At 43.8% G+C, this 288,358-nt stretch overlaps 1 protein-coding gene across 4 annotated transcripts; it reads left to right on the top strand.

The window, feature by feature from the left end:
* The first annotated feature begins 39,870 nt into the window (after nucleotides 1–39,870).
* On the top strand, nucleotides 39,871–45,901 carry LOC142659448 (thymosin beta-15A-like). 4 transcript variants are annotated; one of them, XM_075835593.1, is made up of 3 exons: nucleotides 39,871–39,932; nucleotides 43,552–43,656; nucleotides 45,703–45,901. In XM_075835593.1, the coding sequence occupies exons 1-3, from the start codon at nucleotides 39,893–39,895 to the stop codon at nucleotides 45,738–45,740; spliced, it is 183 nt and encodes a 60-aa protein (XP_075691708.1). In that variant the 5' UTR covers nucleotides 39,871–39,892; the 3' UTR covers nucleotides 45,741–45,901. The 4 variants fall into 4 exon arrangements, with proteins under 4 accessions (XP_075691708.1, XP_075691709.1, XP_075691711.1 ...); XM_075835594.1 differs by having other exon boundaries at nucleotides 39,927–40,014; XM_075835596.1 differs by lacking the exon at nucleotides 39,871–39,932 and adding an exon at nucleotides 39,943–40,024.
* Nucleotides 45,902–288,358: the final 242,457 nt, after the last annotated feature.

The following is a 288,358-nucleotide window of genomic DNA, read 5'->3' as shown; positions in this document are numbered from 1 at the left end:
GCCTGCCCTGGAGACGGATGCCCTTGGGGACGCTGAATTGGATGAGGAGGTCAGGAGGATCCAGAGGGAGCAAACGGCTGAAGACTCTCAATCCTCCCAATATGAAAGTGTTGGTGAGGAAGAGAGGGTACAGCCTAAAAAAACACCTGGGACACAGGGCAAGATCTTGAGCGGGCCAAAGTCATCTGGCCATGCCCCAGCCACGGAAGGCAATATCTGCACCCCTCTGGTGCTCTCCCCCAACCGCTACCAAGCCGTCATGGATTTTCCAGCTCTTCAGCAAAGTGAAGAGGAGGGTGAGGTAGGGGTCTCAGAGGGCGCTGGACCCCCTCCCCCGAGAGGTACAAAGGCCTCTGGGGCAGGGGTCAACCTGGGGCAGGGGGACGAGGATGGGAGTGTGAGTGAGGGGGGGGAGGTCCGCCAGGAGGGAATGGACTCCACCACCTCCAAAAAGCGTGCAAAAAAAGGAAGAGAGTCTGGGGGGTCCTCCTCAGACCATGACAGGGGTGGGAAGAAGAAAGCCATCTAATTTTATCATCCAGGATGGCGGTACCCACACCGTTGACGCTGGCTTCCATTAATGTCGCCAGCATTAAGTCAGATATGGCTAAATTTATGGCCTTTGATTTTCTCAGCCGAGTTGAAGCTGACATTTTGTTTTTGCAAGAGACCAGGCTGTCACTTTTGGCAGACGTCGTAAAAGCCAGGAGGGATTGGCGACGCGGGCCCTCCTACTGGTCTCTTGCGGCCGAGCCATATAGCGGTGTGGCGGTTCTTTTTACCACACCGGTAAAATGCCGACGGATGATAGAATTAGAAATGGGGAGGTGCCTGATTTTAGATGTTCTCATAAAGGGACAAGAATTGCGATTAATCAACATTTATGGTCCCCAAACTAAGTGGGACCGGAAAAGTCTCTTTATGAGGATTAAGCCTTTCCTTTTTTCTAGGCGACAGGTCATCTTTGGAGGGGATTTTAACACTGTCGTTAGACCCCGCGATAGAGGCGGTTCCATAGAAAGACTGGCCTACGATAGTATAGCCTTAAATAGCATAGCTAGCGAGGCTCGCCTGGTGGATATCCACATCAGGCATACCCCAGGTCACCCCGTGTTCACCTATCAAAGAGGAAGCTGTAGGTCTAGGATAGATAGGTTTTTTTTGAAGGAGGAAGCCATCTCTTCACCAGTGTCCGTTGTTGAGGTGGAATTCTCCGACCACTGTATGATTTTGTTTTCTCTGAACATTGCAGAATCCCTTCGAATGGGTCGAGGTATATGGAGGCTGAATTCTACTCTCCTGGAAGAAGCGGAAATAAGACAGGCCTTTGAAGATTTTCTCCAGGACCAGGTACCTTTGTTGGATCTAGGTGGCACTAAGTCTGAGTGGTGGGAGTTGTTTAAATATCGGGTGGCAGGATTTTTCCGCCGGCTTTCAGGCCTCAGGTCCATGAGCAGGTACCGCCTGTATCAGGAGCTGAGGAGGAAACTCGAACGTCTGGTCTCAGACGGAGGTAGCCAGGAGGAGATCTCCGGGGTCCAAGCGTTGCTCAGGAGGTGTCAGTATGATAGGCACGCATCTTTGGTTCTTGAGAGGGATTTCGGGAGGTACCGCTCGCCCGACCCCTACAGGAACTGTAAGATGTCAGTGAGTCGTAAAATAGTGACAGGACTAATAGACAGTACAGGGTCCCTGAGGAGATCCAAGTCAGGGATTCTGGAGGTCGTTAGATCCTTCTACTCTCACCTTTTGGGTAGGCAGGATCCAGACCGGGAGGAGATGTCGGCTTTCCTGGCTGAAACTATCCCTGAGCCGGGAGAGGACTCCTCCCTTAATGTTTTGATGGATCCAATCAAAGAAGAGTAAGTAATGCTGGCGATTGACGGACTAGGTCTGAAAAAATCGCCAGGGCCGGATGGCTTAACATCCGAGTTCTATAAGACCTTTTAAAGGAACCCTAGTTCCTCTCTTGACAGCGGTATTTAATGAGTGTCTATCCTCGGGCACTCTGCCAAAGTCAATGAGGAGGTCAGCTTTGATTGTTCTATCAAGGGGTAAGGATTCGACCCGTATTGAGAATTGGCGTCCCATAGCGCTCCTCAATACGGACAGAAAGGTTCTCGCAAAGGTGCTGTTTAATCGGTTGGTGAAATTTGCACCCCGGCTTCTTTCGCCGGTCCAGCATTGTTCCGTTCCAGGCCGCAGCACTTTTAGTGCTGTCCTCAGTGTCAGAGAGGCAGTGGAGCGGGGAAATTCTGGCCAGTGGAAGGGGTACGTCCTGTCCTTGGACCAGGCCAAAGCGTTTGACCGAGTGAATCATGAGTATCTATGGTCGGTCCTTCTGAGGTATGGTCTGCCGGGAGGGTTTGTCAATTGGCTCCAGACCTTATACGCTGGGGCAGAGACTTTCGCGCTGGTTAACGGTTGGGTTGGAACCCCCTTTGAGGTTGGGTCTGGTGTCCGCCAGGGCTGTCCTCTGAGTCCCCTGCTATATGTGTTTGCGATTGACCCTTTTTTAAGAAGGGTTGACCATGGACCATTGGCGGGGATCGGGGTTGGCTTGGAAGGGCCGGAAGCCACTCAGAGGGTGGTTGCATACGCGGATGACGTCTCCATTTTCATCTCCTCCCAAGGGGAGGCGGAGTGGGTGATGTCAGAAGTGGAATGTTACTCACGGGCATCTGGGTCCAAGGTTAACCGTGACAAGTGCGTGAGTCTCTGGCTGGGAGGAGGAGATCCTAGTTTTGGTCTCCTGGACACCCTTCCAGAGCCTCAGGGGTCTGCAAAGATCTTAGGAGTGGAATTTGGCCCGGGTGATTATCCCAAGAAAAACTGGGATGACAGGCTAAAGTTAGTTGCCCAGAAGGTCGGCCAATGGAAGGGTTGGTCCTTAACCCTTAGAGAAAGGGTTCACTTGGCCAAAGCTTACCTGGTGCCCATGTTGCTCTACCTCGGCAGTGTGTGCATCTTGCCAGAACCTTTCTGGGCTCGGGTCTATAGCCTGTTCTTCCAACTGTTATGGGGGAACAGGCTCAACCTAATTAAGAGAGAAGTTACGTATCTACCAAGGAAACTAGGAGGGTTAGGTATGGTTAACCCAGTGGTGTTCCTAGTGAACACCTTTGTTAAGATCAATATGGCAAACCTCTGGCAAGAGAGGGCTCCTTGGTGGATTCTCTCCTACAGGGAGTGGTTTCAGCCCTTCTTCCAGGAATGGGAGAGAGGAGGCCAAGTGAAAGACCTGCGTACACCCCATGGACATCTCCCAGCTTATGCCGCCCTGGTCTTGAAGATGGTACGCCGATGGGGTCTGGAGGTGTGGGAGATCAGGATCATGCCGAGGAAATTCCTCGACAGAAGGGTTCTGATGACCCACTTCCAGAAGCCCCTGGCTCTCAAAGACTGCCCAAGTAGTGACCTCAGGGAGGGATTAAAACTTTTAAATTCAGTGAGGATTCCCCAGAAGTTTTGGGATCTGGCTTGGCGCTGCTTCCACGGGAGACTGTACGTAAGGGGCAATTTGAAGTACAGAAACACTGATGACAGAGGTTGTCCTCGGGAGGAGTGTAGCGATACACTAGAGAGTATGGAGCATTTCCTGCTTCATTGCTCCTTTAATGCAGAGGTGTACAAAAGGGTGGGTGCCTCCATCGGCTGGCTTGGCTTAGCCAACCTCTCCTACGCCGGGTGGGCTTATGGGATGTTCGGAGACCTAGGTGGTAGGGACCGTAACACTTCTTTTTTAGTTAGCATAGTGGTTAGGCACTTTACCTGGAACGCACGGTGTTTAGTATCTACGCAGAGCAAAATCCTTCTGGTGGAAGAAGTTGTAGGGAACATCATCGGTGGCCTGGTGAAGGTACGTTCTTTGGAGGTTGATAGACTGGGAGCATCCAAAGCCTCTCGCCTATGGAGGGGCTTTTCTTTTGGGGTGCCTTAGGGTATTGACCTTCAGGGGGAGGGGGGGCTCATCTGGCTCGTCTGGGGGGGGGTCCGCCCTCGCTTAGGCACTAAAAAATTAAGCGATAGGGAAAACAATAGGGAAAGGAGGGCGAGTTTAGGGCTAGATCAAACAAAGGGTAAGAGAAGGGACAGCTTTAGGGGAAAGCGGTAGGGGAAGCGATAGGGAGGTGTCGGCGTGGGTGGATCCTATCCCCGAGGGGGTCGGGTGGGTCTCTTTCTCCTCTTTCTGGTGGTAGGCTGGGATTGTGCACGGCAGAGTTTTTTGTTTTCTGTACATAAAGGCAGTATAAAAGCTTACATGAACCGAACTTGGTGCTTTCGGGTTGTGTTTTTGTTGTTATGTATATGCGAGGGAGAGTGACGGGTTTAGATAGGTTGGGTGGGGGAATGGGGGGGTGTGGGGAGGATTATATTGTTTTCTTTTTTTCTCCCGCTCGGGCCCGGACTATGCAGAACATGAGAGGACATGGGGCGAGGGTCTGAGTGGGAGGTCTACGGTGTGGTGGCGGAGGCCAGCATCAGGACTAAGCGGACATGAGGGGACATGAGGCGGGGTGTTGGCCTGGTGTGGTGAAGGGTTAGGTTAGTTAGAGTTAGGGTTAGTGTATATATATTGAGGAAAAAAAATAAAATAAAATAATTTAAAAAAAAAATTAAAAAAAAATAATACAAAAAAATTTTTTGTTAAAAAAAATTAAAAAATATATATATATAGGTATATAGGTGGAGGTGTAAAAAAAGTATAGGTGTATATATATATTCTTATGTATATGTGGGTGTAAAGATTAAAGTATGTTGTATATAAATATGGGTATGAACGTTGGGGGGTTTGACACATTCCGGCTGATTGTTTCAAAAGAGTACGGAAGGGAGTGAGTGGGGGCAAATGGATACTGAGAGGTGGCGGGGGATACGATAAAAGTTGAATGTGGATGAGTGTAGCTGGTTGAGGAATTGGCCAAGTCCGGGAACATGGAGGAATACAGTGATGTATTTAAAAATATGTATATAATGTCTTATGTTTATGTTTGTATATGTTGTATTTTGGTTATGGTTTACATCGGCTGATGTTGTTGTTATGTTTTTTACTTTTATAATAAAAGAGTTCCATACATGGATGTAAAAGCAACAAGCAATGGCTTTTCACAAGCCCTCCAAAAATTGACCCTTTTTTTTGGCAGATGCCTGCCGGGGTTCTTCCATACATGGATGTAAAAGCAACAAGCAATGGCTTTTGACAAGCCCTCCAAAAATTGACCCTTTTTATTGGCAGATGCCTGCCGGGGTTCTTCCATACATGGATGTAAAAGCAACAAGCAATGGCTTTTCACAAGCCCTCCAAAAATTGACCCTTTTTATTGACAAGGGTGAGTAGTAGCAGCACATTAAAAGACACTGGATGACAGTCACAGGACAAAGCCCTGTGGTGGGGCAGGCCTGCTTGTAGCAGACGGGCGGCAGTGGAGGTGTATTGGTGGTAGTAGAGGTAGCCAACACAGACAGCAAGGGTGGTAGACTGGTAGTAGCAGCAGAACATTAAAAAAAGAGACTGGACGACAGTCACAGGACAAAGCCCTGTGGTGGGGCAGGCCTGCTTGTAGCAGACGGGTGACAGTGGAGGTGTATTGGTGGTAGTAGAGGTAGACTAGCCAACACAGACAGCAAGGGTGGTAGACTGGTAGTAGTAGTAGCAGCAGAACATTAAAAAAAGAGACTGGACGACAGTCACAGGACAAAGCCCTGTGGTGGGGCAGGCCTCAGGCCTGCTTGTAGCAGACGGGTGGCAGTGGAGGTGTATTGGTGGTAGTAGAGGTAGCCAACACAGACAGCAAGGGTGGTAGTAGTAGTAGCAGCACATTAAAAAAAGAGACTGGACAGTCACAGGACAAAGCCCTGTGGTGGGGCAGGCCTCAGGCCTGCTTGTAGCAGACGGCAGTGGAGGTGTATTGGTGGTAGTAGAGGTAGCCAACGGACAGCAAGGGTGGTAGTAGTAGTAGCAGTAGCAGCACATTAAAAAAAGAGACTGGACAGTCACAGGACAAAGCCCTGTGGTGGGGCAGGCCTGCTTGTAGCAGACGGGTGGCAGTGGAGGTGTATTGGTGGTAGTAGAGGTTGCCAACGGACAGCAAGGGTGGTAGTAGTAGTAGCAGCACATTAAAAAAAGAGCTTGGACAATCACAGGACAAAGCCCTGTGGTGGGGCAGGCCTGCTTGTAGCAGACGGCACTGGGGTGGATTGGTGGTAGAAGTAGTAGCAGCACCAACAGCGGCACATTAAAAAAAGAGTGGACAGGACAGAATCCCGCAGTAGCAGGCGGCAGTAGCAGGCGGTAGCGGCAGCAGCAGCAGCAGCAATGTCAGATCTAATCAGTGGCATCAGGCACAGGGGTGTTAAAATCCTCACCGATCCACGCTTGATTCATTTTCAGAAACGTGAGATTTTCCAAGCTGTTGGCGGACAATCTTGTTAGCTTAGGGGTGACGAAGCCCCCTGCCGCGCTGAATACCCTCTCTGACGCTACACTGGAAAGGGCACAGTCCAGGTACGAGTGAACCTGGTTGTTTAGGTGCTGCACCTGGTGATGGTGAACATCCCTTTGGTGACTACAATGTGTGTCAGGTCGGGGTATTGGATGTAAAAATGTCATCATATTTTCCAAACTGAATTGGCTGCTGCTGCTGCTGCCGCTGCTGCCGCCTATTGCAGAGGTAGCTCTGCCAGAGGCGGTGGAACGATGAGACAGTGGGGAGCGGAGAGTGGCCCCCCGATCAGACATGCTTGCAGCAGGTGTTTGCCGTTTGAAAGCCGTGACAAGCTGGCTGCATAGCTTCTCTTGATAATAAGCCAATTTTGCCTCCCTCTCGGAAGGCGCAAAAAACTCCCCCATTCTGGCTTTATACCGAGGGTCTAAAAGTGTGGCTATCCAGTACTCATCTCTTTGCTTCATGCTAACAATACGACAGTCAGCGCGCAAGTAATGAAGCATTCAGCTCGCCAGCGTTTCAGAGGGCCCGGTTGGTTCCATCTCCGCCCCATGCTGCCATGGTTGTCCATCATCAAGGTCGTCGTCAGACTCGTCATCACCATCACCATCACTGTCATGTTGTGCGGCTGCCTCGTCCCTTATCCCTTCCTGTGATTCCATCTCCAAATCCAGCTCCTCTTCAGGTCCTGTTTCCTCATCCTCCTCCTCCTCCTCCTCCTCCTCCTCCTCAATATCCATAGCCAGATGTGATCCTTCCTCCATCCTTTGCTGAATCATCGCTGTGAACGTTTGCTCCATAATGAATATCAGCGGCATAACATCGTTCATTCCGCTAGCGTCACGGCTCACAAATCGTGTGGCCTCTTCAAAGGGCCTCAAAATGCGACCAGCTGCCAGTGCCTGAGCTCGAAATTACACTGGCTCCAAACGCTGCCCGTCTGCTGCATCAGGAAATCATTCACGGCTTTCCGCTGTTCGTACAGACGGTCCAACATGTGCAGGGTGGAATTCCAGCGTGTTGGAACGACGCAAATCAGGCTGTGTTCTGGGAGATTGTTTTGACGCTGCAAGTCCAGGAGGGCGTGCTTAAATGAATACGAACGTCGGAAGCTAACGCAAACCCTCCTGGACATGGCCAGCACACCCTTCAAACCAACATATGACTTTAAGAAGCGTGTTATGACCAGGTTGATCACATGTGCCATGCAAGGAGCGTGTCAGGTGACCTAGACGCAGTGCAGCCACAACGTTCTTCCCGTTATCAGAGAAAACATTGCCCAGTGTGAGTTTCAGAGGAGACAGCCAGCGTGCGATTTCCTCCTTGATGCACAGCAGCAGCTCCTGCCCTGTGTGGCTTTTCTCGCCCAGCCTCAGCAGGTGTAAGACAGCGTTGTTGCGCTTCACCTTGCACCTATGAAAAGAGGAGGGAGGAGGAGTGGAAGATACGCTGTGTCCTGTCGGGGACGGGAAGACCTCCATTGAGGAGGAGTAGGAGGAGGAGGATAGTAGGCGCCTGGTGTCCGGAGTTGAACCAGAAAGATACAAGCGTGGAGGTGGTAATGCCTGGCATTGCTGCGGTGGTGCATCGGACTGCAAAATATTGACCCAGTGGGCCGTGAAAGACATGTACTGTCCCTGCCCATAGTTTCTGCTCCACGTGTCGACGGTGGCATGTACCCTGCTGCACACGGATAATTGCAAGGACTGGCACACCTTTTCCTCTACGTGCTTGTGCAAGGCAGGGACATCTGTTTTGGAGAAGTAATGTCGGCTAGGTATTCGCCACCTAGGCTGAGCGCACGCCATCAATTGCTTGAAGCCGGCGGAGTCGACCAGGTGGTACGGCAGCGACTGCACCACCAACAACTTAGCCAGGTGTGAATTAAGCCGCACGACAAGTGGATGACTGGGTTTATATTGTTGCTTATTGGACATCGATTCCGTAATGGATAACTGACGGGACGTAGGAGGAGCAATAGATGACAGTGATGATGATAACGAGATGGTGGATAAGGCCTGGCTACTACTTAGATGACAGGGACTCGGAGCAGCAGCAGCGGCAGAGGGGTCTTCATTAGATGTACATGATGGTGGGGCATGTCGATTGTCCCACATGGCCTTGTGATGCCGCTCCATGTGTTTACGTAGGGCGGTAGTTCCTACATTGCTGCCCTGCCCACGCCTTACTTTCTGCTTGCAGATACGGCACTGTGCCATGTTTTCGTCCTCTGGGAAGGTACAGAAAAATTGCCACACGGCAGAGTACTGTAAAGAGGTAGTACAACGTCCACCACCACCACCCGAGCTTGCCCCTTGTCTGGCAGGCTTTTTTCGGGAGCCTACACCAGCATCAGTGTCGCCGTCACCGGCTCCTGAGCTGACCCTACCGCTGCAACGTTTTGCAGATTGACTTCTGCCCCTACCTCGGCTTGGCTGTTTATCACTGCCAGTGCCGGCACTACTACCCTCCTCCTCTGACGCCGTCATCACCTCGTCACCTGGTTCCCACGTCCTGTCTAAAACAACATCATCATCATAGCCCTCCTCATCATCCCCGCCACTTCTGTCACTGTGTTGTGAATGTGATGTGACATCATGGCGGGCTCCATGCCCCCCCTCATTACTGCGTCTGCCACCACGGCTACCACCACCAACACCCCCACTACCACAGCTATGCGTCTCGGACACCGCTTCCACCTCCACCACCGCCGCAACACACTCCGTTGGCTGACTCGCGGAAAACAAATCATCATCACTATGTTGTTCAGTATCTTCCTTCGCACCCGAGGAGATGTCTCTTAGGACTCTCAGGAAAGATGGCTTCCCGCTAGGAAGGGGGAGTGAAGACATAGATGATGGAATGGAAACGCTAGAAATACCCATATTACTACTGTCACTGTGCCAAGGAAGTGTAGAGGATCTGGAATCCAACGAAACCTGTCTTGAAGCCAGATCGTCAGAGTCTTCCTGCTGAGATGACCACGAGCCAGCCAACCAGTCCACAATGGCCGTATTGTCTAAAGTAACCCGCCCACCGGAGGAGATGGACAAGTCTGGCTTGCTGATACTGCTACTACTACTACCAGCAGGCACATGGCTGCTGCTACTAGTGGAACTGGGCACATGATCCAACATTTGGACTGGAAGAGGAGACGGCATGGGTGTTTTTTCCTCTACCCCATTCTTTCACAACCTTTTTTTTACCAGACATTTCACTGCTGGAGTGCAGCAAGTTGAATCAAAACCCGGGGGATGAGCCCCTTCTAAAAGCGTATTCACACACTGGCTTGGGAAATGGCAATGAATGAGAATTTCTATCAGCCACGCCGCGGTGCACTCAGGGAATGCTGTGCGTTGTAGTACTACGTCTACTACAAAGGCTGCCTGTTTTGCAAGTTGGATTGCTATTTGTTTGTTATGTTAACGGCCGGGGATGAGCCCCTTCTAAAAGCGTATTCACACACTGGCTTGGCATATGGCAATGAATGAGAATTTCTATCAGCCACTGTGCACTGACTCAGGGAATGCTGGGCGTTGTAGTACTACAAAGCCTGCCTGTATTGCAAGTTGGATGCAACGGGGATGAGCCCCTTATAAAAGCGTATTCACACACTGGCTGAGTAGTGAGTAGTGGATGAGCCCCTTCGATTGCTGGATTCCTGCCTTTTAGATTCCTAAAGTTTTCCCTTACTGCACAGAGATGCTATCCCTACAGCTCCTGTCTCTAAAATGGCCGCTGAGCTCCGTGCATAGACTTTTATTGCAGTCTTGAGCCCGCCCCTATGCTGCCTCCCGATTGGCTGCGAGAGCCGTTTGCAAGGCATTATGGGGTAGCCTGATGTCAGGTGATATTGTGAAAACCTCCATTTTACTTCTAACATGTGGCAGGCGCCAAAATGTAGACGGGTTCGGTCAAAACGGGTTCGGACGAATCCGGTGAAGTTCAGATTCGCGGCGAACCGAGCTTTTCCCGAAGTTCAGACCGAAACCGGGTTCGGTTGTCCCGGTTCGCTCATCTCTATTGATGATGTACCACGCCATAGTCATGGAGGTGACAATCTCAAAATTAAAACGTATGGACTTGGAATGGTTTTCACGTTAGATACTCACTATCTAAAATGTGGATTTTAAAATCTACCCTAATTTCTCAAGATGAGTCACACCGTTACTCTGATGTGACCACTTCCCCTTCTCCCTGCTGGGTCCTGCTTATATGATCTCTTCTGTGTTTGAAAATGGTAACCGTGTAAAGTTTAATGTACAGCTAATTTTAGTAGTATTCCTAAAAAAAAATTAATTATTTTCTCTTCAGAGAATTAGGTCTTCAAGTTATCGATATTTAATCAACTTTGACATTAAACTGGCCTGGAGGTCAAGTATATAATTATAATAATCATGTATGAGCATTTTTCATGTGATATATATTCCCCTATATGCAGGGCAGGCTCCAGGTTTATGTGGGCCCTTGGGCGGCACAAACTTAGCGGGCGCCTTTGCGGGGAAACTCACGGCGGCAGTAAAATGCCAAAACTTTGTCACTTTGTGCCCCCATATAGATGTTAGGCCCTGTTTATGCCCCCATATAAAAGTTAGGGCCCCAGTTTGTACCCCAATAAATTTAGTACCCTCTGTAGATAGTGCCACACAGCCCCCCCTCCCAGGTAGTGCCACACAGCCCCTGACGTCACTGTCTTTATGTGGCAGACAAAAAAATGGCGACCGCACACTGCGAACACTAATGTAACCTAAACCGCTAAATATAAATAAATATGCATTACATGCGAAATCTACTTACAAAAGGGAGGTTCTTAGTGCACATTTTGATCAAAAAGTGTTTGCCCACCTGCCACGACAAGGCGACCTCTGTAAGGTGGGGACCTACTCTAAGCCTACATATATACCTGGGGATGGTAGGATCCAGCATTGAACTAATTAAAATCACCCAGGGCAGAATGGGAGGAGTGCAAGAACAAAAATGGAGGCAGTCACTAACCCCACATATATGGATCACCTAAACACAAAAGTTTGAACAGCACATTCCAACAAAATGATACAAAACGTGTATGCAGGTGTCTATATATGGACAGTATTGTCAGGGGCAACCCCAGATCCATAGTCCCGGGCAGAGAACTACTAGCACTCTGCCTGGGAGTGGTGTAGCTAAAGGCTCATTGGCCCTGGTGCAAGAATTCGGCTTAGGCCCCCCTACCCAACACCACCAGATCACTGCGCATGCCTATGCCCACCTGCCTTGCCCGACAGACCCCATGAATGCCCCCACAGTATAATGACCCCCCATAGCTGACCCCCACACAGTATAGTGCCTCCTATAGCTGACCACCACAGTATAATGCTTCCCATAGCTGCCCCCCACAAAGTATAATGCTCCCCATAGCTGCCCCCACACAGTATAATGCCCCAGTAGCTGACCACCACAGTATAATGCCCACCATAGCTGCACTATAAAGTATAATGCCCCCCATAGCTGCCCCATACCGTATAATGCCCCCCATAGCTGCCTCATACTGTATAATCCTGCCCATAGCTGCAACATACAGCATAATGCCCCCATAGCTGCACCATACAGTATAATGCCCCCCATAGCTGCCCCATACAGTATAATGCCCCCCATAGCTGCACCATACAGTATAATGCCCCATAGCAGACGACCACAGTATAATGCTCCCCGTAGCTGCTCCACACAGTATAATGCTCGCCATAGCTGCACCATAAAGTATAATGCCGCACCATACAGTATAATGCCTCCCATAGCTGCCTCATACTGTATAATGCTGCCCATAGCTGCACCATACCGCATAATGCCCCCATAGCTGCACCATACAGTATAATGCCCCCATAGCTGCACCATACAGTATAATGCCCCCATAGCTGATGACCACACAGTATAATGCTCGCCATAGCTGCACCATACAGTATAATGCCCCCCATAGTTGCACCATACAGTATAATGCCCCCATAGTTGCACCATACAGTATAATGCCCCCATAGCTGCACCATACAGTATAATGTTCCCCCATAGCTGCCCCATACCGTATAATGCCCCCCATAGCTGTACCATACAGTATAATGCCCCATACAGTATAATGCTCCCCATAGCTGCACCATACAGTATAATGCTCCCCATAGCTGCCCCATACTGTATAATGACCCCCATAGCTGCACCATACGGTATAATGCCCCCATACAGTATAATGCCCCCCATAGCTGCACCATACAGTATAATGCCCCCCATAGTTGCACCATACAGTATAATGCCCCCATAGTTGCACCATACAGTATAATGCCCCCATAGCTGCACCATACAGTATAATGTTCCCCCATAGCTGCCCCATACCGTATAATGCCCCCCATAGCTGTACCATACAGTATAATGCCCCATACAGTATAATGCTCCCCATAGCTGCACCATACAGTATAATGCTCCCCATAGCTGCCCCATACTGTATAATGACCCCCATAGCTGCACCATACGGTATAATGCCCCCATACAGTATAATGCCCCCCATAGCTGCACCATACAGTATAATGCCCCCCATAGCTGCACCATACAGTATAATGCCCCCCCAAAGCTGCACCATACAGTATAATGCTCCCCATAGCTGCCCCATACGTATAATGCCCCCTATAGCTGCAACATACGGTAGAATGCCCCCATGCAGTATAATGCCCCCCATAGCTGCACCATACAGTATATAAGGCCCCCCATAGCTGCCTCATACCGTATGCTGCCCATAGCTGCATCATACAGTATAATGTCCCCCATAGCTGCACCATACAGTATAATGCCCCCCTCTATAGCTGTCACAGTATAATGCCCCCTCAGCAGCTACAATAGGACCCCCCTCCCATACATAGTCTAATACCCCCATATGTACCTAATAGAAAAATAACCACTTAATTATTTCTCTACCGATGTGTGGAGGATCCTTCTCCTCCTCTGCACTTTCCTGTGAGTGACTCGTCGCAGACAGGCGCGATGTAGTGACGTCACTACATTGGGCCTGCCTCTGCCGAGCTGCTCAAGGCACAGTAAATGCTGGAGCGAGGCTCGGACACTGCTCTGGTCCTGGCATCACTGTCCATATTCACTGTCCATATATGGACAGCGATGTCAGGGGCTTTCCCAGAGACGAAGTCCCGGAGCAGAGCTGCTAGCGCTCTGCTCCGGGACTCCTCTCCTTCTTACATCACTGTCCATATATGGACAGTGATGCCTTAACGACGGCAGCGTCCGCACCCGGCGGCTGAGTGGGCCCCCCAAGAGGAGTGGGCCCCAGCACTTGCCCAGCACTTGCTGACGCCGGCCCTGCCTATATGTATGTCTAAATTTCATTCCTTTGATAGTACCTGATTGGATTGGGACTTCTCTTTGTAATGTACTGCGCATCCCATCTTAATACTATATTTCATGGTATGCCATGGTGATTGGCTTTGTAGAATATTGAGAACCTCGAGGGATGTTTGTTATATTTCATAGATTTGTGTTGTGGGTCTTCTAACAAGACCACATCATATGCCCTTCAGATGTATTATATATGAATCAGCTATTCTAATTTATACTGGGATATATTGCTTGAATATCTCCAGATGGTCTTAATACTTTAAATACTATTTACTAGAAGAATATATGCATCCCATCCTGGTATATGTCCCCACTATAATCTGGGGTGTACCAAGATGGAATATTTTATTAATTTAATTTTGGAGGTGTCCCAATATGGCTGTTGATGTCTTTGGGATTCTTTCCATTGGTCGGGACATGTCCATTTCTGATAGGTTGGTATATCCTATCCGAGATGGGGCAGAGATTGTGCTCTTCTTTAAAATGGTGCCTGATGTATTTAGTGGCACCATCGCGCATGATGTCATGACGCATACAGGCGCTAGACTCCGCGTATTATGATCAGTGGACAAGTGCAATAGGTAGTATGGGACGCTGACAGCCTTCCCAGTGATGGTGAAGTAAATAGTTTTTAGTCTGTGTATATTTTGCACACCTGGTGTTACAGTATTCACATTTGTCTATTTGTATGTCACCAATTCCATCGTTTGGCATTATTTAAACGATATGACTGACACTTTATGAATATTTCACTTTGTTAATATACTTCCAAGTATGTTTGAATATTTCAATATGATCCCAGTGATGTTGGTTTTATGAGATTTTGTATCTTTTTCCACTATTTTTATATGAAATTCTCTTAACGAGATTTGTAATTGTTGAGCTTATACTGTATATGTTTGATAATTTTGCTGCACGGTTATGCATGAGAAAGGCTCACACTGAGCGGAAACGTTTTTTTGTCCAATTTGAAGTGCAATATGTCACATATGCAGGGCCGATTCTAGCTTTTCTGCTGCTTGGGGCGAAAATTGAAATGGCGCCCCCCCAGATCTTGATTGAAATCCCCCTGGCTGTTCTTCATCGCTACCAGCCTCCTAAGTTGCCTTGTACTCCCCTGGCATGTACTGTTCAGCATTAAAGCCGGGCAGAGTACACCTCGCTGCACGGTGCGTGCCCATGGAGTACTAGGCAGTGGCGCATCCAAGAAAGTTAGAGGAGACTGGTAGTGATGTATAACAGCCAAGGGGATGTCAACCAAGCATGGAAAGTTGGGTTTGGAGTCAGGACTGTGAGAGACTCTTCAGGATAGCGGCACCACCCATGACCATTTAATGAGTAATTAGCAATATAGCTTGCGCCGTTTTAAAAGTTGATTTAGCTGCATCTGACAAAACATACAGGGGAATGTTTGGAAATATTGTCAGGTCATGTATTACCGCATGGTGGCGGTTCATCGGGTTAAAACTGCCTGACCGGTTCCCATTAATTTCTTGCGGCGGAAAATCTCTGATTACACTGCAAAAATCGCCAATCAAAAAAAAACCTTTTTGGGTTGAAATATAACAAAAAGGTTCATACTTGCCCCCGGCCGTTGTCATAGCGACGCAATCCTCTGCTCTGAGTGCAAAACCAAAAACAAATGGGTATGTAAAAGGTAAAGAAACTATGAAGTCATAATATATAACACAAAAAGTTTATTCCAATGAATACACCACATGTACAGATTTAAAATCAATTAAAATAGCATTCACATACCTTCCATTCTGGGTCACTGGAGTCCAACACATATTCTCTGGAGTAAACTGCAGAAAATAACAATTACTGAGGCCTATAGGCACGGAGTCACTCCCGTACTCGGCTCTTTGCTCCCAGATATGCCCAGCAACGCTACAAACTTTTTGCAAAAACTGCATTTTGATGACCTAGTGAAGGAATTCTTACATAGATTTCTGAGGTTGCCAGAACCAACTTGGATAGAGACCTTTTTATTGCTACCTTCTTTACCTAGACGCCTGCTTTCCTAAATTTACCCAGTATTTCTACATGACACAACTCCGATAACACCCAGCTATCTTTTTGTATAGGAAACAGAACTTCACACCACGTTTACTAAAGAACAGACTACTAGGATATTAAAACACTCCCACAGCTTTTCTAGGTGCATTAAAATCCAATAAAATTCGTTCAAGACTTTTACTAGGTGGTATAGAACCCCCGTTTTTCTACATAGAATTAATCTCATTGGGTCGGATAAATGCTGCCGTTGTGTCATGGTCCCCCTTTGGTTATGACCTTTATGGTGGGATTGCTCTCGTATTCAGCCATTCTGGCAGGAAGTAGCTCAAACTATACATACAGTCTCTGGATTTAGTTTATCTTTAAATGCCTTTCTGGTACTTCTTTGGGAAACTTCTGGAGACTTCACCCCCAAAAAACATGACCTTACCACTCACATGCTGACTGCAGCAAAACTGATTATACCTCTTCACTGGAGACCTACAAACACACCCAATATACAGGAATGGTTTGGAAAATTGGACTCCATTTGTAGAATGGAAGAGTTACTTGGGTGGGAACTTAGACGTCATGATAGATATCTGAAGACCTGGCAACCATGGTTAGATTTTAGAAAGACCCATTGAGCATATGTATTCGCTAAAAGACAGAAGATATTTGGTTTAACTTCTTTTCATATTTTCTGACTAGTGTGGAATTCATTGTTTGTATATAGTTCATTCATGTAATTCTTATTACATTTCAATATGTAAGTCTGTTATATGCTTGTTTCAGATGTGGTCTGCGCGCCAAACTAGTTATTCTTTGCCACATGTAAGAGTCACATGTGAATGTTATGCCTTTCCTTGAGTTTTTGAAAACATAATAAAAAGGATTTTCCAAAAAATAGCATTCACATGCTAAATAAGAAGTCATTGGGGGTTGCCACCCTGATAAGTGGCCAAATGATAACCCCACAAACCACCAATACCCTTCAACATGCGTAGCTAGTGATGACCATAAATGAAACCAGACAATAGAGATGCATGAAGCACAGTATAAAAGAGGGGAAAGGGGACTAAAAGCCCCACGCGTATCACCACTGTGGGTCTTCCTCAGGGGTAATTTTAACATGGGGTAAATTCCAGTTTTTGATACCCTGGTACACATTTTTAGAAATCAGCTGTGTGTATGATTGTGCACACTTACATGCTCCCCCTCTCTCCCAGGTGAATGCCATGCTGCGGCGCCGGTCAGCGTCCGCCCATACGCAGTGCGCCTGCACTGAGCCCGCCGCTAGTAAAAATTATAATGGCCCCCGCGCATGCACAGAGCAACAGGCAGATGCTCAGAATGGCACCTACCCTTTCGCTGTGCACACGCACCCCAGACTATAAAATGGACTCTGCCCTCTTCCTCCTTGCTTGGGTGTTGTTGTGTCAACCCATGTTTGTTTGCAAATGGTTCCTTAGTCATATCCTTAGTTCCCATATCCTGTATCCAGTAATTGTTTGTTTCAGTGCAAAGTCTAGTGTCGGAGTCGTGTTCACCATCTGTGCCAAGTGTCTGCCACCCCAAGTGCCTGCCAAATGTTCTATCTGTCCTAAAGACTATCATTGACTTGTTTGGCCAGCTTATACTACGCTACGGCGGAGCGGCCTAGTGGGTCCACATACCCATGACAGTACTCAGGCCATGGATCCCACTGGTCAATCCAAAACCGCGATCCAGATGATGCAGACATGCATGATCTCCGGGCACGCCAGGATCAGCTCCTACTGGTTGTAAACTCCATTACCAGTTTGGATTTTCCTTCTGAACCTCCTCTGGCTGCTTCCGCTGTTCCACCACTTTTATTCCTCCTGCATGTCCTAGGTCTGCAATTTTGTTGCCTCTACTTCCTCACTACGACAAGGATCCTAAGACCTGTAGAGGTTTCATCAACCATGTACGATATACTTCAAGTTACATGCTCATCTCTTCCCCTCTGACGAGGCCAACGTCTCTTTTATTATTCCTCTCCTCTCTGGCAAAGCCCTGGCATTGGCGAACCCTATCTTGGAACGAGAGGGCCCAGAATTATCGGATTTGCCACTGTTTCTAGAGACATTCCGTACAGTGTTCAAGGCACTGGGCTGAACAACCTCTGCAGCTGCCTCACTGCTGACCCTCAATCAAGGGGAATCAACTGTAGAGGAGTACGCCATCTCTTTCTGTACGCTGGAAGCAGGGCTGGCTAGGAATAACGAGGCTTTAGTGGCAACTTTCTGGCAGGGTCTTGCCTCTCATATATGGGATAAACTGGCAGCTCGAGAGCTTCCTTCTACCTTGGATGCCTTAATACTTCTGGCAATCTGGATCGATATGAGGATCCAAGAGCGCACTCTGGAAGTTCGCCAGAAGAAGAGGTCTTGTCAACTGGCATTGAAATTTCAAAGGTCTCTACTGCCCTATCCTTCTGCACTTCCGGTGGAGCCTATGCAGGTAGACAGACTCAGACTGTCCGACCAGGAACGCATTGCAGACATTCGACTAGGTTGTGTCTGTACTGCGGCCACAAGGGACATTTCGTGCGCCAATGCCTACAAAAGCCGGGAAACCCCAGCACCTAGGATTGATTGGAGAGACAAACCTAGGTGAATCTTCCGACTACTAAATTTTCTCCCAGACTTACTACTCCTGTGTCTATTGTCAACGGTTAAGGATCGCACTCTGTACATGCTTACTTTGTTTCTGGAGCAACTCTAAACTTCATCCAGCAAGACTTAGTAGACCGTCTTCACTTCGTTACGGTTCCTTTAGAAAAACCTCTGGCGGTCGCTTATGTTAATGGGCAACCTCTGCCGGACCCTATCCTGTCCATCACCAAACCTCTGGGACTACAGATTCTGGAGAGGTCCTCCAATGGGGACCCCAACGTCTGCACCGCTGCCTGCCTCAGGTTCGTCCTGTCTTTTCTCCACTACCTCTATCTCTCACTGGACTACCTCCACAATATACTAATTACACTGATTTCTTTAGCAAGAAGGAGGCAGAGGCCCTTCCTCCCCATTGTCCCTACGACTTTCCTATTGAGTTGCTCCTTGAATCTCACCTCCTCGTGGACGGATTTATCCTCTCTTCTTGCCTGAAACCCAGGCCATGTCTGTATGTCCAGGAGAATCTGGAGAGAGGTTCATCAGTCTTCATGGGGGTACGGCCTAACGTAGAGCTGGACGGATGTACTTTTATTGAGCGCCGGCTTTGGTACACTTAAACCTAGGGAACCCTGCTTCCTAATCGCCCCTAAGTGATTTTATGGAATCCATACAGTGACAGCTGTAAAAAGGGGGTCACATTGATAGCCTTATTTTGACCATCCGAGCAAAATAGAGTTCACTGCCTGGTGCTGTGGGTGAAGCCGGGGCCTCGCTTTTGAGCCATCCAGCCGCGATCTAGGAAGAGACCTCATACTATGTCAAAAACAGCACCGGAGCCCTCACAGAGGAGAACCCTTACCCTACCAATACTTCTACTCCGGATCTGTAGACGGGAGCAACAACACTATTGTGGCCTAGACTGCGAAGGGACCTCGTGCTGCAGCTGGCATGAGCTACCACTGACTGGACCTCCTGTTGGCAGTTAGAGCTCTGCTGGGGACTTCTGACCGCTGGACTAGTAAGTCGCAAACCCTCCCCCCCCCCTTGAGCTCACCACCCGCCCTAACATACCGCCGCGAGTTGCGGCCTATTCCGGTACCAGACGCCGGGTCCTAAATTTAATGATGGCGGGCTGCCCTCTTTTGAGCCGACAGGAGAGGCCTGAACTCCCATATCTGCCCTCAGACAACTCCTCCACAAAGAGGTGGACTTCATTAACCAAAGGGGTGAGCTGCATTTTACCTTAACATCCCTGTCTTGATTGCATCGCTGCTGCATATTGTGAAGGGGAATGACCAGATAACCTGCTCCTACCTACCCTCCACCACTGCAGAGGCCACAACCTGCAGACTCAGGTCCTTGATCTCCATCTTGGATTGGGACTAGTAAAAGGCACAGACTACATTTTTTCTGGAATGTACTGTTGTACAGTCCACCTTCCTTTATTTTCTACACGTTGCAGGGATTTGCTCTAATATTTTCGAGGACCACAACTTGCCTCAACATTGCACCCAAATGGGACAGCTGCACTCTGCTGTTTTAACATGACTGCTGTTTAATTTCTTTGAATGTACTGGGACATCTAACCTCTGACTGAGTCTCCGAAGTCGTATCTGAGACATCACTTTAAAAGTTCTTCATCTCTGAACAAAATATATTTCTATTGGAGCCTACAGTGGAAATGTTAAAAAATAGGCTCGCATAAATTGAGCGCTACCAGCCTTGATAACTTTTTCAAATAACCATCATCAGACTCTTCCAAAGATCCCTTAGATTGTTCGCAGGGCAACAAGATGTGTTCACCTAAATATCTAAACCCACTACTGCAGATGAAGATAGCGACATGGAAGACTGTCCGCTTAATACAATCTCTCGTTCCTTCATACATAGAACCCTAGCCATAGCCTTGGACCCAATGGTGAGAGAACTGCATGACCTTAAACAACATGTCCGCCGAATTGGACAAAGGGTCGAGCAACTAGAGCCCACTCAACCTCAACTTGTGGTGTTTACTGAAGCTTCTTCCTCCTGTCTCCTCACCTGCTAAAACCATTTCAACAAAATGATCGATTGGTTGGAGGATCAGGACAAATCGAGGGAGACACAACAACCTTCGGTTGAGAGGGGTCCCTGAGTTGATTCCCTCAGAAGCCTTCTCCACTTCCAGCAAACAAATGTTCATTAAAATTCTAGGTGACTCCTACGATCATGAGATCTCCATTAAACTAATCCACAGAGCTTTGAAAGCCAAACCCAAACCTGCAGATCCACCTTATATGCCGTCTTTTCAGCTCCCAAACCAGAGATGACATCCTGAGGAAGTCGCACGACTCTCAACCTATCATATGGGAGAGCTCTAGGATCTCTCTCTTCCAAGACATCGCGCACATCACTCTCTCCAACAGGCGAATACTCAAACCCCTCACGAATCTGCTTAGGAACAAGAACATTCTCTATAGATGGCTGTTTACCTTTGGAATTTCCTTTGCAGTGGAGGGAAAGCGACTGAAGATCCGTTAATATGGGGACTTATCTGAGGCTCTACAGGCTCTTGGGACAACTGACCTCCAGATCTCTGATTGGTCAGCCATTTTGGATGTTGCTTCCCTTCCGACCATTACTCCTCCCACTCCATGGGAAACAATTAGTTCTGGAAAAGGCAACAAATCCCACAAACGTGCGGGAAAGCTCACACCTACGAGAATTCTTATGGACTCCATCTGAATCCTCCGTTTGGTTTGGTTATTGCTGATCACTTTGAAGGCGACTCTGCTGATCGATGAGCCTGTTCAGTTCGTACCTACTGTACTAACTGCTATGTTTCTTTCATATAAATATTGTTTGCCTAGTTAGGACATGTTTATACACTGCTCTTAACTTTTGCCTTCACGTTTTGTTTTTAGGTGCCTGTGAGTAGTTGTTCTTCTTCCTCTACCTCTGACCGGATAGGAGGTTTTTTTCTGTCATTTACTACTACCACTACTACTACTACTACTACTACTACTACTACTACAATGATGTATTGCTTTTTCATTTGATGTCCCAGATTGCATCTAATATTTGGTATATATGATACCATTATCTCCATTTCAATTGTTTAGTTAAATAGTTTTCCATTTCTTTCTCCACTCCCAGGAGAGGAGTTCTTCCCACAAATCTTTTAACCACTACATTATCTATTCTACATACCTTGAGATGTCCTATACCCCGGGGATGGTCTCCAGATTTGTTAGGTTTCTACTACCATAGTTAATATCTTTCTCTCTATATAAATGCTGAGTTTAACTGTATTATGCCATGGTGTTGAAATGTGGTGATATCCGTATTTCCTCCTATAACGTGAAAGGTCTTAACTACACGAGAAAAAGGAGCCAGATCCTGGCTTTACTAAAAAAACACAACTCTAATATTCCCTTGCTCCAAGAAACACACTTCAGGGCTCATCGCATACCCATGCTTTCTCGCCAGTATTACTCTTCTTGGTATCCTAGTGCACACCCCTCTTCTTCATCAAAAGGGAGTCGGTATTGCATTACACAAAAATGTTCCCTACACACATACCTTAACCTATCCTGACCCTGAGGGCAGTTTTCTTTTTATCAAAGGTACGATAGCAGGCAACCCAATAACCATCGCTAACATTTATGCCCCTAACAAAATCGAGTGCAATGGCTTATTGGTACTCTGGAAAAATTTAGAGATTTTGCAGAAGGTATGGTAATTATTAGGAGGGGATTTCAACCTGGATTTTAACCCACCTCTAGACACTTCCAGCAGTACTTCTTACGTGTCCTTTGGTAGGCTGAGGAGGCTTAAGACGTGTCTTAGACCACTTGATTTGATTGATGCTTGAAAACTTCATCATCCTGTGGAGAAGGATTTTACCTTCTCCCGTATCCATAATTCTCACCACAGGCTGGATTATTTGATCCTTTCTGGCAGATCTTTACCCGCAACACTTTCATCACATATCGGCCTTATCACTTTGTCTGATAACGCCGCACTATCGATACACAACTCTATTGCCAAGGTCCCTAACTGAAACACTTCTAGTTAATCCGAAACATCTTGACTAACTACTCTATCCCTAATGGTAAGAGCCCAGGGCCAGATGGCTTTCCAATCACATATTATAAGACGTTTCATCAGCTCCTTATACCAAAATTTCTAATGCTGTATGCAATGAACTCCTCAAGGGCATCCTATTACCTCCTCAGGCTTTAGAGGAACATATCTCTCTGATCCCCATGGAGGTTAAAGACCAGTCACAATGTGGAAGTTATCGTCCCATATATAGACCTTAACTGGTGGGCCAAACTTCTAGCCAATAGACTAAAACCCCTCCTCTCTAAACATATTCTCCTAGAACAGGTTGGGTTTGTCCCCTCTAAAGAGGGTAAACATAATACCAACAGACTCATTAATATCATCTACTACACCACTTAGAAAAAGATCCAGTTAGCTTTACTGACCACAGATGCTGAAAAGGCGTTTGATCGGGTTCGGTGGTCTTATATTCATGCAACTCCATTAAAATTTGGCTCCCCCCCCCCTTTCATCTCCACTATTTTCTCCCTCTACATGGCCCCTAGAGCTAGACTCCGCCTAAATGGTACACTTTCTCCCCTTTTTGACATCCCCAATAGAATAGGACAAGGGTGTCCTCTTTCCCCAACCTTATTCATAATGATTATGGAAACTCTTGGTGATAGTCACTATTTCCCGACAGGCCTTCCCTCACATATTACAAATATTTGAAACTTTTGGATCGGTGTCCAACTTTTTAAAATTAATTAATCTAAATCTGAAGTATTAAGTGCTACACTCAGCAAACGAGAAATTAGTGAGATTAAAACTCTAGCTCTGTTTTGCTGGCCTGATTCCCACATTAAGTACTTGGGGATATATTTGTCCAAAAATACTTCCTTGTTATATGCATTAAACTATGCTCCACTTGCCCACAAATTCCACTTACACTAAGGCTTCCTCAACATTCCATTCCATGGTCGGGTAGGAAAATTTAAAATGATACATTCTCCCTCAAATTTATGTCCTGCAGACCGTACCCATTCGCCTAACTAATTTTTTTTTTTTTAAACTATTAGGAAAATCTCTAAAATATTTGTGGGTTAACAAAAAACCGAGATTATCACATCGACTGCCAATATTGAAACAAGATATGGAGGCCATGGGTCTACCGGACCCACAATTATATTATTAGGCCATCCATCTCTGTAGATGAATCTCTTTGCTTAGACCATGTGAATTCTCCCCCAATTTACTTGGAAATGGCGCTGTTTAACACTGATTTGGCATCTACACTCTGGTGCAGCGCCACCTCTCACAAAACGCATAACACTAGTAGCCCAACTGTTAGGGGCACTATTGAAGTTTTCTGTACTTTCTTACCATCCAAAATTATTTCCCCTCTTTTATGCCCTTCGAGCTAGTACCAAATGTTTTGGATTATCCTAGCCCCATCTATGGTTTATGCAAACAACTAGGGAAAATTACAATTGCTGAAGCCTATATAGATGGGAGACTCCCTGATCTAGATTCTCTGATACTGGATCCATTGGGTGGACCCTTGGAATTCCTACTGACATCCCACTTTACCGACATAGCCAAGCAGTTTTCATTCAAATTCCCCCAGTTTTCTGAACCATCTTGGGTGGAAACCATGTTACTCCTTCCCTCCCTTCCTAGAGGTTTTCTTTCTAGAGTTTATGCGGGACTTCTCCTTGAGAAAGGACCTGGTAAACAGAGCTATTTTTATTATCATGGAAACAGGAGCTGGGAACTACCTTCTCGAGGGAGGGGGCCTTCTGAAACACTCTCATGGCTTCTCCAGGTGCATAAGAGTCCAAGAGAAGTCCTTTAAAACTTTCACCAGATGTACAGGACTCCCAGTTTTTTTTGCACAGAGCTGGTCTTACCCTCTCAGACTTCTGCTGACGTTGAAATGCCCTGAAGGGGACAATGGCTCACATTTGGTGGGAATGTACACACATCCAACCCTTCTGGCAGGAGGTCTCCAATGCTATCACAACAATTACCAAATCAACTATTTCGTTGACTGACCTCTTAATTCTACTATGGACCCCCTCGGGTTCCTTTTGTCCCAGACTACATAATCTTGCCACTCACCTTCTTACTGCAGCAAAACTACTCATTCCTCTACACTGGCGATCCAAGGATCCACCCAACATCAGGGAACTGTTCTCTAGATTAGACTCTATTTGCAGGATCGAGGAACTGTTGAGTTGGGAATTGAGGCAACATGAGCGATTTTTTAAAATATGGGAGCCCTGGCTAACTTTCCGTAGATCTAACTGCGATGCACCTCAGACCCCCCCCCCCCATTGCTAATGTCCCCATTTAGAAACTTAGTCTACATAAATGCTCCTTAACTAATTAGTGCATCCCTAGAGATGAGACGATCACCTCCCTTCCCCTACACCCCCCCCCCCTTCACCTTACTATTCCTCCCTGGGTTTATGACTCTTAAAGGGAATGTGTTGCCAGAAAAACATGTTTTTTGTTTTTTAATTAAACATTTAGTGTGTAGGTGATTAAACATTGTTCAAATTTATTTTTTTCACGAGTCAGGAAATATTATAAATTAATTCTAATTTATAATATTTCCCATTGCTGGTCACTAGATGGAGCTATTCCCAAAATTGCAGCATTGCAAAATTGGGTAAAAAGCCCTCGCTCTACTGAGCTCTCAGCATCCCCCCCCTCCTTTATCCTGGCTAGTGCCGGGATAAACAGGGGTTTGAACGGTCTAACCTCCTACACTGTGTGTCGCAATTTTTTGAGCTAACACACAGTGTAGTAGGTTTACATACAGTAGTAAACGTACACAAACACGAACATACATAGAAATCTCTTACCTGCTCCTGCCGCCGCGGCTCCCTCCTGCCCGTCCGCTCCGTCTGCTGCCGCTGGTCCAAGTGCACAAGTCCGGAAGCCGCGACCGGAATTAGTAATCTTACTGTCCGGCCGCGACTTCCGGTCCACAGGAAAATGGTCGTCTCCTACCTCAGCCAGTTCCTGATATTCCCTGGCAACACATCGCCATGGATTTTATTACTGACCTCCCACCTTCTTCTGGATGTACAACATTCTGAGTTGTGGTGGACCCCTTCTCCAAGATGTCACATTTTGTTCCTTTAACCGGCCTTCCCTCTGCTCCCTGTCAGGCAAGTTTGTTTATCCAGCACATCTTTTATTTGCACAGCCTCCCCCTCCATATTGAGTCAGATCGGGGTGTACAATTCACATCTAAGTTCTAGAGAGCCCTATGTAGACTCTTGGATGTGAAATTGGACTTTTCTTCCTCTTATCGTCCACAGAAATTGTGCTGTGTCAGAGTAGTGTTCACTATCTTTGCCAAGTGCCATCTGTTCTAAGTGTCTGCCACGCCAAGTGTCTGCCAAATCTTCTATTCAGGTACTCTTGTCCTAAAGACTATCATCGACTGTTTGGCCAGCTGCTACTCGGCTACGGTGGAGTGGCCTAGGGGGTCCATATATCCCATAGTCGTGACAAATACAGCACCAGAATCAAGCTCAGTACATATATACAGACCCAGAAGCAAGCTCCGTACATAAATACAGCACCAGAACCAAGCTTCGTACATAAATACAGTAATGGAACCAAGCTTAGTTCATAAATACAGCACCAGAACCAAGCTCTGTATATGAATACAGAACGAGAACAAAGCTTAGTACATAAATACACACTAGTACCAAGCTCATAACATAAATACAGCACCAGAACCAAGCTTATTACATAAATACAGCACCATACATAAATGCAACACCGCACCAGAACAAAGCTCCGTACATAAATATTGCACCAGAATCAATTAAAGCACATATATACAGCACCAAAACAAAGTTTAGTACTTAAATTCAGTACTAGAACCAAGCTCAGTACATAACTTCTTCACCAGTACAAAGCTCCGTACATAAATATTGTACTGCAACCAAGCTCCGTACATGAATACAGCACCAGAACAAAGCTCAGTACATAAATACAGTACAGCACCATAACAAAGCTCAGTATATAAATATGGCACCAGAACCAAACTCCATACATAATTTACGGTATTTTAAAAAAAACAAATCCAGGACACTACAAGCACACTTTGAGGTAGAAAAATACGTTTTTCATTTTAAATATATTAAATATCCCAGTGAATAGAAAAATAGTATATACCCTTTCCCAGGCTATTGCCTTACATAACAATATAGAAAATCTATATTGTGGGTGATTTGAATGTTAATGACTTAAATATATTACATACCTTCACTTTTATAGTGAATCTGCAATGTTTTTTAGACCTTAACATAAATAGGGAAGAAAACAGACTGACTACTACTTTTCGGAAACCAACAGCAGGGAAATGCCCTTTTAGACCGCAAGTATTCATCATCCCCCCCCTCTCAGATAAAAGGGATCCCAATAAGACAATTCCTGCGGATTCGACAAAATTGTTTGAAATTCAATAAATTTAAAGCCGAAGCACAGGAATTGTACACACGTTTTAAAATGAGAGGTTATCCCAAAAGCATGATCAAACAGGGATATAACCGAGCCATGAGATGTAAAAGAAGGGAGGTCCTTGACAGAAGCAAAAAAGTTAAGAGTGACGATAGGGTGCATTTTATTTCTAGATATGGATTTCGCTGGAATATATTATGAAATTTGACCCTTGATAAAAGAATAAGTCGTCTGGTTGGTAAAACTCAGAGTATGGTCCCGAAAAAAATCCCAGACTTTGAAAGATCTCCTGGTGAACTCTGATTAAATAATCAATTGCGGTTAAAAAAAATTGCTCTAAAGGGATGTACAAATGTGGCTCATGTAACTGCTGTAAATACATTCTAAAATCTGATACCACACATAAGAAAGAATATAAAGTGTACACTTTTATTAACCCCTTCCCGCTCCTGAACGTACTATTAGGTCATGGCAGCTGTATCGTTCGCGCTCCATGACCTAATAGTACATCTCGGGAGTAACGGCCGTTTTGGCCGTCCTCCCGACACATACTCGAGCTGTGACAGCTGCTGTCTCGTACAGCAGCTGTCACAGCTCCTACAGCGGGGACCGATCGCTGTGTCCCCGCTGATTAACTCCTTAAAAGCCGCGTTCTATAGAGATCGCGGCTTTTTAGGGGTTAAGCTGCCATCGCCGGCCTGCTACACGATAGCGGCCGGCGATGGTGACTATGGCAACCGGATACCAAACAATGGCGTCCGGCTATGCCATAGACGGAAGCCTAGTGGGTCCTGATAATGTCAGGACCCACTATTCTTGCTGTCAGTGAGTAGCTGACAGTTCTAATACACTGCACTACGCATGTAGTGCAGTGTATTAGAATAGCGATCGGGGCCTCCTGCCCTCAAGTCCCCTAGTGGGACAAAGTAATAAAGTTAAAAAAAAAGTTAAAAAAAGATGTCTAAAAATAAGAAAATAAAAGTTTTAAAAGTAAAAATCCCCCCCTTTTCCCTTATCAGTCCTCTATTATTAATAAAAATATATAAACAAACAAACTATACATAATTGGTATCGCCGCGTCCGTAACGGCCTGAACTACAAAATTATTTCGTTATTTATCCCGCGCGGTGAACGCCATAAAAGAAAATAATAATAAACCGTACCACAATCACAATTGTTTGGTCACTTCATCTCCCAAAAAATGGAATAAAAAGAGATCAAAAAGTCGCATGTACCTAAAAATGGTACTGATCGAAACTACAGTTCGTTACGCAAAAAATAAGTCCTCGCACGGATTTATTGATTGAAAAATAAAAACGTTATGGCTCTTAGAATAAGGTAACACAAAAAGTGAATGATTTTTTACAAAACGTATTTTATTGTGCAAACGCCATAAGACATTAAAAAAACCTATAAACATCTGGTATCGCCGTAATCGTATCGCCCCGCAGAATAACGTGAATATGTCATTTATAGCGCACGGTGCACGCTGTAAAAAAAAATATAATAAAAAAACAATAGTTGAATTGCTGTTTTTTAGTCACCACGCCACCTAAAAATAGAATAAAAACTGATCAAAAAGCCGCATGCAGCCCACGAAAACTACAATGGATTCCTCAAGGGGTCTAGTTTCCAAATTGGGGTCACTTTTGGGGGGTTTCCACTGTTTTGGCACCACAAGACCTCTTCAAACCGGAAATGGTGCCTAATAAAAAGGAGGCCTCAAAATCCACTAGGTGCTCCTTTGCTTCGGAGGCCGGTGCTTCAGTCCATTACCGCACTAGGGCCACATGTGGGATATTTCTCAAAACTGCAGAATCTGGGCAATAAGTAGTGAGTTGCGTTTTTCTGATAAATCCTTTTGTGTTATAAAAAAAATGGTATAAAGATGATTTTCTGACAAAAAAAAAATTGTAAACTTCACCTCTACTTTGCTCTAAATTTCTCTGAAACACCTAAAGGGTTCATAAACTTTCTAAATGCTGTTGTGAATACTTTGAGGGGTCTAGTTTTTAAAATGGGGTGTTTGATAAGGGTTTCTAATATATGGGCCCCTCAAAGCAACTTCAGAACTGAACTGGAACCTAAAAAAATAAATAAATGAAGCAATACTTCGCTTCTTACATTATACTGATAATGAGCCGTGCCCACCCCGAGATGACCCCAGTTTTGACCGTTTGTATAAACGGAGACCCCTATTAGACCGTTTCAGTGCCCAGTTTTCCCAAGCATACACCCCCGAGAAGTGTATTTCTATTGATGAGTCCCTGGTACATTTTAAAGGGAGGGTTAAATTCCGCGAGTACCTGCCGGGTAAGAGGGCAAGGTATGGCGTGAAGATGTATAAGCTGTGCGAGAACGCATCAGGGTATACCTACAGGTTTAGGATATATGAAGGAAAGGCCACCCCCAAACCAGACTGCATCCTGGACTACAATAGGTACATGGGAGGGATGGACTTGTCAGATCAAATCCTGAAGCCCTACAGCGCCATGCGGTGTGGTATGAGAAGCTGGCCGGGCACATCATACAGATGGCTTTGTACAATGCGCACGTGCTACGTCGATGTGCAGGCCAGACGGGAATTTTCCTGGAATTTCAAGAGGTGATTATCAAGAACCTAATCTTTAGGGACCAAGATGGGGGGCACCCAGTACTTCTGGAAGCGAGGCCACACGCATCGTACCAGGGCAACACTTTCCAGGAGTAGTTCCCCAAACTGGCAATAAGGGAAAAAGTCAAAAGAGGTGCAAAGTCTGCTATAAGAGGGCGATAAGGGATGACACAATATATCAATGTGACACGTGTCCCGAATAACCAGAGCTCTGTATGAAAGTGTTTTAAAATTTATCATACATCCCTTGGTTTATAATTTACCCCAATTTTGCTTACCCTGATGCACTCCGCATAGCTTATCCCCCCTCGTCTTTAGCCTCTGAGCCCTGCTGTGTGCCCAGGCAGCTGATAACAGCCACATGTAGGGTATTGCCATACCCGTGAGAACCCACATTACAGTTTATGGGGTGTAGGTCTCCGGTCAAAATGCTCACTACACATCTACATGAATGCCTTAAGGGTGTAGTTTTTAAAACGGCGTCACTTCTTGCGTGTTTCAACTGTACTGGTACCTCAGGGGCTTCTGCATACATGACTTTGCACTAGAAAATCCCCAGTAGGCCAAATGGTGGTCCTTTCCTTCTGAGCCCTCTCATGGGCCCAAATGGCAGTTTATCACCACAAATGGGGTGTTGCAGCACTCAGAACAAATTGCGCAACAGAATGGGGCATTTTGTTTCTTGTGAAAATAATAAATTTTCAGCCAAAACTACATATTATTTGAAAAAAATAATTTTGTTTTCATTCCCAGCCCAATTCAAATAAGTTCTGTGAAAAAACTATGGGGTCAAAATGGTCACAACACCCATAAATGAATTCCTTGAGGGGTGTAGTTTCCAAAACGGGGTCACTTCTGGTGGGTTTCCATTGCTTTGATACCTCTGAGGCTCTGCAAATGCGACATGGCACCCGAAAACCAATCCAGCAAAATCTGGACTCCAACAAACACATAGCGCTCCTTTCCTTCTGAGCCCTCCCATGGGCCCAAACGGCAGTTTATCACCACAAATGGAGTATTGCCACACTAAGGACAAATTGGGCAACAAAATGGGGTATTTTGTTCCCTGTGAAAATAAGAAATTTTGATCACAAATGACATTTTATTGGAAAAAATGACATTTTTTTCATTTCACAGCCCAATTCAAAAACGTGCTGTGAAAAAACTGTGCGGTCAAAATGGTAACAACAACCATAAATGAATTCCTTGAGGGGTGTAGTTTCCAAAATGGGGTCACTTTTGTGGGATTCCTACTGTTTTGGCACCTCAACACCTCTTCAAACCTGGCATGCTGCCTAAAATATATTCTAATAAAAAAAGAGGCCTCAAAATGCACTAGGTCCTTCTTTGCTTCTAGGGCTTGTGTTTTATTCCACGAGTGCACTAAAGCCACATGTGGGACATTTCTAAAAACGGCAGAATCTGGACAATACATATTTAGTAGTGTTTCTCTGGTAAAACCTTCTGTGTTACAGTAAAAAAAATGAATAAAATTGAAATTCAGCAAGAAAAATGAAATTTGCAAATTTCACCTCCATTTTGCTTTAATTCCTGTGAAATGCCTGAAGGGTTAAAAAACTTTCTAAATGCTGTTTTGAATACTTCGAGGGGTCTAGTTTTTAAAATGGGGTGTTTTATCAGGGTTTCTAATACATAGGCCCCTCAAAGCCACTTCAGAACTCAAGAGGTACCTTAAAAAAAAAAGGCTTTTGAAATTTTCTTAAAAATATGAAATTGCTGTTTATGTTCTAAGCCTTGTAACGTCCAAGAAAAATAAAGGAATGTTCAAAAAACGATGCAAATCTAAAGTAGACATATGGGAAATGTGAACTAGTAACTATTTTGGGTGGTATAACCGTCTGTTTTACAAGCAGATGCATTTCAATTCTGAAAAATTCTATTTTTTCAAAATTTTCTCAAAATTTTGCAATTTTTCACCAATAAACACTGAATATATCGACCAAATTTTACCACGAACATGAAGCCCAATGTGTCACGAGAAAACAATCTCAGAATCGCTTGGGTAGGTTTAAGCATTCCGACGTTATTACCACATAAAGTGAAATATGTCAGATTTGAAAAATGGGCTCTGAGCCTTAAGGCCAAAACAAGGCTGCGTCCTTAAGGGGTTAATTGCCGTTCTAGTATGGTAGTATATTCAATTACCTGCCCCTGTGGAAAGTTATATATTGGGAAATCGCGAATTACAAAACACATATAGGTGAACATATCGCAGACATTAAAAAGGGATGAATTTAAAAACCCATTGGCAGCACATTTCAAAACTTACCATCAACAATCACCCACAAGTTTAAAAATGATGGGTATTTACCAACTACCTGAAGACAGAAGAGCCCCAGTTGATCTCCACCCTCCTCTGGCCAACCTTGGCTATCTGCTTTATATGTGTTTTGTGGGGCTGGTCTAGGTTTGGGGGGGGGGGGGGGCGGGGAGTGGTGACTCAGTCCATTGAGTCTTTCCCGGTGCTGGACCTGCTCCCCGCTACCTTAGACTGACTCACCCCACTCTCCTCTCTACACTTGCTAAACTTCCCTGTTTATTTAGAAAGGGATCTAGACGTATTCAGGATTTTCTTGGCTCTGTTTTGGCTGGTGGGGAACCGATCTGTGGGCTTTTTTAAGCTCTGGACCGGCTTTTTTGATGCTATTTGGGTTATTAGATTCAGGTACTGGCTGGTGGGGACCCGGTCTGAGAACCTTCTTAGGCTCCTGACTGACTCCCTGCTACCCAGAGCTGACCAGTTCTGATACTCTTTGTTCCGTCAATTATATACATTAGTCATAGTAGTTCTCTCACCTGTGCTACAGATTCTTTGAGGATGATGATATAACCAAAAATCATCCCCCTATTACATCGGTTTTTTTTCATCCTTGAGGGGTTATCTAATTCCTGGTGTTATTGAAATTTCCTCTGGATCATCTGTAATCATAATAAATTATATGTCTTTGTTTTATTAGGAGGGGCTCTGCCCAGGGAAATGTGGACCTAAAGTCAGGTGGAAATTCTGCCAGACCCTGGTCCGACTACCCTCCTCCACTATTTGTTTTCTTGTTCTCTTTTCTTTGGGGACAGGGACACATCTTGGCCTTAAATTGCTAATTTAAAATTTATTCACTATGTATATATCATTATTATGTATGGTATACTGAACTGAAGACATATACCTATTTATGTTGCTAACTGGGCATGCTCCATTTAAGCATGGCACTATATGATGACCCGCTACAATGGTCTGATTGACGAATACTGTAGACTGATTCGAAGATTCATTTGTATCTATACTATTAATTGGGCATGTTCCCTTTAAGAGTGGCACTATAATTTGCCTTGTTATCTTGGACTGTAAGAATGCCTCTGAGGAAATCCCATTAGGGATTAAACATGTCAGCCGATGCAGCTAACACGTGCATGGCAAGTAGTGACGTCATCACGCCGTGCGCTCTCAGCGTTTTTGAACGCCACATGAGATGCTAGACTACGCTGTTTAAACCCGCCATCCCGGCTGCTAATTGCTGGGACTTGTCCTACCTAAACCGGGACTATGCCATTTTTGTGGCCGCTTTGACCGCCATACTAAGAGAACACTGGCCACTGGGATCTAACTTAACCAAACGGAGATTCCCCACATTTTTGCAGTCGTCATGATAATTACATTTTGTGACTTACATGGGTATACTGGATCTCAGAAAGGATAAGGCTAAGACTGGGCATGATCGGAACGGACACACTTTGGACATTACAATACCAGTGTGTCTATTTCCCAACAATCTAGGAGAGACCTTTACACATACCCCAAAACATATCTGGGATATAGAAAGGAATGATATCGTCTCAGGACAGAGCTATAAAATCATCAAAAAAGAAGACACTTGCAGATGAGTATAAATGGTTACTTATAATATCCTGCTTCAACTATCTGCATTGAGAAACCATCTACAGATGAGTATAGGTGGAACGTTCTACCCAGCCTTACGTTTCCTAATGTTGCTTTCCCTGTAACCTATTAAAGCTACGTTCACATCTTTGCCAGGGCTCCATTCATGGGTTCCGTCATTTTGACTGAATCAGTACTGGAGTAGACTGCGCTATTCATTCCGTCAAAATGACAGAACCCTTGTACAACTCCGACAAACTGAAACCATTAGCACCAGATACGTCACCATTGAAATCAATGGTGATGCAAACGGAAACCTATGGTTTTCGCTTGTTTCAGTCAGGGTCCCGCTCTGACTGGAAGCTCCGACGGAACGGGAAGCTCCGACAGGACAGGACCCTGATGCAGATGTGAACGAAGCCTTAGATCTATAGCTTTTTTTTATTCTACATATATACAGTACCAGAACCAAACTCAGAACATAAATACAGCACCAGAACCAAGCTTAGTACATAAATACAGCACCAGAACAAAGCTCCGTACATAAATACAGTACCACCACCAAGCTCAGTACATAAATACTGCACCGGAACCAAGCTCAGTACATCAATATGGCAGCAGAACAAAGCTCAGCACATAAATATGGCACCAGAACCAAGCTACCGTATTTTTCAGACTATAAGACGCAGTTTTTAGCAACAATAAATTTTGCTAAAAAGTCCCTGCGGCTTATAGTCAGCAGTCAAGGGATCCGGCAGCACCGGGCCCCCTGACCGTTTCTTACTTAACCCCTTCCCGACACATGATGTTTGGATCGGAGCGGGCTCACGCGCTGAGCCCGCTCCATACACTACAGGTTTCAGCTGTGTGTTACAGCTGACACGCTGCCCTAATGGCCAGGAACAGCGATGGCACTGTTCCTGGCCATTTAACTAGTTAAATGCCACGGGAAATAGCGACCATTTATAGCTGTCTTCCCATGAAGGACATTTGACATATCCACAGGATATAATCCAAAAAAAGAAAGTGTTTGAAGCAGCACAAATCCCGATATCGGGAGCGGTGACACGCTGTAAGATCAGACAAACCCAGTCTGACGTAATGTAATCCTCAGAAAAAGCATGGTTGAACAGCAGCACACATCTCCCAAATTTCAATCAATTTGTTCTTTAATTGGTCAAACATCCAGTAAAAAATAACAACGTTTCGACCCGTGACAAGTGGAGGGTCTTTCTCAAGCCTCAGGCATTCTCAGAATGTTGTGAAACCGAACAAATAATTTTTTTTTAACCAATAGTTTTTTCTTTGTAAAAGTAGTAAAATATTAAATGTTTTCCTATTTTCTGTTTTCTAAAACCTGGGTGCGTCTTATAGTCCAAAAAATACAGTAATTACATAAATACAAAACCAAGCTCTGTACATAAGTACATCACAGGAACCAAGCTTATTACATAAATACAGAACCAAGTTCCGTACATAAATAAAGCACCAGAACCAAGCTTCATACATAAATACAACACCAAAACAAAACTCAATACTATACAACATCAGAACCAAGCTCAGTACATAAATACAGTACCGGAACTAAGCTCAGTATATAAGTACAGTACCAAGCTCAGTACATATATACAGCACTAGAATTATATGATTGTATTAATAATGGGGTGTATATTATAGTAGTAATAATAATGGGGTATATAATTATAGTAATAATAATGGTGTAATGTCAGGGTAGGGAGACAAAAAGGTGAGCCCTAATCTACCCGCCACTTATTGGGCGACGGTCCCTACGCTCAATAAGGTAATAAGTCTGCACCTGCTTCTATGTCTGTGAGACTGACTCCATCTTCCACCACTCAGGATGGCAGGCTTAGGAGTGGGAGAGCCTATCACAGCCTGGCCAGACGGAGCTAGCTCCCGCCCTCTGTCTATTTATACCTGTCTTTCCTGTTCCTCCTTGCTTGTGATTCTTCTCTGTTGGTTTCCTGGCCCTGCTGCAGCTTCTTGTACTACTTGTCCCTGCTTCGTATTGACCCTGGCTTACTGACTACTCTTCTGCTCTGCGTTTGGTACCTCGTACACTCCTGGTTTGACTCGGCTTGTTCACTACTCTCCTGCTCTGCGTTTGGCACCTCGTACTCTCCTGGTTTGACTCGGCTCGTTCACTACTCTTGTTGCTCACGGTGTTGCCGTGGGCAACTGCCCCGTTTCCCTTTGTTCTGTGTTTCCTTGTCTGTTGTCTGTCATGCACTTACTGAGCATAGGGACCGTCGCCCAGTTGTACCCCGTCGCCTAGGGCGGGTCGTTGCAAGTAGGCAGGGACTGAGTGGTGGGTAGATTAGGGCTCACTTGTCTGTTTCCCCATCCCTGTCATTACAGTAAGCCTGCTGGTCGGGACCTGGGAGTCTTGGACCTAGCACAAATTTCACAAGCGGCGACGTAGACCTTAACGTCTTTAGGCAACCCAGGCCACCAATAGTTTCTAGCAATGAGGTGCTTGGTACCCAGGATGCCTGGGTGGCCAGATAGTGCAGAGTCATGATTTTCCCTGAGTACCCTTAGCTGGAATTGCAGGGGAACAAACCGCTTATTCTCAGGAAGGTTCCCGGGAGCTGAACCTTAATCAGCCGCAATTTCGGAGACTAAGTCAGAATCAACAGAGGATATGATTAGACCTGGGGCAAAACACAAGCAGGATCTTCCTCCGAAGGAGGGCTGGCCATGAAGCTACGCGACAGAGCATCAGCTTTAATATTTTTAGACCCAGCCCTATAGATGACCACAAAGTTGAATCTTGTAAAAAACAACGCCCATCGACCTTGTCTCGGGTTTAGCCTCCGGGCAGATTCTAGGAAAACCAGATTCTTGTGGTCGGTAAGGACAGTTACCTGGTGCCTAGCCCCCTCCAAGAAGTGGCGCCACTCTTCAAATGCCCATTTAATGGCTAAGAGTTCGCAGTTGCCCACGTCATAGTTACTTTCAGTGGGCGAGAACTTCCTGGAGAAGTAGGCAGAGGGACGGAGATGGGTGAGGGACCTGGTACCCTGGGACAAGACAGCACCTACTCCCACCTCGGAGGCGTCAACCTCCACGATGAATGGCTCCATTTGGTTAAGCTGAATCCGCACTGGGGCAGAGATAAAGCACTTCTCAAGGATCTCAAAAGCCTGGACTGCCTCCGGAGGTCAGTGGAGGAGATCAGCACCTATGCGAGTAAGATCCGTAAGAGGCTTAGCGATGACCGAGAAGTTAGCAATAAATCTCCTGTAAGAATTAGCAAACCCCAGGAAGCACTGTAACGCATTCAGGGAGGCAGGTTGGACCCATTCAGCCACAGCCTGAACCTTGGCAGGGTCCATGCGGAATTCATTAGGAGTGAGGGTTTGACCCAAAAATTGTATCTCCTGCACCCCAAACACAAATTTTTCGGATTTAGCAAAGAGTTTGTTTTCCCGAAGGGCCTGGAGACCTTCCTGACATGCTCAATGTGGGAGGACCAGTCCTTGGAAAACATAAGTATGTCATCAAGGTACACTACAAGAAATACCCCCAGGTAGTCTCTTAAAATCTAATTTATGAAATTCTGGAAGACTGCGGGAGCATTACACAACCCAAAGGGCATGACGAGGTATTCGAAATGACCTTCGGGCGTGTTAAACGCAGTCTTCCACTCATCCCCTTCTCTGATTCGGATAAGGTTATAAGCCCCCCGAAGATCAAACTTAGAGAACCATTGAGCCCCCTGAACCTGATTGAAGAGATCAGGAATCAAAGGAAGGGGATACTGGTTCCTTACAGTGACCTTATTCAAGTTTCGGTAATCGATGCATGGCCTCAGACCACCATCCTTCTTCCCTACGAAGAAGAAGACAGCACCTACCGGAGAAGTAGAGGGGCGAATGTAACCCTTGGCCAGGCATTACTGGATATACTCTCTCATCGCCTCACGTTCGGGACAAGAGAGATTAAAAATCCTACCCTTAGGGAGTTTAGCTCCTGGTACCAAATCGATTGCGCAATCGTATTCTCTATGAGGATGTGACACTTCGGAGGCCTTTTTAGAAAAAACATCAGCGAAGTCCTGAATAAACTCAGGTAGAGTGTTTACCTCCTCAGGGAGAGAAATAAAATTAACAGAAAAACATGACGTCATGCATTCATTACCCCATTTGGTAAGATCCCCAGTATTCCAGTTAAATGTGGAATTATGCATCTGCAATAGGGAAGGCTTAAAACCAAATCGGGCTATAATCCCTGCATCACCAGTACAGAGCACTGCTCCAAATGAATGGAGCCAACAATGAGTTCAAAAACAGGTGTATGCTGCGTAAAATAACCATTAGCAAGTGGAGTGGAGTCGATACCCACTACCGGGACAGGTTTAGGCAAATCAAACAATGGCATAGCTAGAGACATAGCAAATTCCACAGACATAATATTAGCAGAAGACCCTGAATCCACGAAGGCACTGCCGGTAGCAGACCTACCCACAAAAGAGACCTGAAAGGGAATCCAGATCTTATTAGGTTTCATATTTTCCGGGAAATATCTGTGCGCCCAAGCGACCTCCCCGATGGTCATTTAGGCGCGGAAGTTTTCCTGGTGCTTATTCTTACGCCTTGGACAGTTGTTCACTTGATCCTTGTCATCCCCACAGTAGAAGCAGAGATCATTCTTCCTGCAGAGCTCTCTATGTTGTTGGGGAGACACGGAGGCCCCGAGTTGCATTGGTTCATCCGAGATTCCCGTGGAAGAACGAAGCAACGGAACCTCGGGAGCCATCATGGGGGAGCCAGAGGAGAAGTGACTCTCGGCAAAGGCAGTCTTGTCAGTCTCGTCATAGATGAGCCCGAGAGCAGAAAAAAAAGGTCAATAGAGGAAAGTTCAGGGGCGTCAGGAGCCAAGGAGAAGGCCCATTCTTGGGGGCCGTCCTGGAGCCGGGACATAATTATACCCACTCGCTGGTTCTCAGAACCTGAGGAGTGGGGTCTTAATCGGATATAGAGCCTACAACTCTCCCGAAAGGAGAAAGAAAGTCTTCCGGTCCCCTGAGAACCGGTCAGGCAACTTGAGGTGGGGTTCAAGAGGTGAGGTGGAGGGCACTACCTGGTTAACATAACGCTGGTTACACCTCTGAGCCAGGGCTTGGACCCGTAGGGAGAGACCCTGCATTTGCTGAGCCAGGGTCTCAAGGGGGTCCATAGTATTGTAGGAACCAGGGTAGAAAAGGTATATGGGCCTGTGATTATGTAATGTCGGGGTAGAGAGACAGACAGGTGAGCCCTAATCTACCCGCCACTCAGTCCCTGCCTACTTGCACGGCGACGGCGTACAACTGGGCGACGGTCCCTACGCTCAATAAGTGCACGACAGACAAACAGACAAGGGTACACAGAAGCTAAGGGAAATGGGGCAGTTGCCCACGGCAACACAGTGACCAACAAGAGTAGTGAACGAGCCGAGTCCAACTAGGAGTGTACGAGGTACCAAACGCAGAGCAGGAGAGTAGTCCGTAAAGCCAGGGTCAATTTGAAGCAGAGGTCAATAGTACAAGCAGGAACAGCAGAGCCAAGAAACCAGACAGAATCACAGGCAAAGGAAGAGCAGGAAATGAAGGTATAAATAGACCGAGGGCGGGAGCTAGCTCCGTCTGGCCAGGATGTGATAGGTTCTCCCACTCCTCAGCCTCCCAGCCTGATTGGTAGCAGATCGAGTCACTCTAACAGACCTAGGAGCAGATGCAGGCTGATTAACCAGGGGCGTCGACACTCTGGCAGATCCTTTACAAATGGGGTATATAATTATAGTAATAATATTGGGGGTATATCACTGTAGTAATGGGGTTACATAATTATAGTAATAATATTGGGGGTATATAAATGTAGTAATGAGGTTACATAATTATAGTAATAATAATGGGGCATATAATTACTGTAATAATGGGGTAGAGTGTAGTAATAATAAGGTATATAATAATAATGGGGGTATATAACTAAAGTAATAATGGGCTAGATGATTGTAGTTAATAATGGGGGTATATAATAATAATAATAAGGTATATAATTATTGTAACAAAGGGGTATATAATGAAAGTAATAATGGGGTAGATGATTGTAGTTAATAATGGGGGTATATAATAATAATAATAATAATAATAATAAGGTATATAATTATTGTAACAATGGGGTATATAATGAAAGTAATAATGTGGTAGATGATTGTAGTAATAATAATGGGGGTATAATAATAAGGTATAGAATTATAGTAATAATAATGGGGTATAGAATTATAGTAATAATAATGGGGTATAGAATTGTAATAATTATTTCTGCCAGTATTATCTGGATCTCTATATGTGCAGAAAATCCAATGACGTACAGTGTCTGGAGGGGGAATGTGATAAGTTTATTAGGGCGGTCTTTACATGGGTGTGTTGTGTAAACTGGACCCAATGAACAAAGAAGGTGTGTATTAAGCGCTGCATATAAAAATCACGCCCAGAATACGTTGTATATTTTGTGCTGGGCATTGAGAGGGCAGCGCTGGGTAAGTTGTGGTGCGTGTCAGGCTTGTGGAGTCGGGGGACGGTTTTGGCGGGAGCGGTGTGTGTGTTGGATGCGGAGGTTGTATTACCGGCGCCGACTATATATAGAGCTGACCCTATGCGGACAAATCCTCTCAGTATTGAGCAAGTCTGCAGAGAGAAGCGTGACTGCGGCAGGGCGCGGCTGGCACACGCGTGTTCCGATCCGTCGGTGCAGGTGGTTACTTAGGTTTAGGTGTCCTAGTTCTCCTATGTACGATTGGTGTGACGGCTTCTTTTTACTGACCCACATCAACTGCAGTTGTAGTATCAGTACATGCTGAGCGTTGTAGTTAACCGCAGTTGCAGATTTACATGTCCTAGTATGTGATAAGTTAACTATTATTGTGACGAGAACGGTCAGTCACATTTATAAAATCCGACATTTTTCAAGGATAATTTCTGGTGCCCTATAAAGGATATTTTTCTGTCAAGATATGGGGTGTGCGATTCCTGCATGAAGTTTTCCTTTAGTGAACAACATCCAGACCTGGCATTGTGCAGTAGTGTGGGCGCGTATACCAACAGGCATGCGTCATGTTAGTGAATTGCCCCACACATCCTCAGGCTGGCATACCACTTAGTCGGTGCGCTGTGCCCCCAATAACCTATTTAGTACATACGCTCGAATTCTTCTGTCACATTGATCAATGTTAGGCAGTTGCAAATAACAAGCCGCGCCCGAGTAAGCTCCCTTGGAAAGATGAATACATGTCTTCTCATATAATGTATGGTAAATATGGAGTAAATCACTGGCGACCGTTATCAGAATGCTTCTGAACCAGCTTTTCGCATTGATAAGGTATAAGGCTGCCTCAAGGTGGCATAATGCCAGGGGCGTACACACAAATCATAGCCCCCTCTTCCCAGTTTAGAGCTCTAACAAATCTACTTCCTCTTTATTAAGTTAATATTCACCATTTTATATCAGATCTTTATAGGGGGAGCGGTTAATACTTTTGCACCATGCGGGCAGTGTGCCAGGATCTGTCCTGTGCAACGTGTTTTAGATTTATGAACATGGTGCACGCCCTTAGACTACAAACACAAGGTCGGACATTTTCCAACATTTTTGCAAGTAGAAAAGAGGAATTTTTAATAAACCAGTAGAGCTCTTCACGACTCTTAAAGCCTCGCCAATTTTGCCTGACTCGTATGTCAGAAATGGTGGAACGTGGGGTTCATAAATATGGTGCTCAGTCTGAATACCATGGGGAGGTCTTAGAGGCTCTGTCACCATATTATAAGTGGCCTATCTCGTACATGATGTGATCGGCGCTGTAATGTAGATTACAGCAGTGTTTTTTTTATTTAGAAAAACGATCATCTTTGACCTATATTAGCTTTATGCTAATGAGTTTCTCAATGGACAACTGGGTGTGTTTTACTATATGGCCAAGTGGGCGTTGTGGAGAGGAGTGTATGACGCTGACCAATCCGTGACCAATCAGTGTCATACACTGCTCTCCATTTATTTACTCTGCAGATAGCGATATAGCTTTATCGTTATGTGCAGCCTCATACACAAACACTAACATTACTGCAGTGTCCTGACTATGAATATACATTACCTCCAGCCAGGACGTCATGTGTATTCAGAATCCTGACAACTTCTCTGCACTACTCTGTGATTTACAGCATAGCAGGCGTAGTCTCGCGAGATTACGCTGTAAACTGTCATTTACAGCGAGATCTCGCTGTGCTGTGCTGTAAATCACAGAGACGTGCAGAGTAGTGGTGAGGATTCTGAATACACATGACTTCCTGGCTGGAGGTAATGTATATTCATTGTCAGGACACTGCAGTAATGTTTGTGTATGAGGCTGCACTTAGCGATATAGCTATATCGCTATCTGCAGTGTAAATAAATGGAGAGAAGTGTATGACACTGATTGGTCAGCGTCATACACTCCTCTTTACAACGCCCAGTTGGTCATTAAGACACTAATTAGCATAAATCTAAAATTGCTCAAAACTTGCTAAAAAATGATCGTTTTTCAAAATAAAACCCACTGCTGTTCTCTACATTACAGCGCCGATCAGATTACGTAGCAGATAGGGCATTTATAATCTGGTGACAGAGCCTCTTTAAGTGATCTGCACCAGTTTTCTGACGGAAAAAAAAGTTGCACATTTTGGCGCATTTGTGATTCTTAATTTTAAGCCGCTCACGGCACTTTCTGAAAAGTGGGTGGGGCTTAGCAGGAGGGGGCGGTTCCACCTTGGGCTGATGGCTGTCCTATAATTTAAACCTGGCATGTCCGTTTCCGGTGCGCGGACAGCCCAATATGCAACAAATTTATTAATAAATTTAGAGCGTTTTGTTACAGCGGGCTTTTGCTTAAGGCTGGCGTATCAAATGCCAGTTTTAGTAAATCTGGGCTTACATTTTTTACAGCTCTAAGTCCCTTGCTTCCCCTCCACCCAGTACATGATAACATGGTCTGCCTGCAGCCAGGCACCCAAAGAGATCTGTAAAAAGTTCTATGCAGTGAACATCAGCACTGGCCCCTTAGTAGTGGCGTGGTTGGACTCTATTGTGAGTACGCAACTGTATAGTGCAGCTCTGCATCTGCCAAAAACAAGATTGGATCCGGTCAGAAGGAAAGCCTTTCCCTGCTTTGTCCTGGCATGATGCAATCCCATTCTTGGCACTAAATACGTACGGCTCCTGCACCAAGCTGTACGATGGCGTCTAAAAGCAGCCTTTAAGTCTTGCTGCCTTTGACTCTATCTTTTGGGTCGTTTTCAGGATAGTGAAGCAACAGATTGACAAAGGTGGGTCGTCAATGTTCGTGGGAAATCTTATGTATATGGGGGCATTTCGACTGATTTAAACGTGGATTAATAACGTTGGAATGCAACATGTCCATCTTCCTCGCCCCTTTTTGACTAAACAGGCGCACTGGATCAAGCCTAACCTTTACATTTTTGGCAAGATCGGAAGAGACGAACGATCGTCTAATGTATATAATTAGCTCAAGGTGTATGGTTTTCCCTTTTAAACAGATAGGAAAGGGTCTAAGCAGCTACTAAAAAAAATTCTGAGATTTCCTACAATGGAAACAAAAGGAGTAGATTTATTGATGCCCCCCCCCCCCCCAGTCACACAATAATCACCTATCCTGTGGATATTTGACAGTTGTCTTTGGGAATACCCCTTTAACATCCATTCTTCTTTTGACCTTTATGGAAAAAAAAAATACGTTCTTGGGTAGCGGTTTTCTTTTTTTCAGTTTTAATCATCCGCTTTCATTTATTGTGTTGCAAATGTTTCTCTAAAGGGGCAAGTGTGTAAATCTAGCCTAAAGTCCTGCTATGTATGTCTTGGCGTTGACCATAGAAGAAAAAGATCCAGTAGGTACAGTCATTTTCCGTTCTGATGGACAGTAAACACAGTGTCTGTATGATATGTCCTTTTATTGGATTGTACAAAATCTCTGTAGACCGGTCCTAAACTGTGCCATGTGACAAAATTACGTGTTTTTATTTTATTGCAGTCACAATGGCTGATAAACCTGATCTATCGGAGGTGGAGAAATTTGATCATCGGAAACTACGCAAAACTAGTACGGAGGAAAAGAATACACTTCCTTCTAAAGAAAGTGAGTATATCTGTATGTAAACTGTGGGGTTCTCTTCCCCAGAGCTAAAATACAGGTTTATCCATCCTACTGTAGTGACCTACGCAGGCTTCAACACTTTGTTCATATTACTAAAAACAAAATATTGCACAAAGTATCTAAAATGAGTGTTGTAAGCCTAGATCTTGGGGCTACATACCCATCTCTCCAAATCAATCTTGACAACTCCCAAAGTTTAACAGTGTTTAAGGCCATTGAAAAGGATCGGCAGAGGTTTGTTATATTGTAGAGTTCCGTGTATTTTCAGGGCTACCACCAGAAGTCACAATTGAATAGCTAAAAATCTATAGCTTAAAACTGTTCTATAAAAATTGTAACCCTCTGGGATTGTCGCCTACAGATTCCACACCACATAATTTTGGTCACATGCTCTCAGACGTGGCAAGGCTTTAGTTTACCTGGGGGCAAATATTTATTTCACTGCGCTAGCCCTCTATTTATATACCCTGGTCAAAACAGAGTGGATTGTTGGCACTCCCCAACTGGTACCTAGCATCTGTGGCATGTGCCCTTTCATACCCTCCACTCCAGCAAAGCCCCTGTATGCACAAATTTTATATAGGAAAGCTGAAAAAATTACTAGTGGTTTTCCTGGGAAATGTAAAGCAAAAAGGCATCCGTTATATTTGGTTACACAAGTAAAACATTTTTTGTTCAATGAACTATAAGATTGTTCACACAGGAGGGATTGGCTGTGGAGAAATCTGCATCGTAAGTCTGCACCATACTCGTGCGGTTTTTTGACGAATGGATTATTTTTTTTTGGAATACCTAATCACTTGCTGTTTCTGTAATTGCCATAGAAGTGAATGGAGAGTTTCCAGAGGTGGGACCCGCATCTAGCAGACAATTATGCCATATCCATAACTGTCTGATGTAAATGACCCTTTTAGGTAGAAAAGCTGAAATCTTCTTTTTGTTTGTGAACTGCAATGTTTTTACTTTGATAGTCGTGTTAATAAGGGGAATTGCAGCTTCGAAGGGCTGCAGTGCAGAGAACTTTAAGTTCCATGAAATTCACAAAACCTTTAGGGTGTATTCACATGGTGCGGTCTTGCTGCAATTGCAAAAGCGCAGTAAAACGCAAGCATTTTTCTGTGTTTTTTTGCCCCGTGGCAAAATCGCTTTGTGGGAATTCACCTTTTAAGGGGTTTTCCATAAGCAATGTTTATTGGATAGGTGATAAATATCTTATTGGTGCGATTCCGACCGCTGGGACCCCCACTGATCCTAAGAACGGGCTTACCTGGCCGTCCTGTGCGCTCCATATGAACAGAGTGGTACTGCGCATACTCTGCCACCGCTCCATTCACTTCTATGGGGCTGCTGGAGATAGCGCTCAGCAGCCTCTGAATTAATAGGGTGGTGGTCGAGTATGCACTGTACCGCTCCATTTATATTTGGTGGGGGTCCCGACTGTTGAACCACCACAATTAGATATTTTATCATCTATCCACAGGACAAGTAAGAACTATGCGTTATGGGTAAGCCCCTTTAAAAGGAACACTTCTGCCTAGTGCAAGGACTGAGGGGTTGTTTCATAACACGGATTCTGTCTTGGGGTCTGTGAATCCCGGTTATGCACCACCTCTTTAGTCCCTGCTCTGGGTAATGACACAGTGCACCAAATTTGCCTAGAGTGTTTCTTCAATTCATTGTCCAGCAATTGACATGCTATCCTGTGCGATCTGGTGTGCATAGAAAGGTGAGTTTACAGCTTTACTTTTTGTCCTGTTATCCTAAACATGATTGCATCAGGAGATTTTACTGGTGCCAGTTTATAATCCGGTGAATGTTGGTGTTCTATGGAAATGCATTATCTATGATAGTAACGTGTACCAAGCCATCTAATTTGTTTTATTTGGAAACCTTTCACTGAGCATTGTGTTGTGATGCATTTTACTTGCCACCAAATAGTAGAGACATGCATTGTCATATTGATATTTTAGTGAAAACGTTTATTGTTCTTGTACAATCTCATTCTTATATTGTTTCTTATATTTACAGCTATCCAACAGGAAAAAGAGGCATGTAAGAAGAAATAAGATAACTTGTCCCATGACAGCTTATGACTACTTCTCTACTAACCTGGCAGCCTGTAGAAAAAGCTGCGGAGCAACAGGATTTTCTCCTCCTGCCATCTGCCAGGATTGATTACTCTAAAGTTTAAACTCACTCTCTTGTGATTAAAATGTTTTATATCCAACTTTCCTACAATCGTTTTATTATACACTGTAGCTCGCAACTGTAGAACGGTTTCTCAAATTTCACAACTTTCAACACTAGATGTTTTTCTGCAGGAAGTAGACAGTTTGTGGTTTTGAGGGGGAACTAATATTTATCTCTTGCACATTACTACTATAGTTATTTTTATATAATATATTTGAGCAGGACCTCTGGAATTCCTGGTTCCAAGGAGAGTTGCTAAGTTTATATCAACCAAAAATATTAAAGGCGGTTATCTGGGTTTTTAAAATTGATGGCCTATCCTTAGAATAGGGAATCAATATTAGGTAGGTGTGGGTCCGACTCTCGGCACCACGGCCAATCAGCTGTCTGAAAGGGACGTGGCGAATGTAAAAGCGCTGTAGCTGCCTCATTGTTTTCATTTATGCATACATTCATTTTCATTTCCCTGTTACATCCGTAGCAGCTGTGCAAGGTATTGCACTACTGCCCCATTCACTGATATGGCTCTTACCCTAGTGTTAACTGCCAGGGATATGATTTTGTCCTTAGTACCAAGTTCTCATAATTCTGACATTCCTGGTGCCACTAAAAGACAATGTTATTTGTAGCTGCCCACAGCCGCAGAGCCACGTTCTAGGGTTCTCCAACGTCTTGGACCCCTTGAAGTTTTTTAATACAAACTTTATTCACACAGCCACTTTTTCCAGTTTGTTTGTTTTTCTGATCTCTACTGCCAATTTTGGACTAATGTACACAATCATATTGCAGCTCTGTTTTGTAGAGAGCCATGATACAGCTGCCATAGAGGTACCATAAGGCCTTTACTGCACCTCTGTGTGCCCTAGTTTTCATAAGGATGTGTTTTGTCTCTTATTCTGTACGAATCAGAAAGAAGAAAAATTGGGGCATGTTCCAGCGGACTTCGTATGTATGGAGGGATCTCTGTACTGAGGAGCTTTGTAGGCTGCTTACTCTGCTGGGCACATGAGCCCTAGGGTAGTATAGCAGCAGTATAATGGTTTTGTAATTGAACTTACAGTGACAAGTAAATATAGTCAATATTCTTCATATATCCAGTAGCACCATTTAATGGTGTGTGTCCTATAGGCCAAATGGTTTAACCACGCTGGATGAAAACTTCTAAGAAGTCTTGAAATCTTTCTATTTGTTATTATTTCACTTAGCCATTACACGGTATCGGCTACTGAGGGTTCTCAATTTTTATTTCTTCCATCTACTGGCCTACAAAGTACAAATAGACTATATGGACAAAAGTATTGGGACACACCTCTTAATCATTGAATTCAGGTGTTTCGTTCCGCCCCATCACCACAGGTGAATAACATCAGGCACCTAGCCATGCAGTCTGCCTTTACAAAGGTTTGTGAAAGAATAGGTCGTTCTAAAGAGCTCACTGAAATAGAGCGTGACGCTGTAATAAGATACCACCGTTACAACAAGTCAGTTCGTGAAATTTCTCGCCTCCTAGATATTCCACGATCACTTGAGTGGTATTATTGCAAAGTGGAAGAATTTAGGAACCACAGCAACTCAGACACAAAGTGGCAGATCACGTAAAGTTACAGAGCTAAGGCGCATAATGCATAAAAGTCAAGAGTTCTAAACCTCCTTTGGCATTAACTTCAGTACAAAAACTGCGCGCCGGGAGCTTCATGGCACCTGGACGAGCAGCTGCATGCAAGCCTTACATCAGCAAGCACAATGCCAGGCGTCGGATGGAGTGGTGTAAAGCATGCCACCACTAGACTCTGGAGCAGTAGAAACATGTTCTGTAGAGTAATGAACCACACTTCTCTATCTAGCAATTTTATGGACGAGTCTGGGCATAGCGAATGCCAGGAGAACATTGACTACATTGTGCCAACTGTAAAGTTTGGTGGAAGAGAGATAATGCCTCATGCACACGACTGTTGTGCCACTCAGGCCGTTTTTATTTACAGCATCCGAGCGGCACCAGATAGTCTTCACGGACCCATTTACTTTAGCGGGTGAATCAGGTCCATGAAAAATGTTTCAAGTTAAGATAGGACATGTTCTATCTTTCCTCGAATCATTGACTGGACTCGACCGGCGCACACGGTCGTGTGCATGAGGCGTAAGAGTTTGTTTTTCAGGAGTTGTCCTAGGCTCTTTACTTTTAGTGAAGGGGAATCTTGATACTTCAGCATACCAAGACATTTTGGACAACTGTATTCTTCCAACTTTGAGGGAATTTATTGGGGAAGGGCCTTTTCTGTTCCAGCAGGGCTGTTCCCCAGTGCACATAACTGACCCGCATAGAGCCCTGACGTCAACCCCATCGAACACCTTTAGGGTATGTGCACACAATGAGAGGCTTTTACGTCTGAAAAGACAGACTGTTTTCAGGAGAAAACAGCTGCCTCGTTTCACACGTAAATGCTCCTCGCATTTTGCGACGCTTCTCTGACAGCTGTAAATTTTGAGCTGTGCTTCATTGACTTCAATGAAGAACGGCTCAAATTACGTCTGAAAGAAGTGTCCGGCACTTCTTTTGACGAGGCTGTATTTTTACGCGTCGTCGTTTGACAGCTGTCAAACGACGAGGCGTAAATGACAGGTCGTCTCCACAGTACGTCGGCAAACCCATTCAAATGAATGGGCAGATGTTTGCCGACGTATTGTAGCCCTATTTTCAGACGTAAAACGAGGCATAATACGCCTCGTTTACGCCTGAAAATAGGTCGTGTGAACCCAGCCTTAGGATGAAGTAGAACCAAGATTACAAGCCAATCTTTTTTTTTTTTTTTAATAAACACCACCAATATTGGTTAAAGATCATGTCTTTAAATGTTATGTACACCTATTTGAGGGCTTTTTTAAAAACAAAAAAAAAAAAATAGATCAGCATGAAATTAGTGTAATTTCTTAATTAGTTTATATTAAAAATTTGCTTTTGTTTTGGAGATACAGCTGTTCAGTATTCTCTATACAAAACAGCTGTATAGTTCGCTATTGATTGATTGAATGAGTGAGTAAACTATCACATCTAAGTTATGAGAATACAGAACAGCTGTATCTCCAAAGTAAAACTAGTTTTTAATTAAAGACGAATTAAGAAGTTACACTAATCACACTGACTTATTTAAATAAAATAAAAAAAGCCCTCAAAAGGCGTACATAGTCTAACCCCTTCATGACCCAGCCACTTTTGGACCAAATGACACCGCCTCATTTTGTAAATCTGACGTGTGTTACTATATGTGGTAATAACTTGGGAATGCTTTTACCTATCCAAGCGATTCTGAGATTGTTTTCTCGTGACATATTGTACTTTAAGTTAGTGAAAAAATTTGGTCGATATATTCAATATTTTTGTGTGAAAAACACCAAAATTTCGAGACAATTTGCAAAAAATTAGCATTTTCTAAATTCAAATGTATCTGCTTGTAAGGCAGATAGTTATACCACACAAAATAGTTACTAGCTAACATTTCCCATATGTCTACTTTAGATTGGCATAATTTTTTGAACATCCTTTTATTTTTCTAGGACGTTACAAGGCTTATAAGTTTAGCAGCAATTTCTCAAATTTTCAAGAAAATTTCAAAAGCCTATTTTTTTAGGGACCAGTTCAGTTCTGAAGTGGCTTTGATGGCCTTATATATTAGGAACCCACACAAATCACCCCATTTTAAAAACTGCACCCCTTAAAGTATTCAAAACAGCATTTAGAAAGTTTCTTAACCCTTTATGCGTTTCACAGGAATTAAAGCAAAGTGGAAGGGAAATTTGCAAATTTCATTTTTTTTTTGCAGAAATTCCATTTTAATCAATTTTTGCTGTAATACTGAAGGTTTTTACCAGAGAAACACAACTGAATATTTATTGCCCTGATTCTGAAGTTTTTAGAAATCTCCCACATGTGGCCCTAGTGCGCTACTGGACTGAAACAAAAACCCCAGAAGCAAAGGTGCACCTAGAGGATTTTTGGGCCTTCCTTTTCTTAAATTATATTTCAGGCACCATGTCAGGTTAGAAGAGGTCTTGTGGTGCCGAAACAAAGGAAACACCCCAAAAAAAAAACCATTTTGGAAACTACACACCTTGAGGAATTCATCTAGGGGTGTAGTGAGCATTTTGACCCCACAGGTGTCTCATATATTTTATTAGAAATGGGCAGTGAAAATGAAAAATTACATTATTTTCCAATAAGACGCAGCATCAGTTAAAATTTTTTCATTTTCTCAACAAATAAAGGAGAAAAAGCACCGTAACATTTGTAAAGCAGCTTCTTCAGAGCAGGGAAATACCCCTCACGTGGTCATAAACTACTATTTGGACACACAGCAAGGCTCTAAAAGGAAGGAGCGCCATTTAGTATTTGGAGTGGAGATTTTATAAGATTCATTTTTTGACACCATGTTGCATTGAGCTATAGTACCAGTACAGTTGTACCCCCGATAAATTACCCCATTTTGGAAACTAGATCCCTCAAAGAATTTATCTAGGGGTGTAGTGAGCATTTTGGCCGCACAAGTGTTTTGCAAAAATGGGTAAACAATAGATGTTGCAGAATGAAAATAGCTGTTTTCCACAGATATGCCATTTCAGTGCCCAATGTGTTGTGCCCAGCTTGTACCACCGTAGACACACATCCCATAAATTGTTAAGCGGGTTCTCCAGAATACAGTAATACCCCATATGTGGTCATAAATTGCCGTTTCGGCACACTTCCAGGCTCAGTTGGACCACCATTTGGCTTTTGAAGCGCAGATTTTGCTTGGTGTTTTAATGGTATTTTATCTTATAATGTGGGGGCATATGTAAGCTGGGCGGAGTACATCAGGGTATATGTAAGCTGGGCGGAGTACATCAGGGTATATGGAAACTGGGCGGAGTACATCAGGGTATATGTAAGCTGGGCGGAGTACATCAGGGCATATGTAAGCTGGGCGGAGTACATCAGGGTATATGTAAGCTGTGCAGAGTACATCAGGGTATATGTAATATGCGCGGAGTACATCAGGGTATATGTAAACAGGAGTACATCAGGGTATATGTAATATGTGCGGGTACATCAGGCTATATGTAAACTGAGGAGTACATCAGGGTATATGTAAGCTGGGCGGAGTACATCAGTGTATATGTAAGCTGGGCGGAGTACATCAGGGTATATGTAAGCTGGGCGGAGTGCATCAGGGCATAATAGGATGATGTAATAATGGGGAGAATGAATAATCCATGGATTGGTGTGGTACGCTTTGAACCAATCCCTTATACACAGGCCGGGTTTATTGGGTGTTATACAAAATATCTGCGCTCCAGTATTGCCTAATCTTTGACTTCTTCATTAGCCCTATAAAGCCGCACAAGGCCCTAAAGTTTCCTCATCTCCGCTGCATCTACAAGGTCCACCTGTGGGGTCCAGCAAATGATGATGTGGGGTATTTAGTGAAATTCTACTGGACCTAAAAAATTCGTCTGGGCCGTAATTTTGCATCATTGCGTTTTGAGAGTCATAACGTGTTATTTTTCCAGTGACGGAGGTGTCATTTTTATCGGTTCCATTTTGGGGTACATGCGATTTTTTTTTTTTTTTTTTTTTTTTTGTATTACTATTTATTCAATTTTTTGGGAGATCAGGAAACCAAAAAACAGCACTGCTAGTACGTTTTTTTTTTTTGTTTTTTTTACAGTGTTCACCGTGCAGTATAAACATGTTAACATTATTCTGCGGGGCGATACGATTACAGCAACACCAAATTTATATCGTTTTTTTACGTTTCACTACGTTCCCACAATAAAAATACTCTTTTCTAAAAAAATTATGTTTTAGAGTCGCCATTTTCTGACAGCCATAACTTTTTTTATTTTTTAGTTGATATCGCTGCGGGAGGGCTTGTTTTATGCGTGACGAACTGTAGTTTCTATTGGTACCATTTTGCGTTACTTGCAACTTTTTGGTCCCTTTTTATAAAAAAAATTTTGATACAAGATGACCAAAAAATAAAATGCTGTCATTGTTTTTTATAAAAAAATGTTACGGTCTTCACCGTGCGATAAAAATAATGTGACATTTTTATAGATCAGGCCGTTCCGAACGCGGCGATACCTATTATGTATAGTTTTTTTTCATGTTTTCATTTTTTTTCTAATAAAGGAGTTGATCAGGGAAACAGGGCAAGTCTTATTTTTATTATTTATTTATTATTTATTTATTTATTTTTCACATTTTTTTTTTAAATTTTTTACTTTTTCTTTTACGCTGACCTGGGGACATGAAGATCTGATCTTCTGATCCCCGGTACAATACACTGCACTACTTATGTAGTGCACTGTATTGTAACTGTCATTCATCAACTGACAGTTGGCGTATTAGGTCCTGCCTCGGGCAGGACCTAATAGGCTTCCGTACCTGGGCAACCAGGAAGCCTAGCAACGGCTTCCTCGTTGCCATAGCAACCATCGCCACACGCAATCCATCGCGGGGGGGTCCGGGGGGTACAGAGGGAGCTCCCTCCCTCTGTAAACCACTTCAATGCGGCGGACGTCTTTGACAGCTGCATTGAAGGGGTTAAATGGCTGCGATCGGCGGTAACAACCATCGCAGCCATTGCAGCGGCATGTCAGCTGTGTATAACAGCTGACAGCAGCTGAAGATAAAGCGCGCACAGCTCCTGTGCACGCTTTATCTACAGGGCGTGACTACGTCCGTGTGCTGGAACTCACTTGGTTTCTGGACGTACAGTCACGCCCAATCGCGGGAAGGGGTTAAAGGCATCCAAGTTGAGGAGGCACAAATGTTTGGTTCAGGACATGGTGGCCCTGGGCAAAGTTAAAAGTGGGGCCCTAAATGCTGAATTATTGTATCAATAATGCAGTCAATTCAGAAGGCAGTGTGTAGAGAACTGAATCGCTGATTTCAAGCGCATCTAGCAGTGTTGCAAGACCCAAAGCGTATGTCCCCCCTCTCACATAAAAATTATCTATATACACAAATAATAAATCATACCACAATGGTAGATTAAATATTACCTGTATACTCTTATTGAACACAACTCCGTATTATAAGAACCATATTACCAATAATAATATAAGGTCCAAATAATACCGACACATCATAACCACATAGTGACTGAATAATACCACTGTACTGTTACTGAATAAAACCGCCACACCATAACTACATAGTGACTGAATAATACCGCCATACTGGTACTGAATAAAACAGCCACACCATAACCACATAGTGACTGAATAATACTACCATACTGATACTGAATAATACCGCCACACCATAACTACATAGTGACTGAATAATACCGCCATACTGGTACTGAATAAAACCGCCACACCATAACCACATAGTGACTGAATAATGCCTCCATACTGTTACTGAATAATACCGCCACACCATAACCACAGTGACTGAATAATGCCTCCATACTGTTACTGAATAATACCGCCACACCATAACCACATAGTGACTTAATAATGCCCCCATACTGTTACTGAATTATACCGTCACACCATAATCAAATAGTGACTGAATAATTCCCCCATACGGTTACTGAATAAAAACCACTTGTGACTATTTGGGGTAAGTTAACTCACAGAATCGCCATCTACAGGGTCAAGATGTTGGGCACACTTGAAAATTTTCATTCCAAGACGGTGGATTCAGTTTGAAACTGGCCGCAACCAGCTTTAATGTCTTCATACACAAAAAGCAGTTTTACAAAACAGTACAAAATAAACCCTAGGCTGTCCAGCCTCTGACTAAACATATAGCTTTCCTCACTATCTGGGTGAAAGACTTTCTGCCCAGCACTTCACTACAAACGTATTTTCTGTTCTAGAACTGTTGTGGAACAATGAGGCCCTGGTGGCTACATTTTTGCAGGGACTGTCTTTTAAGATTAAGGACGAGCTTGCCGCCCGAGATCTACTGTCTACCCTGGATGACTTCATCCTTCTTGCTGCCCGGATTATTATAAGGATCCGAGAACGGCTCCAAGAAGCTCGTTGGGAGAAAGGATTCCTTAGTCCGGTTCCTACTTTGCAGCAACCCCTGCTGTCCTCAGATGCCGATCCTCCTAAGGAGTCTGTGAGGATGGACCAGTTTAAGATATCTACAAAGGAGAGGCAACGCAGGCGCATCTCGGGACTCGGTCTATATTGCGGCCTCGGAGGCCATCTTGTGCGTCTTTGTCCCCAAAAGCCCCATAGCCTAGGGTTGGTGGGAGAGACAACCTTGTGTAAAGAAGGACTTTTGTCTAAACTGTCCATTCCCGTGACCATAGTGTTCCGGTGAGAACGCATCGGGTCTCTGCGTATCTGGACGCTGGATCCGCTGCTAATTTCATTCGTAGGGACCTGGTGGATCTTCTCCAATCGCCCACTATCCCTCTGGAGAGGCCGTTGATGGTTGCATCTGTAAATGGACTACCTCTGCCAGACCCAATTATAACTGTAACCAAGCCGCTGAGGCTCCAAGTGGGAGCCCTCCACTCTGAGCTCCTGTCATTTTTTGTCCTGCCCAAGGCCGTCAACCCCGTGCTGCTGGGTCTGCCTTGGCTCCGACTACATGCCCCAGTCCTGGACTGGAATTCTGGAGAGGTTCTCCAGTGGGGCCCAGAGTGTCTCAACTGTTGCCTGGTACAGATTCGTTCGGCTCAGCCTCCTCTGCCTTGGTCCTTGGTAGGATTGCCTGGTCATTATTCTGCATTTCCAAACGTCTTCTGCAAGAAAGACGCGGAGAACTTGGAGAGGGGCTTCATGCGGAAGTCTTCCTCCCCGGCAGGAGCCGGGTTCTTCTTCGTCAAGAAAAAGGATGGTTCTCTGCGTCCTTGCATTGACTACCGGGGTCTCAACCAGATCACGGTGAAAAATAGGTAGCCGTTGCCATTGATCTCTGAACTGTTTGATTTTTTTCTAAACTAGACCTGCGTAGGGTTTACAACCTAATCCGGATTCGCTGGAGTGACGAATGGAAAACTGCATTTAACACCTGTGACGGACACTATGAATATCTAGTAATGCCCTTTCGGCCTTCCAGGAGTTAGTTAAGGACATCTTCCGCGACCTCCTCTATGTTTGTGTTGTGGTCTATCTTGATGACATAGATTTTTTTCTCCAGATCCAATGATTCATCGGAAACATGTCCGTCAAGTTTTGCTACGGTTGAGGGAGAATCGCCTGTACGCCAAGTTGGAGAAGTATATGTTTGAGAAAGATGCTCTACCCTTCCTGGACTACATCATCTCGAATCAAGGTCTCAAGATGGATCCTGAAAAGGTAAAGTCTGTCCTGGAATGGCCACGCCCTCAAGGCTTGAGGCCCATACAGAGCTTCCTGGGATTCGCCAATTTCTAGAGACAGTTAATTACAAACTTCTCCTCACTGACATCTCCTATCTCTAACCTCACTAAGAAAGGAATGAACGCCAAGGTGTGGACTCCAGAAGCAGAGTCCGCATTTAATAGCCTTAAGAGTGCCTTCAAGTCAGCCTGTATCCTCCATCATCCAGATATTTCTCGACAGTTCTCGTTGGAGTTGGACGCCTCCTTTGTCGGTGCTGGTGCACTCCTGTTCCAGAGAGGTTCCAAGGGCAAGTCAATGGTATGTAGCTATTACTCTAAGCTCTTCTCTTCCACAGAACGCAACTACTCTAATGGGGATCGGGAGTTATTGGCCATCAAATTGGCTCTGCAGGAGTGGAGACATCTATTAGGGGGCGCAGTTCATCCTATCTTGATATTTACGGACCACAAGAACCTCACTTATCTCCAGACGGCCCAACGACTGATTCCTCGTCAGGCCAGGTGGTCGCTGTTCTTTGCCCGGTTCCAGTTTGAGCTCCACTACCGTCCGGCCGACAAGAATGTGAGGGCCGATGCCTTGTCCAGGTAATTCGAGACAGAGGACACTATGGAGTCTTCACAGAATATCATTGATCCATCCTGCATCATCCCTGTCAACCCTCCGCAAGTTAGAGACAGTCCCCTGGGGTGGACTTTTGTGCTTCTGGTGGACAGAAGAAGACTCCTCCGCTGGGGACACAGTTCCAAATTGGCAGGTCACGCGGGCGCCCGTAATACCCAAGACCTGATTGCTCGTCAGTTCTGGTGGCCCACGCTGCCCAAAGACATAATGGACTTTTTTCCTCCTGTACGGTGTCCACTCCAAATCGGCAGGCCTGCTCCAGCTGCTGCCTGTGCCCGATGCCCCCTGGCAACATATTGCTATGGACTTTGTCACGGACCTGCCTCTCTCTGCTGGTTGCAGTGCGGTCTGGGTGGTGGTGGACCGATTCTCCAAAATGGCTCATTTTGTTCCACTGACAGGCCTACTGTCTGCTTTCCGACTGGCCAATCTCTTCGACCAACACATCTTCCGTCTGCACGGCTTGCCTCTACATATTGTGTTTGATCTGGGAGTTCAGTTCACCTCTAAGTTCTGGAGAGCCCTCTGAGTACTCCTCGGTGTGAAATTGGACATTTCCTCTGCCTACCATCCCCAGTCCAATGGTCAAGTCGAGAGAATAAACCAGATTATGGAGAACTATCTACGACACTTTATCTCCAGGTAGCATGATGACTGGGTGCAGCTGCTTCCTTGGGCTGAGTTCTCCTACAACAACCACACTAGTGAGTCCACTGCTAAGAGTCCATTCTTCATTGTCTATGGCCAACACCCTCATACACCTCTTCCTGTTTCCACTACATCCCAGGTGCATGCAGCTGACTCTGCATTCAGGGACTTTCTACAGATCTGGCAGCAGACTCGATCGTCTATTCTGCTGGTGGTTGACCGCATGAAGAGAAAGGCAGACACAAGAAGACGAGAGCCTCCCCAGTTCCTTCCAGGTACTAAGGTCTGGCTTTCCTCTAGGAATATCCAGGTCAGGGTGCCATCGTATGTACAAGTTTGCTCCCTGGTTCCTTGGACCCTTCAAGATTTTGCAACAAATCAACCGTTTCCTACAAGCTTCGGCTGCCTCCTACCCTCTAGATCCCGAACTCCTTCCATGTCTCCCTGCTGAAGCTGGTGATCTTGAACCGCTACTCCAAGATTTCCACTCCTGCAATGGCTCCCAGAGGTTCATCAGAGACTTTTGAGGTTAAGGAGATCATGGACACTAAAAAAAAGTAAGAGGAACAACCTTTTATTTAGTAGATTGGAAGGGGTTTGGTCCAGAAGAGAATCTCAATGCTCCTACCCTCATTAAGAGGCTTCTCTCTTATTCTGGTCCCAAGAGGAGGGGGCGTAAGAGGGGGGATACTGTATTGTCCGTGGTCGCTGACCACAAACTACTTCCATCCAGTCTTCTCTCCAGAGATGTCTACACATACGGCCGTCCTGTTCCACAGTGACCACCAGCGTGTGCTCGCGAGCTCAGTCCAGACTTAAGGAGCCAAAGAGCACACAGGTGGGAGATTGCGCTGATTGCTCCCAGAGCACCCTGGGCTATAAGAAGGGTTGTGCCGCTCCCTGCAATGCCTGAGCCTTTTTGTCTACCCTAGTCTGTCTAAGCAAATGGTCTCCTAGCGTTTCCCAGTCCCCAGTGTTTCCCGTTCCTGCCACCTGTAACCGGTATCCCGTGCAATCCTGGTCAAGTACCGTGTTGAGCTGAAGTCGTGCTGTGCTGTGTACCATGCCTGTCCTGCTACACCCTGCCTGGAGCCTGCCTGCTGCCTAGTCTCAGCTGAGCCTGTCTTGCTACTGTTTGAGCTACCACAGGTACACTATACGAACTATAGATTGTGACCCGTGTCCTGTTGGCCAGCTGCCATACCGTCAAGGCGGTACGGTCCAGTGGGTCCACGTACCCAATGTGACAGATAGATAGATATGATGGATAGATATGAGAGAGAGAGATAGATAGATAGATAAGACAATTAGAAGATTGATAGATTGATATGAGATAGATAGATAGATAGATAGATAGATAGATAGATAGATAGATAGATAGATAGATATTACATAGATAGATGATAGATAGAAAGATATGAGATAGATATTACATAGATAGATATGACATTAATAGATAGATAGACAGACAGATGATAGATGGATGAGAGAGATATTAGATAGATAGATAGATAGATAGATAGAACGAACATAGATATGACATAGATAGATAGATAGATATGACATAGATTTATTTTTTTGTGTTATACGAATAAAAATTATTATGATTTCTATCTACCTATCTCTTTATCTATATCTTTCATATCATATGTATAGATATACTGTGCAGTCGACTGCGCTATTGATTCCGTTGTAAAAACGGAAACCTGCCGGAATGGTGATGAACGGAAACCATTAGCAATGTTTCCGTCAACATTGATATCAATGGTGACTGAAACGGAAGCTGCGGTTTCAGTTTGACTTTCCGTTGTGGGGTTCACCCGAAGGAAACCTCCGACAGAACCCCGGAACGGAAAGCTAACGCTGATGTGAACAGGCCCTTAGAGGGGTTTTGTCACCCAGCTAATGCTGGGCGGACTTGGTCTTTTATTATAAAAGATGGATTTTTTTATTGGTTTTCATGATTTTAATTTATGGTTATTTATATATTTTAATTATTATTAAATTGATGTTACCCTTAATAAACATTGTGGCCTTTATTATCCAAAATTCAGTGGTCTGTGTTATTTTTTGGTTTATTATTTTTGTGGGGGTCTGTGCTACCATGTGCTTCCCCCATCTCCTTGGAATGAGTGGGCGTTACATCAGTCTCCGTTTCTACAGAATATGAATGACCTGTAGGGGGCAACATTTCTAAAGGTGCTGCAGTCACATCTATTGCAGATTTTCATCACAATCATTATGCATGGCAGGGGCGTACACCATGTTACCATGAACAATCCTAATCTCTAGGGAAATCTCAGATACACCCGGTTTATTACATAATAATAATAATCTTTATTTATATAGCGCCAACATATTATGCAGCACTTTACAATTTAGAGGGAACATGAAACAACAATATCAGACATTACATAGTGACCAAGCTAATTTACAATTCAAACAGAGGAGTGAGGACCCTGCTCGCAAGAGCTTACAATCTATGAGGAAATAAGGGAGACACAAAGTGTAACAGTGTTTGTTCTGTACAATGGTCCAGCCATTTTTTTTATACACATGGGGTGGTAACATAAAGCTGCATGAGCCGATCACCAGCCAGTATCCGTGTATGACGGACATGAAGAGAAGGATTGTGAGGGAAAATTATTCTGATGACTAATCTAAAAGGGGGGCCGTGGGAAGGAGTCAGATTAGGGAATGTTATAGGCCTGTCTAAAAAGATGTGTTTCCAGGGCACGTTTAAAACTGGATATTGGGAATTAATCTGATTGTCCGGGGTAGCACATTCCAGAGGACTGATGCAGCACGAGCAAAATCTTGGAGACGGGAGTGGGAGATTCAGATTATAGAAGGTTTTAATCTAAGGTCGTTGGCAGAATGTAGAGCGCGAGTAGGCTGGTAGACAGATGAGGGAGGAGATGTAAGGAGGTGCAGCACTGTGGAGAGCTTTGTGGGTGAAAGTAATACGTTTGAATTTTATTCTGAAGGATGGGCAACCAGTGCAGTGACTGGCACAGGGTAGAGGCGTTGGTGTAGCGGTTGGTCAGAAAGATGAGCCTGGCTGCTGAATTAAGGATAAATTGGAGAGGGGAAAGTTTAGTGAGAGGAAGACCGACTAATAATGAATTACAGTAGTCAAGATGAGAGTGAATCAGAGCAACAATGAGAGTTTTGGCGGTTTCCTCCGTAAGAAAAAAGCGGATTCTGGAGATGTTTTTGAGGTGAAAATGACAGGAGCGTGAAAGTGATTGTATGTGAGGAGTAAAGGAAAGATCTGAATTAAAAATAACCCAGAGACAGCGGGCGTGCTGCTTAGGGGTTATGATAGTGCCACATACTGAGATGGAGACATCAGGTTTAGGGAGGTTAGTAGATGGTGGGAACACAAGGAACTCAGTTTTAGAAAGATTCTGTTTCAGATAGAGAGGACATGATGTTAGAGACAGCGGACAGACAGTCACTGGTGTTTTGTATTAGAGCAGGGGTGATATTATGGGAAGAGTCGTATAATTGGGTGTCATCAGCATAGAGATGGTACTGGAAGCCAAATCTGCTGATAGTTTGTCCAATAGGGGCTGTGTAGAGAGAAAAAAGGAACGGACCTAGGACTGATCCCTGAGGAACCCCGATAGCAAGGGGAAGAGGAGAAGAAGTGGAAGCAGCAAATGACACACTGAATGAGCGGTCAGAGAGATAGGAGGAAAACCAAGAGAGAGCCGCGTCCTTGAGGCCAATAGAGTGGAGCATGTTAATTAGGAGTTGGTGGTCTACAGTATCAAAGGCTGCAGAGAGATCCAGAAGAATCAGGAGAGAGTATTTACCGTCCGATTTAGCCGCCAAGAGATCAGTTGAGACTTTACTAAGGGCAGTTTCTGTGGAGTGTAGAGTCTGGAAACCAGATTGTAAGGGGTCTAGAATGGAGTTGGCAGAGAGATAGCGGATAAGGCGAGAGTAGACCAAGCATTCCAGGAGTTTGGAGATGAAGGGCAGATTAGAGACTGGTCGGTAGTTAGAAGCTCTGGATGGGTCAAGAGTTGTTTTTTTCAGTAATGGGTTTATAATGGCATGTTTAAAAGAGGAGGGAAAGATGCCAGAGGAAAGAGAGGGGTTAATTATTTTAGTCAGGTGACTAGTGACAGCTGGGGAGAGGGGATGGAGGAGGTGTGAGGGGATAGGATCACTAGAGCAGGTAGTAGGACGAGAAGAAGAGAGGAGCCTGGAGACTTCTTCTTCTGTTATTGAGTCAAATGCTGAACGTGAAGAAGAGGGAGGGCGGAAGGGAAGGGGGTCGATGTTACTAGGGGACTGGGAGATAATATCATGCTGGATGTTGTCAATTTTAACTTTAAAATAAGTGGCCAGGTCTTCAGCTCTGAGATCTGTGATTGGCGTCTGCAATTTAGGGAGGAGTGAAAATTATCAAAGAGGCGTTTTGGATTATTAGATAGTGTGGAGATGAGAGAAGTGAAATAGACTTGTTTGGCGTGGTAAAGGGCAGAGTTGTAAATTTTGAGCATAAATTTGTAATGGAGGAAGTCTGCAGCACAATGTGATTTTCACCACAGTCGTTCGGCACATCTCAAGCACTGGCGAAGAAAGCGGGATTGAGGCGTGGGCCAGGGTTGTCGTCATCTTTGTCGGGCTGGTTCGGAGTGTAGGGGGGGCTGCTTCATCCAATGCATTTTTGAGATTGTTATTGTAAAGTTTGGCAGCCAGATTGGGACAGGAGAGGGAAGAGATAGGGGACAATGAGGACTGTAGACTGTCTATGAGTTGCTGAGTGTTAATGGCATGTAGATTTCTGTATGTCTGACAGGTAGGCATGACCTGAGGAGGCAGAGAATATTTGACAGTAAAGGAGAGAAGGTTGTGGTCAGAGAGCGGGAGAGCAGAGTTAATAAAAAGTCAGAAACTGAGCAGAGACGGAAGAAGAGCAGGTCAAGCGAATGCCCGTCTTCATGTGTAGGAGAGTTAGTAAGTTGTGACAGACCTAGCGAGGAGGTTAAATATAGAAACTGGGAGGCAAATGGGGAGATTGGGTTATCAATGGGGATGTTGAAGTCACCCATGATGAGAGTTGGCGTTTCAGAGGATATAAATTGTGGAAGCCAGGCAGCAAAATGATCCAGGAATTGGCGGGGTGAGCTCGGGGGTCAGTAGACAACTGCCACTCGGAGGGAAAAAGGGTGAAAGAGTCTGAGGGTGTGGACTTCAAAAGAGGGAAATCTGAGCGAGCGGACCGGGGGAATGACCTGGAAAGTGCAGTGTGGGGAAAGAAGTATACCTACTCCCTGCCTGTTCTCAGGTCTGGGGGCATGAGAGAAATGTAGACCACCATAAGATAGAGCAGCAGGGGAAGCAGTGTCAGACAGGTATAGCCATGTATCCAAAATTCCAGCACAGTTAAAAGAGACAGGAAAAGACATACAAGGAATGTTAAGAAGATTTTCAGGGTTTCTATGTGTGGCAGGTAAGTGGTTGAGCTTGGCAGAAGAAAAGGGAAGACCAAGGTTGGGAGAGATGGAGAGAGACAGCAGATGGTTCTGTGATTTATGAGAGTGAATTTTATGTTGAGCAGTGGGATGAGATGGGTTAAGGTGACTGAGGAAAGTGAATACTGCATGGGAGCTGTACATGGGCGAGGTAAGGAGAGAGGGACTGATGTGGACTGATCCCAAGGCCTAAATGAGTGGTAGGATTGTAAACAGTGGCGTAACTACCGCCGTAGCAGCAGTAGCGGCTGCTACGGGGCCCGCGGCATGAGGGGGCCCGTGTCGCCCGCCGGCACCGGCCCCCACCATGGCCGGAGGCTCCGCTAGCAGCCGCTATGGCTGCTACAGCGGGACGCCACTGAACACTACGGCAGAGCAGGGAGGTATCTCCCCGCTCTGCCATTAACTGGTTCCCGACCGCTGGCTGTATTTTTACGGCCAGCGGTCAGGGTCCTTAAAACCTGAGCCATAGACTTTCTACGGCTCGGGTTTGAACTTGCTGCCCGCGCGATCGGGCAGCTGAATGTCGGGTCTCCGGCTGTCAGTGACTGCCGGGGACCCTGAGGAGAGGATAGAAGCAGCTTTCGCTGCTTCTGTCTTCTCTGATCACTTGTATGCGCGCTGTGTACAGGAATAGAGACAGCAGCAGCGTCGCTGTCTCTATTCCTCCCGGTGATCATGTGACTGGTCACATGATCGCCGGGTGCCGTTAGTGGCAGACTGTTGCTGGGTCTTACTAGACCCAGCACAGCCCTATTAGTGACAATCGTCACTATGAGAGGGCTGATTTCCCCTGTAACTGGGGCTGCTGTGCAGCTCCAGTTACAGTGGAAAAACATGGTGTAAAAGAAAGAAAAAAAATATATAAAGTTCCCCAAAGGTCTTCTTTGACCTTTGGGGGACAGACAATAGTAATAAAAAAATAATAAAGTAAAATGCAAAAAAAATGTAAATAATAAATACACATAAAATACCCACCCCAAAAAAAACGTTTCCCCCCGCCAATCATTGTTGTAACGCTAGCGCTGACCCAATTACCCTAATATAGACATGTAATATATAAAAATTTACGGTAGACAATGACGATCACAAATAAAAGGTCTATTTTAGGGTAAAACTATGTTATTACCAAAAAAAAAATAGCTGAAATGTAAAAAAGCTTATTTTTTTACTATTATTTTCAAACTTTATGAATAAAAAGTCTAAAATAGCAAAAAAGGTGTGTATAAAAACGATACAAAATGAAACCTGCATTGTCTAAAATCACGTCGTTAGCCCAACAAATAAAAAAGTTATAGCCATTTAACTAACACGTGCTAAAAATGGCTAAACGGTGTCTGGTCCTGAAGGCGCAAAATAGAGCAAAAGACATGTATCCCCTCTCCACAGGACAGGGGATACATGTGTGATCGCTGGCATTGATAGGGAGAACGGGGGACTGAAAGTCCCCTGAAGTTCTCCATCACAAACCTCGGACTTCCGGGGTCTGTGTCGGCAGCTCCGTAGAAATTAATGGAGCGCCGGTCGTGCTTGTGCGCGTGCGTGACCAGCGCTCCTTTCATTTTTATTGAGCTGCGCAGACGCTGGAAGTCAGAGGTTTGTCATGGAGAAGTTCAGGGGACTTTCAGTCCCCCGTTCTCCCTATCGCTGCCAGCGATCACACATGTATCCCTTATCCTGTGGAGATCCTGTGGAGAGGGGATACATGTATTTTGTAGGACACACTGTAGGTTGCATTTTTTTGGGAGGGGGGACGCTGTATGGCGTTCCCTACAGGGGGGGGGGTGGCTGTATGGTGTTCCCTACAGGGGGGGAGCTGTATGGGGTTCTCTACAGGGGGGGCTGTATGGCGTTCCCTACAGGGGGGGCTGTATGGCGTTCTCTACAGGGGGGGGGCTGTATGGCGTTCTCTGCAGGGGGGCTGTATGGCGTTATCTACAGGGGGGCTGTATGGCGTACTCTACAGGGGGATGTATGGCGCTATCTACAGAGGGGGGGGGCTGTATGGATGGCGTTATCTACAGGGGGGGCTGTAAAAAAAGGCACTATCTACAAGGGGACACCCAGGGGAGGGGGGGCCCCAGTCAAAAGTTTGCTATGGGGCCCAGTCTTTCCTAGTTACGCCCCTGATTGTAAACCAAGAGCAGCTATAATGATGAGTGCGGTAGTGAACATGTTTGTTTGTATTTTGTTTGTAAACAGGTAAAATATTGATTCTAATAATTAGAATGTGTGCTAGTTTGTTTGATTTGGTAATGCAGCTTACCTGTAACTTACCCACACTTTGTCAATATAGGGATTATATATTTCAAAAAATATATATATTTTAAAAACTGGATATTTTTTTGGAAAGCGCTCCTCAATGAGAAGAAAAGGCAGATAAGTGATGGTAAGCTGATTTATTTGAGCAACATATGATGGGCAACGCGTTTCAACGCAGGACATGCGTCTTCGTCAGGCCGAGAAATAGGTATCTATTTCTCGGCCTGACGAAGACGCATGTCCTGCGTTGAAACGCATTGCCCATCCTATGTTGCTCAAATAAATCAGCTTACCATCACTTATCTGCCTTTTCTTCTCATTGAGGAGCGCTTTCCAAAAAAATATCCAGTTTTTAAAATATATATATTTTTTGAAATATATAATCCCTATTTTCCTGCGGCTCAATTCTCTTGATGCCGGTACCTGGATACGGAAAGCTGCAACCTGGTTACAAAAACGGCCTTTTACATTAAGCTGTACCTGCCAGTACTAGCTTTTATGGTTCATCTTGCACCAGTTGGCGCTGTGTATATTTTTCTCGCTTCAGATATCACTTTGTCAATATGACACTTAGCCAGAGATGACTTCTGACGTCGTGCCCCCCTGCACGAGTGCCTTGCCCTTATGCTACATCTAAATTTATAAGGGAGAAAATGCTCAGATCTAGGCCTAATTAGCACGTTCACCTATTAAATCAACTAGACACATGAGGTGAAAAGCTATGCAGAGATAAACAAACAAACTAGCTGGTCTGGATGATCATAAAACTTAACCCCTTAATGACCAGCCTATTTTAGACCTTAATGACCAGGCTATTTTTTACGTTTTTCCATCGTCGCATTCCAAGAGATATAACTCTTTTATTTTTGCGTCGACATAGCTGTATAAGGTCTTGTTTTTTTGCGGGACAAGTTGTATTTTTTAATAGCGCCGTTTTGAGGTACATATTATTTATTGATTAACTTTTATTAACTTTTCTTGGGGGGGGGGGTAGAAAAAAATCTGAAATTTCGCCACTCTTTTTTGCGTCCTAAATCTACGCCGTTTAACGTGTGGTATAAATAACACAATAAGTTTATTCAGCGGGTTGTTATCATTGTAACGATACCAAATTTGTATAGTTTTTGTATGTTTTACTACTTTTACACAGTAAAAACGCTTTTTTTAAAAAATTATTTGTTTTTGTGTCTCCATATTTGAAGAACCGTAACGTTTTTATTTTTTCGCCGATGCAGCTGTATGAGGGCTTTTTTTTTGCGGGAAGACTTGTAGTTTTTATTGGTACCATTTTGGAGTAAATGCGACTTTTTGATCACTTTTTAATCACATTTTTTTAAAGTCAGGATTCACAGAAAACAGCAATTTTTCCGTCGTTTTTTATTACATTTTTTACGGCGTTCACCGTGCGGGCTAAGTAATGTAATAGATTTATAGTCGGGGTCGTTACGGACGCGGCGATACCAAATATGCGTAACTTTTTAACTTTATTTTGTTTTTTTAATAGTAAAGCAGTTTGTAAGGGGAAAAAGTGGGTTTTTCATTTTTTTTTTTCACATTTTTTTTTTATTAACTTTATTCAACTTTGTTTTTACTTTTTTACTAGTCCCACTAGGGGACTTTAATATTCGATTCTCCGATCGCTTTTATAATACACTGCAATACTTTTGTATTGCAGTGTATTATGCCTGTCTGTTTAAAAGGGCGGGTTCACACATGGCGGATTTTCACTTAAATTCCGCTGCGGACACTCCGCAGCGTTAATCCGCAGCGGAGCCGTTTCTCCATTGACTTTCACTTTAATTTCGCAGTGTTCGTTTACACGATGCGTACAATTCCGCTGCGGAGCATAGGCTGCGGAGCGGAATGTGGTGTCCGCAGCATGCTCTGTCTGTTGCGGAGCAGTGGCGGACTGGTTGCGGACTCATGGCGGAATTTCTCCATTGACTTCAATGGAGATTCTAAGTTCCGCAATGAAGTCCGCAGCTGTCATGCACATGTTATGTGTGGTGCGGAGCGTATTGGTTTTTTAACATGACATTTCTTCATTCTGGCTGGACCTATGTATTTCTAGGTCTACAGCCAGACTGAGGAAGTCAATGGGGCTCCCGTAATGACGGGAGCGTTGCTAGGAGACGTCAGTAAATAGTCACTGTCCAGGGTGCTGAAAGAGTTAAGCGATCGGCAGTAACTGTTTCTGCACCCGGGACAGTGACTACCGATCCCAATATACATGTATCTGTAAAAAAACATATAAGTTCATACTTACCGAGAACTCCCTGTTTCTGTCTCCAGTCCGGCCTCCCAGGATGACGTTTCAGTGGAAGTGACGGCTGCAGCCAATCACAGGCCAAGCACAGGCTGCAGCGGTCACATGGACTGGCGCGTCATCCAGGGAGGTCGGGCTGGATGCCGAAGGAGGGACGCGTCATCAAGACAACGGGCGGTAAGTATGAATTTCTTTTACTTTCACTAGGGAAAGTGCTGTCCCTTCTCTCTATCCTGCACTGATAGGGAGAAGGGAAGCACTTTTCCTGCAGTCCGCAGCGGCCAGTCCGCATCAATTTTCTGCACATTTTGTGCAGATCCGCAGCCGTAATCCGCAACCCGGATTAGGTGCGGCATTGATGCGGACAGTTGCGGAGGAATTCCGCCATGTGTGGTCATGCCCAAATGGACAGGCATCTGCTAGTTCATGCCTGCGGCATGATCTAGCAGGCAGTCGCTCCAGGCAGACCTGGGGGCCTTTATTAGGCCCCCGGCTGCCATCGGAGACACAGACACTCGTCGATCGTAACGCCGGGTGTCGGTGGGAGAGAGAGGGAGCTCCCTCCCTCTCTCCAAAACCACTCAGATGCGGTGCTCGCTATTGAGCGCTGCATCTGAGGGGTTAAACGGGTGAGATCGATACTAATATCGATCTCACCCGGCAGAGCAGGGACGCTCCCAGCCGTCATCTGCCTTTGGCAGCTGAGAGCAGGGAGATTTGACAGCTCCCTGCTCTGTTTAATTATTCCGATGCCGCGACGTAAAGAGTCTATGGCATCAGAATAAGGCCCGTTAGTGACCGACGTAAAAAGACTATGGGCCGGTCACTAATGGGTTAACGACGATCAAACACTTTGACAAAAGTTAGAGATAACATTAGACTATATAGGAAGACAGGAAAGCAGAATACCATAAAATAAAAGTTTCACGTCTGTGTCCAAGGACCCATCTACCACTGCAAACACCTCTCTGGCTCTATGTAACGGTTCCCTTTTTGTAGCAAAATGCGGAAATGTTTTCTCAGAATATTCTGTATCTTATATATATTTTCGAAAGTTTGTTTGAAGCCCGACTAATCCCTATCACTGGCCATTTATAATCAAGCACCGCAGTAATACCGCATGCAGATCACACAGCGATGTCAGTGACATCTGTATAACGTGTTGTTATATAAAACACAGCTGCCGCAGAACCTCTTCTTCAGATGTACAAAACTGTAGCTGTCCCATTCATATGTCGCAAAATCGCGGCAAAACGCCACTACTGCTACGTCTGAATAATCCCGTCAGAGATGAGACCCTCATGATTTTTAGATACGAAAATAAAAACCGCATTGAATTTGTACCTGACACCTTTGTACCCAGGCTCTGCCCTCCATCATTGTGTGCAGCCGCCTCAGCTCCGTCCTGCAGCCGTTTCTCGTGCGCGCCAAATGTGTCACGTGACGTCCCCAGTTTCCCACGCTGTCGCGTCCTCACAGGAAGCGGGTAAGTCGGGTGAGCGGCCGCCGCCTCAGTTTTGGGGTCACAGTATGTGTGGAGTTTGAGGTACAACGGGGGCTGGATGGTGAATACCGGAGGAAATGATTACTAGGGGGAGTAGTGGTTACCCCGAGTGCAGTAGTCCTCTATGTATCCTCTCACTGAGGGCGTGCTGAGGGTTGTAGTACCTCCTCAGGTGCAGAGCTGCTCATCTATTAAATAGACACGTCGTCTGTATCGTGTGAAACTACAACTCCCAGCATGTGGCTGCACCACCCTTAGAGACCAGAAATACAGTGACAGGACTGCAAAAACTCATTTTATTAAGAATGAAAAAAATATATATAAGGTGATGACGTATATAACATAAGTGAAATATAGAATAACTGGTATATAATATATACATTAAATACCTGCAACTGGTGTATAACGATACATAACTGGAATATAAAACATATAATATAACGAATATAAAACATATATAATATAACGAATATAAAACACAATATAACTGGAATATAAAACATCTTATATATATTTTCGAAAGTTTGTTTGTTTGAAGCCCGAGTTTTCATTGGTTTAAAATCAGGGAATAGCTATTTTTGATTCCCCAGGTAACGGATTGCACTGACAGGCACCGCCGCCTATTGATGACGTGTCAGCCCATAACTGGCTGCAACGTACATCATTTCTCGCTGAATTATCTAACACAGCAGCACTGCGATGTTGGCCACAATGGGTTTACACAGAGGCAGGACAGTTGTCCTGTCTCGTATAATTGAGGGACTAAAATGCATAGAGAAGCAATGAGCGATGGAGGGACTAATGGCAAAGATGAGGAGCGAGGAAAAATGATGCCAAATGGGCATGAATCAGAAGTCCCCACCCCTCATCCACCACTTCGTAGTTTAGTCTAGGAGCACTGGCTTAGGACTTTTATTTCCTAAAGGGAATATATATTTTTTTGATCATGTGATCATAGTGTTAAACCCTTAAGGACGCAGCCTGTTTTGGCCTTCAGGACACAGACAATTTTTTTCAAATCTGACATGTGTCACTTTATGTGGTAATAACTTCGGAATGCTTTTACCTATCCAAGCGATTCTGAGATTATTTTCTCGTGACACATTGGACTTTATGTTACTGGCAACATTTTCTCGATACATTAAGTATTTAATTGTGAAAAACACCAAAACTTAGCAAAAAATTGCAAAAATTTGCATTTTTCTAAATTTAAATGTATCTGCTTGTAAGACAGGTAGTAATACCACACAAAATTGTTGCTAATTAACATCAGCCATATGTCTACTTTAGATTGGCATTGTTTTTTGAAGATTCTGGCACGACAATGACCCGAAACATACAGCCAAGGCAACAAAGGAGTGGCTCAAAAATAAGCACATTAAGGTCATGGAGTGGCCTAGCCAGTCTCCAGACCTTAATCCCATCGAAAACTTATGGAGGGAGCTGAAGATCCGAGTTGCCAAGCGACAGCCTCGAAATCTTAATGATTTACAGATGATCTGCAAAGAGGAGTGGGCCAAAATTTCATCTAACATGTGTGCAAACCTCATCATCAACTACAAAAAACGTCTGACTACTGTGCTTGCCAACAAGGGTTTTGCCACCAAGTATTAAGTCTTGTTTGCAAAAGGGATCAAATACTTATTTCTCTGTGCACAATGCAAATAAATATATATAATTTTGACAATGTGATTTTCTTTTTTTTTTTTATATAATCTATCTCTCACTGGTAAAATTAACCTAGCCTAAAAATTCTAGACTGTTCATGTCTTTGACAGTGGGCAAACTTACAAAATCAGCAAGGGATCAAATACTTATTTCCTTCACTGTATGTGGAAGTAAACTTCTATTTGGGCACGCTGTAGAGCTCAGAAGGGAGGGAGCACCATTTGGCTTTTGAAGCATAGATTTTGCTTGGTAGTAGTTTTGTTTGAGTATTGCTGGTGTTTCCGTTTATAATGTGGTGGAATATGTAAGCTGTGCGGAGTACATCAGGGGCATAGTCAGGTGGTATAATAATGGGGTAAAAAAAAACAATAAAGTAATCCATAGATGTGTGTTACGCTGTGAAGCAATCCTTTCTGCACAGGCCAGTGTCGCACTCATAAATGTCCTTGCTTATCCGCCTCTTGCTCCACATTCCGCACCTTTGCAGTTTGGGGAATTTTGCTGGGAAGTGTTGTCCTTGTATAATGTGGGCACCCTCGCTTCCATCAGATATGTTTGTGCCCTCCCCTTCCTGGTTCCCTAATTTTAGGGCCTTGATAATTCTCCTCTTGAAACAGAAGAAATGTTCCCCTCGGGCCTGCACAACCGCATATTTTTATTTCCTGACTTATTGTAGCCTTAACTAATTTTATTTTTTCATAGACTTAGTGGTTTGAGGGCCGTTTTTTTTATACAGCGTTCACCATGCGTTATAAATGAAATGTTACCTTTATTCTGCGGGTCAGTACGATTCCGGCGATACCTAATTTATAGCACATTTTTATGTTTTACAACTTTTTGCACAATAAGATTACTTTTGTAAAAAGAATGTATTATTTCTGTCGCCATGTTGTGAGAACCATAACGTTTTATCTTTTTGCCGACGGAGCTGTATGAGGGCTTGTTTTTTGCGAGACGAGCAATAGTTTATATAGGTACCATTTTTGGATACATGTGACTTTTTGATCACATTTTATTCCAATATTTGTAGGGCAAAGTGACCAAAAAACAGAATTTTTTTTATTTTTTTTTACGGTTTTACTTTACGCTGTTCACCGCGTGGAATAGATAACATAATATTTTTATAGCTCAGGCCATTACGGTCGTGTCAAATATGTATGGTTTATTTTTTTTTTCAATAATAAAGGACTTGATAAGGGAAAAGTGCGATTGCGTTTTATTTTATTACATGTTTTAAAACTTTTTGTTTCCACTAGAAGGTCCAACGTTCTGTTTGTTTTTTCTAATACATTGCACTACCAATGTATTAGATCTGTCAGTCATTCACTGAAAGCAAGCCGATTAGACTTCGACTCTCGGCGGGGCCTGATAGCCTTCCGTAATGGCAGAGCAGGAGGCCATTGTTAGGTCTCTTGTTGCCATAGTAGCAGTCCGCAACCCTGATTGCATGGCAGGGCTGCTAGATCTGCTGACAACCACAAAGATGCAGCGATCGCTTTCAATCGTTGCATCTAAGGGGTTAATGGCAGGGATCGGAGCTATCTCTGTTTCCTGCCGTTACAGGTGGATGGGGCTGGATGTTCTCCGTGCTAGGCAGACCTGGAGGCCACAATTAGGCCTTCTGTTGCCATTGCAGCCACCGACACCCCGTTGATTTCATTACTGGGGTGTCGATGAGCTGCAAACACCTTAAATGCAGCAATCGCTTTTGACCGCTGCATTTAAGTGGTTAATAGCGGGGATCGAAGCTAACTTCGGTCCCCGCCATTTCAGTAGGGTGTCAGCTGTAAGATACAGCTGACATCCGGGGATGATGGCACTGACTCAGCTTCTGAGCTGGTGCTATCCATTTGTCGTAAGTATACGACATTTTGCGGGAAGCACTGGCTTTCCATGACGTATACTTACGACAAATATCGGGAAGGGGTTAATGTTACACAGGGTCTCCCCTACAACTTGCATATTATCAAATTCATCCACTGCTACAGTAATACTTATTTGATCATTGTCACCCGCAAATGCAGAAAAAGCTGGTTCCCAGTAGCAAGCACGTTAGTTTCACCCAAAACTGACATGGCAACATTATTTTCTGGGATACCATTAGTAACAGTATACACATCACATGTGACACTCTCGCCATTCTCAACCACGGCTTCAAGGGGCACACTTGAGCTAATCTCTTCTGTCTTGGCTGCTGTTTCTTTACCAGCCAGTTTACAGGATGCATTCAATTACTCAGACTGTGTGACATATTCATGGGTTACCACAAAACAGATTCCACAGCAGTGGACTGCAGCTGAGTGCGTGCCTCAATTGGACCTGGTCCACGGTCCTCAATATCAGGCAGACAAAAAATGGACAGAGGCAGCATTTCCAAAAAGTATCAGCAATTTATTCACCCGTGCGACGTTTTAGTCCAGCAGGACCTTTCTCAAGCATAAAAACACACATCAGGTCATAAGTATATAAAAAAAAAACAATCATGATAAAACAGTGATTAAGACGAAAGAGAGTATAAATCTAACTGCATGTTACAAAAATACAGTATCAAGGTACAGACACTGAAACAAGTGATAATGTAAACATACATAATGGTAGTTAACCCGTTAGTGACCGGCCCATCGTGTTTCTACGTCGGTCACTAACGGGCCTTATTCCGATGCCATAGACTTTTTACGTCGCGGCATCGGAATAAGTTAACAGAGCAGGGAGCTGTCAAATCTCCCTGCTCTCAGCTGCCAGAGGGCTGGGAGCGTCCCTGCTCTGCCGGGTGAGATCGATATTAGTATCGATCTCACCGGTTTAACCCCTCAGAAGCGGTGCTCAATAGCGAGCACCGCATCTGAGTGGTTTTGGAGAGAGGGAGGGAGCTCCCTCTCTCCCCCACCGACACCCGGCGATACGATCGCCGAGTGTCTGTGTCTCCAATGGCAGCCGGGGGTCTAATAAAGGCCCCCTGGTCTGCCTGGAGTGAATGCCTGCTAGATCATGCCGCAGGCATGACCTAGCAGATGTCTGTCCGTGTTAAACGGACAGGCAGTAATACACTGGAATACAAAAGTATTGCAGTGTATTATAAATGGGATCGCAGAATCGCAAATTATAGTCCCCTAGTGGGACTAGTAAAAAAGTGAAAAAAAAGTTTAATAAAGTTAATTAAAAAAAAAATGTGAAAAAAAATGAAAAAACCCAGCTTTTCCCCTTACAAAATGCTTTACTATTAAAAAAACAAAATAAAGTTAAAAAGTTAGACATATTTGGTATCGCCGCGTCCGTAACGACCCCGACTATAAATCTATAACATTATTTAACCCGCATGGTGAACGCCGTAAAAAATGTAATAAAAAACTATGGAAAAATTGCTGTTTTCTGTGAATACTGACTTTAAAAAAATGTGATAAAAAGTGATCAAAAAGTCGCATCTACTCCAAAATGGTACCAATAAAAACTACAAGTCTTCCCGCAAAAAAAAAAGCCCTCACACAACTGCATCGGCGAAAAAATAAAAACGTTACGGCTCTTCAAATATGGAGACACAAAAACAAATCATTTTGAAAAAAAAGCGTTTTTACAGTGTAAAAATAGTAAAACATACAAAAACTATACAAATTTAGTATCGTTGCAATCGTAACAACCCGCTGAATAAAGTTATTGTGTTATTTATATCACACGGTAAACGGCGTCGATTTAAGACGCGAAAAAGAGTGGCGAAATGTCAGGTTTTTTTCTATTTCCCCCCAAATAAAAGTTAATAAAAGTTAATCAATAAATAATATGCCCCCCAAAATGGTGCTTGTCCCGCAAAAAACAAGACCTTATACAGCTATGTCGACGCAAAAATAAAAAGGTTATAGCTCTTGGAATGCGACGATGGAAAAACTTAAAAAATGGCCTGGTCATTAAGGTCTAAAATAGGCTGGTCATTAAGGGGTTAAGGGACTGGTACAGAAATAAGCAGTCCTGATCTCCCAGTTGTGTACAATAAAATAATTGCAAATTATCATTTGCAGAGACCAGATGGACGAATTCCTCATGGATTCCGGCGTCCATGTGTGCATGTTACGCATGTCACAGATGTGTAATAGAACTGCAATCACAACGTGCGATACATCGCAAAATCATGTGAAATCGCAAGCTGTAATTCCCGTGCAGGCGCGCTGAATCGCACACCGCGCGGCGGCCATCTTGGCAATATCCACTAGATTAGTTCCGCGCATGCGCAGTGGGTGATTCACTGTGCGGCGGCCATCTTGGAACCTGGAAAAAGATCGATCTCAGAGGAGAAAGATCGTTAATTGGCTTGAGGGGTAAATAGTCAGCGAAAAGTTATTACCAAGAAGGGAATATCCTAAAGGATTTCAATATTGTAGCAGGGGACTATAAAAATAGGAATCAATGTGTATGTTTGTAGTCATCATCCTGCAATGAGGATGGAAATTATGTACCTACCTTGATGTGTAAACATCCAAGGTAGTGTAACATTAATTGTACACAAAAAATAAACGTAACCTATTTATTGTGGTGTCCCTATTTATTTATAACTGCAAATGATCACCATATAGATAATAATGTCACCCAACCAATATATGAATGCTGACATCTTAATGATATTAACCAATATCTTGAACTGTACTCCCCTTAACCAGAAGTCAAGGTGTCGATACTTAACACAATGTATTTAGTGAAAAATGCCATAAAAATAGACTAATAGAACAGTTATATGATGATTCCGGAAACCAGAGGAAATAGTCCAATCCGCTGAAAGAATCTGCAAATGACAAAAAGAAACAAACAATGTATGAATATATTTAAAAAAAATTATATATTGCAGTAAACATATGGTCGTGTTTAGTGTGTTGCCGATTTATATACAACAGTTGACAATGTTCGAAGACCACACAAGGCACATCAAGGAAACTGAAAATCACAATCCATGTATCCATCAGTTGATAACCGCCCCAACCTTAAAGTCAACGTTAAGCCCTTTTGGATGTAGGGAATCCAACCTATAGATCCACTTAAGTTCCCTACGTTTCAGTCTAGCGACTCTATCTCCACCCCTCCAATGCATGGGCACATGGTCAATGACCCAAAATCTCAGATCACTGACCATATGTCCTGCTGAAACAAAATGTGCTGGAACCGGAAGGTCAAGTTTTTTAGTTCTGATAGTAGATCTGTGTTTATTAATACGTGCACGACATTCCTATGTGGTTTTCCCCCACATATATCAACTTGCAGGGACACTGTAGTACATATATAACAAAAGATGACACACAGGTCAAAAACTGTTTGATATGGAAGATCTTACCATTTATCGGATGTACAAACATATTTCCCTTCACCATGATGTTGCAATTAACGCAATTGAAACATGGAAAACACCCCATTTTTTTGGGAGCCAGGTTTAGCTGGCGGTTTGTTTGTGAGGACCCCACGTCAGCATGTACAAGTTGGTCCCTTAAATTTCTTTGACGCCTGAAGGCCATCATAGGGGGTACCAAATTCAGGAACAGCAGCCGACAAGTTCCTAAGTATGTGCCACTCTTTGCGTATGATATTAGAGATCCTATAGCGGATGTCACAATATGTGGAAACAAACGCTACTCTATTTGGAGATTTTTTTTATTGTGTGATGTCAATAACTGTTCCCTTGCAACAGTTTCAACCCTGTCCATCTGTTTCTGTAGGAGGGTAATGGATATTTACACTGAGCGAATTTATCGCCCATGTCATCTAAACGTAGTAAGAGGTTCTGCCACAATACGTTTAACTCTTAACATTTGGCTAAAAGGTAAAGACTCCACCATCCGACGAGGATGTTGACTATCAAATCGCAACAAACTGTTGCGATCAGTGGTCTTGTGGTATATATCAGTGACCCCCCCCCCTGATGGCCCCCCCCCCGACGGGCCCCCACCCCTAACGGCCCCCACCTGACAGCCCCCCCCGACGGGACCCCCCCTAACGTCCCCCCCGACGGGACCCCCCCTAACGGCTCCCCCTATGAGGGGTAATTTTGGTCACCCAGCTTTCCCAGAAGCAGATATAACCAGGAAAGGGCTGAGGGTGCACAGCGTTTTTGGTGATCCCCCTCTGTCATGTGATTGGACCTAGGTTACCGGTTCATCAGACGGGGTTCATGTGACTGTAAATCTGTCCATAACAAGAGACAGTGCACTCAGGACAAGCCCTGCCCTCATGCCGTAGTTGTGTGGTTCTGTCTGCAGTGATGGCGGTGACATCCCCCTTCCCCGTCGGGTCATCTCAGGACAGAAGGGGTGTCCGGATTGGAGACACAGTGCCGCACCTGTCCTCAGGTTGTGTCTGGTATTGCAGTTCACCTCCATTGAAGTGAATAGGACAGAGCTGTAATACCACACACGACCTGAGGACAGGTGTGGCGCCATGTTTTCCTGGACGACGTGTGTGGCAGAGCGGAGTGTGCACGGGCGCCGCTGATACTTCATAGCCGGTTATCAGCTGTTTTGAAGAATCAGCGGCGAGCACCCCCCCTACACACACACACACAAATCCCCCCAAACACGCAAAATCAAGTGTAATCAAGCTTTTTTTTAATGTGTTTTTGCCGCCATCATTATGACACTCCGTTTGGATGTTTGTAAACAGAAAAGCACGTTGTGCATTTCTGTTTTCATTCATAGTTTCACAGCTGTTGCGCGAATCACGCGCGTCCCATGGAAGTGCTTCCGTGTGACATGCGTGGTTTTCACCCACCCATTGACTTCAATGGGTGTGTGATGCGCGAAAAACGCTCAAAGAACGGACATGTCGTGACTTTTATGCAGCGGACTAACGCTGCGTAAAAATCACGCAACTGTCTGCACAGCCCAATAGACTAATATAGGTCTGTGCAACGCGTGTGAAAATCACGCGCGTTGCACGGACGTATATCCCGTTCGTCTGAATAAGACCTAAGGGTAAGGCCACACACAATGTTTACAGCTGAAAAATCGGAAGCAGAACACCTACAAGCATCTGCCCATTGTTTCAATGGGAAATACGGCGTTCAGTTCCGACAGGGTGTTTTTTACGGGGTCGTTTTCCAAAACCGGCACGTAAAAAGACGCCCACCAAAATGAAGTGCGCATCACTTCTTGGGACGTTTTTGGAGCCGTTTTTCATTGACTTTATAGAAAAACAGCTCCAAAAACGGCCGTTAAAAAACGCGAGTTTGATTAAAAAATGGCTGAAAATCAGGAGCTGTTTTCCCTTTGTTTAGTAAGCGTGTGAACATACCCTTAGCCTTTTGGTGTGTCCTATAACTTCTGCCAGCTGCAGAATCACACCCAAAATGGCTGCCGGACACTGCTTAGCAATTTGAAGACACTTTTTCCTGGCTTGTGGGAGGGGGGGGGGGTGAGATTCCCTCCCACATTTACAGCAGCTGTGAGTCAGGTTGCTTTGCCTTATTCACCTTGCTGTAATTCTGGGAAGTGCTCCCCCTGGTGGCCAACATAGGAAAACATGTCAAATTATTATTTGATTTTTAATACTTTCCACCATATGGAAAAAAGAAAAAAAAATACAGCAAAAAACTTATAAAAATATAATAGAAATAAGTAACGACACTTAAAAAAAAAGGTTTAATTCGCGACACATTCCCTTTAATCTATGTACCTTCTGTTTAACAATACTGACAAAAGCTTCTATGATAGGTTCACAAATATGTGGTTGCCACCCTGATTTTTTAAATAGACCCACTTTGCCTAAAGCAAATTCACAGGATACTATATTCTCCTGAACTACATTGTGACCACAGAAAAACTTTTTCAATTTTATCCTGCGAAAAAAAAGTGGAGGTCTAATTTTTGAAGCTGGAGAGAATGTCAGTCCCTTGTTCAATAATTTCAGTTGAGTGTCGTGCACGTATTAAAAAACACAGATCCACTATCAGAACGAAAAAAACTTGACCTTCCGGTTCCAGCACATTTTGTTTCAGCAGGACATACACTACCATTCAAAAGTTTAGGGTCACTTAGAAATTTCCTTATTTTTAAAAGAAAAGCAAACGAAGATAACATTAAATTAATCAGAAATACACTCTATACATTGTTAATGTGGTAAATGACTATTCTAGCTGCAAACGTCTGATTTTTAATGCAATATCTACATAGGTGTATAGAGGCCCATTTCCAGCAACCATCACTCCAGTGTTCTAATGGTACATTGTGTTTGCTAACTGTGTTAGAAGGCTAATGGATGATTAGAAAACACATGAAAACCCTTGTGGAATTATGTTGGCACCGCTGTAAACAGTTTTGCTGTTTAGAGGAGCTATAAAACTGACCTTCCTTTGAGCTAGTTGAGAATCTGGAGCATTACATTTGTGGGTTCGATTAAACTCTCCAAATGGCTAGAAATGATCGAGTCTATTCTTGTTCTTAGAAATGAAGGCTATTCCATGCGAGAAATTGCCAAGAAACTGAAGATTTCCTACAACGGTATGTACTACTCCCTTCAGAGGACAGCACAAACAGGCTCTAACCAGAGTAGAAAGAGAAGTGGGAGGCCCCTCTGCACAACTGAGCAACAAGACAAGTACATTAGAGTCTCTAGTTTGAGAAATAGACGCCTCACAGGTCCTCAACTGGCAGCTTCATTAAATACTACCCGCAAAACGCCAGTGTCAATGTCTACAGTGAAGAGGCGACTCCGGAATGTTGGCCTTCAGGGCAGAGTGGCAAAGAAAAAGCCATATCTGAGACTGGCTAATAAAAGGAAAAGATTAATATGGGCAAAAGCACACAGACATTGGACAGAGTAAGATTGGAAAAAAGTGTTATGGACAGACGAATCGAAGTTTGAGGAAGAACATTTGTGAGACGCAGAACAACTGAAAAGATGCTGGAAGAGTGCCTGACGCCATCTGTCAAGCATGGTGGAGGTAATGTGATGGTCTGGGGTTGCTTTGGTGCTGGTAAAGTGGGAGATTTGTACAAGGTAAAAGGGATTTTGAATAAGGAAGGCTATCACTCCATTTTGCAACGCCATGCCATACCCTGTGGACAGCGCTTGATTGGAGCCAATTTCATCCTACAACAGGACAATAACCCAAAGCACACCTCCAAATTATGCAAGAACTATTTAGGGAAGAAGCAGGCAACTGGTATTCTATCTGTAATGGAGTGGCCAGCGCAGTCACCAGATCTCAACCCCATAGAGCTGTTGTGGGAGCAGCTTGATCACAGGTTTCTTGCAGGAAGGGCTGTGGGCAGAGCTTCCTCCTCTGCTCCTGTTTACTACGTGTGTGTAAGGAGATGAGGACAGAGCAGAGCCCAGTGGCTCTGGGAGGGTGTAGCGCCATGTGCATTCACACAGATCGCACACCCCTAAGGCCGACCCTGAGATTCACGCCAACCTGCGCGACTTCCAGCGTCTTATAGGCTGCAGGCCTAACGTGTAAAGTTTGAAGGAGAAAATTATTATTTAAAATAAAAATCGTTATTTCTAACCTTGTCAATGTCTTGACTATATTTTCTAGTCATTTTGCAACTCATTTGATAAATATAAGTATGAGTTTTCATGGAAAGCACAAAATTGTCTGGGTGACACCAAACTTTTGAACGGTAGTGTATGGTCAGTGATCTGAGATTTTGGGTCATTGACCACGTGCCCATGCATTGGAGGGGTGGAGATAGAGTCGCTAGACTGAAACGTAGGGACCTTGAGTGGATCTATAGGTTGGATTCCCTACATCCAAAATGGCTTAACGTTGACTTTAAGGTTGGGGCGGTTATCAACTGATGGATACATGGATTGTGATTTTCAGTTTCCTTGATGTGCCTTGTGTGGTCTTCGAACATTGTCAACTGTTGTATATAAATCTGCAACACACCAAACACGACGATATGTTTACTGCAATATATAATTTTTTTTAAATATATTCATAGATTGTTTGTTTCTTTTTGTCATTTGCAGATTCTTTCAGCGGATTGGACTATTTCCTCTGGTTTCCGGAATCATCATATAACTGTTCTATTAGTCTATTTTTATGGCATTTTTCACTAAATACATTGTGTTAAGTATCGACACCTTGACTTCTGGTTAAGGGGGAGTACAGTACGAGATATTGGTTAATATCATTAAGATGTGGGCATTCATATATTGGTTGGGTGACATTATTATCTATATGGTGATCATTTGCAGTTATAAATAAATAGGGACACCACAATAAATAGAAAATAGAGAGGGTTGGGCCCTTGGTAGTTGGCAGGTCTGATATACAAAATTGCAAACAAATGCCAAAGGCAGAGAAAACCCTATTTCCCAACTACCGTTAAATTGGTTAATAATCTTTATTGTGCTATTGCAGCAAACAGACATACAGACAAAAACAACACATAGGGTTAAAATTTTCAATGCATGGATAGGGATAATAGCCGTGCGTGGCTATGCTAATAAGCATGTGTGTCTGCCGTCTGTATCGTCCGTGGTAGCAGTGTACCGTCTGAATAAACAGTAGCTATACCAGTGAACACATATGTCTGTCGTCTGTATTCGCATCCAGACAGGTTCAGCGGTCACTGAGACCAACAACGGATTGCTAGGCAGTTAGATTATTAAATTGTTAGTTAGTATTGCCCTAATTCCAGCATGTGTTAAAATAGAACAGAGAGCCCCCCCGACATGTTTCGCTACAGATGTAGCGTCCTCAGGGGTTCATGGGGCTACTGGCGGCGCGCCGAGAAACTCACAGTGTTATGGGAATCCCCAATGACGTGTTAGGGGGGTGTGTAAGTAGATTGGACCAATGGCAATGAAGATGGGTGGGAACTGTCCGCCCACCACTTGAGTGGCAGCTATAGCTGCAAATGAACAGATCAGTAGTACGAACGTCCAGATAAGAACGCCCACGCATGCGCACTAGGGCTTTAATGACTCTTATATTAATAGACCACCCGTAGGAGTGAAGATGTGTGAGTAGTGGTTTCTGTTCACATCTTATTAAAGATGCGAAGTTGCTTATATTATTGTGCTAGAGACCAATGCATGAATAGAGAGATATGAATAGCTGCCACTCAAGTGGTGGGCGGACAGTTCCCACCCATCTTCATTGCCATTGGTCCAATCTACTTACACACCCCCCTAACACGTCATTGGGGATTCCCATAACACTGTGAGTTTCTCGGCGCGCCGCCAGTAGCCCCATGAACCCCTGAGGACGCTACATCTGTAGCGAAACATGTCGGGGGGGCTCTCTGTTCTATTTTAACACATGCTGGAATTAGGGCAATACTAACTAACAATTTAATAATCTAACTGCCTAGCAATCCGTTGTTGGTCTCAGTGACCGCTGAACCTGTCTGGATGCGAATACAGACGACAGACATATGTGTTCACTGGTATAGCTACTGTTTATTCAGACGGTACACTGCTACCACGGACGATACAGACGGCAGACACACATGCTTATTAGCATAGCCACGCACGGCTATTATCCCTATCCATGCATTGAAAATTTTAACCCTATGTGTTGTTTTTGTCTGTATGTCTGTTTGCTGCAATAGCACAATAAAGATTATTAACCAATTTAACGGTAGTTGGGAAATAGGGTTTTCTCTGCCTTTGGCATTTGTTTGCAACCACAATAAATAGGTTACGTTTATTTTTTGTGTACAATTAATGTTACACTACCTTGGATGTTTACACATCAAGGTAGGTACATAATTTCCATCCTCATTGCAGGATGATGACTACAAACATACACATTGATTCCTATTTTTATAGTCCCCTGCTACAATATTGAAATCCTTTAGGATATTCCCTTCTTGGTAATAACTTTTCACTGACTATTTGCCCCTCAAGCCAATTAACGATCTTTCTCCTCTGAGATCGATCATTTTCCAGGTTCCAAGATGGCCACCGCACAGTGAATCACCCACTGCGCATGCGTGGAACTAATCTAGTGGATTTTGCCAAGATGGCCACCGCGCGGTGTGCGATTCAGTGCGCTTGCACGGGAATTACAGCTTGCGATCTCGCGTGATTTCGCGATGTATCGCACGTTGTGATTGCAGTTCTATTACACATGTGTGACATGCGTAACATGCACACATGGACGCCGGAATCCATGAGGAATTCGTCCATCCGGTCTCTGCACATGTTTTATTGTACACAACTGGGTGAGTCACTATGTTATTAACACTCTTTTGAGATCAGGACTGCTTATTTCTGTACCAGTCCCTTAACTACTATTATGTATGTTTACATTATCACCTTTTTTCAGTGTCTGTAACTTTACATTGTATTTTTGTAATATGCAGTTAGATTTATACTGTCTTTTGTCTTAATCACTGTTTTATCATGATTGGGCTTTGTGAGCCTTTATATACTTATGACTTGATGTGTGTTTTTATGCTTGGGAAAGGTCCTGCTGGACTGAAACGTTGTATGGGTGAATAAATTGCTGATACTTTTTGGAAGTGCTGCCTCTGTCCATATTCATGGGTTAAAGACATGTTAAGCGCAAAACTAGACATTACGTTAGTGTCATCAAATGCCCGTTGCGTGTCACTTTCTGCAGACATTATTAAAGGAAACACATTTGGATTACAAAACATACTAATATAATATTAACTAAACGAAAAAACACTAACAAACTTTAATATATAAATAAATAGATACGACACCGGATGTAACGTCCATGGCCGCGGGCCGTCGGGTTTACTCACCCCCCGACGCCCGCAGCCATGGATCCGTGAGCGCTGGTCCCTGTCTCCTTCTTATGAGACGCCAGCGTTCACTTCTGCTCCGTCCTGCTGTGTCCCGTAGGGTGCGCGCTCTCGCTCGCGCACGGCCTTAAAGGGCCAGCGCGCGCACAAATTATTTGTCATCATCATCAACTGCCCTGACTTCCTGGTCTACAAGAAGGCCCCTGGCCTTCTGATCCTTGCCTGAGCGTTGTTAGTCTATCCCAGTTTGTCTCGCAAATGGTCCCTTAGTGTTTCCCGTTCCAGCTGTTACCCGTGCCCTGTTACCCATTCCTGTATTCCGTATTGTTCTAGTTCCTGTGCCTACCTGTGTTGGAGTAGTGTCTTCTGCCACGTCCAGTGTCGTCTGCCACGTCCAGTGTCGTCTGCCACGTCCAGTGTCGTTTGCTACGTCCAGTGTCTTCTGCCACGTCCAGTGTCTTCTGCCACGTCCAGTGTCTTCTGCCACATCCAGTGTCTTCTGCCACGTCCTGTGTCTTCTGCCACGTCCAGTGTCTTCTGCTTCATCGGATACTGCTTGCCACGTCTGGCGCGACCTGCCGCACCAGCCTCCATCCGTGCTGAAGCCACAGCCACCGTTCAGACTATTTCAGGTACCCAAGCGTTACTGTCTGCCATTGACTTTCGTATAGACTGTGACCTGGTCAGCTGCCTCCCCGCTACGGCGGAGCGGCCTAGTGGGTCCACATACTCTGTGTCCGTGACACCGGAATGGTGGTAAACAATTATTCTGGCCACAGCCTTTTATTGAAGTTACCATAAATTGTAATTGTGTAATAACAAACCATTAAATTTATCAACCTGAATTATTAACCTGGCCTAGCCATAAACTCAAGCCTACCACAAATAATATATATGTCCACTCAATACGCTGATCGACTTACCCCTTTCAACAAAAGGCCGTGATAATAAATACAATACATAATAAATAAAATAGGGAGCTTTCAGGTAGGGGCAGCAAAACACTTCTCCCAGTGATCAGCCAAGACCACTGCATAATCCTGGTTCGTATGTACAATAACTAGTCACCCGACCACATCTCTTTCACAATCCCTGACTGTCGCTAAGGCCCTAAACTGCCCTAACTGTCATATAGACCAAGGCTGTGGCCCAATGCCAGTTATCACCAGGCAGACTAAAGTCTGCCCTAATATCAGCGGGAAAAATACCCGCCAAACATAAATATCTATAAACCAGGGATGTCTGTAATGCCATGTAGAACCCTCCGAAGGGCCCATTCACACGAACATGAATCTCGTACGTGTGCTGTGCATGGAAATCACGCACAGCACACGGACCCATTGATTTCAATGGGGCCGTTCACACATGCAAAAGTTTTCACGCAGTGAGAGTCCGCTGCGTGAAACTCAGAAACTCACTGCATGCCCTATATTGGTGCGTTTTCACGCACCTACGCGCCCATTGAAGTCAATGGGTGTGTGAAAGCACCCCGATGCTCATCAGATCCAATAACGCAATGCACACGGACAAGATTTGCACACTTTATCTACGCACGGAAATATGTCACACTCGTGTGAATGTAGTCTAAGGCTCCAGGTTCTTTCATTCTATCATCAGACACAGCCAATGTATGTCCCCCTTTAAAAATAGTAGTAGCAGGGGGGCGGAGCTTGACCGTGAGCGAGAACGGCAGCGTAGTTCGGAGCACCTCGCACGACCCAACCAAGCCTACCTGAATCAGCAGGACAATTTGCATCACAATGGGGAAAACTACCATTGAGAAGAGCAGGGAACCCTCTGCCACACCAAAAGCGGGGAAAACTCAGGCGGATTTGGATAAATTCCTCCGCAAACGACTGGACAAGCCTCCGGCGGGTGCTTCTAAGATGGCGCCGGATCATGCGGCTGAGGCAGATTCGGATAAGGAGAGCATGGGAGGATGCAGGCGGTGAGTTGGACATTGCCCCTGTTTCCAGGGATTTTATAAGGAGCATTCTGTATAAAGCCCTGAGCCCCATTGCTAAAGAAAGGCTGATTTACGTCATATGGGTGAAAGAGTGGAAATTCTGGAAACTGCACACAATGCTGTGCTTACATTTGGCTCTGCAGTGCATGACTCTCTCCAGTTGCAACAAGACCACATTAATATGGCACTATTGCAAACTGAAGATCAAGAGAAGAGGAGTGGCCGCAAAAATGTTAGATTTCGGGAATTACCCGAAAATATCGCATATGATGCTTAACCTAAAGTGGCCCTTGAGATCTTTGGTTCTCTTTTGGGGACGGAGCACTTATCAAGATTGAACGGATTCACAGGGCCCTGTGTGCAAAACCTCGCTCCAATGATCCCCCTCGGGACGTTATTTGTGGCCTGTTATGCTTTACTGATACCGCGGCAATTTTGAAGGCGGCTAGAGCATCTCCTGATTTTAAATATGAAGGTTCTTCCATTATTTTCTTTCAAGATTTGGTGGCCTCCACTTTGGCTAAACGACGCACCCTAAAGCCTTTGCTGGAGGTACTGAGAGTCAACAACATCCCGTTCCGGTGGTTATTTCCATTTGGCTTGTCTATCGTAAAGAATGAGAAGCATATTGTTATAAGGAGACCGGAGGACTTGGACTCTGCCTGGGATCTGCTGGGTATAAGCCCAATTGCCATTCCCTCATGGCTTCCTTTATCTCAGCTATGTGGGTTTCCTGCTCTACCTGCACCTGAAACGTGGTCGGAGGTTTCCCACTATCGCTCACCAGGCGAGAAACGATCTTCTTACAAGAATCGGGACGCGTTTGCTGTGCGTTGAGGTGCCGCTGCATCTTTACATATAACGGTCTGCCGCATATTGCACATATGATTGTTATATTTGGATCGTAAGGCACTCCTGCTGCCTATTTTCAGATTGTATTTGTTAATTTTTTGGGCTTGGTCTAGGTTGTCACGATGTGGGTCAACCTCCTTTTCTACTACAGATCTCCCCACTTCTTCATATTTTGAAGGAGTTACGTTTCTCTATTATGGGCTTGTTTATGTCATTTTGTGTTGTATCCGTGGTCTCCATGGTTGGGGGACAACGGAAAGTAACACAAAGTTTGATTGGTTCTTTTTTATATCCCTCTGTCTCACTGTCCTACAAAATACCTCTGCTAGTTCTACTGATGGCTGTATTTCTATATATGGAACCTCGTGACGATTTTACACCATGGCTACACTGAAGATAGTTTCACATAATGTGCGGGGTTTTTAATGTGCCTCAGAAGCGTAGTCAAGTGCTTCGTTTGTTAAAGAAGAACGCAGCGAGTATAGCCCTTTTTCATGACACACGTTTTAAACATGATAAAATTCCCTCACTCCCTATAGGTGAATTTGCCTTATGGTTCCACAGCACTTACCATGCAGCAGCTAGAGGGGTGAGCATTGCCTTTAATAAGAGAGTACCTTTTACATTTATGGCAGAAATGAAGGATGATGATGGCAGGTACTTATTTGTGAAGGGGAGAATAGGTGACACTATCTATACTGTAGCCAATTTGTATGCACCTAATGTAAACCAAAGTTCCTGGATAGTCCAGACTTTGCTATTGCTAAGGGATTTTGCTGAAAGGGTTTTAGTGGTGGGTGGAGATTTTAATCTTCCTCTGAACCCTATGCTAGATACAACTGGTTCTCAACACGTGTCTTTTTCGTAAATTATCTAAACTAAATAAGCTCTTGCACTCTTTACATTTGGTGGATATGTGGAGACTATTCCACCCCACGGATAAAGATTATACATATTTTTCTCCCACACATGACACGTACCATAGATTGGATTCTATTTTTCTTTCAAAGAAATGTATTCCTTGGGTGCAAGTTGTGGATATTGGAAATATTGTGCTCTCAGACCATGCCCCAGTTTCTTTAACCCCTTCCCTCTTTAGCCACTTTTGACCTTCCTGACAGAGCCTCATTTTTCAAATCTGACATGTGTCACTTTATGTGGTAATAACTCCGGAATGCTTTCACCTATCCAAGCGATTCTGAGATTGTTTTCTCGTGACACATTGGACTTTATGTTACTGGCAAATTTTGCTCGATATGTTCAGTATTTAATTGTGAAAAACACCAAAAATTAGCGAAAAATTGCAAAAATTAGCATTTTTCTCAATTTAAATGTATCTGCTTGTAAGACAGGCAGTTATACCACACAAAATTGTAGCTAATTAACATCACCCATATGTCTACTTTAGATTGGCATCGTTTTTTGAACATCCTTTTATTTTTCTATGACCTCACAAGGCTTAGAACTTTAGCAGCAATTTCTCACATTTTCAAGAAAATTTCAAAAGGCTATTTTTGCAGGGGCCAGTTCAGTTGTGAAGTGGTTTTGAGGGCCTTATATATTAGAAACCCCCAAAAAGTCACCCCATTTTAAAAACTTCACCCCTCAAAGTATTCAAAACAGCATTTAGAAAATGTCTTAACCCTTTACACATTTCACAGGAATTAAAGCAAAGTAGAGGTGAAATTTACAAATTTCATATTTTTCTGCAGAAATACATTTTTAATACAATTTTTTTTATAACACAGAAGGTTTTACCAGAGAAATGCAACTCAATATTTGTTGCCCAGTTTCTGCAGTTTTAGGAAATATCCCACATGTGGCCGTAGCGTGCTACTGGACTGAAGCACCGGCCTCAGAAGCAAAGGAGCACCTAGTGGATTTTGGGGCCTTATTTTTGTTAGAATATATTTTAGGCACCATGTCAGGTTTGAAGGGCTCTTGCGGTGCCAAAACAGTCAAAATCCCCCAAAAGTGACCCCATCTGGGAAACTAGACACCTCAAGGAAATTATCTAGGGGTGTAGTGAGCATTTTGACCGCACAGGTTTTTTACAGCAATTATTGGACGTAGGCCGTGAAAATTAAAATCAACATTTCTTCAAAGAAAATGTAGGTTTAGCGATTTTTTTTCTCATTTCCACAAGGACTAAAGGAGAAAAAGCACCGCAAAATTTGTAAAGCAATTTCTCCCGAGTAAAACAATACCTCACATGTGGTAATAAACGGTTGTTTGGAGACACGGCGTGGCTGAGAAGGGAAAGAGCACTATTTGGCTTTTGGAGTTCACATTTAGCAGGAATGGTTTGCGGAGGCCATGTCACATTTACAAAGCCCCTGAGGTGACAAAACAGTGGAAACCCCAAACAAGTGACCCCATTTTGGAAACTATACCCCTTGAGGAAATTATCTAGGGGTATAGTGAGCATTTTGACCCCACAGGTTTTTTGCAGAAATTTTTGCAAGTAGGCTGTGAAAATGAAAATCTACATTTTTTCAAATAAAATGTAGGTTTAGCTAATTTTTTTTCATTTCCACAAGGACTAAAGGAGAAAAATCACCATAAAATTTGTAAAGAAATTTCTCCCGAGTAAAACAGTACCCCACATGTGGTAATAAACGGCTGTTTGGACACACGGCGAGGCTGAGAAGGGAAAGAGCGCCATTTGGCTTTTGGAACTCAAATTTAGCAGGAATGGTTTGCGGAGGCCATGTCACATTTACAAAGCCCCTGAGGGGATAAAACAGTGGAAACCCCCCACAAGTGACCCCATTTTGGAAACAACACCCATTGAGGAAATAATCTAGGGGTATAGTGAGCGATTTGACACCACAGTTTTTTTGCAGAAATTATTGGAAGTAGGCCCTGAAAATAATAATCTACATTTTTTCAAAGAAAATGTAGGTTTAGCTAATTTTTTCTCATTTCCAGAAGGACTGAAGGAGAAAAAGCACCACAAAATTTGTAAAGCAATTTCTCCCGAGTAAAACAATACCCCACATGTGGTAATAAACGGCTGTTTGGACACACGGCAAAGCTTAGAAGGGAAAGATAACTATTTGACTTTTTGAGATCACATTTAGCAGGAATGGTTTGCGGAGGCCAGGTCACATTTGCAAAGCCCCTGAGGGGACAAAACAATGAAAACGCCCAAAAAGGGACTCCATTTAGGAAACTACACCTCTTGAGGAATGCATCTAGGGGTGTAGTGAGCATTTTGACCCCACAGATGTTTCATAGAATTTATTAGAATTAGGCAGTGAAAATAAAAACAGTCCTTTTTCTTCAATAAGACGTAGCTTTAGCGCAAATTTTTTCATTTTCTCAACAAATAAAGGAAAAAAAGAACCCAACATTTGTAAAGCTATTTCTCCCGAGTACGGCAATACCCCATATGTGGTCATAAACTGCTGTTTGGGCAAACCGCAGGGCTCAGATGGGAAGGACCGCCATTTGGAGTGCAGATGTTGCTGGATTGGTTTCTGGGCACCTGTGGGCCCAAAACAGTGGAAACCCCCCAGAAGTGACCCCATTTTGGAAACTACACCCCTCAATGCATTTACCAAGGGGTGTAGTAAGCATTTTAACCCTGCAGGTGTTTTGTAGAAATTAGTGTGTGCTCAATGTTGCAGAGTGAAAATGGGATTTTTTTCCATAGATATGCCAATATATGGTGCCCGGCTTGTGCCACCATAACAAGACAGCTCTCTAATTATTATGCGGTGTTTCCCGGTTTTAGAAACACCCTACATGTGGCCCTAATCTTTTGTCTGGACATATGACAGGGCTCAGAAGTGAAGAGTACCATGCGGAGTGGAGGCCTAATTTGGCGATTTACAAAGTATTGGTTCACAACTGCAGAGGCTCAGATGTGAAATAATAAAAAGAAACCCCTGATAAGTGACCCCCACTATGGAACTGCACCCCTCAAGGCATTAATTAAGGGGTGTAGTGAGCATTTTCACCCCACAGGTCTTTTCCATAAATGAATGCGCTGCGGATGGTGCAAATTAAAAATTTATATTTTTCCCTAGATATGCCATTCAGTGGCAAATATGTCATGCCCAGCTTATGACGCTGGAGACACACACCCCAAAAATTGTTAAAAGGGTTCTCCCGGGTATGACGATGCCACATATGTTGAAGGAAACTGCTGTTTGGGGACGCTGTAGGGTTCAGGGCCGAGGGAGCACCATTTGGCTTTTGGAGAGCGGATTTTGCTTGGTACTATATTTGTTTGAGTATTGCTGGTGTTTTATAATGTGGGGGTACATGTAAGCGGGGCGGAGTATATAAGGGGCATAGTCAGGTGGTATAAAAAAATAAAAATAATCCATAGATGTGTGTTACGCTGTGAAGCAATCCTTTCTGCACAGGCCGGTGTCGCACTGATAAATGGTGTCATTTCTTATCCCCCTTTTGGTCCACACTCCGCGCCTTTGTAGTTTGAGGAATTTTGCTGGGAAGTGTTGTCCTGGTATAATACGGGCACCGTCGCTTCCAGCGGATATGTTTGGGCCCTCCCTTTCCTGGTTCCCTAATTTTAGGTCCTTGATAAATCGCCTCTTGAAACAGAAGAAATGTTCCCCTCGGGCACAACTGCATATTTTTTTATTTCCTGACTTATTGGAGCCATAACTAATTTTATTTTTCATAGACGTAGCGGTATGAGGGCTGGTTTGTTGCGGGACGAGCTGTAGTTATTATTGGTACCATTTTGGGGTACATGTGACTTTTTGATCACCTTTTATCCTATTTTTTGGGATGCTAGGTAAACAAAAAAACGCAATTCTGGCACAGCTTTTTTTGTTTTTTTTATACAGCGTTCACCACGCATTATAAACTACATGTTAACTTTATTCTGTGGGTCAGTACGATTCCGGCGATACCTAATTTATAGCACTTTTTTATGTTTTACAACTTTTTGCACAATAAAATTACTTTTTTAAAAAGAATGTATTTTTTCTGTCGCCAAGTTGTGAGAACCATAACTTTTTAATTTTTTTGTCGACGGAGGTGTATGAGGGCTTGTTTTTTGCGGGACGAGCTATAGTTTTTATAGGTACCATTTTTGGATACGTGCGACTTTTTGATCACTTTTTATTGTAATATTTGTAGGGCAAAGTGACCAAAAAACAGAAACTCTGGTAACGTTTTTTACGGGGTTTTTTACGCTGTTCACCGCGTGCAATAAATAATATAATATTTTGATACCTCCGGTCGTTACGGTCGTGGCGATACCAAATACATATGCTTTATTATTATTTTTCAATAATAAAGGACTTGATAAGAGTAAAAGGGGGATTGTGTGTTATTTGATTACTTGAAACTTTTATTGTTTTCAAACTTTTATTTTTTGCACTTTTTTTTACACTTTTTTATACTTTTTTTACACTTTTTCTCAAGTCCCACTAGGGGACTTGAAGGTCCAACGGTCAGATTTTTTTTTTTCTAATACATTGCACTACCTATGTAGTGCAATGTATTAGATCTGTCAGTCATTCACTGACAGCAAGCCGTTTAGGCTTCGCCTCCCGGCGGGGCCTAAATCGGCTTCCGTAATGGCAGAGCAGGAGACCATTGTGTCTCCTGTTGCCATAACAGCAGTCGCCAGTCCCGATTGCCTGTCAGGGCTGGCGATCTGCTTGTAACCGCTACGATGCAGCAATCGCTTTCGATTGCTGCATCGAAGGGGTTAATGGCAGGGATCGGAGCTAGCTCCGGTTCCTGCCGTTACAGGTGGATGTCAGCTGTACAGTACAGCTGACCTCCACCGCTGATGACGCCGGATCAGCTCCTGACCCGGCGCCATCTTGCCGGCAGCTACGGAAGCCGATCAGGCTCCGCCGCCGGGCGGATCTTGACCGGCTTCGGTGCTAGGCAGACCGGGAGGCCAGTATTAGGCCTCCGGTTGCCATTGCAGCCACCGGAACCCCGGCAATTTCATTGCTGGGGCTCCGATGAGCTGCAAACACCTTAAGTGCAGCGATCGCGTTTGAGCGCTGCACTTAAGGGGTTAATGGCGGGGATCGAAGCTAATTTCGGTCCCCGCCGTTACAGTCGGATGTCAGCTGTAAGATACAACTGAGATCCGACGATGATGGCACCGACTCAGCTTCTGAGCCGGTGCCAAACGTTTGACGTACATGTACGGCATTTTGCGGGAAGTCAATGCTTTCCATGACGTACATGTACGTCAAATGTCGGGAAGGGGTTAATTATAAGATTGGTAGATACTCCAAAGGGAGACTGGAGCTGGCGGCTTAACAATACCCTTATTGCTGAGGCTTCTAACGTGCATATTGTTGAGAACCATTTGTCTAAGTATTTCCTTCACAATGCTTCTGACTCTATATCAGCGCCTATTCTGTGGGAGGCACACAAGTCCGTTATTAGGGGTGAATTCATGTCTTTAGGTTCCTATGTGAAAAAACAGAGGACCAAAACTCTTGAGTCTTTGTTTGCTCAGATCTCTTGCTTAGAGGGGACACATAAAAAGACTAAAGCTGTGTTAGGGATCTGCCAGGTACTACGTCTAGGTATACTCCTGGGATTAATCAATCCACACCTGAGGCCAGACCTGTTAGACTGACACCGTCTCCCACCAACCAGGGTGGCAGGCTCAGGAGTGGGAGAGCCTATCGCGGCCTGGTCAGTCGGAGTTAGCTCCGCCCCCTGTCCTTTATTACCTGCCGTGTTCTCTTCCTCAGTGCTTGTAATTCTTCTGGATTCCTGGCCCCACTGCTGCTTGCTCCAGCCTGCTTCTGCCGTGCTTCTGCCTTGCTGCAGTTCCGCTTAACCTGCTTCGCTTTGCCCCTGGCTTGCTTCCTTCTCCATGCTCACGTTGGTATACTCCACTTCATCCTGGTCCTGACTATTCATTCACCGCTCCGTTTCCTCGCGGCGTTCCGTGGGCTACTGCCCATTCCCTTGCGTGTTCCCTGTTTGTTCTCCCGTGCACTTAGACAGCGTAGGGACCGCCGCCCAGTTGTACCCCGTCGCCTAGGGAGGGTCGTTGCAAGTAGGCAGGGACAGGGCGGTGGGTAGATTAGGGCTCACTTTCCCTTCACCTCCTTCCTGCCATTACATAATTACAAGCCCATACCTAGTCTACCATTCTCCTACGCTGACGCTATCATGGACCCCCTTGAGACCCTGACCCAGCAGATGCAGGACCTCTCCCTACAGGTCCAGGCCCTGGCCCAGAGGGTCAACCAGGGTGACGCTGCCTTAGTAGTACCCCTCACCTCACCTCTAGAACCCGACCTCAAGTTACCTGACCGGTTCTCAGGGGACCGTAAGACGTTTCTCTCCTTCCGGGAGAGTTGCAGACTGTATTTCCGCCTAAAACCCCACTCCTCAGGTTCCGAGAACCAGCGGGTGGGTATCATCATATCCCGACTCCAGGAAGGGCCCCAAGAGTGGGCCTTCTCCTTGGCTCCTGACGCCCCTGAACTTTCATCTGTTGATCGTTTTTTCTCTGCCCTCGGACTCATTTACGACGAGACTGACAGGACTGCTTTAGCCGAGAGTCAGCTGGTGACCTTACGTCAGGGTAGGAGACCGGTTGAGGAATACTGTTCTGATTTTAGAAAGTGGTGCGTAGCTTCTCGGTGGAACGATCCGGCCCTAAGGTGCCAGTTTAGGTTAGGATTATCTGACGCCCTGAAGGATCTGCTGGTTAGCTACCCCTCTTCTGACTCCCTTGACCAGGTTATGGCCCTAGCAGTACGACTTGACCGACGTCTCAGGGAACGTCAGCTTGAACGTTTCAATGTGCTCCCCTCTGACTTTTCTGCGATCCCCCCCGAGGTCCCGTCCCCTCGCCCCTCCACGGAGGACTCGGAGGTACCTATGCAACTCGGGGCCTCCATGTCCCCTCGACAACGTAGGGAGTTTCGCAGAATGAATGGTCTCTGCTTCTATTGTGGGGACGACAAGCATCTACTGAACACCTGTCCCAGGCGCAAGAATAAAAAGCCGGAAAACTTCCGCGCCTAAGTGATCATCGGGGAGGTCACTTGGGCGCACAGGTATTTCCCGTTAATGTGAAACGCAATAAAATTTTGCTTCCCTTTCAGGTCTCGTTTGCTGGCCGGTCTGCCACGGGCAGTGCTTTCGTGGATTCTGGCTCATCTGCTAATATCATGTCTGTGGAATTTGCTATGTCTCTAAAGATGCCTTTTATTGATTTACCTTATCCTATCCCTGTAGTAGGTATCGACTCAACCCCCCTTGCTAATGGTTATTTTACTCAGCATACTCCTGTTTTTGAACTCCTGGTTGGCTCCATGCATTTGGAGCAGTGCTCTGTACTGGTGATGCAGGGATTATCATCTGATCTGGTATTAGGTCTTCCCTGGTTGCAGTTGCATAATCCCACGTTTGATTGGAATACTGGGGAGCTTACCAAATGGGGTAATGAATGTCTTATGTCATGTCTTTCTGTTAACTCTATTTCTCCCCGGGAGGAGGTAAACACGCTTCCTGAGTTTGTTCAGGACTTCGCCGATGTGTTTTCTAAGGAGGCCTCCGAGGTGTTGCCCCCCCATAGAGATTACGATTTCGCCATCGATTTGGTGCCTGGTGCCAAGCTTCCTAAGGGTAGGATATTTAATCTTTCATGTCCTGAACGTGAAGCTATGAGGGTGTATATCCAAGAATGCCTGGCCAAGGGTTTCATTCGCCCCTCGACTTCTCCTGTAGGTGCTGGCTTCTTCTTCGTGGGGAAGAAGGATGGTGGTCTTAGGCCGTGCATTGATTATCGTAACCTGAATAAGGTCACCTTAAGGAACCAGTACCCACTTCCTTTGATTCCGGATCTTTTTAATCAGGTTCAGGGAGCCCAATGGTTTTCTAAGTTCGATCTACGGGGGGCATATAACCTTATCTGCATCAAAGAGGGGGATGAGTGGAAAACTGCGTTCAACACACCCGAGGGTCATTTCGAATACCTGGTCATGCCCTTTGGGTTGTGTAATGCCCCTGCTGTCTTCCAGAATTTTATTAATGAAATCCTGAGAGATTACCTGGGTAATTTTCTTGTTGTGTACCTTGATGACATACTGGTGTTTTCCAAGGACTGGTCCTCCCACGTGGAGCATGTCAGGAAGGTGCTCCAGGTCCTTCGGGAGAATAATCTGTTTGCTAAGACTGAAAAATGTGTCTTTGGGGTACAGGAGATACCATTTTTAGGGCAAATCCTCACTCCTCATGAATTCCGCATGGACCCTGCCAAGGTTCAGGCTGTGGCGGAATGGGTCCAACCTGCCTCCCTTAAGGCGTTACAGTGTTTTTTAGGGTTCGCCAACTATTACAGGAGATTTATTGCCAACTTCTCGGTCGTCGCTAAGCCTCTTACGGACCTTACTCGCAAGGGTGCTGATGTCCTCCATTGGCCCCCTGAGGCCGTCCAGGCCTTTGAGACCCTCAAGAAGTGCTTTATCTCGGCCCCCGTGCTGATTCAGCCCAACCAAGAGGAGCCATTTATTGTGGAGGTTGACGCATCCTAGGTGGGAGTGGGGGCCGTCTTGTCCCAGGGTACCAGCTCCCTCACCCATCTCCGCCCCTGTGCTTACTTCTCTAGGAAGTTTTCGCCCACGGAGAGTAACTATGATATTGGCAACCGCAAACTTCTAGCCATTAAATGGGCTTTTGAAGAGTGGCGGCACTTCCTGGAGGGGGCCAGACACCAGGTATCGGTCCTTACGGATCACAAGAATCTGGTTTTCCTAGAATCGGCCCGGAGGCTTAATCCTAGACAAGCTCGGTGGGCACTATTCTTTACCAGATTTAATTTCTTGGTTACCTATAGGGCTGGGTCCAAGAATATTAAGGCTGATGCTCTGTCACGTAGTTTCATGGCCAATCCTCCTTCCGAGAAGGATCCTGCTTGTATTTTACCCCCTGGTATAATCGTTTCTGCCACGGATTCTGATTTAGCTTCTGATATTGCGGCTGATCAGGGTTCAGCTCCCGGGAACGTCCCTGGGGACAAACTGTTTGTTCCCCTGCAATACCGGCTAAGGGTACTCAGGGAAAACCATGACTCCGCTCTATCTGGTCATCCTGGCTTCTTGGGCACCAAACACCTCATTACCAGAAACTATTGGTGGCCTGGGTTGCCTAAAGAAGTTAGGGCTTACGTCGCCGCTTGTGAGGTTTGCGCTAGGTCCAAAACCCCTAGGTCCCGACCTGCGGGCCTACTACGTTCCTTGCCCATTCCCCAGAGACCTTGGACCCATATCTCCATGGATTTTATCACCGATTTGCCCCCATCTCAGGGCAAGTCGGTGGTGTGGGTGGTAGTAGACCGCTTCAGCAAGATGTGCCACTTTGTGCCCCTTAAGAAGCTACCTAACGCCAAGACGTTAGCTTCTTTGTTTGTGAAACACATCCTGCGTCTCCATGGGGCCCCAGTCAATATCGTTTCTGACAGAGGGGTACAATTTGTTTCCTTATTTTGGAGAGCTTTTTGTAAAAAGATGGAGATTGATCTGTCCTTCTCCTCCGCCTTCCATCCCGAAACTAATGGCCAAACGGAAAGGACTAACCAATCCCTGGAACAATATTTAAGGTGTTTCATCTCTGACTGTCAATTCGATTGGGTCTCATTCCTTCCCCTTGCTGAATTTTCCCTGAATAACCGGGTCAGTAACTCGTCAGGGGTCTCCCCGTTTTTCTGTAATTTCGGGTTTAACCCAAGGTTCTCCTCCGTTTCCCCTGGTTGTTCCAATAATCCTGAGGTAGAGGATGTTCATCGGGAACTGTGCACAGTCTGGGCCCAGGTTCAGAAGAACCTAGAGGCGTCCCAGAGCGCACAAAAGATTCAGGCTGATAGTAGACGTTCTGCTTACCCCCGGTTTGTCGTCGGGGATTTGGTCTGGTTGTCGTCCAGGAACTTGCGCCTTAAGGTCCCGTCCAGGAAGTTTGCTCCCCGATTTATTGGACCTTATAAGATCATTGAAGTCCTCAACCCTGTATCCTTCCGTCTGGAGCTGCCCCCATCCTTTCGCATACATGACGTCTTCCATGCCTCCCTCCTCAAACGCTGCTCCCCGTCCTGGTCCCCCTCGAGGAAACCTCCTGTTCCCGTTCTCTCCCCTGAGGGGGTGGAATTCGAGGTGGCCAAGATTATGGACAGTAGGATGGTCCAGGGCTCCCTCCAGTACCTGGTCCATTGGAGAGGATACAGGCCGGAGGAGAGGACTTGGGTACCTGCCCGTGATGTTCACGCTGGGGTATTGATCAGGAGGTTCCACCTTCTCTTCCCTACTAAACCGGGTCCTCTTAGTAAGGGTCCGGTGGCCCCTCATAAAAGGGGGAGTACTGTTAGGGATCTGCCAGGTACTACGTCTAGGTATACTCCTGGGATTAATCAATCCACACCTGAGGCCAGACCTGTTAGACTGACACCGTCTCCCACCAACCAGGGTGGCAGGCTCAGGAGTGGGAGAGCCTATCGCGGCCTGGTCAGTCGGAGTTAGCTCTGCCCCCTGTCCTTTATTACCTGCCGTGTTCTCTTCCTCAGTGCTTGTAATTCTTCTGGATTCCTGGCCCCACTGCTGCTTGCTCCAGCCTGCTTCTGCCGTGCTTCTGCATTGCAGCAGTTCCGCTTAACCTGCTTCGCTTTGCCCCTGGCTTGCTTCCTTCTCCATGCTCACGTTGGTATACTCCACTTCATCCTGGTCCTGACTATTCATTCACCGCTCCGTTTCCTCGCGGCGTTCCGTGGGCTACTGCCCCTTCCCTTGCGTGTTCCCTGTTTGTTCTCCCGTGCACTTAGACAGCGTAGGGACCGCCACCCAGTTGTACCCCGTCGCCTAGGGCGGGTCGTTGCAAGTAGGCAGGGACAGGGCGGTGGGTAGATTAGGGCTCACTTTCCCTTCACCTCCTTCCTGCCATTACAAGCTGCTTCTTATTTGAAGGAACTGTCTGCTCTCCGGGATAGAGTTAAAGATGCTCTAAATGTTCAGTCAGCTAAAAGGCTTCAGATTTTGAAGTTTAAACAATATGCACATCGTGATAGAGGTAATAAGATGATGTCAGCCCTAAAACGTAAACACCAAGGACATACTTTTATCTCGGAGATAAAGACCTCCGGCGGGAACTTGGTTACAGATACTAACCTCATAGCAGAAGCCTTCCAGGCATTTTATCAGGATCTTTATAACATTAAAGACCAAGCCACCACAGGTTTGGGTGATATTCCAGACACAGAGCTTATGACCTCATTTCTAAATTCAATTGATCTACCAACATTAGATGGCGAGGCCATAGAGATGCTGATGCGCCCCTTCTCGGAGGCTGAATTGGAGAAAGTGCTCTCTACTATCCCTTTGGGAAAAAGCCCTGGTCCCGATGGTTTCCCGATTGGATATTATAAATCTTTTAAATCTATACTGCTCCCACACTTCACTGCTATGTGTAACTCCTTATTTAATGACTGCTCACTTCCTAAACAGTCCCTTGAAGCCCATATCACTATTTTACCCAAAGAAGGGAAAGATCCCACTCTATGTGGTAGTTATAGGCCGATATCCCTGCTTAATACTGATATTAGTGGTGGGGCAAGGCATTTGCGTCTTGACTAAGTCATATCCTGCCTGGGTTGATTGGGGGTGACCAAACAGGCTTTGTTAAGAACAGACAGGGTAAAGATAATACATGCCGGGTCATTAGACTAATTGAATTAGCTAAATCTAAGGGTACACTGTTGGTTCTTCTGGGTACAGATGCCGAGAAGGCCTTTGACAGGGTCAGTTGGCCGTTTCTTGAAGCTACATTACGGAAATTTGGGTTTCCTCAATTGTTTATTGGGGCCATTTTTTCTCTCTACAAGTCTCCCAGTGCTAAGATTAGGGTGAATGGAACTCTCTCAAATTCCTTTAATGTATGTAATGGTACAAGGAAGGGCTGTCCCCTTTCCCCTTCTTTATTTGTACTTGTTATGGAGGCTCTTTTACAAAAAATTCGGCAGGATCCCATGATAAAAGGATTGACGGTGGGTCCATATACCCATAAAATAGCTGCATTTGCAGATGATCTTCTGGTCTTAACCACCAATCCAGCTGTTTCAATTCCTTATCTCATACGTTTATTTGTTTATTTGAACTATTTGGCACGGTATCCAATTTTAAGGTTAACTTTGGGAAATTGGAAGCTCTAAATGTGTCTGCACCTGCTGCACTTATAGAACTCATTAAGGTCCGTTCTCCCTTTCAGTGGCCATCTACCTCCATAAAATACTTAGGCATTCACCTTACCAAAGATCCTTCTAAACTATATCAATGCAACTATCTTCCTTTATTAACCACAGTACAAACACTTCTTCAGAGTTTTAAAGTCCCATTTCTTTCCTGGATGGGTCGTAAAAACCTGCTTAAGACTTTTATAGTACCTAAATTTTTGTATCTGCTGCAAACATTGCCCATTTGGTTACCAAGATCCTTCTTTGACAAAACAAGAAAATTATTCTCCAAGTTCCTGTGGAATAACAGTAGACCCAGACTCCAATATAAATATCTTATTCAGAAACCTAAATTGGGGGGGGGGGGGGGGTATAGGGGTTCCGGATGTTCTTACATATTATAAAGCTAACCAATTAAATAGATGGATGGATCTTGTTAATAGCTCTACCCATACTTTATATTCTGAGCTAGAGAAAGAACTTATTCCACTGACAGATAAATTATTTTTATGGAATTTGAGAGATTTTTCACCATTGACGTCTTGTTCCAGTGTATTGTTGAAAGGTATCTTTAGAGTTGGACAGGAGATTCATCATTCTCATCTGCTTCTGTCTAAGAATTATCCATTAATGCCCTTGAGTCTTCTGCCTTATCTGGTTCATCCTATGCGTCCTCCACAATCCAGTTTTTGGGATAGAGTAGGGGAGCTCACTCTCTCTTCCTTTTTTGATACAGATGACCAGGTATCCACGAACCTATTACTTAGAAAGACGGGTCTTCTGCTGAAGGGTTTTCTACACATAAATGAATTTCAGAATGTTTGTACTAAATATGTTGATACTTATACTTCTTTGTATTTTTTCACTCAATTTGAAACTTGCTTGCAGAACTTGGTCCCTCAGAGGAAGGCACTAGCCACTTCATATGAGTTTCTGTTGCAATTAGAGACCGAAGAGCATGTTATAAATATGAAGGAATGGGAGAAGAGTCTGCAGGTTTCCTTTAGTGAAAATGATCTAAAGATCGTGTTGAAGCATTCACATGGGTTCTCCCAATGTATTAAAATTAGAGAGAACTCATATAAACTCTTTTCCCGTTGGTATAGAACCCCTGAATGGCTGCATATGGTCAACCCGGATATCCCTGCAACCTGCTGGAGATGTCAATCGGACACGGGATCTTTACTACATATTTGGTGGGAATGTCCCTTGATCCGCTCATTCTGGGTGGTGGTGATTGACAAGATTAACGCAATTTGTTCCTCTTCTGTTCCAGTTTCGCCTGCTGCGATGCTCTTATGGTTGCCTGCCGACCCTTTTGTACCTACACGTAATGACCTTTTTTGATTGCCGCAGCAAAACTTCTTATCTCACTATCTACACTGGGGACTCTATAGTAGCAGAATCTACAGGGGGCTGTTTGTGGGGCACTATCTACAGGCGTCTGTATGTAGGGCACTATCTACATGGGGTCTCCATGGGAAGCACTATCTACAGGGGGCTGTATGGGGGCTCTATCTACCGGGGGCTCTGTGGGGAGCTGTATCTACAGGAGGCTCTATGGGGGCACTATATACTGGAGTGAAAAGTGAGAAGCTGAAGACATCTGAGCGGCAAACTGCAGAAATCGGTCATGACCGGGAGAAGTCATCATTGAGGGCTGGACAGGATGGAGAAGAAAAGAGAAAAATAACAACTAGAATCTGAGAAGACATCACCTGTGAGTCACTCAATGTAAATGTTTATTCTACCTCTAACTAATCAGTACCATAGTCACTGTATGATCTGCAGTGAGATGATGGGTGGTATGATTTTTTTTATTGTGAAACATCAACTCCCAGCATATCCTTACCATTGCTCAGGCCATGCTGGGAGCTGTAGTTTTATGCCATACAAACCTATAAGGCAAGGATTACACTGAATTTGCATATGATCTCTGTACTGAGCTGTATTTGTGCTGGTACTATATATGTACTGAGCTTCGTTTCTGGTACTGTATATATGTACTGAGCTTGGTTCTGTTGCTGTAGATACGTACTGTGCTTTGTTATGGTGCTGTATTTATGTGCTGAGCTTGATTCTGGTGCTGTATTCATGTACTGAGCTTGGTTCTGGTGTTGTACATATGTACTAACCTTGGTTCTGGTGCTGTATTTATTTACTGATCTTGGTTCTGGTGCTGTATTTAAGTACTGAGCTTTGTTCTGTTGCTGTATTTATGTACTGAGCTTGGTTCTGTTGCTGCATTTATGTACTGAGATTTGTTCTGGTGCTGTATATATGTATTGAGCTTGGTTCTGGGGCCATACATGTCAGAGCTTGATTCTGGAGCTGTAATTATATGGGATATATTTATAATAACAAAATTGCAGGGCAGATGGAATTGTTTTCAATTCATTTTATATTTAATGGGAAGCTGTCCGGTTGTTTTAACCCCTTGAACCGCCACCATGCGGTAATACATGGCCTGACAATATTTACATTCCTTTGTATGTTCTTTTCAGATGCAGCAAAATTTGTAAAATCAACTTTTAAAACGGCGCACACTATATGCTAATTACTCATTAAAGGGTCATGGGGCGGTGCCGCTATCCTGAAGACTCACATACTCCTGCCTCCAAACCCACCTTTCCATGCTTGATTGACATCCCCCTGGCTGTCATACATCACTACCAGTCTCCTCCAACTTTCTCGGATGCGGCATTGCATGGGCACACACCGTGCAGCAATGTGTACTCTGCACGGCTACATCGCTGCACCGCGCATCTACCCAACTGTTATGTATAAGAATGTATTATTAAAGCATAACTCCAAAAAAAACGCACCATGTGAAAACACTCTTAGGGTAAGGCCAAACGGAGCGGTTGTGAAATGGTCAACAACCGCACTGGCACCATGTTCGGTGTGACTGTCAAATAGCCTGATAGTGTCCGCACTAATGCGGGTAAAATATCCCCTTATCTGCAAAACCATGTGGCCATGAATTAGTAAATCCTTTATGGGCGCACGATTTTGCAGGTTACAACAAGTTACCCCCTATCCGTAGGGTAAGGGGTAACTTGCTAAACGGTGGGTGTCCGTCAGCTCGGACCCCTGCCGTTTACGAGAACGGGGAGACCGAAGTTGCCTGAACCCCAAGTTTGAACCGAGCAGCAGGTCGCTCATTCGCACTGCCGCTCCATTCAGTCCCTTTGGCAGCGCCGGAAAAAGCCGAACACTGCACTCGGCTAACTCCGGTGCTCCCATAGAAACCTGGGGTTCGGGCTACCCGTTCTCATAAACGGTGGGGGTCTGAGGTGTCAGACACCTACCGATCAGCAAGTTACCCCTTATTCTACGGATAGAGGGTAACTTGTTGTAACCGGAATACCCCTTAACAATGTATTTGACAGCCGACACTAACATAGTGCCAGCATGGTTGTTTTCTGCATCACGACTGTGTCAAGGACGCACTGTGTGGCCTTTCCCTTAGAGCACAAATTTTTTCATTTTCGGTTAGAAACTTGTAGTTACACACTGAGGTACATTTCCTAAAAGCTGGTTTACACAGGAAGATTTCTTCCCATTATGATTGCCGATAATAACAAGTTGATTGGCGCTTATTTAAAGGCCCTTTACATGGGCCTATGTAAACTGTATGGGGACAAATGATTGTTAATACGATCATTCGTTCCCCATACAGTTTACTGACTTTAAGCACACAAGATTGATATCCGGCTCAACCATGGCCCCACCATTCCCTTTTATATATAAGACTCGACTACCGTTGTGGTGAAAGGCCCTAGCAGCCATATTTATTAAACCAAATTAGTCTCATAAATAACTTTAATAAACAATTTACATAATAATACAATATATAAATATATATATGTATATACACACATATATATATATATATATAAAACATGCATACATATTTGTTATTCAAACCATCATAGAACATTTTTCCCTATAGTATCTCTCACATTTTATGGGGAAAAACGATCCTTAGAGGAAGTCTCTATTTTCACCCCCACTTTCTAAGTGAGGAAAACTCCTTACCCATAGCCATCCAAACCTGGCCCAAGGGCACTTAATACAATTTATTCAACTGCTCATGGGGACTCCTTCCCCTCAGGAACTCCATTTGTTGTATTTCACCACAAAATCAGATGCACGGCCCATTTTCATGCACCTTGCCATAAATTTTCTTCCTCCAAGGACCACTTCTCCCCACCATGGACTAACAACAGTGACCCCTTTCTAGAGTCCATCCCGCCAAACTCGCAATGTTAGTTCCAACCTTTCCTGCAATTCCAGACACCAAATATCGATGCCTACAGCGCTAAGGTGAACCCCATCACTACTGCGAAATTCCAGAGACAGAGTTTCCAGATCCTTGTGTCGAACTGTAAAACCACCATTACGGTGGAAGAAACGTGACACCTTATTAATCTTTGCCCGTGCCCTGTTTAAGCCATCCACACTCCTAGCATGTCGCCAAGCCTGTCTGGCTACAATATCCGGCCATATCACTAGCGGGTTCGGAAAAGCCGTCCAGAGCCGTAAAAAATCCAACTTTATATCCTGGACGATCTCCGTAGAGGGGCGATGTCCCAAATCGTTACCCTCAGCGTGCAATAAAAAAATATCAGGTCACCATCTTAGACCTTCGACTAAAGCAAGACACATGCCCGTCTGCCACCTTCATGTCAGCCAACAACAAACCACCGACCAACAGACCCCTGCGGCACTAAATCTGAAATGCGAAAAGCCCCAAAAGAATGCCAAGGAGAAAGCAGACTGGAAAAAGACACCCTTCGTAAGGTGAGGTACATACATCACTGAGGCATTCGCACAACTTCCCCAATAACTCAAACGAGATGGGCCGCCTAGCATCTCAATGAATACCCTGTCTGCAGTAACCCATCAGAGCCTGCTTTATCAAAAAGGACTTGCACACCCGATGCATCCGTATGCATCTCCAGATCGACACTGGACACAACCGCCTCCATCCACAGAGATCTACCATTGTACTGGCCTAGAAACTCCTGCCACTCCGCTAGATAAGCCTGCACCTCAGCGACAAACAAACAGAATTATGGGGAGCTGCCAGCCCCACCGTAGCTCAGGCCCACCGGCGGCAGAACACCTGCCCCATAGGCAATAGCCTACAAGAAAAGTTCAATTTGCATTACAACGCATGAACCTGCAACTCCCGAAGCTGCACTTTTTGCATCCCACGCACACAGGATTTAGTATCGCGTAGATCAACAACATTGTCAACAGGCAATCTGCACTCCATTCTCACAGTATCTATGACAATACCTAAAAATGTGACCACCGTCGCCGGTCCATCCATTCTATCTGGAGCCAAAGGAACTCCAAACAAACCCGCCACGCGCTCCATCGTACACAAAAAAATAGAGCAGACACGAGATCCGGGAGGGCCAACAAACAGAAAATTATCAAGATAATGCAAAACTGACAACCATCCGGCCTCCTGTTGCACTACCCACTCCAAAAAGGTACTAAACGTCTCAAAATACGGTCACGAGATAAAACAGACCATCGGGAGACAACAATCAATGTAAAAAGCCCCTTGCCAGCAAAAAACTAGCAATGGAAAGCTATCAGGGTGCATTGCCAGTAATCTAAAGGCTGTCTCGATGTCAGTTTTGGCTAACAGGGCCCCCTTGCCGAATTTCCTAACCCAAGAAATGGCGGTATCGAACAAGGTATAAGACATGGAACATAATTCGGGGTCAGTGCCATCATTCACCGACCCACCCATATGGTCTGACAGGTTGTGAATGATGCAAAATTTATTAGGCTTCTTCTTTGGGACCAAGCCCAAAGGAGAAACCCACATGTTAGGCCAAGGTGGATCGCACAAGGGTCCTGCAATCAGCCCTAACTGAATTTCCTATGCGATTTTCTCAGAAACAATCTCAGGTTTAGCAAGAGAAGAGGCCAAATTCTTATAAACAGATCCCACGCCGTCCGATCAATGTTCGAAATACGAAAACCCTCCGAAAAACCGGACTGCAACAGTATATCCTCCGCCCCATCTGGATACCTCTTGAGGAACTGCAGCATCTCTGACACCTTATCCGGGATTGCCCCTCTATTGCTCAGCATCAGCTCCCCTTCCTTTCCCTCTTGAAACACAGCGACAAGCTATGTGCGCTACCGCAACTGGAGCATTCATGTTTGTACCGGCATTCCAACAAAAATTTGCAGTGACCATCGTTGAACTGCCAACAACATCCTTTTCATGTACCAGCCGAGGAGCCCCCGTCCGTTCCAGGAAAGGACTGTCCCCCCCTTTAGGCACCGCCATAAGCCGCATCCACAGACTGATATCCTTATGGTCCCAACGTACACTAGGCCGCACCAACTTCCTCTGTCTGAACTGCTCATTGTACCGCAACCATGCCACGCCGCCGTACACCCGATAAGCCTCACCAATCCCGTCCATATAGCAGAAAAATTCTGAACAATTCTCCGGCGCCTTTTCCCCAACCACACTGGACAGAATCGCAAATGCCTGAAGCCAATTTGAAAAATTATGAGAAATCAAACGGTAACGCCGCTTCTCCTCCTCGTCCTTCTTACTTTCGTCCGGCTTCACCCTATCCAAGTTAAATTTCTGAAGAGGTAGCAACGAGAAGATTTAGACGTTCTCGCACTTCCAAATCTTCTCTTTGACATCCGTCTTCAAATGAGCACCCAAGGGACCCTCAAAACATACGTAAACCTCCCGTTTTTCCGAGTCCGCAAGCTGAACATCCTCCGCCGATTTGGCTTTAGCAACCTCTCCACTATCCCCAAATTGTTTGCTCGTACTAACCATCTCATCCTCCACCACGGGTGCAAAACTAACTGCTGTCGCCGCCCCAGACAAATACAAGAAGGGTTGTGTAGCACCGTGTACAATGGGGGGCTGTGTGGCACGATCTTCAGCTGGGCTGTGTGGCACCATCTACAAGGGGGGGCTGTGTGGCATCATCTGCAAGGGGGGCTGTGTGGCACTAACTACAAGAGGGGGCTGTGTGGTGCTATCTACAAGAGGGGGGCTGTGTGTGGCACTATCTACAAGAGGGGGGCTGTGTGTGGCGCTATCAACAAGAGTGGGGCTGTGTGTAGTGCTATATACAAGGGGGCTGTGTGTGGCTCTATCTACAGGAGGCAAAACGAGGCATTATTACCAGGAGAACCTATCTACACCTCTGTTTAGAGTGTCTGTCTCACATAGTTTTACGTTTTTTTCCATAACCAAACTATATATATATTCTAAACACCAATGTTTTTTTTTCTTTTGTTTTCCGTCTCTTTAGGGTATGTTCACACGGCTTATTTTCGGCCGTTTTTTGGGCAGTAAACGGCCGAAAAACGGCCAAAAAATCGTAAACAGAACGGCTCCAAACATCTGCCCATTGATTTCAATGGGAAAAATGGCGTTCTGTTCCGACGGGCCATTTTTTTACGTGGCCGTTTTGAAAAACGGCTGCGTGAAAAAGCGGCCGCCAAAAGGAAGTGCATGACACTTCTTGAGATGTTTTTGGAGCCGTTTTTCATTGACTCTATAGAAAAACAGCTCCAAGAATGTCCGTAAAAAACGGCGCGAAAAACGCGAGTTTTCTTTAAAAACATCTGAAAATCAGGAGGAAAATCTGTATTTTCAGATTTTTTTTAAATAAGCGTGTGAACATACCCTTAAGATAACATTTTCTTCTTATTTCCAAAGAGAATTAGTGTGGCTGTTTTCTTTCTCATTTGCTATAGGATTGAAGTTGAATGTTGTATACAATATGTACGTGTTAGCACAGGTTTTATTATCAAATCTTCTTGATGCCTAGAAATTGCTAAATAACCAAGTAATAGGGTATAATAAATTAGCCTTTGATACTTTAAGTGAATAGCAACTTGTGGCAGGTTGCCGGCACAGTCATGATCTAAACATCCTATAGTGGAAGATACATTTACAGAAATTAGAATTTCTTACAAATTTTAACTTTGAGGACGTGCCAATCAATATTTGCCAAAGTAAGGGGGGATTCACACGAGCGTGTATTCGGTCCGTGCAGGCCGCGTGGTTTTCACGCGGCACGCATGGACCAATACAAGTCTATGGGGCAGTACAGACAGTCCGTGCTTTTTGCGCAGCGTTTGTCTGCTGCGCAAAAAGCGCGACAGGTTCAATAACTCTGCGTATTTCGCGCATCACGCACCCATTGAAGTCAATGGGTGCGTGAAAATCACGCGCACCACACGGAAGCACTTCCGTGGGACGAGCGTGATTCGCGCAACAGCAGTGAAAAGGATGAATGAAAACAGAAAAGCACCACATGCTTTTCTGTTTCCGAACATCCAAACGGAGTGTCTTTGCGATGAGCGAAGCCGGACAAGCGAACCGAGCTTCACCGGGTTCGGCCAAACTCGTTTTGGCCGAACCCGGCAAAAAAATTATCGGTACGCGACGTCAGGAGATAGTCACTGTCCATGGTGCTGAAAGAGTTAAACTGTTTCAGCACCATGGACCGTGACTTCCGATCCCAATATACATGAACCTATAGAAAAAAAAAATGAAGTTCTGACTTACCGCTAACTCCCGGCTTCTTCCTCCAGTCTGACCTCCCGGGATGACAATTAAGTCCAAGTGACAGCTCCAGCCAATCACAGGCCAAGCACAGGCTGCAGCGGTCACATGGACTGGCGCGTCATCCACCAAGGACGCGTCACCAAGGACGCGTCACCAAGGCAACGGCCGGGAAGTTCTCGGTAAGTACGAACTTTTTCTTTTTTTTCTACAGGTTTTGCGATATTGTGTTCGGCATTCACTGTCGAGGGTGCTGAAAGAGTTAGCTCTTTCAGCACCTTGGACAGTGACGGCCGTCGACTAGCCTCATCTCTATGATGGCGGCTGCGCGAAAATCACGCAGCCGCGCATCAGACACGGATGACACACGCAGCTGTCAAATGGTTTTTGCGCACGCAAAACGCCGCGTTGTTTGCGCGTGCAAAAACGCAACGTTCGTCTGTATCTGCCCTAAGACACACCTGAACTTTCTATGCTTCCATTTATGCACAGTGTTGCAGTAAAACTGCATAAGGCCTCCTTCACACACATAATTTTTCTGGCATTATACACTGCATCAAAAAATGCTTCTAAAAACGCTAGCATTATTAAAACATAACATGCGTTTTTAAAGACGTTTTAGTGGCAGTTTTCTTTTGGTGCCATTTTGTACATGCTTTTTTTCTGGCGTTTTTAAAGTCCTATAAAAAAGCCTATGAGAAAATACGCCTGAAAATACACAATTTTTAGATAAAAATGCCACTGACCACAATATTACCTAAAAAATTACAAAAAAACTTTTTCCCTTCCCTTTTCCCATCCCTTGGTTGAACTTGATGGACTTGTGTCTTCTGTCAACCGTATTAACTATGTAACAGTTGTATGTAGTGCATTTTATATTCCACTACAGACGTTAATGTAACTTCCGGCCTTACTAAAAGACACATTAAAAAAGGCAAAAAATGCCACAAAAAAACGCACAAAAAAAAAAAAAGTGTGTGAATTCAGTCTAAGCAGTGGCATAGCTATAGTTGCGACCGGGACCCACGGGACCCCCCGTTGCCATACTGCATGCTGATTAAATTAATTTTCTGTGATGTGAAGCCGGCACTTCCTGGTTACAGTCACATGGTACACTTAGTGTACCATGTGACCATGACATCACGTGAGGGGCGTTCCAGGCAGCGTGGGAGAGCAGGTGCGAAGGACTCTAGGTGAGCTGCAGAGTCTGTATTGTAATGTCCTGTGTTGTGTTGTATTGTGTTGTCTTGTCATGTTTTGATTTGTATTGTGCTGTCTGTGTTTGCGGTGGAGAGGGTGGGGGGTCCGTTATATTACAGCCTCCCCCTCCTCCCTCTCAAACTGCACAATACAGCACAATACATTACAAACTGTGGGTCGCGGCCTCCTGGGGGGTCTTGTGAAGACCTCCGGGGGGTCGCGAGTCACTCACCGAGGTCCCGGTTTCATTCAATGCTGGAGCAAGGAGCTGACGACTCCTTGCTCCAGCATTCACTGTGCCCTGAACGGCTCGACGCAGGCAGGCGCGATGTAGCGACATCATCACGCCTATCTACGCAGAGTCACTCATAGCACACACCGGAGGAGGCGAAGGTTCCTCCACCCGGCGTCAGAACGGGGATGGGTAAGTAATTATGTTATATGGCAGGGGGTATTATACTGTATGGGGGTGGATATGGCATGGGGCTGATAAGGTTGGGGGGTATTATACTGCATGGGGGGCTGATATGGTGGAATTATACTGTATGGGGGCTGATATGGGGGCATTATACTGTATGGGGAGCTGATATGGGGGGCATTATACAGTATGAAGAGCTGATATGGGGGATTATACTGTATGGGGAGCTGATATTGGGGGCATTATACTGTATGGGGGGCATTATAATGTATGGGAGGCTGATCTCGGGGGCATTATACTGTATGGGGAGCTGATATGGAGGGGCATTATACTATATGGGGAGCTGATATGGAGGGGCATAATACTGTATGGGGGTATTATACTGTATGGGAGGATGATATGGGGGCATTATACTGTGGGGACTGTTGGGCAAGGCGGCTGGGCATAGGCACGCGCAGGGGTCTGGTGATGGTGGTGTTTGGGAGGGGTAGGTTGGCCCAACCTGAATTTATGCACCCGGGCCCATGAGCCTTTAGCTACGCCCCTGAGTCTAAGGCTGGGTTCCCACAGTGCAGATTTGCTGCAGATTTTACCAGCATTTTGTAAGCCAAAACTAGAATTGGATCCAAGAGGGCAGACTTATAAGGCCTTTCTTTATATATTTATCCTGTGTAGGTTCCATTCCTGGATTTGGCTTAAAAAATACATCCAAAATCTGCAGCAAATCTTAACTGTGGGAACCCAGCCTAAGGCCAGGATCACGCACATAGTTTTGATGCAATTTTTGTGGCAGTTTATGGCTGGATTCCCACGGGTCGGATACGCTGTGTAAAAATCACGCAGTGTATCCGAACTGGAAACCGCAGCACCTTCATCCGAAAAATCGCACCACGTTGTGGTGCAGTTTTTTGCATGGTGTTTTCCACTGCTTAAAAAAGCGCTCATACTCCCCCCCCCCGTCCTTTGTCGTCCGCAACGGCCTCATATGATGACATTGCAGGCCATGTCAGGAGGACAGGCTGCAGGAATAAGGCGGGCGTTCTGGGTAAGTATGATTTTTTTTGTTGCAAGGTTGCGATTTTTGCGCCGTAATTGCTGCGATTACACCGCTAAAGTCGCAACACTTGGCTTTCTGTTGCGTGTTTTGCATCCCCATTGAATTCAATGGGGAAAACCCGCAACAGAAAATCAACAAAAATGCAGCATAACTTGACATGTTGCGAAATTATGTTCCGCACTGCAGGTCAATTTATTAGCGTTAATGCTGCATTTTTTTTCCACAGCGTGGGCATGAGATTTTCTAAATCTCATCCACTTTGCTGCTACTGTAAATGCTGCAGAATTTCTGCACACAATTCCGTTGCAGAAATTCTGCAGCGTTTATGCTACGTGGGAACCTGGCAGTGGCGTAACTACCGCTGTAGCAACCATATCGGCAGCTACGGGACCAGCAGCATTCAGCTTGTGCCCGAGCATTCAGCGCCTTACAATGACGGCGATTGGCAGGGCAAAATGACTTGCCCTGCCAATCAGCGCCTTTCAACTACGCTAGCAGCGCGATGACGTCATCGCGCCGTTTCGGTTGTTGATAGGCGCTGACTGACGGGGCAAGTCATTCTGCCCTGCCAATCAGTGCCTTTCGACGACGCTAGCGTCGTTCAACCCCATCAGACCTGCTCAGACCCCACATATAGCCCAACCGGGTAGATAGTGCCCTATAAATAGCTACCCCTAGAGATAGTGCTCCACATATAGCCCACCCCTGTAGATAGTGCCTCACATATAGCGCCCCCTGTATATAGTGTCCCACATATAGCCCACCCCTTTAGACAGTGCCCTACATATAGCTCCCCCTGTAGATAGTACTCCACATCCCCACATATAGACCCTCCTGTAGATAATGGCATTCACAGTTTTATTAGAAAAACATAAAAACTTTACATACTCACATGATCCCGTTCCCGTGCCGTCCAGTGGCAATGCAGACCTTTGTGCATGTTATATAAAATTTGCGAGCGTTTTTCCGGGACATTAAGCCCCCTAGCATTAAAGGTACAGACTTTCAATTGCGCCATCACTACCTCCCACCAGAGGAGCACACAAATAGAATGCGCTAAAGCAGTGGTGAATAGAACAAGACAGACACGGAAGGGAGACACGACAACAAAGACAGACGAACGGGCGAAAAAATCACCCACTCCTTGAGCTACTCAAGGAGAAACAATCTAATAGACACCGGAGTCAACCAGTGAGTCCCTAAGAGGAGAAGTGTCAGGACAAGGACTAGCCAGTGCCCCGCACCCCCAAACCCGGCAAACTACAATAAAGCAAATAACGATATAACATAAAACAAAGGAAAACCAAGGCACTTAGCATAATACCCTATAGTAGTGAGACAAAGGTATGCAGCATTAGTATAGACCTAAAGATACCTCAGTGGAGAACACCCCTGGATACATTCAATGTCATCATAAGTGCACATACAGGTTAGCAATATATGGAATTTATAGAAATATTAAGCATTCACATTTGTAGCGCATTAACAGCAATCAACCTTCACCAATTAGCTATCAGATCTCCAGCAGCAATCACTTATAACGAGAGGCAGACCCAGACAGCAATGGCTATAAGAAACACAGAATGCAATTGCTTCATATGAGGAACACAAGAGACGTTGCATTGAACTCTGACAACAGGCCGCAAGGAGACATAAGAAGGATATCATATCGGCTCAGCGGGGCGACCCTCATGACGCCGCATAGGAGAAGCAGGAGAATGACCTCGCCTGCGCGACCGTGGACGCGGCGGCGGGACGGGAGCATAAGGCCAATCAGGTAGGGAGACTCGAGGCAAACGGAGAGCAGTGCAGAAGTCCGGAACATCCCCTGGGTCCCGAACACTCAGCAATGACCCATCCCTGCGAACCTGCAGCTGGAACTGGTGACCCCAGGAATAAGAGATCTCATGTTCTCTCAACAAATCCAGCAAAGGACGTAGCACTCTGCGCTTATCCATAGTCATCCTTGACAAATCAGATAACAACTGGATCTTGACCCCCTGTAATAAAACCTCGCCTTTATCTCGGGCCTTCCTCATTATCTGCTCCTTGAGAGAAAATAAATGGACACGGCATAGCACATCTCTAGGCCTATCAGGATCCGGGTTCCGAGGGCCCAGAGTCCTGTGGGCTCTATCCAGTTCCAGAGGGTCATCAGCAGGGCGCCCCAGTAAGGTGTTAAATAGAGACTGTAAAGCAGGGATGAGTTGACCCGGAGAGATATCCTCAGGAATGCCCCGAAGCCGAATATTATTGCGGCGATTCCGATTCTCATGATCCTCGGCAAGGTTAAATAATGCATGAATCTGATGAGAGTGTTGATCCAATCGGTCGGCATGAGAAACTTGCTGTTGTGAAATAACGGAAACATTGCTTTCCATACGCTGCACTTGATCGGACAATTGGGATAGATTGTATCTCCGACTTGTACGTCGTCTCAAGACGGTTGACATAACGCTCCATGTCCTGCTTAGTGGGTAATGCTGATAACTGTCGTCTCAGGCCCAGTAAATCATCCCCTAGGACAGTAGGAACTCCCAGTGGAGATGAGGGATGAATAGCCATATCTGTAGGAGAGGTAGAAGGCAGCAATGCAGGCCCCAGCACATGAGGGGGGGAATGATGGAGAGACCCGGCCGCCATGACAGGCACCACGTGGCGAGCAGTCCCGCGCAGGCAGCGCCATCACAGCCCCAGAAGAGCTCGGTGTTACCCCATCCAGCCGAGAGGGAATCTGCCCAGACGAACCGGATAGCGAGGAGAAGGTACTAACGGTACCTGATGCAGCAGCGCCAGCCGCATATGATATCCCCTCTGGAAGCAAAGTCCCGGTGCCATCTCGTCTCTCCTCCATCGGCGCCATCTTAGAAGATGTTCCAGCAGCAACGTTGGTCAGAAATCGCTGGATGGAGCCGGCTGCAGACATCTGCCGAGTGCAATAAGGAGTCCCCGTGGAGGCCTTGGATTTCCTGACCATTAGGCAAGTAAATGGATGCTTTTTAATGAGCTTATCATCGGGTTAGAGGAGTGCAGGAACGGAGCTCTCAAGCAGCACGTCTGGTCAGCGCCATGTCCAAGCCACGCCTCCTTTAATTATTTTTTTTATATATAAATATAAAGATTTCTTTTATATATCTCTTACCTCTTTTCTTTATAATATAATTTTTTTTGAAAGAGGGAGAAAAAGGTTTGAATAAACATACTTTTTTCAAACAATACAGACACAGTCTGCGCTTTTTCTCCTGGTCTGACAATTTGAATCTGTCGATCTGCATGTGCTCTTCACGTGGAACAACTGAAGAAGGCAGTAGGGGGTCTCCAGAATTTGGGAGCCAGTCTACAGGCCCATTTCTCCCAGCGGGCCTCATGTGCACGTTCCTGGATCCTCATGTTGATCTGAGTTGCCAACAGAATAAGGGCATCCAGGGTGGATCGGAGGCCACGAGCCATCAGCTCATCCTTGATTTGGGGTAAAAGTCCTTTCTAAAAAGTAGTTACCAAGGCCTCATTGTTCCAGGCAAGTTCCACCGCCAGGGCACGGAACTGGATAGCATACTCTCCTACCATCAATTCCACTTGACGGAGAGTCAGAAGAGAGGCAGCTGCGGAAGACGTCCGACCAGGTTCCTCAAATACAGTGCGGAAAGTCTCTAAGAACAACCATAAGTTAGAGCATTCTGGACCCTCACGTTCCAAGATGAGTGCCAGAGCTTTGCCAGAAAGTAGAGAGACAATGAAAGCCACCTTAGTAACATCAGAGGGGAAAAGATGTGCGTGCAATTTGAAATTAATCTGGCATTGGTTAATAAAACCTGTACAGGTCTTAGCATCTCAGTCGTAGCGAAGTGGTAGAGGCAGAGAGACTCCGGGCCCAGTACTGACAGGAGGTGCAGTAGGAGGTGGTGTAGAAGAAGCAACCGCAGAAGGAAGATCCAAGCAATTGAGAATGGAATTTACTGCCCAGAGGAGCTGATCCTATTGAGCTCAGAGGTCATGCATTTCTGCTTGCATCAATTGGATAGCTGTCTTGGGTTGACCAGCGGGATACATGGCTTGACGTAATGTCATGGCTGTGGGGTATGTGGATCCACTAGGCCGCTCCACCATAGCGAAGTAGCAGCTTGCCAAATAATAGTCAATGGAGTCTCTAGGTTTAGGCCAGGTTCAGCAGGAACCGCGGCAATAAAAGCAGCAAAAAATGGACGAAATTGCCTCCCATTGATTTCAATGGGACGTGGAGGGAAAAGAAGCAACATATCTTGAGGTGTTTTTTGCCTCAAAAACCCATTGAAATCAATGGGACCCTGGAAAAAACTTTGCTAACGGCCGACCATTACCAGGGTGGCAAGGGATACTGTTTTTGGCCTTTCCCAGCCTAATAATACCAGCCTGCGGCCACCCCAGTGCCCGACCTACACAACAGATGGTCAGATACTGGATCTTACCCGGCACTTCCCGGTACCACTGGTGGCGGTGGGTACAGGGGTAATAATGGGGTTTAGTGTTAACCTAACACTAAGTTTTGCCTTAGTAATGGACGTTATGAATCAGTCAGCGGCCATTACTAAGGCCGTAGTAATAAAGTTAAAAAAATACAAAGAAATAGAAAAAATATTTTATTGAAATAAAAAACCCACACATCCCTCATTAACCATTTTATTGAGAATAAAAAAGCCGTCATCGTAGTACTCGAATCTGACGTAGTCCAACGACCAAACCTGTAAAAAAAAGACAAATACACCAAAATTTTTTGTAACACATACAAAAGCAAAGCAATTCTTATACTTACCTTTCCTGGCTCCAGCGCTGGAGCTGCAATGTCAGCGAGATGGGCCCTATTACTAATCCTATCATGTGTGATACTGTCTGCGGATCCAATGTATCTAGTCCTATCCATAGCCACAGGGTCATAGTGCTATAGATATGCTGTCTCATATATATATATATATATATATATATATATATATATATATGCATTTTTTTGGGGGGGGGGGGGGTGAACATATGTTAGTACAAGGTTACTTACTGCTGGGGCCCCGTGTCTAAGTCTATCATGTGTGATAATATCTGCTGGGGCCAGGTATCTAAGCCTATCATGTATGACACTATGCTGAGAGAAGGTTGGTGTGTGGGACTACCTACAGGGAACTGCATGGCACTGTCTACAAGTGGGATGTATGGCAGGGGGACTTTGTGTGGAACCATACAGGGGGGTTATGACACTATATACAGAGGACATTGTGTGGGGAGCACTCTACAGATGTTTTTGATTAGAGCCCCAAGACATAACTTTGCCCCTGAGGTTTACCAAATTTTCCCCTGAGGTTTAGTACAAGGATACTTACTGCTGGGGCCCTGTATCTAAGGCTACATTCACACGAGCGTGACCGATTTACGTAAGAAACGTGCCTAAATCTGTCTGTATGCGTTGCATTTTTGCATCAGTGTGCATTGCGTGTGGCATGTGTTTTTCAGGCACTTGCAAGCACTTTTTTTCAGTGTCATTGATGCATGAAACACGGACAGCACACGGATGTCGTCCGTGTGCTATTCTGTGGTTTTCACGCACCCATTGATTTCAATGGGCGGCTAGGTGCGTGAAATACACCAATATAGGACATGCAGTGAGTTTCACTCACTGTGTGAAAACTCCTGCATGTGTGAGTAGCCCCATTGAATTCAACGTGTCCGTGTACTGTGCATCGAGAATCACGCTTGTCTTAATGAGCCCTAAGTCTATCATGTGTGATACTGTCTGCTGGGGCCATGTATCTAAGCCTATCCTGTATGATACTGTCTGCTGAGACAATGCATCCAATTCTATCCAGCAGTGTAGCTATAGGAGCCTTAGTCTTATAGATATGCTATCTCCGATATATATGTAAAAATATATATATATATATTTTTTGGAGGGGTAAATATATGTCTCGGGGCTTGTGCCCCTGATCTTTTAAGACCCTAGCAACGCCCCTGGTAGAGGCAACAATACTCAGACGCAGGAAGGAGGTCAGGACAGGTTTAAGTAGGAAAGGGTGCACAGGGATAGGCTAGGGAACATTATATTGGTAGCAGGAGGAGTAGGACGACGATGCGGCACAAAGGTAATTGATGCTGGCAGCTGCTAGGGAAAGCAGGATAGCGGCGAACAGCGGCCGCCAGCATTACAGTTGTCACTGATGACCTGCGTCTTCAGTGATCAATTGCACGGACTTCGTCCTGGCTCAGACGTCTTCCACAGCAGCAAACAAAAGGTATGATCCATTACTTCATGAAGCAATCTTAAGACTTTATTGCAGAAGCATTAAAAATCCACCCACAAAGATAGAGGACAAGTATGCTTACGCATTTCAAACATTAACTGCATTCTTAGTCCTAGCATATTAGCGTTTTTATCATTTATTGCCCCGCTTATTGGTTTATTTAACCACATCGGTTTCATACTGTTTCTAGCTTGCTTATTCCCATAAGTTATACATTTTTCACAGGATCTATTTAAGAGGCTTTTACAAATGTCCCATTTAGTTTGTGTATATTTATTTCTGAGGTCATTGTCCCAGTTTATGCCCTTAAAGGGGTTTTCCAGACACTAAAAATTGATGGCCTATACTCAAGATAGGCCATCAATTGCTGATGGGTGAGGGGCCGACTTTTGGACCCCCACGGATCAGCTGTTTTAAAGGGGCTGCAGCGCTCTTATGAGCGCTCTATCCCCTTCATTTCTTCTTGCTCACTGTGAGTCATCGACACAGATTTAGCGGCGATTCACAGGTATTGCAACCTTTTCTTCCATTGAAGTGAATTGGAGAAAAGGCTGCAATACCTGTGAATCGGCATTAAATCCATTTTACAAGGCATGCTGGTTTGTAGAAGCTGTAGATGGAGGTTTGGCATTCCTCATAGTCTGTGATGACTCCCTGGCAGAAATTCCACACCCTTAATTTATACCTGCTTCTACAAGAGATTGCCTCGGGGATTAAATGTAACCTCATCACTAAGACATGTTCTGTATCTGCTCTGCTTAGGAATGTCATGTGGGCTTGGTTAGAACAAGTTCCAGCATCAGGAAAAAAAATGTTCTCTTGTCCAACACAAACATTAATTTATAACATTAAAATTTGGAGTACCTGATTTCTTACAAATACAATGGACATGCTGCGGATTAAAAAACGCACCGCAGGTCAATTTCTGAGTGGTTTTTCTGCTCATCATTTATGCAGCGTGTAGATGAGATTTGTTCAAATCTCATCCACTTTGCTGCAACCGTATAATGCTGCAAATTTTCCACAACAAAATCCATTGTGGAAAATCCAAGGATTTACGCTACTTGTGAACTTACCCTAAGGCCGCTACCAGACAGCCTTCTTTTGCTGATTGGAGTTTATTGTTCTTTATGGATGTTATTTCTGTCATTAAATAAAGCGTTATATATTGGTTTTCTAAAGGTTGTTACTTTTTGTCAGTTAGCTCATGTTTTAGATGAAGCTGAACCAGTTTTGCAAAACAATTTAGAGGAGAGCCATGTACAGCCCCTTCAGAAACTTTCAGTCTAGCAAAGATTTCTCTCTGAGAAGCCCTTCTTTGCTTAGAATAACGTCTTGATTTACAATTGAATTTCACAAACCAACTTGTTGCAAATGATACATCCTATGACTGTGCCAGTTTTAAACACTATGTAAACCTTTGAATGCTTTTTTTTCATCAATAAAATAATGTATCATTGTTTTAACCCCGAGGAGACACAGACAGTTTTGGCCTTGTGGACACAGCCTTTTTTTTCCAAATCTGACATGTGTCACTTTATGTGGTAATAACTTTAGAATTCTTTTACTTATCCAAGCCATTCTGAGACATTCCTTGTGACATATTGTACTTTATGTTATTGGTAAAATTTGGTCTATACATTTAGCATTTACTTGTGGAAAACACCAAAATTTAGATAAAGTTTGCAAAAATTAGCATTTTTTTAAAAATTTAAATGTATTTGCTGGTTAGGGCTCAATCAGATGAGCGTAATTCTCATCCGTGTGCTGTGCGTTGAAACAACGCACAGCACACGGCCCCATTGATTTCAATGAGTCTATTCACACGTGTGTTTTCCCACAGCGAGTGTCCGTTCTGTGAAACTCACTGCGTGTCATATATTGGTGCATTTTCATGTGCTGTCCGTGTTTCATGCATCAATTACATTGAAAAAAATAAATTAATAAAAAAGAAGTGCTTGCAAGTGCGTGAAAAAACATGCCACACGCAAAGCTCACTGATACGAAACGCAACGCACATAGACAGATTTACGCGTGTTCTCCTTATTTCGGAAATACCCCATATGTGGTCATAAACTGAAGTTTGAACACATGGCAGTCCTCAGAAAGGAAGGAGCGCCATTAGGCTTTTGGAGCTCAAATTTTGCTGGAATGGAATTTCATGTCACATTTGCAAAGCCCCTGAGAGATCAAAACAGTGGAAACACCCCAAAAGTGACCCCAATTAGGAAACTACACCCCTTATGGATTTTTTCTAGGAGTATAGTGAGCATTTTTACTCCACAGGTTTTTTGCAGAATTAATTGGAATTAGGCCGTGAAAATGAAAATCGCATTCCCCCCCCCCCCATAAAATGTAGATTTAGCTTCGATTTTTCCATTTTCACAAGGGCTAAAGGAGAAAAAGCACCCTAACATTTGTTACGCAACTTCTCCTGAGTACAACAATACCCTATATGTGGTCCTAAACTGCTGCACAGTAGGGCTCAGAATGGAAGGAGCGCTACTTGGCATTCAGATTTTGCTGGATTGGTTTTCATGGTCATGTTGCATTGGCAAAGCCCCTTAGGGACCAAAACAGTGGAAATCCCCCCAAAAAGGAAACTACAGCCCTTATGGAATGTATCTAGGGGTATAGTGAGCATTTTATGTGGTCATAAACTGCTGTTTGGGCACACGGCAGGACTAAGACATAAGAGAACACTTTTTGATGTGCAGATTCTGTTGGAATGGTTTTTGGACGCTATGTCGCATTTGCAGAGCCCCTGAGGTACCAATACAGTGAAAACACCCCAAAAGTGACCCAATTTTGGAAACTACACCCTTAGGTCATCTTCAGCTAGAGGTATAAATAAGAAGTAGTATTTTTGTTTGGGTTAGCTGGTTTTTTGGTATGTGCGGGCATATGTAAGCTGTTCGGAGTACATCAGGGTATAATAAGGTGGTATAAAAAAAAACATAAGTACATAAATACATAAATAATAAAATTAATAATCCATAGATATGTGGTACACTTTGAAACAACCCTTTGCACAGACAAGGTTTTTCTTGGCAGGTGTCGCACTTATAAGTGGTTTCCTTGCCTATCCCCCTTTTGGAACACACTCTGCACCTTTTTTGGGACCTTACCTTCTTTGCAGTTTGGGAAACATTGCTGGGAAAGTGCTTCCCTGGTACAATACGGATGCCCTCGCTTCCAGCAGATATGCTTGAGCCCTCCCCTTCCTGGTTTTCAAATAGAACGGCCTTGAAAACCACCTCTTTAAACTGAAGAAATGTCTCTGTCCGTCCTGCACATCGGGATAGCACATAAGCATTATACAATGCCATCTGTACAATGTGCACAGCCACTTTTTTGTACCACACCCTTGTCTTCCACATTGTACTATATGGCTTCACACTTGCTCTGAGAGATCAACCCTTCCCATGTATTTATTATATCCCTGGATGCAATATGGTTTGGGGGTCACTGTACTGGTACCATTTACAAGGAAAAAGGGGTTGCCGTTCCCATGTATTGACAAACTACATGTTCTCACCCCTTCTGAGATTTTCACCAAGCCGTGTTTTAGGGAGGCCTCCCTGGTTTTTGCACATGGTGCCGTATGCTGCGGTACTTCTGGTGAAGAGGCACTTAAATAGTGGGATGCTGGTATAGACGTTATCCACGTAAAGTTGATAAACCTGGTCCAGCAGTGGGTGCATCAAATCCCACGCTATGTTCCCACTAGGATGGGGGCATTCTGGGGGTTCAATCCTAGAGTCCTTCCCTTCATAAACCCGAAACCTGTGGATATACCCTGAGCTACTTTCGCACAGCTTGTACCTTTTTATCCCATACCTTGCCCACTTACCTGGCAGGTTTTGGCAGAATTTTAGCCTCCCTTTAAAATGTACAAGGGATTAATATATTGAAATGTTCTTTTCGGGGGAGTACGCTTTGCAAAATTTGGCGCTAAAATTATCAATAACTGGCCTGATTTAAAATAGGCAGTCATATGTGGGGTCATCATGGGGCTGGCACTATGCATTATAATGCAATAACTTTGAAATTGCTTCAAGGCGAGTCCGTGGAATGGCCATGCGGTAAATTGGGGTGTTGTACAAAATATATATACTTCAGTATTGCCTAATCTTTGGCTTCTTTACTAGCCCCACATTCAGCACAAGGCTCCAAAATGTCATCATCTCCGCTGCATCTACGGGAGTCCACCTGAGGGGTCTAGCACATGATGATGTGGGATTCTGGGAAATAAATTCCTGGGTGTATAAATTGGTCTGGGCCACCATTGTATTCACAAATTCCTCACTGAAAAAAACTTAAATCTATTTCTGTGAGACCTGCAGTCTCAAAATTAATTCCCGAGTTGCCCATGAAATCAGGGATCTGAAGCTCATAATTTTAGGGTGGGTTCACAGGAGCTCACTAATTTGCAGTGGTATCTCATTACTGGAGGAGGATGATGATGATGATGAGCAGGAGGAGGAGGACAATATGTATGGGGCAAATTCCTCTTCCCTCACGCTGGCCAAATCAGTGTCAGAGGCCAGTAGGGCATATGCCTTCTCTGTTGAATAGACCCTTTTGGATGATTGGGACATTATTATTATGGGGTCGTGTAGTGCTTCAACACGTGTAATAGTGAATTAATTTTGTGTGTTGTGCTTTTACACATGTACAAATGTACAAAATAAAAAATATTTGAGAATAAAATGTACTGAACAAGCTTCAGTAAAAAAAAATAATGGCAATATAAAACTGCAAAAAAATATTCTAACTTCTTGACCCTGACACTAACAAATTATCCCTAACACTATCCCTAACTGTAGTATAAAACATATACTACAGTGAATTTAGACTAAAACTATAAAGCTACACTATGTAAGATTTAGTGAACGAACTTCAATAAAAAACAAAACTGACCGCCCATCACTAACTGACGCGAATCCTGTAATGCTATGTATTAGTACTAAAAAACTGTAGTAAAAAAAATTACTACAGTAAATGTAGACTAAAAGTGTAAAGCTACTTTATGTAAAATTTAGTGAACGAACTTCAGTAGAAACCAAACGAAATTTCCATCACTGACGCTAATCCTGTAACGCTATGTATTAGTACTAAAAAAAGTAGTAAAAAAAATTACTATGGTAAATTTAGACTAAAACTATAAAGCTACGCTATGTAAGATTTAGTGAACAAACTTCAGTGAAAACCAAACTGAACGTCCATCACTGACGTTAATCCTGAAACCCTATGTATTAGTACTAAAAAACTGTGGTAAAATAAATTACTACAGTAATTTTACACTAAGGCCCTGTTCAAACTGCAGCAAAAACCGCGGCAAAAAACGTCTGAAATTGCCTCCCATTGATTTCAATGGGGTTTTTGAGGCAGAAAATGGCTCAAGATAGGGCATGTCGCTTCTTTTTCTTACGTGTTTTTTTTTCTGCTCGCGGGAAAAAGAAGCGACATGCCCTATCTCGAGCCATTTTTCACCTCAAAAACCCCATTGAAATCAATGGGAGATCTTTTTTGATGCGTTTTATGGTAAAAACTGCTCGCGGTTTTTTCCTTTGCCTGTTGAAGACAGAAGTAAAAAGAAAACGCATCAAAAAATGCCTGTGGTGCAAAAACCACTTGAAAAAAACTGCTAGTAAAAGACGTAAAAACGCCCCGATGTACACACATAATACACGCCCAGTTGTACTTTTACTGTAAACACGCCCAGTTGTACTTTTGCAAGCCTCATTTGCATAAAAACAAAAATGGTCATAACTTGGCCAAAAATGCTCGTTTTTTAAAAATAAAAACGTTACTGTAATCTACATTGCAGCGCCGATCTGCTGCAATAGCAGATAGGGGTTGCAAAATCTGGTGACAGAGCCTCTTTAAAAAAAAAAAAAAAAACATACAGCTAGGTACAGAATTATTTGGACAGTGACACAATCTTCATGATTTGGGCTCTGCGTGCCACCACATTGGATTTGAAATGAAACAACTGAGATACAATTGAAGTGTAGACTTTCAAGTTTAATTCAAGCGGTTGAACAAAAATATCCTGTGAAACGTTTAGGAATTGCAACCATTTTTCTACACAGCCTCCTCATTTCAGGGGCTCAAAAGTAATTGGACAAATTAACATTACCATAAATAAAATGTTTTTTTGTAAATACTTTGTAGAGTTTCCTTTGCAGGCAATGACTTCCTGAAGTCTGGAACTCATGGACCTCACCAAATGCTGGGTTTCCTCCCTTGTCATGCTTTGCCAGGCCTTTACTGCAGCTGTCTTCAGTTGCTGCTTGTTTCTTGGTCTTTCTCCTTAAGTTTTGTCTTAAGCCAGTGAAATGCATGCTCGATTGGGTTGAGATCTGGTGATTGACTTGGCCATTGCAGAATATTCTTGCCTTTAAAAACTCCTGGGTTGCTTTCACAGTATGTTTTGGGTCATTGTCCATCTGTACTGTGAAGCGACGTCCAATCAACCTTGCTGCATTTGGTTGAATCTGAGCAGAAAGTATATCCCTGAAAACTTCAGAATTCATCCGGTTCCTTCTGTCTTCAGTCACATCATCAACATACACTAGTGACCCAGTGCTTTTGGCAGCCATGCATCCTCATGCCATCACACTGCCTCCACCATGTTTTACAGAGGATGTGGTGTGCTTTGGATCATGAGCCGTTTCACGCCTTCTCCATACTTTCTTCCTCCCATCATTCTGGTACAGGTTGATCTTCGTTTCATCTGTCCAAAGAATTTTGTTCCAGAACTGGGCTAGGTTCTTTATATGTTGTTTGGCAAAGTCTAATCTGGCCTTTCTATTTTTGAGACTGATTAATGGTTTGCACCTTGTGGTGAACCCTCTGTATTTGCTCTCATGAAGTTTTCTCTTTATGGTATACTTAGATACTGATACACCTACTTCCAGGAGAGTGTTCTTCACTTGGGTAGATGTTGTGAAGGTGTTTTTCTTCACCATGGAAAGGATTGTGCGATCATCCACCACTGTTGTCTTCTGTGGACGTCCAGGCCTTTTGGAGTCCACGAGATCACCAGTGCGCTCAGTTTTTTTTCAAGAATGTACCAAACTGTTGATTTGGCAATTACTAACAATTGTGCTATCTCTCTGATGGACTTCTTTACTTTTTTTCAGTCTAACGATGGTCTGTTTCACTTGCATAGAGAGCTCCTTTTACCTCATGTTGTGGGTTCACAGCAACAGTTTCCAAATTCAAATGCCGCACCTGGAATCAACTCCAGACCTTTTACCTGCTTAATTGATGATGGATTAACGAGGGAATATCCCATGCAGCCCATTAAATAGCTTTTAAGGTAAATGTCCAATTACCTTTGGTCCCTTGAAAAAGAGGCAGCTACATATTAAATAACTGTAATTCCTAAACCCTTCCTAATATTAGGATGTTAACCCCTTCCCGACATTTGCCGTACATGTACGTCATGGAAAGTACTGACTTCCCGCATCTTGCCGTACATGTACGCCAAATGTTTGGGACCGGCTCAGAAGCTGAGCCGGTCCCATCATCACCGGATCTCAGCTGTATCTTACAGCTGACATCCGGCTGTAACGGCGGGGACCGAAATTAGCTTCGATCCCCGCCATTAACCCCTTAAGTGCAGCGCTCAAACGCGATCGCTGCACTTAAGGTGTTTGCAGCTCATCGGAACCCCAGTAATGAAATTGCCGGGGTTCCGGTGGCTGCAATGGCAACCGGAGGCCTAATACTGGCCTCCCGGTCTGCCTAGCACCGAAGCCGGTCAAGATCCGCCCGGCGGCGGAGCCTGATCGGCTTCCGTAGCTGTCGGCAAGATGGCGCCGGGTCAGGAGCTGATCCGGCGTCATCAGCGGTGGAAGTCAGCTGTACTGTACAGCTGACATCCACCTGTAACGGCAGGAACCGGAGCTAGCTCCGATCCCTGCCATTAACCCCTTCGATGCAGCAATCGAAAGCGATTGCTGCATCGTAGCGGTTACTAGCAGATCGCCAGCCCTGACAGGCAATCGGGACTGGCGACTGCTGTTATGGCAACAGGAGACACAATGGTCTCCTGCTCTGCCATTACGGAAGCCGATTTAGGCCCCGCCGGGAGGCGAAGCCTAATCGGCTTGCTGTCAGTGAATGACTGACAGATCTAATACATTGCACTACATAGGTAGTGCAATGTATTAGAAAAAAAAAATTCTGACCGTTGGAACTTCAAGTCCCCTAGTGGGACTTGAGAAAAAGTGTAAAAAAAGTATAAAAAAGTGTAAAAAAAAGTGCACAAAATAAAAGTTTGAAAACAGTAAAAGTTTCAAGTAATCAAATAAAACACAATCCCCCTTTTACTCTTATCAAGTCCTTTATTATTGAAAAATAATAATAAACCATATGTATTTGGTATCGCCACGACCGTAACGACCGGAGGTATCAAAATATTATATTATTTATTGCACGCGGTGAACAGCGTAAAAAAAAACGTAAAAAACTTTACCAGAGTTTCTGTTTTTTGGTCACTTTGCCCTACAAATATTAGAATAAAAAGTGATCAAAAAGTCGCACGTATCCAAAAATGGTACCTATAAAAACTATAGCTCGTCCCGCAAAAAACAAGCCCTAGTTTTTTTTTACCCCGTTATTATACCACCTGACTATGCCCCTTATATACTCCGCCCGGCTTACATATGCCCTACATTATAAACGGAAACACCAGTAAGACTCCAAACAAAACTACTACCAAGCAAAATCCACGCTCCAAAAGCCAAATGGCATTTCCTCCCATCTGAACCCTATAGCGTCCCCAAACAGCAGTTTCCTTCCACATATATGGCATCGTCATACCCGGGAGAACCCTTTTAGCAATTTTTGGGGTGTGTGTCTCCAGTGGCATAAGCTGGGCACGACATATTTGCTACTGAATGGCATATCTAAGGAAAAATATAAATTTTTAATTTGCACCATCCACAGCGCATTCATTTATGGAAAAGATCTGTGGGGTGAAAATGCTCACTACACCCCTTAAAAATGCCTTGAGGGGTGCAGTTTCCATAATGGGGTCACTTCCCAGGGGTTTATTTTTATTATTTCACATCTGAGCCTCTGCAGTTGTGAACCAATACTTTGTAAATCGCCAAATTAGGCCTCAATTTTACATGGTACCCCTTCACTCCTGAGCCTGGTTGAATGTCCAGGCAAGAGATTAGGGCCACATGTAGGGTGTTTCTAAAACCAGGAAACCTAGCATAAAAATTAGAGAGCTGTCTTGTTATGGTGGCACAAGCTGGGCACCACATATTGTCCACATATCTGTGGAAAAAATCCAATTTTCACTCTGCAACATCAAGTTCACACTAATTTCTACAAAACACCTGCAGGGTTAACATGCTCACTACACCCGTAGGTAAAAGCATTGAGGGGTGTAGTTTCCAAAATGGGGTCACTTCTGGGGGGTTTCCACTGTTTTGGGCCCACAGGCGCCCAAAAACCAATCCAGCAACATCTGCACTCCAAATGGCGGTCCTTCCCTTCTGAGCCCTGCCGTGTGCCCAAACAGCAGTTTATGACCACATATGGGGTATTGCCGTACTCGGTAGAAATTGCTTTACAAATGTTGGGTTCTTTTTTTCCTTTATTTGTTGCGAAAATGAAAAAATTTGCGCTAAAGCTACGTCTTATTGAAGAAAAAGTATTGTTTTTATTTTCACTGCCCAATTCTAATAAATTCTATGAAACATCTGTGGGGTCAAAATGCTCACTACGCCCCTAGATGAATTCCTCAAGAGGTGTAGTTTCCTAAATGGTGTCACTTTTTGGGCGTTTTCATTGTTTTTTCCCCTCAGGGGCTTTGCAAATGTGACATGGCCGCCGCAAACCATTCCTGTTCAATGTGATCTCCAAAAGCCAAATAGCGCTCTTTCCCTTCTAAGCCAAGCCGTGTCTCCAAACAGCCGTTTATTACCACATGTGGGGTATTGTTTTACTCGGGAAAAATTGCTTTACAAATTTTGTGGTGCTTTTTCTCCTTCAGTCCTTGTGGAAATGAGTAAAAATAAGCTAAACCTACATTTTCTTTGAAAAAATGTTGATTTTTATTTTCAGGGCCTACTTCCAATAATTTCTGCAAAAAACCTGTGGGGTCAAAGAGCTCACTATACCCCTAGATAATTTCCTCAATGGGTGTAGTCTCCAAAATGGGGTCACTTGTGGGGGGTTTCCACTGTTTTGTCTCCTCAGGGACTTCGTAAATGTGACCTGGCCTCCGCAAACCATTCCTGCTAAACTTGAGCTCCAAAAGCCAAATAGCGCTCTTTCCCTTCTCAGCCCTGCCGTGTCTCCAAACAACCGTTTATTACCACATGTGGGGCATTGTTTTACTCGGGAGAGATTGGTTTACAAATTTTACGGTGCTTTTTCTCCTTCAGTCCTTGTGGAAATGAGAAAAAATTAGCTAAACCTACATTTTCTTTGAAAAAATTTAGATTGTCATTTTCAGGGCCTATTTCCAATAATTTATGCAAAAAACCTGTTGGGTCAAAACGCTCACTATACCCCTAGATAATTTCCTCAATGGGCGTAGTTTCCGAAATGGGGTCACTTGTGGGGGGTTTCCACTGTTTTGTCCCCTCAGGGGCTTTGTAAATGTGACATGGCCTCCGCAAACCATTCCTGCTAAATGTGAACTCCAAAAGCCAAATAGCGCTCTTTCCCTTCTCAGCCTCGCCGTGTCTCCAAACAACCGGTTATTACCACATGTGGGGTATTGTTTTACTCGGGAGAAATTGCTTTACAAATTTTACGGTGCTTTTTCTCCTTTTGTCTTTGTGAAAATGAGAAAAAAAATCGCTAAACCTACATTTTCTTTGAAGAAATGTTGATTTTAATTTTCACGGCCTACTTCTAATAATTTCTGTAAAAAAGCTGTGCGGTCAAAATGCTCACTGTACCCCTAGATAATTTCCTTGAGGTGTGTAGTTTCCCAGATGGGGTCACTTTTGGGGGATTTTGACTGTTTTGGCACCGCAAGAGCCCTTCAAACCTGACATGGTGCCTAAAATATATTCTAACAAAAATAAGGCCCCAAAATCCACTAGGTGCTCCTTTGCTTCTGAGGCCGGTGCTTCATTCCATTAGCACGCTACGGCCACATGTGGGATATTTCCTAAAACTGCAGAAACTGGGCAACAAATATTGAGTTGCATTTCTCTGGTAAAACCTTCTGTGTTATAAAAAAAATTGTACTAAAAATTTATTTCTGCAAAAAAATATGAAATTTTTAAAATTCACCTCTACATTGCTTTAATTCCTGTGACATGTGTAAAGGGTTAAGACATTTTCTAAATGCTGTTTTGAATACTTTGAGGGGTGAAGTTTTTAAAATGGGGTGACTTTTTGGGGGTTTCTAATATATAAGGCCCTCAAAGCCACTTCACAACTGAACTGGCCCCTGTAAAAATGGCCTTTTGAAATTTTCTTGAAAATGTGAGAAATTGCTGCTAAAGTTCTAAGCCTTGTGAGGTCATAGAAAAATAAAAGGATGTTCAAAAAACGATGCCAATCTAAAGTAGACATATGGGTGATGTTAATTAGAAACAATTTTGGGTGGTATAACTGCCTGTCTTACAAGCAGATACATTTAAATTGAGAAAAATGCTAATTTTTGCAATTTTTCGCTAAATTTTGGTGTTTTTCACAATTAAATACTGAACATATCGAGCAAATTTTGCCAGTAACATAAAGTCCAATGTGTCACGAGAAAACAATCTCAGAATCGCTTGGATAGGTGAAAGCATTCCGGAGTTATTACCACATAAAGTGACACATGTCAGATTTGAAAAATGAGGCTCGGTCAGGAAGGTCAAAAGTGGCTAAAGAGGGAAGGGGTTAATACCCTCGAATTAAAGCTGAGAGTCTGCACTTTAGGCTCTGTTGGCATAGAGTTTTTTGTCGCGGTTTTTGCTGCGGAAACCGTGGCAAAAAAAAGCCAACATTGACTCCCATTCATTTGAAAGTGTTTTCCGCTTCATATCAATGGGAGAAGGAAATAAACATGTTTTTTTGCCGCATTTTTTTTGCCACGATTTTTGACGCGTTTTTCGGCAAAATACACACATGGAATTTCACTTTACGCCTTAAAATAACGCGGCAAGAAACACATCTAAAATTGCGGCAAAAAAACATGTCAAGAAACGCGTGTGGTGCAAAACCACTTAAAAAAACTGGAGCTGATTTTTCCAGGCAGAATTTTCTGCCTGCAAAAAACTCTGTGTGAACAGGCCCTTAAGTCCATATTGATTATATAACTGTATATTCAATATGTTTTTTTAAACAGCTAAAATGCCAAAACTTGTGTCACTGTCCAAATAATTCTGGACCTAACAAATATTAAAAAGTACTATATGCAGAAAGAATTTAAGCTTGCAATCCAAGTCAAGGGTCCTCATTCTCTTGTGAGTCCCTAACCTAACTATAAACAAAATATAATAAACTGAACTAGACAAAACTGGAAACGCAACATTTCCGAACCAAAATTTCTACCGGATAGCTTCTGTCTTCCATGGTACCGCTCCATCAGGTGACAGAAAATAGTCAGCATAGATTTCCTGGATTGCCAGTCCTGACGCTCCAGGTCTTCCATACTGGTTCTGTTCCAGAGGAATGGTTGATGTAGGCATGTATTAGTGCAGCTGTTAAAGGGGGTGGGGTAATAACGGGATTCACTGGTTAGTGGCACCCACTATTACTACCGCCTTTATAATCAGGGTCACTAGGGTTATGCCTAGTTCCCCTACCTTTTCCTTATACGAACGTCGATCTAATTGCTTTAGCGGCTACTCAAGGGAATAAGACCATATAGTAAATAAAGGTAATATTTATTAACTTACAGTAATCACACTCATATGTATAATACAGTAACTAATCACAGTACAGTATAAACACGGTATCATAATATTATACCGCCACCCACTTACCTAAACATACACAGAATACAGTTACGTTACAACACAATACACATAAGTTACTTGTGATTCTCACACGCTCTCTATCTCTATCCCACTCCCTCCTAATATAACTTTCCCTATACACTAAGGGTTAATACGGGATAAGGAGGAACAAGGGGAATGGGTTACTGTGTAAAACAGACAGCAAGGGTTAACTCAGGGACTCTGGGACAGCAAGGGTTAACTCAGGGACTCTGGGACAGCAAGGGTTAACTCAGGGACTCTGGGACAGCAAGGGTTAACTCAGGGACTCTGGGACAGCAAGGGTTAACTCTGGGACTCTGGGACAGCAAGGGTTAACTCAGGGACAGTAATCAGGGAGATCAAGGGGTTAACTCAGGGAAGCAAGGGTTAACTCTGGGACAGTATGGACTCAGGGAGCGCAAGGGGTTAACTCAGGGACAGTATCAAGGGGTTAACTCAGGGAAGCAAGGGTTAACTCTGGGACAGTAGGGACTCAGGAAGAGCAAGGGGTTAACTCAGGGAAGCAAGGGTTAACTCAGGGACAGTACTCAGGGAGATCAAGGGGTTAACTCAGGGAAGCAAGGGTTACAGCAGGAGGAGACAGGGAGAGACAGGGTTAAGTGTAGCTGCTGCTACACTTGATACTTAGCGTGACTTTGTGGAGCAGCAGAGGCAGCAGCAGGAACCCAGGTCTTTGGAGGAGAGAGAGAGAGAGAGGTGAGCCGTCGGTGGTTTGTGAAGGCAGCTCACAGCTGATCTTCTTCAGCTTCGGCTCCTGAGCTCGGCTCCTGAGCGTACCGATGCAGGGCTATTTAACCCTGTCGGTACGCTCGCAGCGGGGAGTGTGGCGCTTGCCCCAGGCTAGCATGGGTCGGCATGGTGATAATGTATCACCAGCCGACTCATGAGAGCCCGTACGAGACAGTCCGTGCGCGCGGGAGACTTGAAATGGAGACAGGGGATAACTATCCCTTGTCTCCATGGTTTCCTAACAAAGCAGGGACATGCTAATTGTCCTGCTCTGCTTCCAACCGCATTCATGACCAGGGCTGTTGTAGTTACAGCCCTGGCTCATGATACATTATATGTACTATACATACACATATATACACACACACTGTATACATACATACTATATACATATATATATATATACATATATACATATATATATATATATATACATATATATATATACACATATTTGTACACTTCCCTTTACAATCCCCCTGTTGTCGGGGACTCGACAATGCAATTTGGGGTAGTGTTTGTGGGGTTCTATTTACCCCCTCAACCTCCCCGGTTACTGGTAATGGTCTGAGATGGAAGGAAGTATACTATTAGACCTAGATATTCGACATCAGCTATCTCCTCAAGGACACCTTCCCGCCAGTCCTCTGACTCTGGAGTCTAGTGTCCAAAGAAACAAAACCTCAAAGTTCACAGAATGAAGATGAAATTAAATCTCTTAGTCCATAGAACGAAGTTGAGATAAAACTCACAGTCCATAGAACGAAGCCTCGAAGCTCATCAGACGAAGTTGAAATGAAACCTTCATAGTCCATAGAACGAAGCCTCGAAGCTCATCAGACGAACTTGAAATGAAACCTTCATAGTCCATAGAACGAAGAAACCTTCATAGTCCATAGAACGAAGCCTCGAAGCTCATCAGACGAAGTTGAAATGAAACCTTCATAGTCCATAGAACGAAGAAATCTTCATAGTCCATAGAACGGGGTTGAAATAAACTCACAGTCCATAGAACGAAGCCTCAAAGCTCATCAAACGAACAAAGCTCATTTGAAAACCTCAAAGTCCATGAACCGCAGTTTCTTCCTCTTAAGTGGCGTTAGCAGGTCTTTCCAGTGGCCGATCCAATTTTAGCATGCCGACCCGTGTAAGGCTACTTGTGCCCTCATATGGTCAGCCTTGGAATGGCTTAGTCCGCCTTTCAACAACCTTTTGTACGTGATCCATTACTTTTCCAACTTTTCCCAGCATCTTGCTTGAAGACGAAACAATCTTTGTGGGCCGATATCCAGGTCTTCATCATGGCAGGTTATCATCCCCGAGGAGGAGGTGAGGTCTTGGTACCCAGGAATCTACTGTGGGGTGGAGCATCGCCTTCCATTTCCCCTCTGACATTCAATCCATCATCATATTGACCATACCAGTTCTCAGGTTGAGGTGGCAAATACCTACAAGGGTGTGTGAATACCTTACCTGTCCCTAAGGGTACCTACACACTACCCAATCATACAAACAAAGTGAAAAATAACCAAACATACAAAAATATTCCCCCACCAACCATAGGTATATGTACATATAGAGATTCATGCTCAAACAGCATCTCACACTACTCCACCATAAACACGTGCAAGGTACACATGCAAATGGGGTGACTACAGGCTGTAAATATATGCCCGCCTCCATGTACATACTCACTCACTATGGGACGGGCACGTCCTCACTGAGTATGCCTATGTTGCGGACACATATCAACACCTAGAATGTCTATATGTACACCTTGAAAATTTTGTACGACCCATTGATTAAGATTTACACTTTACAAATATATATATACACATACAATAATAAACAATTCTGTGTCGCAGGACTGTATCACTATGTCCTTAGACCCCGTCTACGAATGTATTCGTGGCTTTCTGCTTGACCTCGTTGTATTTGGTCAACCAGTCCTTTCATTCGTCGGTACAGGCAGAACAGTCCAACGTACATAATCGCCACAAGAGTGAGAAGGATTATCACTGGGTGGATGAGCAAGTTGAAGAAGGAAGTGGCCTTGGGACTATATCCGAACAAGCTCTCCCACCAAGACACTTCCGCGTCCGCGTCAAGGTTGTTCACAATTCCTGTGATCTTTTTAGTGTCATGTTCCAACTGAATAGTGGCTTGCTGTTGGGAATCTTTCAGTTTCTCCACGATATCCTCTTCCTCATTGAAGTCTAGCAGGAGATTTCTTAGTTCGATGCCAAACCCAAGAGGAATCGTCTGGAGTCTCACAGGGGTGTCTGGACGGATGTCGAGCCTTTTTTCAGGTGTCACCGGAGTTGTTCCCTTCTGATCTGACACATCAACGCCTAATACGGGATTAAGGGTACAGTATGCTTCTGGGAGGAGTATGCCTCTTTCAGAGCAGTTAGTCGCGTGGCATTCTGCATTAGATACCAGCACCAATATCCTTGACCCATGTCTTGAGGAGGGCATTGGATTAGTCTTCATATCACAGGACCCCTCGGTATCACAACACTGGTGTAGGTCAGGATATCCGAGGGGAGCTGTGGATGAAGCACTGTTTTTGTGGTTCCTCACAATTCTCAGGTTTGTGAAACTATATCCCTGTCTTACCAAACCCATTATCTTAAAATCAAGATATGGGTGTAATGCCAGGGTTACCTCCCCCTGTCCAAAGTTTCCTAACTCCAGTTAAACACAAAAGAATCAGCCATACTGTTATTCGCTGTATTTAATTGCACTCGCATTAGGCCTCAGATGAAGTTGTGTTACCTGTCTGAACCCCCCAGGTCTAGGTGCACAGAATAACATAAAACACTACAACGTGAACTTATGTTACCTGTTCGCACCGCCCAACCTGAGTTCACAGTATAATAACAACTTCAACGTTATCCTAATAGAGAGCAATTAAAACATTGGGCGCAAATACACCACTATCCAATGGTTGATTCTCCAGTTGTTTTCCTGGAGTGGTTTTCTAATTATGCATTATAAATACAGGCAACACCCATATAGTATAAATACATATTACTGATAACCAGGGATATACGACAATAGAATATGTGAAAGAACCACAAAATAAAAACACAAATGAAAACAAACGGACAACTGGGGACAAACACAACAGACCATAAACAATACCATTACAGACGTAACACCAGACTGAACATGCAATTTATGGCCAACTTCCTAAACTCCTCCCTAGTTGTGGTTGGTTATTTAGACCCTTAAAGGCATGGTATTGCCCGAAAAACATGTTTTTTTTTTTTTAATTAAACATTTAGTGTGTGGGTGATTAAACATTGTTCAAATTTTTTTTATTTTTTTCACGAGTCAGGAAATAGTCAGGAAATATTATAAATTAATTCTAATTTATAATACTACCCATTTTTGGTCACTAGATGGAGCTATTTCCCAAAATTGCAGCATTGCAACATTGGGTTAAAAGCTCTCGCTCTAGTGAGCTCTCAGCATCCCCCCCTCCTTTATCCTGGCTAGTGCCGGGATAAACGAGGGGTTTGAACGGTGTAACCTCCTACACTGTGTGTCGCCATTTTTTGAGCTAACACACAGCGTAGTAGGTTTACATACAGTAGTAAACACGAACATACATTGAAATCTCTTACCTGCTCCTGCCGCCGCGGCTCCCTCCGGCCCGTCCGCTCCGTTTGCTGCCGCTGTTCCATGTGCACAAGTCCGGAAGCCGCGACCGGAAGTAGTAATATTACTGTCCGGCCGCGACTTCCGGTCCACAGGAAAATGGCGCCGGACGGCGCCAATTTCGAATAGGACTGTGTGGGAGCGGCGCATGCGCAGTTCCCACACAGACGCCGTACACGGCAGTCAATGGGACGGGAGCCGTTCGCAGTCCCTATGGGACTGTGGCTGCCGTATTCCATGTCTGTGTGTGTCGTTAATCGACACACACAGTAATGGAAACAAAAATGGCAGCCCCCATAGAGAAGTAAATCAATTAAAAACGTAAAAAGTACAACACAGCAACATACATTAATAAAATTTATTGATCTATCACACTAAAACACATAACATATTAAAAAAAAAGTTGGTCGTGACACTCTTCCTTTAAGTACGTGGCGGAGCACATAAGGCTGTAAGGAGACTCTTGTGCAGCCATTTTGTCTAAACCCACGTTTTGTTCTGACGTGGCCATTTTCTATTGCCATTTCACTGGGCTTTCCATGGTTGCTTATGCCGTGGCAGTTCCTTGCAATATGTCCCATCTGACCACATTTAAAGCATTTAACAGGACCACATTTCTTAGTACTCAAAGACTCGCAGTACTTCGCAATGTGGCCTGATCCAGCACATGCAAAACATTTAACAGTACATGCTCTGCTGGACTTAGGGCAGTCAGCAGTGCATGATCTCTTAAAGTTCTGCATGGCTAGGGATGCACTTCTAAATATCGTACGCTTACATCTGCGTAACACTTTCGTAACAATGTTACCTTCAGGTTTCTGGATGGGATCATGATTTGTGACATCTGATCCATCACTCTTACTACTCCCCCCTTTTTGCCCTGTAGAGGGCAAACTTACAGCGGAATCAGGCCTTGAAAAAGACAAGGCCGGTAACATTTTTGAGAAATCTTTTATGATGTTTTGCATACTGGCAACCAATTGTGACCTAGCAGCAAGCTCATCATTCAACTTGGCAATGATCGCATCCGTAGATGCTGCCTTAACCTTAAACGCATTGATCACAGCATAAGACCCAGTCAGCCGTGCATCAATATCATCACCACGATTTCTCAAATCTATCACCTGCGATTCCAGCATGCAAATTTGCTGATCTCTACATTGGGCATTCTCTGCCAGTTGTGTCTGCAAATCACAAACCTGCTTCACATTGTTGACACAACAATGGCAGTGAAGATTTGGGGAATCACTCTTCATTTCTGAGTGATCAGGTTTCCACGTCTCCTCATACACACAGATAAGTTTAGCGAGCATGTGGAGACGTTTGGAGGTTTTGTTAAGAACACTCCTCTTGCTAATACACAACTTATCATGTGTATAAGCCTCGTCCAGCAGAGTGGACCACAGCATTCCTGCTGACTTGTATGTCGTGGGTGTTACTGGATTAAATTTACTGTTTTTGGCGAGGTGTTTAAGTGTGGAGAAGTCCATACTCACTGTTCCAGAAGTCATCTCCATCTGCGTTGCCCTCCTTGTCACCCGCTGTTTTGAAAAAGGTCCTTTTCTTCCGGAACGCCTTTTCCCGATCAGCTGGACTTCACCGGAAGAACACCGACGTTGATACTTCTGCAAACACTTTTGTATAAGTTGCTCGCCCGACGATTCGTCGCCGTAGAGCAGCACGCCGCAAAGCAAAATAAAAGACGTTAATACCTCAGAAAATAAACAAAAAAAACAAGGTTCGCTGATCAATTATATCCTGTATCAAGCCTTAAATAAAATTGTGTTACTCGTCTGAACTTCAAAAAGGTCTAGGCGCACAGCATAACACGACACTACACCGTGTATGTACGTTACCTGTCCACGCCTCGCCGCCTATCTGCAGTTCACGTTTTAACACAATTGTATTGTACAAAAGACAGAAATAAATTGAAAGCAGTTCTGGCTGGCTCGCCAATGTTAAAAGGGGTGGGGTAATAACGGGATTCACTGGTTAGTGGCACCTACTATTACTACCGCCTTTATAATCAGGGTCACTAGGGTTATGCCTAGTTCCCCTACCTTTTCCTTATACGAACGTCGATCTAATTGCTTTAGCGGCTACTCAAGGGAATAAGACCATATAGTAAATAAAGGTAATATTTATTAACTTACAGTAATCACACTCATATGTATAATACAGTAACTAATCACAGTACAGTATAAACACGGTATCATAATATTATACCGCCACCCACTTACCTAAACATACACAGAATACAGTTACGTTACAACACAATACACATAAGTTACTTGTGATTCTCACACGCTCTCTATCTCTATCCCACTCCCTCCTAATATAACTTTCCCTATACACTAAGGGTTAATACGGGATAAGGAGGAACAAGGGGAATGGGTTACTGTGTAAAACAGACAGCAAGGGTTAACTCAGGGACTCTGGGACAGCAAGGGTTAACTCAGGGACTCTGGGACAGCAAGGGTTAACTCAGGGACTCTGGGACAGCAAGGGTTAACTCTGGGACAGCAAGGGTTAACTCAGGGACAGTAATCAGGGAGATCAAGGGGTTAACTCAGGGAAGCAAGGGTTAACTCTGGGACAGTATGGACTCAGGGAGCGCAAGGGGTTAACTCAGGGACAGTATCAAGGGGTTAACTCAGGGAAGCAAGGGTTAACTCTGGGACAGTAGGGACTCAGGAAGAGCAAGGGGTTAACTCAGGGAAGCAAGGGTTAACTCAGGGACAGTACTCAGGGAGATCAAGGGGTTAACTCAGGGAAGCAAGGGTTACAGCAGGAGGAGACAGGGAGAGACAGGGTTAAGTGTAGCTGCTGCTACACTTGATACTTAGCGTGACTTTGTGGAGCAGCAGAGGCAGCAGCAGGAACCCAGGTCTTTGGAGGAGAGAGAGAGAGAGGTGAGCAGGCAGCTCACAGCTGATCTTCTTCAGCTTCGGCTCCTGAGCTCGGCTCCTGAGCGTACCGATGCAGGGCTACTTAACCCTGTCGGTACGCTCGCAGCGGGGAGTGTGGCGCTTGCCCCAGGCTAGCATGGGTCGGCATGGTGATAATGTATCACCAGCCGACTCATGAGAGCCCGTACGAGACAGTCCGTGCGCGCGGGAGACTTGAAATGGAGACAGGGGATAACTATCCCTTGTCTCCATGGTTTCCTAACAAAGCAGGGACATGCTAATTGTCCTGCTCTGCTTCCAACCGCATTCATGACCAGGGCTGTTGTAGTTACAACCCTGGCTCATGATACATTATATGTACTATACATACACATATATACACACACACTGTATACATACATACTATATACATATATATATATATATATATATAAATATATATATATATATATATATATATATACATATATATGTATATATATGTATATATATATATATACATATATATATATACACATATTTGGACACTTCCCTTTACAGCAGCCCTCCGTCAAAAACAGCACTGTGAATGCTGCAGAAGTTGTGGAGGATGACTGTAATGATGGGGGTAGGGAAAGAGACAAGTGAGCCCTAATCTACCCACCACTCAGTCCCTACCTACTTGCAACGACCCGCCCTAGGCGACGGGGTACAACTGGGCGACGGTCCCTGCGCTCAATAAGTGCACAACAGACAAACAGACAAGGGTACACAGAAGCTAAGGGAAATTGGGCAGTTGCCCACGGAAACACCGTGAGCAACAAGAGAGGTGAACGAGCTGAGTCAAACCAGGAGTGTACGAGGTACCAAACGCAAAGCAGGAGAGTAGTGAACAAGCCGAGTCAAACCAGGAGTGTACGAGGTACCCAACGCAGAGCAGGAGAGTAGTCAGTAAGCCAGGGTCAATATGAAGCAGGGTCAAATAGTTCAGAAGCTGCAGCAGGGCCAGGAAACCAAACGAGAAGAATCACAAGCAAGGAGGAACAGGAAAGGCAGGTATAAATAGACAGAGGGCGGGAGCTCGCTCCGTCTGGCCAGGCTGTGATAGGCTCTCCCACTCCTAAGCCTGTCATCCTGAGTGGTGGAAGATGGAGTCAGTCTCACAGACATAGAAGCAGGTGCAGACTGATTACCTATGGGCGTTGACACAGAAGCTGTGCCTGGCAGATCCTTTACAGTACCCCCCCCTTTTATGAGGGGCCACCGGACCCTTTCTAGGTGGACCTGGTTTATTGGGGAAACGAAGGTGGAACCTCCTAACCAATACCCCAGCGTGAACATCCCGGGTGGGTACCCAAGTCCTCTCCTCAGGCCCGTACCCTCTCCAATGGACCAGGTACTGGAGGGAGCCTTGGACCATCTTGCTGTCCACAATATTGGCCACCTCGAATTCTACCCCATCAGGGGTGAGAACGGGGACAGGAGGTTTCCTCGAGGGAGCCAAGGACGGGGAGCAGCGTTTAAAGAGGGAGGCATGAAACACGTCGTGTACTCGAAAAGATGGGGGCAACTCCAGTCGGAAGGAGACAGGATTGAGGACTTCAATGACCTTGTACGGCCCTATAAACCGGGGAGCAAACTTCTTGGACGGGACTTTAAGGCGCAAGTTCTTAGACGATAGCCACACCAGATCCCCGACCATAAACAAGGGGTTAGCAGAACGTCATCTATCTGCCTGAGTTTTTTGTATGCTCTAGGACGCCTCTAGGTTCTTCTGAACCTGGGCCCAAACTGTGCACAGTTCCCGATGAACAACCTCTACCTCGGGATTGTTGGAACTACCAGGTGAAACGGAGGAGAACCGTGGATTAAACCCAAAATTACTGAAAAAGGGGGAGACCCCTGACGAGTTACTGACCCGGTTATTAAGGGAAAATTCGGCGAGGGGAATGAATGAGACCCAATCATATTGACAGTCAGAGATAAAACACCTTAAATATTGTTCTAGAGACTGATTAGTCCTCTCAGTTTGGCCATTAGTTTCAGGATGGAAGGCAGAGGAGAAGGACAGATCAATCTCCAACTTTTTACAGAAGGCTCTCCAAAACAATGAAACAAATTGTACCCCTCTGTCAGAAACAATATTGACAGGGACCCCATGGAGACACAGGATGTGTTTGACAAACAAGGTAGCTAACGTCTTAGCATTGGGTAGTTTCTTGAGGGGCACAAAGTGGCACATCTTACTGAAGCGGTCTACTACAACCCACACCACCGACTTGCCTTGAGATGGAGGCAAATCGGTGATAAAATCCATGGAGATATGGGTCCAAGGTCTCTGGGGAATGGGCAAAGAACGTAGTAAGCCCGCTGGTCGGGACCTGGGAGTCTTGGACCTAGCACAAACCTCACAAGCGGCGACGTAGGCCTTAACGTCTTTAGGCAACCCAGGCCACCAATAGTTTCTGGCAATGAGGTGCTTGGTACCCAGGATGCCTGGATGACCAGATAGTGCGGAGTCATGATTTTCCCTAAGTACCCTTAGCCAGAATTGCAGGGGAACAAATAGCTTGTTCTCAGGAAGGTTCCCGGGGGCTGAACCTTGATCAGCCGCAATTTCGGAGACTAAATCAGAATCAATAGAGGAAATGATTATACCTGGAGGCAAAATACAAGCAGGATCTTCCTCCGAAGGAGGGCTGGCCATGAAGCTACGCGACAGTGCATTAGCCTTAATATTTTTAGACCCAGCCCTATAGGTAACCCAAAAATTTAATCTGGTAAAAAATAACGCCCATCGAGCTTGTCTCGGGTTTAGCCTCTGGGCAGATTCTAGGAAAACCAGATTCTTGTGGTCGGTAAGGACCGTTACCTGGTGCCTAGCCCCCTCCAGGAAGTGGCGCCACTCTTCAAATGCCCATTTAATGGCTAAGAGTTCGCGGTTGCCAATATCATAGTTACTCTCAGTGTGCGAAAACTTCCTGGAGAAGTAGGCACAGGGACGGAGATGGGTGAGGGACCTGGTACCCTGGGACAAGACAGCCCCCACTCCCACCTCGCACGCGTCAACCTCCACGATAAATGGCTCCATTTGGTTGGGCTGAACCAACCCCGGGGCCGAGATAAAGCACTTCTTAAGGATCTCAAAAGCCTGGACAGCCTCAGGAGGCCAGCGGAGGAGATCAGCACCCTTCCGAGTGAGGTCCGTAAGAGGCTTAGCGATGACCGAGAAGTTAGCAATAAATCTCCTGTAATAAATAGCGTACCCCAAGAAGCACTGTAACGCCTTCAGGGAGGCAGGTTGGACCCATTCCGCCACAGCCTGGACCTTGGCGGGGTCCGTTCTGGAATTCATGAGGAGTGAGGATTTGACCCAAAAATGGTATCTCCTGCACCCCAAACACACATTTTTCGGTCTTCGCAAACAGTTTGTTTCCTCGAAGGACCTGGAGCACCTTCCTGACATGCTCAATGTGGGAGGACCAGTCCTTGGAAAACACAAGTATATCATCAAGGTACACTACAAGAAATACCCCCAGGTAATCTCTTAAAATCTCATTTATGAAATTCTGGAAGACCGCGGGAGCATTACACAACCCAAAGGGCATGACAAGGTATTCGAAATGACCTTCGGGCGTGTTAAACGCAGTCTTCCACTCATCCCCCTCTTTGATGCGGATAAGGTTATACGCCCCCCGTAGATCAAACTTAGAGAACCATTGGGCCCCCTGAACCTGATTAAAGAGATCAGGAATCAAAGGAAGGGGATACTGGTTCCTTACAGTGACCTTATTCAAGTTACGGTAGTCAATGCATGGCCTAAGACCACCATCCTTCTTCCCTACGAAGAAGAAGCCAGCACCTACCGGAGAAGTAGAGGGGCGAATGTAACCCTTGGCCAGGCATTCCTGGATATACTCTCTCATGGCTTCACGTTCGGGACAAGATTAAATATCCTACCCTTAGGGAGTTTAGCTCCTGGTACCAAATCGATAGCGCAATCGTATTCTCTATGAGGAGGTAACACATCGGAGGCCTCCTTAGAGAAAACATCAGCGAAGTCCTGAACAAACTCAGGTAGCGTGTTCACTTCCTCAGGGGGAGAAATAGAATTAACAGAAAAACATGACGTCATGCATTCATTACCCCATTTGGTAAGATCCCCAGTATTCCAGTCAAACGTGGGATTATGCAACTGCAACCAGGGAAGGCCTAAAACCAAATCGGACGATAATCCCTGCATCAACAGTACAGAGCACTGCTCCAAATGCATGGAGCCAACAAGGAATTCAAAAACAGGGGTATGCTGTGTAAAATAACCATTAGCAAGAGGAGTGGAGTCGATACCCACTACCGGGACAGGTTTAGGCAAATCAATCAAAGGCATAGCTAGAGACATAGCAAATTCCACAGACATGATATTAGCAGAAGACCCTGAATCCATGAAGGCACTGCCGGTATCAGACCTACCACCAAAAGAGACCTGAAAGGGAAGCAAGATTTTATTACCTTTCATATTTACGAAAAATACATGTGCGCCCAAGTGACCTCCCCGATGATCACTTAGGCGCGGAAGTTTTCCGGCTGCTTATTCTTACGCCTAGGACAGGTGTTCACTTGATGCTTGTCATCCCCACAATAGAAGCAGAGACCATTCTTCCTGCGGAACTCTCTACGTTGTCGGGGGGACACGGAGGCCCCGAGTTGCATAGGTACCTGCAACGGAACCTCGGGAGGCATCATGGGGAGTCAGAGGGGAAAACACAAAAACGTTCAAGTTGTCATTCCCTGAGACGTCGGTCAAGTCGTACCGCTAAAGCCATAACCTGGTCTAGGGAGTCAGAAGAGGGATAGCTAACTAGCAGGTCTTTCAGGGCGTTCGAGAGACCCAACCTAAACTGGCACCTTAAGGCAGGGTCATTCCACCGAGAAGCTACGCACCACTTCCTAAAGTCAGAACAATACTCCTCAACAGGTCTCTTACCCTGACGTATGGTCACCAGCTGACTCTCGGCAAAGGCAGTCTCTAAGAGGACTATTGTCAGTGACTCTTTGAAAACCGAGATCTCCTTGCTTAAGGATAAATTGTTTAATTTCTCAGACCACCCTGATTTCCCAAAAATAGAATCATCCATTAATAATAGGCTCAGTACCTACGAGAAAGATCTGATTCTCCGCAAATCAAACAAATTCAAGAGAGATCGCTGTGAGCATCATCAAATTAATGTTATTGAGGATAATACTGTAGGTTCAGCACTTATGATTGATACTGCTATTGATCGATCCACTACTAACAAAGGTAGAGTTGGAAAAAAGAGTTTTTTTCCCCCAACTGAGGGTAGACCTCGTAGATACCCCCGCAATGATTTTCCAGAGGTTGAATCACGCAGGTTTTCACCTCATAGTAGGACATTCAAAAACAGCCACAGAAATATGAATTCTGTCGAGCTCCATACTAACCCTACCCGCTCTGATAATTCTTCAGTAATGTCCCACACTACTGAATCTGTGTTTCTTCAAGCTAAGGTTAATTCTAAAAGCATTACTACCACCTGCTCCAAAGTTAGTGATTATATGCCTTCCATTAACCATCTTTCGGATATTCCTGTCAATGCGTTTAGATCCTCTGAATTAGAAACGCGGTTATTACAATTTCAATCCACCCTGGAAAACCCTTCCACTCCTATTATTATTTCACCATCCACAAATATCTCCATGGTACTCTCAGAGCATGATATATCCACATCTCTGTTACAATTATCCACCCATGATACCTCCACCAATCATTTGGATAATTTTTTCCCTACGAATATAGAAGGCGCTGGTATAACATCACCCTCCAATGATGCACCCCATGACAATTATGATCCCCCTACCTTAGCTCCTATATCCTTTTTGGATACCACCACGTCTTTTTTAGGACTCCCCTCCCAATTAACCATGCCACCTGTTACACCCACTATCAACAGCGACGACCAACTTGTGACCTACCTTCTAAGCCCAAAAATCCAGACTATCACACATTTTTTCCCACTGGTACAGAAAATATCCATAAAAAGAAAATTAGATACAGAGGAAGAAGAGGAGGTCGCAAACGCAATAAAACTACCCCTCTCGACAACTCTAAAGAAGCATCGGACCAACCACTAAAAATGAAACTTTTCAATCTGTCCTCACACATGTTGAATCCACATGAGATTAGCTTGCTTAATAAAGGCCTTTCATTTTGTCCAGTCGCATCTCCCAATAATTTCGATCTCTTCATGGACCTCAATAGATTCATTCGTAAACTTACTCTTACCAGACACTTTTCGCTTTCCAAAATGGTGCCCTCATCTGTAACATCTGTCCCTACGCCTGAATCCACCACATACGATACTGCTCCGTCAGTTATCACCACTAATCTCAAACCTAAATCCTGTTTTTATCCCCTGCACCATCAGGGCTCCCTTTTAGAAACTTTTTCCACTCTTGTAGGGAATGAGTTCAGAACTCTTGGCAAACCTGCACATAAATCTGATAATCTCACATATCAGGAAAGAAATTCCCTTAAAGCATTGGCAAAAAATGAGGATATCGCGATTCGTTCAGCTGACAAAGGAGGAGGCATTGTAGTTATGAACAGAGACCAATATTTGGGTGAGACCTACAGAATTTTGGGAGATACCAATTTCTATGTTCCATTAACAGCGAACCCCTTACACGACCATTCATTAAAATATGCTAATCTGATCGAAACAGCCTTCCAGGAAGGCATCATTACTAAAAAAGAAAAGGGCTTTCTCCATATGCCATTTCCTAGCCTGCCATTTATGTACCATCTTCCCAAGATACATAAATCCATCACTAATCCCCCTGGGCGCCCGATCATTTCTGGGATAGGGTCCCTGACTAGCAACCTTTCCCATTTCGTTGATCTGCATTTACAACCCTTAGTGGCCGGCCTATCTTCATATCTCAAGGATTCAACGCAAGTTATTAGAGAGCTTCTTGCCATTAATGTAACTAATCTCATGCATCCCATTAATTTTCTGACTGCAGATGTCACTGCTTTATACAGTAATATCCCTCACTCCAAAGGCCTTGAAGTCATTGAATCTGCTCTAAACACCAAAACTAACATGCCCTCGGTTCAGATTGATTTTATTACCAAATGCGTTCATTTTATTCTCCACCATAATTCGTTTAGCTTCGATAAAAAATGTTACAACCAAATAAAGGGGTGTGCTATGGGTTCCAGGTTCGCACCATCCTATGCCAACCTCTATATGGGTAACTTTGAAGATCATTATATACACCAGGATCATCGCTTCAAAAATAATATTTTATGGTATAAACGCTATATTGACGATCTTCTCTTCATTTGGATGGGTAACGAGTCTGAAGCTATATCCTTTATTAAATTCCTTAATCAGAACACATATGGGCTTTCTTTCACACATACTTTTTCAGCCACGTCCATTGATTTTCTTGACTTAAATATTTCTTTTGATATTGCCTCCAATAAATTTAACACGAAAACCCATTTTAAAACGGTAGACGTCAATAGCTACCTCAATTTTAACAGTGCTCATTATCCGCCATGGATCAAGAATGTCCCGTTCGGTCAGTTTAGGAGGATTAGAAAAAATTGTACTACCAACATTGATTTTAATAGGGAATGTAATGTTCTAGAAAAAAGGTTTAAACAGAAGAATTTTCCTACCAACCTCATCAAAGGAGCTAGACGTAAAGCTGCCCTACTAACCCAAGCATCTTGTATTGAGGAAAAAGTTGTCAATAAGACTGCCCAAAATTTTAGTAATAATTTTATCACCACATTTAATAGTGGTAATAAGAAAATTAGGGAAATCCTAGAGAGGCATTGGCACATTTTAACTAGTGATCCCTATCTTAAGAATGAATTGCCCATCAAACCCGTAGTCACGTTCAGACGTTCTAAATCTCTTAAAAATATTTTGGCCCCAAGTAGACTGAGCAATCCACCGACTATTAGCTCCGCTTTGCTCCCTAAATTATTAGGCTCTTTTAAATGTGGCCATCAACGCTGTATGTGCTGTACTGTGATCACTCATAGAGCCACTAAATATACGTCAACAGTGACTGATGAATCTTTTAAAATTAATAATTTCCTTAATTGTGGGAGTTCATATATTGTTTATATGCTTGAATGCCCCTGTCGTTTGCAATATATAGGCCGCACTACTCAGTGCCTGCGAACCAGAATAAATAGTCATAGGTTCAATGTCACCTCTGGTTTTATGAAACATAGTGTTTCACGTCATTTTGCCTCCACTCATAACAATCATTTTAATGAAATAACGGTCACACCCATCGAACTAATCTCATCAAACACTGCAAATAGATTTAATAAACTCAAGCAGCGCGAAAACTATTGGATCTTTAAACTCAGGACTCTACAACCATATGGTCTAAATGATCTAACTGAATCTTCCCTAGATTAATTATCATTTATTAACAGTACATTTTGTCCATCCATTATCATTAATTTCTCTGCCCGTTCGTTTGGGTCCGTTTTTTCCTCACATTTGTGAGTGTTTTGCACTTCCTAGTTTCATGTACTCCTTTAAATTCGTTTGCCTCATAATTTTAGGTCATTTCTATGTAGCGGCATTTTTTCGCAATTAAATAAAGATTATTAGTGTTTTCCCTTCCTGCTCTTCATTTTCGTGATACCCTATTTTTCCAATTACTCCCTCACATTTAGGCTTTATTTTTTCCTTACCCAGCCCCCTGATGATTTATCTATATATTGGTGTTCATGCAACCTGTTCCCTTTTACCCCGTTTTTTTTTTAATGTCTATTATCCGTTGATTTATTTTTGTACTGCATCTACATCATTGGATTCCGTAATTGTACATCATCGTATAATTGTATTTCATAATTGTATAGTATCTCATCATAACATCAGTTTCTAATGGTATCTTATTGTATCGCTATGTATATCATTTGCCCATTACAGTTTTCTATGCCCGTCTTTCTATCGACAAATGCGCTGTCTCTTCTGTTCATTTCACTTCTTTTCCATGGTATTATTTTTTTCTACATATTTCGGTTTACATCATTCTGTCCTTCTTAATTATGTACACTTTCCCAACATCCATTTGTATGTTAGTTATCAAACATCCATTTGGATGTTGTCTATTCCAAGTAATCATATTGCGGCACAGTTATTTATTTACTGTATATTTGGATCTTTTTTCGTTTTTCTTTTATATGTGGCATATATTATTCTTATTTCAACATTATGTGCATTTTATCATTGATTATCCCTTCTGCAATTTCGCATTTTTATACCCTATGTACCATTATTATCCTGTCGGCTATGTGCTTTCCTTTTATACAGTTGCGTATGTTTGACACTACTGCTGTCCATGGTCCTGACTGCTGTTTTACTATCTATTGCCTCGTGTGAACTGTTACATTTCTTTTCATTTGTGACGTCATCTGAGAACTTTGACCCCAGTCACATTGGCGGGTTTTTTAATTGGTCAGTGTGTATTTAAACTGTGCAGATGTTTTATTTCTTTTATGGCCTGATGAAGATGCCGGTGCGGCATTGAAACGCGTAGCCCTGTTTCTAATAAATCACTTTTACTTGACACTTCGCTTGCTTATTGCTTCCCCGTGCAGCAGCGCCTTGGAGACTCAATTTTTTTCTGTATATCAGCATTACTTTTGCGGTCTTCCGTGGATCACCGGCACCGAGTCCTGGCAGCAGCAGCAGCATTTCTCTCCATCGTACGTTGTCCTTTGATTCTAGGTGAGCACCTAATTGGACTTCGGGATTTTGCATCCTCTTACCTTTGGTAATCTACACTATGTGGCGCCGTGTTTTGTGTCTCTTTTCTGCCTAGGTCAGGATGTCACTCTCCCTCCGGATTTGACGTCCTGTTGCAAAGTTTTGCTTCATTGCGATTGTGAGTTCTCTCGTGTGAACCACGCCATAGAAGCTTTTCTTTCTCACTGGCTGCCACTCCACTCTTTTCACTGAAGCAAGTTGATGTGAATTGTCTACCTTCACTCCACTGAGGATCTGTGTTCCAGGAAGGAATTATCCAGGAAGGAATTATTCAGCAATTATGACCGATTTCATCAATGATAGAAGGCACTTTCGTGAACAATGGATCTTGCAATCATTGGGATTGCTTGCAAATACGGATCTAACTGAAATTGTGAGTAACACCTATACTCCCGAACTTACCAAAATAATGACTGACTGTTTTCTAACACTGGAGGATCTTTTGAAAAATGAAGCCAAACAGAACATAGACTGCCTGTTTTTACAAACTTACATCGCCGAAGGCATCACTCCCAGGGGACTGATGATTACGTTATCTAATCCTTATCCCTCCGACATTGAATTCAGCTCGGATTGGCAGGCACTGCTGGACAATTGTCAATCAGGTGCCCTCAAATTGCTCCTCTCTAAGAGGACTATTGTCAGTGACTCTTTGAAAACCGAGATCTCCTTGCTTAAGGATAAATTGTTTAATTTCTCAGACCACCCTGATTTCCCAAAAATAGAATCATCCATTAATAATAGGCTCAGTACCTACGAGAAAGATCTGATTCTCCGCAAATCAAACAAATTCAAGAGAGATCGCTGTGAGCATCATCAAATTAATGTTATTGAGGATAATACTGTAGGTTCAGCACTTATGATTGATACTGCTATTGATCGATCCACTACTAACAAAGGTAGAGTTGGAAAAAAGAGTTTTTTTCCCCCAACTGAGGGTAGACCTCGTAGATACTCCCGCAATGATTTTCCAGAGGTTGAATCACGCAGGTTTTCACCTCATAGTAGGACATTCAAAAACAGCCACAGAAATATGAATTCTGTCGAGCTCCATACTAACCCTACCCGCTCTGATAATTCTTCAGTAATGTCCCACACTACTGAATCTGTGTTTCTTCAAGCTAAGGTTAATTCTAAAAGCATTACTGCCACCTGCTCCAAAGTTAGTGATTATATGCCTTCCATTAACCATCTTTCGGATATTCCTGTCAATGCGTTTAGATCCTCTGAATTAGAAACGCGGTTATTACAATTTCAATCCACCCTGGAAAACCCTTCCACTCCTATTATTATTTCACCATCCACAAATATCTCCATGGTACTCTCAGAGCATGATATATCCACATCTCTGTTACAATTATCCACCCATGATACCTCCACCAATCATTTGGATAATTTTTTCCCTACGTATATAGAAGGCGCTGGTATAACATCACCCTCCAATGATGCACCCCATGACAATTATGATCCCCCTACCTTAGCTCCTATATCCTTTTTGGATACCACCACGTCTTTTTTAGGACTCCCCTCCCAATTAACCATGCCACCTGTTACACCCACTATCAACAGCGACGACCAACTTGTGACCTACCTTCTAAGCCCAAAAATCCAGACTATCACACATTTTTTCCCACTGGTACAGAAAATATCCATAAAAAGAAAATTAGATACAGAGGAAGAAGAGGAGGTCGCAAACGCAATAAAACTACCCCTCTCGACAACTCTAAAGAAGCATCGGACCAACCACTAAAAATGAAACTTTTCAATCTGTCCTCACACATGTTGAATCCACATGAGATTAGCTTGCTTAATAAAGGCCTTTCATTTTGTCCAGTCGCATCTCCCAATAATTTCGATCTCTTCATGGACCTCAATAGATTCATTCGTAAACTTACTCTTACCAGACACTTTTCGCTTTCCAAAATGGTGCCCTCATCTGTAACATCTGTCCCTACGCCTGAATCCACCACATACGATACTGCTCCGTCAGTTATCACCACTAATCTCAAACCTAAATCCTGTTTTTATCCCCTGCACCATCAGGGCTCCCTTTTAGAAACTCTTTCCACTCTTGTAGGGAATGAGTTCAGAACTCTTGGCAAACCTGCACATAAATCTGATAATCTCACATATCAGGAAAGAAATTCCCTTAAAGCATTGGCAAAAAATGAGGATATCGCGATTCGTTCAGCTGACAAAGGAGGAGGCATTGTAGTTATGAACAGAGACCAATATTTGGGTGAGACCTACAGAATTTTGGGAGATACCAATTTCTATGTTCCATTAACAGCGAACCCCTTACACGACCATTCATTAAAATATGCTAATCTGATCGAAACAGCCTTCCAGGAAGGCATCATTACTAAAAAAGAAAAGGGCTTTCTCCATATGCCATTTCCTAGCCTGCCATTTATGTACCATCTTCCCAAGATACATAAATCCATCACTAATCCCCCTGGGCGCCCGATCATTTCTGGGATAGGGTCCCTGACTAGCAACCTTTCCCATTTCGTTGATCTGCATTTACAACCCTTAGTGGCCGGCCTATCTTCATATCTCAAGGATTCAACGCAAGTTATTAGAGAGCTTCTTGCCATTAATGTAACTAATCTCATGCATCCCATTAATTTTCTGACTGCAGATGTCACTGCTTTATACAGTAATATCCCTCACTCCAAAGGCCTTGAAGTCATTGAATCTGCTCTAAACACCAAAACTAACATGCCCTCGGTTCAGATTGATTTTATTACCAAATGCGTTCATTTTATTCTCCACCATAATTCGTTTAGCTTCGATAAAAAATGTTACAACCAAATAAAGGGGTGTGCTATGGGTTCCAGGTTCGCACCATCCTATGCCAACCTCTATATGGGTAACTTTGAAGATCATTATATACACCAGGATCATCGCTTCAAAAATAATATTTTATGGTATAAACGCTATATTGACGATCTTCTCTTCATTTGGATGGGTAACGAGTCTGAAGCTATATCCTTTATTAAATTCCTTAATCAGAACACATATGGGCTTTCTTTCACACATACTTTTTCAGCCACGTCCATTGATTTTCTTGACTTAAATATTTCTTTTGATATTGCCTCCAATAAATTTAACACGAAAACCCATTTTAAAACGGTAGACGTCAATAGCTACCTCAATTTTAACAGTGCTCATTATCCGCCATGGATCAAGAATGTCCCGTTCGGTCAGTTTAGGAGGATTAGAAAAAATTGTACTACCAACATTGATTTTAATAGGGAATGTAATGTTCTAGAAAAAAGGTTTAAACAGAAGAATTTTCCTACCAACCTCATCAAAGGAGCTAGACGTAAAGCTGCCCTACTAACCCAAGCATCTTGTATTGAGGAAAAAGTTGTCAATAAGACTGCCCAAAATTTTAGTAATAATTTTATCACCACATTTAATAGTGGTAATAAGAAAATTAGGGAAATCCTAGAGAGGCATTGGCACATTTTAACTAGTGATCCCTATCTTAAGAATGAATTGCCCATCAAACCCGTAGTCACGTTCAGACGTTCTAAATCTCTTAAAAATATTTTGGCCCCAAGTAGACTGAGCAATCCACCGACTATTAGCTCCGCTTTGCTCCCTAAATTATTAGGCTCTTTTAAATGTGGCCATCAACGCTGTATGTGCTGTACTGTGATCACTCATAGAGCCACTAAATATACGTCAACAGTGACTGATGAATCTTTTAAAATTAATAATTTCCTTAATTGTGGGAGTTCATATATTGTTTATATGCTTGAATGCCCCTGTCGTTTGCAATATATAGGCCGCACTACTCAGTGCCTGCGAACCAGAATAAATAGTCATAGGTTCAATGTCACCTCTGGTTTTATGAAACATAGTGTTTCACGTCATTTTGCCTCCACTCATAACAATCATTTTAATGAAATAACGGTCACACCCATCGAACTAATCTCATCAAACACTGCAAATAGATTTAATAAACTCAAGCAGCGCGAAAACTATTGGATCTTTAAACTCAGGACTCTACAACCATATGGTCTAAATGATCTAACTGAATCTTCCCTAGATTAATTATCATTTATTAACAGTACATTTTGTCCATCCATTATCATTAATTTCTCTGCCCGTTCGTTTGGGTCCGTTTTTTCCTCACATTTGTGAGTGTTTTGCACTTCCTAGTTTCATGTACTCCTTTAAATTCGTTTGCCTCATAATTTTAGGTCATTTCTATGTAGCGGCATTTTTTCGCAATTAAATAAAGATTATTAGTGTTTTCCCTTCCTGCTCTTCATTTTCGTGATACCCTATTTTTCCAATTACTCCCTCACATTTAGGCTTTATTTTTTCCTTACCCAGCCCCCTGATGATTTATCTATATATTGGTGTTCATGCAACCTGTTCCCTTTTACCCCGTTTTTTTTTTAATGTCTATTATCCGTTGATTTATTTTTGTACTGCATCTACATCATTGGATTCCGTAATTGTACATCATCGTATAATTGTATTTCATAATTGTATAGTATCTCATCATAACATCAGTTTCTAATGGTATCTTATTGTATCGCTATGTATATCATTTGCCCATTACAGTTTTCTATGCCCGTCTTTCTATCGACAAATGCGCTGTCTCTTCTGTTCATTTCACTTCTTTTCCATGGTATTATTTTTTTCTACATATTTCGGTTTACATCATTCTGTCCTTCTTAATTATGTACACTTTCCCAACATCCATTTGTATGTTAGTTATCAAACATCCATTTGGATGTTGTCTATTCCAAGTAATCATATTGCGGCACAGTTATTTATTTACTGTATATTTGGATCTTTTTTCGTTTTTCTTTTATATGTGGCATATATTATTCTTATTTCAACATTATGTGCATTTTATCATTGATTATCCCTTCTGCAATTTCGCATTTTTATACCCTATGTACCATTATTATCCTGTCGGCTATGTGCTTTCCTTTTATACAGTTGCGTATGTTTGACACTACTGCTGTCCATGGTCCTGACTGCTGTTTTACTATCTATTGCCTCGTGTGAACTGTTACATTTCTTTTCATTTGTGACGTCATCTGAGAACTTTGACCCCAGTCACATTGGCGGGTTTTTTAATTGGTCAGTGTGTATTTAAACTGTGCAGATGTTTTATTTCTTTTATGGCCTGATGAAGATGCCGGTGCGGCATTGAAACGCGTAGCCCTGTTTCTAATAAATCACTTTTACTTGACACTTCGCTTGCTTATTGCTTCCCCGTGCAGCAGCGCCTTGGAGACTCAATTTTTTTCTGTATATCAGCAAAGGCAGTCTTGTCAGTCTCATCATAAATGAGTCCGAGAGCAGAAAAGAAAAGATCAACGGAGGAAAGTTCAGGGGCGTCAGGAGCCAAGGAGAAGGCCCATTCTTGGGGCCCTTCCTGGAGCCGGGACATAATTATACCTACCCGCTGGCTCTCAGAACCTGAGGAGTGGGGCTTTAAGCGAAAATAGAGCCTACAACTCTCCCGAAAGGAGAGAAAAGTCTTCCGGTCCCCTGAGAACCGGTCAGGCAACTTGAGTTGGGGTTCAAGAGGTGAGGTGAGAGTCACTACCATGGTAGCATCAGGCTGGTTGACCCTCTGAGCCAGGGCCTGGACCTGTAGGGAGAGACCCTGCATTTGCTGAGCCAGGGTCTCAAGGGGGTCCATAGTAGTGTGAGGGACCAGGGTAGACTAGGTATATGGGCTTGTGATTATGTAATGATGGGGGTAGGGAAACAGACAAGTGAGCCCTAATCTACCTGCCACTCAGTCCCTGCCTACTTGCAACGACCCGCCCTAGGCGACGGGGTACAACTGGTCGACGGTCCCTACGCTCAATAAATGTACGACAGACAAACAGACAAGGGTACAGAGAAGCTAAGGGAAATGGGGCAGTTGCCCACGGAAACACCGTGAGCAACAAGAGAGGTGAACGAGCCGAGTCAAACCAGGAGTGTACGAGGTACCAAACGCAGAGCAGGAGAGTAGTGAACAAGCCGAGTCAAACCAGGAGTGTACGAGGTACCAAACGCAGAGCAGGAGAGTAGTCAGTAAGCCAGGGTCAATATGAAGCAGGGTCAAATAGTTCAGAAGCTGCAGCAGGGCCAGGAAACCAAACGAGAAGAATCACAAGCAAGGAGGAACAGGAAAGGCAGGTATAAATAGACAGAGGACGGGAGCTAGCTCCGTCTGGCAAGGCTGAGATAGGCTCTCCCAATCCTAAGCAAGCCATCCTGAGTGGTGGAAGATGGAGTCAGTCTCACAGACATAGAAGCAGGTGCAGACTCATTACCTATGAGCGTTGACACAGAAGCTGTGCCTGGCAGATCCTTTACAATGACACTGGTTTGGATAACCAGTGTCACATGATCAGGACTCCTCTGTATAGAGGACTGCAATACCCGCCACTTGCTGTTCAGAGTTTCAAAGGCGCACTCCACATACCGCCACGCATGGCTAAGGCGGTAGTTCAAAACGCGCATCCGGTCATCCAAGCCACGTCTAGGGAATGGCTGCATCACATGGGGGGATAGTTCAAAACCTTCATCAGCCATGATGACAAGGGGTTATGTAGGTCCAGAAAATCCTGGTAGATTTCTTGGTTCAGGAAGGGTTAGCTGGTTGGACAGAAATCGTTCACCCATTCTGGAAACCCTAAAGATGGCTGCATAAGCAGAGCTCCCATAGGCCCCTATCTCCACAATTATAAACCGGTAGTCACTGTCAGCCAAGGCCAACAGCACCACCAGGAAATACTGCTTATAATTGAAGTATAGGGACCCTGAGTGAGGTGGCTTCTTCACACTAATATGTTTCCTTTCCAGCGTGCCAACACAGTTGGGAAACTGTGCTTGTTGGTAGAAGCCCTCGGCAATCCAAAGTCAGTCTTCTGTCGGGCTGTGACATCACCGCTGCTCTCAGTCTCTGCCAGATAACTTCGCAGGACAGTCGGATGATCCGCAAAATGGTGGAGGAACCCAGCAGAAACTCTAAATGCAGTAATGCAAACGAGTTCCTTGTTGCCAGGAATCTGTGAAAAAGAAACTGAAAGTTAATTATTGAAAGCAGTACCAGGGCAATATGGCAACAATAGGCAAAGTGGACAACAACGCTACTATCTGTTCCAGGGAGACATGGGGAAATAATCAAAGGGGAAATTCTGTGTTCTTACCTGAGAGTGACGAGTTTCCTCTGGAAAGATGCACCGTTACATGGCGGTGTCCTGGAAAGTGAGTGCAAGACGCAGATCCACCAGCAGACGATCAAAGGCAGCGATAGACAGATGACAGTAGCTGTGAAACTTGTCCGGGTGCTGCCGCAGGTCAGAGTACAGGGTGTGGAAATGACCCTTCCTAGTCCGTTGGGAGACTTCATCCACAGGATTGCAGGACAATGGGACTAAAGAAAAGTGTAAAAAAAAATGTAAAAAAAGTAAAAATAAAAGTTGTAAAACATACAATAAAAGTTTCAAGTAATAAAATAAAACACAATCGCCCTTTTTCCCTTATCAAGTCATTTATTATTGAAAAAAATAATCAAACCATACATATTTGGTATCGCTGCGACCGTAACGACCTGAACTATAAAAATATTATGTTATTTATCCGGCGCAGTGAACGCCGTAAAAATAAATCCTCAAAAACACTGCCATAATTACTGTTTTTTTGGTCACTGTCTTCCAAAAATTGAAATAAAAAGTGATCAAAAAGTCGCATGTATCCAAAAATGGTACCTATAAAATCTATACCTCGTCTCGCAAAAAACAAACCCTCATACAGCTCCATAGAGGAAAAAATTTAAGTTATGGCTCTCACAACATGGCGACAGAAAAAATACATTCTCTTTCCAAAAGTAATTTTATTGTGCAAAAAGTTATAAAAAAATTCTATAAATTAGGTATCGCCGGAATCGTACTGACCCGCAGAATAAAGGTAACATGTAGTTTATAACGCGTGGTGAACGCTGTATATTAAAGACTAAAAAACGATGGCAGAATTGCTTTTTTTTGTCACCTTGCCTCCCAAAAAAGGATAACAAGTGATCAAAAAGTTGCATGTACCCCAATATGATACCAATAAAAGCTACAGCTCGTCCCGTAAAAAAAGAGCCCTCATACCACTACGTCTATGAAAAAATAAAAAGGGTTAAGGCTCCAATAAGTCAGGAAAGAAAAATATCCAGTTGTGCCGGCCCGAGGGAACATTTCTTCTGTCTCAAAAGGCGATGTATCAAGGCACTAAAATTAGGGAACCAGGAAGGGGAGGGCCCAAACATATTTGCTGTAAGCGACGGCGCCCGTATTATACCAGGACAACACTTTCCCTGCAAAATTCCCCAAACTGCAAAGGTGCGGAGTGTGGACAGAGGGGGATAAGTAAGGACATTTATCAGTGCGACACCGGCCTGTGCAGAAAGGATCGATCACAGCGTAATACACATCTATGGATTATTTTATTATTTTTTTTACCTTATTATTATACCACCTGACTATGCCCCTGATGTACTCTGCCCAGCTCACATATGCCCCACATTATAAACGGAAACAACAGTGATACTCCAAACAAAACTATTACCAAGCAAATTCCACGCTCCAAAAGCCAAATGGCGCTCCCACCCATCTGAGCCCTACAGCATGCCAAAACAGCTGTTTACGTCCACATATATGGCATCGCCATACCCAGTAGAACCCTTTTAACAATTTTTGAGGTGTGTGTCCCCAGTGGCATAAGCTGGGCACGACATATTTGAGAATGAATTGGCATATCTAGGGAAAAAATTAAATTTGTACCTTTCGCAGCGCAATCATTTATGGAAAAGACACGTGGGGTGAAAATGCTCACTACACCCCTTAATAAATGCCTTGAGGGGTGCAGTTTCCAAAATGGGGTCACTTCTCCCGGTGGTTTCTTTTATTTCACATCAAAGCCTCTGCAATTGTGAACCAATACTTTATATGTCGCCAAATTAGGCCTCAATTTTACATGGTACTCTTTCACTCCTGGGCCCTGTCGAATGTCCAGGCAAAAGACTAGGGCCGCACATAGGGTGTTTCTAAAACCGGGAAACACCGCATAAAAATTGAGAGCTGTCTTGTTATGATGGCACAAGCCGGGCACCACATATTGGCATATCTATGGAAAAAATCCCATTTTCGCTCTCCCACATCGTGTGCACACGAATTTCTGCAAAACACCATGTGGGGTTCACATGCTCACTACACCCCTAGGTGAATATTTTGAGTGTGTTGTTTCCAAAATGGGGTCACTTCTGGGGGGGATCCACTGTTTTGGTCCCACAGGGACTTTGCAAATGCAACATAGCGACCAGAAACCAAATGCAGCAAAATCTGTACACCAAAAGCAAATGGCGCTCCTTCCCTTCTGAGCCCTGCCGTGTGCCCAAACAGCAGTTTATGACCACGTGTGGGGTATTGCCGTACTCCAGAGAAGTTGCTTTACAAATGTTGGGGTTCTTTTTTTCCTTTATTTGTTGAGAAAATTAAAAATTTGGAGCTAAAGCTACGTCTTATTGAAGAAAAAGGATTTTTTTTATTTTCACTGCCCAATTCTAATAAAATCTATGAAACACCTGTGGGGTCAAAATGCTCACTACACCCCTAGATGGATTCCTCAAGGGGTGTAGTTTTCTCAATGGAGTAACTTTTTTGGTGTTTTCACTGTTTTGTCCCCTCAGGGGCTTTGTAAATGTGACATAGCCTCTGCAAACCATACCTGCTCAATTTGAGCTCCAAAAGCCAAATGGCGCTCTTTTCCTTTTAAGCCCAGCCGTGTGTCCAAACAGCCATTTATTACCACATGTGGGGTATTGTTTTACTCGGGAGAAATTGCTTTACAAATGTTGTGGTGCTTTTTCTCCTTTAGTCCTTGTGGAAATTAGAAAAAATTAGCTAAACCTACATTTTCTTTGAAAGAATGTAGATTTTAATTTTCACAGCCTACTTCCAATAATTTCTGCAAAAAACCTGCAGGGTCAAAATGCTCACTATACCACTAGATAATTTCCTCAAGGGGTGTAGTTTCCCAAATGGGGTCACTTTTGGGGGGTTTCCACTGTTTTGGCACCGAAAGTGCCCTGCAAACCTGACATGGAGCCTAAAATATTTTCTAATAAAAAGGAGGCCCAAAATCCACTAGGTGCTCCTTTGCTTCGGAGGCCGGTGCTTCAGTCCATTACCACACTAGAGCCACATGTGGGATATTTCTAAAAACTGCAAAATCTGGGCAATAAATATTGAGTTGCGTTTCTCTGGTAAAAACTTCTGTGTAACAGAAAAAATAGATTAAAAATGAATTTCTGGAAAAAAAAAAATGAAATTTGAACATTTCACCTCTACGTTTATTTAATTCCTGTGAAAAGGTTTAAGAAACTTTCTAAATGCTGTTTTGAATACTTTGAGGGGTGAAGATTTTAAAATGGGGTGACTTTTTGGCGGTTTCTAATATATAAGGCCCTAAAAGCCGCTTTACAACTGAACTGGCACCTGTAAAAATAGCCTTTTGAAATTTTCTTGAAAATGTGAGAACTTGCTGCTAAAGTTCTAAGCCTTGTGACGTCATAGAAAAATAAAAGGATGTTCAAAAAATGATGCCAATCTAAAGTAGACATATGGGGGATGTTAATTAGCAACAATTTTGTGTGATATAACTGCCTGTCTTACAAGCAGATACATTTACATTTAGAAAAATGCTAATTTTTGCAATTTTTCACAAAATTTTGGTGTTTTTCACTGATAAATATTGAATTTATCGACCAAATTTTTCCACTATCATAAAGTCCAATGTCTCACGAGAAAACAATCTCAGAATCGCTTTGATAGGTAAAAGCATTCCGGAGTTATTACCACATAAAGTGAAATATGTCAGATTTGCAAAAATGGGTCTGGTCCTGAAGGCCAAAATGAGCTCGGTCCTGAAAGGGTTAAACAACTTTGTAATTGTTTTTTTTATTAGTTTTATTTACTTTTTTGAGCCATAGCTGCTATGTATCATGAAGACATAGAAGCAGTATCTTGCTCTGAAATCCGTCGGGTCAGAGACATGCAGGATCCAGCTGTTATAGTTTTCATCCAAGTTCAAAACTTAGATGTGATCGATAACAGGTGGATCCTGCGTGTCAAAGACACTTAGGACACACTGTCACCAAAGCCATCAGTCCCGCAGACCTGACGGATTCTGGTTTGAGTGCAAGATGCAGCTTCTATGTATCCAGGATACATACAAACTGTATCTCAAAAAGTTAAGTTGTTTAAAACAATATGATACATTGTTTTATTTATTTTTTAAAACGCGATCAAAGGTTTACATAGCCTTTAACCCCTTAATGATCAGCCTATTTTAAACCTTAATGACCAAGCCATTTTTTACGTTTTTCCATCGTCGCATAACTAGAGCTATAACTTTTTTATTTTTATAAAAATAAATAACTAATAACAATAATAAATAATAACACAATAACTTTATTCAGCGGGTTGTTACGATTGCAACGATACCAAATTTGTATAGTTTTTGTATGTTTTACTACTTTTACACAGTAAAAACGCTTTTTTTTCAAAATTATTTGTTTTTGTGTCTCCATATTTGAAGAGCCATAACTTTTTTATTGTTCCGCCGATGCAGTTATATGAGGGCTTTTTTTTTGCGGGAAGACTTGTAGTTTTTATTGGTACCACTTTGGAGTTGGTGCGACTTTTTGATCACCTTTTATCACATTTTTTTAAAGTCACTATTCACAGAAAACAGCAATTTTTCCATAGCTTTTTATTTAATTTTTTACGGCGTTCACCGTGCGGGTTAAATAATGTAATAGATTTATGGTTGGGGTCGTTACGGACGTGGCGATACCAAATATGCGTAACTTTTTTATTTTATTTTGCTTATTTAATAGTAAAGCATTTTGTAACGGGAAAAAGTGTTTTTTTCATTTTTTTGCACATTTGTTTTTATTAACTTTATTAATTTTTTTAAACTTTTTTACTAGTCCCACTAGGGGACTTTAATATGCGATTCTCTGATCGCTATTATAATACACTGCAATACCTTTGTTTTGCAGTGTATTACTGCCTGTTCGTTTAAAACGGACAGGCATCTGTTAGGTCATGCCTCCGGCATGACCTAGCAGGCATTCACTGCAGGCAGACCTGGGGGCCTTTTATTAGGCCCCCGGCTGCCATTGGAGACATAGACACTCGGCGATCTTATCGCCGGGTGTCGGTGGGAGAGAGAGGGAGCTCCCTCTCTCCAAAACCACTCAGATGCGGTGCACGCATGGGGCGTAACTAGGAAAGACTGGGCCCCATAGCAAACTTTTGACTGGGGCCCCCCCTCCCCTGGGTATCACTCACCCCCCCTTGTAGATAGTGCCTCCCTATAGATTCCGCCACACAGCGCCCCCTATTGATAGCACCATACAGCCCCCTGTAGATAACATCATACAGTCCCCCTGTAGATAACGTCATACGGCCCTCCCCCTGTAGATAATGTCATACAGCCCTCCCCCTGTAGATAACGCTATACAGCCCTCTCCCTGTAGATAACGCTATACAGCCCTCCCCCTGTAGATAACGTCATACAGCCCCCTGTAGATAACGCTATACAGCCCTCCCCTGTAGATAACGCTATACAACCCGCTCCCTGTAGATAACGCTATACAGCCCTCCCCCTGTAGATGACGCCTTACAGCCCTCCCCTGTAGATAACGCCATACAGCCCCCCCTGTAGATAATGCCATACACCCCCCTGTAGATAACGCCAGACAGCCCCCTCTAGATAATGGCATACAGCCCCCTGTAGATAATGCCATACAGCCCTCCCCTGCAGATAATGCCAGACAGCCCCCCCTGTAGATAACGCCATACACCACACTGTAGATAACGCCATACACCCCTTTGTAGATAACGCCATACACCCCCTGTAGATAACGCCATACACCACCCTGTAGATAACGCCAGACAGCCCCCCTGCAGATAACGCCAGACAGCCCCCCTGTAGATAACGCCATACAGCCCTAAACCCCCCTGCAGGTAACGCCATGCAGCCCCCAACAAAAAACGACCTATTGTTTGTCCTACAAAAGACATGCATCCCCTATACAGAGGAAAGGGGAATAGGGTATGCATGTGTGATCGCTGGCAGCGATAAGGAGAACGGGGGAACGAAAGTCCCCCGAAGTTCTCCATGACTAACCTTGGACTTCCGGCGTCTGCGCAGTTCAATAAAAATGAAAGGCGCGCTGGTCACGCATGCGCACAAGCACGATCGGTGCGCAAGTCATTTCTATGGAGCTGCAGACAGATGCAGGAAATCCGAGGTTTGTCATGGAGAAATTCGGAGGACTTTCGGTCCCCCGTTCTCCTTAACGTCAAAAAGAAAACGATAAGAAGAAGAAACACAGCGTGCCACAGAAAGCTGCGGTTGGGTAAATTATATTGTGGCAATGTAGCACGCTGTGTTTCTTCTTCTTATCGTTTCCTTTTTGACTCTTCTCGGCTTCCGTAGCCAGACATGGTTGCCTAGACCACAGAGACGCGTCTCGGCGTCCCTTGTGTAACTTGGCAAACAGCGGCAACTTTGCTTCCGATGCATCCGTTTTAAATTTTCATGTTTCTATCTTTAAAGTAAGTTATTTATTATTATTCCTATTTACTAAACACGTTTTATTTATAAATATCTATATGATGTATGTTTTTATATATTTTTATCGATCTGTCGGCCGGTCATTTCATGAACCATTTATTTTATAAATTAAAATATACTGCTATTGTCAAATTTTACATAATATTTTGTAATGCAGTTTATTACCAACATTTTTACTATCTTTTTAAATGAATTGTCTTGTTTTAAATTTTACCGTAAATACCGTTTGTGATGTCACGGTCGCACTTTGACCTTTTCTTATCTTGGCGGTTTTTCTCCCCCTCTGAATCTAAATACCCTATGATATATAAGGAGCTGCATTGTATGTGATGTATATGGCCTGAGGAAGACGCTGGTACAGCGTTGAAACGCGTAGCCACCATTGTTTGTAATAAATAGATATATTTAAAAATATTTTGCTTGCCATTTCGCCTACTTTCCATCAGCCACGCAGCAGCGTCTTATAAGATCCTTCCTTTTTCCATTTTTTCAATTATCTTGTCAATCCGTGACCTTATGGTTAACCGGTCTGGATATTGGCAGCAGCACCTGTGGATTACCCTTGTGACTACCTTCTCAATATTGTTTCCACACAATTTTTAGGTGAGCATGGTATGTTACTATCCTTAGCTTGCCTAACCTGATTGACCTGCTCCATGTGGCGCCATGCTTTTTGTTCTTATTTCCAAGGAAGGAGTTGGGAATTTTGAGAGTCGGAGGCAGCCATAGTTTATATGTCACAGGATTGATTTGTTTGAGAACTTCAAAAGGACCAAGAAATCTGGGAGCAAATTTGTAAGAGGCGGTTTTAAAACGAATATTCTTCGAGGATAACCAGACTTTGGTACTGGGAAGAAACTGAAAAAGACTTTTTCTTTTTCTATCTGCATTCTTCTTAATGCGGTCTACTGTCTGTAGGATAGAGGACTTGGTCTGCTGCCATATGTGAAGAAGGTTTTTAAATGAAGTGTTAGCTGCAGGTACTTGAGATGTAGCAGGCACAGGAAGAGGAACACGTGGATGTTGGCTGTATACATTGAATAATGGAGAAGAGGCAGTAGATTCACTTGTGTGGTTGTCGTAGGAGAACTTGGCCCAAGGAAGAAGCCGCACCAAGTTGTCTTGTTGAATAAAAATAAAATGACGAAGATAATTCTCTAGTATTTGATTAATCCTTTCAACTTGGCCGTTAGATTGAGGGTGATATATAGAAGAAAAGTCCAATTTCACATCAAGAAATTTACAGAGGGCTCTCCAGAATTTTGAAGTAAATTGTACACCCCGATCAGACACGATATGGAGGAGCAGTCCGTGCAGATGAAAGATATGCTGTATAAATAGGTTTGTTAGATGAGGATATACAACCAATTTGTACACATGAAGCAATAATGGGCTATCTCAATGAACAATAATATAATGTATATGCCAGTAAATAATATGTAATAAACAGAGCTATGTTAAGATTGTATACCATTGAAGATAACCACATATATAAACCAAGTATAACTTGGTGCTTAGACTGAAAACATACACAAGAACCTATAGACAAAAATGGTCAAAAACTAACACAGACGTAATGAGTAATATTAACATACAAATACAAACAAAGTTTAAAACATGAGTTAGACAATGTATAAAAGGCGTCAACCTATGCAGGATATATTTGTAGTACCATCAAGGTATGAACAAGCGTAATGGAGGCATATGAAGTAAAAACATATCAGAAATGTGCTAACTATGCCTAACATGCAATAACTAGACAGTGCGAGAAAAAGTGGTATGTGCAATATAAGGTGCTATTCTATATATAGAACACCATTAAGGTGTGTGCAAATGTAACACACATGCAGGACATCAGCAACAAGTCATCCTGACCTTGCAGCAAAAATTGCAAACAGCCCTAGAAGGATTTAACCAAATGCCTGAATGAATAAAAGTACATACCCAGGTTCATAATCCCGCATGGAGGAGGCGCCAATACCCGACGCGCGTTTCGGCAGATGCCTTGGTCAGTGGGTGGCGTCATCCTGGCTTGGCCCTCCCTTTTGTACTAGGCAAACAAACGTGTAGGCTACAATACGTCGGCAAACATCTGCCCATTCATTTGAATGGGTTTGCCGACGTACTGTGCAGACGACCTGTTATTTACGCGTCGTCGTTTGACAGCTGTCAAACGACGACGCGTAAAAATACAGCCTCGTCAAAAGAAGTGCAGGACACTTCTTTGGACGTTTTTGGAGCTGTTTTCTCATAGACTCCAATGAAAACAGCTCCAAAAACGGACGTAAAAAACACCGCGAAAACGGCGCGAAAAACGCCGCGAAAAATGCGAGTTGGTCAAAAAACGTCTGAAAAGCAGGGTCTGTTTTCCCTTGAAAACAGCTCTGGATTTTCAGACGTTTTTGGTCACTACGTGTGCACATACCCTTATATGGTAATAACTCCGGAACGCTTTTACCTATCCAAGCAATTCTGAGATTGTTTTCTCGTGACATATTGTACTTTATGTTAGTGAAAAAATGTACTTTATGTTAGTGAAAAAATTTGGTCGATAAATTCAATATTTATTTGTGAAAAAATTACAATTTTTCTAAATTTAAATGTGTTAGCTTGTAAAACAAATAGTAATACCACACAAAATAGTTACTAGTTAACATCCCCCATATATCTACTTTATGTTTGCATAATTTTTTTTCACATACTTTTATTTTTCTAGGACGTTGCAAGGCTTAGAACTTTAGCAGCAATTTCTCATATTGTCAAGAAAATTTCAATAGGCCATTTTTTCAGGGACCAGTTCAGTTCTGAAGTGGCTTTGAGGGCCTTCTATATTAGAAAGTCCCCATAAATCACCCCATTTTGAAAACTGCACCCCTCAAGGTATTCAAAACCACATTCAGAAAGTTTTTTAACCCTTTAGGCGTTTCACAGGAATTAATGCAAAGTAGAGGTTAAATTTACAAATTTCATTTTTTTTGCCGAAATTCATTTGTAATAAAAAAAAATCTGTAAAACAGAAGGTTTTACCAGAGAAACGCAACTCAATATTTATTGCCCAGATTCTGCAGATTTTAGAAATATCCAACATGTGGCTCTAGTGTCCTAATGGACTGAAGCACCAGTCTAAGAAGCAAAGGAGCACCCAGTGGATTTTGGGGCCTCCTTTTTTTAGGAATATATTTTAGGCACCATGTCAGGTTTGAGGAGGTCTTGTGGAGCCTAAACAGTCGAAACCCCCCAAAAGTGACCCCATTTTGGAAACTACACCCCTCAAGGCATTTTTCTAGGGGTATAGTTAGCATTTTGACCCCACAGTTTTTTTGCAGAATTTAGTGGAATTAGTCTGTGAAGATGAAAATCACCTATTTTTCTGTGGAAATATAGAATTTTTTAATTTTTACAAGGAATAAAGGAGAAAAAGCACCCCAACATTTGTAAAGCAATTTCTCCCGATTATGGCAATACCCCATATGTGGTCGTAAACTGATGTTTGGACCCACAGCAGGGCTCAGGAGTGAAGGAGCGTCTTTTGGATTTTGGAGCGCAGATTTTCCTGGATTGGTTTTCAGTGCCATGTCGGATTTGCAACGCCCCGGAGGGACCAAAACAGTGGAAACCCCCCAAAAGTGACCGTATTTTGGAAACTACACCCCTCAAGGAATTTTTCTAGGGGTATAGTGAACATTTTGACCCCACATGATCTTTTTTAGAGCTAAGGTGACCAAAAAACAACGATTTTGGCGCTTTAAATTCTTTATTTCTTACAGCGTTCACCGTGCGCAATAAATTACGTTTTACTTTATTTTGCGGGTCGGTACGATTACGCTGATACCATATGTGTATAGTTTTTTTTATGTTTTGCACAATAAAATTAAGTTTCTATAAAATAATTTATTTTCTGAGACACGCTATTCTGAGCCGTAACTTTTTAATTTTTTCGTCAAAAAAGCTGTGGGAGGTCTTGTTTTTTGCGGGACGGGTTGTAGTTTTTATTGGTACTATTTTGGGGTAAATGCGACTTTTTGATCACTTTTTATTCTATGTCTTGGGAGGGGTGGTGACCAAAAAATTGCGATGCTGACATAGTTTTCCGTTTATTTTGTTTGCGGCGTTCACCGTGCGGAAAAATTAACATTATAGTTTCATAGTTTGGGTCGTTAAGAACACGGCGATACCAAATATGTGTACTTTTTTTTAACATTTTCATTTTTTCCCTATAATAAATGAGTTATTATAGGAAAACAAAAACTTATTTTTACACTTTTATAAAACATTTTTATTAACTTTTTTTACTTTTTACACTTTATTTTTTTGTTTATTAACTTTTCTTTTACTTTTTACACTTTATTTTTTTGACCGCTGCTAGAATACATTACACTACCTAGGTAGTGTAACATATTCCAACTGTCAGTGTGACGTCACAGTCACTCTGACAGTTGGTCTACGAGGATCAGCAGAGGCTGATCCTCATAGGCTTCCATACATGGCAGACCCGGAGGCCGTTGCCTGGCCTCCGGATGCCATAACAAGCATCAGCAGCCCCCACAATTTCATGGGGGCTGCTGATGTGCTAAAAACCCCCTACATACGGAGATCGCAATCGAGCCCCGCATGTAACGGGTTAATTGCCGAAATCAGCGGCGATGAGCCGCTGTTCGGCAATACTGGAGTGGCAGCTGTCGGGGACAGCTGATCTCCAAGTTCCCGATGCACACCTTGTCGCCGACAGTGTGCATCGGGAACGACACAGTGCATTCCTGTCACTCTGACAGGAAGCCTATCAGGACCAGCTGAAGGTTCCATGGCAGACATGGAAGCCGTTATTTGGCTTCCGTTTGCCATACTAACTATCGGCAAACCCCGCAATTTGGACCGGGGTCTGCCGATATGTTAGAAACCACCAAAATTTGGCGATGGCAACCGATCGCCGAATTTAAGGGGTTGATTCGCCGAAATCAGCGGCAAAGGACTGCTGGCCGGCAATAGTGGAGTGCAAGCTGTCCGCACTTTGCCGACCTCCCGCGACGACGTGCAGTTACTTCCTCGTGCGTGTAGGGGTTTAATAAAGATAGGGTACCGATGTGTGATGTAAATAAACTAACCAAGGAAAAAAACAAAGAAAAAAAGGGAAGAGAAACAGAGGGGTGAGACGGGAAGGAAACGAAGACGTAGTAGTGAAGTAGTCGTGAAGTGACAGTATATAAGATGAATTCTCTATATTGTACTTATATATTAGGTGCATGCATGTCATAAAAAATGACATGCATGCACAGAAAAAAGGAAGACATAGTGTGCGCATGTGTCAACATACACGCTAAACCAAGTCTGCACTGACACATGAGCACGTAACAACGAGTGAGTTAATTCCCACACGTGACCAGTACAATACAAGAATGTGCTCATGTGTCAGCGCACACACGAAAAACGCATGCACACGGGCACCAGAGCATAGATAGTTAAACCAATAAATATAAGTACAAAAACCACATAAAACATAACATGGTGTTGCAAAAAGCCCAAGCCACACACCAAAATTATGACTCGGGAAGAAAAATATATAAATCCTAGTCCATTCTCTTCACTTCTGTATCTTTCCACATCATTATATAATAATATGATAAAATATGACATTTAATAACATAGACAGAGTCAATGGTTATAGAAACGGAGCGAAATTCAAGGATTCGTTCAAACCAAATTGATTTCTGAATCAGTGCCAGATCCACTTCAGACTACATGCCAGGACCTTCTCTTCTGATGACATCAGGATCGCCTTCATCATCTCTCTCCTTACTGGCAAAGCCCTGGCATGAGATAATCCTCTGTGGGAACATCAGGGTCCAGAGACCTGTGACTTGCAGTGCTGCTTACTGACTTTCCGCTTGATTTTTGAGGAACCTGGGAGAGTTTCTTTGGCTGCTGCATCCCTGCTGACCTTACACCAGGGAGACAACTCTGTGGGCGAGTATGCTATCCAGTTCCGTACCATGGCTGCTGAATTAACTTGGAACAACGAGGCTTTCGTGGCCACATTCTGGCAGGGACTGTCTTCTGGGATTAAAGACGATCTGGCCGCTCGCGATCTGCCATCTACCCTGGACGATCTCATCCTACTTGCCACCTGGATTGACATGAGGATCCGGGAGCGTTCCCAAGAGAGAGAACTTCCTAGGCTGGATTCTACTTTCCAGTACACTTTACTATCCTCCTCAGTCGTCCCACCAGAGGATCCTACGCAGATGAACCGAGTCAAATTGTCTACCCAGGAGAGACAACGCAGACGCACTTCTGGACTTTGTCTGTGGCCTCGGAGGCCATATTGTGCGTTTGTGTCCCCAGAGGCCAGAGAGACCGCAGTGCCTAGGATTGGTTGGAGAGACAACCCTAGGTGGAATGGTACCAAATAAAGCATTTTGTTCCAAGTTGACTATCCCTGTGACCATAGTATCTGGCGAGAGGACACATCGGGTTTCTGCCTATCTAGAACCCGGGTCCGTGGCAAACTTCATCCAAAAGGAGCTAGTGGATTGTCTCCAGTTGCCCACAGTTCCCCTGGAGACACCTTTGGCTGTTGCCTCGGTGAATGGAGCCCTTCATTCTGAACTAATTTCATTTCTTGTTTTGCCCAAGGCCATCAATCCTGTTTTGCTGGGGCCTGCCTTGGCTTCGATTGCATGCCCCAGTCCAGGACTGGAATTCTGGAGAGGTTCTCCAATGGGACTCCAAATGCCTCAGTCGTTGTCTGTTGCAGATCTATCCTGTCCAGCCTTCTCTGCCTCAGTCATTGGCGGGACTGCCCCCCAATTTCGCTCAGTTTGCAGATGTCTTCAGCAAGAGTGAGACTGAGACGCTGCCTCCACATCGGACTTATGACTGCCCCATTGAACTGGTTCCTCATGCCTCTCTCCCCCATGGATGGGTATATCCTCTCTCCTTGCCAGAGTCTCTATCCATGTCGACCTATATCAAGGAGAATTTGGAGAGGGGTTTCATACGAAAGTCTTCCTTCCCGGCCGGGGCTGGGTTCTTCTTCGTTAAAAAGAAAGACGGATCCCTTTGACTCTGCATTGACTACCGTGTTCTCAACCAGATCATGGTCAAGAACACATACCCGTTGCCGCTTATATCTGAACTGTTTGACCGTATACGAGGAGCCAGAATTTTTTCTAAGCTAGACTTGCGTGGGGCTTATAATTTGATCCGAATCTGTCAAGGGGACGAGAGGAAGATGGCGTTCAGCACTCGAGATGGGCACTACGAATACCTCGTGATGCCATTCGGACTGTGTAACGCTCCCGCGGTTTTCCAGGAATTCGTCAATTATATCTTTCGAGATCTCCTCTATGTCTGTGTTGTAGTTACTCTCGATGATATTTTGATTTTCTCTCCAGATCTGATGACTGATCAGCGGCATGTCCGTCAAGTTCTACTGCGATTAAGGGAGAATCATTTATATGCCAAGCTGGAGAAGTGCGTCTTTGAAAATAATTATCTGCCCTTCCTGGGCTATATCATCTCGGATCAAGGTCTCAAATGGATCCTGAGAAAGTAAGAGCTGTCCTGGAATGGCCATGTCCTCAAGGCCTAAGGTCCATACAGGGTTTCCTGGGATTCCCCAATTTCTACCTGCAGTTTATCCCAAACTTCTGATCACTGACAGCTCCCATCTCTACACTTACCAAGAAGAGTGTGAACACCAAGGTGTGGGCTCCAGAGGCAGAAAACGCATTTATTAGCCTCAAGAAAGCCTTCACTTCAGCCTCGATCCTCCATCATCCTGACTTATCTCGTCAGTTTTCATTGGAGGTGGACGCTTCTTCTGTTGGTGCAGGTGCACTTCTGTTCCAGAGGAGCTCCAAAAGAAAGGCAGTTGTATGTGGCTATTACTCGAGATGTTTTTCTTCTGCAGAGCGCAACTACTCTATTGGGGATCGGGAGCTACTGGCCAACAAATTGGCTTTTGAGGAATGGAGACATCTTCTAAAGGGCGCAGCTCACCCCATCCTGATCTACACCGACCACAAGAACGTCACTTATCTTCAGTCCACTCAACGACTAAATCTCCGTCAAGCCAGGTGGTTACTGTTCTTTACCCGTTTCCAATTTGTGCTCCACTACCGTCCCGCTGACAAGAATGTGAGGGCCGATGCCCTGTCCAGGTCATTTGAGATGGATGACACGGTGGAGTCCCTTCAGAGTATCGTAGACCCGTCCTGCATTGTCACTGCAAATACTTTGCAGGTTAGAGTCATCCCTCCGGGGAGGACTTTTGTTCGGTTGGCAGACAGGAGAAGAATTCTCTGCTGGGGACACAGCTCTAAACTGGCTGGGCACGCTGGTGTTCATAAGACCTGAGACCTGATTGCTCATCACTTCTGGTGGCCCACGCTACCCAAAGATGTTGTGGACTTTGTCTCTTCCTGCACGGTGTGTGCTTCTAACAAGGTTACTCACTCCAAGCCTGCCGGCCTGCTTCAACCTCTGCCTGTACCCAATGCCAACCCAAGAAAATATGATCGACTAAAGCACAAATTTAGAGAAAGATACAAAAAATTCTTTATTGAAATAAAAACATGAGACAAATAAAAATGGAAATAGGGGATGAGTCACACAGTAAAAAGGACGTCTGATCAATCAAACAGACCAGGTATGGATATTGTGTCCACATGTAAACAGTGTACATGTATTATGTTATAGCAGCAGAAATAAATGCATGTAATCACATAAGATTACATGCAGACACGGTTTCTTATGTGATTACATGCATTTATTTCTGCTGCTATAACATAATACATGTACACTGTTTACATGTGGACACAATATCCATACCTGGTCTGTTTGATTGATCAGACGTCCTTTTTACTGTGTGACTCATCCCCTATTTCCATTTTTATTTGTCTCATGTTTTTATTTCAATAAATAATTTTTTGTATCTTACTCTAAGTTTGTGCTTTAGTCGATCATATTTTCTTGGGTTGGTTTTCTGTAAATTTTTGATCGATGCACCAAGTACATCTTGGTTACTACGTAGGATCCAATATATAGTGCATCTAATATGGCTAGCAACGTTGCTTTACAGTTTATTTGGTGATACTCCTTAGCACTACTTTCCATTGCATCCTATCTGTTGGTATTTTATCGGTTCTGTACCCAATGCCCCCTGGCAGCACATTGCGATGGACTTTGTCACAGACCTTCCTCCCTCAGCAGGATGTAACGCTGTCTGAGTGGTGGTGGACCGGTTCTCGAAGATGGCACATTTTATCCTGCTGACCCGCCCACCTTCTGCTCCCCGACTGGCGAGTCTCTTCATTCAGCACATCTTCCGCTTGCATGGCTTGCCCCTTCACATTGTGTCCGATTGGGGGGTTCAATTTACCTCAAAATTCTGGAGAGCCCTCTGTAGACTCCTGGATGTGAGATTGGACTTTTCCTCAGCCTATCACCCCCAGTCCAATGGGCAAGTAGAGAGGATCAACCACATCATGGATAATTATCTCCGCCACTTCATCTCCTTGCAGCATGATAACTGGGTAAAGCTTCTTCCATAGGCCGAGTTCTCGTATAACAACCACACAAGTGAGTCCACCACTTCCACACTGTTTTACATTGTGTACAGTCAACATCCTAGAGTCCCTCTTCCTGTCGACTACATCTCAGGTACCCGCTGCTGACTCTGCATTTGGGGACTTTCTGCAAATCTGGCAACAGACCCGGTCCTCTATTTTGCTGGCAGTCGATCGCATGAAGTGAAAAGCGGATACAAAAAGAAGAGAGCCGCCTCAGTATCTCCCAGGTACCAAAGTCTGGCTGTCCTCATGGAACATCCGTGTAAAGGTGCCTTCATACAAGTCTGCTCCCAGGTTCCTCGGTCCTTTTGATACTTTGCAACTGATAAACCCTGTCTCCTATAAGCTGTGGCTGCCTTCTACCCTCAGAATCCCCAACCCCTTTCATGTGTCCCTCCTGAAACCAGTGCTCCTGAACTGCTACAGTAAGACTTCCAGTTCCACATTTGCTCCCAGCAGTTCTTCTGATGTGTTTGAGGTGAGGGAGATCCTGGACTACAAAAGGGTAGGAGGAAGGACTTTCTATTTGGTGGACTGGAGAGGGTTTGGTCCTGAGGAGAGGTCCTGGGAGCCGGAAGGGAACATCAGTGCCCCTGCTTTCATTAAGAAATTCCTCTCTCGCTCTGGCCCCAAGAAGAGGGAGTGTAAAAGGGGGGATACTGTAGCGTCCATGGCCATGAGCCGTCGGGATTACTCACCTCCCGGCCATGGATCAGTGAGCGCTGACTCGAATCTCCTTCCTAGGAGATGCCAGCGCTCACTTCTGCTCTGGTCCGCTGTGTCCGCTGTGTCCACTGTGTCCCGTAGCACAAGTGAATAATCATCATCATCATCATCAACTACACATGATTTCCTGGCCTATAAGGAGGGCCCTGCCCTTCTGATCCTTGCCTGAGCATTGTTAGTGTATCCCAAGTCTGTCTTGCAAATGGTCCCTTAGTGTTTTCCCGTTCCAGTTGTTACCCATGCCCGGTTACCTGTTCCTGTATCCCCTGCTGTGTTCTTGTTCCTGTGCCTAGTATTGGAGTCGTGTCTACTGCACCTGCTGTCGTTTGCCAAATCCTGTGTCAATTGCCACATCCTGTGTCATACAGTGCCATCATACAGTGCCATCCTGTGTCATACAGTGCCACTGCCACATACAGTGCCATCTGCCACGTCCAGTGTGATCCGCCACATCAGGCACAACATGCACCTGCTGTCATCTGCCACATCTGGCGTTACCTGCTGCACCCACCTCCATCCATGCCAAAGCCTTGGCCACTGTCTGGACTATTCAGGTATCCTTGTGCAGGACTTTGTATTGCTGGGGTTCTCTGTGGTTTCGCTAACTGTCTCCCCGCTACAGAGGTGCAGCCTAGTGGGTCCACATACCCACAGACTGCGACACAGAGCCAATCTCATTTCTCTGCATCCTATCAGGGCCAAGGGTGGAGTATTTGAATCTGTTCAATTTGTCTCATTCTTGCTTGTGATTTCTTGTGTATGCATTGTCTGATCAAGCTCCTGGTTACCCCTGTATCACCTTGACTGTTTGGATTCTTGGAACTCGAATTCTGCTTCATCTTTGAATTTACCCTTTGCTCACTGATTTGGACATTCTGCTCTCAGCTGGTTTTGACCTCTGTTACTCTTGGTATTCTTCTGTTTTGCGATTTGGAGTTTTTAATATCTCCTGGTTTTGAACCCACCTTGCTGATTACCACTCTGGCTTGTCTGGTCATCCGTTCTGGTATTGCCTTCAACTCCTGTCCAACACCATATTCTGTAAAAGCAACCTGGGTTACATAGTTACATAGCTAGTACAGTTGAAAAAAGACACACGTCCATCAAGTTCAACCAAGGGATGGGATATAGGAAGGGAAAAATTTCTACACATAGGAGCTAATATTTTTTTGTTCTAGGAAATTATCTAAGCCTTTTTTAAAGCCATCTACTGTAGCTACTGTGACCAGCTCCTGAGGTAGACTATTCCATAGATTCACAGTTCTCACAGTAAAGAAGGCTTGTCGCGTCTGCAGATTGAACCTTTTTTTCTCCAGACTGAGAGAGTGCCCCCTTGTTTTTTGAGGGGCTTGTACATGAAACAGGATTTCACCATATTTTTTATATGTGCCATTAATATTCTTATATAAGTTAATCATGTCCCCCTTAGTCGTCTTTTTTCAAGGCTAAATAGGTTTAATTCTATTAATCTTTCCTTATAACTTAGATTCTCCATGCCCCTTATTAGCTTTGTTGCGCTTCTTTTATTTTTTTCCAACTCCAGGGCATCCTTTCTATGAACTGGAACTCAGAACTGAACTGCATATTCTAGATGAGGCCTCACTAATGCTTTGTAAAGTGGTAATATTACATCCCTGTCCTGCGAGGCCATGCCTCTTTTAATACACAACAATATCTTGCTGGCCTTTGAAGCAGCTGATTGACATTACATGCTGTTATTTATTTTATGATCTACAAGTACACCCAGATTCTTCTCAACAAGTGACTCCCCCAGTATAGCTCCCCCTGGGACATATGATGCATGCAGATTGTTGGTAACCAGATGAACATTTATCTACATTAAACTTAATTTGCCAAGTGGATGCCCAAACACTTAGTGTGTTAAATCAGCTTGCAATTTACGAACATCTTTCATAGACTGAACAATACTACATAGCCTGGTGTCATCTGCAAAAATAGAAATAGTGCTATTAATCCCTTCCTCTATATCATTAATAAATAAGTTGAATAATAGTGGTCACAACACGAAACTCTGGGGTACACCATTTATGTCGGGGACCATACAGAGTAGGAATCATTGACCACAGCTATCTGGATTCGGTCCTTGGGCCAATACTCAATCCAAGTACAAACTATACTTTCTAAACCTAGAGTCCTTAATTTACCTATTAGACGTCTATGAGGGACAGTGTCAAATGCCTTTGCAAACTCCAAAAACACTATATCCCCTCTGTCTAGGCTTCTGCTCACCTCTTCATTAAAACAAATCAGGTTGGTTTGACAACTTCTGTCCTTTGTAAAACCGTGCTGGCTGTAACTTATAATACTATTTTTTGTCACATAATCCTGTATATAGTTCTATAATAGCCCCTCAAATATTTCCCCACGATGGATGTTAAGCTTACTGGTCCATAATTACCCAGTGAAGACGTAGAGCCCTTTTTGTAAGGTTCTATGCAGCCAAATCCAACCTGCCTTGCGGTGGGCTCTATTGAAGACCATAGAGTAGCATTAGACTCCGCTGAGTGGTGACGGACTTGAGGTAGCAGATTTACCTGCACGCCTGATCCACACAGTCTCCAGCCGCCTTTGGGGAATTGCTCGTAATGCAATTCCATAAACTTGCACTCTGGGTAATTGCTCAAGTAGGGATTCCTTTACATAATCACAAGCCTTTCAAAAATTGTCTTTTCCAGCCTGGTGGAGCAGATGCACGGCCTGACTCAGCTGGTACAAGATCTGACCGAAAGGATGCATCACCATGAAACTGCGCAGGTCCAAGCAGTCGTTCCAGCTTTCCAGAGTTGAACCTAACTTCGGTTGAACCTAAAATTAACTTACCTGATCATTTTCCTGGTGATTGTAAGTCTTTCATTAACTTTTGGGAGTTAAATTGTAAATTGTATTTTTGACCAGGGCTTTTATTTTCTGGAAATGAGAAGCAACGAATTGGTCTCATAATTTCTTTATTGCAGGGAGATCCGCAAACATGGGCCTTTTCATTGAGACCTGATGCCCCTGAATCTTTTTCTGTTTTTTGTGGCCCTGGGTTCATTATATGGTGGACCAGATATCACTGCAGTGGCTGAGGAAAATCTATTATCTCTTTAGCAGGGACGGCTCTCCTGTCGAAGATTACTTTTGGGAATTTAGACGATGGTCCGTCTCTTCTCAGTGGAATGATGCAGTGCTCCGTCAATTCCGCCGAGGCCTTTCCGAAACCATAAAAGATCTTCTGCTAACCCTCGACTTTGGAGGATACTATGACCCTCGTTGTGCGTCTTGACCGACGTCTACGAGAGCGCAAGAAAGAAAGTTCAGCAATAGTCTCTCCTCTTCCCTGCGCTGAGATCCCTTCATCTGTCTCACAGTAGCACATGCATTTGGGCTCCACGATGTCTTCTCAAGAACTGAGACTTTTTCGGAAACGCAGAGGGCTTTGTTACTATTGCGGGGATGCTGGTCATATGCTCAAGAACAGTTCCAAAACGTCCAACTCCGGAAATCTTCAGAGCCTAGATGGCCCCCGGGTATGCCATCTGGGCAGTCAGGTTTTTCCCAAATTTTCTCAAAAAATCATTTTGCCTGTTAATATATTGTTTAACAATGTTCGTATTTCTGGTCAGAATTCATAGATTGTGGTAATACGGGTAATTTTTTGATTTTCAGGTTGCTAAAAATGTGGCTATTCCCCTCGTTCAACTGAGGAGAGCTGTCAAGGTGTCTGCTGTAGATAATACCCCTCTCTCCCAGGGGTCGGTCAAGTTCTCCACTCCGTCTGTTACTTTGGAAGTGGGTACCTTGCATACTAAACTACTCTTTTTCTCTATCCTAGAAAGTTTGCCAACTGAGGTAATATTGGTTATTCTATGGTTACAGGCACATAATCCTGTTATTGATTGGGTAAAGGCAGATTTGATTAAGTGGAGTCCTAAACGTCATGAATCTTGCATGTCTCTGTTTACAACTAATGTATCTTGTTATGTAACATCGTTGCCTGAGTGAATTCGAGATTTTGAGGATGTTTTTTCTGAAATCGGTTTTGAATCCTTCCCTCCTCATAGACTGTATGATTGCCCTAATGCTAAGCTTCCTAAGGGGCGGATTTATAATCTTTGTACTCCAGAATGTCAGGCCATAAAAGATTATATTAAAAACAGTCTCCATAAGGGTTATATTCATCCATCTACCTCTCCAGTGGGTGCAGGTTTTTTCTTTGTTGAAAAAAAAGATGGCGGTTTAAGACCCCGTATCGACTACCGTAAATTGAACAAGATTACCGTTAAAAATTAATATGCTCTTCCACTCATCCCAGACCTGTTTAATCAGATCTCAGGGGCCAAATTGTTCTCTAAACTAGATTTACGTGGGGCCGAGAGTTTGTTTCGCATCCGCAAAGGGAATGAGTGGAAGACAGCATTTAATACTCCAGATGGTCATTATGAGTATTTGGTCATGCCTTTTGGTTTAAGTAATGCTGCAGCTGTTTTTTAGAACCTTGTAAATTATATTTTCAATAATTTTATTTGATGCTTTGTTGTTGTGTATCTGGATGATATTCTTGTGTTTTCTTCTGATTGGTCCTCTCATGTTCACCATTTGAGGTCCTTCTTTCAAGTACTAAGTGAAAATTGTCTTTACACAAAATTTGAACATTGTCTTTTGAAGCTCAGGAAGTTAATATCTTGGGGTATGCTCCGTATGCTCATGATTTTCGTATGAACTCTGCTAAGGTTCAGGCGGTTCTTGGATTTTGCTAATTATTACCGAAAATGTATTCAGAATTTTTCCACCATTGCCAAACCTTCGACGGATCTTATGAAAAAAGGATCTGACCTTGTAAATTGGCAAACTGGTGCGGTCTCTGCCTTTGGAACCTTGAAATGTTGTTTTATGAAAGCGCCTGTACTTGTTCAACTTGACCTTACAAGCCCCTTTATTGTTGAGGTTAATGCCTCAAAAGTAGACGTGGTGGGTGGGGGCTGTGTTGTTTCAAGGATCTTCTTTACTGACTAATTTGCGTCCCTGTGCTTTTTTTTCTCGCAAATTTTCTGACACTGAGAAAAATTATGATATAGGTAATCTCGAGCTTCTTGCTATTAAGTGGGCTTTTAAAGAATAGTGGCTCTTTAAAATTACTGTACTTACCGACCATAAAAACCTGACTTTCTTAGAATCCGCTAATAGACTTAATCCCAGACAGTTTAGATAGGCCTTCTTCTTTTCCAGATTTGACTTTATAGTAACCTATGGACTCGGGTCTAAAAATTTCAGGGCTGACTCATTATCTCAAAGTTTCTGCTCCTCACAGGTCGACAACATTCAGCCTGAACATATTTTGTCTAAAGGGATAGTGGCTTCTGCAATATCATCTGATCTTGCAACTGGGATTAAAGAATGTCAGCAGCCCGCTCTGCAAAACATTCCTGCTGGGAACTTGTTTGTACCTCCTCAGTTCAGATTTCATTTGCTTAAAGAGGCTCTGTCACCAGATTTTGCAACCCCTATCTGCTATTGCAGCAGATAGGCGCTGCAATGTAGATTACAGTAACGTTTTTATTTTTTTAAAACGAGCATTTTTGGCCAAGTTATGACCATTTTCGTATTTATGCAAATGAGGCTTGCAAAAGTACAACTGGGCGTGTTGAAAAGTAAAAGTACAACTGGGCGTGTATTATGTGCGTACATCGGGGCGTGTTTACTACTTTTACTAGCTGGGTGTTCTGACGAGAAGTATCATCCACTTCTCTTCACAACGCCCAGCTTCTGGCAGTGCAGATCTGTGACGTCACTCACAGGTCCTGCATCGTGTCGGCACCAGAGGCTACAGTTGATTCTGCAGCAGCATCAGCATTTGCAGGTAAGTAGCTACATCGACTTACCTGCAAACGCCGATGCTGCTGCAGAATCATCTGTAGCCTCTGGTGCCGACACGATGCAGGACCTGTGAGTGACGTCACAGATCTGCACTGCCAGAAGCTGGGCGTTGTGAAGAGAAGTGGATGATACTTCTATACACAACGCCCAGCTAGTAAAAGTAGTAAACACGCCCCGATGTACGCACATAATACACGCCCAGTTGTACTTTTCAACACGCCCAGTTGTACTTTTGCAAGCCTCATTTGCATAAATACGAAAATGGTCATAACTTGGCCAAAAAATGCTCGTTTTTTAAAAATAAAAATGTTACTCTTATCTACATTGCAGCGCCGATCTGCTGCAATAGCAGATAGGGGTTGCAAAATCTGGTGACAGAGCCTCTTTAATGAGTTACATGATTCTGTTTTGTGTGGTCATCCAGGGATAACTGGTACTAAAAACTAATCTCATGTCTCTACTGGTGGCCGTCTGTATCTCGTGATGTTAGTTCCTATGTCTCTGCTTGTGATGTCTTCGCTCGAGCTAAGACTCCTCGAGTTTGCCCTATGGGTGAACTACTTCCATTGTATGTTCCACAGAAACCTTTGTCCCATCTGTCTATGGATTTTATCACCGATTTGCCTCCCTCTGAAGGGAAAACTATCATTTGGGTTGTGGTGGACAGTTTCAGTAAAACGTGTCACTTCATTCCATTTCCTTAAAGAGGCTCTGTCACCAGATTATAAATGCACTATCTCCTACATAATCTGATCGGCACTGTAATGTAGATAACAACAGTGGTTTTAATTTTTAAAAACTATCATTTTTGAGCAAGTTATGAGCAATTTTAGATTTATGCTAATAAGTTTCTTAATGACCAACGTGTTTTTACTTTTTACCAACTGGGCGTTGTACAGAGACCAATCAGTGTCATATACAGTAGACAATTTCGGGTCTCAGGACTGTATCTTTATGTCCTTAATTCCCGTCTTCGAATATATGTTCATGACTTTCTGCCTGACCTCATTCTACAGGGCGAGAGTGTTTGGCGTGCTGCCTAGAAATTTAAAAGATTTTTACTTAGGCCTCATGCACACGACCGTAAAAACTCCCGTTATTACGGGTCGTAATTACGACCCCTAATAACGGGCTCATAGACTTCTATTGGCGACGGGTGCCTTCCCGTTTTCTCACGGGAAGGTGCCCGTGCCGTTGAAAAAGATAGAACATGTCCTATTTCAGGCCGTAATAACGGCACGGACAGTCCATAGAAGTCTATGGAGCTCTCGTAATGACGGGTGGCTACATGTGTGCACCCGTCATTACGGCAGCGTTGCTAAGCGACGTCAGTAAATAGTCACTGTCCAGGGAGCTGAAAGAGTTAACTGATCGGCAGTAACTCTTTCAGCACCCTGGACAGTGACTACCGATCAGTATAAACCTGTAAAAAATAAAAATAAAAGACGTTCATACTTACCGACAACTTCCTGTTTCCTCCAGTCCGGTCTCCTGCCCGTTGCCATGGTGACGCGTCTCTCTCGACATCCGGCCCGACGTCCTGGATGACGTTTCAGGCCATGTGACCGCTGCAGCCAATCACAGGTCAATCACAGGCTGCAGCGGTCACATGGACTGCCGCGTCATCCAGGGATGTCAGGCTGGATGTGAAGAGAGGGACGCGTCACCAAGACAACGGCCGGGTAAGTATGAATTTCTTTAACTTTTATTACAGAAAAGGCTGTCCCTTCTCTCTATCCTGCACTGATAGAGAGAAGGGGCTGCCGATTAGTGCAGTGCTATTTTGCCGCCAAAAACGTGCTCGTAAATACGGGTGGAATACGTGTGACACCGGACCCATATTTACGAGCACGGGTTCGTAAATACTGGTGCAAAACGGGTGGAATACGTGTGACACCGGACCCGTATTTACGCCAGTATTTACGGGTGGGAAAAAATACGGTCGTGTGCATGAGGCCTTACCTTGATGCTTTTATTTCTTGTTACTTCTGTGAGTATGGATTAAACTTGGCGTGGAGCAATCTTTTTTCAGAGGGTGTTGCACTATGTGTCTTCCTTTTTCCATCTATTAGAGACATAAGATCCTTTTCCTACCAGGAGTTCTTTGAATTTGGAGAGAGACGATAAGGAGCTTGGTGGAACTACAAGGATAAGAATTACCATCCACACCCTCATGGGATTGCGGACTGTCCACTGCATTTTTCTGGGAGAGAGTCCATACTGAATGATATTGGACTGTTACCAGTGCCGTCTGAGCGGTAAACTTCACTGTACTTTATACATGGTCAGCCAGTCCTTTCATTCATCTATAAACGAAGAATAGTCCAAAGTACATGATAGCTACTAGAAACAGAAAATCAGAAGGATTGAGCAAGGGTGGATGAGCAAGTTGAAGAAAGATGTGGCCTTAGGGCTATAACAGGCTCTCCCACCAGGACACTTCCAATTCTGTTTCCAGGTCGTTCACAATTACTGTGATCTTTGTAGTTTCTCCATGACATCGTCTTCCTCGCTGAAATCTAGTATGAGCTTTTTCAGTTCGGTGCAAAACCCAAAAGGGATCGTCTGGAGTCCCACAGGGGTATCTGGAAGGATGTTGAACCTCTTTTCAAGGGTAACTGGGGTTCTTCCCTTTTGATCTGCCACATTGATGCCTAGGATGGGATTAAGGGTACAATATGCTCCTAGGAGAAGTATACCTTTCAGTGCAGTTAGTCGCATGGATGGTATATGAAACGTTTTGCAACTGAAACCAAAACTGTTGACGCAATCCTGGCAAGTTTATATTAGACTGAAAATATACCAAAAGAAAAGAGTTTATAGCCATGTGTATATAAAATATAACACATTTTATTGTACATATAAGACAGACAATGTTAAAAATATGTGATACATCAAGGTTAACAAGTATTAATACATGGTATAGCAAAGAGGACAATAAATGCTGGGTCAAAAAGATATTTCTCTATAGTAGAGTCAAATATAATATATGGTTACACATAGTTCAAAGATAACCTCAAAAAGACTCTCTAAGTATTATTTCTATTCCTCTATAAAGATTTCTGTCATTACAAAAAGGGGGAGAAAAAGTGCCAGTGCATAATGGTAATATAAATTATTCAAAAGCCAGCCTTACCCATCTCAGCAATAGAATGGTCCTGCACATCCAATGTATACCCCATCGCGCATTTCACGGTGATATGCTTCCTCAGCGGGTGAATAGTGTCCTGACAATGCCTGGTCCCTATATAGTATAGATAAAAGGTGTCTCTAATTTCTAAATGGCACCAATGAGCTCTCGGCGCATGCCGTTGTCACGACTTCTCTGCTTCCGGCTCCCAGCACAGGAGCGCACATCCAGGTTCCTGACACGTAACAGGAATTCCGGGCATGCGCAGTGCGCTACAGGAAGTTTAGGGGTGGGTGTGTCAACTGACACCTGTCCAGTACACTTATCCAGATCCAAATCCATTAGTTATATCGATATATTTGAGAGAAGTAAGAGACACAGAGGCAATGCTTTGTATACCCAAAAATATGCTTCTCTGCTTTATTGGTAAAAATGCAATTACAATAATATCTTTCAAAAGGGCAGTAGCCTTAAACTTAGCCAATGTGTTCGCAATGAGCCATTGGCTCGATCTCAGTCAATTACATACAATGGGGAGTTGCTCGTGCTGAGCCAATCACAAGCATGAAGTCAGTTTTACATGTAAGACTACAATTTTCCAAAAGATGCAACGTCGCGGACTGATGGGTCATAATGATCCACACAGCTGCCTTATTACCAGCCTATTCTCCATAACAACAATGGAAAACAAACGGTATTTCCAGACGATATGGGGCGGCAGACTAAAAAGAACTGGTAAATATTTAGCTAAATTCTCCATAACAAGAAATAAAAAAAAATATAATTATTCAGACAATTTAAAGAAACAGATGATTCATGAAAGAAAATGGATTCTTTCATACAAGATGGAGTCCCATTCATACAACATGGAGTCCCATACAAAATTGAGTCACATAAACATAGTTTGCTCACTTCCACATTTCCCACCTTTTGTTTATTTGAGGACATTTTGTATCCAAGACAGGTACTTAAAGGAGGACTTTCCTAAACTTTTCACCTCTTTCCCTGGGCATGTCAACAAAATTCCTCCCCATACCCATTTCATTCATGGGGTATGCCTGATCAAAGGATCTAGGATGGTGGGTAATCATTTTAGCCTTTGCTGCAAAGCATTGCAAAACTTTTGACAGGCCACAAAATATGAGGCGCAGAAGCAAATATAATGAAATACATAATAAAACAATGTGCAGGACACTCTGGAGCAGACCCATTATCCCTCCACCAAATATCCTTAAACCAATTAGAGGGGTTTAGCCATGACAACCAATCTTGCCACTCCAGGTTCCAAACATCTGTAGAATTGGTTTTCCTGAAATTTTCCTTTACTTTCTTAGCTTGATCTATGTCATGCTTTCTACACTGCACCACATATGACCATTTATACAGTAAATACTCTAAGATTTTATTAACAGAACTTGTACCACTATGTATATAACAGGTCATGGGCAGCAATTTTTTTCAAACCTAAAGATACCCACGAGTAATGTCACATAACATAACTGCAGGGCTCTCATTGCTGCCATTCTTACTTATGAGTGACAACAACTAGTGACCTTCACCTCATAACTCCACATAATAAAACACTTTTGAAACTTTGTAGTTTGCAGTACTGATATTTACATACATTATGATGGTGGATCTTCTCCAATTGTCCACAACCCCTCTGGAGAGGCCTTTGATGGTTGCATCTGTGAATGGACTACCTCTGCCAGACCCGGTTGTAGCTGTGACCAAGCCGCTGAGGCTCCAAGTGGGAGCCCTCCATTCCAAGCTCATCTTGTTCTTTGTCCTGGTTAGAGCCGTCAACCCTGTGCTGCTGGGCCTGACCTGGCTCCGACTACATGCCTCAGTCCTGGACTGGAATTCTGGAGAGGTTCTCCAGTGGGGTTCCGAGTGTCTCAACCGCTGCCTGGTACAGATTTGTTCGGCTCAGCCTCCTCTGCCTCAGTCCTTGGCAGGATTGCCTTGTCACTATGAATATCAAATAATGCCCTTCGGTCTGTGTAATGCTCCTGCGATCTTTCAAGAGCTTGTTAATGACATCTTCCGTGACCTCCCCTATGTTTGTGTTGTGGTCTACTTGATGACATCTTGATTTTTTTCTCCAGATCCGATGACTCATCGGAGACATGTCCATCAAGTTTTGCTGCAGTTAAGGGAGAACAAGTTGGAGAAATGCATGTTTGAGAAAGATGATCTACCCTTCCTGGGCTACATCATCTGGGATCAAGGCCTCAAGATGGATCCTGAGAAGGTAAAAGCTGTCCTGGAATGGCCACGCCCTCAAGGCTTGAGGTCCATGCAGTGCTTCCTGGGATTCGCTAATTTCTACAGACAGTTCATTCCAAACTTCTCCTCACTGACATCTCCTATCTGTACCCTCACCAAGAAAGGCATGAACGCCAAGGTGTGGACTCCTGTGGTGGAATCCACATTTAATAGCCTGAAGAGTGCCTTTACGTCAGCCTCTATCCTGCATAATCCAGATGTATCTCGACAGTTCTCGTTGGAGGTGGACACCTCCTCTGTTGGTGCTGGTGCAATCCTGTTCCAGAGAGGTTCCAAGGGCAAGACAATAGTATGTGGCTATTACTCTAAACTCTTCTCTTCCGCAGAAACCAACTACTTGATTGGGGATCGTGAGTTACTGGCCATGAAATTGGCTCTGGAGGAGTGGAGATATCTACTAGAGGGTGCACTTCATCCCATCTTGATATTCACGGACCACAAGAACCTCACCTATCTCCAAACGGCCCAACGACTGAATCCCTGTCAGGCCAGGTGGTCGCTGTTGTTTGCCGGGTTCCAGTTTGAGTTCCACTACTGTCCGGCCGACAAGAATGTGAGGGCCGATGCCTTCTCCAGGTCGTTCGAGACAGAGGACACTATGGAGCCTCCACAGAATATCATTGATCCATCCTGCATCATCCCAGTCAACCCTCTGCAAGTTAGTGACTTTCCTCCAGGGATGACGTTTGTGTGTCTGGTAGACAGAAGAAGAATCCTCCGCTGGGGACACAGTTCCAAACTGGCAGGTGTCGCGGGTGCCCGTAAGACCTGAGACCTAATTGCTCGTCAGTTCTGGTGGCCAACGCTGCCCAAAGACATCACAGACTTTGTCTCCTCATGCACGGTGTGTGCAGCGAATAAGGTTGCCCACTCCAAACCGGCTGGCCTGCTCCAGCCGCTGCCTGTGCCCGATGCCCCCTGGCAGCATATTGCTATGGACTTTGTTACGGACCTGCCTCCCTCTGCTGGATGCAGTATGGTCTGGGTGGTGGTGGACCAATTCTCCAAGATGGCTCATTTTGTTCCACTGTCTGTCCTACCTTCTGCTTCCCGACTGGCCAATCTACGTCCCAGGTACCTGCAGCTGACTCTACATTCAGGGACTTTCTACAAATCTGGGAGCAGACCCAATCTTCTATTCTGCTGGCGGTCGTCCGCATGAAAGGAAAGGCTGACACAAGGAGACGAGAACCTCTCCACTTTCTTCCAGGCACTAAGGTCTGGCTGTCCTCTAAGAATATCCGGCTGAGGGTGCCATCGTACAAGTTTGCTCCCAGATTCCTCGGACCCTTCGAGATTTTGCAACAAATTAACCCTGTCTCCTACAAGCTTTGGCTGTCTCCTACCCTCAAGATCCCCAACTCCTTCCATGTCTCCCTTGTGAAACCTGTGGTCTTGAACCGCTACTCCAAGATTCCTAGTCCTGCGGTGGCTCCCAGCGGTTCATCAGATACTTTTGAGGTTAAGGAAATCCTAGACACCAAGAGAGTGGGTGGATGAACCTATTTTTTGGTGGATTGGAGGGGGTTTGGTCCTGACGAGAGGTCCTGGGAGCCAGAGGAGAACCTCAATTCCCCTACCCTTCTGAAGAAGTTTCTCTCTCGCTCTGGCCCCAAGAGGAGGGGGAGTAAGAGGGGGGATACTGTCATGACCATGGACGCGGCCCGTCAGGCTCACTCACCTCCTGACGGCCACAGACATGGATCTGTGAGCACTGGTTCTCATCTCCTCAGAAGAAGACGCCAGCGCTCACTTCCGCTTCTCCCGGCCGGTTCCCATAGGGTGCGCGCGCACGCTCGTGCCTGCTCTTAAAGGGCCACCGCGTGCACCTGATTTAAAGTGCCAAATTAGCCCATGAGCACCCTGGACTATAAGAGGGTCCCAGCCCCTTCCTGCCTTGCCTGAGCGTCGTTACCCTAGTCTGTCTATGCAAATGGTCTCCTAAGTGTTTTCCAGTTTCCAGTGTTTCCCGTTCCTGCTACCTGTAACCTGTATCCCGTGCTACCGTGGTCATGTGCCGTATTGGTCTGGAGTTGTGCTGCGCTGACTACCACACCTGTCCTGCTTCACCATGCCTTGTGCTGCCTGCTGCCTAAGTCCCATCCGAGTCTGTCTTGCTACTGTCTGAGCTACTACAGGTACACCTATATGAACTATAGACTGTGACCTGTGTCCTGTTGGCCAGCTGCCATACCGTCAAGGCGGTATGGCCCAGTGGGTCCACGTACCCAATGTGACACCCACCTCCTGGACACTTACTTTTCTTCTGCTGTGAATACTTGAAAGCTGCTGACTGGTTCACTCAGGTTTTTGGCCTTTGCTTTAACTTGACAATTGCTGATGTCAGCAGGACTTGGTGTGGTCCATGCCACTGTGTATTTAATGCGTTAAAAGTCAAGATAAAAATGGCTACATCTGTATGTGCAATCTCTCCCGATCTGTCATTTCTGTGAATTTGAATGAATCCTGGACAAATTCACTTATCGAGAAAAGGAACTCAAGAGTGATGATGATCACTCTAACAAAGCTATTAAATAGATAGCAAATACAAAACGTATACAAGCTAAAAATAGGACATGTACGGGCCCATAATATGGCCAATTGAACTACTGACCCATGTTAGGAAACATTCCCAAAATAACCTCAATAGACCACCACCTCAGGACCCCGACGTGTGTTTTGCCATCTTTCTCAAGGCGTGAGAAAGCTGACGGCCAAACGCGCGTCGGGGTCCTGAGGTGGTGGTCTATTGACTTCATTGTAGGTGGCTTTAACCCCTTAAAGACATGCCACGTACATGTATGTGGCAGCCATTAAGAGGAAGTATGAAGCAGGCTCACGGGCTGAGCGTACTCCATACTTAGCAGGTGTCGGCTGTGTAATACAGCCAGCACCTCACTGCAACGAGCGGAATCAAAGATCAGATTTAGCACCTTAGATGCCACGGTCAATCATGACCGAGGCATCTAAGGTGTTAGAATGAGGGAGACGACCCCCTTTGATGTGCCATCGGTTTCGCAGCGCTGCAATCGCGGTGTGCCGATGGTCATCATAGCAGCCTAATGAAGGACCTCAGGTCTGAAGACTTTGTACTGCTATGGAGACTAAGAATCATGATATACTGCAATACATTAGTATTGCAGTATATCATGTAAGCGATCCATTGATCGCTGGTTCAAGTCCCCTAGCGATTAGTAACAGTAAAAAAACAAAACTTTTAATGTTAAACATATAATAGCCAAAATAACTGGGATTGGCGCGTCCGTAAATGTACAAACTTTTACAATATAACATTATTTAACGCTCTTGGTGAATGGCGTAGAAATCTTTTTTCTTAAAACACCCAAACTGCTGGTCACCTTAGTTCCCCAAACAAATGAAGGAAAGATAGATCAAAAAGTCGCATATACCCCAAAACTACACCTCACCATTCAAAAATTAAGCTCTCAAATCGCTCAATCGAAGGAAAAATAAAAAAGTTATGACTCTCAGAATATAGCGACAAAAACTATTTTTTTTTTAACAAATAGTTATTTTATAAAAGTGGTAAAACATTAAAAAAAAACAAAATACAAATTTGGTACCGCCATATTTGTATCAACCCGTAGAATAAAGGGAACATGTAGTTTTTACTGCACGATGGATGCCATAAAAACGAAACACCCAAAAAATGGCACAATCACAGTTTTTTGCCCATTTTACCCATTACATTTTAATTTTTTTTGCAGTTTCCCAGTACATAATGTGGTATATTAAATGGTGCCATAAAAAACTACAACTTGTCCCACAAAAAAAAAAAAAATGTTGGCAAAAAATAAAAGTTATGGCATTTAATTGGCAAAGAGTAAAAAAACTAACATTTGCCGTGTCATTAAGGGGTTAAAAACAAATTTCAAATTTGCTTCATATTTGGTATTTTTATTAGTTGAAAGCTGCACAGATGGATGTCACAAGTGTTTGTAATAGTTATGTTGCAAGCTGCATGATCTGTCATTTTCAGTTTAACTAGAAGCGAATATGGTGTCACTTTATTCTCCATATTACAAACCTATTTAGCCTTGAAAAAAGACGACTAAGAGGGGACATGATTAACCTATATAAATATATTAATGGCACATACAAAAAATATGGGGAAATCCTGTTTCATGTAAAACCCCCTCAAAAACCAAGGCGGGCACTCCCTCCGTCTGGAAAAAAAATTGTTCAACCTGCAGAGGAGACAAGCCTTCTTTACTGTGAGAACGGTGAATCTATGGAGTAGTATACCGCAGGAGCTGGTCACAACAGGGACAGTAGATGGCTTTCTAAAAGGCTTAGATAATTTCCTAGAACAAAAAAATATAAGCTCTTATGTGTAGAAATCTTTAACTTCCCCTTTCCCATCCCTTGGTTGAACTTAATGGACATGTGTCTTTTTTCAACAGTATGAACTATGTAACTATGTAACAAAGTTGATAAGGTTAAAAAAGGACACACGTCCATCAAGTCCAACCCATCAAGTCCAACAGGTCCATCAAGTCCAACCTATAATCCTACCATCTTGATCCAGAGGAAGGCAAAACCCAATAACCACCAGGGTTGTGGACCCACTGGACCCACTGGGCCACTCCGCCGTAATGTAGTAGCAGCTGGTCAAACAAATATAGGACAGTCACTGGTTGGTGGTACCTGGACAGCAGGCTGGTGCCGGATAGCTGGTTTATGGTGGATTATCGGAAGATGATCTGTGGTAGATTATCGGAAGCTGGCATGTGCTGGATTATTGGAAGCTGGTTTGTGCTGGATTATCGAAAACTGGCTTTTGCTGGATTATAGGAAGCTGGCTTGTTCTGGTTTATCGGAAGTAGAACTGGACAACGGACACTGGTCTTGACACGAACACTGGACACGGAAACTGAAGTTATCACAGACACCGGAAACGGATACTGGACTTGACACAGACAACGGACACACATACTAAAGTCGTCACGGACACTGGACTTGACACAATCACTGGATTCAGGAACAGGATATGGAATCTTTGCAGTCTAACACAAGGTTGGCAACAACATTACTCAGACACTGGGGAAAGGGGCAGGGTCACTTATAATATGGCCGGGGTGCGAAGGGATAGGCTGGGGACAAGTACACTGGTGCGTGCGCTGGCCCTTTAAGAATTGGTGCAAGCACGCGCACCCTATAGGACAGACAGAGAGAGGAGGCAGAGAGAAGAGCGCGCCTGCACCCTCGGGAAGGGAGACTCCGGCGGAGAGGCATAGTACTGCGGTCGCAGCTGCCGGTAAGAGGGAGATGCCGGCGGTCTGCTGTCGCGGGCATTACAGTACTCCCCCTTACGCCCTCTCCTCTTAGATCCAGAGCGTAGGCGTAATTTCTTAATGAGCACTGGGGCGTCAATATTCTTCTAAGGTTCCCAATATCTCTACTCAGGACCAAAAATCTTCCAATCCACAAGATAAAAGGTCTTCCCTCCTACTTTCTTGTAGTCCAGAATCTCCTTGACCTCGAAGACATCTGAAGAACTGCTGGGGGCAGTTGCAGATTTAGATGATATGCTGTACTGGTTCTGAACTACTGGTTTCAGGAGAGACACATGGAAGTAGTTGGGAATTTTGAGGGTAGGAGGCAGATGTAGTTTGTAGGACACAGGATTGATTTGTCATAAGACTTCAAAGGGACCGAGAAATCTAAGAGCAAATTTGTAGGAAGGAAGCTTTGAGTGAATATTTTTAGAGGACAACCAGACCTTATCCCCGGGGAGGAAATTAAGAAGGTGGCGCTTCTTTTTTATCAGCATATCTCTTAATCTGCGCCACTGCCTGCAAGATCGCTGACTTAGCCTGTTGCCAGATCTGGAGAAAATTTAGGAAACATTGCCTACGGGAACTTCGGAGGTAGCAAGCACAGGGAGAGGCACACAAGGATGTTGGCTGTAAACTATGAAAAACTGAGAAGTAGTAGTGGATTCGCTTGTTTGATTATTATACGGGAATTTGACCCATGGAAGGTGATGTACCCAGTTGTCATGTTGAGCTGATACAAAATGGCGGAGATAGTATTCGAGCACTTGATTAATTCATTTAACTTTGCCATTAGTATTGGAAATGACTGTCATATTAATATTGTCATGACTACTAGACAAGCTTCTGGGTGGCCCTGGTTTTTGATGCAGAGCAAATCTAATTTCTCTGTCTACATCCTATCAGGGCCAAGGGTGGAGTATTTGAATCTGTTCAGTTTGTCTCCTTGTTGCTTGTGATTTCTTGTGTATGCATTGTCTGATCAAGCTCCTTGTTCCCCCCTGTATCACCTTGCCTGTTTGGACTCTTGGAACTCGACTTCAGCTTTGTCTTTGAATTTACCCTGTGCTTACTGATTTGGACATTCTGCTCTCAGCTGGTTTTGACCTCTATTACTCTTGTATTTTTCTGTTTTGCCATTTTAACTTTTTTGTATCTCCTGGTTTTGAACTCTGCTTTCTGATTACCCCTCTGCCTTGTCTGGTTATCCGTTCTGGTATTGCCTGCACCTCCCGTCCAACACCGTATTCTGTAAAAGCAACCTGGGTTCTATGCAGCCAAATCCAACTTGCTTTGCGGTGGGCTCTATTGAAGACCATAGAGTAGCCTTAGACTCTACAGACCAGAGTGGTGATGGACTTGAGGTAGCAGATTTAACTGCACGCCTGATCCAGACAGTCTCCAGCTGTCTTTGGGTAATTGCTTGTATAGCAATTCCATAAACTGGCATTCTGGGTAATTGCTCAAGTAGTGAATCCTTTACATAATCACAAGCCTGTAAAAAAAAATATTTTCCACAATGGAACCTATGCACCGGCTGGTGGAGCAGGTGCATGGTCTGACTCATCTGGTACAAGATCTGGCCAAAAGGATCCAAAACTGCGCAGGTCCAAGCAGTCCTTCCAGCTGTTGAACCTAACTCCGGTTGAACCTAAAATGAACTTACCTGATAGTTTCCCCTGTGATCGTAAGTCTTTCATTAACTTTCGGGAGCATTGTAAATTTTATTTTCGACAAAGGCCTTTTTCTTCTGGAAATGATCAGCAACGAGTTGGTCTCATCATTTCTCTATTCCAGGGAGATCCTCAAACTTGGGCCTTTCCGTTGAGACCTGATGCCCTTGAATTTTAAACTGTTGAGACCTTCTTTGCGGCCCTAGGTTCATTATATGGTGGACCAGATATCACTGCAGTGGCTCAGGCCAATCTGTTATCTCTCCAGCAGGGACGGCGTCCTGTCGAAGATTACTGTACAGAATTTAGACGATGGTCCGTCTCTTCTCATTGGAATGATGCAGCGCTCCGTCAATTCCGCCGAGGCCTTTCCAAAACCATAAAAGATCTTCTGATAAATGACCCTTGACTTTGGAGGATACCATGACCCTCGTTGTGCGTCTTAACCGACGTCTACGAGAGAGCAAGAAAGAAACTTCAGCAATGGACTCTCCTCTTCCCTACGCTGAGATCCCTTCATCTGTGTCACAGTAGCCCATGCATTTGGGCTCCACAATGTCTTTTCAAGAACAGAGACTTTTTCGGAAATTCAGAGGGCTGTGTTACTATTGTAGGGATGCTGGTCAAATGCTCAAGAACTGTTCCAAAACATCTAACTCTGGAAAACTTCAGATCCTAGATGGCCCCCGGGTATGCCATCTGGGCAGTCAGGTTTTTCCCAAATTTTCTCAAACAATCCTTTTGCCTGTTAAGATATTGTTTAACAATGTTCGTATTTCTGGTCAGGTTTTCGTAGATTGTGGTTCTGCAAGTAATTTTTTTTTATTTTCAGGTTGCTAAAAAATTTGCTATTCCCCTCATTCAGCTGTGGAGCCCTGTCAAGGTGTCTGCTGTAGATAATACCTCTCTATCCCAGGGGTTCTCCACTCGGCTTGTTACTTTGGAAGTGGGTACCTTGCATACTGAATCTCTTTCTCTATCCTAGAAAATTTGCCTACTGAGGTAACATTGGTTATTCTATGGTTACATGCACACAATACTGTTATTGATTGGGTAAAGGCAGATTTGATTAAGTGGAGTCCCAAATGTCATGATCTTGCATGTCTTTGTCTACTACTAATGTATCTTGTAATGCAACATCGTCGCCTGACTGAATTCATGATTTTGAGGATGGTTTTTCGGAAATTGGTTGTGAATCCTTCCTTCCTCATAGACTGTATTATTACCCTAATGCTAAGTTTCCTAAGGGGTGGAGTTATAATCTTTCTTCTCCAGAAAGTCAGGACTTGAAAGAATGTCTACATGTACACCTTAAAAGTTTTTGTACGACACATTGATTCATATTACACTTTGCAAATAAATGTATATTTATATGTATATATACACTAACGTTCAAAAGTTTAGGGTCACTTAGAAATTTCCTTATTTTTGCAAGAAAAGCACAGTTTTTTTCAATGAAGACAACATTAAATTAATCAGAAATACACTCTATACATTGTTAATGTGCTAAATGACTATTCTAGCTGCAAACGTCTGGTTTTTAATGCAATATCTACATAGGTGTATAGAGGTCCATTTCCAGCAACCATCACTCCAGTGTTCTAATGGTACATTGTGTTTGCTAACTGTGTTAGAAGGCTAATGGATGATTAGAAAACACTTGAAAACCCTTGTGCAATTATTGGGTCCCAACCCAATTGTATTGTGAAAAAGTATTCGGCACACTGAGACATAAGTATCAATTTCTTGAAATTTTATTATGATTGATGCCAAGGGTTTGGTGCAACGTTTCGGTCAAAGGACCTTCGTCGGGCACTATAAGTATACAGAACATTTATATTATACATTGGTATTTTAGCATCATATCCATACATGAATCAAAAAAATAATAAAGTAGAATGTAATGAAAACAAGACATATATAAGGACAAATTAAATCTTACAGAAATCAAAATAGAATTGTGGTATAAAGAACCACAAAAATAATAATCATCAACCAAGAACAGTGAGTGGACGACATTCTCGTCCCAGGTACAATGGTGTAGTCAGGTATGCAATTATTTAATAGGTTCCTCATACTAACAGGGTGATCGGTTCTCAGGCTACGCTCAACTGGACATATCTAGCCATCCGTCATTAAGGAGAAAGGACCAAATAGAAAAGACCAAATTTCATCTCTCATATTAGATATAATCATATGTTTACAAAAACCAGATTAACAATATCAAAATTCAGCTCAAATATTCTCATATATCCACTAGCTATAACTCACACTGTAAGTTGACAGTTCAATGCTGCCCTGTGTCGGGGCGGGCAAGGGGCGTGGTCAGCTCGTGTTGAGCGTCTCTAATCGTTAGAGGACGCTCCAATCCTATCCTGTCTACGCCCTGTATTGGGGCGGGCAATGAGTATGAGCAGCGCGCATCGTCCTGTGTTAGGGTATGCAGTGGGCGTGTTCAGCGTGCGTCTGGTTACGACGTCATGCTCTGGGCGTTACATTAAACAAGAGGACGTACATGTCCTCCTCTGACCAGGTCCCATATGGAAAATTACGTGTAGAAGTGGAGCTAGTGGTGATTTGTGTCATCATAGATCCAGGTAAAGGCTTATCAAAAAGCCAATGACAGGTATAGGTGGATCGCATGGGATTCTAATTGTGAGCCTGGTACTGTTACAGTTGTTAATACATTGACAGTTGTTAATTCATACATGTGGCCTTGGGGAATAGGAATAAGACTAAGAGTAAGAATAAAATAAGAATAAGAATAAACTCAACCATAATGTTACATTGGACAATCTTACATGTGTAGGGTGGCACATAGCCAGCTGTCTGGTGTAATTGGGTAGAGTAAAAAGAACCTATGTGTACAAATGTACAGATATCTCTACTATCAAATACCTTAGTATGAGTTATCGCATCCCCTATCATTTAGGAGAACCAATATTCTAAAGGATACCTTGTTCAGCATGTAGTTGGGCTTTTATGCCTAGTGATAAGTCAGCGTGTCTGTAAAAAGAGACATTAGTCATATTAAATTATGGTTGTTATGACATGTTTACAAAAAACTGCTTACTTCATATTCCCTATTCAGCCCTCTAGGTTCCAATGTTTGTAGTCTGTGAATCCAGTACGCCTCTCTGCGCTTAAGTGACGTTATCCTGTCCCCTCCTCTACGTGGGGCTGGTATGTGCTCAATAACCTGAAATTGTAGCTGAGAGATGTTGTGTGTTTTGGATAAAAAATGAGCTGGGATCGGTAGTAGGGTCTTGTTGCATCGGATGTTACTCTTATGCTGACTTATTCTATCTCTAATGCGCTGCGTTGTTTCGCCCACATACGCTAGCCCGCATGGGCACTTTATCAAGTAGATGACAAAGTTCGTGTTGCATGTGAAGTACTCCTGTATTGGTATGCGTTCGCCAGTCTGGGTATTCAGGAAGGTTTGCTGACAACAGGACAACACGCATGGCCAGTATGACCCGGAAATTTAGACATAGAGGCTATCCAAGCCAGACACTGAGGGAAGCACAATTGATGACAGTTGCCAATAGGAACAGAGACAAACCCAAGTGTATACCTTTTGTGCATACGTACCACCCTTGTGCCTACAAGGTACATCACATCATTAGAAAGCACTGGCCGCTTCTTAAAGAAGCATACCCAAAGGTCCTAGAGTTTCAAACTCCGTTTCTTCCATGCTCCAAGAGACCCAAGAATCTCAGAGACAGATTAATAAGAGCAGATATAGGATCAGTGATTAGACCATCAAGACAAACCTTCCTGAATACCCCAAGAAAAGGGACGTTCCCATGTCGATCTTGTCTACAGTGCTCCCACATAATCAAAGGTGACACATTACAACATCCCCAGACTGGCGAACGCATACCAATACAGGAGTACTTCACATGCAACACGAACTTTGTCATCTACTTGATAAAGTGCCGATGCGGGCTAGCGTATGTGGGCGAAACAACGCAGCGCATTAGGGATAGAATAAGTCAGCATAAGAGTAACATCCGATGCAACAAGACCCTACTACCGATCCCAGCTCATTTTTTATCCAAAACACACAACATCTCTAAGCTACAATTTCAGGTTATTGAGCACATACCAGCCCCACGTAGAGGTGGGGACAGGATAAGGACACTTAAGCGCAGAGAGGCGTACTGGATTCACAGACTACAAACATTGGAACCTAGAGGGCTGAATAGGGAATATGAAGTAAGCAGTTTTTTGTAAACATGTCATAACAACCATAATTTAATGTGACTAATGTCTCTTTTTACAGACACGCTGACTTATCACTAGGCATAAAAGCCCAACTACATGCTGAACAAGGTATCCTTTAGAATATTGGTTCTCCTAAATGATAGGGGATGCGATAACTCATACCAAGGTATTTGATAGTAGAGATATCTGTACATTTGTACACATAGGTTCTTTTTACTCTACCCAATTACACCAGACAGCTGGCTATGTGCCACCCTACACATGTAAGATTGTCCAATGTAACATTATTGTTGAGTTTATTCTTATTATTATTTTATTCTTACTCTTAGTCTTATTACTATTCCCCAAGGCCACATGTATGAATTAACAACTGTCAATGTATTAACAACTGTAACAGTACCAGGCTCACAATTAGAATCCCATGCGATCCACCTTTATCTGTCATTGGCTTTTTGATAAGCCTTTACCTGGATCTATGATGACACAAATCACCACTAGCTCCACTTCTACACGTAATTTTCCATATGGGACCTGGTCAGAGGAGGACATGTACGTCCTCTTGTTTAATGTAACGCCCAGAGCATGACGTCGTAACCAGACGCACGCTGAACACGCCCACTGCATACCCTAACACAGGACGATACGCGCTGCTCATACTCATTGCTCGCCCCAATACAGGGTGTAGACAGGATAGGATTGGAGCGTCCTCTAACGATTAGAGACGCTCAACACGAGCTGACCACGCCCCTTGCCCGCCCCGACACAGGGCAGCACTGAACTGTCAACTTACAGTGTGAGTTATAGCTAGTGGATATATGAGAATATTTGAGCTGAATTTTGATATTGTTAATCTGGTTTTTGTAAACATATGATTATATCTAATATGAGAGATGAAATTTGGTCTTTTCTATTTGGTCCTTTCTCCTTAATGACGGATGGCTAGATATGTCCAGTTGAGCGTAGCCTGAGAACCGATCACCCTGTTAGTATGAGGAACCTATAAAATAATTGCATACCTGACTACACCATTGTACCTGGGACGAGAATGTCGTCCACTCACTGTTCTTGGTTGATTATTATTATTTTTGTGGTTCTTTATACCACAATTCTATTTTGATTTCTGTAAGATTTAATTTGTCCTTATATATGTCTTGTTTTCATTACATTCTACTTTATTATTTTTTTGATTCATGTATGGATATGATGCTAAAATACCAATGTATAATATAAATGTTCTGTATACTTATAGCGCCTTGTGCAATTATGTTAGCACCGCTGTAAACAGTTTTGCTGTTTAGAGGAGCTATAAAACTGACCTTCCTTTGAGCTAGTTGAGAATCTGGAGCATTACATTTGTGGGTTTGATTAAACTCTCAAAATGGCTAGAAAAAGAGAGCTTTCATGTAAAGGATCTGCCAGGCACAGCTTCGGGGTTAACACCCATAGATAATCAGTCTGCACCTGCTTCTATGTCTGTGAGACTGACTCCATCTTCCACCACTCAGGGTGGCAGGCTTAGGAGTGGAAGAACCTATCACAGCCTGGCCAGACGGAGCTAGTTCCCGCCCTCTGTCTATTTATACCTGCCTTTCCTGTTCCTCCTTTGCTTGTGATTCTTTTCGTTTGGTTTCCTGGCCCTGCTGCAGCGTCTTGTACTATTGTCCTTGCTTCATATTGACCCCGGCTTGCTGACTACTCTCCTGCTCTGCGTTTGGTACCTCGTACACTCCTGGTTTGACTCGGCTTGTTTACTTCTCTTGTTGCTCACGGTGTTGCCGTGGGCAACTGCCCCTTTTCCCCTGCTTCTGTGTACCCTTGTCTGTTTGTCTGTCGTGCACTTATTGAGCGTAGGGACTGTCGCCCAGTTGTACCCCGTCGCCTAGGGCGGGTCGATGCAAGTAGGCAGGGACTGAATGGCGGGTAGATTAGGGCTCACTTGTCTGTCTCCCCACCCCCCGTCATTACATTTCATGTGAAACTCGACAGTCTATTCTTTTTCTTAGAAATGAAGGCTATTCCATGCGAGAAATTGCCAAATAACTGAAGATTTCCTACAACGGTGAGTACTACTCCCTTCAGAGGACAGCACAAACAGGCTCTAACCAGAGTAGAAAGAGAAGTGGGAGGCTCCGCTGCACAACTGAGCAACAACACAAGTACATTAGAGTCTCTAGTTTGAGAAATAGACGCCTCACAGGTCCTCAACTGGCAGCTTCATTAAATAGTACCCGCAAAACGCCAGTGTCAACGTCTACAGTGAAGAGGCAACTCCGGGATGCTGGCCTTCAGGGCAGAGTGGCAAAGAAAAAGCCATATCTGAGACTGGCTAATAAAAGGAAAAGATTAATATGGGCAAAAGCACACAGACATTGGACAGAGTAAGATTGGAAAAAAGTGTTATGGACAGACGAATCGAAGTTTGAGGTGTTTGGATCACACAGAAGAACATGTGTGAGACGCAGAACAACTGAAAAGATGCTGGAATAGTGCCTGACGCCATCTGTCAAGCATGGTGGAGGTAATGTGATGGTCTGGGGTTGCTTTGGTGCTGGTAAAGTGGGAGATTTGTACAAGGTAAAAGGGATTTTGAATAAGGAAGGATATCACTCCATTTTGCAACGCCATGCCATACCCTGTGGACAGCGCTTGATTGGAGCCAATTTCATCCTACAACAGGACAATGACCCAAAGCACACCTCCAAATTATGCAAGAACTATTTAAGAAGCAGGCAGCTGGTATTCTATCTGTAATGGAGTGGCCAGCACATTCACCAGATCTCAACCCCATAGAGCAGTTGTGGGAGCAGCTTGACCGTATGGTACGCAAGAAGTGCCCATCAAGCCAATCCAACTTGTGGGAGGGGCTTCTGGAAGCATGGGGTGAAATTTCTCCCGATTACCTCAGAAAATTAGCAGCTAGAATGCCAAAGGTCTGCAATGCTGTAATTGCTGCAAATGGAGCATTCCTTGACGAAAGCAAAGTTTGAAGGAGAAAATTATTATTTCAAATAAAAATCATTATTTCTAACCTTGTCAATGTCTTGACTATATTTTCTAGTCATTTTGCAACTCGTTTGATAAATATAAGTGTGAGTTTTCATGGAAAACACAAAATTGTCTGGGTGACCCCAAACTTTTGAACGGTAGTGTATGTATATATATATATATATATATATATATATATATATATATATACATATATATATATACATACACCGTAGACTATTTCAGGCCTCAGGACTGTATCTTTATGTCCTTAATTCCGTCTTCGAATATGTTTATGACTTTCTGCCTGACCTCGTTGTATATGGTCGGCCAGTCCTTTCATTCGTGTGTAAACTAAGAATAATCCAAAATACATGATAGCTACTAGAATCAGAAGGATTGAGCAAGGGTGGATGAGCAAGTTGAAGAATGACGTGGCCTTGGGGCTGTAACGGGCTCTCCCACTGGAACACTTCAGATTCTGTTCCAGGTCGTTCACAATCACTGTGATTTTTGTAGTTTCTCCATGACATCGTCTTCCCGCTGAAATCTAGCAGTAGCCTTTTCAGTTCGATGCCAAACCCAAAAGGGATCGTTCGGAGTCCCACAAGGGTATCTGGAAGGATGTTGAGCCTCTTTTCAGGGGTAACTGAGGTTCTTCCCTTCTGATCTGCCACATCGATTCCTAGGACGGGATTAAGGGTACAATATGCTCCTGGGAGGAGTATACCTTTCAGTGCAGTTAGTCGTATGGATGCTATATGAAATGTTTTGCAACTGAAACCAAAACTGTTGACGCAATCCTGGCAAAATTAAATTAGACTGAAAATATACCAAAAGATTTTATAGCCATATGTATATAAAATATAACACATTTTATTGTACATGTAAGACAGACAATGTTAAAAATATGTGATACGGGGGTGTGGCCTGCAGCCAAGATGGAAGGACGTGCATGAGCTGTGCTCCCGGGGACCCAACATCATACTGACCCGATCTGGCACTGAGCTGTTGCTGACATAGTCATTCTCTCTCCTGTGACCCTGGACCGAGTGGACGAGTATTCTGCAGTGCTGTTCCTCCGTACTGCTCGTGTGCTGGCCGCGTCTTGGTTTGCGGCCTAACTTTGTGGAGATACATAAATCCGTCCCTGACATCCAGTGACTGCGCTGCGCAGGGCCGACGCCCGGGTGAGCTCCGGAAAATCCCTTCTTCTTACCTGCTTGTCTGAGCTGGAGTTGGGCTGACAACGCTTGAATCTCCTTTTTTGCGGTGTGTGTGTGTGTGTGTGTGTGTGGTGGACATTCATTCATTATCTTCACATTGCGCTCTGCTGGGACTCTGCCGCGTGGCTGCAGGGGGTGAGATACTTGGCTGCTGGTGGCGGCCATTTTATATAACTTTCTATAATTGGTTTATACCACACTGATATGCCCTGCTGCAGATTGCCTGTCTAGACGTTCTCTGATATATCTTCATATTTTCTTGGTCCTGTGTATATACCTTGTGGAGCGTGACTGATCTCCTTTGTTCGATTACGCCTTACTGTGTACTTTATACTGTTCAAAATGAATAGATCTAAACATCAGTCTGCGGTTGACAAATTGAAAGACTTTGCTCGTGCTGAGCAGGACGAGGACGGTTCCTCCCCACGTAAGATGAGATCCTCACAATCTATACATAGAGAGGATGACTCTCACTCACATAGTGAGGTAGACCCTGACTTTGAATCGGAACCCTCTCTCCGACAGGTCTCTATGCAACTTTTGACGGCCATAGATCCATGTAAAACCTCTCTGACGGGTAAAATTGATGAGATAAAAATTCAGGTCAGTCTGCTCCGCGAGGACATGCAGAATATTAGAGGACGCATGGGAGAGTTGGAAGATAGGCTCTCTCAGGTGGAGGATAGGGTTGGCCCTCTTGCTACTACCCTCGCTACTACTACGCGAAAGGCGGATGCTTGCCAATCTAAGACTGATGACTTGGAGAATCGCCTATGCCGTAATAACCTATGCATCATTGGTTTACCTGCGAGGGCGGAGGGACAATCTCCTGAAGCGTTCATTGAACACTGGCTCAAAACTAACCTAGGGGAGACGGCCTTCTCCACTTGCTTGGTGGCTGAAAGGGCACATCGAGTTCCGGCTACACCTCCACTACCGGGCACTCCACCACGACCCTTCCTGCTCAGGCTGATAAACTATCGAGATCGAGATACAGCACTACACCAGGCCAGACTGAAATCTCAGATGAAATTGAACAACTCTACAGTTTAAATTTTCACTGACTTGTCGGTTGATCTCCAGAAGCAGCGTACCCTTATTCTATGGCATACCCTGCTCGCCTTCGGATTGTAGGTGAGGGAAAGGTGATCTTTTTGGACAGCCCGTCGGAAGCTCATGACTGGCTGCAGATGCATCCTCCATCGGTTTGATGACCTCGACTTGACTGCCCTACTTAGGGCCAAATCACTTGGATTCCTGTGGTGGACTTAGATCCTGTCAATGGAAGATGTTGACTAGTGACATGATATCCTTTTGATGTTTGCTTAAAAAAAAATTCAGTCCGATCACTGGATAGTTCCGCACTGTTTTATTTTATTTTGTTTTTCTACCATGCCTATTACCTCTCCATCTGTCAGCCTGTAAGACATCGTGAATACTTTAATTGTAATTGTTGTGATGCTGATCTGACTCATAAGAATGTTTTTGTTTTTTTTTCATCTATGCTTAGCGGTGCCAGGTCGTATACCTGTCTACTTGATTGTTGGGTATTCCCAATTTTCTTTTTATGCCCTAAATGTTGGCCCTGTTCCTATCTTGCTATTAGATTGCCTTTAGGTCTATATTGCATATTATTATGTTACGTTTTGTGGTTGTAACTACATTTGTCTATGCCGTCGCCTTGACTGATTATATATATGTGTCTTCATGAATCTTTTTCCTCCGCTTCTCTGTCACCCTCTTGTGGCACGTAACTTTCTATAAGAAATTCCAGATGCTGATGATATAGCGATGTCTTTGAACTGTGTTTCGTGGAATGTACGTGGCCTAGGGACTGTCTCCAATTGAGCCTCAGTTTTTTCCCACATCAGACGATCTAATCCTCATTTAATTAGCTTACAGGAAACACACCTTACTACACTAAGTCTGACTGTCTGAAGAAGCCGTGGATTCAGTGGGCATGTTATTCTTATCATACCACTTACTCTAGGGGAGTCTCATTATTGATACACCGGTCTCTACGCTGGAACCCTATACAGATTCGTAGAGATCCTGTGGGCAGATTCGTGTTTGCTTATGCTGAAATTGATACCAAACCTTATGTCATTTTATGTATTTATAACCCACCGCAAACTAGCACATTTGTTTTCCAAGCTGCAATTGCATTTGCCCACCAGTTCCCAATTCCTCTGTCTTATGTATGGGTGATTTTAATCATGTTATGGACGTTACCATGGATCGCTCTGTCAGATGATGGATGGTGTGGGCTGGATAGACATGTGGAGATACCGTCATCCGCAGGTTTTAGAATATACTTGTCATTCGGCTGGGAGGCATACTCTCTCTCGAATTGATTATGTTTTCTGTTCACCTAATTTATTGCTGTATGTCTCTTCGGTCTCACATGATAATAGAGGGATTTCAGACCATAGTGCCCTTATTGTTAGATTGGAATTTCCAGGCAGGCGCCTGTTGCCTAATTGGAAGTTACACCCATTCTGGCTGAAACAAATTAGCCCCTCTGATCGTACCTCAGATCAAATGAGTCCATTTTTACAGGTCCATGACCTTCCTATTTTTCACGCCTTGAAATGGGACACTTTTAAGCCTTACTTTCGTGTTTGGCTGTGATCCACGATATCCTATATTAAAAAAACTACGGCACACTCAGAAAGGGATATGGAACACAGTTTAGCTGCTGCAGAGTCTCTCTATGTTTCTGACCCCTCAGAGGCCAATAAGTCTGCTTGGTTGAGCTTGTCTCGCTTATATCAACATCAGCTTCATTTAAAGACTAAACGTAAACTATTCTTTACAAAACAATATTATTTTGAAATGGGTAACCAATCTAGTAATTTATTAGCCCACTTAATTAAGCAGGACAGTGCTACTAGCTCTGTTTTAAAAATTAAAGACTCCTCTGGCTTGGTACTAACGGAGGGGGATGCCATTTTCACTGGATTTAGGGATTATTATGCCGATTTGTATAGTTCTTCTACTGATTGTGATATGACTGATGTCCTGGACTATCTGCAGGATTTGACCCTCCCCACTTTAACGCCTGAACAGGTCACATTACTTGATGCCCCTATATCTGTGGAGGAGGTCCAAGAGGCCGTACGTGACATGGCGTCTAATAAGTCTCCTGGTCCTGATCGACTTCCTATTGAGGTTTACAGACGATATCAGGAACATATTGGCCGCGCTATTGTTGGAGACTCTTAATAAAGCTATGATAGCCCACTCTCTCCCCTCCACCTTCTATGATGCCTCTATCATAGTCTTACTTAAACCTGGTAAAGATCCAGAGTGTTGTGGCTCATATAGACCAAGTTCCTTGGTTAATGTAGACTATAAAATTCTCACTAAAATACTCGCTAAACGGCTAAATCAGGTTATTTTAACGATTATACATCCGGATCAAACTGGGTTCATGCCTGGGAAGTCTACCACCATTAATATTGAGCTAGTGCAGATGATCATACAGGTGGGCAGAGCACACAATATGCCATGGGCTATAGCCTCATTGGATACCATGAAAGCATTTGATTCTGTTGAGTGGCCTTTTTTTATTAGCCTGCCTTCACCGTTTTGGCTTTGAACCCCAATTTATAGCCTGGATCCAATTGCTGTATAAGTCTCCTAGGGCTAATGTAGTGGTGAATGGCATTCCCTCTGACTCTTTTCCCCTCGCCAGAGGAACGAGACAGTGTTGTCCCCCTTCGTCAGCCTTGTTCGCGATAACTATAGAGGCTTTGGCGATTCGTTTACGGTCTATTCCTGAGATAACGGGTGTGCAATGGAAGGGGGGGGACTACTAGTGTGGTGGGTTTGTATTCAGATGACATGGTCCTTTTCCTACGTAATCCTAATGAGTCCTTTGGTTTTGCCGCCACTTTACTTGACACTTTCTCCAGGTTTTCAGGGCTGAAGGTGAATTGGCAAAAATCAGCTATAATGTATACAACCTCTAATCCAACTCCAGATCCGATAGTGTCACAATGTGGCTTGGCGGTAGTTTGCAAGTTTACATATTTAGGTATTGTGATGGTTTTGGACCACAGTGGTGTGCCGGCCAAAACTATAGATCCGTTATTGCTTCACATTAACTTCAAATTCAAGTTATGGTCTAGGTTACCATTGTCAATCGCTGGTCGGATTAATTTGATTAAGATGGTCATCCAGCCTAAATGCTTATATATCTTACAACATATTCCGGTTTCCTTCCCTCGATCCTATTTCTGCTATTTGAAATCTCTACTTATTAAATTCATCTGGGGCTCCTCTCGTTCTAAACTTAAACTTGCTACCCTATAGCGTCCCAAAACAGATGGGGAATGGCCTTATCTGACTTGCACATTTATTACTTAGCAGGCCAATTGAGAGGCCTTAGAGACTGGTTTTTGAATGAGCTTCTGTTAGACTCAACTAGATACTTGGCCTCTCTGGTGGCTGGGCACACCCTTGTTAGCTACTTAGAGTACCCTCAGTTTACGAGGTCTACAACATTACTCCCCTTACATAAAGTAGCTTTGACAGTTTGGCGCACTGCTAAAACCATGTTGCATTATAATGATATTCTCACGGACCTTCCTCTATGGAATAATCCTACCCTGCCTTTCCTACTTGGTTGGGGATGTTTTTGCTGAGGGATCCTTTTTTACACTTATGCAGTTACGAGAGACTTACGACTTCCCTCACATACAGTGGTATAGATACTTCCAGCTTCGTCATGCCATTCACTCTCAGTTTCCGCCTAACATTAGTAGTATATCTGACTATCCTCTTAATGGTATTTTGAAGTCACAGGGACCTAGGGGCCTCATATCAGCACTATATACTCATTTACTCTCTTCCAAGTTAACTTCGATGCCATTACCTGTTTTTGATAGATGGTTGATGCAGATTTCAGATCTTACCCCAGACGATAAATTTGCAGTATTTAGTTCTCATATGTCGATTTCCCCAGCAATTAATAATAAACTGATACAGCTTTATATTGTACCCCAATCCTATTTAACACCTATTAGACTGCATAAAATGGGTAGGATACCCACAATAGAATGTCAAAGATGCCATCGTCTGGATGCAGATTTCTGGCATCTTATGTGGGACTGTCCGTATATTTCTGTCCTTTGGATGCAAATATGTGACTTCCATTCCTCCATTTTGCCGTCCCCTGTACCCATTTCCCCTAAGATTGCTTTACTTGGTATATTGGATGACGAGATGTGGCCGTCCTTCATGCATTTTTTTTTTAAAGAAACCTTGTTTTTGGCTAGGAAGGCCATAGCCCCCCGCTGGATAGCCGATAACACACCGTCTCTTGCACAGTGGAAGGATCTTGTAAATACAGTAGTAACCTATGAACATTTGATATACCAGCATAGGGGATGTCCGGATAAATTCTTTAAAATATGGGGCCCCTGGTTGGATAGTTCAGGGACTTTTGGTGTGGAGGAACCTTAACTTCTGTTTAATTACATGTATTGCTGACCTTCTTGATTTCCTGTTCTACCTCTTGCCTAATCTTCTCATACATTTGTGGTCTTGTAACGGCATAGACAACAGGTTCTATTGTTGTTTAAAAGTTGTTAAAAAACGAAAAAGTATTACAAAAGTTTTGAATGTTGTTGATTACTCCTTTCCCCTTTTTTTCTGTATCCCATGTGATGTAACGTGATTTATTTTATTTGTGCATACATACCATGTTATTGTATGCCCCCTTTTTATCCTGTCTGCAACATTTTAAATAAAACATATTTTTAAAAAAATAATACATCAAGGTCAACAACACTCTAGTATTAATACATGGTATAACAAAGAGGACAATAAATGCTGGGTCAAGAAGATATTTCTCTATATCAGAGTCACATATAATATATGGATGGCTGTACATGGTTACACATAGTTCAAAGATAACCTCAAAAAGACTCTCTAAGTATTATTTATATTCCTCTATAAGGATTTCTGTCATTACAAAAAAGGGGAAAACAGTGCGCTACACGAAGTTTAGGGGTGGGTGTGTCAACTAACACCTGTCCAGTACACTTACCCAGATCCAAATCCATTAGTTACATCGATACATCGGAGAGAAGTAAGAGACACAGAGGCAATGCTTTGTATACCCAAAAATATGCTTCTCTGCTTTATTGATAAAAATGCAATTACAATAATATCTTTCAAAAGGGGAGTAGCCTTGAACTTAGCCAATGCCTTTACAATGAACCGTTGGCTCTATCTCAGTCAATTACATACAATGGGGAGTTGCTCGTAAGACTACAATTTCCCATAAGATGCAATGTCACGGACTGATGGGTCATAATGATCCCCACAGCTGCCTTATCACCAGCCCATTCCCCATAAAAACAATGGTAAACAAACTGTATTTCCAGACGATATGGGGTGGCTCACTCAAAAGAACTGGTAAATATTTAGCTACATTCTCTATAACATGGAATAAAAACATATAATTATTCGCACAATTAAAACCCTTCCCGCACCTTGACGTAACTGCACATAAAGGTGAGCAGTCACTTCGCGAACCTTGACGTGCAGTTACTTCTGTACTTTGACAGTTAACCGCTGCGCAGCGCTGCACCGCAGCGGCGATTAACTGTGCAGGGTGTTTGCCCTGCCTTCCCTGTTGTTGATCAGCAGCCCATCGCCGATGATTTCGGCAGTTAACCCATTAGATACGGAGGTCGATTTCGATCGCTGCATTTAACGAGATTAGCGCAGATCGCCAGCCCCCACATGAAATCACGGGAGCTGGCAATGGTACCCATGGCAACCAGACGCCAGACAATGGCCTCCGGGCTGCCATGTACAGAAGCCTATGAGGACCAGCTGGAGGCTGGTCCTCATAGGCTTCCTGTCAGAGTGACTGTCACGTCACAATGTCAGTGAGAAACATTACACTACATAGGTAGTTTAATGTATTCTAGCAGCAATCAGAGCGGCAAGTCTCGTAGTCCCCTAGTGGAACAAGTAGAAAAAGTATAAATAAGTTAATACATTTTTTTTTAAAAAGTTTAAAAATAAAAGTTGTAAGATACATAAACCAAAAAGATTTTTTTTTACTATAATAAGTATTTTATTATAGTAAAAAAATGAACACATTAAAAAAGTACACATATTTGGTATCACCGCCTTCGTAACGACCCAAACGATAACTATAATGTTATTTTTCCCACACTGTAAACACAGCAAAAAAATAAATAAATAAAGTCAGAATCACTATTTTTTGGTCTCAACCCCTCCCAAAATATACAATAAAAAGTGATCAAAAAGTCGCATGTTTCCCAAAATATTACCAATAAAACCTACAACCCGTCCTGCAAAAAACAAGCCCTGAAAAATAAAAAAGTTATTGCTCTCAGAATATGGTGACACAAAAGATTGATTATTTTATAAAAAAGTGGTTTTATTGCGCAAACGCTGCAAAACTTAAAAAAAACTATATACATATGGTATCGCCGTAATCTTATCGACCTGCAGAATGAAGTAAAATTGACATTTATAGCCCAGGGTGAACGCCGTAAAAAAAAAGAATAAAAACATTGTCAGAATTTATGGTTTTTGGTCACCTTGCTTGCCACAAAATGGAATAAAAAGTGATAAAAAAAACGCATGCACCCCAAAATGGTACCAATGAAAACGACAGATTTTGCTGCAACAAATAAGCCCTCACACAGCTCTGTTGGAGAAAAAAATCAAAAAGTTATGGCTCTCAATACTGCGATGCAAAATGTGCAGAGTGTTCCAAAAGCAGAGAAGATTTGGCGCCATTTATCAGTGCGACACTGGCCACACATTTGTGGATTATTAATTATTTACCCCATTATTATACCCTCTTATTATGCCCTGATGTTCTCTGAACAGCTTACATATTCCCCCACATTATAAACTGAAATGCAAGTAAAACCCCAAACATAAAAACTACCACGCTAAATCTGCGCTCCAAAAAGCCAAATGCCGCTCCCTCTCTTATGAGCCCTACAGCGTGCCCAAAAGCTGTTCACGTCCACAGATCTGGCATCGCCATTCCATAGAGAACCCTATTAATATTTTATGAGGTATTTGTCTCCAGTGGCACAAAATATTGTGCTCTAAAATGGCATATCAGTGGAAAATGTTAATTTTCACTCTGCACCACCCATTGCGCATTAACCCCTTCGTGCACCACGACTTAATAGCAAGTCGTGGTGTGCGGGGGGATGTATGGAGCGGGCTCACTCGCTGAGCCCGTGCCATACGTTGCGGGTGACACCTGGGACTAACGGACAAGAACAGCGATCGCGCTGTTACCGGAGCCTGTAAAAATGACAGTATACTGCAATACATTGGTATTGCAGTGTATTGTACCAGCGATCTAATGATTGCTAGTTCAAGTCCCCCAGGGGGACTAATAAAATGTGTTTAAAAAAGATGTAAACAAAGTTATTAGTGAAAAAAATACATTTTTAAAGTCCAAAAGAAATCCCTTTTCCCATTTTTTCGCTAAAGCAATGTAAAAAATAAAAAAAATACACAAAATTGGTATCGCTGCGTCCGTAAAAGTCCGAACTATTACAATATACCGTTATTTAACTCGCACGGTGAATGCAGTAAATAATATAGAATTTAAAACGCCAAAATTGCTGTTTTTTGGTCATCTTAGCTCTAAAAAAAGTTTTAATAAAAAGTACTCAAAAAGTTGTACTAACCAATAAATGGTACGAATAAAAACTACAGCTCGTCTCGCAAAAAATAAGCCCTCACACCACTCAAGCAGCTAAAAAATAAAAAAAAGTAATGCCTCTCGGTATGTGGTATAACAAAACTATTTATTTTTTTAACAAATCGTTTTTACTTTGTAAAAGTAGTAAAATAATAAAAAAATATATCAATTTGGTATCACCGTAATTGTATTGAGACGCAGAAAAAAGTTGTCGTTTTTACTGCACGGTGAAAGCAGTAAAAGCAAAACCCAAATAAACAATGGAGGAAATCACGTCAATAGACCACCACCTCAGGACCCCGACGTGTCTTTTGCCATCTTTCTCAAGGCGTGAGAATGCTGACGGCCAAACACGCGTCGGGGTCCTGAGGTGGTGGTCTATTGACTTCATTGTAGGTGGCTTTAACCCCATAAAGACATGCCACGTACGTGTATGTGGCAGCCATTAAGAGGAAGTATAGAGCGGGCTCATCTAAAGCGTTAGTATGAGGGAAGCGACCCCCATTGACGTGCTATCGGTCCCGCAATGATGCAATCACGGTGTGCCGATGGTCATCATGGCAGCCTAATGACTCAGAATATAGCGACACACAACTATTTTTTTTTCAACAATTAATTTTTTTAATTAAAGTGGTAAAACATTTAAAAAAAAACAACAATGTACAAATTTAGTATCGCCATAATTGTATCAACTTGTAGAATAAAGTGAACATGTAGTTATTACTGCACGATTGATGCAATAAAAACGAAACCCCCAAAAAATGCCACAATCGCAGTTTTTTGCCCATTTTCCCATTACATTTTTGTTTTTTTTGCAGTTTCCCAGTACATAATGTGGTACATTAAATGGTTCTATGAAAAAGTACAACTTGTCCCACAAAAAAAAAAGCCCTCATAAGGCTATGTTGACAAAAAATAAAAGTTATGGCATTTGGATGGCAAAGAAAAAATAAATACATTTGCCATCTCATTAAGGGGTTAAAAACTAATTTCAAATTTGCTTCATATACAGTATTTTTATCAGTTGAAAGCTGCACAGATGGATGTCACAAGTGTTTGTAATAGTTATGTTGCAAACTGCATGATCTGTCATTTTCAGTTTATATAGAAGTGAATATGGTGTCACTATATTCTCCATATTACAAAATTGATAAGGTTAAAAAAAGTTGATAAGTTTAAAAACACACAGGTCCATCAAGTCCAACCCATCAAGTCCAACAGGTCCATCAAGTCCAACCTATAATCCTACCATCTTGATCCAGAGAAAGGCAAAACCCAATGAGGTTGATGCCAATTTCCCCATAATAGGGGGAAAAATTCCTTCCCTTTTCCAAATATGGCAATCAGAATAAATCTCTGAATTAATGCCCCACCTCTGGAATCAACGTACTCATAACCTGTAATATTATATCTTTCAAGAAAGGCATCAAGGCACTCCTTGAACTTGTTTAATGAGTCAACCATTACAACATCCTGTGGCAGAGAGTTTCTGTAACGGCCACCAGGGTTGTGGACCCACTGGGCCACGACGCCGTAATGGAGTAGCAGCTGGTCAAACAAACATAGGACAGTCACTGGTCGGTGGTACCTGGATAGCAGGCTGGTGCTGGATAGCTGGTTTATGCTGGATTATTGGAAGCTGGTTTGTGGTGGATTATCGGAAAATGGCTTGTGCTGGATTATCAGTAGTTGGCTTCTGCTGGATTATCGCAAACTGGCTTTTGCTGGATTATCGGAAGCTGGCTTGTGCTGGTTTATCGGAAGTAGAACTGGTCTCGGACACTGGACGCACATACTGGGCTTGTCACAGACAACGCACATGGATACTCAAGTCATCACGGACACTGGACTTGACATGGACACTGGATTCAGGAACAGACTATGGAACGTTTTCAGACTAACACAAGGTTGGCAACAACATTGCTCAGACACTGGGGAAAGGGGCAGGGTCACTTATGTGGGCCGGGGTGCGCAGGGATATGCTGGGGACAACTTTACTTGTGCGTGCACTGGCCCTTTAAGAATTGGCACAAGCACGCGCTCACACTTTAGGACAGACATGGAGAGGAGGCAGAGAGCGCGCCTGCATCCTCGGGAAGGGAGACTCCGGCGGAGAGGCATAGTCTTGCGGTCGCGGCTGCCGGTAAGAGGGAGATGCCGGCGGTCTGCGGTCGTGGGCATTACAGTACCCCCCCTTACGCCCCCTCCTCTTAGGTCCAGAGCGTAGGAGTAATTTCTTGATGAGCAGTGGGGCATCAAAATTCTCTTCAGGTTCACAATATCTCTCCTCAGGACCAAAACCCTTCCAATCCACAAGATAAAAGGTCTTCCCTCCTACTTTCTTGTAGTCCAGAATCTCCTTGACCTCGAAGACATCTGAAGAACTGCTGGGGGCAGTTGCAGATTTAGATGATATGCTGTACTGGTTCTGAACTACTGGTTTCAGGAGAGACACGTGGAAGGAGTTGGGAATTTTGAGGGTAGGAGGCAGACGTAGTTTGTAGGACACAGTATTGATTTGTCGCAAGACTTCAAAGGGACTGAGAAATCTAGGAGCAAATTTGTAGGTAGGAACCTTTAAGTGAATATTCTTAGAGGACAACCAGACCTTATCCCTGGGGAGAAAATTAAGGAGGTGGCTTTTACATTTTTATCAGCATATCTCTTCATCCGCGCTACTGCCTGCAAGATCACTGTCTTGGTCTGTTGCCAGATCTGGAGAAAATGTAGAAAACATTGGCTGTGGAACTTTGGCGGTAGCAGGCACAGGGAGAGGCACACGAGGATGTTGGCTGTAATCTATGGAAAACTGAGAAGTAGTAATGGATTCGCTTGTATGATTTTTATATGGGAATTTGACCCACAGAAGGTGATGTACCCAGTTGTCATGTTGAGCTGATACAAAATGGCAGAGATAATTTTCGAGCACTTGATTAATTCATTCAACTTTGCCATTAGTGTTAGGAAACATCCGTCACTTTAAGGTTGTCATGACTACTAGCCAAGCTTCTGAGTGGCCCTGGTTTTTGATGCAGAGTAAATCTCATTTCTCTGTCTGCATCCTATCAGGGCTAAGGGTGGATAATCTGAATCTGTTCAGTTTGTCTCATTGTTGCTTGTGATTTATTGTGTATGCATTGTCTGATCAAGCTCCTGGTTACCCCCTGTATCACCTTGACTGTTTGGACTCTTGGAACTCTACTTCAGCTTCGTCTTTGAATTTACCCTCTGCTCACTGATTTGGACGTTCTGCTCTCAGCGGGTTTTGACCTCTGCTACTCTTGGTATTCTTCTGTTTTGCGATTTGGACTTTTTAGTATCTCCTGGTTTTGAACTCTGCTTGCTGATCACCCCTCTGCCTTGACGGGTTATCCCTTCTGGTATTGCCTGCACCTCCCGTCCAACACCGTATTCTGTAAAAGCAACCTGGGTTCTATGCAGCCAAATCCAACCTGCCTTGCGGGGGCCTCTACTGAAGACCATAGAGTAGCCTAAGACTCTGCTGACCAGAGTGGTGACGGACTTGAGGTAGCTGATTTACCTGCACGCCTGATCCAGACAGCCTCCAGCTGACTATGGGGAATTGCTTGTATAGCAATTCCATAAACTTGCACTCTGGGGAATTGCTCAAGAAGTGATTCCTTTACATAATCACAAACCTGGTCTGACTCATCTGATACAAAATCTGGCCGAAAGGATTCAACACTATGAAATTGTGCATGTCCAAGCAATCGTTCCAGCTGTTGAACCTAACTCCGGATGAACCTAAAATAAACTTAGCTGATCATTTTTCCAGTGATCGTTAGTCTTTCATTAACTTTCGGGAGCGTTGTAAATTGTATTTTCTCTTCACAGTGGAATGATGCAGCGCTCCGTCAATTCCGCCGAGGCCTTTCCGAAACCATAAAAGATCTTCTGGTAAATTAGTGTATTCAAGATTTTGTGGAGGTTTTTTCTGAAATCAGTTGTGAATCATTCCCTCCTCATAGACTGTATGATCGCCCTAAGGCTAAGCTTCATAAGGGGCATATTTATAATCTTTTTGCTACAGAAAGTCAGGCCATGTAAGATTATATTAAAAACAATGTCCGTATTCGTTCATCTACTTCTCAAGTGGGTGCAGGTTTTTTCTTTGTTGAAAAGAAAGATGGCGGTTTAAGACCATGTATCGACTACCGTAAATTGAACAAGATTACCGTTAAAGATCAAAATGCTCTTCCACTCATCCCGGACCTGTTTAATCAGATCTCAGGAGCCAAATAGTTCTCTAAACTAGATTAACGCGGGGCCAACAATTTGGTTCGTATCCGCAAAGGGGATGAGTGGAAGACAGCGTTTAATACTCCAGATGGTCATTATGAGTATTTGGTCATGCGTTTTGGTTTAACCCCTTCCCTCTTTAGCCACTTTTGACCTTCCTGACCGAGCCTCATTTTTCAAATCTGACATGTGTCACTTTATGTGGTAATAACTCCGGAATGCTTTCACCTATCCAAGCGATTCTGAGATTGTTTTCTCGTGACACATTGGACTTTATGTTACTGGCAAAATTTGCTCGATATGTTCAGTATTTAATTGTGAAAAACACCAAAATTTAGCGAAAAATTGCAAAAATTAGCATTTTTCTCAATTTAAATGTATCTGCTTGTAAGACAGGCAGTTATACCACCCAAAATTGTTTCTAATTAACATCACCCATATGTCTACTTTAGATTGGCATCGTTTTTTGAACATCCTTTTATTTTTCTATGACCTCACAAGGCTTAGAACTTTAGCAGCAATTTCTCACATTTTCAAGAAAATTTCAAAAGGCCATTTTTACAGGGGCCAGTTCAGTTGTGAAGTGGCTTTGAGGGCCTTATATATTAGAAACCCCCAAAAAGTCACCCCATTTTAAAAACTTCACCCCTCAAAGTATTCAAAACAGCATTTAGAAAATGTCTTAACCCTTTACACATGTCACAGGAATTAAAGCAATGTAGAGGTGAATTTTACAAATTTCATATTTTTTTGCAGAAATAAATTTTGAGTACAATTTTTTTTATAACACAGAAGGTTTTACCAGAGAAATGCAACTCAATATTTGTTGCCCAGTTTCTGCAGTTTTAGGAAATATCCCACATGTGGCCGTAGCGTGCTACTGGAATGAAGCACCGGCCTCAGAAGCAAAGGAGCACCTGGTGGATTTTGGGGCCTTATTTTTGTTAGAATAAATTTTAGGCACCATGTCAGGTTTGAAGGGCCCTTGCGGTGCCAAAACAGTCAAAATCCCCCAAAAGTGACCCCATCTGGGAAACTACACACCTCAAGGAAATTATCTAGGGGTACAGTGAGCATTTTGACCGCACAGCTTTTTTACAGAAATTATTAGAAGTAGGCCGTGAAAATTAAAATCAACATTTCTTCAAAGAAAATGTAGGTTTAGCGATTTTTTTTCTCATTTTCACAAGGACTAAAGGAGAAAAAGCACCGTAAAATTTGTAAAGCAATTTCTCCCGAGTAAAACAATACCCCACATGTGGTAATAACCGGTTGTTTGGAGACACGGCGAGGCTGAGAAGGGAAAGAGCGCTATTTGGCTTTTGGAGCTCAAGTTTAGCAGGAATGGTTTGTGGAGGCCATGTCACATTTACAAAGCCCCTGAGGGGACAAAACAGTGGAAACCCCCCACAAGTGACCCCATTTCGGAAACTACGCCCATTGAGGAAATTATCTAGGGGTATAGTGAGCGTTTTGACCCAACAGGTTTTTTGCATAAATTATTGGAAATAGGCCCTGAAAATGACAATCTAAATTTTTTCAAAGAAAATGTAGGTTTAGCTAATTTTTTCTCATTTCCACAAGGACTGAAGGAGAAAAAGCACCGTAAAATTTGTAAACCAATCTCTCCAGAGTAAAACAATGCCCCACATGTGGTAGTAAACGGTTGTTTGGAGACACGGCAGGGCTGAGAAGGGAAAGAGCGCTATTTGGCTTTTGGAGCTCAAGTTTAGCAGGAATGGTTTGCGGAGGCCAGGTCACATTTACGAAGTCCCTGAGGAGACAAAACAGTGGAAACCCCCCACAAGTGACCCCATTTTGGAGACTACACCCATTGAGGAAATTATCTAGGGGTATAGTGAGCTCTTTGACCCCACAGGTTTTTTGAAGAAATTATTGGAAGTAGGCCCTGAAAATAAAAATCAAAATTTTTTCAAAGAAAATGTAGGTTTAGCTTATTTTTACTCATTTCCACAAGGACTGAAGGAGAAAAAGCACCACAAAATTTGTAAAGCAATTTCTCCCGAGTAAAACAATGCCCCACATGTGGTAATAAACGGCTGTTTGGAGACACGGCTTGGCTTAGAAGGGAAAGAGCGCTATTTGGCTTTTGGAGATCACATTGAGCAGGAATGGTTTGCGGCGGCCATGTCACATTTGCAAAGCCCCTGAGCGGAAAAAACAATGAAAACGCCCAAAAAGTGACACCATTTAGGAAACTACACCTCTTGAGGAATTCATCTAGGGGCGTAGTGAGCATTTTGACCCCACAGATGTTTCATAGAATTTATTAGAATTGGGCAGTGAAAATAAAAACAATCCTTTTTCTTCAATAAGACGTAGCTTTAGTGCAAATTTTTTCATTTTCGCAACAAATAAAGGAAAAAAAGAACCCAACATTTGTAAAGCAATTTCTACCGAGTACGGCAATACCCCATATGTGGTCATAAACTGCTGTTTGGGCACACGGCAGGGCTCAGAAGGGAAGGACCGCCATTTGGAGTGCAGATGTTTCTGGATTGGTTTCTGGGCGCCTGTGGGCCCAAAACAGTGGAAACCCCCCAGAAGTGACCCCATTTTGGAAACTACACCCCTCAATGCTTTTACCTACGGGTGTAGTGAGCATGTTAACCCTGCAGGTGTTTTGTAGAAATTAGTGTGAACTCGATGTTGCAGAGTGAAAATGGGATTTTTTCCACAGATATGTGGACAATATGTGGTGCCCAGCTTGTGCCACCATAACGAGACAGCTCTCTAATTATTATGCTGGGTTTCCTGGTTTTAGAAACACCCTACATGTGGCCCTAATCTCTTGCCTGGACAGTCGACCAGGCTCAGGAGTGAAAGGGTACCATGTAAAATTGAGGCCTAATTTGGCGATTTACAAAGTATTGGTTCACAACTGCAGAGGCTCAGATGTGAAATAATAAAAATAAACCCCTGGGAAGTGACCCCCATTATGGAAACTGCACCCCTCAAGGCATTTATTAAGGGGTGTAGTGAGCATTTTCACCCCACAGATCTTTTCCATAAATGAATACGCTGTGGATGGTGCAAATTAAAAATTTATATTTTTCCCTAGATATGCCATTCAGTGGCAAATATGTCGTGCCCAGCTTATGCCACTGGAGACACACACCCCAAAAATTGCTAAAAGGGTTCTCCCGGGTATGACGATGCCATATATGTGGAAGGAAACTGCTGTTTGGGCACGCTGTAGGGTTCAGATGGGAGGAAATGCCATTTGGCTTTTGGAGCGTGGATTTTGCTTGGTAGTAGTTTTGTTTGGAGTCTTACTGGTGTTTCCGTTTATAATGTAGGGCATATGTAAGCCGGGCGGAGTATATAAGGGGCATAGTCAGGTGGTATAATAACGGGGTAAAAAAAAACAATAAAATAATCCATAGATGTGTGTTACGCTGTGAAGCAATCCTTTCTGCACAGGCCGGTGTCGCACTGATAAATGGTGTCATTTCTTATCCCCCTTTTGGTCCACACTCCGCGCCTTTGTAGTTTGGGGAATTTTGCTAGGAAGTGTTGTCCTGGTATAATACGGGCACCGTCGCTTCCAGCGGATATGTTTGGGCCCTCCCTTTCCTGGTTCCCTAATTTTAGGTCCTTGATAAATCGCCTCTTCAAACAGAAGAAATGTTCCCCTCGGGCACAACTGCATATTTTTTTATTTCCTGACTTATTGGAGCCATAACTAATTTTATTTTTCATAGACGTAGCGGTATGAGGGCTGGTTTGTTGCGGGACGAGCTGTAGTTATTATTGGTACCATTTTGGGGTACATGCGACTTTTTGATCACCTTTTATCCTATTTTTTGGGATGCCAGGTAAACAAAAAAACGCAATTCTGGCACAGCTTTTTTCGTTTTTTTTTTATACAGCGTACACCACGCATTATAAACTACATGTTAACTTTATTCTGCGGGTCAGTACGATTCCGGCGATACCTAATTTATAGCACTTTTTTATGTTTTACAACTTTTTGCACAATAAAATTACTTTTGTAAAAAGAATGTATTTTTTCTGTCGCCAAGTTGTGAGAACCATAACTTTTTAATTTTTTTGTCGACGGAGTTGTATGAGGGCTTGTTTTTTGCGGGACGAGCTATAGTTTTTATAGGTACCATTTTTGGATACGTGCGACTTTTTGATCACTTTTTATTCTAATATTTGTAGGGCAAAGTGACCAAAAAACAGAAACTCTGGTAACGTTTTTTACGGTTTTTTTTACGCTGTTCACCGCGTGCAATAAATAATATAATATTTTGATACCTCCGGTCGTTACGGTCCCAAATACATATGGTTTATTATTATTTTTCAATAATAAAGGACTTGATAAGAGTAAAAGGGGGATTGTGTTTTATTTGATTACTTGAAACTTTTACTGTTTTCAAACTTTTATTTTGTGCACTTTTTTTTACACTTTTTTATACTTTTTTTACACTTTTTCTCAAGTCCCACTAGGGGACTTGAAGTTCCAACGGTCAGATGTTTTTTTTCTAATACATTGTACTACCTATGTAGTGCAATGTATTAGATCTGTCAGTCATTCACTGACAGCAAGCCGATTAGGCTTCGCCTCCCGGCGGGGCCTAAATCGGCTTCCGTAATGGCAGAGCAGGAGACCATTGTGTCTCCTGTTGCCATAACAGCAGTCGCCAGTCCCGATTGCCTGTCGGGGCTGGCGATCTGCTAGTAACCGCTACGATGCAGCAATCGCTTTCGATTGCTGCATCGAAGGGGTTAATGGCAGGGATCGGAGCTAGCTCCGGTTCCTGCCGTTACAGGTGGATGTCAGCTGTACAGTACAGCTGACTTCCACCGCTGATGACGCCGGATCAGCTCCTGACCCGGCGCCATCTTGCCGACAGCTACGGAAGCCGATCAGGCTCCGCCGCCGGGCGGATCTTGACCGGCTTCGGTGCTAGGCAGACCGGGAGGCCAGTATTAGGCCTCCGGTTGCCATTGCAGCCACCGGAACCCCGGCAATTTCATTACTGGGGTTCCGATGAGCTGCAAACACCTTAAGTGCAGCGATCGCGTTTGAGCGCTGCACTTAAGGGGTTAATGGCGGGGATCGAAGCTAATTTCGGTCCCCGCCGTTACAGCCGGATGTCAGCTGTAAGATACAGCTGAGATCCGGTGATGATGGGACCGGCTCAGCTTCTGAGCCGGTCCCAAACATTTGGCGTACATGTACGGCAAGATGCGGGAAGTCAGTACTTTCCATGACGTACATGTACGGCAAATGTCGGGAAGGGGTTAAGTAATGCTGCAGCTGTTATTTAGAACCTGGGAAATTATATTTTCAGACATTTTCTTGGACGCATTGTTGTGTATCTGGATGATATTCTTGTGTTTCCTTCTGATTGGCCCTCTCATGTTCACCATTTAAGGTCCTTCTTTCAGGTACTGAGAAAATTATCTTTACGCAAAATTTGAAAAGTGTCTTTTTAAAGTTCAGGAAGTTCATTTCTTGGGGTATGTTCTGCCTCCTCATGATTTTTGTATGGACTCCACTAAGGTTCAGGTGGTTCTTGGGTTTTGCTAATTATTACCGAAAATGTATTTATAATTTTTCCACCATTGGCAAACCTTTGACGGATCTTACGAAAAAAAGGATCTGACATTGTAAATTGGAAACCCAGTGCGATCTCTGCCTTTGGAACCTTGAAACGTTGTTTTATGGAAGCACCTGTACTTCTTCAACTTGACCTTTCAAGCCCCTTTATTGTTGAGGTTGATGCCTCAAAAGTAGGCGTGGGGGCTGTGTTGTCTCAAGGATCTTCTTTACCGACTAATTTGCATCCCTGTGCTTTTTTTTCTCGCAAATTTTCTGACACTGAGAAAAATTATGATATAGGTAATCGCAAGCTTCTTGCTATTAAGTGGGCGTTTAAAGAATGGCACCACTTTTATATGACTGTACTTACCGACCATAAAAACCTGACTTTCTTAGAATCCGCTAATAGACTTAATCCCAGACAGGCTAGATGGGCCTTGTTCTTTACCAGATTTGACTTTATAGTAACCTACAGACTCAGGTCTAAAAATGTCAGGGCTGACGCATTATCTTGAAGTTTCTGCTCCTCACAGGTCCCCAACATTCATCCTGAACCTATTTTGTCTAAAGGGATAGTGGTTTCTGCAATATCATCTGATCTTGCAACTGGGATTAAATGTCAGCAGCTCGCTCTGCCAACAATTCCTGCTGGGAAATTGTTTGTACCTCCTCAGTTCAGATTTCGTTTGCTTAATGACTTACATGATTCTGTTTTGTGTGGTCAGGTATAAATAGTACTAAAAACTAATCTCACATCTCTACTGGTGGCCGTCTGTATCTTGTGATGTTAGTTCCTATGTCACTGCTTGTGATGTCTGGGATCGAGCTAAGACTACTTGAGTTTGTCCTATGGGTGAACTAATTCCATTGTCTGTTCCACAGAAACCTTTGTCCCATCGGTCTATGAATTTTATCACCGATTTGCCTCCCTCTGAAGGGAAAACTGTCATTTTAGTTGTGGTGGACTGTTTCAGTAAAATGTCATTTTATTCCATTGAAGCAGACCTGCGCCGTACTATTGCGGAGCAGGAATAATAGTGATAACGAAGAGACGGCAGCTGTCAGTGATAGCTGACCGCCTCTGTTGCCAGGCTGGGGACCAATTGGCATGCCTTCATGCCGGTGATTGCTGTCATTGGTCAGTCTTTAGAGACTGACATATCACAGCCTTCTATGATGTGGGAAACAGGAGAAAGCTCCTGTCACCATCTCTGATCTCCTAATTTCTGTGAGAACTGTGAGGAGATCTGAAAGAGAGAGAGCATTCCTAGCAATATATTTTTAGCATATTTAGTGCCCATCAGCCCTTTATAGTACCCATCAGCCCTTTATAGTGCCCTTTTATAGTTCCTATCAGCCCTCACTACTAACAATAGAATATATATATAATAATCTTCTTTAGTGCCCATTAGGACCCACCAGCCTTGTTTAGTGCCCACCAGCCCTCTTTAGTGCCAACCTGCCCTCTTTAGTGCCCACCAGCCCCCTTTAGTGCTCACCATCAGCTCATTATAGTGCCCATCAGCCCTCAGTAGTAACAATCAAATATATATAATAATTTTCTTTAGTGCCCATCGGTATATAAGCCCCCTTTAGGGCCCATCAGCCCTCTTTACTGCCCATCCTTTAGTGCTGCTATAGAGCCTACCAGCACCTTTTATCGTCCACCAGCACCTTTTAGTGCCGACCCTTTAGGGTATGTTCACACGTAGTCAACCAAAACGTCTGAAAATCCAGAGCTGTTTTCAAGGGAAAACAGACCCTGCTTTTCAGACGTTTTTTTACCAACTCGCATTTTTACCAACTCATTTTTTTACCAACTCGTTTTTGGAGCTGTTTTCATTGGAGTCTATGAGAAAACAGCTCCAAAAACGTCTGAAAGAAGTGTCCTGCACTTCTTTTGACGAGGCTGTATTTTTACGAGTCGTCGTTTGACAGCTGTCAAACGACGACGCGTAAATAACAGGTCGTCTGCACAGTACGTCGGCAAACCCATTCAAATGAATGGGCAGATGTTTGCCGACGTATTGTAGCCATATTTTCAGACGTAAAACGAGGCATAATACGCCTCGTATACGTCTGAAATTTGGCCGTGTGAACATACCCTTAGAGACGCTATAGTATCTGCCAGCACCCATTAGCGTCCACCAGCACCCTTTACTGCCCATCCTTTAGTACTGGTAAAGTCCACCAGCACCTTTTAGTGTCCACCAGCACCCATTACTGCCCAAGCTTTAGTGACGCTATAGTGTCTGCCAGCACCCTTTAGTGCCCACCAGCACCGTTTACTGCCCACCCTTTAGTGCCCAACAGCACTAGTTCAACCCCGCCCACTACTACCATATATTTGAGTAGTAGCTTTATGGGGTTCTTTTTTTATTTTTCGTTTTATCTTTATTAAAAAAAACTAAAAAAAAAAAAAAAAAATACAAAAAAGTTTTAGTAATTTAGGTTAGCTTAATAATTTTGTAGTAATTTTGTGTGATACTTTTGCACGTCACAGTTTCCTTGCCAATACTAATGCAATTTAGTTTTGCACGTCAGGGTTAGTGCAGCGTTATTACAAACCCATAATGTCTTGTCTATTTAGCGTGGAGGAGGCATATGCCATTTTATGTTCAGATACGGAAAGCGCCAGTGAGGATGAATCTGAGTTTTTGTTATCCTTCTCCACTGATGACAAGGAACCCCCTCAGAAACGAAGCAGGGCTAGTGATCCGAATGAGGCCAGCACAAGTGACCCCAGCACGAGTGACCCCATATGACTACCGCCTACCTCTTACACACTTTAAATTCCTAAGTTTACCTCTGCCCCTGGCATAAAAATAAATCCAACTGACTTTCAAGAAATAGATTTTTTTTAAATGATTTTTTTTGGGATACTTTAGTTAACCTTATGGTTGTGCAAATACATTTCTATGCACAACAATTCTTAGCCAAAAATCAGACATCCCATTATGCCGGAACCCAAGCCTGGCATCCAACCAATCCAAACAAAATTGCAACCTTCTGGGGGCTCTTGCTCAACATGGGACTTATAAAAAAACAACCATAAAATCGTATTTGTCCACAGATATGTTGTATGATACACCTATATTCCATGCTGTGATGCCTTGAAAACATTTTGAGGCCCATTTAAAGTTTTTTAATTTTTCTGACAATGAGCAGTGCCCACCCCCGGATCATCCAAATTTTGATAGGCTGTTCAAAATTAGGCCAATCATCACATATTTTAATTTGGTTTTTGCAGAAGTTTATGTTCCTGAAGAAAACATAGCCATTCATGAATCATTAGTCCATTTCAAGGGAAGGCTTCATTTCCGTCAATATTTGCCAAACAAGAGAGCCATATATGGCATAAAAATATATAAACTGGCCGAGAGCCAGTCTGGATACACACACTTCTTTCGTGTGTACAAGGGGAAAGACACACCGATTAGTCCCTCAGAGTGCCCCCCAGTTCTTGGTTCAAGCGGTAAAATAGTCTGGGACCTGCTGCATCCCCTGATGGATAAGGGGTACCACCTATACCTTGACAATTTCTACACTAGCGTTCCGCTTTTTAAGTGACTTGCTGAGAGGAAAACACTGGCCTGTGGCACTGCTCGCAGGAATCTAAAAAAACCTTCCAAAGCCTTTTCTTGCTAAATAACTGGCTGTTGGCGAAACCAGGGCACGATATGATCAAAATGTGCTCCTGGTAAAATTCAGGGACAAAAAAGAGGTCCTCATGCTCTCCATAATCCATGACAACACCACAAACCCAGTTTCAGTTTGTGGAACAAGCACCACTGTTTCAAAGCCTGTATGCATACAGGCCTACAACAAACATATGGGAGGGGTGGATTTGGGAGATCAATTAATGAAGCCATACTGTGCCATGCGAAGGACAAAAGTATGGTACAAAAAACTGTGAGTGTATTTAAAGAGAACCTTTCACCTCCCCATACATGTGCAGCTGAGTGCAGCATGTAATGGGGAGGGCTGCAGAAACCCTGGGGCACTTTAAATTGTTTTTCTACCTCCCTCCGTTATTTAGATATCGGTACCGTTATATTTGGCGCCCGATGTTTAAATAACCCCCTGAACAGTCAACGGGGCATGTACTGGCAAGGGGGCGTGTTACTATGGCTGTGACACTGTCCAATCAGATATGGACAGTGCCACAGCAAGAGCGAGGAGAGAGAGTGTGCGATTGCAGTCTTTTCACCCGAACTGGCAAGGGGGCGTCTCACTGCTACGGACAGCGTAAGAGCTGCGGAGAGGAGAGCACGTATACGCGCTCTCATCTTTTGAGCTTTTGAGAGATCAGTCTTGTACATTGTCTGCCGAACTGGCAAGGGGGCGTGTCACTGCTACGCACAGTGAAAGAGCTGGAGAGAGCTTACACTGTCCGTAGCAGTGACACGCCCCCTTGCCAGTTCGGCAGACAATACAAGACTGATCTCTCGCAAGAGCTGAAGAGACGGGAGCGCGCTCTCCTTTCCACAGCTCTTACACTGTCCGTAGCAGTGACACGCCCCCTTGCCAGTTCAGGTGAAAAGACTGCAATCGCACACTCTCTCTCCTCGCTCTTGCTGTGGCACTGTCCATATCTGATTGGACAGTGTCACAGCCATAGTAACACACCTCCTTGCCAGTACACGCACCGTTGACTGTTCAGGGGGTTATTTAAATATCGGGCACCAAATATAACGGCACCGATATTTAAATAACAGAGGGAGGTAGAAAAACAATTTAAAGTGCCCCAGGATTTGTGCAGCCCTCCCCATTACATGCTGCACTCAGCTGCACATGTATGGGGAGGTGAAAGGTTCTCTTTAATTGAAATTGTTTTCAAAATTCTTTTATTTTGTACCGAAGTGCTGGCAATCGTTCTAGGTACCTTGAGTACCTTGAAAAAGTTATTAAAAAAATTATTTTTTAAAACCAAGAGGAAGGAGCGAGTAGCAGGGCTTCAGGAAGTGAGGCAAGTAGAATTGTCCCTGGCCAGAACTTCCCAAGTTAAGTACCCCAAACGCAAAAAAAGAGCCATCCACAAAAACGATGTTGCGCGTGCTCGAAGAGGGGTATCCGAAAGGATACAATATATCAATGCAGCACTTGCCCCACCAAACTAGGGCTTTGCTTGAAAGAATGTTTCAGAATTTACCATTCTTCAATGGATTACTAATTTTTTTCATGCCTTCTGCCATTTTCAGGATGTCCATTTGTGCACAAATTGGATATATAAAACAAAACAAAAAATCATTATACCCCTAGATGAATACCACCATGGTGGCCCTAAATCACCCAAGCAAAAACTAGGCCTTGAAGAGCCTCATGGTACACCTTCACTTCTGGGCCCCGCTGTGTGCCTGTACAATAAAAAAGGTCACATATAGGGTATCAATGAACACAGGAAAAAAAGCTGAATTAATTGTGAGTTCTTTTTTTTCCCATTGGTACATCTCCAAAATGTTTAATCAAACTCACAAGTCTGTAAAATAAATAAAAAATAAAATTCTACCAGTTTTGTTTTTTGTAAACAGCCTGAAGAAGGAGCCTCTGTGCTCTGAAAGCTTGCATATAGAACTTTTATGGTTAGACAATAAAGGTATCATACCTTCTATACTTTTGTCTTTTTTGACACAAAGGTATTTAAAGGACGGGTGTCGCGAAAAAATGTTTTTTCAAATAATATTGCGTTTAGTATGTTATTAAAATTAATTTTATTTATTTGTGTGTTTGTGTTTTACTTTTTTCTTTTTTCTAACTTTTACTTCTCTATGGGGGCTGCCATTTTGTTTTTCATCTCTGTATGTGTCGATTAACGACACATACTGAGATGGAATATGGCAGCTACAGTGCATAGGGCACAATGAACGGGAGCTGTTCCATTGACTCTGCTCTCTGGCTCTGTACTGCGCAGACGCAGGTCAGAGTCACACAGCAGATCAGCTGTTTGCAGGGAGATAGCAGGCGCCATACTGAAGACCAGCTGCACTGCAGGTAAGGTGTGTGTCTCTGTCTGTCCCACTCTCTATCTCACAGACCCCCGCTCTCGTGACCCCCGATGGGCCCCCCCCTGACGCCCCCCCCCCCCGACGGGCCCCCACCCCTAAGGCCCCCCCCCGACGGGACCCCCCCTAACGGCCCCCCGACAGGACCCCCCCCTGTATGAAGGACACATGGTGCAACTGTACAGGGAAAGCCCTGAACGGTAAATCTCTCTAGTTGTGCTGAGACTGTTTGGGGATGTGACTAATGAACCTCTCAGTCTCAGCACAACTAGAGAGATTTATCGTTCAGGGGTCTGGGAAAGCTGGGTGACCACCATTACCCCTCCTACTGGAGTGTGTTTGGGAATGTGACTAATGAACCTCTCACACTCCAGTAGGAGGGGTAATGGTGGTCACCCAGCTTTCCCAGACCACTGAACGATAAATCTCTCTAGTTGTGCTGAGACTGAGAGGTTCATTAGTCACATCCCCAAACAGTTTCAGCACAACTAGAGAGCTTTACCATTCAGGGGTCTGGGAAAGCTGGGTGACCAACATTACCCTTCCTACTGGAGTGTGAGAGGTTCATTAGTCACATCCCTAAACACACTCCAGTAGGAGGGGTAATGGTGGTCACCCAGCTTTCCCAGAAGCAGATATAACCAGGAAAGGGCTGGATGGACGGGCTGAGGGTGCACAGGTTTTTTGGTGACCCCTCTGTCATGTGATCGGACCTAGGTTACCGGTTCATCAGACGGGGTTCATGTGACTATAAATCTGTCCATAACAAGAGACAGTGCACTCAGGACAAGCCCTGCCCTCATGCCGTAGTTGTGTGGTTCTGTCTGCAGTGATGGCGGTGGGTGGCTCTGACACCAGCCTCCCCCGTCGGGTCATCTCAGGACAGGAGTGTCCGGATTGGAGACACAGCGCTGCACCTGTCCTCGGGTTGTGTTTGGTATTGCACTTCACCTCCATTGAAGTGAATAGGACAGAGTTGTAATACAACACACGACCTGAGGACAGGTGCGGCTCCATGTTTTCCTGGACGACCCCTTTAAGACTTTTCCCGTGTGTGTGTGTGTGGCAGAGCGGAGTGTACACGGGCGGCGCTGATACTTCATAGCCGCTTATCAGCTGTTTTGAAGAATCAGCGGCGAGCACCCCCCCCCCCACACACACAAATCCCCCCAAACATGCAAAATCAAGTGTAATCAAGCGTTTTTTTTAATGCGGTTTTTTGCACGTAAAATGGGCAAAAAAAAAACGTATCAAATACACGGCGTGTGAACTGGTCAACTGAAAAGTCATTCACTTCACTTTCATCATTCTAAGGGCTCATTTACACGAGCGTGTTATACGTCCGTGCGACGCACGTGATTTTCACGCGCGTCGCAGGGACCTATATTAGTCTATGGGGCCGTGCAGACAGTCCGTGTTTTTTGCTCAGCGTGAGTCCGCTGCGTAAAAGTCACGACATGTCCGTACTTTTAGCGTTTTTTGCGCATCACGCACCCATTGAAGTCAATGGGTGCGTGAAAACCACGCATGTCGCACGGAAGCACTTCCATGGGACGCGCGTGATTCACGCAACAGCGTTGAAAAGGATGAATGAAAACAGAAAAGCACCACGCTTTTCTGTTTACAAACATCCAAACGGAGTGTCATAATGATGGTGGCTGCGCGAAAATCTCTCAGCCGCGCATCATACGCTGCTGACACACAGAGCTGTTAAGTGCCTTTTGCGCATGCAAAGCGCCGCGTTTTTTGCGTGCGCAAAATGCACACGCTCGTGTAAACCCGGCCTAAGGCTGGATTCACACGAGCGTGTGCTTTTTTGCACACGCAAAAAACGCTGCGTTTTTCCTGCGCTAAAGCCGCTTAACAGCTCCGTGTGTCAGCAGCGTATGATGCGCGGCTGCGAGATTTTCGCGCAGCCGCCATCATTATGACACTCCGTTTGGATGTTTGTAAACAGAAAAGCACGTGGTGCTTTTCTGTTTTCATTCATCCTTTTCACGGCTGTTGCGCGAATCACGCGCATCCCATGGAAGTGCTTCCGTGCGACATGCGTGGTTTTCACGCACCCATTGACTTCAATGGGTGCGTGATGCGCGAAAAATGCTCAAAGAACGGACATGTCGTGACTTTTACGCAGCGGACTCACGATGCATGAAAATCACGCACCTGTCTGCACGGCCCCATAGACTAATATAGGTCTGTGCAACGCGCGTTCCACGGATGTATATCCCGTTCGTCTGAATAAGCCCTAAGGGTAAGGCCACACACAATGTTTACAGCTGAAAAATCGGAAGCAGAACGCCTACAAGCATCTGCCCATTGGTTTCAATGGGAAATACAGCGTTCTGTTCCGACAGGGCGTATTTTACGTGGTCATTTTCCAAAACCGGCACGTAAAAAGACGCCCACCAAAATGAAGTGCGCATCACTTCTTGGGACGTTTTTGGAGCCGATTTTCATTGACTTTATAGAAAAACAGCTCCAAAAACGTCCGTTAAAAAAACGCGAGTTTGATTAAAAAATGGCTGAAAATCATGAGCTGTTTTCCCTTTGTTTGGTAAGCGTGTGAACATACCCTTAGCCTTTTGGTGTGTCTTATAACACACCAAAAATGGCTGCCGGACACTGCTTAGCAATTTGAAGACACCTTTTCCTGGCTTGTGGGAGGGGGGGTGAGATTCCCTCCAACATTTACAGCAGCTGTGAGTCAGGTTGCTTTGCCTTATTCACCTTGCTGTAATTCTGGGAAGTGCTCCCCCCTGGTGGCCAACATAGGAAAACATGTCAAATTATTATTTGATTTTTAATACTTTCGACCATATGGAAGAAAAAAAAATACAGCAAAAAACTTAAAAAAATATAATAGAAATAAGTAACGACACTTAAATAAAAAGGTTTCATTCGTGACACATTCCCTTTAACATTGCAAATTCCTAATCTGAAAAGTCAAATTTCTCATTATGATGAATATCTTGAGCGGTGTAGTTTTCTTAATTGGCTCACGTCTTGGTACTATATTGGTACCTCATGGGCTCTGAAAACACAATATGGCGCCTGAAAAATATTCCAGCAGAATCTGTGATCAAAAACAAAATGGTGCTCCTTCCTTTCTGACCCTTGCCATGTGCCCACATAGAAGTTTACAACCACATATGGGGTATTGCTGTAATCAAGAGAAAATCGGTAACAAATTGAGCAGTGCTCATTCTCCTATTACCCCTTGTATAAATGAAAAGTTTTGGGCTTAATCAAGGTTTTATTGGAAAAAATTCAATTTTGCATTTTCACGGCCCAATGTTTATGACTTCTATCAAACACCTGTGTTGTCCAAATGCTCACTACACCCCTAAAAAAAATCCTCAAGGGGTGTAGTTTCCAAAATGAACAGCAGTTTATTACCACATATGGGGTATTGTCGTAATCAGGAGAAATTGATTTACAAATGTTGTGGTGCTTTTTCTCCTTTATTCCTTGTATAAATTTGAAAATACTATGTTTTAAAAAAAAAAAAAGTAGATTTTCCTCTTCACAGACTAATTACAATAAATTCAGCAAAAAAACCTGTGGGGTCAAAATGCTAACTATACCACTAGAAAAAGTCCTTAAGGGGTGTAGTTTTCAAAATGGTGTCACTTTCGGAGGATTTCCACTGTTTTGGTCTATCCAGTGCGTTGCAAACATAACATGTCACCGAAAACCATTCCAGCAAAATCTGCGCTCCAAAATCCAAATGGTGCTCCTTTCCTTCTGAGCCCTGCCGTGGGTCTAAACAGCAGTTTTTGACCACATATGGGGTATTGCCGTAATCAGTAAAAATTACTTTACAAATGTTGGGGTGCTTTTTCTCCTTTATTCCTTGTAAAACTTTGAAAATTCTATGTTTTTTCATAAAATTGTTTTGTTTTTTAATTTTTACAGACTAATTCAAATAAATTTAGCAAACAAACTGTGGGGTCAAAATGATAACTACACCCATAGAAACATTCCTTGAGGTGTGTAGTTTCCAAAATGGGGTCACTATTGGGGGGGTTTCAACTGTTTTGGCACCACAAGACCTCTTCATACCTGACATGGTGTCTAAAATATATTCTAAAAAAAAAAGGAGGCCCCAAAATCCACTAGGTGCTTTTTTGCTTCGGAGGCCGGTGTTTCAATTCATAAGCACACTAGGGCCACATGTGGGATATTTCTAAAAACTGCAGAATCTGGACAATAAATATTGGGTTGCATTTCTCGGGTAAAACGTTCTGTGGTACAGAAAAGAATGTATCACAAATGAATTTTGGCAAAAAACATTAAATTGGTAAATTTCACCTCTATTTGGCTTTCATTTCTGTGAAACGCCTAAAGAATTAAAACACTTTCTGAAGGCTGTTTTGAATACTTTGAGGGGTGCAGTTTTTAAAATGGGGTGTTAAATGGGGGTTTCAAATATATGGGCCCCTCAAAGCCACTTCAGACTTGAACGGGTCCCTGAAAATATAGCCTTTTGAAATTTTCTTGAAAAAGTGAGAAATTGCTGCTAAAGTTCTAAGCCTTGTAACGCCCTAGAAAAATAAAAGGACCTTCAAAAAACACGATGCAAACATAAAGTAAACATATGAGAAATGTTAACTAGTAACTATTTTGTGTGGTATAACTATCTGTTTTACAAGCAGAAACATTTAAATTTAGAAAAATCATAATTTTTGCTAATTTTCTCAAAATTGTGGTGTTTTTCACAAATAAGTAATGAATTTATCGGCCAAATTTTTCCACTAACATATAGTACAATATGTCATGAAAATATGTCTCGGAATCGCTTGGATAGGTTAAAACATTCCCAAGTTATTACCACATAAAGAGACACATGTCAGATTTGAAAAAATGGGTCTGGTCCTTAAGGCCAAAATGAACTTGGTAATCAAGGAGTTAAAAACACGTGTGTAAAAAAGCACTTTGTATGTACTAACAGCACACTTTACCAATTATGTAAATGAAAAGCGTAATCAAGCATTTTTTGATGCGGTTTTTGGCACATAAAATGCGCAAAAAAAACATGTCAAATACACGCCGTGTGAACCTGTCAATTTAAAAGTCATTCACTTCACTTTCATTATTCTTAGGGTATGTTCACACACAAAATCAAAAACGTCTGAAAATACAGAGCTATTTTCAAGGGAAAACTGCTCCTGATTTTCAGACTTTTTTTTAGCAACTCCACGTCGGAACAGAATGCCGTATTTTTCATTGAAATCAATGGGCAGATGTTTAAGGGCGTTCTGCTTCTGATTTTTACAGCCGAAAATAAGCCGTGTGAACATACCCTTAGAGTATGTGCACACGTAATGTTTTCAGCTGTTTTTCTCTCCGTAAACGTCCAGAAAAATGGCTGAAGAATCGGAAGCAGAATGCCTATAAACATCTGCCCAGTGATTTCAATGGGAAATACGGCATTCTGTTCCGACAGGGCGTTTTTTTACTCCTCATTTTCAAAAAACGGCGCGTAAAAAGACGCCCACGAAAAAGAAGTGCATGTCACTTCTTGGGACGTTTTTTGGAGCCTTTTTTCATTGACTCTATAAAAAAACAGCTCCAAAACCGGTTGTAAAAAAGTCCACGAAAAACGCGAGTGTGATTAAAAAAAGCGGCTGAAAATCAGGAGCTGTTTTTCATTGAAAACAGCTCCGTATTTTCAGACTTTTTTTAGTAAGTGTGTGAACATACCCTTAGTATTATGTGTGTCCTATAGCGTCTGCCAGCTGCCATTTGTACAATCACTCCCAAAATGGCAGCCGGATGGCAGCCGGACAATGCTTAGCAATTTGAAGACACATTTTCCTGGCTTGTAGCCAAAAATAGGGGGTGAGATTCCCTCCCACATTTACAGCAGCTGTGAGTCAGGTTGCTTTGCCTTATTCACCTTGCTGTAATTCTGGGAAGTGCTCCCTTTGGTAACCAACATAGGAAAACATATAAAATTATTAGCTCATTTTTAATGCTTTCCACCATGTGGAAGAAAAAAAAAATACAGCAAAATACTTAAAAAATATAATAGAAATAAGTAAATTACTTTAAAAAAAAAGGTTTAATTCGCGACACATTCCCTTTAGCCCTGTGTATTTTCGTCTGGCTCTTCCTCCTTCTTTTAAAATTCATGATGTTTTTCACAAATCACAAAATTTGTACCACCATCTAATCCACACAAGAAACCTCCTCCTCCAGTTCAGGTAGAAGTAGATATGGAATTTGAGGTTCAAAGGATTGTAGATTCCAGAAGAGTCAGGGGTATACTCCAGTAATTGGTGCACTGGAAGGAGTATGGGCCAGAAGAACGAACTTGGGTACCTGCTTATTCAGTTCATGCTGATCGTTTAGTTAAAGTTTTTCATTTGAAGTTTTCTTTGAAACCTAGCCCGAGGTTTAAGGGTCCTGTGGCCCCTCCTAGAAAGGGGGGAACTGTTAGGAAACGTCCGTCACTTATAAGTTGTCATGACTACTAGCCAAGCTTCCAGGTGGTCCTGGTTTGAGATGCAGAGCCAAACCATAAAGACCATAGAGTAGCCTTAGACTCTGCTGACCAGAGTGGTGACGAATTTGAGTTAACTGATTTACCTGTAAGCTTGATCCAGACAGTCTCCAGCTGCCTTTGGGGAAATTGCTCATGCAGTGATTCCCTGACAGTGTGTACCTTACCAGTACCTAAGGGTTCCTAAACAATTCCAAATCATACAAAGTGTAAAATAATAAAAAAGACAAAAATATTCCCCTAAAACCATACATGTAGAGATTCACGCTTACACAGCATATCTCTACTCATCCATAGACACGTGCAAGGTACACATGTAAATGGAGTGACTACAGGATGTAAATATATGGCCGCCTACACATACACCCATATTTACTGTGGGACGAGCATGTCCTCACTGAGTATACCTATGTTGCGGACATATATCTACACCTAGCATGCCTATATGTACATCTTGAAAGTTTTTGTACGACACATTGATTCATATTACACTTTACAAATATTCATATATATATACACAGTAGACAATTTTGGCTCGCAGGACTGTATCTTTATGTCCTTAACCCCTAGGCGCACCAGGACGCAACTGTACGTCCATGTGGCCAGTGTCTTAAGGCACAGGGACGTACAGTTATTGCATGGTTCCCGGTGCACACTATCGGTGACAGTGTGCACCGGGAACCGGGAGGCCGCTGTCCCTGACAGCTGACACCCAACTGTATGCCGATCAACGGCTTATTTCCGCTGATTCCGGCAATTAACCCCTTGATTGCGGTGATCGATTGCAATCACCGCATTCAAGGGTTTCTAGCTCATCAGCAGACCTCACAATGAAATCATGAGGTTTGCAGATGGCTAGCATGGCAATCGGAGGCCAAGTAATGGCCTCCGTGTCTGCCATGTACGGAAGCCTATCAGGATCAGCCTCCTGATAGACTTCCTGTCAGAGTGACAGGACGTCACTGCCGTTCGCGATGCACACTGTCGATGACAGTGTCTGTGACAGTGTCGGCGACAGTGTGCATCGGGAACCGGGAGGTCAGCTGTCCCTGACAGCTGACACTCCACTAGTTGCCGATCAGCGGCTCATTGCAGCTGATTTCGGCAATTAACCCGTTACATGCGGGGCTCGATTGCAATCTCCGCATGTACAGGGTTTGTAGCACATCAGCAGCCCCCATGCAATTGTGGGGGCTGCTGATGCTTGTGATGGCACCCGGGGGCCAGACAACGGCCCCCGGGTCTGCCATGTATGCAAGCCTATGAGGACCAGCCTCTGGCTGGTCCTCGTAGACTAACTGTCAGTAGTGGCGGATTAAGTAGACCATGGGCCCTGGGCTGTTACCCAAACTTGGGCCCCCCTTCCTCACCGCCGCCCTGCCGCGCCGTAACTATTTTTAACACTACCTTTTTGGGCAAGCATTAACAGTGTTACGATTTTCCTTGTCACAGCGCGGTGTCCCTACATACTGACAGTATCACACTGTGCAGGGACACAACCTCCTGACAAGGGGAATTGTCTATCAGTCCTGGACTGCAGAAAGACTTTTTGTGAAATACAAGGATTTCCTATAATATACATGTCAGGAGAGGTGACAGATTCTCTATAAATCTAGTGACTCACAGGTGACGACGTCTCAGATTCTAGTAGTTTTTTTCCTCTTTTCTTCTCCATCCGGTCCAGCGCACATGACGACTTCTCCCGGCCATGACTCATTTCTGCAGAATTTGACACTCAGACGTCTCTTCACTTTTCCAACATCCCCACACCTATAAACGAAAATAATGTTATTATGGTGCCACATACTGTACCCCTAAATATAATAGCACCAAACACTGCGCGCCTGAATATAATACCACACACTGTAAAACGCCACATACACACAGCCCCCTGTACATAGTGCCACACACAGCCCCTGTAGATATTACACACCCCCATAGATATCGCCATACACGGCCCCCTCTATATATCACACATCCCCCTCGTAGAGAGCGTTACACACAGCCCCCTATAGATAGTGGCATACAGCCCCCCTTGTATATAGTACCTCACAGCGTTCACTCTTGTATATAGTGCCACACAGCGCTCCCCCTTGTATATAGTGCCTCACAGCGCTCCCCATTGTATATAGTGCCTCACAGCGCTCCCCCTTGTATATAGTGCCACAAGGTTGTGTACACATTTAAAAACTTTATATTATATATATATATATATATATATATATATATATATATATATATATATATGTATATATATATATATAGTATGTGTGTGTATCAGTGTGATTGATTGATTTTATTAAAAAATATTTTTACTTTTTGAGATACGGCTGCTTTGTATCCTGTATCCGTCAGGTCAGCAGGACTGACAGGATCAGTGACACGCAGGATCCACCTCAAATCTATCACATCTAAGATTATAATTTAGCGCAGGGCCCGTTTCACTGATCCCGTCAGTCCTGCTGACCTGACGGATACAGGATACAAAGCAGCTGTATCTCAAAAAGTGAAAATATTTTTTAATAAAACGTAATTACAAAGTTGCACCAAACACACAGTTTTATTAAAAATAAATAAAACCGACGTGATTTTTGCGACGTTTTTTCCGTAGACAATGCAGGTTTTGTTTTTATACAGACCTTTTTTGCTATTTTAGAATTTTTATTCATAAAGTTTGAAAATAATAGTAAAAAAATACGCTTTTTTACGTTTCAGCTATTTTTTTTGGTAATAACATAGTTTTACCCTAAAATAGACCTTTTATTTGTAATCGTCATTGTTTACCGTAAATTTTAATATATTACATGTCTATATTAGGGTAATTGGGTCAGCGCTAGCGTTACAACAATGATTGGTGGGGGGAACGTTTTTTTTTGGGGTGGGTATTTTATGTGTATTGATTATTTAATTTTTTTTTGCACTTTACTTTATTATTTTTTTATTACTATGGTCTGTTCCTCAAAGGTCAAAAAAGACCTTTGGGGAACTTTATATATTTTTTTTCTTTCTTTTACACCATGTTTTTCCACTGTAACTGGGGCTGCACAGCAGCCCCAGTTACAGGGGAAATCAGCCCTCTCATAGTGACGATTGTCACTAATAGGGCTGTGCTGGGTCTAGTAAGACCCAGCAACAGTCTGCCACTAACGCCACCCGGCGATATATGTGACCAGTCACATGATCACCGGGAGGAATAGAGACAGCGCCGCTGCTGCTGTCTCTATTCCTTTACACAGCGTTCATTGAGCGCTGTGTAAAAAGACATCAGAGAAGACAGAAGCAGCGAAAGCTGCTTCTATCTTCTCCTCAGGGTCCCCGGCAGTCACTGACAGCCGGAGACCCGGGCAGCAAGTTAAAACCCAAGCCATAGAAAGTCTATGGCTCGGGTTTTAAGGACCCGTCCCTGACCGCTGGCTGTAAAAATACAGCCAGCGGTCGGGAACCAGTTGGGCAGGATAAGTCAACTAACCTAAGCGCCGGTGACTGCCCGCCCGGCTCTTCTCTTGCAGCTTTGGAGTAACAGAACAGCCGTCCGTCGCTGTTCTGTTACTCAATGGCGGCGCCCGCACTGTCAGGGAGGCGTGTCCTACCCCTGGATCCCGGCCAATTCCCTGCTCCTCCCCATCTTCGGCAGTTAGCAGCGCTAGCGCGCTGAATAGGTTTACAGGACGATGTGCGGTTCGGGCTGCCATGGGCCCCCTGGGAGCCTCGGGCCCCGGGCGGCCGCCCGAACCGCCCATATGATAATCTGCCACTGACTGTCAGAGTGACTGTGACGTCACACTGACAGTTGGAATATATTACACTACCTAGGTAGTGTAATGTATTCTAGCAGCGATCAGAGCTGCAGGTAAAAAAAGAAAGTGTGTAAAAAGTAAAGGAAAAAAAAAAAGGTTAATAAAAATATTTTACAAAAGTGTAAAAATAAAAGATATTTTTTTCCTATAATAAGTCTCTTATTATAGGAAAAAAATTAAACTGTTAAAAAACAGTACACATATTTGGTATCACCGCGTTCGTAACGACCCAATCTATAAAACTATAATGTTATTTTTACCGCACGGTGAACGGCGCAAAAAAACGAACTAAAAACAATGCCAGAATCACTATTTTTTGGTCACCACCCCTCCCAAAATATAGAATAAAAAGTGATCAAAAAGTCGCATGTACCCGAAAATAGTACCAATAAAAACTACAACCCGTCCCGCAAAAAACAAGCCCTTCCACCGCTTTTCTGACTGAAAAATAAAACAGTTACGGCTCTCAGAATATGGTGACACAGAAAATAAATTATTTTATAAAGAAGTGATTTTATTGCGCAATCGCTGCAAAACATGAAAAAACTGTATACATATGGTATCGCCGTAATCGTACCGACCCGCAGAATAAAGAAAAAATGTCATTTATAGCGCATTATGAACGCAGTAAGAAATAAAGATTTTAAAACGCCAAAATCACAGTTTTTGGCAACCAAAGCTCTAAATAAAATGTAATAAAAAGTGATCAAAAATATGCAGCTACCAAAAAATGGTACCAATAAAAACTACAGCTCGTCCTGCCAAAAATAAGCCCTCACACCGCTCAATTCATGGAAAAATAAAAAAGTTATGGTGTTTGGAAGGCGGGGAGTGAAAAACTAAAATGGAATAGCAAAAAAGGATCAGTCCTGCAAAGGTTAATTAATTTCTATTAAAAAAAATAATTATTACCACATGTGGGGTATTGTCATACTCGGGAGAGATTGCGTTACAAATTTAGGGTGACTTATTCTCCTTTATCCCTTGTGAAAATGAAAAAATTGAACATTTTAGTGGACAAAAATGTTTATATTAATTTTCACGGTCTAATTCTACTAAATTCTGCAAAAGACCTGTGTGGAATAAATGCTTACTACACCCCTTGAGGGGTGTAGCTTCCCAAATGGGGTCACTTTTGGGGTGTTTCCACTATTTTGTTCCCTCCAGGGCGTTGCAATCGCGACATGGCACTGAAAACCAATCCAGCAAAATCTGCGCTCCAAAATCCAAATGGCGCTCCCTCCATTCTGAGCCCTGCTGTGTGTCCAAACATCAGTTTATTACCACATATGGGGTATTTCCGTAATTGGGAGAAGATGCTTTACAAATGTTGGGGTGAATTTTCTTCTTTATTCCTTGTAAATATTAAAAATGTCTATGTAATTTCAGGAAAAAAGTAGATTTTCATTTTCACAGACTAACTCCAATAAATATAGCAAAATACCTGTGGGGTCAAAGTGCTAACTATACCCCTAGATAAATTCCTTGAGGGGTCTAGTTTCCAAAATGGGGTCATTTTTGGGTAGTTTCCACTGTTTTGGCACCACAAGACCTCTTCAAACTTGACATGGTGCCTAAAATATAATCTAAAAATAAACAAGCCCCAAAATCCACTAGGTGCTCCTTTGCTTCTGAGGTCAGTGTTTCGGTCCATTAGGGCACTAGGGTCACATGTGGGATATTCCTAAAAACTGCAGGACCTGGGCAATAAATATTGAGTTGTATTTCTCTGGTAAAACCTTCTGTGCTACACAGTTTTTTTTATTACAAATGAATTTTGGCAAAAAAAAGAGAAATTTGTAAATTTCCCCTCTACTTTGCTTTATTTCCTGTGAAACGCCCTAAAGGGTTAAAATACTTTCTGAAGGGGGCGTGGCTTAGCTATGGAGCCGTGAGCACGCGTTCTGGGGCAGCTCCGCACCAGCAGCTGAATAACAGCAATTTATCCCGGGTGATCCCGGCAGGCGATGCCAGGAAAACGTAGGGGAACTTGCCCTGGAACCTCCCGGTCCGTACCTCGTTCCTCTGGCAGCTGCAAAAGCTTGGACCGCTTCCTCTCCTCCTCACAAACGGCCGCGGACCCACGAGCAGTAATGGCGGACGCATTGCCGCCACATCCGGCCACAGAAATGTCAGCTTCCCTTCCTCCTGCTCCTCTACTGAAGTTGGCACATGCTGGCACGTTTGCTGATACCGAGCCTCTTTGCAGCAGCGCCCAGGATGCGGTAAGCTCTGTTTCTCCCCTCAACATGTCCTCAGTGAGGGAATCGCCCGCCATTTTACTACACACACGTGCCCCTGAAGTACAGGCTGGGCCATCGGGCTTACACGCTGACCTACAGTTACTGAGGGAGATGATACAAGCCCTCCCCACCCGGCAGGACCTTGACACTCTGGTGACCAGGGTTGAGCAGGCACACCAGCAAGATATAGCTGACCTGCGTCAGGAAGTGAACAGAATAGACTCTAGGGCTCTTACAACTGAACATACTGTTTCTGCTATTGACTCCAGAGTAACTGCTCTGGAAAGGGCTGCCACTGGCACTAGAACACATTTGCAATCCTTGGCGCTTCAGTTGGATGATCAGGAGAACAGAGGACGCAGAAACAACGTGCGCCTGAAGGGCCTTCCAGACCTGGGCCCACGAGACGAGCTGGCGACTAGAGTTTCTATCATATTCAACAAACTCACTAACCGGCTGCCAGAAGCGACTTTCCTTTTGGACCGTATTCACAGAGTTGTGAGCCCAGGCCCGCTCGATTTGTCTTCTGCTCGTGACGTGCTATGTCGCCTGCACTACTATACCGATAAAGATGCAATTATCCGGGGTGCTTGGTCACATGGGCTGGTATCAGTGGAAGGGAGTACGGTCACTATATACCCTGATGTCTCACCACGGACACTCTATATGAGACGGCTTCTACATCCTCTGCTGGAAAAGAACAAGTCTGCAGGCGCCACTTATAGATGGGGACACCCGTTCCATGTTGTCGTCAAGAACAACTCTTGCTTCTACCTCCTGCGCTACTCCTCGGATCTTGAGGGCCTATTTCGTTTTCTTCAGATCGATCCTTTCCCAGTTCCGGACTGGTTAGCACTGGAAAGAGTCGAACAACCTCAACGCCGTCGCTCCAGCAGATCCAGCCAGCCTTTTCTCAGCAGGTCCATCCCGGGGGCACCACATCTTCCGCTAGTCGACCTCTCCCGCCGGGTCCCGCCTGAGGCCTAAAAGAGGACATACACGCTGATATCCCTTAACTTATTATTTTTGCAAGGTCGCCTGCATCATTGTCGCCCAATGGACTCAGTTATTTTGTCCTATTAATGCTTTTCTCTGTTTCTAACAAGGTTTTCTTGCAGCTAAATGTTTTTATTCAGCTTTTCCATAAGATACCCATGTTTCCTGTATAAATATTGTGGCTGCCGCAGTTATCTACCTAGCCTTCTGGGATTGCGGGCTGATTATACCGAATTGGTTTAAGTGTCTCGTACAGACCGACATAAATATGGGTAATGTCCAAGGATGATTGCGGGGCGTGTTATCACCTGCAGCTTATGATGCACCAAGCCTACTGCTACCTCCCTCATTCCCTCCCTTTCCTTTTTATTGTTCTACTAGACAGCTGAATGCGCTATGATATAGGGGGATTCTTATATGCTTACTCTAGCTCATATTTTTTTAAGATACTGTTGCTGCCAGTTATACACCTGTTGCTTGCCATGTTTCAGACTCCCATAACAGGTATGAGGCTGGATTTCTGTCTGATATGCGGTTATAGCAGCCTTTAATACTTACCCGGACGGGTGCTTCAACTCTGTATGTTGATCATAAGCGGTCATGGCTATTAGCGCAGGATTTCTATACCTTGCCTTGGTATATTAGAAACTGAGAGGCGGACGTCGGTTCTATAAATGTTTGTGCCTCCGTCGCTTTCCTCTAGGCAAGCGATGGAAGAAATGGTTTACTGTTTGATGATTGTGTTTGCTGTCCGGGGCTCCCCCCCGTGGTTTTCCAGGTCCCCACGAATCTAACACCCTTCCTTTACAGGTTTTCGTACCTTCTAGGAGTCGGCCTTTGGGCCTCTTTCTTGCATATCGTCTCAGTCTCTTTCTTTCTTGTTCTTACCTGTCTTCTCCTCGTCCCTTCCTTACTTCCTCCCTCCCCCCCCCTCCATCGCATCCCAGGGCGGATATGGCGCAACATACACAAACGGACCTGAGAATAGGCTCACTGAATGTCAAGGGTTTACAAAGCCCTGGAAAGTGATCCATACTTTTCAATCTGCTGAAAGGCAAGCATATACAGGTGGCGTTCCTTCAAGAGACTCACCTATGCCAGCAAAAACCTTTCAAACTCTCTAACGCATGGTTCCCCAATGCATACCATAGTTTTTCGCCTGACACGAAATCCAGGGGGACAAGTATCTTAAATCTCGAGATCTCTCCCATGGGAATTCAAGGGGTCTCGCAGTGATGAATTGGGACGGATGCTCTTGATCAAAGGAGCTATTGACTCTCAAGTATAAGCCTTTGCTTCATTTTACCTGCCCAACTCCGGTGAAGGCTCAGCCCTTATTGGCTTTTTGAACGCTCTGGAGGAGTTTGGGGAGGGTACCATTGTTCTGGGAGGGGACTTCAATGTAGCGCTAGATCCCACTCTAGAAACATTCGGTGGGTCATCATCCTTCTCGATGGCACATCTTCGCCGCATTCTGAAATCCTTTCATGAACACCAATTAGTGGACACATGGCGGCTCCTACATCCAGCAGATAGGGATTTTTCTTTCTATTCCGCAGTGCACGACAAGTACTCCAGAATTTACCTCTTTTTCGTTAAACATCACTCGCTACACTCTATACGTTCTGCGGACATCGACACGATCTCCTTTTCAGATCACGCTCTAGTCACCCTGACCCTCTCGCTACATTCCCCTCTTTACCGCAAATCTCAGTGGAAGTTTAACCCGGCTCTTCTTTCGGATTCAGTCGTTATTGTGGATATTCAGCGCTCCATAGCTGACTATTTCGCGACTAATGTCACAGAGACCACCAATCCTCGCATTATTTGGGAGGCTCATAAATGCGTGATCAGGGGTATGTTTATCAAACATGGAGCCCGCCTGAAGAGGGAACGGGCGGTGGCCACTGTCCGTTTGTTGTCCGAGATTGAGCTCCTTGAGATCTCACACAAACGTTCCCGTGACCCGGAATGTAGGATTGCCCTCCTCCGCAAAAGAGAGGAACTTCGTACCTTGCTGATGGCCCGAGCCAAAGCTACGCTCTCTAAATGTAAACATCACTATTATGAATATGGCAACAATAGTAGCAAATCGCTGGCTAGAGCCTTGCGCATTCAACAAACCCAGAATTATATACCTTCTATTGTATCCCCCACGCAAACACGGGTCCGATTGCAGTTGGATATAGCTTCTGCATTCCGGGACTTCTACGCTGCTCTTTATGATATGGACTCCACTATTCCTTCCGTAGCATCCTGTGAATTCAGGTCTAATATCTCTACCTACATCGCAGACTCTGGTCTACCTGCCCTATCGGAAGATAATATTACTAGCCTGGAAGAACCACTTACTATGCAAGAACTCTCATACGCTCTAAAACATTCCCATGTAGGCAAAGCCCCTGGCCCAGATGGATTTACAATCCAATATTATAAAAAATTTCTGACGGCACTAGGACCGCATTTCTTAGCCTCCTTCAATTCCTACTCCGCCTCCTCCCCCATCCCTCCCGACGCTCTTAGGGCACATATTGCGGTGATTCCCAAGCCTGGTAAAGACCCCACGCAATGTGCTAGCTACAGACCAATATCCCTCCTTAATACGGACATCAAACTGTTTGCCAAGATTTTGGCGGTTCGGCTTGTGCCACTGCTTGGAGATGTTGTGCACACAGACCAGGCAGGGTTTATGGCAGGTAGAGAGGCACGTGATAATACAATTAGAGCCATCAATCTTATTCACAAGGAAAAAGTCTCCAAAGTACCCTTAATGCTTTTATCTACGGACGCGGAAAAAGAGTTCGATAGAGTCAACTGGACCTTTATGGAAGAAACCCTTTCACGCCTTGGTCTTGGATCCCATATGATGGGTTGGATAATGTCCCTGTACTCATGCCCATCCGCTCGAGTTCGAGTGAATGGACTTCTTTCAGATGAGTTCCGTATACACAATGGCACCAGACAGGGATGTCCCCTATCAGCTTTGATCTTTGTACTGACACTGGAGCCCTTTCTCCGCCATATTCGTGCGAATCCAGATCGGTTCCTGACGGACAATGAATGGCTCTCTATTGCGGATTTGGCCCAGGTTCCTGATCTCCCCCCATTGGGACATTGGCGATCTTTGCAACTACGACACTTTTTCGCCTCTATCTCAGCTCCTGCGTCCTACCAAGTGGACAAGACCCCATTAGAGAACCTCTGTACTGGCTCAGAGTTGGCTAGACATACATTGTCCGCAATTTACAAACTCCTTATGGATCCCCCCGATTTGCCCACCCCTGCATACATTTCTAAATGGGAGGCGGATCTGGAGATCTCCTTCTCTCCCACACAAGGCCAGCGTATACTCCTCATGGCCCAAAAGACCTCAATCTGCTCACGATACCAAGAAGCAAGCTTCAAACAGCCCGCCTACATAGCATTTTTCCTACAGCGTCCCCTATGTGCTGGAGATGTGGGCAAGACATTGGTACCCTCCTTCACACCTTCTGGTCGTGTCCCCTTCTTACCCCATTCTGGGAAGGCATAAAACGGGTGATAATTGAAGTCACAGATACAGGTATAACATTGGATGCGGCCCTCTTCCTTCTTCATCACTGCGACATTCCAGCGAACATATATAAACGCTCTCTACTTCACTTTCTAGTGATGGCAGCACGTCATTGCATCCCACTACGTTGGAAGGATCCTTCTCCCCCCACGCTATCCCTCTGGGCTTCACAGGTTAACGACATTATGCATATGGAGGACTTGACATCCGTTATTCACGACTCAAGCTCCAGGTTTTGCCAAACTTGGTCTCAATGGATAGTTTTTCAGGACTCAGACTCCTATAAAGACATTATACGAGAGCCACATTCCTCTAGCCAGCCGGATTAGCGCTTCTGCCTGTGGGATGTCGTGCAGGGTCCCCTCCTCCTCCTCTTCTCTACCATTCCCTTCTTCGCCCTTCAGTTTGGGAACTCAGTTCAAGCCCCACTTTGGAGGTTTGAGTTCTCTCTTTCTTGCCCTTCTTTCTTCACTCAGAACAACTTCCCTATAAGGAAATGATAGTGATATCCACCGGTGTATAACAATGTATATATGCTGTGTTTACACTTACTGTTGGATTCTGTACTTTAAATATGCAATGCTTTGTCTTATGTACACTGTATGTTATAAAATGGATCTCTTTGGTCAACAAAATAAAGAATTAAAAAAATATATACTTTCTAAATGCTGTTTTGAATACTTTGAGGGGTGCAGTTTTTAAAATGGGGTAATTTATTGGGGTATTCTAATATATAAGGCCCTCAAAACCACTTCAGAACTGAACTGGCCCCTGTAAAAATTGCCTTTTGAAATTTTCTTGAAAATGTGAGAAATTGCTGCTAAAGTTCTAAGCCTTGTAACGTCCTAGAAAAATAAAAGGATGTTCAAAAAGTAATGCAAATATAAAGTACACATATGGGAAATGGTAACTATCAGTTTTACAAGCAGATTGTAATGATGGGGGTAGGGAAACAGGCAAGTGAGCCCTAATCTACCCGCCACTCAGTCCCTGCCTACTTGCAACGACCCGCCCTAGGCGACGGGGTACAACTGGGCGACGGTCCCTACGCTCAATAAGTGCACGACAGACAAACAGACAAAGGTACACAGAAGCTAAGGGAAATGGGGCAGTTGCCCACGGCAACACCATGAGCAACAAGAGTGGTGAACGAGCCGAGTCAAACCAGGAGTGTACGAGGTACCAAACGCAGAGCAGGAGAGTAGTGAACAAGCCGAGTCAAACCAGGAGTGTACGAGGTACCAAACGCAGAGCAGGAGAGTAGTCAGTGAGCCAGGGTCAATATGAAGCAGGGTCAAATAGTTCAGAAGCTGCAGCAGGGCCAGGAAACCAAACGAGAAGAATCACAAGCAAGGAGGAACAGGAAAGGCAGGTATAAATAGACAGAGGGCGGGAGCTAGCTCCGTCTGGCCAGGCTGTGATAGGCTCTCCCACTCCTAAGCCTGCCACCCTGAGTGGTGGAAGATGGAGTCAGTCTCACAGACATAGAAGCAGGTGCAGACTGATTACCTATGGGCATTGACACAGAAGCTGTGCCAGGCAGATCCTTTACACAGATACATTTAAATTTAGAAAAATGCTAATTTTTGCACATTTTCTCAAAATTTGGGTGTTTTTCACGAATAAATATTCAATTTATCAACCAAATTTTTCCACTATCATAAAGTACAATATGTCACGAGAAAAGAATCTCAGAATCGCTTGGATAGGTAAAAGCATTCCGGAGTTATTACCACATAAAGTAACACGTCAGATTTGAAAAAATCGGCTGTGCCACAAGGCCAAAACAGGCTGTGTCCTAAAGGGGTTAACCCCCATCTTCGAATATGTTCATGACTTTCTGCCTGACCTCGTTGCATATGGCTGTCAAGACCTTTCATTCGTCTGTAAGCGAAGAACAGTCCAAAGTACATGATAGCTACTAGAATCAGAAGGATTGAGCAAGGATGGATGAGCAAGTTGAAGAATGAAGTGGCCCTGGGGCTCTAACAGGCAATCCCACCAGGACAATTCCGATTCTGTTTCCAGGTCGTTCACAATCACTGTGATCTTTGTAGTTTCTCCATGACATCCTCTTCCTATCTGAAATCTAGCAGGAGCTTTTTCAGTTCGGTGTCAACCCCAAAAGGGATCGTCTGCAGTCACACAAGGGTAACTGGAAGGATGTTGTGCCTCTTTTTAGGGGTAACTGGGGTTCTTCCCTTCTGATCTGCCACATCGATGACTAGGACGGGATTAACCCCTTTGCACTCAGTGACGTACTATTCCGTTATGATAACCATCCAGTTCGCGCTCCATTACGGAATAGTACGTCACGGGAGGAACGGCCATTTCGGCCGTTTTCCCGACACATACAGGAGCTGTGACTGACTTAGGGGGCATTGTGGGCATGTGGCTGGAATAAGGGTCAATGTGAGAGGTATAAGGGATACTGGGAACATTGTAACTGTTATGGGGGTATTTTGGTTTGGATATGGGATATTGGTGTTTTCATATTAGCATTTTGTCTGTCACGGGGTACTGTGACTGTCATAGTGTTTTTGTGGTTGGTTAGCATTGTGGCTAACATTGGAGGCATTGTAACTGGGATAAGGGACATAGCAGGGGTCATGAGGGCATTGTGTCTGGCAGGTATCATGGCTAGCATGGGGTATTTGTATCTGTCATGTGCTAGTTGGCAAAGGGGGAAGTGAGCACATTGTTGCTTTCTATTGAGGAATGGTGGCTCGTAAAGAGACAATGGCAGTTTTTAAATACCACTTGGGCACTGGGGCTGGCGTAAACGGCATTGATTGTTGCATGGAAAAAGTACACTGTGGCCCCATGGAAGAGATAGTTGATTTCATGGGGGTTTTGTTGCTGCAATGTAGGCATTGTGGCTGCCTTGGGGGCATTGGGGGCAGTGTCTTTGTCATGGGCACATTATAGCTTACATGGGAGCTTTGTGGCTGCCATAGGGCCTTGTAGTTTGCATATGGATTTTAAGGGCATTTTGGCTTGCATAAAGGACTTTTTTGGCAGTCATTGTGGCTGGTATAAGAGGTATTGGCTGCAGTGCTGCTGAGATAATGTGCATTGTGACTGGCATGAGGCATTGTAGCTGGCATAGTGGCCAATTAACAGCATGGTGGCTGCCATGGTTGCATTTTGGCAGAGATACTGAACATTGTGTCTTGGGATCATTGTGGCTGTCATGGGATTATGTGACTTAAAAGGAGGCAATATGGCATAGTGGCTCTTATAAGAAGCTGGTGGCTGGCATGGGGGCATAGTAGATGGCATAAGGTACATTGTGGGTGTTATGAGGGTATTATGGCTGGCCTGAAGAGCATTGTGGCTTTTATTGGGGGTATTGTGGCTGGCATGGAGGGCACTCCGGTTTTCATGTGGAAATTTTGGTTGGCCTAGCAGGTATTGAGGGTATTGTGGCTTGCATAGGGTGCATTAAGGGCATTGCGGTTGTCATGGGGAAAGGTGGTTGACACTGAGGACTTTGTGGCAGGTATTGGAGCTTTTTAGGTATTGTTGTTGTCAAAGGGGCATTGTGCTGTCATTGGAACATTGTGACTGTCGTGACTTCTTAATTCAGGAGAGCAAAGAAGAAAAATTTACTTTACTCAAAAGGGTTTTTGTTCCAGGAGGCACAAGTTAAGTGAGAAACGGTTACTTAAACAGTTGGGTAAAAGTATGTTTTCAGTCATTTGTGGGGCTAATAAATGTTGATAAAATTCCTCTAGAAAGTATTATCATTAACCCCTTAAGGACACAGCCTGTTTTAGCCTTAAGGACTGTCACATTGGGTTTGTGGACCCACTGGGCCGTACCGCCTTGGCGGTATGGCAACTGGCCAACAGGGCGCAGGTAACAGTCTGTAGTTTGTATAGGGTACCTGTGGAGCTCGGACAGTAGTGAGGCAGGCTCAGCTGGAACTAGACATCAGGCGTGGAGTAGTAGGACAGGTGTAGACTCTAGCACAGCACGACTACAACACAGCACGACCCTTGATCAGGATAGCACAGGATACAGGATACAGGAACAGGGTACACTGGGATCTGGGAGACACTAGCAGACCATTTGCTTAGACAAACTCTGGGTATGACCACAACGCTCAGGCAAGGATCAGAAGGGCAGTGGCTTTCTTATAGTCCAGGAAATCATGTGAGTTGATGATGATGATTGTTTTCATGTGCGCGCTGGCCCTTTAAGAGCGGGCACGAGCGTGCGCACGCACCCTTCGGAACACAGCGGACCGGAGCGGAAGTGAGCGCTGGCGTCTCCTAGGAAGGAGATGGGGACCAGAGCTCACAGATCCATGGCTGCTGCCCTCGGGAGGTAAGTAAACCCGACGGCCCGTGGCCATGTACGCTACAGTATTCCCCCTCTTACGCCCCCTCTTCTTGGGACCAGAGCGAGAGGAATTTCTTCAGAAGGTTAGGAGCATTGAGGTTCTCCAATGGGTCCCAGGACCTCTCCTCAAGACCGAGCCCCCTCCAATCCACCAAATAAAAAGTCTTTCCTCTCACTCTCTTGGTGTCCAAGATCTCCTTAACCTCGAAGGTGTCTGAAGGGCCGCTGGAGGCAACCATAGGGCTAGGAGTCTTGGTAAAGCAATTCAGAACCACCGGTTTCAGGAGAGAGACATGAAAGGAGTTGGGGATCTTGAGGGCAGGAGGCAGCCGAAGCTTGTAGGCGACAGGATTGATGCTCTGCAGGATCTCGAAGGGTCCGAGGAACCTGGGAGAAAATTTGCATGATGACACCCTCAGTCGAATGTTCCTGGAGGACAGCCAGACCTTTGTGCCCGGAAGAAACTGAGTATGTTCTCTTCTCCTTGTGTCCGCCTTCTGTTTCATACGGTCGACCGCCAGCAGGATGGAGGATCGAGTCTGCTGCCAGATCTGTAGAAAGTCCCTAAAGGCCGTGTCAGCAGCTAATACCTCGGACGTATCAGGCACCAGAAGAGGTATTCGTGGGTGTTGGCCAAGGACAATGAAGAACGTTGTGTTCCTTGTGGAGTCGCTGGTGTGTTTGTTGTAAGAGAACTCAACCCACGGAAGCAACTGCACCCAGTCATCATGCTGCTTAGAGACAAAATGGTGTAGGTAGTTCTCCAAGATCTGATTGGTCCTCTTGACCTGACCATTGGACTGAGTATGTTAGGATGAGGAAAAGTCCAACTTCACACCTAGGAGTCCGCAGAGGGGTCTCCAGAACCTCGAGGTGAACTGAACCCCCCGATCAGACACAATATGCTGCGGCAGGCCGTGCAGGTAGAAGATATGTTGGATAAACAGCTTGGTCAGTTGAGGAGCAGAAGGAAGTCCGGTCAGATTAATGAAGTGGGCCATCTTCGAAAATCGATCCACCACCACCAAGACAGCACTGCATCCAGCAGAGAGAGGCAGGTCAGTGATAAAGTCCATAGCTATATGCTGCCAGGGAGCATCGGGCACAGGCAATGGCTGGAGCAGGCCAGCAGGTCTGCAGTGAGCGACCTTGTTAGCTGCACACACAGAGCAGGAGGAAACAAAGTCCATAATGTCCTTGGGCAGCGTGGGTCACCAGAAATTATGGGCAATCAGATCCCAGGTCTTACGGGTCCCCGCGTGACCTGCCAGTCTAGAGGAGTGTCCCCAGCGGAGGATTCTCCCTCGGTCAGCCAGGTGCACAAAAGTCCTCCCTGGAGGAATGTCCCCAGCTTGCAGTGGATTGACCGAGACAATGCAGGACCGGTCAATAATGTTCTGTGGCATCTCCATGGTGTCTTCTGTTTCGAAAGACCTGGACAAGGCATCGGCCCTTACATTCTTGTCAGCCGGGCGATAATGGAGCTCAAACTGGAACCTGGTAAATAACAGTGAGCACCTGGCCTGACGAGGATTCAGTCGTTGGGCCGTCTGGAGATAGGTGAGGTTCTTGTAGTCCGTAAAAATCAGGATGGGATGAGCTGCGCCCTCTAGTAGATGTCTCCATTCCTCCAGGGCCAATTTGATGGCCAGTAACTCCTGATCCCCAATTGAGTAGTTGCGTTCTGCGGATGAGAAGAGTTTAGAGAAATATCTACATACCATTGACTTGCCCTTGGAACCTCTCTGGAACAGGAGTGCACCAGCACCGACAGAGGATGCGTCCACCTCCAACGAAAACTGTAGGGAAACATCTGGATGATGGAGGATAGAGGCTGACGTGAAGGCACTCTTCAGGCTATTGAATGCCGCAGGAGTCCACACCTTGGCCCTTATTGGTGAGGTTAGAGATAGGAGATTTCAGTGAGGAGAAGTTTTGGATGAAATGTCTGTAAGAATTGGCGAGTCCCATAAAGCGCTATATGGCCCTCAAGCCCTGAGGACATGGCCATTCCAGGACAGACTTTACCTTTTCAGGATCCATCTTGAAACCTCTATTCGAGATGATGTAGCCCAGGAAGGGTAGAGCATCTCTCTCAAACACACACTTCTCCAACTTGGCATACACATGATTCTCCCTTAACCGCAGCAAGACTTGACGGACATGTCTCTGATGAGTCATAGGATCTGGAGAAAAAAATCAAGATGTCATCAAGTTAGACTACTACACAAACATAGAGGAGGTCACGAAAGATGTCATTAACAAACTCCTGGAAGACGGCGGGGGCATTACACAGGCCGAAGGGCATTACCTGATATTCATAGTGTCCATTACGGATGTTAAATGCCGTCTTCCATTCGTCACCCTGGCGAATCCGTATTAGGTTGTAAGCCCCACGCAGGTCTAGTTTGGAAAAAATCTTGGCACCACGTATACAGTAATTCTGAGATCAATGGCAATGGATACTTATTTTTCACCGTGATCTGGTTGAGACCCCAGGTTGTCGATACAGGGACGTAGAGAACCATCTTTCTTCTTGACGAAGAAGAACCCGGCTCCTACCGGGGAGGAAGACTTCCGTATGAAGCCCCGCTCCAAGTTCTCTTTGACATAGGCGGACATGGACAGAGTCTCTGGCAAAGAGATAGCATATACCCGACCACGGGTAAGGGCTGTGCCAGGAATCAGCTCGAAAAGACAGTTATACGCCCAGTGTGGGGGCAGTGTCTCCGCCTCCTTCTTGCTGAAGACGTCCGTAAATGCAGCATAATGACCAGGCAATCCTGCTAGTGACAGGCAGAGAAGGCTGAGCCGAACGAATCTGTCCCAGGCAATGGTTGTGACACTCGGGGCCACACTGGAGAACCTCTCCAGAGTTCCAGTCCAGGACTGGGGCATGTAGACGGAGCCAATGCAGGCCCAGCAGCACGGGGTTAACGGCCTTGGAAAAGACAAAAAAAGATAGCAACTCAGAGTGGAGAGCTCCCACTTGGAGCCTCAGTGGCTTGGTCACATTAATAACTGGTTCTGGCAGAGGAAGTCCATTTACCGATGCCACCGTCAACCGCCTTTCTAGAGGGGTAGTGGGCAATCGAAGAAGATCCACCAGGTCTCTACAAATGAAATTAGCAGCGGATCCAGAGTCCAGATACGCAGAGACCTGATGCGTTCTCTCGCCGGACACTGTGGTCACGGGTAAGGACAATTTAGATGGAAGTCCTTTTTTACCCAAGGTTGTCTCCCCTACCAACCCTAGGCTTTTGGGGACACAGACGCACAAGATAGCCTCCGAGGCCGCAATATAGACAGAGTCCCGAAGTGCGTCTGCGTTGTCTCTCCTGAGAAGACAGCTTACACCGGTACATGCTCACAGACTCCATATGAGAATCAGCATCAGAGGAAAACAGAGGTTGCTGCAAGGATGGGAGACATCACTCCCGACTAGCTTCTTGGAGCCGTTCTCGGATCCTCATATCAGTCGGGGCGGACAGAAGGATGAGATCATCCAGAATAGATGGCAGATCTCGGACGACAAGCTCGTCCTTAATTCTAGGGGACAGTCCATGCCAGAATTTACCCACCAGGGCCTCATTTTTCCACAACAGTTCTCCCGCCAGGGTGTGGAAGTGGATGGCATAGTCGCCCATGTAGGTGTCTCCTTGGCGTAGGTTCAGCAAGGAGGCTGCTGCAAACGAGACTAGTCCAGGCTCCTCAAACACCATGCGTAAAGTCCGAAGGAAGCCTTGTAAGTCACGGGTCTCTGGTCCTTGTCTCTCCCAGATAGGGTTCGCTCATGCAAGGGCCTTGCCAATGAGGAGAGAGATGAAGAAAGCGACCCTTGCGCCATCGGACAAAAATGCACTTGCATACAGACGGAAGAGAATCTGGCACTGGTTCAAGAATCCATGACAGGTCCTCGCACCTCCATCATAGCGGTCAGGATGAGGCAAAGAAAATCATGGATCAACACTGCCAGGAGGTGTAGTAGGAGGAACGGCAGCTTGTGAAGTCATCTTGGTCTTGGATCGATCAGCGGGGTCCATGGCCTGAGCGTACTGTCACGTTGGGTTTGTGGACCCACTGGGCCGTACCGCCTTGGCGGTATGGCAGCCGGCCAACAGGGCGCAGGTAACTGTGTATAGTTCGTGTAGGGTAGCTGTGGCAGATCGGACAGTAGCGAGGCAGGCTCAGCTGGAACTAGGCAGCAGGTAGACGTCAGGTGTGGAGTAGTAGAACAGGTTTAGACTCTAGCACAGCACGACTACAACACAGCACGGCACTTGACCGGGATAGCACGGGATACAGGATACAGGAACAGGGTACACTGGGAACTGGGAGACACTAGGGGACCATTTGCTTAGACAAACTTTGGGTACGACAACAATGCTCAGGCAAGGATCAGAACGGCAGTGGCCTTCTTATTATCCAGGAAATCATGTGAGTTGATGATGATGATTGTTTTCATGTGCGCACGCTGGCCCTTTAAGAGTGGGCACGAGCATGCGCACGCAACCAACGAGACACAGCGGACCGGAGCGGAAGTGAACGCTGGCGTCTCCTAGGAAGGAGATGGGGATCAGCGCTCACAGATCCATGGCTGCGGGCGTCGGGAGCTAAGTAAACCCGACGGCCCGGGGCCATGGACGCTACAATGACACAGCCAATTTTTTCAAATCTGACGTGTCACTTGCTTTTATGTATCCAAGCGATTCTGTGAATATTTTCTCATGACACATTGGACTTTATGTTAGTGGTAAAATTTAGTCGATATATTCAGTCTTTATTTGTGAAAAACCCCAAAATTCAGAGAAAATTTGCAAAAATTAGCATTTTCTGAATTTAGAAGTATTTGCTTGTAAGACAGATAGTAATACCACACAAAATAGTTGCTAGTTAACATTTCCCATATGTCTATTTTATGCTTGCATCGTTATTTAAAAAGTCCTTTTCTAGGACGTTACAAGGCTTAGGACTTTAGCAGCAATTTCTCACATTTTCAAGAAAATTTCAAAAGGCTATTTTTTCAGAGACCAGTTCAGTTCTGAAGTGGCTTTGAGGGCCTTATATATATATATATATATATATATATATATATATATATATATATATATATATATATATATACATATACAGTGAAGGAAATAAGTATTTGATCCCTTGCTGATTTTGTAAGTTTGCCCAATGTCAACGACATGAACAGTCTAGAATTTTTAGGCTAGGTTAATTTTACCAGTGAGAGATAGATTATATTTAAAAAAAACACAGAAAATCACATAGTCAAAATTATATATATTTATTTGCATTGAGCACAGAGAAATAAGTATTTGATCCCCTGCCAAACATTAAGAGTTCAGCCTCCTCCAGACCAGTTACACGCTCCAAATCAACTTGGTGCCTGCATTAAAGACAGCTGTCTTACATGGTCACCTGTATAAAAGACTCCTGTCCACAGACTCAATTAATCAGTCTGACTCTAACCTCTACAACATGGGCAAGACCAAAGAGCTTTCTAAGGATGTCAGGGACAAGATCATAGACCTGCACAAGGCTGGAATGGGCTACAAAACTATAAGTAAGACGCTGGGTGAGAAGGAGACAACTGTTGGTGCAATAGTAAGAAAATGGAAGACATACAAAATGACTGTCAATCGACATCGATCTGGGGCTCCATGCAAAATCTCACCTCGAGGGGTATCCTTGATCCTGAGGAAGGTGAGAGCTCAGCCGAAAACTACACGGGGAGAACTTGTTAATGATCTCAAGGCAGCTAGGACCACAGTCACCAAGAAAACCATTGGTAACACATTACGCCGTAATGGATTAAAATCCTGCATTGCCCGCAAGGTCCCCCTGCTCAAGAAGGCTCGTCTGAAGTTTGCAAATGAACATCTGGATAATTCTGAGTGATTGGGAGAAGGTGCTGTGGTCAGATGAGACTAAAATTTAGCTCTTTGGCATTAACTCAACTCGTCGTGTTTGGAGGAAGAGAAATGCTGCCTATGACCCAAAGAACACCGTCCCCACTGTCAAGCATGGAGGTGGAAACATTATGTTTTGGGGGTGTTTCTCTGCTAAGGGCACAGGACTACTTCCCCGCATCAATGGGAGAATGGATGGAGCCATGTACCGTCAAATCCTGAGTGACAACCTCCTTCTCTCCACCAGGACATTAAAAATGGCTTGTGGCTGGGTCTTCCAGCACGACAATGACCTGAAACATACAGCCAAGGCAACAAAGGAGTGGCTCAAAAAGAAGCACATTAAGGTCATGGAGTGGCCTAGCCAGTCTCCAGACCTTAATCCCATCGAAAACTTATGGAGGGAGCTGAAGATCCGAGTTGCCAAGCGACAGCCTCGAAATCTTAATGATTTACAGATGATCTGCAAAGAGGAGTGGGCCAAAATTCCATCTAAAATGTGTGCAAACCTCATCTTTAACTACAAAAAAAGTCTGACTGCTGTGCTTGCCAACAAGGGTTTTGCCACCAAGTATTAAGTCTTGTTTGCCAAAGGGATCAAATACTTATTTCTCTGTGCACAATGCAATAAATATATATAATTTTGACAATGGGATTTTCTTTTTTTTTTTTTATATAATCTATCTCTCACTGGTAAAATTAACCTAGACTAAAAATTCTAGACTGTTCATGTCTTTGACAGTGGGCAAACTTACAAAATCAGCAAGGGATCAAATACTTATTTCCTTCACTGTATATATATATATATATATATATATATATATATATATATATATATATATATATATATATATATATATATATATATATATGAAAGTCCCCATAAACCCTTTTTTAAAAACTAGACCCCTCAGAGCATTCAAAATATCACTCAGAAAGTTTCTTATCTAGCGGTATAGTGAGCATTTTGACCCCACAGTTATTTTGCTGAATTTATTGGAATTAGGCAGTGAAAATGAAGATCTACATTCTTTCCACTAAAATGTTGAATTTTTTACATTTTCACAAGGAATAAAGGAGAAAAAGCACCCCAACAATTGTAAAGCAATTTCTTCTGAGAACCGCAATATCTCATATGCGGTAATAAACTGCTGTTTGGACACACGGCAGGGTTCAGAATGGCAGGAGTGCTACTTGGCATGTAGATTTTGGTTGATTGTTTTTTTGGACGCCATGTCGCATTTGCAGTGCCAGTACAGTAGAAACCCCTGAGAAGTCACTCCATTTTGGAAACTATACCCCTCAGGGTAATTATCTAGGGGTGTAGAGAGCATTTTGATCCCACAGGTGTTTCATAGATTGTATTAGAATGAGGCAGTGAAAGTGAAAAAATGTTTTTTTTCCCCAAAAATATGTAGTTTTGCACCCAATTTTTTCCCACAAGGGGTAATAGGAGAAAAACAAGACACAATTTGTTACCCAATTTCGCCTGAGTACGGCAATACCCCATGTGTGGCTCTAAACTGCTGTTTGGGCACATGGCAGAGCTCAAAATGGAAGGAGCGCCATTTGGCTTTTAGAGCGCAGATTTTGCTGGACTGGTGTACGGGCGCCATGTCGCATTTGCAGAGCTCCCTTGGGTACCAGAGTAGAGTGTAAAACCCTGAGAAGAGACCCCATTTTGTAAACTACACCCCTCAAGGCATTAATCATTTGCCTCGACATATGACAGCGCTTAGGAGTGAAAGGCGCATTTGAGGCCTATTTTGGTGATTTTCGCAGCATTAGCCCACAATGGCAGGGCTCTGGGGTCAAATAGTAAAACAAACCCCCAAGTACCGACCCCCATTTTTGAAACTACACCCCTCAAGGCATTTTTTTAAGGGGTGTAGTGAGCATTTTGACCACACAGGTTTTTATTTTTTATTAGAAATGAACGCTCATATATATGCCATTTTAGTGCACAATATGTTGTGCCACTGAAGACAAATACCTCAAACTGTTAAGCGGGTTCTCCCGGGTATTGCGATGACATATATGTGGACGTAAACTGCAGTTTGGGCACGCTGCAGGGCTTAGAAGGGAGGGAGTGCCATTTGGTTTTTGGAGCACAGATTTTGCTTAGTGGTAGTTTTGTTTGGGGTTTCGCTGGTATTTCAGTTTATAATGTGGGACATATGTAAGCTGTGCGGGGTACATCAGGGTATAATAAGAGGGTATAATAATGAGGTAAATAAATAATAATTCATAGATATGTGGCCAGTGTCGCACTGATAAACGGTGCCCAATCTTATCCGCTTTTGGAACACTCTGCACATTTTGCACCGCCATATTCGGAGAGCCAGAACTTTTCTTATTTTTTCTCCACCGGAGCTGCGTGAGGGTTTATTTATTGCGGGACAATCTGTAGATTTCATTGGTACCATTTTGGGGTACATGCGATTTTTGTGATCACTTTTTATTACATTTTTTGGCAAGCAAGGTGGCAACCTGCAATTCTAATGTTTATTATTCTTTTTTTTTACAGCATTCGCCATGCGCTATGAATGATAATATTAAATTTATTCTGCGGGTCGGTACGATTACGGCGATATCATATGTATATAGTTTTTTATGTTTTGCAGCGTCTGCACAATAAAATCACTTTTGTTTCAAATAATTTATTTTTTGTGTCGCCATATTCTGGGAGCCATAACGGTTTTATTTTTCAGTCAAAAAAGCTGTAGGAAAGCTTGTTTTTTTGCGGGACGGTCTGTAGTTTTTAATGGTATAATTTTGGGGTACATTCAACTTTTAGATTCCTTTTTTTATTCTGTTTTGGGAGGGGTAGTGACTAAAAAACAGCGATTCCCGAATTGTTTTTTATTCTCTTTTTTTACAGTGTTCAACGTGCGTGTAAACTAGCATGATATTTTTATAGTTAGGGTTTTTTTCATGTTTCATTTTTTCCTATAATAAGATACTTATTATTGGAAAAAAGGCTGTTAGTGTTTTTTTAACATGAAACTTTTATTTTGTTTACTTTTTTACAACATTTTTATTAAATTGTTTTAACTTTTTTTTTGTCCCACTAGGGGATTCGAAGACATGAAGCCCTGATCGCTATTCTAATACACTGCACTACCTACATAGTGCAGTGTATTAGAGCTGTCAGCTACCTACATAGTGCAGTGTATTAGAGCTGTATTAGAGCTGTCAGCTATTTACTGACAGCGAGCCTATTAGGCGTCCGATTAGGCAACAGATGGTGATTCACGGCAGCCACCGCTGAAGGTTTCCTAAGTGGAGGTGTTCTACTAAATGCCTGGTGTATGAAGTTCCTGGCCACCCCAGAGTCCAGATAGGCCGAGACGAGATTTTATAGAAGAAATGGGTTACGTAGTTATATAGGTTGAAAAAACACATAGGTCCATCAACCTTTCTCAATAAATGACTCGTCATTCATTGCTTGATTAATTATAACCCTCAATGCCATTTGTAAATAAATAGGCATCTAGCCTTTTTTTAACCCCTAGGCGCACCACGACGTTTCTATACGTCCATGTGACCAGTGTCTTAGCGCACGGGGATGTACAGTTACTGCGCAGTTCTCGGTGCACACTGTCGGCGATAGTGTGCACCGAGAATCGGGAGGCAAGCTGTCCCTGACAGCTGACACTCCACTGCATGCCGATCAGCGGCTTAATCCCCCTGATTTCGGCAACTAACCCCTTAATTGCGGTGATTGATTGCAATCAACGCAATTCAGAGGTTTCTAGCACATCGCCAGACCTCACATTGAAATCGTGAGGTTTGCAGATGGCTAGCATGGCGACCGGAGGCCAAGTAATGGCCTCCCTGTCTGCCATGTACGGAAGCCTATGAGGACCAGCCTCCTGATACACTTCCTGTCAGAGTGACAGGACGTCACTGCCGTTCGCGATGCACACTGTCGGCGACAGTTTCTGTGACAGTGTGCATTGGGAACCGGGACGTCAGCTGTCCCTGACAGCTGACACTCCACTGTTGCCGATCAGAGGCTCATTGCCGCTGATTTCGGCAATTAACCCGTTATATGCGGAGCTCGATTGCGATCTCCGCATGTAGGTGGTTTGTAGCACATCAGCAGCCCCCATGCAATTGTGGGGGCTGCTGATGCTTGTGATGGCACCTGGGGGCCAGACAACAGCCTGCGGGTCTGCCATGTATGTAGTTAATAAAAATGTTTTACAAAAGGGTAAAAATAAAAGATTTTTTTTCCCTATAATAAGTCTCTTAACAGACTGTTAAATAACAGTACACATATTTGGTATCACCGCGTTCGTAACGACCCAATCTATAAAACTATAATGTTATTTTTACCGCACGGTGAACGCCGCAAAAAAAACAAATTAAAAACAATGCCAGAATCACTATTTTTTGGTCACCACCCCTCCCAAAATATAGAATAAATAGTGATCAAAAAGTCGCATGTACCCCAAAATAGTACCAATAAAAACTAAAACCCGTCCCGCAAAAAACAAGCCCTTACACCGCTTTTTTGACTGGAAAATAAAAAAGTTACGGCTCTCAGAATATGATGACACAGAAAATAAATTATTTTATAAAGAAGTGATTTTATTGTGCAATCGCTGCAAAAAATAAAAAAAACTGTATATAGTATCGCCGTAATCGTACCGACCTGCAGAATAAAGTAAAATTGTCATTTATAGCGCATTATGAACGCCGTAAGAAATAAAGAATTTAAAACGCCAAAATCACTGTTTTTTGGTCACAAAAGCACTAAATAAAATGTAATAAAAAGTGATCAAATAGTTGTATGTACTAAAAAATGTTACCAATAAAAACTACAGCTCGTCCTGCCAAAAATAAGCCCTCACACCGCTCAATGAATGGAAAAATAAAAAAGTGATAGCGTTTGGAAGACGTGGAGTGAAAATGGAAAAGCAAAAAAGGATCAGTCCTGCAAAGGTTAATTAATTTCTATAAAAAAAAAAAATTATTACTACATGTGGGGTATTGTCATACTCGGGAGAGATTGCGTTACAAATTTACGGTGACTTTTTCTCCTTTAACCCTTGTGAAAATTACAAAATTCAACATTTTAGTGGACAAAAATGTTTATATTCATTTTCACGGCCTAATTCTAATAAATTCTGCAAAAAAGTCTGTATGGTCTAAATGCTTACTATACCCCTAGGAAAATTCCTTGAGGGGTGTAGTTTCCCAAATGGAGTCACTTTTGGGGTGTTTCCACTGTTTTGTTCCCTCCAGGCCGTTGCAATCGCGACATGGCACTGAAAACCAATCCAGCAAAATATGCGCTCCAAAATCCAAATGGCGCTCCCTCCATTCTGAGCCCTGCTGTGTGTCCAAACATCAGTTTATTACCACATATGGGGTATTTCCGTAATTGGGAGAAGATGCTTTACAAATGTTGGGGTGCATTTTCTTCTTTATTTCTTGTAAATATTACAAATTTCTATGTTTTTTCAGAAAAAAAGTAGATTTTCATTTTCTTAGACTAACTCCAACAAATATAGCAAAATACCTGTGGGGTCAAAGTGCTAACTGTACCCCTAGATAAATTCCTTGAGGGGTCTAGTTTCGAAAATGGGGTCACTTTTGGGGAGTTTCCACTGTTTTGGTACCACAAGACCACTTCAAACCCGACATGGTGCCTAATATATAATCTAAAAATAAGCAGGCCCCAAAATCATGTAGGTGCTCTTTTGCTTCTGAGGCTGGTGTTTCGGTCCATTAGGGCACTAGGGCCACATGTGGGTTATTCATAAAAACTGCAGGACCTGGGCAATAAATATTGAGTTGTATTTCTCTGGTAAAATGTCAGATTTGAAAAAATCGGCTGTGCCACAAGGCCAAAACAGGCTGCGTCCTAAAGGGGTTAAATCCTGACATAGTATCTGCCATCACTACCTCTTGGGGAAGGGCATTCCATAGTTTGACCACTCTAACTGTAAAGAACCCTTTTCTATATTGATGTCTGAAAAGTCTTTCATCCACATGCAATTGGTGTCCCCTTGTTCTTTGTAGAGTCCTTGGAAGGAACAGATCATGTGCTAGCTCTCTGTATTGACCACACATATACTTATACATATTAACCGGTTAAGGACTAGGCTGTTTTACAGCTAAATGACGAGAGCAAATTTGACAATTTTGCTATGCGCTTCTTTAGATGACTATAACTCTGCAGGTGAATAAAGTTCATCTTTGAATTTTACACTCTTTTTAAAGGACAGATAGGGCTTTGTTTTAGTGGCATTTGTCAGTATATATCTTTTTTATTTTTTTCTCTAAAGTGGGCAAAATTGGAAAAAATGCAAGAATTTAGCAATTGCGTCAGTTTATGATAGCATTTTTCACACACGGTATGGACCACGGACAAAATTAATCTCCTTTCACATTCTTCCACTTCTCCCGTGCATGGGGATACCAAATATGTGTGCCTTATTCACTGTGCGGGCATGTGCCAGGGCTTGGCATAAACGGAGGCTTTTTGGACTTATCGGTCCAGGAATTTTGCATTTGATTTTATAGCAGCGTACTGTTTTCTTGGGGGTGTAATGCTGCTGAAACATTAGAAACACCCCATAAATGACTTCATTCACACAAGTAGACCCCACAAGGTTTCCTTCAAGGGGTTTATCATATTTTTAGCAAGTCCAGTTTTCTTCTGAAAGTTTCTTGAATAAGATGGAACAAAATAAAATCAGCGCTTTTTTAGCAAATGCGTCAGTTTATGATAGCATTTTTCACACACGGTATAGACCATGGACAAAATTAATCTCCTTTCCCATTCTTCCACTTCTCCCGTGCATGGGGATACCAAATATGTGTGCCTTATTCACTGTGCGGGCATGTGCCAGGGCTTGGCATAAACGGAGGCTTTTTGGACTTATCGGTCCAGGAATTTTGCATTTGATTTTATAGCAGCGTACTGTTTTCTTGGGGGTGTAATGCTGCTGAAACATTAGAAACACCCCATAAATGACTTCATTCACACAAGTAGACCCCACAAGGTTTCCTTCAAGGGGTTTATCATATTTTTAGCAAGTCCAGTTTTCTTCTGAAAGTTTCTTGAATAAGATGGAACAAAATAAAATCAGCGCTTTTTTAGCAAATGCGTCAGTTTAGGCTAGTATTTTTCACACACGGTATAGACCACGGCCAAAATTCATCTCCTTTCACATTCTTCCACTTCTCCCGTGCATGGGGATACCAAATATGTGTGCCTTATTCACTGTGCGGGCATGTGCCAGGGCTTGGCATAAAAGGAGGCTTTTTGGCCTTTTCGGTCCAGGAATTTAGCATTTGATTTTATAGCCGCATACTGTTTTCTGGGGGGCCTAATGCTGCTGAAACATTAGAAACATCCCATAAATGACTTCATTCACACAAGTAGACCCCACAAGGTTTCCTTCAAGGGGTTTATCATATTTTTAGCAAGTCCAGTTTTCTTCTGAAAGTTTTTTGAATAAGATGGAACAAAATAAAATCAGCGCTTTTTTAGCAAATGCGTCAGTTTAGGCTAGTATTTTTCACACACGGTATAGACCACGGCCAAAATTCATATCCTTTCACATTCTTCCACTTCTCCCGTGCATGGGGATACCAAATATGTGTGCCTTATTCACTGTGCGGGCATGTGCCATGGCTTGGCATAAAGGAGGCTTTTTGGCCTTTTCGGTCCAGGAATTCTGCACTTGACTTTATAGCCGAATACTGTTTTCTGGGGGACGTAATGCTGCTGAAACATTAGAAACACCCCATAAATGACTTCATTCACGCAAGTGCAGCAACCACGAGGAAGAGCTTCCCAGGAGGATGGGAGCAGTAGTGAAGTGCACGGTGTATGGCCTGAGGTATCTGTAGGAATCTCTACCTCTCCTCCCTCGCTCCTTCTCGGGCTGGCACAGTGACAGGGGGGCTGCACTTTGGATGATGGTGGTGATAGTCTTTTCCCCCGTAGCAACTCCCGTGATGGTGGTAGTAGTATGTGTGCGCCTGGCAAGGTGGTATTTGGGGTGCCCTTGATGTTATGCAGTGCAGGGACCAGACGACACAGGGGATTTGAATAACTCACGTTTACTGAAGAACTTTATACAGTCTTCCAAAATGGAGGCACGTTATCTTCTGTCCACTTCAACAGTTGAGGGGAAGAAGGGACCAGTGGGTGACCAATGAGGGTTTCAATTGTCCAGCTATATCTAGAAATCATTCACTTTTCCAGCAGCGTGTGTAATAAATGAACTCACTTTTCTCAGTGATGAGGGTTGTAGTTGAGTGACTTGATAGACACTTCTTATATTAATTGTGGCGTGCGGCAGAACCGGTAACAGCGCCAGCAGGAGTTCTGAGGCCCAATATTATATAGACTTCTCCTCAGAAACAGACAGACAGCTTTTCAGCTAAATAATACTTGCTGTGGTGATGATAGAGATGATATGCTGGTTACAATCTCCTTACTGTTCCTCCTCTTGCATTGGGCTGCAGGTGCTGAGACCTGTTGCCAGTTGAAAGGATTGTATTAATCTGCTGTGTCAGAGCAGCTAGCAGACATGTCTGTCTCCTCACAGACACGACCCGACTCCTCTGTGTAGACTGTGAGACCGAGTCAGAGTGAGGCTCTCGGGCTGTAGCCAGGCTCCACCCCCTTTTCAAACAATGCTAGATGTACAATGCACCCTCTAGTGGCTCCCCACTGATACCTTCATCCTACTCTTCAGCTGGTGAACAGCACACTGTGTGAAAAATAATAAAGACATGTAAAACACATACAATGCATGACATACAAATAACAGGGAACCAGAAGGGTATCTTCTGGGATGCTGCACAAGTAGACCCCACAAGGTTTTCTTCAAGGGGTTTATCATATTTTTAGACAGTCCAGTTTTCTTCTGAAAGTTTCTTGAATAAGATGGATCAAAATAAAATGTGCAATTTTTTAGCAAATGCGTCAGTTTATACCAGCATTTTTCACACACGGCATAGACCACGGCCAAAATTAATCTCCTTTCACATTCTTCCACTTCTCCCGTGCATGGGTATACCAAATATGTGTGCCTTATTTATCACATAGAGAAGTAGGAGGGCGGACGATAGAAGAAGCTTATTTCACAAATCGCTTTTTTTCAAAGCTGGTTTTACAAAACTCAACAGAGTTTCTATAACACTTCCAAAATATCTGCTCTTGAAGCAGAAATCTCAAAATATTCATCTAGGGGTATAATGGGAATTAATTTTTTTGGGTTTTCTAAAATAAGAAATTGCAGGTTTATGCAAATGGAGCTCTCCAGCAGATGAACTTTAGAGAATATGCAAACATGACATCCACCCCCCACCCATTCCCTCCCTCACCCTTGGAGTAAAATCAGGGGGAAAATAAAAACGTAATGTAGGGCAAATATATTTTCAACGAATTAACTAAAATCTAATAATTCAGAACAGTGTGGTATTTTTTTAAAACATGGCTCAATGCACAGGCCTGGTTGTGAGGGACATGAGGGACAGAAATATCGGGAATCTTTGCGGTGCCCGTCTTTTCTGCAGACGCGGCACTTTTTCTGGGGGTTGCTTCTGGTTGCTGTTGGGGGAATCCGACTGATGAAGTGTCTTTCAGTCAGTCGCGTGACATCCTCAGACTGGGGGCATTCTCGGGTGTCCTGAACATCAAAAATGAGGCCTTCAATGATTTTCTCCTGGAAATCCAGGTATGCGTGTCTGCCTCTGTTTTTTTTTGTAGAGCACAAACGAGTTGTGGATGGCCACCTGTAACAAATAAATGGCCACTTTTTTGTACCAGGTTTTAGTTTTGCGCTTTACTAAATAGGGCTGTAAAACCTGGTCGCTTAAATCCACCCCCCCCCCCATGTACTTGTTATATTCGGACACGCTCACTGGTTTGTGCTTGTCCGATGTTGCCCCTCTTTCCCTCACTGCCACTGTTCCTGTGGTATGAATCGTGCTTAGCACATACACATCTTTGCAATCCCTGAACTTGACCGCCAGCAATTCTTCAGATGCATAAGCACAGGAGTCCCCCTTTACCATGCGCTTCCCCCCTAATTGCTGTGGAAAACCAATTCTGTTTTTGCGCATGGTACCACATGCCCCAGTCCGTGCAGCATGCAAATGGCTAAACAGGGGCACACTCAAATAAAAATTATCACAGTACAGGTGGTACCCCTTGTGAAGCAGAGGCTGCATTATCTCCCACACGATCTTACTGCTGGTGGAAAGATCAGGGGGGCATCCAGGAACATTTATTGTGCGGTCCCGCCCTTCATAAATCCTGAAGGCGGTGGTATATCCTGACCCACTTTCACACAATTTGTAGAGCTTAACGCCATATCTTGCCCTTTTGGAAGGTAGATATTGGCGAAAGCTAAGTCTGCCATGAAAGTTGAGGAGGGATTCGTCCACACTTACATTCTGCTCAGGGGTGTAGAGTTGCAGAAATAAATTATTCAGGGTATTTATTAGCGGTCTTATTTTGAACAACCGATCCCAGTTTGCATCGGTACTTGGGGGGGCCTGTGCGTTGTCATTGAAGTGGAGGAACCTCATTATTGTCTCATAACGAGACCTGGGCATTACTGCAGAATATACTGGGGTGGCTTGGGCGGGTCTTGTTGACCAGTAAGACCTAATGGAGGGCTTTTTGACAATACCCATATTTAGGGTGAGCCCCCCAAAATTTTTTAATTCCTGCAAATTGGTGGGCATCCAATCTCTGGCATGGGTGGATGAAGGTTTCTGCCTTATATATTGCGTGACATAAATTTGTTTCGTGGACAATCTGATTTAGGATGTCGTCCGTTATAAATAAATGGAAGTAATCCATTTGGAGAAAATTTGTATTCTCCACGGTTATGCCAGGAGTGGCAGTAAATCCGTGGATTCTAGGCCCAAAAGATGGGGCAGGTGCCCATACAAGAGACGGGACTGAAGGGACCAGGCTGTCCCGTGCTACTGCGCTACTTGGCCCTGCGCTTTCATGTTCTGCAGTTTCAACTGCATCAGGGACAACGTCCCCTGAAGATGAACCTGAAGTGACGCTGTCATCGTCACTACCTAAAACAGGTTCCATCTCGGACGCCATCTCTGATGCGGTCTCCGACTCAGACCACAGCATGGCGTATGACTCCTCGGCGCTAAACAACTTCCTCGCCATAACGTAACTAACACTAACACTAACAAAACACACAAACTAAATGCTATATATATCTACACTACCGCTAACAAAAAAATAAACTGTGCGGGCATGTGCCAGGGCTTGGCATAAAAGGAGGCTTTTTGGCCTTTTCGGTCCAGGAATTTAGCATTTGATTTTATAGCCGCATACTGTTTTCTGGGGGGCCTAATGCTGCTGAAACATTAGAAACATCCCATAAATGACTTCATTCACACAAGTAGACCCCACAAGGTTTCCTTCAAGGGGTTTATCATATTTTTAGCAAGTCCAGTTTTCTTCTGAAAGTTTTTTGAATAAGATGGAACAAAATAAAATCAGCGCTTTTTTAGCAAATGCGTCAGTTTAGGCTAGTATTTTTCACACACGGTATAGACCACGGCCAAAATTCATATCCTTTCACATTCTTCCACTTCTCCCGTGCATGGGGATACCAAATATGTGTGCCTTATTCACTGTGCGGGCATGTGCCATGGCTTGGCATAAAGGAGGCTTTTTGGCCTTTTCGGTCCAGGAATTCTGCACTTGACTTTATAGCCGAATACTGTTTTCTGGGGGACGTAATGCTGCTGAAACATTAGAAACACCCCATAAATGACTTCATTCACGCAAGTGCAGCAACCACGAGGAAGAGCTTCCCAGGAGGATGGGAGCAGTAGTGAAGTGCACGGTGTATGGCCTGAGGTATCTGTAGGAATCTCTACCTCTCCTCCCTCGCTCCTTCTCGGGCTGGCACAGTGACAGGGGGGCTGCACTTTGGATGATGGTGGTGATAGTCTTTTCCCCCGTAGCAACTCCCGTGATGGTGGTAGTAGTATGTGTGCGCCTGGCAAGGTGGTATTTGGGGTGCCCTTGATGTTATGCAGTGCAGGGACCAGACGACACAGGGGATTTGAATAACTCACGTTTACTGAAGAACTTTATACAGTCTTCCAAAATGGAGGCACGTTATCTTCTGTCCACTTCAACAGTTGAGGGGAAGAAGGGACCAGTGGGTGACCAATGAGGGTTTCAATTGTCCAGCTATATCTAGAAATCATTCACTTTTCCAGCAGCGTGTGTAATAAATGAACTCACTTTTCTCAGTGATGAGGGTTGTAGTTGAGTGACTTGATAGACACTTCTTATATTAATTGTGGCGTGCGGCAGAACCGGTAACAGCGCCAGCAGGAGTTCTGAGGCCCAATATTATATAGACTTCTCCTCAGAAACAGACAGACAGCTTTTCAGCTAAATAATACTTGCTGTGGTGATGATAGAGATGATATGCTGGTTACAATCTCCTTACTGTTCCTCCTCTTGCATTGGGCTGCAGGTGCTGAGACCTGTTGCCAGTTGAAAGGATTGTATTAATCTGCTGTGTCAGAGCAGCTAGCAGACATGTCTGTCTCCTCACAGACACGACCCGACTCCTCTGTGTAGACTGTGAGACCGAGTCAGAGTGAGGCTCTCGGGCTGTAGCCAGGCTCCACCCCCTTTTCAAACAATGCTAGATGTACAATGCACCCTCTAGTGGCTCCCCACTGATACCTTCATCCTACTCTTCAGCTGGTGAACAGCACACTGTGTGAAAAATAATAAAGACATGTAAAACACATACAATGCATGACATACAAATAACAGGGAACCAGAAGGGTATCTTCTGGGATGCTGCACAAGTAGACCCCACAAGGTTTTCTTCAAGGGGTTTATCATATTTTTAGACAGTCCAGTTTTCTTCTGAAAGTTTCTTGAATAAGATGGATCAAAATAAAATGTGCAATTTTTTAGCAAATGCGTCAGTTTATACCAGCATTTTTCACACACGGCATAGACCACGGCCAAAATTAATCTCCTTTCACATTCTTCCACTTCTCCCGTGCATGGGTATACCAAATATGTGTGCCTTATTTATCACATAGAGAAGTAGGAGGGCGGACGATAGAAGAAGCTTATTTCACAAATCGCTTTTTTTCAAAGCTGGTTTTACAAAACTCAACAGAGTTTCTATAACACTTCCAAAATATCTGCTCTTGAAGCAGAAATCTCAAAATATTCATCTAGGGGTATAATGGGAATTAATTTTTTTGGGTTTTCTAAAATAAGAAATTGCAGGTTTATGCAAATGGAGCTCTCCAGCAGATGAACTTTAGAGAATATGCAAACATGACATCCACCCCCCACCCATTCCCTCCCTCACCCTTGGAGTAAAATCAGGGGGAAAATAAAAACGTAATGTAGGGCAAATATATTTTCAACGAATTAACTAAAATCTAATAATTCAGAACAGTGTGGTATTTTTTTAAAACATGGCTCAATGCACAGGCCTGGTTGTGAGGGACATGAGGGACAGAAATATCGGGAATCTTTGCGGTGCCCGTCTTTTCTGCAGACGCGGCACTTTTTCTGGGGGTTGCTTCTGGTTGCTGTTGGGGGAATCCGACTGATGAAGTGTCTTTCAGTCAGTCGCGTGACATCCTCAGACTGGGGGCATTCTCGGGTGTCCTGAACATCAAAAATGAGGCCTTCAATGATTTTCTCCTGGAAATCCAGGTATGCGTGTCTGCCTCTGTTTTTTTTTGTAGAGCACAAACGAGTTGTGGATGGCCACCTGTAACAAATAAATGGCCACTTTTTTGTACCAGGTTTTAGTTTTGCGCTTTACTAAATAGGGCTGTAAAACCTGGTCGCTTAAATCCACCCCCCCCCCATGTACTTGTTATATTCGGACACGCTCACTGGTTTGTGCTTGTCCGATGTTGCCCCTCTTTCCCTCACTGCCACTGTTCCTGTGGTATGAATCGTGCTTAGCACATACACATCTTTGCAATCCCTGAACTTGACCGCCAGCAATTCTTCAGATGCATAAGCACAGGAGTCCCCCTTTACCATGCGCTTCCCCCCTAATTGCTGTGGAAAACCAATTCTGTTTTTGCGCATGGTACCACATGCCCCAGTCCGTGCAGCATGCAAATGGCTAAACAGGGGCACACTCAAATAAAAATTATCACAGTACAGGTGGTACCCCTTGTGAAGCAGAGGCTGCATTATCTCCCACACGATCTTACTGCTGGTGGAAAGATCAGGGGGGCATCCAGGAACATTTATTGTGCGGTCCCGCCCTTCATAAATCCTGAAGGCGGTGGTATATCCTGACCCACTTTCACACAATTTGTAGAGCTTAACGCCATATCTTGCCCTTTTGGAAGGTAGATATTGGCGAAAGCTAAGTCTGCCATGAAAGTTGAGGAGGGATTCGTCCACACTTACATTCTGCTCAGGGGTGTAGAGTTGCAGAAATAAATTATTCAGGGTATTTATTAGCGGTCTTATTTTGAACAACCGATCCCAGTTTGCATCGGTACTTGGGGGGGCCTGTGCGTTGTCATTGAAGTGGAGGAACCTCATTATTGTCTCATAACGAGACCTGGGCATTACTGCAGAATATACTGGGGTGGCTTGGGCGGGTCTTGTTGACCAGTAAGACCTAATGGAGGGCTTTTTGACAATACCCATATTTAGGGTGAGCCCCCCAAAATTTTTTAATTCCTGCAAATTGGTGGGCATCCAATCTCTGGCATGGGTGGATGAAGGTTTCTGCCTTATATATTGCGTGACATAAATTTGTTTCGTGGACAATCTGATTTAGGATGTCGTCCGTTATAAATAAATGGAAGTAATCCATTTGGAGAAAATTTGTATTCTCCACGGTTATGCCAGGAGTGGCAGTAAATCCGTGGATTCTAGGCCCAAAAGATGGGGCAGGTGCCCATACAAGAGACGGGACTGAAGGGACCAGGCTGTCCCGTGCTACTGCGCTACTTGGCCCTGCGCTTTCATGTTCTGCAGTTTCAACTGCATCAGGGACAACGTCCCCTGAAGATGAACCTGAAGTGACGCTGTCATCGTCACTACCTAAAACAGGTTCCATCTCGGACGCCATCTCTGATGCGGTCTCCGACTCAGACCACAGCATGGCGTATGACTCCTCGGCGCTAAACAACTTCCTCGCCATAACGTAACTAACACTAACACTAACAAAACACACAAACTAAATGCTATATATATCTACACTACCGCTAACAAAAAAATAAACCGCTATTGCTATATATATTATATATATATGTGGATATATATATAATTATATACTCCCTACCTGCCTATTCTAATAGAATAAAAGAAAGAAAGGTAGATAGATAGATAGAAAAAAAGATAGATGGATAGATAGATTGTATAGATAGATAGATAGAAATCTATCTATACAGAGAATGTTTTAGAGTGCAACTGTATTTTTTTGTAACTGTAATCTTCTGGCAGCAATTCTCCCGAGTCTCTTCTTCTCCTCAAACTGAAACAATGTTTGAAGAGAAGAAAAGAGGCAGGAGATTTACTGCCAGAAAAGTCAAAATAAAACAAATGTGGTCGCTGTGATAGGTTTTCAAAGCGACCACATGTTCAGGAACCATCAGATTGGTCCCTGATACTCTGCCCAGAGCTGTTGGTAACAGCGTGGGCACAGGGCTGTGTGCACGCGATCGCGCTTGCACAGTCTCTGAAGTGCCTCCGTAAATAGTCTATACGGCGGACTTCAGAGACCCTGACCGCTGGCCGTATAAATACGGCCAGCGGTCGGGAACCTGTTAAATTAATCAGAAATACACTCTATACATTGTTAATGTGCTAAATGACTATTCTAGCTGCAAATGTCTGGTTTTTAATGCAATATCTACATAGGTGTATAGAGGCCCATTTCCAGCAACCATCACTCCAGTGTTCTAATGGTACATTGTGTTTGCTAACTGTGTTAGAAGGCTAATGGATGATTAGAAAACACTTGAAAACCCTTGTGCAATTATGTTAGCACCGCTGTAAACAGTTTTGCTGTTTAGAGGAGCTATAAAACTGACCTTCCTTTGAGCTAGTTGAGAATCTGGAGAATGACATTTGTGGGTTCGATTAAACTCTCAAAATGGCTAGAAAAAGAGAGTTTTCATGTGAAACTCGACAGTCTATTCATGTTCTTAGAAATGAAGGCTATTCCATGCGAGAAATTGCCAAGAAACTGAAGATTTCCTACAACGGTGTGTACTACTCCCTTCAGAGGACAGCACACACAGGCTCTAACCAGAGTAGAAAGAGAAGTGGGAGGCCCCGCTGCACAACTGAGCAACAAGACAAGTACATTAGAGTCTCTAGTTTGAGAAATAGACGCCTCACAGGTCCTCAACTGGCAGCTTCATTAAATAGTACCCGCAAAACGCCAGTGTCAACGTCTACAGTGAAGAGGCGTCTCCGGGATGCTGGCCTTCAGGGCAGAGTGGCAAAGAAAAAGCCATATCTGAGACCGGCTAATAAAAGGAAAAGATTAATATGGGCAAAAGCACACAGACATTGGACAGAGGAAGATTGGAAAAAAGTGTTATGGACAGACGAATTGAAGTTTGAGGTGTTTGGATCACACAGAAGAACATTTGTGAGACGCAGAACAACTGAAAAGATGCTGGAAGAGTGCCTGACGCCATCTGTCAAGCATGGTGGAGGTAATGTGATGGTCTGGGGTTGCTTTGGTGCTGGTAAAGTGGGAGATTTGTACAAGGTAAAAGGGATTTTGAATAAGGAAGGCTATCATTCCATTTTGCAACGCCATGCCATACCCTGTGGACAGCGCTTGATTGGATCCAATTTCATCCTACAACAGGACAATGACCCAAAGCCCACCTCCAAATTATGCAAGAACTATTTAGGGAAGAAGCTGGTATTCTATCTGTAATGGAGTGGCCAGGGCAGTCACCAGATCTCAACCCCATAGAGCTGTTGTGGGAGCAGCTTGACCGTATGGTACGCAAGAAGTGCCCATCAAGCCAATCCAATTTGTCGGAGGGGCTTCTGGAAGCATGGGGTGAAATTTCTCCCGATTACCAAATATGTATGGTTTATTTAGTTTTTTTAATAATAAAGGACTTATTATTTGATTACTTAAAACTTTTATTGTATTTTTTACAACTTTTTTTTCACTTTACTGTAGTCCCACCAGGGAACTTGAAGGTCCAACTGTCAGATTTTTTTCTAATACATTGCACTACCTACGTAGTGCAATGTATTAGATCTGTGCGTCATTCACTGACAGCAAGCCGATTAGGCTTCGGCTCCGAGCGGGGTCTAATCGACTTCCGTAATGCAAACAGGAGGCCATTGGTCTCCTGGTCTCATAATAGCAGTCGGCAGTCGTGCCATTGCAGGGCACAGCTGCCGATCTGCTAACAACCACAAAGATGCAGCGATCGTATCCGATCGCTGCATCTGAGGGGTTAATGGCAGGGTTCCTGAAGTTACAGGTGGATGTCAGCTGTAACATACAGCTGACATCCAATGCTGATGACGCCGGCTCATCTCCTGAGCTGGCGCCATCTTGCCGGCGGCTACGGAAGCCTTTCAGGCCCCGCCTCCGGGTGGGGGCTGGAAGTTTTCTGTGCTAGGCACACCGGGAGGCCAGTATTAGGTCTCTGGTTGTATATTGCAGCCACCGACACCCCAGCGATTTCATTGCTGGGGTGTCGATGAGCTGCAAACACCTTAAATGTAGCAATCTTTTTTGACGGCTACATTTAAGGGATTAATGGCGGGGATCAAAGCTAACTTCGGTCACCGCCGTTACAGCAGGATGTCAGCTGTAAGATACAGCTGACATCCGGGGATGATGGCACCGACTCAGCTTCTGAGTCGGTGCCATGCATTTGGCGTAAGTATACAACATTTTGCGGGAAGCACTAGCTTTCCATGTCGTATACTTAGGACAAATGTTGGGAAGGGGTTAAAAAACAGAGCCCCGAGCGTTTGAGAAATATAACTGGAGTCTCGCAGTGACTGAGAAGAAACAGTGCAGGAATCATATCTAGCTAGCTGTCTCATATATATATATATATATATATATATATATATATATATATACATGGCCGGCCTTAGCTACGTGCGACACGTGCAGTCGCACAGGGCGCCGGCCACCATGCTGTTAGGGGGCGCTAGCGGATTAATTTCTCCCGCTCAGCGGCTACTGCTCGGGGCGCCAGCGGGTCAGTTGTCACTCACTGACCTCACTACTGGCTTCCCCGCGACTACTGCTCCCCCGTTCACCCTCTCCCCCTCCACGTCTTGCGTCCTGAGTGATGATCAGGCGTGATGACATCACTCAGGATGCAAGACAGGGAGGAGACTATCTTACCATGCGGTCCTGCTCTGGCTATTTCCCCAGGGCTCCGTTCCAACAGCGTCAGCGGGCACAGTGCACTGTAAGAAGCCCAGCAGGTCAGTCAGACTGTGGGCTTTGGTTGTATGGGGGTCTAAAAATGGCAAATGGACAGAGGATTCAGTGCCACCTTGGTGCCCATTTACCGCTTATTGCCCCTTTAGTGTCCTGTTCAGTGCCCCTTCGATGCCCATTTGCCATTTATTGCCCACTTATTGTTCTTCTGTGACAGAGGTTGCTAAAGGGGCAGTAAATGGCAAATATGCATCAAGGGGGCACTGAACATAAGGACACTAAAGGGGAAATAAGACTGAACGAATGTTAATAAATGGCAGATGGGCACATTGTTCAGTTTTTCCATAGTGCACATTTGCGATTTGTTGCCTTTCTAGACCCTGTGCACATTACGTTAAAGGGGTTAATAAGAAATTCTGTTGAATCAGTAGAGGAGAAGGTAAAATAAAGATTAACTTATACTTACCTCTACTCCCAAACATTCCTGCGCTGGGGGCTCCCGTCACCTTTGTATACAGAGCAGCTGCATCAGTGACATCAGCTGCAGCCTATTCATGGCCTCAGCGGTGTTCAACTGAGACCAGTAATAGGCTGCAGCGGTGATGTACTGTGGACGTGATGTCACCACTGCAGCCACTCTGTATACAAAGGCCTCATGCACACGACCGTAGTGTTTTTCTGGTCCGCAAATTCCAGGACCGTGTTCCGTGAAATGTCCTCCGCAGTTCATCCGTATGTAATCCGCAGTTCATCTGTATGTAATCCGCAAAATGCGGATAAAAAAAAAAAAGCCTAGGTAAAACAGGATGACGACAGAACTCATTCCCGGTCGTCGCCTAGCAACACTTCCGCAAATCCGCAAACTGCGGTTGACACACGGAGGTGTACCCGCATTTTCCACGGGCCCTTTGACTTCTATGGGCATATCCGCATCGAATTTGCGGGCCGTAATAAGACATGTCCTGAGTTTCTGAGGCACGGATTTGCGGACATGCGGAGACCCGTGAAAACACGGATAGTGTGTATGGGCCCATAGAAATGAATGGGTCCGCAATTCTCCCGTGGATTTGCGGGGGAATTGCGGACGCAAAAACACGTTCGTGTGCATGGGGCCAAACCGAGAACAGAGGTGACGGGAGGCCCAAATGCAGGAACGTCTGGGAAGAGAGAGGTAAGTATGGGCTGCTTTCTTATTTTAACCTTTTCAGGACTGAGACATTTTATTGCTTTTTCATACGTTTTTCACTACCCGCCTTCCTAGAGCCATAACTTTTTTTTATTTTTCCGTCAATAGGATGGTGGTTATTTTTTGCGGCATGAGTTGTAGTTTCTATTGGTAGCATTTATAGTACCATATAATGTACTGGGAAACTGAAAACCATTATTTGTGGGCTGAAATTAGAAAAAAACCTGATTCCTCCATAGTTTTTTGGGTTTCGATTTTACGGCTTTTAATCGTGCGGTAAAAACGACAACTTGACTTTATTCTGCGGCCCAATACGATTACGGTGATACCAAATTTATATAGGTTTTTCATATATTTTACTACTTTTACAAAGAAAACTATTTGTTAAAAAAAATATATATGTTTCGCCACATTCTGAGAGACATATCTTTTTTTTATATTTTTGTCTAAGCGGTGTGAGGGCTTATTTTTTGCGGGATGAGCTGTAGCTTTTATTGGTACAATATTTTGGTACATGCAAGTTTTTATAAATTTTTATTACATTTTTTTTCGAGTTAATGTGAACAAAAAACAGCGATTTTGGGTAATTACTTTTTTTTTTTCTAGCCTTTACAGTGAGTTAAATAAGAAGTAATAAAAAGTACCAACATTGCCCACGTGGACAGCATTTTTAATATTTTTTCCTGTTATACAAAAAGATAGCCTTTGAGTAAACGGAGTAAGGGCCAGTTCACACGTTGCGTAAATACTGTGGATTTTCCGCAACGAAGTTCGTTGCAGAAAATCCGCAGCAAATATAGTATCAGCAAAGTGGATGAGAGAAAACAATGTCCTCCACATGCTGCGTAAATACTGATAATAAAAAACGGACCTGCGGTGCAGAGTTTTATTCTGCAGCATGTCAATTGTATTTGTGAAAATGCACCTTCTTTGTTGCGGGTTTTCCCCATTGTATTCAATGGGAGGTAAATTCTGCAACACATAGCAGTTGTTGTGTTTTTTGCGGCGGGTTCGCAGCGATCCTACCACAAAAATCGCCACTCAGAAAACAAACAATATATTATACTTACCTAGGAATCTGTGTTCTATCCTCCTGGGATGACGCTTCATCTCATGTGACCTCCGCTGCAGCCAATCACAGGCTGTAACGGCGGTCACATGGATGAAATGTCATCCCAGGAGGCCGGCCTGGATAATATCAGAGGGCCGACCTCCTGGGATGAACCTTCATCCCATATGACCGCTGCTGAAGCCAATCACATGCTGCAGCGGTCTCCTGGGATGAGAGGTCATCCCAGGAGGCCAGCCTGCAAAGCTAAGGGTATGTTCACACGTGCATGTCCGTTACGGCTGAAATTACGGAGCTGTTTTCCGGTCAAAAACAGCTCCTGAATTTCAAACGTAATGACAAGTTCAGGCGTTTTTCGCATCTTCCATTACGGACGTAATTGTAGCTGTTTTTCTATGGAGTCAATGGAAAATGGCTCCAATTACGTCCCAAGAAGTGACATGCACTTCTTTGACGCGGGCATCTTTTTTACGCGCCGTCTTTTGACAGCGACGCGTAAAAAAAATGATCGTCTGCACAGTACATCGTAAAACCCATTCAAATTAATAGGCAGATGTTTGCCGACGCTTTCAAGCAGTATTTTCGGCCGTAATTCCAGGCATAAAACGCCTGAATTACGTCCGTAAATAGTGCGTGTGAACATACCCTAAGTGCTGCAGTTTTTTGCAGCAGACATTCCAGGCGAGAAACTGCCCCAAAGTTTGGTGCAGTTTTTCGCCCCAAATTCCCTGCGTCGCACAGGGCGGATACGCTGCGTTCTGCGTGTGAACATCCTGCCCATCCGTGTAATGTATGCGCCGGGAAAGCTCCCAGAACGTATGGTGAACAGTCCCATACACCTGATGGTGGTTAAAAAAGCCTCAGTTCGCATGGGACTGCGCTATTTTATGCAGTGGTGTCCAGTAAAAAACAAATTATACTGTATGTTTTTTTGTGTCCATATAATGTAGGCGCCTGGAGCTTTTCCGCCGCATATGATAAATGGACAGGCAGGACGTAATATGAAAACAGTCTTACCAAAACATAGGCCTTGTTCACTCTGTGCTAAAAGAGGCGGAAAAATAACCTGGTCCTATTACCACCTCGTCTCAAGGGGGTATATGGTCCAGGATTCAAAATCTTAATTGTTGTTCAGTATGACCCATATCTGAAAAGTGTTTAGATACAGGTAAATCCAGACGCTTTTTTCTGATGGTATACCTATGTTGGTTCGATCTAGTTTTTAAATCGAGTGTGGTTTCACCAACATACAGAAGATGACAGGGACATTGTAAAACGTAAACAACAAAATCAGTATTCATGATCTGGTCAGGTGACACTGAGACTCTTTTAGACTTTTTTTCATGCATCAATATGTTTGATGATAAAGTCAACTTTACATTAGTACAGTCGGACACCGATATCCAATTTTTACTTAACAACAATTAAGATTTTGGATCCTGGACCATATACCCCCCTTGAGACGAGGTGGTAATAGGACCAGGTAACTTAAAACTAGGGAGTTGCAATGGATAAGTAGGCTTAATACCCTTAAAGAGGCTCTGTCACCAGATTTTGCAACCCCTATCTGCTATTGCAGCAGATCGGCGCTGCAATGTAGATTACAGTAACGTTTTTATTTTTAAAAAACGAGCATTTTTGGCCAAGTTATGACCATTTTTGTAGTTATGCAAATGAGGCTTGCAAAAGTCCAAGTGGGTGTGTTTAAAAGTAAAAGTCCAAGTGGGGGTGTATTATGTGTGTACATCGGGGCGTTTTTAATAATTTTACTAGCTGGGCGCTCTGAAGAGAAGTAACATCCTCTTCTCTTCAGATCGCCCAGCTTCTGACAGTGCAGATCTGTGACGTCACTCACAGGTCCTGCATCGTGACGGCCACATCGGCACCAGAGGCTACAGCTGATTGTGCAGCAGCATCAGCGTTTGCAGGTAAGATCGACTTACCTGCAAACGCTGATGCTGCTGCAGAATCAACTGTAGCCTCTGGTGCCGATGTGGCCGTCACGATGCAGGACCTGTGAGTGACGTCACAGATCTGCACTGTCAGAAGCTGGGCGTTCTGAAGAGAAGAGGATGTTACTTCTCTTCAGAGCGCCCAGCTAGTAAAAGTATTAAAAACGCCCCGATGTACGCACATAATACACGCCCACTTGGACTTTTACTTTTAGACACACCCACTTGGACTTTTGCAAGCCTCATTTGCATAACTACAAAACTGGTCATAACTTGGCCAAAAATGCTCGTTTTTTAAAAATAAAAACGTTACTGTAATCTACATTGCAGCGCCGATCTGCTGCAATAGCAGATAGGGGTTGCAAAATCTGGTGACAGAGCCTCTTTAAGCCAAATGGGCTTAATGTAGCCTTTCTTCTTTCCGCCATGCCCCATTTATGTTGATATTTTTGACATCATCATCTGTATAATTACATGTTTTATCATTTTTTGAGATATTAATACTTGTTCTTTCTGTCTAGATTACTCTCATACCTTCTTGAAGATCACCTTTACAGACAGAAAGTCATCACGGATTTTTTATTGAATAAAATTTAAAAATATATATATGTAATTTTGCCGTCTTCTAATTTGTGAACACTATGCGTTTTTAGACTCTTAGCAATAGAAATGATATTTTTCTTGCTTTTATGTTGATATCTGAATGGGTTGTATAACATACAGACAATTCCAACACTGTCTATGTGATTTTGATAAAAACGCAGGTATGGTACTTCCTATTTATCTCTTCTAAATACAAAATATGCTATTTTAGGAGCTATAGGGGACACTATGGCACATGGGTATAAGATATATCTATGGTGCCGTTGTCGACCTTTTATGTGGGTGGGGGTGGTCATTTATAGAATGGCCATTAACCGCTCTCTTGACTCCATTTCTTATCTTTATAATGGTCAGCTAGGTAATATACAACAATAAGGTTGTACCTCTGCGTCTATTCCCAGTCTTTTGGGTTGTCATAAAAATGGCTTCATGTGGACAGTGATTATGGAGATACTGTAATGTATTTTCACTCTCCCCAGATAGTATAGATCCTTTGATAAGAGTGATATACTCTGTACAGTAATAGAATTTGCAACCTTGGAATATAGGCATATAGACAGAGATTGACTATACCTCACGGAACGCAGTTTTTCCCATTTCAAAGATGGCCGCATCGCGTCTGCGCTTTACTGCGCATGCGCGATCGCATGCCGGATATCCGCGTTACACCGAACATGGCAAAATTCCGCGCAAGCGCAATAGTGCGTTTCTGCTGGCCGCAATGGCGGCACCGTGCTACTATGTCCTATGAGGTGATTTTCCTTTTTAATTTATTTTTAAAGTCATACACATGGATTGCACATATGATATCACTACTCCTAATTGGATACTTTAACTTTATTGTTATTTATATGATACTGATTGGTTTTTATCCATCTTACTTTGACACTATGTGTTTACAATTTGCATATCACTTTGTACTGTATGTTTTATACATTGTTTTTATAATGATGTTATGCACTTTTTACTTGATTGTACTTAACTCTGTTTGCTGATTGACACTATGTTATATACCTGGACTGTATCACATGTTAGTTGCTTGAGAAAGGCTCTAGAGGACAGAGCTGAAACGTTGCACAGGGGGCAATAAAAGTACCCACTTTTTTCACATTTACTACGGAGTGCTGCCTATTTTTTGAATACTATATATTTTTTATATATATATATATATATATATATATATATATGAGGCGTAGCTAGGTTCTCCAGCACCTGGGGCAAAGATTCAGTTTGGCGGCCCCCCCCCCCCTCCAACCTCTTTCCCGACATCTCCTTCCCCCTCGCCGTGTTTGTTTTCTCTACCAGTCGACATGCCATTTCTTTTTCACATTTCTTTTTATGTAACGCGAGCATAAAAACATTTGTACATTTTACAAGCAATATGGTTCTATACACAACACCAGAACCAAGCTCAGTACATATATACAGCCCCAGAACCAAGCTCAGTACATAAATACAACACCAGCACAAATACAGCTGAATTTAGTGCAACCCCTGCTGTACAGGTTTGTACGGCGTAAAACTACAGCTCCCAGCATGGCCCGAACAATGGTAAGGATATGCTGGGAGATGCTGTTTCACAAAAAATAAATCATATCATAATCACACTACCCATCATCTCGCTGCAGATCACACAGTGACTACAGTGCTGATTAGAGGCAGAATGAACATTTACATTAAGTGACTCACCGGTGACGTCTCAGATTCTAGTTATTTTTCTCCATCCGATCCAGACCTCTATGATGAATTCTCCCGGTCACAGCCCATTTCTGCAGTTTGCCGCTCACATGTCTTCAGCTTCTCACTTTTCCAACATTTCTGCACCTATTAATAAATATAAAGTTATCATTATACCACACACTACGCCCCTAAATATAATAGCGCCATACACTGCACCTAATTATAATAGCACCATACACCGTGTCCCACACACACACACACACACACACACACACTGTGCCCCCTGTAGATAGTGCCTGCCATAGAGCCCCCTGTAGATAGTGTCCCACAAATAACTCCCCCTATAGTGCTCTACAGATAGCCCACCCATGTATATAGCCCCCTGTAGATATAGCCCAGCCCTGTATATAGTGCTCCACTTATAGCCCAACCCTGTATATAGCCCCCTGTAGATATAGCCCACCCCTGTATATAGTGTTCTACAGATAGCCCACCCCTGTATATAGCCCCCTGTAGATATAGCCCACCCCTGTATATAGCTCCCCTGTAGATATAGCCTACCCCTGTATATAGTGGTCCACAGATAGCCCAACCATGTATGTAGCCCCCGTGTAGATATAGCCCACCCCTGTATATAGTGCTCCACATATAGTCCACCCCTGTATATAGTGCTCCACATATAGTCCACCCCTGTATATAGTGTTTCACAGATAGCCCACCCCTGTATATAGCCCCCCTGTACATATAGTCCTCCCTTGTATATAGTGCTCCACTAGATAGCCCACCCATGTATATACTATATACAGGGGTGGGCTATCTGTGGAGCACTATATACAGGGGTGGACTATATGTACAGGGGGGCTATATACAGGGGTGGGCTTTCTGAGGAGCACTATAGGGGGAGCTATTTGTGGGATACTATATACAGGGGGGGACTATATACAGGTGTGGGCTATATCTACAGGGGACTATATCTACAGGGGGACTATATCTACAGGGGGACTATATCTACAGGGGGGCTATATCTACAGGGGGGCTATATCTACAGGGGAGCTATATCTACAGGGGGGGCTAAATCTACAGGGGTGGGCTATATCCAAGGGTGGGCTATATCCAGGGGTGGGCTATATCCAGGGGGACTATATACAGGGTTGGGCTATCTACTGGGGGGGGCTATATCTACAGGGGGGCTATATCTACAGGGGACCTATATCTACAGGGGGTATATATCTACAGGGGGGCTATATACAGGGGTGGGCTATATACAGGGGTGCGCTATCTACTGGGGGACTATATCTACAGGGGTACTATATCTACAGGGAGGCTATATCTACAGGGAGGCTATATCTACAGGGGGGCTATATCTACAGGGGGCTATATCTACAGGGGGCGCTATATCTACAGGGGGGGCTATATCTACAGGGGGGCTATATCCAGGGGTGGGCTATATCCAGGGGTGGGCTATATCCAGGGGTGGGATATATCCAGGGGTGGGCTATATACAGGGGGACTATATACAGGATTGGGCTATCTACTGGGGGGCTATATCTACAGGGGGGCTATATCTACAGGGGGGCTATATCTACTTGAGGGCTATATACAGGGGTGGGCTATATACAGGGGCGGGCTATCTACTGGGGGACTATATCTACAGGGGGACTATATCTACAGGGAGCTACAATTTAAAAAAAATAAAAAAAATTAAACTCACCTTAATCCCGCTCCCACGCCGTCCGGCAGCCATGGAGACTGCTCTCTTCTGCGCAGGTCTCCTGGGGGTTGAACGCAGCGTCTATGAAGGGTGCTGATTGGCTGGGCAGGATGACTTTCCCTGTCACTCAGCGCCTTTCATCGACGGAAGCTTCACTGGTACAAAAGGTACCAGTTGCTTCACTCGTGGAAAGGTGCTGAATGGCCGGGCACGGAACGTGCCCGGTCATTCATTGCTTCTAATTGTACCTGTGTCCTTGCGACACAGATACAATTATAGTGCAGGTGGAGGTGGAGCTGGCGCCCCCCTGTAAGCTGCGCCCGGGGCACATGCCCCGCCTGCCCCCCCCTAGCTACGTACATATAGAGTCCAAACACAATTGAACACAGCACTCCAACACAGCTAAATATTAGGCCATGTGCACGTTACCAGAGAATGAATCACTTCCCCAACGAATAAAAACCATAGGACAAAGGAACGGTACCAGGACATCAAGGAAGATATAAATGGTTGCTTTATTCACCTCAAGTGAGTGACATTTTGGTTCAAGACAGAACCTTTCTCAAGCTACCACACAGTGCAAAGTGTCAAGTTTATATAGGAAGTACATACAGTAATTGGTAAATACTTGTTAAATCTATAATTAATAAATACAGATACAAAATGGAAAAAAAAATGTTAAGCCCATCTAAAAAGTCAGTAATATGAGGGGTACAAATCTCTACATACTATAAAACTGTAAACTTTGTGTGTCTGTGATAGAATGCATTAAGATCATTTTTGGAATTTTTGTCTGTTTGTGCACGCATCACGTAAAAACTACTGACCCAATTCGGATGGAGTTTTTAGAAAAACATAGGGGTCAACTTGAAGTAACATTTAGTTTTTATTTCATCGCAATCAGTTCACTCAATCCGAAGAGATGCGAATTTAATGTTTTCAAAAATTCATTTACATTGCATTAGTACAACAACAACAAATACATGGAAACCATAGCAACCAATCACATTTTTACTTTTATTTTGTATTGTCTTGGAAAATAGACACCAGTAGGTTGCTATGGGCAACTGCGCTATGGGCAACTGCTCCAAATTTCATCTATACTGATTATTATATAAGGGAGAGGTTGCAATCAATTAGATTGCTGCAAATTTTTCAAGCTGCCTCAGACAAATTACAGTGAAGGAAATAAGTATTTGATCCCTTGCTGATTTTGTAAGTTTGCCCACTGTCAAAGACATGAACAGTCTAGAATTTTTAGGCTAGGTTAATTTTACCAGTGAGAGATAGATTATATTTTTAAAAAAAACAGAAAATCACATTGTCAAAATTATATATATTTATTTGCATTGTGCACAGAGAAATAAGTATTTGATCCCTTTGGCAAACAAGACTTAATACTTGGTGGCAAAACCCTTGTTGGCAAGCACAGCAGTCAGACGTTTTTTGTAGTTGATGATGAGGTTTGCACACATGTTAGATGGAATTTTGGCCCACTCCTCTTTGCAGATCATCTGTAAATCATTAAGATGTCGAGGCTGTCGCTTGGCAACTCGGATCTTCAGCTCCCTCCATAAGTTTTCGATGGGATTAAGGTCTGGAGACTGGCTAGGCCACTCCATGACCTTAATGTGCTTCTTTTTGAGCCACTCCTTTGTTGCCTTGGCTGTATGTTTTGGGTCATTGTCGTGCTGGAAGACCCAGCCACGAGCCATTTATAATGTCCTGGTGAAGGGAAGGAGGTTGTCACTCAGGATTTGACGGTACATGGCTCCATCCATTCTCCCATTGATGCGGTGAAGTAGTCCTGTGCCCTTAGCAGAGAAACACCCCCAAAACATAATGTTTCCACCTCCATGCTTGACAGTGGGGACGGTGTTCTTTGGGTCATAGGCAGCATTTCTCTTCCTCCAAACACGGCGAGTTGAGTTAATGCCAAAGAGCTAAATTTTAGTCTCATCTGACCGCAGCACCTTCTCCCAATCACTCTCAGAATCATCCAGATGTTCATTTGCAAACTTCAGACGGGCCTTTACATGTGCCTTCTTGAGCAGGGGGACCATGCGGGCACTGCAGGATTTTAATCCATTACGGCGTAATGTGTTACCAATGGTTTTCTTGGTGACTGTGGTCCCAGCTGCCTTGAGATCATTAACAAGTTCCCCCCCATGTAGTTTTCGGCTGAGCTCTCACCTTCCTCAGGATCAAGGATACCCTACGAGGTGAGATTTTGCATGGAGCCCCAGATCGATGTCGATTGACAGTCATTTTGTATGTCTTCCATTTTCTTACTATTGCACCAACAGTTGTCTCCTTCTCACCCAGCGTCTTATTTATGGTTTTGTAGCCCATTCCAGCCTTGTGCAGGTCTATGATCTTGTCCCTGACATCCTTAGAAAGCTCTTTGGTCTTGCCCATGTTGTAGTGGTTAGAGTCAGACTGATTAATTGAGTCTGTGGATAGGAGTCTTTTATACAGGTGACCATTTAAGACAGCTGTCTTTAATGCAGGCACCAAGTTGATTTGGAGCGTGTTAGGCTGGGTTCACACGACCATGTTACGTCCGTAATGTACGGAACGTATTTCGGCCGGAAGACCCGGACCGAACGCAGTGCAGGGAGCCGGGCTCCTAGCATCATAGTGATGTACGACACTAGGAGTCCCTGCCTCTGAGTGGAACTACTGTCCCGTACTGTAATCATGATTACAGTACGGGACAGTTGTCCTGCAGCGAGGCAGGGACTCCTAGCATCATACATCACTATGATGCTAGGAGCCCGGCTCCCTGCACTGCATTCGGTCCGGGTCTTCCGGCCGAAATACGTTCCGTACATTACGGACGTAACATTGTCGTGTGAACCCAGCCTAACTGGTCTGGAGGAGGCTGAACTCTTAGGGTATGTTCACACGTAGTCAACCAAAACGTCTGAAAATCCAGAGCTGTTTTCAAGGGAAAACAGACCCTGCTTTTCAGACGTTTTTTTACCAACTCTCATTTTTACCAACTAATTTTTTTACCAACTCGTTTTTGGAGCTGTTTTCATTGGAGTCTATGAGAAAACAGCTCCAAAAACGTCTGAAAGAAGTGTCCTGCACTTCTTTTGACGAGGCTGTATTTTTACGAGTCGTCGTTTGACAGCTGTCAAACGACGACGCGTAAATAACAGGTCGTCTGCACAGTACGTCGGCAAACCCATTCAAATGAATGGGCAGATGTTTGCCGACGTATTGGAGCCGTATTTTCAGACGTAAAACGAGGCATAATACGCCTCGTATACGTCTGAAATTTGGCCGTGTGAACATACCCTAAATGGTTGGTAGGGGATCAAATACTTATTTCTCTGTGCACAATGCAAATAAATATATATAATTTTGACTATGTGATTTTCTTTTTTTTATATATATATATATATATATATATATATATATATATATATATAATCTATCTCTCACTGGTAAAATTAACCTAGCCTAAAAATTCTAGACTGTTCATGTCTTTGACAGTGGGCAAACTTACAAAATCAGCAAGGGATCAAATACTTATTTCCTTCACTGTACAGCTGTGTTCTGCTTGGTTGCTAAGGACAACAACTCCAACTTTCGTCTATATTGGTTTTTTTATGCATCGGAGGCACATATAACTACTAATGATTACAATGAACAGGCCAATATCAGAAATCAGACCATTCCACAACTAAATAGTGACGTTATATCTCCACTTCAAAACATGCTGCATCAGATGAATCCGTTGTGCATAGTTTCAAAGCTGCATTACAGTTTATTCCGCAGGGGCAAAGCAATGATTACAAAATGATCATCAGCGCAGATAGATGTCCTGTTGCTGAGCACCGCGCCAGGTATAACGCCCCCGTCACAGATGAAGTTGCAGTGGTTTTAGTTGATCAGGAGTGCGATAAGCGTGACATCGTGTTGCGCTCTCACGACGATCGCCTGCAATGCTTTTTCGAAACACACAGAGCTTACGACGTTTACGCACTGAAGAGAACGTGCATCTGCGAGACGCCATGCAAAAAGATAATAACGTGGAAAACTTAGGCCGATTAGTTATCCTGCCTCCCAGTTTTACCGGTGTTCCGCGTTATATGCATGGACGTACACAAGATGCTTTCTGCTACATCCGAATATACAGCCGGCCTGACCTTATCATAACGTTCACAACTAATCCAAAATGGTACGAAATTTCCCAAGAACTTCTCGCAGGACAGGCGTCTTATGATAAGCATGATATTATAGCCAGAGTTTTCCACTTAAAAATAAAGTTGATGATCGACTTGATCACAAAACAAAACATTTTCGGTTCAGATCTTTGTTTCATGTACAGTGTTGAGTGGCAAAAGCGTGGCTTGCCACATGCCCACATTCTCCTGTGGCAAGAAAAAATTTGTCACAATGCTGTTGACACGGTCATAAGTGCTGAATTTCCTGACCGGAACAAGGATCCGATATTGCACGAGATTGTGAAGACGCACATGGTTCATGGGCCATGCGGCGCTTTATATAAAAACTCTCCTTGCATTGCTCTGATACCCTAGAGAGCTATTACAGCAAACGATGTCAGGGGAAAACGGCTATCAGTTGTATCGCCGAAGATCACCCCTACAAGTCGATTTCACAGCTACAGTCAGGTTACATGGTCAAGAAATTGTTTTAGACAATCGATGGGTTGTACCCTATTCACCGGTGTTATCAAAAACACTTCAAGCTCACATTTAGAAGATCCACAGTCGCGGCGTCCGCGTGCATCCACCGCTCATGCTCCATGATGGCGCCCAAACCGGAATGTCGGCTAAATGGCCTGCATCAGATCATAGAGTACCTACCACGCATGCGCACAATGGTGCTTGTGTTCCAGCAGTTCTGCGCTTGCGCTAAATACGATAATAATTTCTTCAATCTGCATATACTATTTGAAATAGAAGGACAATTTCCGAATAATTTACAAAGAAATAGAGAATAATAAACACAAAAATGTGGATTTGGAAAGAATTTGATCCAGCGCTGCAGGTATGTGGTTTAAAAAGGATCTCGGTCCCACTTTTATTTGTATCAAAAATTAAAATTCGATATCAGGTGCATTCAGGCATCAAGGCAGTATTTTGTAGGTATTCAGCGCCTACGCGTTTCAAGCACGACTGGTGCTCTTAATCATGGCATCCATTCAGGAATACTGCCTTGATGCCTGAATGCACCTGATATCGAATTTTAATTTTTGATACAAATAAAAGTGGGACCGAGATCCTTTTTAAACCACATACCTGCAGCGCTGGATCAAATTCTTTCCAAATCCACTATTGTTTGCCGCGGACCGTCGCGGAGATCCGGGCGAGGCGAAGGTGTCGGGTGCTGGAACGGTGAGCTGGAGGCTTCCTCCCCTTTACTCTAAACACAAAAATGTGTCATACTCCATCAAAATAGGTGGAGCATGACATATGTGTCATCAATAGAATTGAGATGTTAATAAAAAATACAAAACACAGTAGGGATAATCCCTACTAGCGGAACCACTGAAAAGGAAGATACATAACAATAAGGGTATGTTCACACGCAGAGTCAAAAACGTCTCAAAATACAGAGCTGTTTTCAAGGGAAAACAGCCCCTGATTTTCAGACTTTTTTTGAGCAACTCGTGTATTTCACAGCTTTTTTGCAGCGTTTTTTACGGCCATTTTTGGAGCTGTTTCAATAGAGTCTATGAGAAAACTGCTCCAAAAACGTCCCAAGAAGTGTCCTGCACTTCTTGACGAGCCGTCATTTTATGTGCCGTATTTTGACAGCGACGCGTAAAATGACAGCTCGTCTGCACAGAACATCGTAAGACCCATTGCAAGCAATGGGCAGATGTTTGCTGACGTATTGGAGCCGTCTTTTCAGACGTAATTCGAGGCGTAAAACGCCTCCATTACGTCTGAAAAGAGGTTGTGTGCACATACCCTAACTATGTCCCCAACCCAGGTTGTCCATCCGCACTGTCAAAATGGGGTGGTAGGACAACAGCTGGGAATAATATAATCTGTAACGATTTCGATAGTACAAAACCCTCAGGAATTTAAGGGGTAAACGTAAAATCAATTACGCTGGTATGTATCATGACCTCAGGGGTTACCACATATACTTGTTTAAAAAAATCTTCTCTTTGCACAGCAATCATATGTCCTCATAATTAGCAATCATGTATCATCATAATTTAAAGAAAGGGGAAACAAGAGAGTGACATAGTACCCCACTTTTTTGAGAAAACTATACAAAGAAATCAACGGCCTCTGCTGCCTTGCCACAAATGTCCAATTTGCTTCACAATAAGTGATTATCTGAGAAAAAAGAAGACGGGTGATTAGTCTATACACTATATGGACAAATACAAACAGGATATACAATAAAAATACACCTGGAAACAAGTCAATATTAGACTCATATTCATACATTCCTTTGTATATATACTAACTATACTATAACGATCAGAAACAGACAATAATACTCAGGACTAAGGCAAGTTACCCCCCCCCCCCCCGCCCACACACACTGTTTTAGATATGTGGACCATATGGATATTCGATATTTAATCCTTTAGGGGACATTGTGTCCAGCCTGTATATCCACTCCAACTCTTTCCTTTTGAGTGCCAACTCCCTATTACCACCCCGTCTCATTGGGGGTACCGAATCTATGATTCTGAATCGTAATTGTGACACCCCATATTTATGTCACAGAAAGTGTCTGGAAACTGGTAAATCACGACTTTTTGTGTTAATATTTGATTTATGGTTATTCATCCTTATGGTCACTTCTGTGGTGGTCTCACCAACATAGTGCAAACCACAAGGACAGCTCAATAGATAGATGGCAAAAGATGTATGACAAGTGAAAAATCCATTAATTTTCATTGTTTTGCCTGTTTGTGGATGATTAAATGTATTCCCCTTGATCATATTATTACAGATGTACCAGCGTAGGCAAGGATAACAGCCCTGTTTAGGCGGAGCCAAAAATGTCTGAATTTTATTTCTGGACCCAATAACGGCCTTGACTAAATGATTTTTAATTGTCTTCCCTCTCCAGTAATCCATCATTGGCATATCCTGAAATTCAATGATTGTTGGAAATGCCCTAGTCAACAGACCCCAATCTTTCCTTAGGATATTACTGAGCTCTGAACTAAGCGTGGTGAACGTCGAGACAAAGGGTATATGAACACTCTTTTACTTAGGTTTATTGCCAACCAATAGATCACACCTATCAAGTCTTTGAACTTTTCTTTTGTTAATCTCCAAGATACTTTTAGGATATCTCCTTACAATAAATTTATTACACATTTGGTCAAACCGTGAGGATAGTCTGTCTTCCTGACTGATTACCCTCTTGACTCTGAGCAATTGACTGAAAGGCAATGATTTCATCATTGTCCTATGGTGTCCAGTAATATAGTGAAGAAGATTATTTCTGTCTGTTTTTTTTTGAAAAGTGGTCAGAAATAAGGCTATTCCCAGACACTGAGACTTGCGTATCCAAAAATGTAACCGATGAAAAAGAATACGACATGGTAAACTGGATCATAGGATTCACGTCATTCAAAAAGGTATGGAATTCTTGTAATTCTTTTATTGAACCAGTCCAGATGAGGAAGACATCGTCTATGTATCGCCACCACCGCAGCACCAGGCTGAAGTGGTGGGACACATAGACGAGGTCCTCCTCAATACGCTGCATAAAGATATATGCATATGTGGGAGCCATATTGTATCCCATTGCTTTCCCTCTTTTCTGCAAATAAAATCTATCGCCTACCAATAAATAATTTTTCAGCAAAATGAATTCAAGTAGTGATCTGACAAAACACATTTTTTCATCAGACAACCCTGACCTATCCAAATAAAATAAGAAGGCCCCAATACCCTGCTGATGATGAATAGAGGTGTAAAGACTCCCCACATCAAGGGTAACCAAGATCGACTGGTCAGGGACACGAAGGTCATGAATTCTGACCTGGAAATCTGAGGTGTCCTTGTACGAGTCCCCACCTATGGCAAATGGCCTTAAAGGGAATGTGTTGCTAGCAAAAAATGTATTTTTTTTTTTAGTTAAACAATTAGTGTGTAGGTGATTAAACATTGTTCTAATTTTTTTTATTTTTTTCACGAGTCAGGAAATATTATAAATGAGATTCTAATTTATAATATTTCCCAGTGCTGGTCACTAGATGGAGCAATTCCCAAAATTGCAGCATTGCATGTGGTAAAGCAACCACATTGCTTTATGCTGCAAAATTGGGAAAAACTCACTCGCTCTAGTGAGCTCTCAGAATCCCCCCCTCCTTTATCCTGGCTAGTGCCGGGAGAAACGAGGGGATTGAACGGTCAAACCTCCTACACTGTGTGTCGCCATTTTTTGAGCTAACACACAGTGTAGTAGGTTAACATACACTAGTAAACACACAGTAAAACACGAACATACATAGAAATAACTTACCTGCTCCAGTCGCCGCCGCTCCCTCCGGTCCGTCCGCTCCGTCTGCTGCCGCTGCTCCAAGTGCACACGTCCGGAAGCCACGGCCGGAAGTAGTAATCTTACTGTCCGGCCACGACTTCCGGTCCACAGAAAAATGGCGCCGGACGGCGCACAGTTCAACTTTGACTGTGTGGGAGCGGCGCATGCGCTGTTCCCACACAGACGGCGTACACCATAGTAGATGGAACGGGCCCCGTTCGCATTCACTATGGGACTGTAGCTGCCGTACTCCATGTCTGTATGTGTCGTTAATCGACACATACAGAAATGGAGTAAAAAATGGCAGCCCCCATAGGGAAGAAAAAGTGTAAAAATAAAAAAAAGTAAAACACAAACACACAAATAAATATAAGCGTTTTTAATAAAAGACTAAAATCAAACTGATGTTAAAAAAAATAATTTTGTGACACTGTTCTTTTAAGGTCTTGTCAATAAGCATTGCTGCAGGGACAAATAGGGAATCACTCCCTGAGATAATAGGGCGTCCCGGGGGTCTAACAGGGTCTTTATGAATCGTCAGCAGAAGATACAGAACAGGGGTAACAGGAAATATGACCTGTAAAAAAAATCACATAGATCCTTATCAATGATCCTATTTTTAAATGAATCAGTGACCAAAGTTTCCAGTTCACGAAGATATGTGAACTTAGGGTCTCCTGATAAAGCAATGTAAATATTGTCATCAATAAGCTGATTATACAGTTCCTGCAGATAAAGGGAGGTATCCATAACAACTATGGCACCCCCCTTATCCGCAGGTTTGATCGTCAGATCACCATTGTCTCACAGCTCTTTAAGGGCCCCAAACTCGGCTAGTGTTAAATTTCGATCATTATGTTGTACAGTAAAAAATAGTGTAGTACCGTGTTAGCCAGAAACAATATGCAATGTTAAATACCTTTGTGTCAAAAAAGACAAAAGTATAGAAGGTATGATACCTTTATTGGCTAACTATAAAAGTTCTATATGCAAGCTTTCAGAGCACAGAGGCTCCTTCTTCAGGCAGTTTACAAATGAATGACTTCGAAAAAAGCACAACATTTAGATGTTACACAAAGACAATTAGTACATGAGGTGATACATCATTAACCCCTTCACGACCAGCCCACGTAGATTAACGTGCTGCCGTGCTGGGCTTTTCTCCTGCAGCCCGTTAATTCACGTGGTGCCAGAACAGAGTGCACAGCGCTCTCCCTGTGCTCTGAATCTCTCAGCACACGCTGCTACTAGCCGCCTAAGTGCTGAGAGAAGACATCAGGACCGGATTGGTGTCGGTCCTGATGACGTGATCACCATGATAAAGCTATCATGGTGATCACAGCAAAGTTTGTTGCAGCAACAAACTTTCTGTGCTGTTTGTTACAATGCTTCTCCTCCCTCCCTGTCAGATTGTTCTGAGACAGTGGGGGAGAAGAAGCTGTGCCAAGCAGCTGCTGTGTGTCTCCTATAAAGACACACTGAGGGTATGTTCACACACTAGCTGTCATTTACGGCTGAAATGACAGCCTGTTTTCAGAAGAAAACAGCTGCGTCGTTTCAGCCGTAAATGCTCCTCCTCGTAATATACAAGGCGTCTGTGACGCTCGTATATCTTGAGCTGCTCTTCATTGAGTTCAATGAAGAACGGCTCAAATTACGTGGCAAAGAAGTGCCCTGCACTTCTTTGCCGAGGCTGTCAATATACGCGTCGTCGTTTGACAGCTGTCAAACGACGACGTGTAAATTACAGGTCGTCTGCACAATACGTCGGCAAACCCATTCAAATGAATGGGCAGATGTTTGCCGACGTATTGTAACCCTATTTTCAGGCGTAAAACGAGGCATAATACGCCTCGTTTACGCCTGAAAATAGGTCGTGTGAACCCAGCCTTACTGTGAAAAACACGCAAAAACACCTCCACATAGATAGTTTAGTGTAGGCAGCTAGTTATAGTTCAGGTAGTCTGTTAGGTAGATAGTACTCAGACTAGGACAATTAATTAGTTAGTAATCAATTAGGGCTTATAATGTGTGTGTGTGTGTGTGTGTGTGTGTATATGTATATATATATATATATATATATATATATATATATATATATAAAATCATATACATATATATATATATATATATACTGTGTGTGTGTATATATATATATACATACATACGTCTATTATATATATATATATATATATATATATATATATATACATGCATACACACACACGTAATATATATTATATATAGACATATATTTGAAATTTGTTAATACTAAAAATTAATAATTAGGGATGTTATATATCTATAACATCATATAGATATATACGTACATGTAATATATACGTATACACACATATAATTATATAAATCTCTTACGTCTGTAAATTCTAAATACATTGATTCATTGTTAGGCTGTGTTCACACAGAGTTTTTTGCAGGAGGAAAATTCCTCCTGCAAAAACTGCTCCAGACGTTTTTTGCACAGTGGTTTGACAAAAACTCGCCAAAACACTCGTCGAGGTGTATTTTTTACCCTTCTGACTGATTGAAATGGGGTTTTGGAGGCGGAAACCGCCTCAAGATAGGTCATGTCGCTTCTTTTTACCGCGATGCGTTTTTTTTGCTCACGGTAAAAAAGCTCGTCCAACTCCCATTGAAATCAATGGGAGACATTTTCGGGCGGTTTTTGACGAGTTTTGCGGTGCGGTTTCCGCTCCGAAAAACTCGTAAAAAAACTCAGTGTGAACAGGGCCTTAGGGTTGTTCATAAATTTATTGATCAATGGATTAGTGGACTTTTTCTTTGTTACTTTTATTAAAACTGTTACAAAAAATAAGTAAAAAAACAACATAAAAAATGGCACGCAAGTTATATACCACTGAAGAGGCATTTGCTCTCTTGGATTCTGATAGTGAATGGGGTCACTTTTGGGGGGTTTTCGCTGTTTTGGTCCCTCCAGGTCGTTGCAAATGGGACATGGCACCGAAAACCATTATAGCAAAATTTGAGCTCCAAAACCCAAATGGCGCTCCTTCCCTTCTGAGGGATGTAATGTGTTCAGATATAAGTTTATGACCACATATGGGGTATTGCCGTAATCAGGATAAATTTCTTTACAAATGTTGGGGTGCTTTTTCTCCTTTATTCCTTGCTAAAATTAAAATTGTCTATGTTTCTTCAGAAGAAATGTAGATTTTCATTTTCACAGACTAACGCCAATAAATTCAGCAAAAAACCTGTGTGGTTAAAATGCTCACTATACAACTAGATAAATTCCTTGAGTGGTGTAGTTTCCAAAATCATATTCCAATATAACATCTCTGTCTATTTGAGCCTCCTGTTTAATGGATAGAGTGGTTTAGTATGATGATCTCTTTACTTTAGCATAACAGGGACAAAGGGACATGTGTAATGTGATTTTTGATCAATCTATTTGGAAGTAATATTAACTCAGTGAACATCTGGATTTATCTTTGTTTTTATATACTTAATTATTTTGGGAAATAGCCGATTGTTACTTCCCTATTATATAGCACGGTTTTTGGTATGTAGTACTATACCTCTTTTTATGGCCCTGATATTGTACCAGGGTATATCTGTAAATTATGAATATTCGGTTTCACCGATGTCACTTTATATACACTGTTTTGGTGTATCCTAATGCTTCACATTTAATTTATGTTCAACAGTATACTATGTATGTGTGTTGACATATCATACACATTTATTTAACATGTATTTCCAGCATTGTTTTCACGTAATGCTTCTTAACATTGTATGTATGTATTTGCGCTGTATATATACTCTTTAGTTATTTATTATTTAGTATTCATGTTTTATTCTTTATTTTGTATATTTAAACTAATAATGATGACTATAACCTAAATTGACCCTACAGTTATACTATTATGCCGATAGAACTTCTTAAATACGATGAACATTACTATGCTCTATTCCTGGAATCTCGACTTTTTCCATGTTCGAAACCACTTATCTCCTTGATGATGTGCGCTTGCTCGGTGATGCGGCTTGCGGCGGTGCCTGCCCCCTTCGGCTTCGTTGCATGCACTGCGCATGTCCGGAACTCCCGTCACGCGTCGGGACTCCGGATGTGCGCTCCAGCGTGCGGGGCCGGATGTGGGGCATGCCTTGCTTCCGGTCGCGTCATCGGACAAGCGCCGACTTCCGTCTCGGCGATAAGGTGGATTCACTTGGATATTTGCACACACTATAAAAGGACCATACACATTATGGGTTTGATGTACCCCCTGAGGAAGCAACTGAGAACAGCGAAACGCGCGTTTGGGTTTTTCTGTGGACGACTCAGCACGGACGTATACTGATACTCCTTACTCCCTTTTGAAATGGGTAAGACTGCATTGTTATAACTGCTCACTATTTTATTACTGATCTTCCCAATGTGACTCTCTCCTGACTTAATAGTACCCTTTATGCTTATATAACTGAGAGGACACTGTGAACGATAAGTATACAATCCACATGGATGTAACATACTATAATTACTTCTGTGGGTAGTATATACAACTCTGCGGTATACACCACTTCGTCTGTTGTACTTAATATTCTCCTGTGCTGAATGACGCACCACAGTACTAGTACTAGAGTCTTCGAATGATGTGTTTTTAAATGTATGTTATTCTGTAATAATAAAATTGATATAT

The sequence above is a fragment of the Rhinoderma darwinii genome, chromosome 8 (assembly GCF_050947455.1).
Source record: "Rhinoderma darwinii isolate aRhiDar2 chromosome 8, aRhiDar2.hap1, whole genome shotgun sequence".
Lineage (NCBI taxonomy): Eukaryota > Metazoa > Chordata > Amphibia > Anura > Rhinodermatidae > Rhinoderma > Rhinoderma darwinii.
Note: the sequence above shows the minus strand (reverse complement) of the source record. Positions and strands in the feature narration are given on the sequence as shown.

Coding starts and splice junctions, on each gene's coding strand:
- LOC142659448 (XM_075835593.1), top strand. CDS start 39,893: ATGGGTGTGTTGTGTAAACTGGACCCAATGAACAAAGAAG. Junction 39,933..43,551: donor GGACCCAATGAACAAAGAAG/GTGTGTATTAAG, acceptor ATTTTATTGCAG/TCACAATGGCTGATAAACCT. Junction 43,657..45,702: donor TACACTTCCTTCTAAAGAAA/GTGAGTATATCT, acceptor TTATATTTACAG/CTATCCAACAGGAAAAAGAG.